The 273,182-nt window shown below is 42.8% G+C and overlaps 36 protein-coding genes, 2 long non-coding RNA genes and 2 other non-coding genes across 75 annotated transcripts; 19 read left to right on the forward strand and 21 right to left on the reverse strand.

The window, feature by feature from the left end:
* Positions 1–2,109: 2,109 nt before the first annotated feature.
* LOC116801704 lies at positions 2,110–2,918 on the reverse strand. Its single transcript, XR_004362179.1, has 2 exons — positions 2,315–2,918; positions 2,110–2,256 (listed from the first exon to the last, which is right to left on the reverse strand). It is a non-coding gene; the product is annotated as an uncharacterized LOC116801704 (long non-coding RNA).
* A 463-nt stretch (positions 2,919–3,381) lies between these two features.
* On the forward strand, positions 3,382–3,909 carry LOC6606473. The gene is made up of 2 exons (XR_004362178.1): positions 3,382–3,504; positions 3,606–3,909. It is a non-coding gene; the product is annotated as an uncharacterized LOC6606473 (long non-coding RNA).
* Positions 3,910–16,393: 12,484 nt separating this feature from the next.
* Positions 16,394–17,927, reverse strand: LOC116801586 (peptide tarsal-less AA). Its single transcript, XM_032722117.1, has one exon. The coding sequence runs from the start codon at positions 17,163–17,165 to the stop codon at positions 17,067–17,069; it is 99 nt and encodes a 32-aa protein (XP_032578008.1). The 5' UTR covers positions 17,166–17,927; the 3' UTR covers positions 16,394–17,066.
* Positions 17,928–18,698: 771 nt separating this feature from the next.
* Positions 18,699–19,571, forward strand: LOC116801550. The gene is made up of 2 exons (XM_032721876.1): positions 18,699–19,334; positions 19,387–19,571. Exons 1-2 carry the CDS (start codon positions 18,846–18,848, stop codon positions 19,549–19,551), a joined length of 654 nt encoding a protein of 217 aa, XP_032577767.1. The 5' UTR covers positions 18,699–18,845; the 3' UTR covers positions 19,552–19,571.
* Positions 19,572–32,472: 12,901 nt separating this feature from the next.
* On the forward strand, positions 32,473–32,545 carry Trnaf-gaa. The gene has a single exon. It is a non-coding gene; the product is annotated as a tRNA-Phe (tRNA).
* Positions 32,546–32,694: 149 nt separating this feature from the next.
* On the reverse strand, positions 32,695–32,767 carry Trnaf-gaa. The gene has a single exon. It is a non-coding gene; the product is annotated as a tRNA-Phe (tRNA).
* A 12,164-nt stretch (positions 32,768–44,931) lies between these two features.
* On the reverse strand, positions 44,932–48,268 carry LOC6606476 (putative aminopeptidase W07G4.4). Of its 2 annotated transcripts, XM_032721273.1 has the most exons (5): positions 48,152–48,268; positions 47,763–47,896; positions 46,532–46,808; positions 46,369–46,467; positions 44,932–46,303 (listed from the first exon to the last, which is right to left on the reverse strand). In XM_032721273.1, exons 2-5 carry the CDS (start codon positions 47,774–47,776, stop codon positions 45,167–45,169), a joined length of 1,527 nt encoding a protein of 508 aa, XP_032577164.1. In that variant the 5' UTR covers positions 47,777–47,896; positions 48,152–48,268; the 3' UTR covers positions 44,932–45,166. The 2 variants fall into 2 exon arrangements, with proteins under 2 accessions (XP_032577164.1, XP_002031277.1); XM_002031241.2 differs by lacking the exon at positions 48,152–48,268 and having other exon boundaries at positions 47,763–47,929.
* Positions 48,269–48,521: 253 nt separating this feature from the next.
* On the reverse strand, positions 48,522–49,633 carry LOC6606477 (protein BCCIP homolog). Its single transcript, XM_002031242.2, has 3 exons — positions 49,431–49,633; positions 49,243–49,369; positions 48,522–49,183 (listed from the first exon to the last, which is right to left on the reverse strand). The coding sequence occupies exons 1-3, from the start codon at positions 49,551–49,553 to the stop codon at positions 48,540–48,542; spliced, it is 894 nt and encodes a 297-aa protein (XP_002031278.1). The 5' UTR covers positions 49,554–49,633; the 3' UTR covers positions 48,522–48,539.
* Positions 49,634–49,834: 201 nt separating this feature from the next.
* LOC6606478 (protein Abitram) lies at positions 49,835–50,650 on the reverse strand. The gene has a single exon (XM_002031243.2). It carries the CDS (start codon positions 50,624–50,626, stop codon positions 49,982–49,984), a length of 645 nt encoding a protein of 214 aa, XP_002031279.1. The 5' UTR covers positions 50,627–50,650; the 3' UTR covers positions 49,835–49,981.
* Positions 50,623–51,027, reverse strand: LOC6606479 (COX assembly mitochondrial protein 2 homolog). The gene is made up of 2 exons (XM_002031244.2): positions 50,868–51,027; positions 50,623–50,807 (listed from the first exon to the last, which is right to left on the reverse strand). The coding sequence occupies exons 1-2, from the start codon at positions 50,946–50,948 to the stop codon at positions 50,646–50,648; spliced, it is 243 nt and encodes an 80-aa protein (XP_002031280.1). The 5' UTR covers positions 50,949–51,027; the 3' UTR covers positions 50,623–50,645.
* A 297-nt stretch (positions 51,028–51,324) lies between these two features.
* LOC6606480 (sarcalumenin) lies at positions 51,325–59,011 on the reverse strand. 4 transcript variants are annotated; one of them, XM_002031245.2, is made up of 14 exons: positions 58,961–59,011; positions 58,185–58,423; positions 56,577–56,660; positions 56,214–56,288; positions 55,863–56,147; positions 55,763–55,801; positions 55,459–55,536; positions 55,323–55,400; positions 55,171–55,248; positions 54,460–55,100; positions 54,080–54,401; positions 53,675–53,847; positions 52,932–53,387; positions 51,325–52,739 (listed from the first exon to the last, which is right to left on the reverse strand). In XM_002031245.2, the coding sequence occupies exons 2-14, from the start codon at positions 58,243–58,245 to the stop codon at positions 52,323–52,325; spliced, it is 2,787 nt and encodes a 928-aa protein (XP_002031281.1). In that variant the 5' UTR covers positions 58,246–58,423; positions 58,961–59,011; the 3' UTR covers positions 51,325–52,322. The 4 variants fall into 4 exon arrangements, with proteins under 4 accessions (XP_002031281.1, XP_032578003.1, XP_032578005.1 ...); XM_032722112.1 differs by having other exon boundaries at positions 55,863–56,288; XM_032722114.1 differs by lacking the exon at positions 58,961–59,011 and adding an exon at positions 58,644–58,850 and having other exon boundaries at positions 55,863–56,288.
* An 880-nt stretch (positions 59,012–59,891) lies between these two features.
* Positions 59,892–63,565, reverse strand: LOC6606481 (endochitinase). The gene is made up of 7 exons (XM_002031246.2): positions 63,435–63,565; positions 62,410–63,031; positions 62,139–62,262; positions 61,563–62,054; positions 61,319–61,504; positions 61,052–61,246; positions 59,892–60,254 (listed from the first exon to the last, which is right to left on the reverse strand). Exons 1-7 carry the CDS (start codon positions 63,436–63,438, stop codon positions 60,099–60,101), a joined length of 1,779 nt encoding a protein of 592 aa, XP_002031282.1. The 5' UTR covers positions 63,439–63,565; the 3' UTR covers positions 59,892–60,098.
* Positions 63,566–64,008: 443 nt separating this feature from the next.
* Positions 64,009–65,440, reverse strand: LOC6606482 (forkhead box protein G1). Of its 2 annotated transcripts, none has more exons than XM_032722115.1 (4): positions 65,292–65,440; positions 65,143–65,219; positions 64,726–65,057; positions 64,009–64,312 (listed from the first exon to the last, which is right to left on the reverse strand). In XM_032722115.1, the coding sequence occupies exons 1-4, from the start codon at positions 65,313–65,315 to the stop codon at positions 64,083–64,085; spliced, it is 663 nt and encodes a 220-aa protein (XP_032578006.1). In that variant the 5' UTR covers positions 65,316–65,440; the 3' UTR covers positions 64,009–64,082. The 2 variants fall into 2 exon arrangements, with proteins under 2 accessions (XP_032578006.1, XP_002031283.1); XM_002031247.2 differs by having other exon boundaries at positions 64,009–64,294; positions 65,292–65,437.
* A 1,075-nt stretch (positions 65,441–66,515) lies between these two features.
* On the reverse strand, positions 66,516–115,514 carry LOC6606483. Of its 14 annotated transcripts, none has more exons than XM_032722106.1 (14): positions 95,268–95,463; positions 86,201–86,401; positions 83,242–85,543; positions 80,763–81,843; positions 74,587–74,873; positions 74,163–74,300; positions 73,714–74,007; positions 73,403–73,642; positions 71,412–72,734; positions 71,166–71,348; positions 71,014–71,106; positions 70,837–70,954; positions 69,428–69,881; positions 68,450–68,539 (listed from the first exon to the last, which is right to left on the reverse strand). In XM_032722106.1, exons 2-13 carry the CDS (start codon positions 86,230–86,232, stop codon positions 69,859–69,861), a joined length of 6,114 nt encoding a protein of 2,037 aa, XP_032577997.1. In that variant the 5' UTR covers positions 86,233–86,401; positions 95,268–95,463; the 3' UTR covers positions 68,450–68,539; positions 69,428–69,858. The 14 variants fall into 14 exon arrangements, with proteins under 14 accessions (XP_032577994.1, XP_032577995.1, XP_032577999.1 ...); XM_032722111.1 differs by lacking the exon at positions 74,163–74,300 and adding an exon at positions 75,646–79,017 and having other exon boundaries at positions 68,453–68,539; positions 69,418–69,881; positions 73,412–73,642; positions 95,268–95,476; XM_032722105.1 differs by having other exon boundaries at positions 68,453–68,539; positions 69,418–69,881.
* Positions 112,591–113,282, forward strand: LOC6606487 (ubiquitin-conjugating enzyme E2 G1). Its single transcript, XM_002031252.2, has 2 exons — positions 112,591–112,611; positions 112,675–113,282. The coding sequence occupies exon 2, from the start codon at positions 112,684–112,686 to the stop codon at positions 113,188–113,190; it is 507 nt and encodes a 168-aa protein (XP_002031288.1). The 5' UTR covers positions 112,591–112,611; positions 112,675–112,683; the 3' UTR covers positions 113,191–113,282.
* A 3,123-nt stretch (positions 115,515–118,637) lies between the features above and the next one.
* LOC6606488 (low molecular weight phosphotyrosine protein phosphatase 2) lies at positions 118,638–119,609 on the forward strand. Its single transcript, XM_002031253.2, has 3 exons — positions 118,638–118,870; positions 118,944–119,296; positions 119,499–119,609. The coding sequence occupies exons 1-3, from the start codon at positions 118,825–118,827 to the stop codon at positions 119,592–119,594; spliced, it is 495 nt and encodes a 164-aa protein (XP_002031289.1). The 5' UTR covers positions 118,638–118,824; the 3' UTR covers positions 119,595–119,609.
* A 67-nt stretch (positions 119,610–119,676) lies between these two features.
* LOC6606489 (low molecular weight phosphotyrosine protein phosphatase 1) lies at positions 119,677–120,567 on the forward strand. Its single transcript, XM_002031254.2, has 3 exons — positions 119,677–119,799; positions 119,863–120,212; positions 120,422–120,567. The coding sequence occupies exons 1-3, from the start codon at positions 119,769–119,771 to the stop codon at positions 120,506–120,508; spliced, it is 468 nt and encodes a 155-aa protein (XP_002031290.1). The 5' UTR covers positions 119,677–119,768; the 3' UTR covers positions 120,509–120,567.
* Positions 120,527–121,384, forward strand: LOC6606490 (low molecular weight phosphotyrosine protein phosphatase 1). The gene is made up of 4 exons (XM_002031255.2): positions 120,527–120,665; positions 120,719–120,903; positions 120,961–121,134; positions 121,193–121,384. Exons 1-4 carry the CDS (start codon positions 120,548–120,550, stop codon positions 121,286–121,288), a joined length of 573 nt encoding a protein of 190 aa, XP_002031291.2. The 5' UTR covers positions 120,527–120,547; the 3' UTR covers positions 121,289–121,384.
* Positions 121,385–121,408: 24 nt separating this feature from the next.
* On the reverse strand, positions 121,409–123,796 carry LOC6606491 (adenosine deaminase 2). Its single transcript, XM_002031256.2, has 6 exons — positions 123,523–123,796; positions 122,622–123,119; positions 122,397–122,566; positions 122,161–122,342; positions 121,970–122,106; positions 121,409–121,914 (listed from the first exon to the last, which is right to left on the reverse strand). Exons 1-6 carry the CDS (start codon positions 123,590–123,592, stop codon positions 121,451–121,453), a joined length of 1,521 nt encoding a protein of 506 aa, XP_002031292.1. The 5' UTR covers positions 123,593–123,796; the 3' UTR covers positions 121,409–121,450.
* Positions 123,797–125,081: 1,285 nt separating this feature from the next.
* LOC6606492 (adenosine deaminase 2) lies at positions 125,082–127,453 on the forward strand. Its single transcript, XM_002031257.2, has 6 exons — positions 125,082–125,264; positions 125,733–126,218; positions 126,272–126,441; positions 126,495–126,676; positions 126,769–126,905; positions 126,962–127,453. The coding sequence occupies exons 1-6, from the start codon at positions 125,189–125,191 to the stop codon at positions 127,417–127,419; spliced, it is 1,509 nt and encodes a 502-aa protein (XP_002031293.1). The 5' UTR covers positions 125,082–125,188; the 3' UTR covers positions 127,420–127,453.
* Positions 127,355–129,931, reverse strand: LOC6606493 (carotenoid isomerooxygenase). Its single transcript, XM_002031258.2, has 4 exons — positions 129,752–129,931; positions 128,931–129,439; positions 127,839–128,871; positions 127,355–127,783 (listed from the first exon to the last, which is right to left on the reverse strand). The coding sequence occupies exons 1-4, from the start codon at positions 129,794–129,796 to the stop codon at positions 127,508–127,510; spliced, it is 1,863 nt and encodes a 620-aa protein (XP_002031294.1). The 5' UTR covers positions 129,797–129,931; the 3' UTR covers positions 127,355–127,507.
* Positions 129,932–130,369: 438 nt separating this feature from the next.
* LOC6606494 (leucine-rich repeat-containing protein 40) lies at positions 130,370–135,248 on the forward strand. 6 transcript variants are annotated; one of them, XM_032722985.1, is made up of 12 exons: positions 130,370–130,388; positions 131,091–131,446; positions 132,230–132,420; positions 132,473–132,676; positions 132,856–132,979; positions 133,038–133,210; positions 133,275–133,675; positions 133,734–134,060; positions 134,155–134,298; positions 134,352–134,540; positions 134,614–134,799; positions 134,863–135,248. In XM_032722985.1, exons 1-12 carry the CDS (start codon positions 130,381–130,383, stop codon positions 134,966–134,968), a joined length of 2,409 nt encoding a protein of 802 aa, XP_032578876.1. In that variant the 5' UTR covers positions 130,370–130,380; the 3' UTR covers positions 134,969–135,248. The 6 variants fall into 6 exon arrangements, with proteins under 6 accessions (XP_032578876.1, XP_032578879.1, XP_032578881.1 ...); XM_032722987.1 differs by lacking the exons at positions 130,370–130,388; positions 131,091–131,446 and adding an exon at positions 131,887–132,168; XM_032722988.1 differs by lacking the exons at positions 130,370–130,388; positions 133,734–134,060.
* On the reverse strand, positions 134,983–136,438 carry LOC6606495 (cilia- and flagella-associated protein 36). The gene is made up of 4 exons (XM_002031260.2): positions 136,330–136,438; positions 136,067–136,275; positions 135,851–136,011; positions 134,983–135,718 (listed from the first exon to the last, which is right to left on the reverse strand). Exons 1-4 carry the CDS (start codon positions 136,430–136,432, stop codon positions 135,265–135,267), a joined length of 927 nt encoding a protein of 308 aa, XP_002031296.1. The 5' UTR covers positions 136,433–136,438; the 3' UTR covers positions 134,983–135,264.
* A 144-nt stretch (positions 136,439–136,582) lies between these two features.
* Positions 136,583–146,569, reverse strand: LOC6606496 (serine/threonine-protein phosphatase 4 regulatory subunit 3). 2 transcript variants are annotated; one of them, XM_032722984.1, is made up of 10 exons: positions 146,172–146,569; positions 142,437–142,836; positions 142,179–142,366; positions 141,142–142,080; positions 140,892–141,069; positions 140,578–140,833; positions 140,244–140,516; positions 140,043–140,155; positions 139,116–139,894; positions 136,583–138,830 (listed from the first exon to the last, which is right to left on the reverse strand). In XM_032722984.1, the coding sequence occupies exons 2-10, from the start codon at positions 142,546–142,548 to the stop codon at positions 138,732–138,734; spliced, it is 2,937 nt and encodes a 978-aa protein (XP_032578875.1). In that variant the 5' UTR covers positions 142,549–142,836; positions 146,172–146,569; the 3' UTR covers positions 136,583–138,731. The 2 variants fall into 2 exon arrangements, with proteins under 2 accessions (XP_032578875.1, XP_032578874.1); XM_032722983.1 differs by having other exon boundaries at positions 140,043–140,176; positions 146,172–146,565.
* A 525-nt stretch (positions 146,570–147,094) lies between these two features.
* On the forward strand, positions 147,095–150,699 carry LOC6606497 (integrator complex subunit 5). The gene is made up of 8 exons (XM_002031262.2): positions 147,095–147,282; positions 147,347–148,122; positions 148,178–148,522; positions 148,581–148,845; positions 148,906–149,327; positions 149,384–150,028; positions 150,092–150,234; positions 150,295–150,699. Exons 1-8 carry the CDS (start codon positions 147,176–147,178, stop codon positions 150,568–150,570), a joined length of 2,979 nt encoding a protein of 992 aa, XP_002031298.1. The 5' UTR covers positions 147,095–147,175; the 3' UTR covers positions 150,571–150,699.
* A 23-nt stretch (positions 150,700–150,722) lies between these two features.
* LOC6606498 (serine/threonine-protein kinase stk11) lies at positions 150,723–153,547 on the reverse strand. The gene is made up of 5 exons (XM_002031263.2): positions 153,336–153,547; positions 152,047–153,252; positions 151,795–151,989; positions 151,577–151,734; positions 150,723–151,519 (listed from the first exon to the last, which is right to left on the reverse strand). The coding sequence occupies exons 2-5, from the start codon at positions 153,156–153,158 to the stop codon at positions 151,272–151,274; spliced, it is 1,713 nt and encodes a 570-aa protein (XP_002031299.1). The 5' UTR covers positions 153,159–153,252; positions 153,336–153,547; the 3' UTR covers positions 150,723–151,271.
* Positions 153,548–153,633: 86 nt separating this feature from the next.
* LOC6606499 (26S proteasome non-ATPase regulatory subunit 9) lies at positions 153,634–155,061 on the forward strand. The gene is made up of 3 exons (XM_002031264.2): positions 153,634–153,837; positions 154,030–154,356; positions 154,426–155,061. The coding sequence occupies exons 1-3, from the start codon at positions 153,736–153,738 to the stop codon at positions 154,657–154,659; spliced, it is 663 nt and encodes a 220-aa protein (XP_002031300.1). The 5' UTR covers positions 153,634–153,735; the 3' UTR covers positions 154,660–155,061.
* A 637-nt stretch (positions 155,062–155,698) lies between these two features.
* On the forward strand, positions 155,699–163,061 carry LOC6606500 (two pore potassium channel protein sup-9). 2 transcript variants are annotated; one of them, XM_002031265.2, is made up of 9 exons: positions 155,699–156,097; positions 157,385–158,241; positions 158,681–158,836; positions 158,891–159,017; positions 159,069–159,259; positions 159,316–159,503; positions 160,461–160,621; positions 161,031–161,063; positions 161,246–163,061. In XM_002031265.2, exons 2-9 carry the CDS (start codon positions 158,115–158,117, stop codon positions 161,487–161,489), a joined length of 1,227 nt encoding a protein of 408 aa, XP_002031301.1. In that variant the 5' UTR covers positions 155,699–156,097; positions 157,385–158,114; the 3' UTR covers positions 161,490–163,061. The 2 variants fall into 2 exon arrangements, with proteins under 2 accessions (XP_002031301.1, XP_032576731.1); XM_032720840.1 differs by lacking the exon at positions 161,031–161,063.
* A 41-nt stretch (positions 163,062–163,102) lies between these two features.
* Positions 163,103–168,770, reverse strand: LOC6606502 (serine-arginine protein 55). Of its 5 annotated transcripts, none has more exons than XM_032720841.1 (9): positions 168,642–168,768; positions 168,211–168,368; positions 167,747–167,817; positions 167,578–167,685; positions 166,938–167,034; positions 164,450–164,523; positions 164,075–164,389; positions 163,746–163,910; positions 163,103–163,575 (listed from the first exon to the last, which is right to left on the reverse strand). In XM_032720841.1, exons 2-9 carry the CDS (start codon positions 168,334–168,336, stop codon positions 163,461–163,463), a joined length of 1,071 nt encoding a protein of 356 aa, XP_032576732.1. In that variant the 5' UTR covers positions 168,337–168,368; positions 168,642–168,768; the 3' UTR covers positions 163,103–163,460. The 5 variants fall into 5 exon arrangements, with proteins under 5 accessions (XP_032576732.1, XP_032576733.1, XP_032576735.1 ...); XM_032720842.1 differs by having other exon boundaries at positions 166,938–167,019; positions 168,642–168,767; XM_032720844.1 differs by lacking the exons at positions 166,938–167,034; positions 167,578–167,685; positions 167,747–167,817; positions 168,211–168,368; positions 168,642–168,768 and adding exons at positions 165,029–165,953; positions 166,033–166,499.
* Positions 168,771–169,556: 786 nt separating this feature from the next.
* On the forward strand, positions 169,557–173,208 carry LOC6606503 (heterogeneous nuclear ribonucleoprotein 87F). 4 transcript variants are annotated; one of them, XR_004362054.1, is made up of 5 exons: positions 169,558–169,727; positions 170,648–171,668; positions 171,738–171,840; positions 172,001–172,517; positions 172,581–172,952. XR_004362054.1 is itself a non-coding variant. In XM_032721436.1 (4 exons), the coding sequence occupies exons 1-3, from the start codon at positions 169,680–169,682 to the stop codon at positions 171,833–171,835; spliced, it is 1,167 nt and encodes a 388-aa protein (XP_032577327.1). In that variant the 5' UTR covers positions 169,557–169,679; the 3' UTR covers positions 171,836–171,840; positions 173,123–173,208. The 4 variants fall into 4 exon arrangements, 3 of the variants coding, with proteins under 3 accessions (XP_032577327.1, XP_032577326.1, XP_002031304.1); XM_032721436.1 differs by lacking the exons at positions 172,001–172,517; positions 172,581–172,952 and adding an exon at positions 173,123–173,208 and having other exon boundaries at positions 169,557–169,727; XM_032721435.1 differs by having other exon boundaries at positions 172,001–172,952.
* An 848-nt stretch (positions 173,209–174,056) lies between these two features.
* LOC6606504 (ribonucleoprotein RB97D) lies at positions 174,057–175,977 on the forward strand. 2 transcript variants are annotated; one of them, XM_032720571.1, is made up of 5 exons: positions 174,057–174,178; positions 174,238–174,494; positions 174,559–174,842; positions 174,936–175,655; positions 175,731–175,977. In XM_032720571.1, the coding sequence occupies exons 1-5, from the start codon at positions 174,137–174,139 to the stop codon at positions 175,736–175,738; spliced, it is 1,311 nt and encodes a 436-aa protein (XP_032576462.1). In that variant the 5' UTR covers positions 174,057–174,136; the 3' UTR covers positions 175,739–175,977. The 2 variants fall into 2 exon arrangements, with proteins under 2 accessions (XP_032576462.1, XP_032576463.1); XM_032720572.1 differs by lacking the exon at positions 175,731–175,977 and having other exon boundaries at positions 174,936–175,660.
* Positions 175,978–176,322: 345 nt separating this feature from the next.
* Positions 176,323–183,467, reverse strand: LOC6606505 (ras GTPase-activating protein-binding protein 1). 2 transcript variants are annotated; one of them, XM_032720570.1, is made up of 5 exons: positions 183,253–183,467; positions 182,909–183,073; positions 179,892–181,448; positions 179,320–179,570; positions 176,323–179,200 (listed from the first exon to the last, which is right to left on the reverse strand). In XM_032720570.1, exons 3-5 carry the CDS (start codon positions 181,291–181,293, stop codon positions 178,805–178,807), a joined length of 2,049 nt encoding a protein of 682 aa, XP_032576461.1. In that variant the 5' UTR covers positions 181,294–181,448; positions 182,909–183,073; positions 183,253–183,467; the 3' UTR covers positions 176,323–178,804. The 2 variants fall into 2 exon arrangements, with proteins under 2 accessions (XP_032576461.1, XP_002031306.1); XM_002031270.2 differs by lacking the exon at positions 182,909–183,073.
* An 831-nt stretch (positions 183,468–184,298) lies between these two features.
* LOC6606506 (RNA-binding protein squid) lies at positions 184,299–194,202 on the forward strand. 2 transcript variants are annotated; one of them, XM_002031271.2, is made up of 8 exons: positions 184,299–184,659; positions 187,188–187,228; positions 187,289–187,563; positions 187,637–187,880; positions 187,965–188,093; positions 193,298–193,405; positions 193,841–194,009; positions 194,074–194,202. In XM_002031271.2, the coding sequence occupies exons 1-7, from the start codon at positions 184,493–184,495 to the stop codon at positions 193,912–193,914; spliced, it is 1,038 nt and encodes a 345-aa protein (XP_002031307.1). In that variant the 5' UTR covers positions 184,299–184,492; the 3' UTR covers positions 193,915–194,009; positions 194,074–194,202. The 2 variants fall into 2 exon arrangements, with proteins under 2 accessions (XP_002031307.1, XP_032579087.1); XM_032723196.1 differs by lacking the exon at positions 193,298–193,405 and having other exon boundaries at positions 184,314–184,659.
* A 1,290-nt stretch (positions 194,203–195,492) lies between these two features.
* LOC6606507 lies at positions 195,493–198,410 on the reverse strand. The gene is made up of 9 exons (XM_002031272.2): positions 198,238–198,410; positions 198,034–198,160; positions 197,819–197,962; positions 197,587–197,759; positions 197,320–197,526; positions 196,877–197,258; positions 196,610–196,820; positions 196,119–196,556; positions 195,493–196,061 (listed from the first exon to the last, which is right to left on the reverse strand). Exons 1-9 carry the CDS (start codon positions 198,271–198,273, stop codon positions 195,593–195,595), a joined length of 2,187 nt encoding a protein of 728 aa, XP_002031308.1. The 5' UTR covers positions 198,274–198,410; the 3' UTR covers positions 195,493–195,592.
* Positions 198,411–213,846: 15,436 nt separating this feature from the next.
* On the reverse strand, positions 213,847–214,429 carry LOC6606509 (shematrin-like protein 2). Its single transcript, XM_002031274.2, has one exon. The coding sequence runs from the start codon at positions 214,347–214,349 to the stop codon at positions 213,900–213,902; it is 450 nt and encodes a 149-aa protein (XP_002031310.1). The 5' UTR covers positions 214,350–214,429; the 3' UTR covers positions 213,847–213,899.
* A 3,317-nt stretch (positions 214,430–217,746) lies between these two features.
* LOC6606510 (glycine-rich cell wall structural protein) lies at positions 217,747–218,436 on the forward strand. Its single transcript, XM_002031275.2, has one exon. It carries the CDS (start codon positions 217,920–217,922, stop codon positions 218,304–218,306), a length of 387 nt encoding a protein of 128 aa, XP_002031311.1. The 5' UTR covers positions 217,747–217,919; the 3' UTR covers positions 218,307–218,436.
* A 2,582-nt stretch (positions 218,437–221,018) lies between these two features.
* On the forward strand, positions 221,019–221,520 carry LOC6606511 (neuropeptide-like protein 32). Its single transcript, XM_002031276.2, has one exon. The coding sequence runs from the start codon at positions 221,087–221,089 to the stop codon at positions 221,423–221,425; it is 339 nt and encodes a 112-aa protein (XP_002031312.1). The 5' UTR covers positions 221,019–221,086; the 3' UTR covers positions 221,426–221,520.
* Positions 221,521–221,889: 369 nt separating this feature from the next.
* Positions 221,890–222,292, forward strand: LOC116801754. Its single transcript, XM_032723049.1, has one exon. The coding sequence runs from the start codon at positions 221,893–221,895 to the stop codon at positions 222,220–222,222; it is 330 nt and encodes a 109-aa protein (XP_032578940.1). The 5' UTR covers positions 221,890–221,892; the 3' UTR covers positions 222,223–222,292.
* Positions 222,293–237,637: 15,345 nt separating this feature from the next.
* Positions 237,638–238,211, forward strand: LOC6606512. Its single transcript, XM_002031277.2, has one exon. It carries the CDS (start codon positions 237,712–237,714, stop codon positions 238,120–238,122), a length of 411 nt encoding a protein of 136 aa, XP_002031313.1. The 5' UTR covers positions 237,638–237,711; the 3' UTR covers positions 238,123–238,211.
* A 3,543-nt stretch (positions 238,212–241,754) lies between these two features.
* Positions 241,755–242,546, reverse strand: LOC6606514. The gene has a single exon (XM_002031279.2). The coding sequence runs from the start codon at positions 242,295–242,297 to the stop codon at positions 241,896–241,898; it is 402 nt and encodes a 133-aa protein (XP_002031315.1). The 5' UTR covers positions 242,298–242,546; the 3' UTR covers positions 241,755–241,895.
* Between the last annotated feature and the right edge of the window lie 30,636 nt (positions 242,547–273,182).

Genomic DNA, 273,182 nt, shown 5'->3' on the forward strand with positions numbered 1-273,182 from the left:
CAAGCGTGCATAAATATATTTTCAGCCGCTTGGGGAAAATGTAAAGCGTATAGAAAACAAACAACGTGGAAAATCTTCCTGCATTACACAAACGCGGAAGATTTTCCTCTTACTCGCACATTTCATGGTTTTTCCAGAGCTCAACTAGCATTTTCATGGCATTTCCATTGATGTTTTCGAGCTCTTTTTCCTTCTGCGACTGTGTGTGTGTGTGTGTGTTAGTTAGCATGCGAAACTCGCAGATAAATTAGTTGTTTTTGGCGCTGCCTAAGATACAATTTTACACTGCGACTGTTTTGGGTTTTTTCTTGGCTTTGGTTTCGGTTTCGCTCCTCGCTTGGTTTTTTTTCATTCATTTTATTTTCCCCTTTGCAATTTATAATTGAGTTGCAATTTGGCTGGCAACTATCTGTGGAATGCAGAGGGGCGCGGGGGCGGACTTTTCGCGGAACTTGCATGCGTATTAGTCATCAACTAAGTGGGTAAAAAAAATTCGCATTGGTCGAAAAATTTGGCAAGAAAATTGGGAATTAACCCACCAAGCAAGCTGCTCTTAAGAATGAGTTGAATATTTCATGACAATTTGTCACAATTTTTTTTTGTAGATATAATTTTTTTCAGTATTTTAGTGACGTACATAACTATTTAACTATTCGTCAAAGGATGAGATGTGGCAGATATCACTTGAGAAAATGATATGATGGACAGAAATACCCCCTAGGCACTCGAGGGTTAAACACAAGTATGTATTAATATGCCATTTATAGCCTAAACACAAGACACAACCCCCGATATTACACACAAACTGCGTAAAAGAGTAAAAAAAACGTGGCACGATCAAAAGGAGGTACAAATCAAAACGCAGAATCAGAATCCGGGGCAAAAAGCTCAAAACTCGAAATCTGAAATCTGTGAAAATGTTGCCGCACGCGATCCTGACATTCGCATTTCATTTCATTTTATTTCAATTCATTTCGATTCATTGATACCGGTGCAGAAAAAAAACATGGGCGAAAAGAGCGGCCCAGTTCCAAATTAAATAATACGAGATCTCGGCTGCCTCGCTCCTTATTATTATTATATTGTATTCCACCCTTTTTTTGCGTGCTGCGTTTTTTGTTTGTGTGCTCCATTTTCTTGGGAATTTCTGACTGCCCCATCAGCCGCATCCCATGTCGCACGATCAATCGCAGTTCCAGACTTCCACAATCCTACGATTTCGATCTCAACTCGGATGGGATCGTATCCGATCGAATCGGATCGCTATGCGTTCACTTTCCTTTTTCAAGGCAGCTGAATCCTTTTTCGGGGGGCGGCACGTGCCCAGAACTACCTACATATATTATATATATAGCACTTTCCTTTGGATTCTCAGGTTTCCTTTTACACCACACCTGCAGTATTTTTCACCTTTGATTTAGACATTTAAACAATATTTATCATTTATTAATATATTTAATCAGAGCACTATGTATGTACTTATATCTTCGGCTTTTAGAACTGCGCCTTACTTTTCCTTTCTAGCGATCAGCTGCCACTTTTTAGGGGGCGGCACGTGCTTTCTTCACTTTCGTCGGCTGCTCGGGTTACCTAAAATCCCGCCGTTTACCCTTTACCTTTGGCCCCACGACGACCACGCCCCTAAAGTCATTAGGGCGCACACTTAGGGATAGGGATATTACGGATATTGATTTCCCCGGGCTGACTCTGGCAGTACTCAGCGCTTTCCAGCCGATGATGATGACATCTGCGTGTGCCCATTGTGTTTCACTTTTCATCAAACTTATATTAATAAGTTGATGCGAGGGGCCATAATTAAAGCGAATTCGATATTTCCGGCCGGAGGAAAGACATTTGGTTCACTGAACCCAATAAAAATCCTTGAACTCCCGTCGCCAGACGAAATACAAAATATTTGTATACATATGTATTGCCAATAATCTATTTCAAACAAAGGCCAGCCACAAATATGAACGAAAAAACTAAGTTAGAGCAGCGTCTGCTGCCCTTTTGGCGGCACCCTCACAAAATTATTGACCAGAGTTCCATCCATCTCGAGCTTGAAAAAAAAACCAGAGAGCCACAGAGAGAAAAATTCAATCAAAGTCATTTAACAAGCGAAAATGGTCACTTTTATGGTATTTAAAAATGAATATTTTGGAGATATATCAGTATGAACATCATGAAAATCATTATTTAAAAATCTGCTGCTGCTTTTCGATTCGATTGAGACGCGCTTCGTCACTATGTTCGCTGCTGGAATTATATTAGATACTTTGTAATATAAGCTAGATATATATTTAAAATATCTTACTCTGCTCTTTTTCACATTTCTTTCTCTCGATTTTCTATGATAGTGATTTTTCACCGTGCCGAAACAGAACGACTTTGAGTTGGACTTGTCCGTCTCCACGGATGCGAGATTCTACCAAAATATTTCTGCTAGAAGGGAGAGGACTTCTGTGCGGTTTTTGCTTCGGCTTCTGCCTCTGCTGACCGACACACACACACACACACACATGCATTTTTCATTCTAATCAACATGGGGCAAAACATATAATTCGAATTTTTGATATTTCGCCCGACCATTTTGCGGAGAAAATTGCATTTAAACGCCTATTATGCGCTTTTTATTTGCAACCCATACTTTTCTGCCCGAATGAATGCTCCGGCTGACTCAGTCATGCACAAATACAAATCATTGTATAATCATTGTGTATAACACTAGGGTTCCATTTTGGAGGCTGGCGAGCTCTGTCAACTGGTCCACTAGGCTTCCTGCTTTTCGGGAGTTAATTAAATCCGAAATCGTAAAATCGTTAGCAAATGAAATAAATTGCGCTCAATTGCACCGAGTGACATCCAAGGCGCAATCGCTGGTGATTGACCTCTTTCAATGCGACGACATTCTTGGCTCGATTCGGCTGGGGAAAAAAAAACAACTCTTCGGTCAGATAATGAACTTAATATACACTTGCATATATAGTATACCCGTTCAGCCCCGATACCCGGATTCTCGGCAATCGGCAATCGGCTATGCGCCATGCACTTAATCAAAAAGTACGACAAAATCAAGAGTAAACAAAAGTGCAGCGCAGAACTCGACTTGAGAACCGGCAGCGGTTCCGAACTTCAGCCGGGTGCAATGAACACATGATCCGACGAAACAAAAATTTAAATCTCATTTACCTCGTTTATGTGCTACAGTGCACTGGAAAAATAGTGGCACCTTGATGCGTTCCTACCCAGTTGGTTGAGATAACTAGGTGGGATCGGAATATAAAGGTTAATTCACTTCCCTACTGATGATACAATCATTACAAAATTTAGCAAGTGTTTTATACAAAATGTTTTATAAAGTATCCTTTGCCTCTTCAGTCCGACTTGTCAAAACGATATATCTGTGCGTAACCCGATTTTGTGTCATTATTATTTGTCCTTTCGGCCTGAACACATCAAAATTTGTTGTCCAGTCTCAAATTATATCTTTTTGTTCGGTTCAAAGTGAGTGGAAAATAAGTGAAAATAAGTGAAAATCTACAGAAATGAAAATGTGTGAAAATTTCCTATGGCATATCATTTGAACGTACCTTTTCTCCCGTCAGAACCTTTACGAATTAATCATGTGCTGCGGACCCTGTGGACCCTGTTGCGGACCTTACTGCGGACCCTGCTGTGGTCCATGCGGACCATGCGGCGGCGGATGTGGACCCTGCTACGGACCGAATGTCTGCGGACCATGCTATGCCTGTGGACCCTGTGGCGGCTGCTACTGTGGATACCCTTGCTGCTAGACAGTTGCCCAAGAAGGGTTCAGCAGAACCCTTAGTCATCCTCGTGTTCATCTAATCTTCGTGAACCCCACAAATAGGTATTTGAGACAATAAAATTGAAGTGTCCGCTTCAAGACGATTTGGTTTTTGATTAGTGATAATAGTCGTTATGAACTCAAATGCAATTTGCATAGCCAAATATCTGATTTTAGAACAGATACAGATGTTTAGACGCAAATGCGACCCGAATTAGAATCGATCGCAGTCTTCTAATGCGATGTGGTCGACCTTGAGGTTTCGCCGCGAGTTTATTGTCCTTTCAATAGAACACGCTAAATAAAACTTATTTAAGCAGTACATACATATTTAAGCCGCACACAGCCATGCCATGTTCTTATACATTTTTTGTGTTTTTGTTTTTATTTTTTTTTTACATTTGTGTATATTTACTGCACTAATTCTGCGACGAACTAGTTTCGGCACAGCGGATTCCGATTCCTGAATTCCGACGGCGAAGCGCAAAAAGTCAACAAAGTGCATATAAAAAATGTATTTAAATTTATCCGACTGCCGGCGGCTCCAGTCGCCGATCCCCCCGGGAGATGCCCGCCCCACAACCCGCTCTTGGCCATATTTCTGGCCAACTCCAGCCAATCCGAAACCATCATCAGCTGACTGGATCTACGCGCGCGCCTTTTTAATTGCACCGTTTTTATTTGTGCGACTTTATGCAAATCAAACAAGTTCGCTGCCAAAATATTGCTGTTCGCGTTGATTTGCTGCTGCTGCCTGTATTTGCCTTAAATTATTTATTTGTGTGTTGTGTGCTGACGACAGTCGGTGTAAGTAGTTTGGCTGGTCAAAGCGCTTTGTTGTGGCGGCCCATACCTAAAAACGGCGAAACTAAATATAAACACCAGCTTAAACCAAACATGTTTCATATGTCTTTTTGGGCGGGGGAATTTTTCTATGTATATGCTCGCTAGCTGCTATTATTGATTTGCCAAATTGCCGATAATTAGTTTGACTTTGAACTTGATTTAGAGCTTGTTTGAAGCTGCGCCAGCAAGTGTGTCAATACTCGGTTTTCCGATCGTTTGGGAACTTAACTCATATCAATCAAACTAGATTTAGGTTCGTTAGCTTCTGTCATTGTAGGCTAAAATATTCTCATTAAATTAAGACAGAAGTCAATTTGTGTCAGCCCTTTAAGTTTGGACGAAAGATTCGAAATTACGCAACTTACTCCTTACACATTTCACTTTAAATATTCCTAAAATCTACAATTTGTGCATTTTATGTACTCTTATATTCCTCCTTGTCAAGTTAGCATTTATTATTTATAAAATATTAGTATCATTTGAGCTTAGCTCACACAATCACCCCAATCCAATCTTCTGCTCTTGTTATCCAATTTCCAGGCTCTTTTTCACTGGGTAACTGGCACTGAGTTTCCCCATTCATGCCCTAATTGCAATCCAGTGAGTGAGTGGGGGTTTGGTTCAGCTTAGAGCGTTTCATGATCATGACTAAGGTCAGATTCATAAAAACCGCATAAACTAGACCCAATTTAGTTGACAAACACACACGAAAAACGCTGCGCGAAGAAATTAAAAGCGAAATGGAATTGTTTGTGCAAAAGCCGACGATTCGATGGCGTGGGCGAGGGGATGCCAAGTGCTGAGGGTGCCCCATTTGCATAGACATTTGCACGTCGAGGTTTGTGGTTTTGGGTGTCCAGAGGCGTATCGGATGCATGGCGGAGGCCCCCTACACCGCGAGAAATATCTGCCAATTGTCAAGTCGAACTTCGTAGAAGAACTCGGATTTAGTAATTAACTGTATGCGGTTCATTTGAAGCAGTAAACTATGAAAATTATATTTAAGTTAACTTAAATGTGAATGTATCTAATGAATGTAATTAATGAATTGTACCTAAAACATTTTATTACATTTAAATACTTAACATCCAATATTGTTTTATCTACGACTTGAGCTTTTTCCACCCTGCATTAGATAGCGAGTGAGGCGCTTCCATTTTCAAGGGTTCGCCTTGTCTGGCGGCTCGGATTAGCCGCTTCCACATTGAACTTGAGCTCTATGCATCCCCCAAGACAATCGGAATCCGAATCCGAATCCAATCAGCTTGTGGGCCATTGTTGTTGCCGGATCTGGAACTGGTGCACTTGCACTTGCACTTGCGCATAAATCATGCGCGTCCGATGAAATCACGTGTTATAATTAGACCGATGCATTTTCACTTTCCACCAGCCAATTCAATCCAATCCAAGTCAAGCCAAGCCAAGCCAAGCCGAACCAAGTTGAAGCTATCTCAAATGTCCGCATCCGCATCTAAGGCGACTCGGGGTGACAGCTGAAAATCGTGATATTTGATGGTTGTATCTGAATCCGTCTCTGTATCTGTATCAGTATCTGTATCTGCGGGGCATTTGATTTGACCCAGGAACGGGCATTGGAATAGATCGGAACCCCATTGAGCCATCAATGGAGCGGATTGCCGGATTGCCCGTAAAGTGTCGTTCATTATGACCTCCTCTTGTTGTTGGCGGTGGTCCAGCTCTTGATTCTTGGCTCTTGGCTACAATGTAAGCTCTTTAAAATATGCAGCGTGGCGATACTCCAGCACTCGCATCGGATCGGATTGGATTGGATCGGATCGGATGGAATCCACCTGGCACTCCACTCCGCCGGGGCAGCAGGTTGACCATGAGAACATGTTATTAAATTACTGTAATAATGTATTAAGTATGTAAGAATGCTACCAATGTTAATATGTAATAATAAGTGTAATGACCAGGCCAGCCAGCAGTATGTACATATGTATATGCCCGATCTATATGACCGATCTACTCGACTTTGGTCGCCAGTCTATTACTTCTACGCACTCCGAGTCCAGCGCCCATTTGACATTTCCATTTTCAGTTCCATGAAAGTGCTAATAATGCACTTATGTATGTATGTATGTACACGTACTGCCCGGGGGTCGATTTCGATATATCGCTGATATATATATATATATACAATTTATGGTGCCTTCATTTGCGTGACTTGATCGCAACTGGGTTGGGTTTGGGTATTGTTTTTTATTTCGAGCTGTTTGAGTTTATAAATATATATTTGGAGGGGCGAAACCAGAACTTTTGGAAAGTGTGCCGAACACTTACGTAAATTATTCGAATTACTTAGCTCATTTTAACTCCCTTTTTTTAGAACTCAGCATAATATCCTCCATCTAAGAATTGGTTTTATAAAATAGAAATATACGATTTAGTTCCATTTTCTTGTAACTATTTATATATTTTCGTACAAAACCGTACAAAGTAAATTCTTTTAAATAGATACAGCTATTATCTAAGAAACTTAATGCTATTACGTACACCAAGTCCCTTAATAATATGCAAATGCTTGGATGGCTTTCGTCAAACAACTTAGTAAAAAAAATATGTTAATTAATTTTTTCCCCTTTGTTATTATTTTTTCACCAAATATTCCCGGCAGCTCATTTCGCTTGTTCTTCTTCTTCTCCTGGCTGATGATTCGTGTGTTATGCAATCAATACGATAATTTCAACATTTCTACAATGATACAAGTAAAAAGTTAAGGATATGCATATCCAGTTCTAATCGCACGATTTTCTGGATTTGCGAACTCTCCCAACGAGTTGGACTACAAGTCGAATTATCGTGTGCGTTGGCGTTCAATCAATTAATTAATATCACATACTTATAAATTGCCTCAAATGATGTTGAACAATTGCGCTGTCTTGGCCAGGTGCATTAAGTATCTCAATTTACGGCAGCAAATGTCAGCGGTTCGTGCGGATTTTGATATCTGCATTAGCATGTTCTCTTTCGCCTCGCATATTATTTGTGTATTTGCACAATGGCCAATAGTCAACAGTACGCGTCTGGGCCCGGTCAGCAGCCGATCATTAAACATTTATAAACAAATTATGTCAATTTGTATGTAAACACGAAATCGACTCAAATCGCACCGAGTGGCTTGCCATCGACTGCAGACGTGTTAAGAGTCGCCTTTGGGCCGCAAGTATTCGATTGCAGCGTAAAGAATGCAGATCGAAAAAATCGATAGTTAAAAGTATCTGAAGATAGTTGATAGTCTTGAAGATAGTTGCGTTAGAAATTAAACTTTCAAACACCATAAAATAAAATATCAATAAAACAATGCAAAAGTATTATTTTATATATTTTTCATAGTTTTCATTTATAAAAATGCATTCACTTATAAAACTAATGAATTAAACTTAAATCGTTAGTTTTTAAAAGATTGTTTTCAAAAATGTTGGAATTCATGCACAGAATGAAATCTTCAGTTTATAATTACATAAATTTAATCAAATTTGAGCAGCTTGAGATTTTACACAACTCTCAAGAATACAACGGAAATCAAATCGAACTTTGACCCCCGTTTTTCGCGCAGTGCATCTGCCCGCTCTCAGCTGAAAAGTTTCAGCGTCGCGTCACCGTCAACATTTAGTTTGGCTTTGCATTTTGTTACTTGAGCTAAATTACAGCGCATGAAATACGGAAGTTGTTATTGCTGTTGTTTTTGTTGCTATTACGGCATTGATTGCAGCCTGCACTTAGCGACAGAACGAGACGGGTGCACATTGGTCGGTGGAGGGAGGAGGGGAGTTTTGGCCGCGGCCAAAAGGGCGTGTGTGTTTTGGCCCAAAGTTGTATGCTGCTAATTTTGATTTATTGCAAATCGCCATTTATGGCGTTTTTATCTCCGTAATGCTTCCTGTTCTCCATCAGATCGGCATGATATCGAGTGAGTATGTGTGTGTGTAACTATGACTAGGCGTCTTTTTCAGATACAGATACTTCACTAGGCGATACTATGCGATCCGATCATTGAGCTTACTGATCTCAAGCTCGCGAACAGCGCGTGTTGTTTGATATTGAACTTGGCTTTGAGGCGAAGTCGAGTGTGGCATGAGTGCTGCCGCGTAAACTGTTGTTGTTCCCCGCCTTATTCTAATTTATATCTAAATTATTAATTGATTATTTATGTTGTCAGCGAGCGGCTTTGTTCGCCGTAGGTGGTAACGTAACTGTAACAATGGGGGAGTATCGCCGTTTTTCGGGGAATGCAGGGGAGTGCGTCTGCGGCGCATTTTGTGCATTAAACGCCTTTGGGCCATTTGCATGGTTATTGATCGGGCTTATGCAAAAGCCAAACATTTAATGCGACACATGCCATAAATGGGGTGATTGCCTCTCTGTATCGTGAGCATGTGTAATGTCCACTTAGTGACTCCTAAAGAGGAAGTAATAAATCTTAATAATTAATTTAAATTTAATAATATTTTAATTCATATTTTTTGACTAACGTTAAATTGAAAGAGAACTAGATAATGATATGCCCAACGTGTGCAAATTTATTTGTGCATTCATCCCAGAACTGCTTTATTATTAGTATCTATTGTTAGCTAACTTGCTTAATCCGAATCCAACAAATGATGCCAACAAATGATTCCAACTGGCTTATTGTTAATAAATATGCAATGGTTATTTATTCTAATTTAATCGGCATTGATCGCTAACTAGATCATTCAGCTCCAAAATATTCCCATGTAATTGGGTTTAGCTCCCCGATTCACGTCATTCCGGTTTCTGGGTGTATTTCTTCCAAAAAAAAAAAAAAAAAGATTCCCGAGGGAAATAACAATAAACAAGGCGAAATACTTGTTTCGCTTAAAATACGATACAGTAATTAATCGGTGCTAATCTGTGCAACAAAGAAGTATAATAAAAATAAGAGTAATGTGCCGGGGATCGTCTGGCGTGGTCCCAAGACTATTGGGATACAAAATGCACAAATACACTTTCGCAATCGCAATTTATTTGAAGCCAAGTTAATTAAGTGCATTTTGTTTGCCAGCAAGCAGACGAGTTTTGCCCTGTTTAATGAGTGCGATAGGAATAATTTCGGCCCAAATGCCCGTATTGTTTGGGATTTAATTTCAATCTCGATTTATTCAGACAGAGGACTTGCATTTAATGTGTTTCTCACCTGCTAGTCTCAAGGTCGCACCCCTTTTTTATGTCGAATTAAATGTCGCGACTTAGGGTGGCAAGTAATGGGTTAATCGGGGCTGGGTTTTCGGGCAATCCGGGATGGAGAATGACTGGCAGGAAAAGGGCCACCAACTTCCCAAGCCACTTATGAGTGTAATTAATCACAGTTGAGTGTTGCTATCAATTTTAATTTCGTTATAAAAGTTTACATTACCATCGACGATGGCCGGCAAACAAAGGCCGAAATCCAAGACCCAAGAGAAGCACATGACACCTCAAACAAAAAATGAAAATAAAAATAAAAAAAAAAAAGAAAAAATCAACTGAAGCGGCAGACGAAAACCTTTCGAAGAAGAAGCTATGTGCTATGATACCATAATCCACGAATAAAACTAAAGAAACACAGATACACACCTCTACAAACACACACACACACATGCACACAGCAACAAAAAAGCTCACAAATAGTTCAATGAACTTATTTTTGTTGTATGTTGCTATGCTGGCTCTATAGCCCCGTCTCTTTCGCTCGCTTTGTGTAAGTGTGTTTGCGTATTTATTTATGTTTTATTTTTATTTGTTTCGTCTATTTGAATTCACATTTCATGTGCCCAAAAGGTGGGAAATATTCCAGACGAAATGCATTGAAAGCTCACTCGAAAGATACACTTGTATCTTACGGATACGTAGCCGAAAATTAACATTTTAATGATCGAAATACATTTACATTTACAGCAGCGATCTTCTCGTCTTCTTTGATCTGCATTTGATTTTCTCTACGCTCGTGTGCCATAAAATATTGTCACGTAGCCACCAGCTCTCGTTCTTCTGGATTTTGTGGTTTTGAATGAATTTTGATAGCCAGCATGCAGGTTGAAGCTCCCCAATGACAAAAAAACCGAATATACATTTTCACATGCCTCTAATCAAGTGTGAATAATCCCATTTTGGGGCCAGTCAGTGAGCAAAAAGTATTTAAGCTTAATTGTTATGCTGATAGAGGAGGCGCTAGATAGATTGGTTTCAGCTTCAGGCCCCAAAAAAAAATTAAAGGGAAAAACAAAAGGCATACGAGAGTATGCCCACCTGACAGGTGTACAAACACACAGGTAGCCAGCTTTTGGTAACAGTGTGTGTGTGTGTGTGCGTGTGTGTCTTTTGGCCAGCTCACGTTTCGTTTGCCGTCTGGGGAGCTCCAAGCTTAAGAGCTCTTTCTGTCTGTTTTGGCCAAATACTTTGATATTTTTACATATAAAACAATTATGAGTTGTGCCGACACCTTCAGCAGGTCGAATTCGAATTACTCTAATGGGCTTGTAACTGGGTTTAATGGTGGGAAATAATAATAGTAAGCAGATAGTTAGCTATAAATCAATCCCAATCAAATTCAGATTATAAAATGCAATTGGCTTGTTGATTATTCATTTTCCCATCTCCACTTGTAAGTAGCTACAATCATCTGATACTAAATTGCATCGTTCAATACAGTTTGTATGGAAAAAGTTCATTTTAAGACATCTATATCTTTATCTATAAAATCTATAAAATGATACATTTGATTTAAAGAGGACACATATATATTTTTAGTTAGGTACCTAATATACCCCATTCAAGGGCCCCCGCTGCCAAAAACAATGTGTAATAGCTTTTTAATTGAATTGTCGCTAAAACGGCGAACTTGTCTGCTTTCGAAGTTATTTTCGTTTGATTTTACGGCGAACTGTAGGCGCGTGCGTTCGACTTTGGGTGCTATTAATTAATTGTCATGTGCTTATTTCTATTACACAATCTAGCTGCCAGTGGGCGTGTGGACTGGCGTTAGCGTGTGTGGAGATGCTGATGCTGAAACTGAAACTAAAAACCGAGGAACAGCGCGTTACGCAATTTATTTGCCAAGCAGCCAGGTTTGCACAGGTGCTGCGCCACCCCACCAGACCTTCTTCCTGCCGCCCCCACTGCTGACGTCACTGATAGTGGCTGCAAACAGAAAACAGGCGTCAGCAAGTAAGTACACGAAACGCTGGCAGATATTAGATATTTTTGCTCGCCAAATGGCACTGGCTGCGCAATTGGTTAACTTGGACTTGGCCAACAAGCCTAAAGTCAGTGCCAAGCAATGAAAATTGCAACGTGTTTTGGCATTAGACGTGAAAGTGGCCAAGTGAGTGGGTGACTTTTTTGCAGGGGGATATATGTATGTGAATGCGAATGGGAATGGGCTTTGAAGAGGCAAGAGGGTAAGACGGCCCACACCAAACGTCAGCATTTGTTGGCTTTTATGGCACGTAATTTGCAATTGGCAAAACCAAGTACAAGACATTTTCAACGCGACTGTCTCTTTTGCCGCCGGCTAACTTTTCACTTTTCATTCTGCGCTTTTCCACATTCTGCCATTTTTGCATCCACCGTACGTAAGTGCCCCACGTTGCATATTTTGCCCTGTTGGCCTATTAAGTCCTGGGTTCTTGTTGGCCGCGGGCCAAAGTCTCTGCATTGAGTGCGGGGGAAAAACCAAAACCTCCGCCTAATGCCGTTTTTTTTTTTTGGTTTAAAGGCAAGCGACCCATTTTGCCTGCATATTGCGCATACGCCCTGTGGTGAATCAAATGTAATCCACTTGATGACTAAGGCCAGATTAAGCCGAAACGTTAAATCTGACACGTGAATCGCCGCGAAACTATGCGAAACAAGTTCAAAAATATTTTAAATATTTATCTTCTCTCTTTTTCTGTGTTGGCTGTGCCAAAAAACAGAAAAGGAGAAAAATAAAAGAAATATTTGCAAATTAGGAGAAACTATCATATTTTTTGAAGGTACCCAGGGAGATGAAACTGAAACTGAATATATAACAAAAGGCACTTGTCTGGGTGAAATTTTCACTAGATATTCAAATGAACCAACAACAACAAGTGCGGCTGCTGGCTGAACAAACAAACAACAAGTAACACAAAAAACGGAAACCGTTAAAGCCAAAAAAAAGACAACAACAGTTTGAGAGTCGCTTTCAAATGACGCACTGAAAGAAATTGGATGCGCTTGGATCGATCGAAAAGGATTCAAGGATCTCACACAAAATGGTGGATATTTATTAGAAAATATATAATTAAGTAAATATGTTTAGTTGTATTAGATATTTATAAAGATAATCTGCACTATTGAATTCAACTCCCTGATGAATCGAATTGCTTTGAAGGCAACCCCCATTTTTTCGCTGTGTACCAATCGCTGGCGCTGATGTTGCTGCTGTTGATGAGGCGTGCTCCGTTGTTTACCCCACTTGAAAGCGACTGAAGATCAATGGGTTGTATGACCAAGAGCAAGACCAAAGTTGTGCTGTTGGTCTACCACTTTCGTTGATACTGTCGTTGATTTTTGTGTGTGTGTGTGTGTTTTCGTTTCCAAGACGCCGCTAGAGCTTTGTGCGATTTTTCATTGGAATAGAAAGTGAATTGAATTTGTTTTCGCTGGCGGACTGCGCGTTCCATTGCTCTTGACGTTGTCGTCTTCATTGGGGTGCCGTTGTTTACACTGAAAACAACGGAAAGCAGATGCCCCCCGACACGGGGACAGTCATCTCTCTGCAGTCTTCAGTCTTCTGGAAATTGGACCATGTCATTGACCCTTTCTGCCTCGAGTTGCCCCAAAAGCAGTGAGAGTGCTTGTTTGTTGTTTATCTTTCGGCTTCAGTTGTTGTTTCTTCCGCTCGAGGAAAAACGCCAGTGAAAGAGTAGCTTTTGTTGCACTGCTCGTGGACTTTACTCGAATGCAATTATTGGTGGAGGTGATTGGGGGATCCGTGAAGTTTCCAAATGGTGACAGGAAAATTGTAGAAATTTCGCTGGAGCAAACCGATCCATCTTGCCTCTCTAAATTTCGGATGCCATCGAATTTGATTGAAATTGTACTATTTTAAAATAATTATTCCAACATCATTGACTCCCGAAATAGAAAATATTAGTACAATGAAATGTCCTTAATATTTAAACTCCCATAAATGATAACAACCGCTTTATGAAGAGGTTAAGGTTTTTTGTTTATATGACTGTTTAGAATTTCCTAATAAAAGTAGCATACATTTTTTGAATGCAATAAGAAAATATAGTATTATAGATTTCCCCAATGAAGACCCAGATGACCAGCGAATCATCCAGAGAGCTGTTTGTGGCCCAGATTGACTTGACATCCACTGTCGCTTTCTATTTGTGGTGTCTTCTAGCGTTTTCCAATGCGGAACCGCCGATCCACGGGCTGCAGTCTGCTGACTCGATTTCTTTTACCAAAATACCAAAATGTGTAAATTGAACGCGGAGCGGCGGCATCGAGCCAATGGGTTTATTCACCTTTCGCCTAATTATCAATATACATAAACGGAGTGTACCAGAAAGCGATGTATAGCATACATACTACAAGATACAGATACATATATACATATGTGTGCAAAAGCTTCGACCAAACCAAGCCGATCCGATGACGAAGACAGCTACTTCAATGAAATCAATTTTACGATAATAACTTTTGGGCAGAAACAAAGCCCAGTGAGCGAGGCCTGTGAATCGAAAAGCGAATTCGATGATTCCGATTCCGATTCCGAAGCCCTGCCGGATTCATATATAAACATTGATTCAGACCCGGCCAGCAGCTCATGTACCGTTGGAAATTTCTTGCCTTTTCTTTTTTCTTTTCTCAGAGCGTTGTGTGTAAATTTTGTTATTTTGTTTTGTATGTGTGTGTTGTTTTGTTGCCTTTTTTCGTTGTTATTGTCTTGCACAAATGTAGGTCAAGTTATACGTTCGCCAGTATGCGTGTGTGCGTGAGTGTGAGTGTGTGTGCGAGTGAGTATCTGTGTGTGGGGCTCGTGGGACGTTGGGAGCTGGAGCTGGAAGTTGGATCCGGGGGCGGCACTGAAGGGGTCTGTCATCCCGTCGCACTCTGAATGACTGACTAAAAGTCGGGCGATGAGTCCGAGGCACTGGCAGTATTTTCTAGTAGCTCCATCCCCGGCCAACTTTCACTTAGAAAGTTCTGCTTGCGGTTATGAGGAATCGGTTTTTCGTTTGCTCATTTAATTTGGATACCCTTGCGTTGAGCGTTTTGGGGTTAGTTTGCTTCCAGAATTCACACTTCACTACAGAGCAGAAGAAAAGAAAGAAAACAGACTCTTCCTTTCAAGAACTTCACATTATTTCGGTAAAGAGATGGGCGAAATGGCCTGCAGATTTTCCAGAAATTTTAAATATGTATATATATCATAAGACATTTAGAAATATGTTTCAGACAAGCAATTGAATCTATAATATATAATAATATATAATACTAATATAATAATACTTTTGATAAGATATAAAACTACAATTTATTTTTTATATATTATTGATAATTTCTATAGTATGGCTATAGTAATAAAAACATATGACTTTCACAAACAATAATCAAAATTGAATATCGAGAATCCATAATATTTTTGCTCCAGGATTCATTTTACAGGGTATTCAGAGTTTCGCCCAATTTTCTTCCCCCGTACCTTGTGCTGGCTGCTTTTTTTTAGGTTGAACATGAGTTGGCTTATACACATTCTGTGGCTGAAAGCGATATTCATTCATATTGGCGACAACATGTTAACTGGGTCACCGCATGTGTGGGTTCCTGGGAAGATCTGATTGCAGGCGAATCAATCGAATCAGATTGGATGGAATGGAGTCCCGAGCTGGACAAGACGATCGCCCAATTGCATTTTCGGTTCGAATCACTCGGTTTGAGTGGGAAAGCTTTCCGTTAGGCGACGTCATCAGCGCCGGCCGCGCAGCAACCTTGGCGATCAGCTGTTCGTAGCGAGTGGATTTCCCTGAACTTCATACTGATACTGAAAAGCTAGTGCGCGCGTGTCTATTAATAGTCTCTCTCGTTTTCCGCCGCTCTCTGGCGAAAGAGTTGCACTGCCTCTGCGGGGGGAACTTCCTGCTGGAAAAACCTGCTGGCTGAGAGCGTGAAAAGCTCGGTGCTCTCTTAAGTGGAAAACTGCGAGCTCGCACTCTCTCTGCATCTCTCTCTCTCAGAATCACAAGTTCTCGGCTGTAGTTGTTGTGCTATTATTGACCTAATCACTTGTGGAGCACAAACGAACATTGAACTTTTACTTCCGCATCAGCGTTGCCCGATCAAGATTCGCTCTTTCGATTGTCCGGATAATATTTTTGCATTGGGAAATGCGTTTTCATTACCCCCCTCCGTGTTTTTCCATTTTTATTGATAATTTCCAGGCCGCTTGGCCGCCGGCGACCGCCCAGTGACATTAATTAATGCCCACAGATTCATCAAATATGCGCTGGCCGTTTGGAAAATCATATTTTATGCTCCCCCGGCAGAAATTTGTCCGCGGCGGAGCCCCCAGAGATCTAACTCAGTGTGTGTGCGTGTGTGTGTGTGGGCATGTATCTGTGTATCTGGAAAATCTTGTAATTTAATGCGACAATTTTTTGCTGCTCGCTGGTCCATCCATACACCACCCATCGATCGATGGAAAATCCTCCGGCAAAAGTAAAAAATGCACTCAAAATGTTCAGTTTTAAATATGGTTTTCTTTTAATATTATATTTAAATGGGTGTGAGAGGTGTGTGTTGGGGGTCTCTGGATGTCGGTCGAAGGTGTAGACATATAAATAGCTTAAAACGCTTAAGATCTAAACAAAATTTCTCGCTCCGAATGATTTTCCTTGCTCTCAGCGAGAGAGAAAAAAAGAACATTACAAATCGTTGGCAATAAATAAATGATAATTTAAACAAACGATGATTTGCTCGGGAAATATGACACTAAACGTAATACTCTTTGCGTAATCTTTTCCAATTTGAAGCAATTACAAGTGTATAGTATATATATATAACATATATGGTGTATGTGTGATACAATATAGGATATAGGATATGTATGTGTGCGTATCGGTGTTTTGTGAACAGCAATGAACAGTATTTAATTTAAATAGTATGATAATAATAAATAATTAATATAATAGGTATTGGTAGGCTACGCAAAAACTACATAAATACAAAAGTCTCCATCGCAGGGCTACCCAAGAGCGCTTGGGGAAGCCCCAATCCCCAGCTTTCTCCTCCGCCGGCAGCTGGAAGTCTCCTCGCGGCCACGAACGCGCAACCAGCGCGCTCCCCCAATCATGCCCAGAGTTTGTGGATAAGGCACGGGCGTTATGGGGCTCTGAAGTTGGGGTATCAGCGTCTAGTACTGCCCGGTTGGATCCAGGCAGTCCTGTCGCCTCTTTTGGCGGGAGTCCTGGGTGTCGCGGGGTCGCCGGTAGGTTCCAGTGGGATCCAGCATGTTGTAGGATTGTATTTGTGGGGCTTTTGAAGTGGGTATAGTATTTAGCCTTAGAATGCTTGGCTAAGTGGAGCTCTCGCGCTAGAACCTTAGTAGGTGCCAGTGGGGTCCAAATCGTGCGACATTTTGAGACTGTTTTCAATAACTTTCGGCTTGGAACTCAAAATATAGCTGCTTCTGCTGGCTTGCTCCAACTTCAGTACTGACCAGTGGGATCCAGATAGGCGGCCATGGCGAAGATATGTGATTTATTGGATTTTCTAAAGAGGTCTACGATTACGATGTCTTGCTGTCTTCGTGTAGCTTCTTTAGTACTGGCCGGTGGGATCCAAGTAGGCTGCCATTTCGAATGCCGTGTATTGACCAAAAATACTTGAATGACAAAACCGAGCTGGCTTTTTGTTGCTGCTGCTGCTGCTGTCGATTCTCCTTTGTTTAATTTGAATCAGCGCGGTATTGAACTTTATACTGGTTCTCGGCGCTGTTGTTGTAAGTTCTTTTATTATCACCACCAGTTGTTGGGTTTCTTGGGGCTGATTATACAGTCACGTTTGGTTGTGTGTTTGGGGATTTTTTCGTGCGTTCAAAAGTCACTGACACTACAAATTCGTTTATTGTTTGTTAATATGTTTGGTTTGTTCGGGAACCGCACGGAAAATCTTTAAGGCGTTACGTGAAAATCTGCGGACTTTTCTGATGTCTCAGCTGGTTTTCTTTTAGCTGCTGATCTGCACTCGTCGAATGTTGTCGATCTTTTGATTTGATTTTCGTCAAGTCGCAAGCTTAAATGCTCGACCGGCTCGACGTCGCTGCCGGCGTCGCTGTCGTGTGCTCCAAGAGCGGGAGCGAGTGCAAAAGAGAACGATATACGGCAGGTGCGTCGCGCTCTTAATGGCAGCATTCTCTTAGGCGAGTGGGTGAGAGCGAGTGGGGAGATGATTACGATCGTATTTTCATTCATTTCCAGGTAGAGCATTTCTCGCTTTCGCTCTCTCTCTCCGCTCTCGCTCCTTCTCTCTCGCTCTGCTCACACCCACCTGGATTTCATTCACCAAACAGCTGTTTCTGATCGAGTGGCCTCGTTCTGCTCACACGTCCCCGGGTGAGTGTGCGCGTGTATGTGAGGCTCTTGTGTGTGTGTGTGTGCGTGTGTGCGTTGGAGGAGCTCAGGTAGGAACTATCCTGGAATTCCATTGGTCCTTGGATTCTCAGACTGCGATCCTGAGCAAGCAGACTCCACCTTCTTTTAAGGCCCGCAGCTAATTAAGGTATATTTTATTGCCAAATTTTTTCCGGGCAAAGTGCACTCGAAAAAATTGTATTCAAAGTCAGACAATAGCCTTTCCTTTTAAATGCAAGAAGGTTTTCAAGAAAAGGCGGGAAATTGGTTTTTTTTTATTGAATTGTTAAATACATTTAGAACCCCAAATAATTAGGTATTTAATTAGGTAATTGAATTCAATTCATAAATACATTTGGAAAACCAAAGTATTAATTCTTACGTTTATTACACTTTTCTAGATTTACAAGAAATGTAAGATAATGAAACGATACAACAAGATGAAGTCCTTTAACTTTGAAAATATCTGCAGTATTTGCTTAGAACAATATGTCTTCGATAAAAGATTACAATAGTAAAAAATCTGTGTAACTGCATGACAAATAAAAAGATTTTGTTTGATGTTAACCCAAGATTGTGGCTGTCGCCGCTTAGTCAAACAGAGAGACGACAAGCCGAGGATCCTTGCCAAAATGCTAATATCCTTATGTGCCATAAGTCCCAAATTAATGGTCTTTGAGCCGGCGGCGCGACGGCCACTGCCCACTTTACGTGACATTTGTGGTAGCCTAAGCCGGGCCAACTCGAAGGCTGAGGACTCAAAGGGCTTAGGCCGCAACTGCCGACTCATAAAAAGGATAAACGCTCGGCATGAGTCAGCAGCCAGTCGGTGTGCTGGACGGCCCACCGAAACGACGGATGCTTCCGCGAAATGCGACACCGGAGGCAGGTCCACTCACAAAGGCCACTGGGATGCGACAAAAAGTAATAATGAGATACTGCGCCGAGGTGTTGCAGAATTTCTCGATCTTTCACATATTTTTAAACCCAAATTTGCTCGGTGTCCAAGTCAGCTGGTGAGGCCGGGAGCAGCAGGCGAGGATTACAAGGTGTGTCATCTGCCACACAATAGGAAATATAAATCCTTTCGTTTTATTACAGCGACGTAAAAAACTCACAACTAAAAGGGGCACTTCCGGCGCACAACGAAATATTCGACTGGAGGACGGCTGCTTGCCACGAGCGGGGGATGCAACCCTTTGGCACGGGCCCGGAATCAAGGATTCCATTCCGGAGACGGGAAGATGTTCGCCGTCTGTAAGATGATCGCCACACCCTTTTGGCACGGGTTCGAGTGGAAGTGAGGGGACCCTTTAGTCCTTGAAATGATATGAATTGAGACCTTGAAATCAGATTGATCAGATGAAAGCATATCGAATCCAATACCATTCAATTGGGCTTCACATATAAATAAGAACGAATCCTTTCATTTAGCACAGATTTAAATAGCGATCTAATTTTATTATTGTATACTAGACACTCAGAAGTACTTCGAGTTTACGTAATTTCAAGTTTTAAAAGAATCGTGGACTTGCGAGTTACCACTGTGATCCTGTATTCTTTGCTAACTTTAATTCAGAGAACTACAGCTGAAATGAAGACTCTTAGCTGTCCATTAACCTAATGCTCCCTGGGTCATTCAGCTTGGAGTTCTGTTTTGCCGTTAGCTTGTTTGATTTACCTGGCGTGGGATCGGGATCCCCAAAATCGAAATTTACCTTTTTAAGTGATGCACCGGATGTGCATCATCCTCGCTGCATTTTGGCGCTTCCGCTTCTGGGTTTTCACTTTCCAAATGGTTTTTGCTTTTTTTTATTAACGAATTTCGTTATGCATCGTTTGGGCCCGAGTTTCCCTTTCCGCTTTGCACCTTTTGTTTTCCCGAAATGCGCCACGTGCCACATCCAACATTTGTTGGCACAACTGTCAGTCGGTGAGTTTTCCCCCTCGATCACTTTCCCTGCAGCATTTGCCTTGTAATTCGATCAATTTAATATTTTTTCGAGGTGCCCAGGACGGCTGCTGCTGCGGTTTTCTTGGGTTTTTCTTTTCGTCGACTACTTATGCAATGTTTGCATGGGCCAAGGGGCCCAGACTTCGAGAAAAACCTCCGAACGGTCTTGGAGATTTTTTAAAAATTTGGGTCAATGTTCGTTGTATCTTTCGGTTTGTGCACATTTAACAGTATTTTCCGCTGACTTTTCTTGCTCTTGGACTTGGCCATGCAATGTTGCAGTTTTGTGTTTTTTTGCCCGATTTGTTTGCTATTCATAAATTGCCATTGCAATGGCAGAAACTTGTTATTCTTGCTGTTGTTAGTTGCTGCCGCGTTGACAGTTTAAACACTCGTGCTTTTGGCCCAAAACTTGCTCGGCCAGCAAATGCTAAGCGGTAACTTCTCTATTGGCCTGGCCAACCCTGTCGCTTAAGTCGCTTGACACTCATCATTGGCCAGAAGGTAACGGTAAGCACTTGGTCCACTTGACCCAAATTGGAAGCCGGTAATCGTTTCTTGGAAAGTCAAGATGCTAACGATTACCAATGCAAACACATTTTCTGTATTTAAGTCGACCGATTTGCTTGGGATCTCTATTTCATTCATTATTTTGCAAACTTAAATTTGTATATATGATATTGCGGCTAGACCATTTGGTAGTCCTCCCTTCCAAGAATCCTGCCCAGAACAACGAATGTTCTGATCCACGTGCCCGCCGGAACCAGTATAAATTACGAAGTGAACTTTTACTCCAGATTTGGTCAACGAATTAAATCAAGTAAACGTGACTGTGATGGAACTTTTCCTCGATTTCCAAACACCTAACAGACTGCACAGCCACCGAATTGGATTGGATTGTTTCGGATTCGGATTGGCTCCCATTCCCCGCATTTCGCTTGTAATGACTGGCAAATATGTTAAAGAGTCGGCATGGGGAATTGAATATGCTAAATCCGCAACCTATCGATCGGTTCATAACAGACGCACTGACGCAGTGACGCAGAATGCAAATCTGGCATCCCTTGGCTACTTCACTCACTTTTCCCTGGCTTTTGGCCAACGGCAATTGCCGAAACTGAAATCTCAATGAAAGGATATTAGGTAAGTTGCCCGCCGCCGGCTGTGCGGTTCGTTCTCCGTTAATGGCACCAATATGAACGGAAAATCAGCGTGCGGTGCATAAGAATCTGCATATGGTATCCATCTCATAGAGTATATGAGCAGATATACCGCAGATACTGCATATACGGACTGTCGATCATTACACAGCGGTCAAACGGTCATTGGCCTGCTTGCGCATCGGCCGCGTATCTTGCAGATACTCCTCCCGAGCAATCGAGCAGTCGAGTATCTCGGTATCTCAGTATCTCGGTATCTGGGCACCTCGTAGTGGATGTGGATGTGGATGCCACCACTGAATGCTGTTCGCTGGCACGTAAGCAGTCTTGGCATCTTTCACCATGTGTTGGCGCAGCTTACGCAAAATTATTTATGAAAACAGAGCCCGGCACTAGGAAAAAAACACGAGTAAAAAAAGTCTAGATGGGGCCATCGAAATTGGGCATACCCTAGCGAAATCAGATATTTGGATAAACAAAGACAGTACTTGGATTTCCATAAGATTTTTGGCACTATGCAGAAACAAATGTGGTAATTGGAAACATTTCTCTTTTCATTTTTAAGTAAGGCAACTAATATCACGGAATTATTTTACTTGTAAGGGTGGTAATTTAAATTTTTATATTATTTAGTTTTAGTCTAGTTTAGCAGCTGAGTAAAAAAACAAATAGTTAGAGTGGAAACTGAAACAGCTGCCCATCATTCAAACGCAGCGCCGTCGGAATGGAAATTTCCGAGTTCTATGGAAATTCCGCATCGATTTGCATATGCGACAATCGGCGGTGGACTGCGATTGTAATTGCAATTATCGTGCAGTTTGTTGATAAACGGGTGGTCGAGTGTTCCAGTGTATCGGTCATTCGATTATCTGGGCAGCAGAGTATCCGAGTAACTGGTAGCTGAAAATGGAGATGGAGACGGAGAGTGCGTGCGCGTATCTTATGCATGCTAACTATGAACCTTGTCCGCGCTCTTATTACAGCTCTGTTATTGATTTCATAATTTATCAGTTGCGCCTGTCAATGGCCATTAGATCAATGCATCGCATTGCACGCATAACAAAGACGCCGCCCCTTGAATGGAAAATCTTTCGGATTACGAAAGCACGGGGGCGGTAACCTTCCGAAGGGGGTGGCGACGGCCGGACGGGGGGAAAGCGATCAAATCACAAAATAAATGACAAATCAATCTGTTGGCAATCAAAAATGACTTCCCCAAGGCATCGAAGCGATTTTCCCCAATAAGGAAGCAAAGCAGCCAGCGGCACATGCAACATGCAACACCAACAACAACAGCAACGGCAACCAGAAACTGCAGTCAAGCAAAACATAAAATGAGCAAAGGCCTCATATACACTGAGAAAAAGGAGGAGATAGTGGGCACCATAAGCATGCTGGGCACAGAAATCAGGATTTAATTTGGATTTGTTGTTGATTTAATGGTGACTTTGCCACAAGTCTGTTGCATGTCTTTCTGGGACAATCTGATGAATAGATCTTTATTTTAAGCCTGTATTCATTCACGCATGAAATAAATAAATAACAAATTTTCACCGACTTGCTGAATCGAGCTTATAAGCCACTTAACATGATCTTATAAAATGATGTTATGGCGAAGTCCAAATAAATTTAGGTGGCGTTACACTATTGGCATTGCCATTTGGTAGCTTTCCATATAACTCAATTGAAACAATATTATTAAACACTTAGTTTAAAATAAGTTTCGACTTAGTTTTCAAACGCAAAGTAGATGATTTTTCTGTTTGAATATCTTTCTTTGTGGCCATTTGGCTCAGTGCATCAGCCGCGGGCCCTATAAATCTGTGGTGCCTCGGGAGACCGGAGATCGGGGACTTGGTCTCCAGCCAACCAGACCAGACCAGTTGCTCTTGCTCTGGATGCGGCGACCAGTTGGCCTGGCCTAGGTGGCTTTTGGCGGCGCAGGAGGAGGAGATGGAGTAGGGGGGAGATTGGAGCTGGGGGATTCCGGAGGAGGCTGTTGCTTGGAAGTAAAAATAACCTCAGCTAAGTTCACTGGGGCGAGGTTGAATGAACTCGCAGAGAAATGTGATTTCCCCCGGCCGATTCACCGGATCCCCGGTGGATCTCGCCGCCATCTGCAACTTGTTTGCGAGTCCGGATATATCAATAAGTGGCCTTTTGGCTACGGCTTGAGCCGCGATTGCAGTCTCAATTTCCCTCAATTAAACCTTGTATTTTGCGAGCAATTCGCGGCAGCGGCTGCAGACGACAGATACAATTAACTTATCGCGAAAAAGTTTCCGGAAACTGAATGACTGCCCACACAATCGGTACTGGGTAATCTGGGGGAGCTCTCGAAAGGGGCTTTCCGCAGGGGAAAATCGCGAGTTTCGAGTGGCGGCCGCTCCGGGAAAGCAAATGCAATAATACAATCGTATCACAGACGTTCGCGGCTCGCGTTTAATATGTTTGTTGACATCCAATTAGAGCGATTTCCTTCCTCATTAACAATCGCAGCAAGTGCGGATGGGCTTTGGCGGGGGTACGACTATGACATACCCTACGAAGGTTGAAATCAACGAAATACAGATATGATAAAAAGGAAATAACCTAACATTACATAACATAACATTAAATTGTTATTGAAAGTTGACAAATAAAGTGTTTGTTCTTGAAAACATATTTCCAAAATGCAACTCAAATAGTAATTGCATTTAAGTTGCAATCTTTACTGGATAGATAATCCTGCAAATTCCTTTGAATTAGTTTCAGATGTATATGATTTCAAATATTGTTGCTTTAATATCTATGCAACCTTTATCATACACCCTATATACCCGTTTTACCCTGCCGAAAATTTATGGAAACGGAGAGTGCTGTGAGCTGGAACGCAGACGTTGATGTTTTGAAATTTAACTCAAGCGTCAAAAAATTATGGCAAACATGAACGAGATGTACGCAGTCCACACACACCGGTGCCAGAGTATGAGTATGAGTACGAGTACGAGTATGAATACGAGTATGAGTGTGAGTATGAGTACGTGCACGACAAACAATTAGAGCTGCGGTGGACATTGCGGCGATGCATTTTCCTAGACATCACGGGCACATCATGCCACCTCACGGGCGAGTATCTGGCAGATACTTAGATATATGCACATATACACTATACCCCTACCAACTCACGCACACTGACCCGCAATTAGAGCTGCTGGCAGCTCTGCACGCTTAAAGTACAATAAACCCAGATATAGCAGCACTCAACACAATGATAGTCGTCGAGTCGTGGGGTTTTTGAACTTGCTCCTCTCCACGATACCAATACCACCTATATACCACCTCGAATCGCAATCCCCTCGAGTTCCAATGCCCTGCAGTTCCCCTTGTGACTGACTTACTATTCTCTCGATTCTAGTTGGTATCTGGTTGGGTTTTATGACGCCGGCGCCGTTTTATGGCAAACATTTAGCGGAACGTTTAGCAGCCAAATGGCTTTATTATTGATGCCGGCGAGCCAACAAAACGAAAGTGAAAGCCTGTGCATTTGGCTCAAACGATTTGGGCCACTGGTCGGAATTCCATTGCAAGGGAACAAGCGCGGGAGATGGCTTTAATTGAATGATTTTGTATACTTTGTATTAGATAAGGAATGGTCCACTAATTTGTCCTATATAATAAATACATATATATTATTCTCCAACCTTTTGTTCATGATTCACGTTATTTTTATAAGCTTGTGCGATAACCAACCTATGACCTGCTATCCTGGTCAACTTAGAACGACCTCCACAGTCTAGTGCCATATTCCTTTTGGCCACATCAGAAGGCGCCCAGCAGGACAATGAGTGTCTGTGGAAGCGCTGCTCTTGCGACGTCCAGGCAAGCACGCAAGCGGGTTACATAGGAGGACATTTGGGCTTAGGGCCCGGTGGTGTAATCCAGAGGCCCGTCCATGTACGGAGCACATAATGCCATTTACACACAGGGAAGGCGGGCTGTCTCCATTACATGGCATGAATAACAAATCTAAACATATGTACTACACATAAATATGTGTACCCCAGCCAAATACACAAAGCAAAAAGCGAGAAAAAATCCAAAGTGGGGCCTGTACAGGGCGCACACACTCAGACAGACACGGGCCCAAACAATGTGGAACAGCAGGGGCGAATGTGTCGACATGGGGTGGCTCGACCCCTCTTTTGGATTCTCGCTGCCGGCGACGATGATGATGATGATGATAGCTTCTACCCTCTGAAGCCCTGAACCCCTGCGCCCCCTGAACCCCGGTACGAGCCGAGCCCCTGTGCCCCTTAAGCCCCCGAACAGACCACACCCCTGGCGAAACTCCAATGCGGCACTTGTGCTCACATCCTGCGAACCTATTCACATTTCATATACTTACATCAGTGCACTGGTGTTGGTAGCGACCCCTTGTCGCACTGCAAGTGTGCGGTTCGCAGGGGGACGGTTGCAGGGGCGTGGGTGGGGGTCTCGCAAAGTATTGCATTTAAATACATTAAATTGTGTAAATAATATGCTACACATGTTGCCGGTTGCCAGTTGCCAGTTGCCAGTTCATTAAATACATGCCATAGATATACATGCCTAGGCACATGTATCTGCCAGATACGCCCGCACTCACACACAGATACGTCGCAGGACACGGATACAGTTACAGTTACAGGATTGGCTATAAGCCACATGCAACATTCCATGCCATGTGTTTTTGTGTGTGCTTAACTGACCAGCAATTTATTTATGGCATTTTATCAATTTTATTTTCCCTCCTCTTTGGTTTCGCATTTTTGTTATATTTCCCCCATCGCTCTTGGCCTTTCGAATTTGCCCCGTATTGACCCAATTGACATCCGCCAGCTCGGACTTGCTGCTCGCCTGATGGCGTATCCTTTAAATGCAACTTGTGCGCCACTCGTCCGCCGGGCGTTTTGGCCCTGCCAGCCACTTGAAGCCCGCTTGATCCTCTTAAACCAATTAAGGCCGAGAGCGCCGACTTGAGCATGCTCAACGGTACGACATCAAAGCGTCTCCCGAGTGAGTCCATAATCTTCAAAGCTCCAGAAATTCATTTCTATCAGGCTGCCAGCCGCCAGGAGCAGGACACCGGAATGCTGTTCCCCCGGCGGAGCAGGAGGTGGACACCGCCGGTGTTTTTATGTGTGCATGACTCGGATTTTTCGTTTATTTTTTCCCTTTGAATATTATTTACCCTAAGCGTTTTGGTGACCTGAATGGTCACTGCAAGAAAATAAGTTGAATTTATATTATTTTATTTTAATAATTATATTATAAACTATTTTCTAATTAGCATAGTGATAATGGTGGGTTTAAGCAACGATTTGTGATTTGTTTTAATTTGACTATAATATGTTTTTGTTTTAGAGTTATCGTTATATTTTAATAAATCTTCTAAAAAATATTTAAATGTTATGTAGTTTCTTTTGTTGTGTTGAATAGTAACACCATTTCAAAGGTGTATAGTCTTACTAATTTCTGCTGGTGCAGCACGTATGTACATCCCTGTCCCATTGCCACTCGGATTTTTAAGATTTGTGGGTGGCGGGTGGTTGGTTTAGCTATGTGGGTGGTGGTGGGTCACGGGTGGTTTTTAGCCGGTGTTATGTGTCATGCGCATAGCTGGCGAACCCCAACATCTAACTGTGCTAATGCATACCAACGCCTGCTGCAAATCCTCGGCGCCGGATAGCTTCTAATAATGAAATTCTCGCTTAGAATTTTCTAACGCGAACGCAACCCTAGGCAATGTGCCACACCCCGAAAGTTATTAGAATTTTCACCTTTCCCAATGGCTTTTTGTTTTCACGGGGGCTTTTTTTTGTCGTGTGGCACCTGCGGGTGGAGACAGAATGTGGGATTGCGCGGCTACGTTTCCTGGTTGCCTGTTGGGGCCAGGTAAATTATGCAATCTTTGGCAAGGACAACGGCGACAGGTGCGCGACAGGAGCTAATCGACTCCTGCGGCCGGAGTTGGCGCTCATAATAATGGATTTTTTCGTATATTCCAACAAGGCGAACAGCAATCGGGGTGGAATTCCGGCTAAATCCCCTTGTCGTTAGATAAAACTACACTCACACACATGTGTGGAGTGGCGATTACTGTTATAACTAAAACTACGAAACTATAGTGTTTCAAAACTAACAGTATTACCATACCAGGTTATCAGGCCAACAGGATTTCCCAGGAGGACGAGCAACTATCTCAGTTGGCTATCACTACTGGAAAATAGTTGGGAAAACCCTCTCTCTCCGGCCAGCTCTCACATGTGTGTGGAAATCGAAAGTGTCCTGCGCTCTTGGCATTTGAAAACTACACATGTGAGGCGTCTAAGCAGAGCTAAGAAGCTGCCCAAACCATCGGCGAAAAAAATATCTAAGCAGCCCCACCCCCAACGGGTATTGCGTTTTTTCTCGATGCCCCCATATGTATGTATATCTATAGCATACAATCGAGCGTGTAAACTACCCCAAAAGCAGAAAAAGCTAAGGGTCGCGAATCGGCAGTCACAGTAAGTGAAAGTAACCCTCGCTGCCGTCGAGAGTCGGGCGCTGAGAATATGCCAATAGGTGGACGGCATGCCACACGTATCCACATTTCCCGGTGGCACCCGGGCGCAAGTCGAAAGAATTTTTGGAGCCGGCGGAGGAATACCGTCATTAGGCCAGCAGATGCCACCGAAAGGTGGCAGCAACGCATTCCGATCCGATGACGCTCGCCAAAAAATGTTGCTCAAAGGGCTGCCGCAAAAAATTCGAAATATTTCGTTGGCCCACCCACACAAACATAGCTTATTTATGTTATTTTTGTTGCCACATTTGGAGCCCATGGCCAAGGCCCCATGGCAACATTGGCCAGGGCGACAGTTAGGACGCCTGAATGCCAGGGCATCAGGATGCGCACTCCGGTGATGGAATGCGTCAGCTGGGGCGGAAGTGAGCTTAGGAATTCACTTCCGGTTTCGCAGCCCTGATCGCCTGGTAAATGAAAATGCATCAGTTCCGCATGTGTGGCATGTTTGGCATGTTTGGCCCTTTTGGCATCGAGAATCCCCGATATCCGTCTGTATATCGCGCATTCCATGCGGCGGGCGTGGCCGACCGGGCTATTGATCCGTTGCATGTGCGGCACAAGGCGTCCAGGAATCGGCAAACAGGCGAAATCCCTCAGGAAACTTCTCCCGGAAAGATGGCGGAGTGCAAAGTTGCGCATACGCCACGTGAGCCAAGGTTTAAATGCCAGCAAAAGTTTCAAAATGGCGCCGCATCTTAAAGTGCCAACTTGTGGCTTTATACCACCAGGTGCCCAGCTGTTCGCAACAGGCAGTCCATAAAAATCGAGTGAGTGTGTGTATATTATATGAATATACCTTAGAGTGAAGTGGCTTACCAATAAACTTGAGTCCATAAAGAGGGGCACTTAAAACCTCTAAAGTAGGCAATATATTCATGCAAAAATCGCACTGGGGGAGAAATGAGTCCTATCTCTGGCCACCTTTGTGCCCATGTGTGTGAGTGCTGTGGCGCTTTGAGTGGCTTTAAAAAAATATTTTCGAGCTGAAAAGAGCAGGCTTGCAGGCCGAAAGACATGTGTTTTCAGATAAAAAATCTGTGCGGTTCCCCACGATGGCGAAAAAAGGAACATAATCAAAAGGGGAAGCCGACCGAAATACAAAATGCCAGAGCTTGTCGTTGACTTTTATGGGCATTTAGCACGTCATTAAAACGTCAAGTCATCAATCTTCTGGCCCATTCGAACAGGCTCGCAGACTGGCCAAGAACTCCGATTCGATCCGTGAAAGCCGGAAGGCAATTTTCGGCAACAAAAAGGCGGGCGCGTGGGCGGCCATTAGAAAATTTCCATTTTCGTCACACGTTGTCAGGCCAACAGGAGGAACCAGAGAGGCCCCAGACGCCCCAGCCGCGCCAGAAACACTCGAGCCACAGTCACCGCATTCCAATCCTCAGCTAGAAATTCTCACCGCCTGTTCGACAGATATTTCTCATAGAAATGTTAGAAAAAGAAAATGCCGCCGAGAGCGTGCTTAGAGGCGGCATTAGATGGTCTCTCGCTCTGGGGTAATAAATCTGGCATTTAAATGCGAAAACAGTCAACTTGTCGGCGTCGATTTGGACCAAGTAACCAGGAGTCGCCACAGGTGGATCTAATTCCTGCCAGGACATGCGCAGTTCTCACAAATATGTTGGGCTTTGAGCTCGAGTACAAGTTATGAGTGCCAGTAGTAATGCCGGAAAATCTCTCGCTGGCTTTTTATTATTATTTTTTTTTTCTTTTACCACTTCGCCCACTCCCACTAACGCCCCCGACTTACTGGCCAACTTTGGTTGCCTATTACCCTTACGATAATGATAAGAAATTTTTATGTTCCTGCCACGTGAGGGAGCGTCTGCATATATTATCAATGCACACGCCGCAGTGGCAAACTTGGCGCCTAAATTAACGTTTGCGTGGGCGTCGCATTCCGATGGAGAAAAAGAAATATTGTAGATTCTGGTAGCGGGCAAGCAGCATCGTCTAGTAGGTGGATAAATTCCAAAGGATAAATTCCCCACCGAAGGACACGCCATATGCGCAGACGTCGAGAGAGTGTAGAGAAAGTGCTGGGAATGTCGAGTGGGCAGGATTCTCGCTGCGCATTGAGGCACAGTGGATTGGAGACATAACAAATATTTAATTATAAAAAGAAATAAAGGAATATAAAGGGAATCTTAAAATAAATAATCTTGTTTGGAGTTAATTTTGTAATATTTTCTAAATAAATTCAAAGTCATTTAATTCCTTGACAATATTCCGTTCTTGCCCCACTGTAGCTGCCACCCCTTGAGAGCTTTTTTTTATCGATGTGTAGGTGAGTGAGTACTTTGTAACGAAAAATCAGATTGCTACATAGTGTAAACGAGCGTCACGGGGGTTGTTGCCATTCAAGGCCCCCCATACCGCGTTTGCCGAGATTGCTGGGGCCTCTGTAAGTCGACGTACAAAGTTGCTGGGCTGCCGATGGCTGCTAGCCTAGTACCTTTTACAGGAATTTGTACTACAAATCTACCAAAAATTTACATGTCACCCCTTACGGCAACTTAGTCGCTGTGCTTAGCGGGCAACCCTTACAGACATCAGACATCGCATGTAATGTGTGTGGGGATACGCGGGGAGCTCCATTCCGCAGCTCGCCAGACGCCTTCCACGCTCCCCAATCGCTGCGGCCCTGATACAAGTTTGCATATTTCTAAATTCTAAGCGCATCTGCTCGAGGCTCTCGGCTTCGGAATAGGACTAAGTCTGCCCGTCCCCGGTTTTCTAAACGAAAACGAGAGTGGAGTGCCCTGCAGACGCACCCTCTCAATGGAACTGGCTTAGCATACGCGGCAAAGATTAGGACCAAAACATCATCATCATACGCTGCTGTTTTATCTGAGTGTGCACTGAAAGAAATATTCTATATAGCAGGTAAAATATAGGAAGAGAAATTTTTATTAAGTTTTTGAACTATTTATTTTTGATTTATTGTATTGTATTCTATTGTATTGTATATGTTTTAAAATCTATTTTCAACGAAGTTTTATACCAACAGCAGCTAGTATTTTAAAAAGGTATGTAACAGATTTAGTTTTAATTAAGTGAATTCCATGTCCTCCGCCATTTCTCTCAGTGAGCGAGGGCAACAAAGGCAGAGGCGAATGATTTCCTTGATAGGCAGCCGCATAAAAAACCTGAACCTACGCCATAGACAATCGGCACCCCGACCATAGGATCTTTTCACTTTTTTTTTGGCTCTCTTGTTCTCGGTTTGAGGTTTTTTTCGCGGCTGCCACACTTCCTGGCTGCTGCATTTTGAGGGTGCCTCTTGCCATCTTTCACTTTCAATAAAAAAAAAATAACAATGAAATTGTAGAAAAAACCCGAGCCTCTCAGTTTTTTCTTATGGTTTTCCTTTTTTATTGTATGCAAAAGACACCGAGGGCGCCATGTGGTGCGTGCCAGTTGCCATGGAGCGTTTGGTTTTTTATGCCAAACGGATATGCGATATTCTGGGGCGTAGTCCGGGGCAATCTCTTTCACTCCACCCGATTCCTTTCAGTGCGAGTCAATGTCTTTTGTGGTAATGGCCTAGCACGCGTCCTCCACTTGGCAGCTGTTGTTGGACACCGCCGGATCGAGATTGGATTCAATACCAGATCCGGCCGAAATCCTTTGCATGTTAGTTTGCGGCTTGCAGCTGCCTGGATGAATCTATCATCACGCCCCCACGGCTGCTCCCGGGTTTTAAGTCGCTTGTCCACTTGAAGGTGTTCCTACCTGGCGATCACCTTTTATATATTCTAATTGTTGTCAACGGCGCATTCGTCACACTTTTGCTTTATTTCGTACGGGAATGGACCGTATCCGTCAACTGGACAATGGTCCTCAGTTGTCTGTGTTTCCTGGCCAAGGTCCAATGTGTCAATGGCTGCGTTAATAATGCGATTTGCATTTTCCCTTTTCACTTTTCCCCGACTCTGTGCCGCGCATCCTGCTGTTTGATTGAGTCGTCGTGCCCATCGTGCATCTTAATCCGCACCTTTTATCCTGGCCATCCTGACCATCATGCCATCTATTGTCCCGCTGGCCAGGTCAGCACATTTGCTGCGCCGGCTTAGTTTAATTTTGCGAACACCGCTTGATTGACAGCCACATGCCACTGGACATGAATGACCCTACGAGGTCCACATAGACAAGGCCAAATCCCGCATTTAAAGGGCACTTAAATGCATTTCAATGGACTTAGGGGACATTTGGAAATGCGCTCTTAGTCATATTTAAATATTTTTCGTGTATGAATCGTATTATCATATACTCTTTAGTATTTTAAATATTTAGAATGGCTCATAAATATTTTAAGACTTAAAACATTTTGATTTTAAATCTGCTGAATATTTGTAATATCATGCGGGCGTCGGTTTGTTTGTTTTGTATTCTCCCCATTAGGAGTGGGGAAAAGAGACAGAGCATAGCATGCCGGACTACACAACACTTGGGGCCCTCGTTGTCATGGAGCCGAAATAGCTCAGTTGGGAGAGCGTTAGACTGAAGATCTAAAGGTCCCCGGTTCAATCCCGGGTTTCGGCAATTCACATTTTTGCTTGTGAATTCTTTTTTACTTTTAAGAACTTCGACTCTTCAAAAAAAATATATTCTTGACAAAAAAAACAAATAAATATAAATTGAAAATGTATGCTGTAATAATAAAAATAATAAAAAATAAAAAAGTTTCTTGTTGCCGAAACCCGGGATTGAACCGGGGACCTTTAGATCTTCAGTCTAACGCTCTCCCAACTGAGCTATTTCGGCGACGTGTTAGACGTGTCGTTAAAAGTTGTTTAGTTGCCGCCGCTACGTTCTGTCCTTTTTTCCTGGCTCGTGTTGCTGTTGCTACTGCATTTTGTAGCTGCTGTTGCTGTCGTATTTCTGCTGCTGTTGCTGAGGGGCTTATCTAATCGCGGGCACATTAAAATAGAACCAGAACTCCCGTAAAATGGGGCTTGCTCCGGGGGCAAATAGCTTCAGCGCCCAAAGGCATCCAAGTCGAATGCATTTCGAATGCAAAAGGCGGGCTGTTGGGGTTAGTTGAAAGTTTCCCCTGAGTACACAAAAATTATTAGTCCCCTCTGCATTTTTTTCCAGAGCTTAGTTATTCGTACATCAATATCAATACTTGCTTATAAGGAAATGATCTGTTATTTAAACATATTAATCAATTTGATTCCAAATCCAGCAAATGGTACTACTCTTCAATGAATCTCTTAACCATTTCTCGCAGTGCCTGTGCTGCTGCTGCTCCTTCGTCTGCGGGCAAATCATGTTGGTTCCGCCACGATGGCACATGGCGTCTAATGAACTATTGTGGGCGGGGGAGGCGTGGCACCTGGACGGTGCTCGTTGGGAGGAGTGGGGGTGTTTGCATGGTGTCCCACACTCGCACACACACACACAGTCGCAACATTGCTGGCTGGGCAACAAATCAGCCAGCGGAGAAAACCAGAAATGAAGCTGGGCTCCAAGCACCAAGTTGTCGTTGTAAAAATGTTTGCCTGCACGCTTTCCAATGGTTGCTTGGATATCTTGTGCTTGTTGTTGTTGTTTTTTTGTCGTTGTTGTAGCTAGATATTATTGTTGTTGCTGTAGCTGGTCGTGCTTTGCGGTCGTTGCCCCGCCATGACGTCACCGGTTCAATGGCAAAATGTGACCCAGATTGTCTGAGCTGCACAACTAAGCTATATGGCATGACTTTGCCAGTGTGTGTGCGCTTTTGTTTGCCGTCTGCGTCGTGTGTGTGTGTGTGTGTGCTCGTGCTGTTGGCCACATTTCACCTGGCTCTTTAGAACCAAGAGAGCTGGCCAGAAGAGAGCGGCGCTCTCTTAGCCAATTTGTAAGATGGAGCTTCGCGGGCAGCCCCTGCCCTTGGCTGTAACCTCTTGTGGGTTTCGTTTTTGTTTAGTTTTTGGTTGTGGGTTTTATTTTCTTGGCCACGGCAACAGCAGCTTTAGCTTTCTATGCCCCAGGTTAAGTGTTACCCTTCCCGATTGCGATGCCAAACCCGCTTTCCCTGGCTCTTTCTTCGAAATGGGGACACACGATTCTCAGCACCAGCGGCTCCTCCTTCTGCCAAGTTTTCAGTGAGTCGTCCGTCGGCTCGATTGCCTTTGTTGCCGTGTCTCCGTAATTATCGCTCGCCTGGCCAAGTCCCAAACCTCAAGTCGAACTCAAATTGAAGACATCACTCGGAGAAAGGTAGTTATTTTGAAATAGGAATATTACTGAGCAAGGTTCTATGACTAAGTAATCATTGAAAATTATCAATTCTATTTATTATTATATATGAAGTGATCAACCCCTAATACCCCAATACAAAAACTTTGTTTAAATTCCATCCATATCTATAGATTCGTTATATGCCCGTATAGAACCATAAACTTGAAATATTTCTTTCAGTGCAGTCGGACCAAGTCAAGAGTCCCAGGCCGAGGCAGTGTTGCGTGTAATTTGTTATTTTATTTTATTGTTATTATTACCGCATGCGACGTGCACTTTATTTTCATTACCAGTTGGGATTCTTTTCATGCATATGTAACTTCGTGTATGGGAGAGCATCTAATGTCATGCATCGGAATTGGAAAATGCTTTCATAGTTGCAGCCGTTGCTGTTGCTGTTGTTGCTGCGGCTTTTGTTGCACGTGTGAATGTTGCATTTGTGCCCAACTGGGCGGAGTCCCCAGTCTTTGTGGAGCTGGCCCAGCACCTACTACCAGGCTAATTGGAAATGCATAAATGGTAATTGATGGCTATAAATAAAATGATGATATACCCAATTTGTTTTAAGCGCGCGATCGCCGTTGATATGGATTCTGAGCCATGTTAGATAATCGATTGGCTGGAACGATGTCGATGTAGGAATGGGAATATGTGAGTCCCCCAAAGAGTGATTGTTGACGTCTGGAAATGAGGTTTTTGCATCATTGTATTCAAAGTTTCCAGGAAGCTAACCTATTTCCTAGGCTTAATTTATTGGCTTACTTGCGAATTGATTTATTTGTTTTTATTCACATATTATAAGCTAAGTTGTAAGGAAACTAATCATTTACTCCAATTGCTTAAATAACTTTTCATATACAAAATAGCGGTTATTCTTCATATGTTTACCACACCAATCAGTTTTTGATATAAATCAATAGGTGCTAAATTCAACATATTACTGACTCTTTATTAGTAATAATAAACTGTTCCGCTACACTTTCTTAGAACCTAACCTATTCCCTAGAGCTATGGCCTTTTCCGCTGGTGAATCACTGTGACATTTATGAATTTATCATTTGAACCTCGACCCATCAACTCAGTTATTTTTCGCTTCCCCTTTTTCAATGCGCCTCGGATCAGCGGCACAATCTGTACAAATTTGTGCAATTCATTAAAACGCTTTTGATTTGATATTGGCTGTGAGCAATTAATTGCGCTTTTAACGATGCTCGCTCCCTGTCTCGCCCACCCAGAGCTCTCCATCTCGTTCGCACATTTGTAAGCCGACTTTGATACTGCAGCTCTCTATATAAATTCATGATTTTCATGGGGAAAATGAGATATAGACTAGAGAGAGCGAGCGAGAGAGAGAGAGGGAGAGAAAGAGGGAAGAGAGCGATGCCGGTTGGGGGCCAGTTCGAGTTTGCAGGCCTCGCACGAAATTAACAATATTTATATAAACAAGTTATAAACAATGTTTGTCTAAACAGTGACAAACACACCAACACAAACAGCCGCAAACGAGTTGATCTCTCAATATCGCCCTCTCTCTCTCTCTCTTATTAACATGCCCCGTCTCTTTCGCACGTTACATGAACGACGGATGCATGAGTTGCATACACTTCCGCATTTCTGAGGCCAGTTGCCAATGCATTCTATTCTCTTGTTGCCGTCTCTTTTAAACGGCCTGCACCCATCTCTTTCTTTTCTCGTTTTCGCGCTCTTGCAAGCAGATTATCACTTCGAGGCTCTCTTACAGCCCAGTAATCACTCTTCGTGTGTCAGCTGATTTTGTTTTGCTTGAACTTTTGCCGGTTTCAAGCCGCGATCTAAGCACCCATCTCTTTCTGGCCGCATATCTTGCACTCTTTCACCCCAGCTCAGTTGGTCGTGCTTGTTTGTTTTGGAGCAGCAAGCAAACTCCTGCATACATATTAGCATGTCAGATGGGACTGATGTTGCTGGCGACCCTGCCCAATGTCAATCATTTCTTTTGGCCCTGTCGAGGGAAGCGGGCCAAAAGGGCGGAACGTGTTTCCACAATTCCCCGCCCAACACCACCGAAAATTCATTACAACGAGCTTAAAGCCTGGTGTGTTGCCTTGTAATCTTCCGTGGCAACCATATCTCACCAAATTACACTATGAAAACATTATATTAGTCAATACAATTATGTACGTTTTAATGATTTTATTCCATATTAATGATATATTATATTATTTATGAAATTTAATAAATAGTAGGATAGGTAGCAGGTGCAACTTCCTGACCATCGAGGAACTTAAGAGCCAATCTTATGAAGTAGTTTCGAAACTATTTTTCTCTGTGTAAAAGTTTGGCTGCCCAAAACGCACTCACACGTACTCGTTTGGGTGTGGTGGGCCTAGCGAGCTTGGCTTAACTTGGTTACACCGCCGATGGGATGGGATGGGATGGATGGCCTGGTCATTTCGGTCTTTTGGGCCCGACTTACACACTTTGTATGCTGCATATGTGTGCCACTCGCACTCACACACGGGCGGATATTTGGTTTTTTTGGGAGGTGAATGGCCGCAACTGTCGTTGCCACTTTGGTAGCACCGTGGCAACGGTGGCATTAAAGGTAGCAGCGGTGGCGGCGGCGGACCAAAAACCAAAAGCCAAAGCCACAACCTCGTCATCATCATCATCGTCATCATCATGGAAACCATGGTCGATCCCAGGGTTTTTGGCACACAAAGAAAAATTAGGGGGCGGTGGGGTGCGCACACGGAAAGAAATGGGGTGATACTTACAAATATTCATCATAAAATAATAAGTAACAACTTTGAGAGTTATTAGTTTATACTAAAGAAACAAAATAGCTATTTGATAGAAATGCATATATTAATAGCTTTTGTTGTAGATTACTAAGAGCATGATTATTTTGTTGTGTATGTACATATATAGTTGGAGGGCAGGTCAGTCGGAGCAATGTTTAATTTGCTCTGCATTTTGTTTGGCCAAACTCCAGCAGAGTCGATGGCTCAGTCCCAAAACCTGGGAGTCTTACAACCTGACTGACTGACTGGGCAACTGACGGACTGAATGACGTCTCCGCTGCTTCTGGCTCTTATTTCGGCTCTTGGCCCGAACGTAACTCACGCATTTTTATGGCCACACAAAAGTCGAAAGCGATGTTTTAGCCTTTTCGCTGGCTCTTCGTTTTGTTGAATTTGGTTAGTGCGCTTTCTTCCCACACTCCGTCCGATTCGCACTGATCCTCCAGCGAAGGTGGTCGGTCATAAGTTCTATTCCCATCTAAGCAGCTTTTGCTCTTTAAGTGGAACAAAATTGGAACTTTTGAAGGGGGCGTGCCGAAAGTGATGGATGGGAGTTCAGTGGCAATGGGGCAGCCACCGCGATGTGAGTAGATCAACAAATTTGGAGCAAGTCAGTCCTAAATTATACTTAAATTGTTCTTAAATATATTTCAAATCTAAAAAAAAAATATTAAAATATTAATAATAAATAATATTGTTTAATGTGCTTCTTTTGTGTCTTCCTCCTAATTTATATTAATGTTAGAATTTAACAAATTAAATCGAATTAACTGGTTTTGCAGTGCATTGTAAACGATCCGCCTCTCTATCACTGCTCTATTTTACCCTATTTCTCCAGCTGGTCAGCGAGTAAAACTAATTTTGTTTTAATTTCTCCTTTCAACACATGTTCGTGTGTAATTTTTAGCCCGCCACGAGGTATTTGACCCTTTGGCTCACAGCTGATTTATGGGAATTTATACGTATTCGTCGTATACCTATCCCTGTCTATGGTCTGCTGCTGCTTTTGGATCTGAATCTGATTCGGATTCTGATTCTGCTTCTGATTCTGATTCTCTACTTCTAATTCTGATTCTGATTCCTCCCCCCGATTCTCTGATTCTTTTTCTATTTCAGCGCGGAGTTGAATGGACGTTTTGCGTGAAAGTTTGTGTGCCGTGTGTGATACTGTGTCTTGATTTTGTTTGTTGCCTTGCTTCTGGGATGGCCAAGTGGCCAAATAGCCAAGTGGCAGAAGCCAAACTCTGAGGTTTGGAGCGCAGCTATATAGGAAGAAAGCTAATTCATGACATGCTGACCATATTAATTTATCTTCTTTCTGCAAAAGCTCGTGCATGATTTGGCCATTACCACCAGTGGAGTTGCCCCTTTCTTTCCTTCTTAACACTCCATCGGCTACAGTCGGACTTCTATAACTGAAACCATTTTAGAAAAGCAACAATATGCTATTTAAACACTTTTTTAATAAACAAAGGGCTATCAACTGTAAAAATATATAAAAATTTAAATACTGTAGGTTTACCTTTTATTATATTTAATCCTTAATTGAATTTAATTGAATGTATTCAACAAATTTTACAAGTTCTTGAATCAGGACTGCAATTTTAATGGAAGCTCTTAAATATAAGATATTACCTATTTTAATTTGGAGTGTAGATAATGAAGATAAACCAGTAGTACTTACCTTTGCTGGATTACACATTATCCTGTAAATTATACATATATCTAGTCTAATCTTCATAGGCATAGATAGGTATGGGTTAGGTTACTTAGACTGTATCTACGAAAGTCTTTTGCCATATGGTATATGGTGGCCATGTCTCTGAGGCCCTCCTTCCAATTCTGTGGTACAATGAACTCCGGTGCGTGAAATGTTTGAAGCTCTTCGTTCTTTTTCGGTAACGAGATCATTGACACTTTAACGCGGAATGCATTAAGTTTGTTACCATGGCGAACGATCGCGGGCCGTGATTTCTTTCTTTTATTGGCATGATCGTGCACTCCTAATGATAAAGAAATTCGTAGAAAGATAGCTACAAAGACCAGGTCGGTGAAAGAAAGTTAATGGATGGTTGGCCATTAGAGCGTTAGGATGATGGATCTGTTGGCATCCGTATGAGCTTGGAAATATTAGAAAGATCGCTAGTATTTGATTTGCTAACTCTTAATATCCTACTAGTTTTTAGTAAATGTATGCATTCTAGTTAAAAAATCGAAGTATTGCCTATGAATTGAGGCATTACAATGTTATAATACTATAAACTGATATCTTATATGAATTTATAACTTGGTAAGGATCCAGGTTAAGGCAAAATATTAAAAAAGTTTCAATGTAAACAATGCAAATCAACCCAAATTCTAACACCGCATGTGCTTAACATTTCAATACTCAGCTGAGCTGGATTTGAATAATTCACCCATTCGCATGGGTTTTCAAGAATTCAGCATGAATATTCGGAGACAATGCAAATGATTGGGAGAGTGGTAAACAAAGTCGAGCGCCAATGGGTTCAGTGACATCTTATCAGGAAAGCTGGACTATGGATGGAGTAACAGAGTTAACAGATAAGGCCATATCATGACAAAAGGGAATTGTTTGGCATTGAGGTCCAGTGCAGAAAATTCTTGGCTCTCGAGCACGCCATAATTACTCCATTATAATGGAGCGGCAACAACTGAGCAGATCTGAAGATGACTGAACTGAGCTGATTGAGCTGCAGGCAGCAGATAATGATTATGGTTTCAATTACCCGGAGATGGAGCTAACGAACGCCCCACAACAAAAGAGTAAACAAACATATGTATGTTTTTTTCCAATTTTTTTTCCTTCCTCCTTCTTTTTGGACTTTTTAGTGGTGTAAAATATGCGGAAATGCATTTCTATGGACTGACTTACACACAAGTCAAACACCACAAGTCATGCCAGAGCCAGCCGGCGAAACTTGCATGTGAACGTATGCAGCTCTTCGAATCGCTCTGTCTCGTTTTGGCTGATGCTGCCCTCCCTGTCGCACAGTTGGCCCGAAGATGACGATATTAATGCGGCTGGCGGATGGTAATGATGATCATGATAATCATGTGAAAACCAAGCCAAACCAAGCCGAGCCGAGCCGAGCCAAGCCAAGCCAAACCAAAGCCAAAGCCAAAGCTGATGCCTGAGCCCAAGAAGAAAGAGCCTCCCATGGATGGACCTGTTTGGGGCATAATAAGAACACCAAGCAATGCAGCTGCCTGGAGCTGCAGCAGCAGCAGCAGCAGCCTCATCTTGGCCAATGCAACCAAGATGGCAACAAATACGGCCAGCAGCCGCCGCATCAGGATGCAACTGAGCGGGGGGTTGGGACTGCAGCAGGAGGAAAGGGGGCTGTTGACGATCAACCTATAGCCCAAGTAAATTACGACTGCAAGTCAACCAGTCAAGTCAGTCAAGACGACGAGAGACGAGAGTCATCTCTGGATCGCTGTGGCTGGATGTTGGTGTGTGAGAAAAAGTTAAGAAAGAAAGCAAGTTGCTGGCCGGGCTTTTTCTTTTGTTGTATTTACAAGCGGCCAAAGGTTCGTTGACCGTACAAATAGTGACCCACTAACATCCGCGAGTACGTTCACCCTAGTGACGTATTGTTGCCTCCATGGAGCCGAAGATCCAACCAACCGATGATGGGCCCGAGCCGAACTTGGCTCAAACCTTTTGGGCCCGGCCAAGCAGCCGAGTGAGCCAGTTTGAAGCGAACCTCCGAAATCGGTTGGGGCTTAAGAGCAGCACGGTGGAGCTTAAGAGCACCTTCTTCTTCTCCGCTCGCTCTCTGTTGGCCAAAATGCGGAAATGCTGCTGCAACAACGCTGACGCTGTATGGGTGTTCAGATTCCCTGGCCACATCTTCTGTGGCCTGCTAATCCCATCGGCGCGGACATCTTCATCAGGCTAGATTAAAAGCAAATTGGCTGACCAGCTTCGCTCTCGCTTGGCCAAAAGTGATTTCGGCCCTGACCATAAAAATATTTGCTGCTGCAATCAATTATGATCTGGCTGGAAGTGTGTGAGACTGGTTCAAATGCATCTGTGTGAAAAGCACTGGGAGAAATGAGAGAAGAGATTATTTAACTAAGACACTCTTCAGGAAAATATTATACATACATATATTTTTTTGCATTTCGAAATTTTTTTCCAGTCTAAAAATGATTTCCGTATATATTACCTTCTTACAAAATCACTGATTTGCTACGCTTTCAACATTAATAATGTTGCATTTATAAATCATTGCTGATCATAGACATACGTTTGCGCTAATTTGTTTAGCCATTAATTTAAGTGCATAATTAAAGTTGTGTTTACCATTGTGTAAACCCAATTCAAATCCACTCTCATGAAATTTAAAATTTAGTATAAAATCACCTTTCAAGAGTATTCCTCCTCTAATCTATATTACCCATCTTCATATAGATAGTGTATCTAGTATCTTGTAGTGTTTAAACTGGCTTATCGTCCCGACCACACCTTTCGTTCAACTTGTGGGTCTTGTGACCTTTGGCAGCCTTGACAATTGTTGCCGCCTTTGCCCCTGCCCCTTCCCTCGGTGTTTGCCTCAAGTTCAAGCCTGCCGCAAACCTGAAATTGCCACATGCGGTGAAAGTAAAAATTCATAATTTTACCCCCTCCCCGGCAAACTCAGTTGTTAACATTTTACCCAAAGAGGCCATAAAAATGGCAAGCCAACTGCGAGGAGGCAAGCTAGCAACACCAGTGCAACACCAAGCCAGGCGGCGTTGGTGGCAAACAGCGAATGCAACACCAAATGCCACACCAATACCAAATGCATTGGCATGCAGTTTTCCAAGCCCCTTTTTACCACTTCATTAGCCGACGAGCGGGTCGAATTGTCGGTTTTCAGTCTTTTGGGTTTGGGTTTTTAGTTTTTCGTTTTCAGTTTTCAGTTTTTGGCTGTGGTTTTTGGGCCTTTCTTTTACTTTCGTTCGCTCCGATAGGAGTTTTCCGAATAATTTTGCCATCAAGGTGTGGGCCAGCCACACATTTTCCTTGCCAAGGCTGAGGCCGCGTTGATCATGAACATGACACAATATTATGGATTATGAGCCGACTTCTCTGCACACAGAGAAATATTCTATTCTATATTGAAATCTCTTTTAAGAAGATATATTAAGCATTTTGTAAAAAGAATTAAGACTAAAGTTCATAATGAAAGGCTATTTATTTCAAGCTTATATTTTTTTAAGCGAACCAGTATTTTAAAAACATTGAAGTACATTATATTTATTATTATATTATGAAATTACCCATTTCTTTTCCGTGTATCCCAGCCTGCTGTGGGTTGCCGATTGTTTCGTTTTTCTGAATCGCTGCTGACAGAGGAAAATCTGTGTGGTGTGGCAAAAACATTTCAATTCCTTTTCCAAATTCGACTGGAGTTCATAATTTAGCGTTTATTTATGAGTTGTCAAGTTGCTCGGTACGTGACTGGTCGGCCTTGTTGGATTTTCAAGTTCAGGGCGCCGGCGCCTCTGGATCCCGTATCCCGTTTAGATCAACTTGATATTTATGAGTTTATGCAGAAATTTGTCTGTTCCCAGGCAGGACAGGATCTGTTTTGGCCCACCCACGCATAGGGATTCGTGGATTCTCGTTCATGAATGAACAACTGCAGGCGGGGGAGGACATTCAATATGGATCCTGGCAGCCTTGAACTTGGTACGTTCGAGAACTCGATGATTTGAGCAGCTGCTGCTGATGATGCTGCTGCTCCTGCTGCTCTTGTTGCTGCTTTAACTGCTGCATTATCTTCCAACTGGTTGGGCACATGGGAAACTGAGCTTTTGGGCCAGGATCAAATGACTATTGGCAGCTGGGTACCTCAGCTTCCGATTCACACGCTCCCTGCTCACTGAAGTGAGGCCAACAGGCTACGACGAACAGCCTGCCAAAGGGGCTACCAAATTGGCTAACAATTTTCAAGCGGCTGCCGCTGCAATCATTGGATTAATTTTAATATGTCCATGGACTGGGCTGCTTTCGACCTAGCCGGCAGCATCTATGATTATGGGCTCACGGCATCGACTGGCCGACAAACACATGTACATAAATGTAGCAACATTGCTGCCACTGGAATTGCGACCTCTTTGGTGTTGCTGCTGCTGCTGCGGCAGTTGCTGCTGCTGTAGCTGGTTACGAAACCCCAAGAAAAACTTCCGCATTCATTTAAGATCATTTCTGTCGTTTGCTGCTCCAAGTGGTTGCTGTTGCTGCTGTGCTGCTGACGCTGCTGCTGCTGCTGCTGCTGCCGGTGCAAGAGTTGCAAGTTGCAACAAGCAGCAGCAGCGGCAGCAACACAGCCCCCCTCATTTGGTGTTGCTTGTCTGTTGTTTGCTATTATTAATACCGTCGCCGCCACCACCGACGTCTTGAGTCCCAGGTCCCCAATGGTATGTTTTCTTCATTTGCCGTTTTCGCGACTTTATGGATCGGGGAGAAACTGCAGCACTCACTTGGAGCCAGTTCGTCTGCTTCCAAAAGACAAGCGCCCAATTGACAAGGTGTTTTGGTGATTGTCCATACCGGATTGCTGTTCCTCATTGCTGTTGTTGTTCCTTGGTCTGTTATTTTTGATGTCTTACTGGGTGGCAGGCGACATGTCAGCTGCTTTGAACCAACATTCAATGCTACCACATATTCCATGATTAACAAAATCATTTAAATTAAACTATTAACTATCGCTATATTTTTTTGTGTAAGATTATTAACGGTTTCTTTAGCCACAAATATAAGCCATACGTTTTTCCGCAATCCCAATACATACCCATAAAAATGGATGCCACCAATAAAATCGATTAATCATCTGCCGCATGAACCAGATTTGGCTGATCGTAGCCAGGAAGCATCCAGGAACCAGTCCTGCCATAATCAGGTCAACTGATGGTCCGTTAATTGGTCAAGAAGCCAGAAAGCTCCCAAGACCAGAGATCTTCCCTCTTTTCTCCCACTTCTGATGCTGCTGAGGCTTCTTCTTGGTTCGTGCCGCATTGGCAATAAATTCACACTAACGGATTGTAAATGGGAGACAAGTCAACGAAAAAGACTTTTGCGTTCATCAATAATAAGTACCGTTAGTCCGGTCAGAGCCCAAGTGTTCCGACTTGGCCAGATGACCAAAAGTGGCCAGTGTGACTGTCAATAAATTACCCAGAAGCGCACCCATCGCAGAAGGAGAAAGAGGTTGGCACCAAGTTGGTATTGGTACGGGAGAACGGCCAAGAACGGGAAGAGGCGGCAATCAGAAGCCAGAAGAAGGCCAACGGGAGCCAACGGTATATTATGCAATCACAGCATGAATGAGACACTCTTGACCGAGTTTCCAAAGCCAGGCTATAACGGTACCAAGACACATGCGACATCTGACAAGCGGGCCCCATCCACATCCCCATACCCATCCTCATACCAATCCCCATCCCCATCCCCCACCAAGCCAATCCACGCCAAGTTGCTGGGCCAAGCTCCCCGGAACGAGGCCCAAAGCGAAGAGCATGGCCAAGAAGCGACTAACGGGTTCTAGGCTGTGGGCCAAGCTACAAAAAAAGAAGGCGCTGCAAAGCTGAAGAGAAAAGGCTGCGAAAGGGGAAGAGCAGGAGTACGAGCCGTACCGTAGATGGCCAACAAGAGCTCGAAATGCAGGGCACCCGCCAATTATGCAAACAATGCAGCTGGGAAATGCAGTAATAATAAAAAAGAAATAAAAAATCCATAATACCCAAGCTCTTTTCTTGTATACTTAACAAATATATGTGGGGTTCTTCTCTATAATGGGATAATATAATGTTTATATTTCCATTTTGATGGAACTCTTCAAGTTTGAGATTGTAGCTTATCTTCTTTATAGGCGATACAAATATATATAATAAGATATTTGTTCGTGGTCTGTACAATAGCATTTATTTATTTTTTTTTTCACATTTATTTGTAAACGATTACCAAATTAGTGACATACCTTTATGAATACAATCTGAACTCGGTTTTGCCTTTATTAAAAAACAGTGATGCAGTTAGTGGACAGTAAGATAATATTGTTGGTTAGCTATGCACGTTGGTGTGTAAGTACTGTTTGTGGTGATCGTGTACACGTCCTCATGAATATAAGATAGACATGGTTTACTTCTGCAGATGGGTCTTCACCAGAGAAACAAGAGGGGCAGCTGTGGGCATTGCTGGGTGCTCACCGGCACTGCCGGCGATATCAATATGGGTGTACTTGATCGGCAGCTTTGAATCCAACCCATGGTTGTCCAGTCCAGAAGCCTTAATCATAAAGGCGGCGGGCACCTGGTGACCGCGAGGAGTCCTCACCGACGGGGCATTATTGGCCTGCACCAAATCCTCGCCAATCACCTTTCCAGCGTTAAAGGAGAAGTCACTGGGACGGAGAATGGATACTTCGAAGGGTTCCCCGAAGGCCTGTCCAGCAGCCTGCAGTCTTCTGGCATGATCCTCCCGGTGGGCCACGCTGTTATCGATGGCAATCGACTGACCCTCACCTGCCGAGATGAATGCGTGACCAGTCAAAGTGGCAATGGTGAAAAGATGCGGATCCGGGAGATTCTGCTCCACGACCAACTCCTTCATGCGGCAGAGAGCATCGGTCATGCACATGCGACCCTCAGCATCAGTGTTTCCAATCCTCACATGAAGACCAGCTCGGGAGGTGATAACCTCATCGGCCACATAGCACTCCTCGCCCACGGAATTGCGCACCATGCACAGGGCAGCCACAACATGGATATCATCCGGTTGCAGTTGACTGACCACCTGCATGAATCCAGCGACAGCAGCCGCTCCACACTTGTCGCGCGACATACCGGCCATCACACCACCGGCCTTGATGTCAGCACCACCGGTGTCATAGGTCACACCCTTGCCGACCAGCATCAAAGTTTTTCGCGCCGGCTTTAGAGGCTTGTACTCCAGGAAAATGATGCGACCACGGTGACGCTCCACTGCATCAGCAGCCCGGTTTACGGCGGCAAACAGGGGATAATCCTTCTGCAACACCTGGCTGTCACTGATCACATTCACGTTGAGCTTGTCGAACAACGGCTTGATGTACTTCTCCACCTGGATGGGCGTCATGCGCTCCGGGTCCCCAACTCCGATGTCGCGGGCCACAAAGCGACCGGCCTCCAGAATGAGAGCTTCCTGGAAAATAGCTTCGGCCCTTGGATCATCGATCTGGACACTGAGCGTGGTCACACGGGTGTCCTTCAAAGTTCCTGCCTCGCGCAATTGAATGGGCTAAAAAAACGCATTTTAGCACATTGAGAAAAAGTAAACATAATCCGTATTATCTATTGTCTTACCACATAAAGCTGCTCCAGAGCTCCCAGAACGGTGCAGAGTTCGACCTCGGGGAAGCGCTTCACCTTGGGCACAAACAGCAATGGTGTGTGGAATCCAGCCTAGCAAAGAATAAAAATACATTTTCTTTCATAAATCACACAATATGTAGAGAAAAAAACCCACCTTGAGAACCTTCTCCATGGAGCGCTTGGCCGCCTCCTGATAGCTCCTCACATCGTCGTAGTCGGTGAGCTCGGAGACGGGAGCGTAGACCACAGGTTGGTCCACGTTGGGCGCCTTAAAGCAGGATATGCTGCTGTCGAAGGACTTGTCGAATTTGCGGTGCTCCTCGAAGGTGGCCTTCAGTTCATTGGGAACCGCATTGCGGTCGATGATGCACAGGCAGTCGTTGCCGGCTAGACTCATCAGCTTGTTCAGCCGGAGGGTGCATGGTAGAATTCTGGAGGGGAACACATAGAGCAGAACGGAATTGTTATTGATATTCATTAAGAAACATTTCTGGGTGTCAACTAAATATGCAATGGCGTTTAATTGAATTCAATTTTGTCACGTCACAGTTGCTTCATTAACTGATGCAATCGTTCATATTGCATAACAGCCTGATGCCTTTGTATTTCAATTTATTATTTCAAAAGAAAATGTCCCCACTTTATTAGGAGCAACCATTCCCGTGTCTTGGTGTGTTCCCCTTTCTTTTACCCTCATTCCTGGCGCTGGGCTTATCTTAACTCGAAGTGCTATAAAGAATCGCGATAAGCTTTTGAAATGACCATAATCACAAACCGATTTCCAATTTAGAAACAAGTGTTCCAAGTACCAGCTCAGATGGTTTTTAAGTACTTATTTAGAATATTTGTAATCTTATTCAAGTGATTCTACCAAAGACCTATCCTTAGGTAACGCGGTCTATAATATTTTGGAAACTAATCCTATGTTGCTGACCATTTAATTGTGTTATCTTTTGAAGTGCCCCATATCAAACAATGTAAGTTGATCTATGTCTGTTTCCAGAAGTAGCGAGAACTCGTTATCTAAGTAATAATGATGAAATAAAGTGACCTCCCCCTTTCACTTTAATACAGTATGTCGCCAAACATTGTTTTATTTTGATAAAAGATAAAGTTTGGAATTTTCATGACACCGATTCCTTGCCGGCAACTAATTAAACTGATAAACGGTGAGATATGGAGTACGAAAAACATTCTAATTTCGTTTCGGAATTATGGGAAAGGTAAATAAGATGGCAATCGATGGGTGCTAAGCGACTAACGCTCACTGTAAAAGATGGCGAATCTTTGAGAGCTTTTCCAATCGGTCGGTCGCTAAGCGTGGCCAGATAACTGATCCGCACTAACTTAAAACACACCCTCTAATAACTGTTGGTAATACTCACTTTTCGATACCCATGATGAGTACTTCTTCGCTGGCAGCTCACGCGACTTGGTCGATCGGCAAGTGGGGCGTCACTGAACCTCCCTGATGGGAACAAAGCGCTGCAGCTGGAAACTGGAAACTTGGGAGCGGGATCTGGAACGGAAAGCTGGCGATAAGGAGCGATTGTGATAGCTCTCCGCGACGATTTTCAATGTTCTGGCTGGGTGGCCAAGCTTTTTATACATTTTACTAGCGAGCCGGACTTTTGTTTTTTTTTTTTAATTGCTACTTGCTTTTTCGAATGAAAACAAATCGCACGAGCGATGAATAATCGCCAGTATGCTCGCTATGTACGTAATTCTAGAACTCGGATATAACTTGTAAACAATAAAGGCAAAGTCTACTCACGTCGCTCGGTCTTCGGAATTGTTATTGTGGGTTCCTCTTGCCAGTCACGTCCACGGTGGATGCAGTTTCTGGGCCAAAACTAACCAGTGGCAAAAAACAAAGGAATGGCAACCAGGTTTTTTTTCACAGTAGACCAGCCGGCATGTGCGGAGCTTTCAAATGCCGGCCAAGTGACAGCTGTTTGTTGTTTGCCCGCGTTGCCAATTGTCACAAAGGATGTTGAAAGCTTTCGGTTCGAATTTTTGATACTCTTTGTATGGGACTACAAAGGAATAGCTGATATCGGTCGTTAGAGACCGGTCGTTATTACTTCTTTACACCTTTATAGATACTTGTCGGGGTGTTATATAAAGGCCAAATAACACAGCAGTTTTAAATTCAAAAATATTTATTCGCCATTAATAAAGCGTTGTATATCGTCAATAAGCTGCGGAAGTTTCTTGGCCTCCAGGACCAGGAGTTTCCTGTAGGGCGTCATCACGGCATCGCCTTCCAGCCAATCGCCAGACATGCCCGAATCGGCCTCAGAGGCCATGGAATACTCGAAGGAGAACTTAGCCCGATCCGAAAGCAACTCATCCTCAGCGTTGGTGTAGATGTCCTCGCCCGGTTTCCCCTTCTTCGACTCTTTCCTGTAGAACTTAACCAGCAGCAGCAGAGTGCCAAAGTCGAACTTCATTTTCTTGGCCTTGGCGGCTTCGATTTCTTGCTGCAGACTCTGCAGCAGTGGCACGGAGATCTGGGCTGGGATGTTGATAAAGCGCTCGTTGATCAAGAATCCCACATGGCGCTGCTCGCTGTCTAGAATCTCCTTCAGCTGCTGCTGAACCTCCTGAGAAGCGTGCGTCTTGGCGCGATCCAGTATGTAGGTCCTTAACTGGGCGATGCTGGGCTGATCCTTTTTGGCGGTCAGGTTCAGCACAGAGGTGATTCCAAAGATAGTGCCATCTTCGACCATGTTGTCGTCCTCCGTTTCGCTCTCGGTGCTCTCATCGTCGCACTGGCAGATCACACTGCCTATGAAATTTTGGGCTGGAAACAAGAAAAGTTGTACTGAAAAATAGATCAAGATAGAACCTTGGAGTGCTCACCTATGATCAGATCCGCCATTTGGTTTAAGTTGATGTGGGCACGAAGGAATAGTCGCTGCAGCAGTTGAGAGATTCCCTGTGCATCGGGATCTACCGGAGCTCGTCCCTCAAATTCGATTTGCACCTCCTAGTCGGATATTAACTATGAAACACATTTGCTTTTAACTTTATGCAGGCACTTAGATTACCTCGTTTCCTTTATAGGCATCTGGATGCGGTTCGTCGTCGTCATCATCCTCGCTGGAACTGGAGTCGTCCTCGTTGGGCTCCACCTCCATTTTATTCAGTTTCTTTTGCTTACTAGCAGACATTGTTAAGATTTAGTTAACGAATTTGGCTTTGTTTCGCTTCCACTAAATTTACAATGCCAGCTGTTTGTCGTCCACACGTGTTGTATTGCGTTGCCAACTATTACGCAGCGTGCTGTTAAGTGCTCAGAGTTCTGTAAATGCACTACTGCTAACAGGCTGTTAAGAAATCTGTTAATTTACCACTGTTAACCGGCTGTTAAGAAATTATAAGCGTTAACTGGGCATATAAAACAATTAAATGTTACCATAAGTATTAAACAAAACGCACAAGTTTGAGAAAATATTATTTGTCGTTTACTGTCAAAAGGTATGGTAACGCATACTCAATGCATTCCCTTCATTGACTATGAACAATATAATATATGAATCATTAATTTAAAATACAAAGGCCTTATAGATAATGCTTAACAGCGAAATCAGGGCCAAAATCACGCCAGCACCTCCTTATTTTTGTTTTGAGTGTGGTCCTCGGTGGACTCAATTTGAGGTAGACCTTCGTTCTTCGTTTTCAGGCGCTCCTCATACTGCTCCTGGGTTAAAAGACTCGCCTTGATAGCATCGCAGTTTTCGATTTTGGGCAGAAGAATGGCGAAGTAGCCGGCTCCCTCAGGGAGTTGCTCCAGAAGCTTTGGCTCCTCCACAATGGCGGTGTTTACCTCCACCAGCTTGCCCCGAATACAGCTGGGCACCTTGTAAGTCCCTCCATTTGCTGTGGTGAGCAGTGCCAAGGTGGACTCCGCCTGTAGGATCATTCCGCCCTTTTTGCCCTTGCCCTTGACCACATTCTGGCTGCGATCGACGTTCCCTATATCAAAGTTGACCGATGAGATGCCTTGTGCTAGAGCAGGGTGCTCGGGAGCCAGGCAAATCAGACAAATGCGATTGGAGTGGTAGAGCACTTGGTAGGGAGCATCTCCCTTGAAGTAGTAATATCTGGTGAAAAAGCGGTCCACAACGGTGGGGTAATCCTCCTGGAAGCTTTCTGTAATGGGAGGTACGAGCTTCCCGCAGATCTCCTGCTCCTCGTGCTCGAAGTAGAATGGTTCCAGTGGATCACCTGCTTGTACTGACATCCTGGTTGATTTCTTTCCTTTAGTTACTTTCCTGCTGGAGCAACTTTTCCTTGTACTTCGCCTGACGTTCACGGGCTTTGGCGCGATTAGCGGCGGATCGGGCGATTCTCTCGCCTTTTAGGCACTTGACCACCTTGTCGTCAATGGAGTTGCACACGCCCACAAATTTTGCGAAGGCGTTCTGAAAGCAGAATCCCCAGTTTATCAACCATTCTCGGCATATAAAATCCCGGTTACTTACATTTTCGTGGCAGGCCTGGAGTTCCTCGATTAACTTGTTGCAAGCAGGCGTGTGCAGATGTGAGGAAAGATCTGTATGCATTTTCTCCTGTTTCCGGCCGGGTTTATTGCTTTCCACTTTCCTGATTCGCGTGTGTTGTCAAATTTTGTTAGGTAATTTTAACATATGTTTTAACAGAGCGGTATTCTCATTATATGGTCACCCTGCGAGCATAACAGATGCCAGATTTGAGCAAAAAATACTATCGGAAATACCGAATGTTAAATGTTCACAAAATACACTTTGAAAAAGTTTATTGATTAACTCTCTTATGATCTCTAAATGACAATGGATAATTGTGACATTATAAGAATTATAAAACAAACTAAATTGCACTTTCCTCATTTGTAATTTGTTTTCCAAAACGGTAATACAAATAATTAAAAAATCCACTGATTTTGAATAATAAAACAATCGATTGCTTGGGGTTTTCTGTTGTTGTTTTTATTTATTTGTGTATTTCACCCGCTCTCACAGTTCATTTTTTACATAGGCTTTCAGTGTGTAAAATTGATTATTTGTATTTTATGTATAGGAGCTGCTCTCGCTCGCCAACAAGATTATTTGTTCTATTTAAATAGGTTAAATTCATTATTATCGTCTTCACTGTTTGCTTTTATCAAAAAAGTCTTATAAGCTACGAAAAATCGCCAGGGACAGAAACAAGAAACCAAAGAAATTAAAACTTTACGAAATTCCATTTGCTCAAAACTCAAATCTCAGATCTCAAAATCAAAACTCTGCGCTGTTGTCCTTTACTATTTGAGGAAAGAAAAGATGAAAAAAAAAAACCGGGAACATGGGAATTATACGGTGCTATTAGCCAATGAGGGGTCGGATTTTGGGGTTATGTATGTGGGTTAGAAGTCGTCGATAGTTCGTCTATTAGTTATTGCTCTCAGATTTGGGATAAGTGCTGATCTACTCGCCTAGAAAAGACTCTATGTTCCCTCTCTACTTGGATAAATATGAAAGTGTTTATTGTGTGTTTGTGTTTTGCTCTCGATATTTTATTAGTTTCCCTCTCATAAAGCTCTCAGTTCGGTTAAGTTGTAGTAAATGAAATGAAAATAAAGATCTCCTGCAAGGCGGTTGAAATTGAAAGTTCTCCAAAGCAACAATTGTTTTTTTCAAAACGCTCTTGCCTCTCTCTCTTTCATTTCGCCCTCTCTCTCACACACTTTCTCCGGCTTTCTCTCTCGTTAGCTAAGCTATACCTCTCTCTCCTCAAACAATGTCCTTGTTTTTTGTCTTGCGCTGTTGTTCTCTACCGATTTCTGGGTGTTCTATAACATTTCTCCCTTCTCGATATTAATTCCATATAGACGGTTTCCGGTGCCGATGTCACATTCTCTCACTATCTCTCACTAAAACAAACTAAATGGCAGGTTTTCTCCTCTGGGAGGAGCCAACACCTCAACTCGTCCTCTTGGGCTCGGCCTGGCTCAAGGTTCCATCCTGCTGCTGTGCCTCAATGGCGGCCAACGCAGTCTCGGACATCTTCTTGTACTTGCCAGCCAACTCGGGCAGCTCGTAGGCAATGGCCAGGTCCAGTTTGGTGATCGGACAGCCGCGGAAGTAGGTGCAGGTGTCCCTCAGCTTCTTGAACTCGTACAGCGGATTCAGGCGGAAGAAGTCGCGGTAGACTTCCGGATCCGGAAGATCGTAGCGCGAGATGTTCGTCAGCGTGGAGAGTCCCTCGTAGATGTGGTAGTTCTGCGGATGATCGATGATGTCATCGGCGATGCGCTTCTTGTTGCCAAACAGCGTTTTGTGGTTGTTGAACGTGTTCAGGTAGCAGTCCACCATCTTGGCGTGATTGCGCACACGCACCTGTGGATGCAAGTGGAAGGACTCATTGAATTTATTACAATAACTATAATAGGAAATGGTTCTTGAATCGATTATGTTCGCTCACTTCTATCACATATTCAAATATTCACTGAAGGTTCCCATGAAATTACTCATTCACACCTTCTCTCAACAAAGTAATCGTAAATATAACGTATACGCCCGAGTACTCACCGCAAAACGACGTGCGCTGGCGATCTTGTGCTCGATGCGCTTGTCGATGGCTGTGCGCAGGTCGCGCAAGAAGGCGCGTTCCTGGGCGAGCAGCAGGCGGGCGGGAGCGCCATCCTGGTAGGGATGGGTCCACAGCGAGGTGGTGTACATCAGCGGCGGCTGGGCGGAGGACATCAGGGGCGAGATGTTCCAGATGAGGGCACCCTGGACGCGCAACAGCTCCTCAGGCTTGACGGTGTCCGCCTTGTTGAGGATGATGCGCGTCTGGTACTCGCGCCCCTTCAGCTGGTCGAGAATGGCCTCCGTCTCGGGGCCCACATCCAACTTGGCCGGGTCGTAGACCAAGAAGATGATGTCCGCCCGATCGATGAACCACTGGCAGGCGTCGTTGAAGGGGAAGACGCGGGACACTTGCTTGCGCACCTCTAGAATGCCGGGTATCTCGACGATGTTGACCTGAAAAACGCATCGTCAAGCGCTTAAATATAGTAATTCTCAGCCATTTTAGCTTTGCTATCTGTGTACTGTGTACACTCTGCCCTGTTCCGCATCAATTTATTAATAACGAAATTAATGCCCACAGCCTGTGTGCTAAAAGCTATAAATTCCGTTTGGCAGGTGGCCAGCTGTTTGCAGTTTCCCAATCGACGGGCTGCTGCCCTGGGCGACAAGTTAATGCTTAGCGGCGCCCATAAGCATCTCTCCCTGATCTGCCCAGCCAGATATGTATGCATGTAGCCTACCTTCTCGAGGATCTTGCTCTTCATCTTCAGACCACGCAGGCGCTCCTCCAATCCCTGACCGAACTTCTGGAGGCCGGCAAAGGTGTAGTCCGCCGCCAGTTGGGTTCCGTCCAGAACCTCCGTCTCATTGCCCCACATCAGAATGTTGAAGTAGGCCGGAGAGGGTTCAGCACCTGTTGCGGGTCAGAGAAATGTATATACAAATGTTTAATAGGAAATTGTATACAAATCATTTGCAACCGTCCAAATGGAAAATGGCATTTCTATACGGATTTGTTTAAAATATTTTAAAAGAATGTAATATACAAATTCAGCGGCAATATATGTATATTATAAGGATATGAGATGTAATATATACATATATAAAATTAATTACATAAGTTTACCATTAATTTTTGTACTTACCAGTTCTCAAAGAGTTCGGCGTGTACTCGTTGTCGGTCAGATAGTTCAGGATGGACGACTTGCCGCCGGACCAGGGACCCATGAACAGAATCAGTGGCTTGGAGAAGATCTCGGGATCGCTGAAGTGGCGGTTGCTCAGGTCCCGATACTTGTACAGGGTCTCCAGGGGCTTGACAGCGTTCTCGTAGATGCGCTTAATGTCTCGCAGTATGATCTCGGCCACGTTGTCGGTAGCCTTCTCCCGGGCATTGAACTCCTCGTCCAGCTGGAGCAGTTCGGTGATGTGCTGGCGACTGCGGCGGTTCTCGGGAATGTGTCCTTCCTGAAAATTATGAATAATACATTACTAAAATACTATATACAGCCTTGTAGAGATTTACCCAAAGAAGCTCATCCTCTGGCTTGGTGTCATCATCGTCATCATCAGCTACCTCTTGTGCGGCATCGACTTGTGGTTCATCTTGTGCTTCCTCCTGGACAGCTTCGGGTTCTTTGGGAGCGGCTTCTGGCTGCACAGATTCCTCCTCAGCCTCCTCAACTGGTGCTGGCTTTTCCTCCTCCTTTACTTCCGCAGATTCGGCCTTCTCTTCTTCCTGCTGGACTGGTTCGGGTTGCACTTCCGGTTCTGGCTCCACTTCCGGTTCCGGTTCGGGTTCCTGAACAGCTTCCTGCTCGGGCTCCTCTTCTTTCACAGCCTCAACTTCGGCTTCCTCTTCGGCAGATGCCTCCTTGACGATTTCTTCCTCTACGGGAAATTCTTCGGCGGGACTTGGTGGAGCCTGAATGTCCAGAACAGGAGCAGCATGCACTTCACGTTTGCTTCGCTTCTTGACCGCCTCCTTGTCATCCTCATCATCGTCGTCATCATCATCATCGGCATTCTCACCGCTATCCTTGTGATCGTGTTCATTGGGAACTCCATCGCCATCCACATCACCGTCGTGCTCGTTCAGGATGCCATCTCCATCCAGATCGTCGTCCTTTTCATTTGGCACACCATCACCATCTAGGTCTTCATCCTCTGAAATGGTTAGATGTACATTAACATTACTAAAACTGTTTTTAGGTATACTGAGACAATATATACATACGAGAATTGTTGGTACCATCGCCATCCAAATCGTCGTCCTTTTCGTTCTTCACGCCATCTCCATCAAGATCTTCGTCCTCTGAAAAGAAAACAAGTTCAAATAAAAAATATTTTCTAATAATTCAAGATTTGTTATGCTGTAATTATTCTTACCGTGATTCACTTTGCCATCTCCATCCAGATCCTCGTCTTCGTCATTTTTCACTCCATCACCATCGAGGTCTTCATCCTCTGCACATTTAAATTTGTAATTAATATTTAGCCTTTAAAAATATATTTGTTAACCCACCGTGATTTATTTTTCCATCACCATCGAGGTCATCATCTTCCTCGTTGGGTACACCGTCTCCATCGAGATCTTCGTCCTCTGAAATATTTAAAAAACTAGTGAGAAACTGAGGAAAAATCAAAATTCCTTCATAAGTAATCTAGAAGCTGAAATCAAAAAAGAATTATAGCGCAAAATAGCTTTAATCTGAAATCATAAATACGGATAGTTTAGAAATTAAACCTAAAAACCAAATATACAAAGCGTATAAATTAAACTATATAAATATAGAATAACAGATTTAAATAATAATTTATGGCCCTACCATGATTTGGAGTGCCATCACCATCTAGATCATCATCCTCTGTGGGATAAAATCGTAAATGAGAGCATTGTAGGTGGATCAGGAGTACCATGATTCTTACCGTGATTTGCCTTGCCATCGCCATCGATGTCTTCGTCCCTGGAGTTGGGCACACCATCCCCATCGATGTCCTCGTCCTTGGAGTTGGGCACACCATCGCCATCAATATCGTCGTCATCTTCATTCGGGATGCCATCGCCATCGATGTCATCATCCTCGTCGTTCGGTATGCCATCTCCATCGATATCATCGTCCTTTTCGTTCGGAATGCCGTCCCCATCGATATCATCGTCCTCGTCATCGGGTATTCCATCTCCATCCAAATCGTTGGCACTTTTCGCGTCCTCTGTGGAATCCAATTCGACAGTTTCAATTTCAATCGTCTCTTTCTCATCAACCGCAGAATGCCCACCATCATCGTCGTCATCGTCGTCGTCCCCACGTGGCTGATCGGATTGCAGTTCTCCAGATCCATCCCTGACACCATCTGAAATCGTATGAGTACTCCGATAAATTAAAATAAAATTAAATGGCTAAAAGGATTTTCATTATATTTTAAAACGATATGACGTTGATTTGTAGCTATACGTTAATTGGTCTATTAATACAATTTATTAACACGTATGTATGTTGATGGTTGCGTTTTTTAAAACATGGAAAACTTAGGATGAATCATTTAATTCAGGAGCAGACTTAAGAACGATATTATTAATTCTTAAGATGTTTTTTTTTTTCAGACACGTTATGAAATTGAAATTCTTCAGATAATTCTTACCTGTTTTCAATTCATGAATAGCCTTCTCAATGTAGGGTCGACATTCTGATTCGCTTGGTCCGACATCGGCATTGACAAACCCAACTGAAAATCATGGAAGAGAACATGACAGGTCAATTTGTAATACGAGTATATCCAAACATACAGCCCAGATATAGGAAAGCCCAAGTTATTTCCAACCCCCCATCCTAGGACAATGGTCGCACTTTCTAGGTTTGATGTCAGCGCCACCAACGAGGTCATTCTATCTGCTCAAACTTGACATTATTTATGGTACTCGTCGAATGCAAACATACACACTTCGGAATTTACATATGTATGTGCCGGATTTATGAATTTTATTTTTAAAAGATGAAAACTCAAACACATTTCGCCAGCAGCTTGTGGATGAGTAAATTTCTATACCATTCAGTTGGCTGCTCGCCCACTTTGGCCTTACTTCTTCAGTTTTTGTTTCTCTTGGCCACCTTACTGCTCCGAAAAAATCCGGATGGGGGGGCGAACCATTTGCAATGGAACATTCTATTCTACATCCCCAGCATTTGCTTTTTGGTAATGGAAGGTCGCGTTTTGAGTGATTGGTCTACTGAAAGTATGGTAAGGTCGCTCTGCTAATTACTTTGGAATTTTCAGGCAATTGGGACAAATGTCGGCTATAGATTAGAGGGATATTCGTACATATATCTACCAACAATCTGAGCCCAATTAATTGCAATTTAAATGAGTTTGCCTATCAGTTTTCAGTGTGCAGTTTGCCTGTCGGCGGATAATTCATTTGATTTATTTCTGGGCGTATGTGGGCGGAAGATATTTGAGCTATTTTGTATTTTTCATTGCTAACCGCATTGACAGAATTATTTATACAAATTTCGCCTGCCAACCGATTGCCACCCTGCATACTGTGTTTATGTTGCTGCGATCGAGCCCATCCTAACCCCTAATATATAGTACACGGCATTTGTGCCGTTTCTCATTTATCATTCAAGTTTTTTTGTTTCTTTGCTGTTTTGCAAACTTGAGCAAACCAAACAAAATATAAAGAGACATTTCGCACACACGGGCGGGAAAATAGATAGATGGAAAGCACTCGCTGAGCGCAAATAAAATAACTTAAAAATATCTAAATTTAAAAATATTACAAACGATGACAACGATGAGCGGCCAAGCGGCGCAAAATTCTCAGTTCTCTCAGGAAAAAAAAAGGAAAAATCGGCAAAAGTTATATATCTGTATCTGTGTCTGTGCTGCCACTAGTTGGTTGGCCAAGTCAAGTGTACGGGGCTATACTAATATACCAATGCTCAAAGTGTCGTCCACTGACGTTTGCAGACACCAATACCGAGCCGAAAAAAAAAATAGAGAATGTATAGAGAACGCACAAACTCAGGCAAATATTTTTAAACGTATATATTAATACATATTTTTTTCAGACTCGTTTCTTCTGTTTTTCTTGGCTTTTTGTTTTAAAATTGCATAATGCCTGCCCAGGCTGTGTGAAGAAGAAAAGTGTCAAGATATTTGAAAAGTGCCAACTCGCCCTTTTGCCTTATATAACGCGGGAAGGAAATGGGGCTAATACACTGCAAAAAACATTCGACGCATACTCACCATTATTGGAAACGGCGATTAACGTTAGTCCCAGGAGGAACCAAATGGTTAGCCGCCCCATAATAATCAACACAACAAATTATCCTCGAGTTTCCAGCGTGGTTAGCACTTTAGCCACGTCATAAATCCTCCTTACAAGTTTTCCGTAATTATGAATAATTAGGGAAAATTAGAATTAACACTTTTGCTCGTATTCTGCATATATATGCATCCGCTATATATGCGCTCGTTTAAATGCACTAAATGAAAAGGGTGAAGAATTGGGAAAACCAAATATTATTTAAGGCTATTTAAGATAGCCAATGGATAAAGGTATTGGATATATATAGGATATATGTGTGTGTTTTTTGGAAGTCTGATGGATATATATATCTGAGTAGGTATTGAATTGGGTTCGCACAAATTTTGTCACAGTTTCAGTGTATTTCCAATTTTGCACTTGTTCGTTATTTCATTCACTTTGCAGATCGATGGATTTTTATGCAGAATTGAATATCTTAGATTATGGTTTTAGAAATTTTTCGCGCTGCCGTTAGCAAAATTTAACCAACAATCGTCGGCTGGGTAATCCTTAGTGTCCCTTTCGACGATTGTTAGCCAAATAATTTGCTTATTTCTGGCCGTCGTGGTCGTCTTTTCTTTTCGTTTGGGTCGTCTGTGCACGTCGTGTGCGTGTCGTTTTTTGAACAGGGCAGCTCGAATTTTCCCAACACCTATCACATCTATTTTCTATCTAGTCTGAATGTCTGAAGGAAGGAAATTTCGGTTTGCCGTACACGAGTATACGAGACGATCTCTCCCGGTCCAAAACCAATTCGTAACTCAACATGCATATACCATGAATTTACCTTGTGACCGCGAAAATTATTCGATTTTGATATTTTCGTAGCACGAATTTTTGTCAAAAGCACACACAGTTGAGTGAGAGTGAGTGGCTTTTCACATTCGCCTAATGCTCTTTCTATGTTTTCCATTTGAATTTCAATTTCAATTTTCATTTTTATTTCGGTTTTCCTCTCGCCGGGTGGCGCTCTCTGCCGGGATTTTGGGTACAACCCGGCGGATACGTGATATAAGCCTCAGAGGAGATTAATGGGTTTTTGGGAAACGGAAATTATTTTCAAAATTTCTGAAATATATTATTACCAGTTAGTAAACTTTGATTAGTTATTTCCATAGCTCTAGATCACTTTCTCTCTGGGCACTTTCGTTTTGGAGGAATGTTTAATTATAGACAATGCGGTGCTCATTCCGCAAATTACTCAGAGCATCTTTTGAGCCAAAAAGAATATTTCGAAATCAAAGCGTTGGCCCCCTTGGCGATTTGTTTCGTGTCACAAGTGCTTAGGTTCCATTTCCCTCAAGCTCTCCGCACATGAGTTGAGATTATGAAAACCAAATGTTAGGGATTGAACTTATACATTTCGCTGTAGCATTTATCATTGCTCGCTTATATGGTTGATTGCACCAACAGCTGTTCGTTGGTTGTGCTCCAAGGCTAAAAGTCTTGGTGCAGTCCACCTCACTTCGCCGCGGACAAGTGCAAATCTGTCCCAAGTCATTGCGTTTATTAGCCTAATTAGAAATGGCAAGTGCCCACCTAAAATTGCGGCAGGCCAGGGTGCATTACGTATGCGTAATGGTTATGTAAGACACGATCTGCCTCATCGGTCATTGTTTTATTCTCGAAATGATGGCTCATACATCTATTGAACGGCTCATTTAGTTCTTGGTTTATTGGATTTTAAAATCTTATTTATTTTTATGGTTTTCGTCTCGTCTGGTCTACTTTATGACCCTTAGATGCTATTCATTTTAAATACTTAGATACCTAGTTCTAAGTATTACTAGATATATTCCAAATCTATGCTAAAGTTATCGTTTTAAATAGTTAATGCATATATTTTGGGACAGTTAGTGGGCTTCGTTGCCCTTCTCCTTGTTCTTCATGCGACTGCAGTAGTAGCGGTCGCTGTTCTCGATCCAATCGCAGACATTCAGGACCGTATGGAAGGCCGTTCCCTCCTTGCACTCGAATTCGACGGGTTTGCCATGGACACAGCGGAAGTACTGCGGGAAAGGAAATATGAAATATGTAAGTCATCCAAATACAGAATAATACCATCTCCTTGAAGTATGCAATGCTTTTTTCAAACTACAAACTCTTAAGAAATTCTTACGAAATGATTTTTTTTTTTTTTTTTTTTTATCGCACGGTTCCCACGGCCACACCTCCCGCCCAACCGACCGAGAGGCGCTGCCGTGTATCGTACGGCTCGATTCGCGAGAAGATATAGACGCGATATAAAAAATAGAATAGGAACGAGGAAATGAATATAATGTTAAATAATAAATAAATATTAGTGTTAGTAGGATCTAATTATGTAATAGAAAAGATAAAATCGATTGCTTTAATAGCGGCAGAGAGTCAAGATTACAGATAATAGGATAAAGTCTATTATAGTCAGAACATAAAACTCTGTAAGGGTCATGCAACTCATAGTTAGATCTACAATGATTTAAGATAAGGGGTGTATAGTTTCTAGTGAATCTACTTGGAACCGAGAAGTTAAGCCGACTAATCAAGTCGGGACTCTCAACATCCCCACGAATAAGCTTACAAATAAAGAAAGAAAGTTTTTTTGGACCGATTCAATGCGGTCCGAGTGGACTGCGTATTGTGGACTCCAAACAGGTGATCCGTACTAGAGAATCGGACGGACTAACGGAATAAATAAGGTTTTAGTCAAGTAAGGGTCATCCAATTCCTTAGACCACCTTTTTATAAAACCAAGCACACCCCTGGCCTTATTGACAATAGACATAACACATAACTCCTCGTATAAACAATGGTTACATATACTAACCTTTCGGCAATTAGGATGCGGTACAAAGTCACGGTTGGTACAATCAATCTCGTTGGGATCGAACTGCGGCCCCATAGGCTGCTCGGGATCAGTGGGCTCCACTGGGTGAACAACTTCTTCCGGCTCCTCGGTGCTCTTTTCCGGAGCAGGAGTGGTTGTTGTGGTGGTTGTTGTCTTCTTTGGTTTTTTGGGCTTCTAAAGAAAGTATATAAATATATGATATTAACTGAAAACTTTATCTATAATTTATAAGAAGTTAATTTGTACCTTTGTGGTTGGCTTTGGAGTGCCACTGCCAACAGTTGGAACAGGACCTGGAGCGGATGTTGGGCTTACTGGACTTGAAGTTGGCTTCGGTTTTGGTTTTGGCCTCTTGGTAGTGCTCGTAGTTGGTGCCACCACTGCGCCCTCATCCGGATTTGGTGGTGTTGCTGGCGGCTTTGCCCACTCAGGCTGCAAGTGATTTAAGCTAAGTTATTAGACAATTTAATAGTTACTGAATTAGTTTTACCCTTGGTGTTGTCTGCCTTGTAGGTTCCGGAACACGATAGTTCATCATGTTATCGTACAGGATTTGCGTTAGGCCGTTCTTAATGCCGCACATCCCATGGAAGTCGTCCATATCTATGGCCCAGGTCATGGCGCCGGCGTATCCCCGCTGCATGATGAAGTCCATCTTGATCTGAATGGATGCCTCGTTCTCGTAGCCCACCCACTGTGTGTCCTTGTAGGTGTAGGGCACCATGCCAGCGTCGTCCCACTCCACCGTCCATCCCTTGGACTTGTCCATCACCTCGGTGCAGATTTCATAGTAGGCCAAAAAGCCGCTGGCATTCGTGTAGGGACCCGGTGCTCCGCCGCCTGCCTCCTTATTGATGTAGGTGCCCATGTTGTAGTTCTTGTTCGAGTTGCTCAGCGTGAACGTCCGACCATAGAAGGGGACACCCACCACCAGCTTGTTGGCCGGGCAGCCCATCTCCTCCCACAGCGCAAGGCCGTCGTTCTTGAATGGCGACGCTAATTAGTTTGGCACCAGAATCGAAATCCGCCCCATCCTCCCCACATGTTTTTTTTTTATCACACTTACCACATTCAGTTTCTCGTAGGCGTATTGGTCGTGCTTTCGCTTATAGAGTGGACTGTGCACATCAGCGAATCCGGCCCAGTTTCCTCTCAGGTCATAGGTCATGGCGTGAATGGCATCCAGCGCTCTGCAATAAATCAAAGGGAATACATGTTTCTGGATAGATATGGAGATTTTGCTAAGTTAACTTTTTCTAGCTGAATGTGCAGAACCATGGTAAATATATTTATATATATCTAAGGGAAATAAAAATAAAGAAACGTATTCAACTCACTCGCACAATTCCGGAACGTGGTAACCTTCGTTCAGCCGGAACTTGGCAACGGGCACCGCCATGGTGATTTCCCATCCGCGGCCCTCGCGATCGAAGGCACGTCGCAGTTCCTGAACGAAATACAGGAACTTGTCCTTATCCCCATAGTTGCCACCGCGATCCGTGGCTCCCGGATACTCCCAGTCCAAGTCGAATCCATCGAAGTTGTACTGCTTCATGAAGCGAACCACACTGCGTATGAAACTCTGTCGGCGATCGCGAACAGCCACCATTTGTGAGTACTTGGAGCCACCTTCCGCCCAGCCACCCACTGCTATCTCGAGCTTTACATTGGGGTTGGATTTCTTCAATTGGCTAAACTTGCTGAAGCCACCTTGATCCACATCCAACTCAGGATCGATCACCAGCACATCCCAGCTCTTGTCGTTAACACCAATGAAGGAGTAGATGATGTGGGTGCACAGGTCGGCGGGCACATCCTCCAATCCATAGCGACCGATTCCAGTTCGATACACGGCCCAGTTGCTGAAGTAGCAGACGACGCGGGAAGGCTGGTCACTGGCCACAGTGTCAGCTGGCCAGGAGCACAGCACTCCCAGGAGTAGGAGCGGAATATATCTGACTAAAAGCAGTTATGGTAAATAAATGGCAATGGGAAAGGTATAAATAGAACACGTTTATAAAGATATGAATTTTCTGGAAGTGCACTCCTTGAGAATTTAAGAATCAAGCAAGTATATTGTTTATTTTAAGCACACCATTCTTGGATTTTTCAGGAATACAACAGCTTTTTGCGTTGTTTTTGTTTTCAAATAAAAGAATCGTTAAAGCCTCTCCCGTTGCCCGTTAAGACTTGTTTTGGAGATCGACGTGACGCGCATTTTTAATTGAATGTAGTTCGAGTCTCTTATCGTTCCAGTGTGTTAGGGCTTATACTTTTGGACCGGCTAAGGTTATGTGTCCATAACGCTGCACGCCTCAAGTTCATTCACCGATTTGCACTTTGTATGCACAGTGCGGCTTACCCATTTCTAAATGCTCCGACCACAAAACGACGATCGGCGAAGAATTGAATATATAACTATATATATATTATATAGTGAAATCGGGGGGAATCTCGAGACTTCTGCGTGCGACGCGCGTTTGGCGTCAAATGACAGTCGAGCTCTGGATCGGCTCGACTTTTATAGTGGGAGGCAGTCTCGAAACACTCTTTTTTTTTGCAGTCCGGTTCTTGGATTGCGCCTTTGTTCCTGCGTAGAGTGCGTGAGAGGTGCGATTCTCCGAAGAATCGCAACTTTACGGGAATGGTCGCGGGTAGTGGTGGGGCAAAGTGGGGCTTTTGTTTTGTTTCTGCTGACTGAGTGTGCTCAATTCCAGATCGGTTTAGCTGGTTGCTTGTCTTGCCACATTCTTTCCGATTGTTTTGCATTCGCATTTTGTGTTACTGTCACCCCCTGCCGTTGTTTATGCTCTAGAATTACCATATATTTCAGCGCAGACAGCCCTAAAAAAAGATCCCTGTAAGTAGCCTGGATATAGTTACGCTGTGCGCATCCAGGCTTCGCTGCCCGATTATAATGGTAATGGATAGATAACTTGTGGTTTGGCTAGCAACTTTAATGTCACTTTAATGCATAAGATAGAATGAATGGAGCCTTAGGTCTAGGTCGTCAGCCGATGCGTATGTCGATGGCCAAGGGTGCCTCTTCGGTGCTGGAAGAGGTGGGTGCCATGGTAGTCGATCTGGCGGTGCTGATGGTTCTTGTGGTGGTGGTGCTGGTGGTTCTTGTGATTGAGGAAGGCGTAACTGGAGCTGTGTGTGGTGGAGCTACGCTGCTTGAGCTGGGTTGCTTTGTAAGCTCATTGATTACCCCTTTATTTCCTAAAAGAAATAAGTGCACTGATAAGATGTGAAGTTTAAAGGGATTTGTAAGTATAATGTGTACTCTCATTATATATTGAATATTTTAACGATATAAACAAAATAAAAGTTCAGGCTACATAGTTGGATATTCTTGATGACTAAATGGTTGAATTAAGTATGTTTACATTGCCATTAAAATGAAAACAAACACTTCGCGCCCTATTTATATTTACCCAATTATATTTACCCTAAAAACATGACAAATATTGTTATCAGAGAGATAGGAAAAGAAAGCTGTAGACCACCTTGAAAAATAAACCAGTAAAGGATTAGTAATTTCTTTCAACACTTTGCGATTATACCTCTTTTAATACTCTGACCCGAACTACTTTAATTATTTACCAAAACGCAATAGTTTCAAAAAAAGAAAATAGAAAAAGAACACTCACCTTCAAAAGGCTCCAGTGGCGCTTCAAATGGACGCTGGTGCTCCTCATAGTCCGGTGGTCCAAAGGCATTTGGAAACGATTGGAAGTCATGTGGCTCAAATCTGTGGTGGTGGCCATGGGGAGGTGGTCCACCATGCTCAAATCCAAACCCGAAACCGCCAGGGTGATGGCAGTCCGGACCCGGAAAATGGTGATCCCAGTGACGCTTGTGGTGCCTGTGCCCATGGTAATTGCCGTCCTCATGATGGCGACGATGCCGATTGTGCTGGACGTGGACCTGGCTAGCAACGGGCGCCGATTCCTCGGCCAATAAATCGTCACTGGTGAAGGCACTGAAAACCGGAGCAAAGTAACAGAGGCAAAAAAAACCAGGTGAAGTGAAGAGAAAATACGGGACTAACAGATACGGATACTGACGCATTCTCGATGCCTGGGAACGGAGCAGCCTGGAGGAGCTGCAGACTCTGGGTGCTTATCACAGCGAACAGCGCCAGCTGGTTGAAATATGCGATTGAAATGGGGTTCAGTTGTGCTTGGGGCCATCAATTTACGGTCTCTGGACTTACACGGGCGGCAACTGAGGCTAACATACTGCTATTCTGGATTCCTTGGACAACTGCACCACCACTTTAGCCGTATATCTTTCGTGGAACGTTTCGCTTGAACCTCGCTCTTTAGCCGCACAAAATCGACTAAATCTCGCGGTACGAGTCACTTTATTCCGCACAATTAATACTTGGACAATGTCGCATGTCGGGGTTTTTTATCTGCTGCTCCCTTAGTCACTCAGATTTTGAGTTACTTTTGCGTGCATCATCGCCGCTCAACGCCATAAACCTGATCGGTTAATGATAATTCAGGTTTTTCATACCCCCAACCAATTTACATACATAAGCCACCGCGTTCATAGGTCGATTGTTTCTTGAGCATATTGTAGTTAGTCGGGCCTGCAATGGCCCGATTTTGGTCCGGAATAGCAGATAACGTACTTTAATTGCCAGTTAATGTGACAAAATGTTGTTAATTTTGCGGTCGTCAACAAATTGAACCCTATTGAGTAGTAGCGTTGTGCGGCAGTGCGAAAACCTCACAGATTAACGTATTTGTTAGTAAATACACTTGGAAAAATATATGTATAATAATTACTAACTTGTGAAGCATTCGTACTTTACGTATAAAATAAATTTTAATATAAAAGCAAAATTACTAATAAGTTTGCCTATACTATATAAATATTATATTCCGCATGGCATTATTAATAAATCTAAATTTCCTTCCTAAAACTCTAATTTTCCTTGCTGGAAAATCTGACATGAGAGTCATCTAATTTTGCCAACTTCTATATACAACTTTTTTTAGTGTATTAATTATAGCCAATCCAAATTTGGCTATCACTGAACCACTTGTGGGCGATCCACTGAGCCACAAGAGTCATGATTATGCTAATGTGATATCGGGCTGTGATAAGACTCTTTTAGAAAGTTATCGAATGCTCCACATTTCGCCCGATACGTCTATGAACACTCCCACGCCCGTAGTGCCCAGCTTTTACGTCGATTTCTGGGTCTATTTGTCATTCCAGAGGCGTCGGTCCGGAATACAAATCAAAGTAAATATTTAATGTTGAACTCATTGTGATTCACGGCGTTGGAGACTCCGCCCCTTAGCATTGATCTTGAATTTAGCCGGCAATTGGCAGCGAGATTCGTCATAAGGCTGGGCATTAAGTGACCAGTCGAGTTCCTGTTCCGTGAAACCTTCGTGACGTTACAATGGAAACAATGGCGCACTTGAATTTTCAACTATAATCTTTATTGATAACATTTCTCGGTCGCAGTTTATCGTCTCTTCAACTCTTATCATATTATGACGTACAGTTTGTATGTATGTATATGTTTATGTATATCTCTATATATATATATATATGCAATAAATATTTGTTGAGTGTGTTCTTGTTATATAATGTTTTGCCCTCCCACTTTCGTTTTTCGTGGAGGTATGCGTGCCTATATGCCTGGTGCAGTAGCAATTATAAGCCGACATTCTACATATCTGACAGTATCTATATGTATATATATATATATATACTTTGACTTTGCTTAACTTCTTCTGTGGGTGCGCAAACTTAGGGGAAAACTTGAGAGCAAATAATTTACATACACACATCCATATAGCACCGCGAAATGTACAAACAACTTGTGTGGAATCATTGGGAACTTAGCAATTATGATAAAAAGAACTTTAAACCATACGTAGCAAATAGATAATAACAACTAAAAGCTAAGAACTTAAAATATACTTTTGTACAATTTTGCAGGGATCGTTTTCGTCTAGATTATATAGTACTCTATATATAATAGTATTAACATTTTTACGTCGTTGTTCATTCGGGTTAGTACGTTTATTATTAATATGTATAATTGTGAATAGAGCTATGCGAATTTTTCAATAACTTTTGAAGTTTTCATAGACATTAAATTCAACCAGCGATTGCGTATAATTTTATCCATTGACTTGTATTGCAATTTCATTTTTTAAAAACATTCATCAACATGATCAAATATTTGACTTCAACCGCTTTCCGCTTTTAATTGCCTGGCTAATTGACCTACATTTAAATAATTATGTGTACGTTTGTGTATATTAATAGCATTATGCTCGTTTAAATATGTATAGCTTTAAATTAATATATGCATGTCGTAATTCAGCGTTGCCTTTTATATGTTCTCGTTTCAATACAATTCAATTATATTTCCTCAGTTGTGTGTATTCATATATATTCTTATTATTAATAATTGTGATAGGTACTTTTGGGAAAATGCTGCGAAGGTTCAAAGTGCATTGAGTGCGCTGTGCGTTCTGTCGGATACTCATAGTTATTCCAGAGTTCCTGCCCTATAAGTATGATGGTATCGGGTTCGGACTTGAGTCCCCCTATCTAAACTAACTTTGATGCCACTGCTGTTGATATTCTGCTAACTGATCTTAAAAACTTGTTCATATCAAATGCGATAATATTGGCTCCAAAAGTGGTTCAATTAATGCAACTGCTGCTTGGTTGGTTGGTATTTTCATTTGTTTGTTCCATTGTAGAGAAAATGCGCTACTCTCGAAAAGTCCGTTTCAAAAGTCTTTGAAGTTATTGTATTAGTTGTCGTGAATGAGTTTTGACCTGTCACTCCTCTACCTTTGTAAGCCCTTCAGGAACGTATTTGATTCGCCTCAACTCCGATTTAAATCAGTTATTGCTGACCCTATATACCCAAATCGAATTTCCTACAGTTCAAGAACGCTCGCTAATTGTGTGTAATTGATATCGTTTAAATGACTTGTAACACGCTTACAGTGATATGTTGAATCTTTGATTTCCATATTGTATATGTTGTATATATATAATAATATGCTTAGTATCATTTAAGCAATAACAATCGTCTCGCAAAAATTCGTTTCTTTTATATTTAACCCCGCCATCTGACTTTCGATCTTTCGTAGTCCTTTCGCAACATATACATACGAGTCTATGTATATAACGACCCCCTCCCCAAAAAACTCAGTCACATTTAAGAATTGATACGTTTTTCGGTTAAAATTGTTAGCAAATTTCCTAGTTTGATTTTCAAGATAAATGCAGCGGATATTGTGCCTGAATAGTATAATTCGCTAATCGGAGTTAGTTAATTAGTTGACGTTGTCGATCGTGTTTAGCTGTAAAAGTTGTCGCGTTGCTGGAATATCGGCAGTGGTTCACTTGGTGACTCCGAACCGTTTTCGTCCTCTTGGTTCGATCTTTCGGCCGCCTTTGACATGGCTTTCTCTGTGGGTCGAAAAAAAGAGTCAAAGAGTTAGTACGCCATGTTTAGAATATACATTTTCTTAGACCAAAAACCTTCCCAAGCGTGCTGTAAAAGTTTGAGTATGAAAAGGAGTACACCGATAACCATTTGGAAGTATATATCGTATATCGTGTGTGTGTGTCGGATTTGTGTCCTTTTTTTCGGAACTTTGTTGTTTGGTAGTGTGTGTTGTCTGCTACTCCTGTCTTAGCTGTTTTCTTGGTGCTTTGAGCTTATACTTACTCGATTTATCGCTTCTTGACTCTTATTGGCAACTTTTATACGCATGTTAGGCAGTGCAGAAATTTAGTTTGGAAACTCAGCCATTTGCATTTGAAATTAATTTTAAAACTTTTGCAAACAATTCAAGACACAATTTTGAAACCTTTAAATTCAAATTTTATAGTTCTAAATTCTTTATTGGTAATTTAATAAAAGTTTAGTCCTCTGCTATTACTGCTCTAACTTTATATGACTTTTTTCTCTTATTAACGATTGAAATTTTGATTATATATTATTATTACGATTGAATTGAACTTGTTATTCCTTAATTTCCAATAAAGTTGCACTTTGTTGACATAATAAAATCTGTGCTCAGTTTGGTGATAAGCTATTTTTTGTGATATTTTTGGTGTTTTGTAAGTTTGCTTGTTTGTGGTTTAGTGGATTAGTGTAAGAGTGCATTATCATTTACAGCTTATATGGTATACAATTATATTTATGGCGTGCAGGTTAAATATTTTGGCCAATATATTCGATATCTAGGCTAAGCAGAGTTTTGGGCGTGATTACATATTGCCTGGAAGCTACTCGATTACGGTTTATTTATGGATATGGTATAATCAAGATGTGTACAAACCTGGACTTACGTAATCGTATATCTGTTGTTGTTCTTGTTGTTCTTGTGCTTGTTGTTGTTGTACTTGTTCTTGTTGCTATTGCGTTGCAGTTTATTCTTGTTGTCGTTTTTTCTCTATTTTTTCTGTATTTTTTAGTATTCTTGTTGTGAATTGTTGCGTTTGATTTGGGTGAGTTTTTTATGTGAGTTTAGCATGCTGTAAATCTCAACTTCGCGTGTGTTCTTGTTTGCTGTAGTTACTGTATAGTAGTTAGGTGTATCGTACTAGGTATGCATATATATGTTTGGTATGTTTCGAACAACAAACTCATTTACCGCGTATCGTTATGCAAACCCTCTCAGATTGGCAAAAAAACACAACGTGAACAAAAGTTAAATGCAATGCATAGGTATGTAAAACACAAAAGGTGAACAGAAACAACTCGACAGGCTACTTGCAAATTAGTTGTGACTAGTGGGATTTCCTAGAAAAATATGCAAAACAAACAAATAAACATGTAGAATTAAACGAATGCAAAAATTATACAATTATAATATGAACGTAAATTGTGTGTTAGTTTTATAATAAATATACCTTCCTAGGGCCTTTCAACCTTAATAACATACAAAATGATCTCTTAAATAAATATGGTCTAATACGAATTATTCACTTTAAATTGATTATTTAAATATTTATTTCATTCAAATTAGAAACTCCCAAGAATTCTCAGCTTGATATGATTTCTGGGTCGGCTAACACTGCGTATGCGCAATATGTGAAATATGCAATCTTGCGGAAGTTCATAGAACTCTCATCGATGGCTACTTAATTTATGATTAATTATACATAATCTGGTCGGGTGCAGATGCGAATGCATGAGAGGGCAATGTGGGCCACAGGTTTTGAGATGTATGATTGACTGTTGAGAGTGTCTAGATTGTGTGGTTGGAGGTGTGTCATTGTGAGAAGGGGTTATGAACTTTGGACGACGCCGGTGATTAGCACGCAATGAGGTGGGGGGCATGATCATTGAGTTCTTATGCGAACGGGGGCTTAACGCTTTAGATTAGATGGTATGCATATGATATGTTTTATCATTAATCATCTAGAAATCAGAAAGAGTTGAAAGAAGATACATATATAGAGATTAGAAGAGCATAGAGTTGACAGTTTGAAATGGATGGGTTTTCTGGCATGGTTAGATTACACTGAATAAACGCTTAGGTATATATACATATAGATAATTAACGCAAGGGTCTATATGTTCGATTTCGAGAGAGCATATTAGTAAGAACATAAACATGGAACATAAACTCAACTTGCAAGGCATTGCGTATACGTTCGGATTGGGTCTTTTTTTTCGGATATCGATTGGAACTTAACACAAGGGTTATCATCTGGTAGGAGACCTAAATGCATTCCAGGCTGACTCTACTTACCGGCCACGATCTTGCTGACTTGCATCACTTGTTGGGCCAGGATTTGGTTGAGTTGCAGCAGGTGCTCGCGCTGCTTCTTCTCGGCGTTGATTTTGCTCGGGGGCAGGCTCTCGTTTTCCTAAAGGAATTTATATTGAGTAACTTTATATGGATATGAGCTGAGTGTGGCAGGCTTACATTGCTGCTAATGGGCGCCTCAGCCAGCATTTTCTTGATGGACTCGACCTTCTCCTGACGACGCTTCTTTTCCTCCGGCGACAGTTCGGGCGTCTATTTAAATTTAAAAAGTTAATAAATTGGATTAAGAAAATAAATTACATTTTTCTTACTGTTTCCGGTATGTAACGCTCGGGTATGACTATTTTGTTCGGTGCCAGCAGCAAGTTATCTATGGTGTTCTCGGATATCTTTTCTCCCTGTCCCAAAGCAGAACGAACGACATCAGGAGCATTCATTCGTGGTCGCAGGGCCACCTCCATGTCCAAATCATCGCGAGCTCGCCAGTTGGTGTTCTAAGAAAGGATAAATTATTAGTTAATATAAGTCGCCATATTCTCTCCTTATCATTCCCTTACATTTCGATTCATATCGTTTTCGGCCTGCACCTTTTCCATGGCTTTCTGATTGACATTGTTTGGCGCAGTGTAGTGTCGCCTCTTCTCCCTTGGAACCGCTCTGCGATGCTTGTGGTGCGGCGGCACCTTCTCCACCACCTTCTCGGTGTCCTCCGATGCCGAACCGGCGGACATTTCGTTGATGATCTGCCGGGCAGCCACGCTCTGGAACACTGGCTCCGGACTGATGTCCGTAAGGCTCTTGTTGAGGCTCTGTAGGGAATCGGTCTTGGTCCGCAAGGCCACACGGGCACTGTCCCTCGAGGGATTCGCCTGCTGCTGGAGCTGCTTCGCGAAATAGGCATTGGCCAGTGGGTTAAGGTGCTCGCGCTGCTCCCTTTGCTGATGATTGTGGTGGTGTCCATTGCTCTGTGGTGCCGGTGGTGGCGGCGGCTGATGCTCGTAGTTGCTGTTCCGATCGTAATCGTAGCCACCATTATAGTGGTGACCAGTCTGCTTGCCACCGTTCAGATGACGACTGTGTCGTTGTTTCGGCGGCTCACTGTAGTTTCGGGGCAATGACTTGGATCGACTGTGGTGCCCGTTGGTCATCTGTTCTTTCAAGTTTTGAGCGTACAGCTGCTGTTCCCTCTGCTGTTGGGCATATTGCTCCTCCTCCAGGACCTGATCCAGATTCTGAATGGAGTTGCTTAGACCCCTTTCACTGCGATCGCGATTCCGACGTTCAGACTCCCGCTTCACAATCCTCACCGTCTTAATCTCCTGCTTCTCCAAGCCCAGGGCGAATGGATTGCTGTCCAGGAAACCATCACTGTCCACTCCACTCATCTCGATGGCATCGCTACTGCCATTGTATCGATTGTAGTCACTCAGTTTGGTCGAACTATTTGTGTCCACATAGAGAGGAGTTGATAGGTTCAATGTGGAATCATTCAACTGCTGGCGGGATCCGCATCGCAGCATATTAGCATCCAAATCGGTTTCGGTCCAACTTGTGGAGTTGCTTCGCTTCTTCAGACTGCCATTGGTGGATCCACCGCCGTTCATCTCCTTGTTGCCAATCTCCTGGTACAACCTGGTCGAGTTCTCCGTCAGCTGGCGAACTGCGGAGCTGAGTTCGTGTCGTTGTCTTTGCATATCGCCCACCAGGGACTGCACACGTTCCAATTCCGAAGCCAAAACGGCGGCAGTTTGATCACCATTGATGTGAGAGCCATCACCGTTTATTCCATTGGTGGATCCTCGAACGGCTTGTACCTTTTGACGGAGGAGGAGTAACTCCTGCTCCAGACGAGCATTTCCCGCCACTGTCTGCTCCAGTTTCTGCAAGGAAGGATTACGGATTAATTGGTTGGCTCTCGGGTTACGAGAATGGCACATGCAGCAGAGCCACAAACACGAGAAGTCTTTTGCATTAATCCTATCAGTTGAGCTTTAGTAATCAATAGTTGAATAAAAAACTATCCTTACTATATAAAAAACGTTATACCTCGATTTTAATTCATTTCATTTGAGTTATCTTTACTTAAATTGCTGCCTGAGTAATAAACTTATTCTGTTACATATACATACATTACGCACATCAATCCCTTATTGGCAAAACATTTTCATTTCCAATGTAATGAATTTTTATTTATTTAACTAAGCACATGTATAATTCCGTTGAAAAACTTGTTGATTATAATGGTTTTATACAAATTTGTTTCATATTCAGGCTCAGCAAAAGGTAGGTGGGCAAAAAAAACAAATACTTTTGATATTGATTTTGATTGCAACAACATTGTTTGGCTAGCAAAAATGGAATTTTTTGGAATTTAATTAAAATTCCGCCTCTCTACCTATTCTTTATATATATATTTTCATGAACTCCTGTTTATAATTTAATCCTGGTAAAATTAGTTTTTGGTTAGTTACATAAGCGACATGCGAAGCTCAAGCAGACAAATAACACGCAGTGTTGACACAAAATGCAAAAAACTTCTACTAGGCACCTTGGATACCTTAGAGTTCTCGGCCAGAAGCTGATGAACCCGCGACAGCTCGCGTTCCAGGATGTGCTGCTGCTTCTTGGCCGCCTCCAGGGCCATGGGCGTGGCATTGTTGTCGTGGATGCGAGCCCTCAATCCTCCCAAGGCTCGCTCGAGGTCCTCCTTGTCACGCTGCAAGCTCTGCAAAGTGCCCGACTCCTCCTGCAGCAGCTGATCCAGTTGGTAAAGCTCACGCACCTTGGCCTAAATATTTCAAATATATGTATTTGTATATAAACTCTACTTTTGTTTTAAAATAATGGAAATATGCATACCTGCAACTCTGCCTGATTGGGACTGAGGCGTTCCCACTGCTGCTGCTCCTCTTGCAGCATTTGCTGCTCCTGCATCCGCTGATTGAACTCGAGGCGATCCAGTGTGGCTGGTTGAACCCTGCCGTTTGCATCATTGCGATACAGCGAGCCCAACTTGACCATGTTGTCCACCAAATTGACCAGCGGCTTGCTCTTCTCGTAATGCCGCTCCAGGTCTAAAAGGTGCTGCTTCAAGTAGTCCAAACGCTGGATACTCTCCGCTCTGGTCAAACCCTCGGCACTTCGCAGGCGATTCTGTGGAGGATTACAGATTTTCATTTTTAGTGGGGCTACTTAAAATAATATTTTAAACAGTGAGATGGTCTTAAAATAGGTTTAGTCACAGAACCAGCACCAGAAGTTAGCCAAAACCTCCCGAAGATAAACATAAAATGCACTTGTTTATCCACCTGAACATCGTGAATATCGCTGCAGCACTGCTCGATGGCCCTGGCAGTCTGACTACCTTGTCTCCTCAACTGAATCAGCAAAAGGACCAGCTCCTCGTGGGTGCGACTCAGCAAATCCCCGGCCGAGACATCCAAGTTCTGTGGGTTGTGTAAACATATTTTAGCTTTCGTTTGTTCCTGCCCCCAAAAGTAACATAATGCGATAACTCGCATTGTTATCAATTTATTAAATGATTACCGACAAATGTAAATTATGTCGAAATTGGGTGATGCATTTCATTGAGTTTCATATTTCATGCTCTCGTAACATTTTAATTGTATGGACAATAGGTTCAAGACTGCTTACTTACAGAATCGAGTGAGCTATGTCAAACTTTGGAAAGATTCTGAAATGCGTTTAAGTTTTAACCCGACATGAACTCACCCTGATCTGACTGCTTGTCTCGCGTTCCAGCATATCGATTTCCGCCCTACTTCCGGTGCGCCGCATCCGGAACTGCTGATGATTTTGGGGCGTGGATGTGGCCAGTCCAGATCCGTTGGCGGCATACAGACCGCGATCCGTGAGCACCGTGTTCTTGGCGTACTTAGTCTCCGCCGCTCCGCCATAGTAGGGGGCAAAAGCGGACTCCTGATGGACATCCGAGGGATCCGGCTTCACCGTCAGATTTCCCACCGGCAGATTGTTCACATTGCGCACGGAAATCGAGGCTATAAGGTCACAGAGATTTGATTAGGAAAATGAGGTAATTTCAGTTGGTCGAGTGGATTGGGGATTGGGCTTAAAATAGTTTCAATGCGTGCGCGAAATATTTAGGAAAGCAATCAGTAATCGGTTAGCGAATGCCCAGCAGTTGTACGGAATATTTAATTTGGATTTGTAATTGGTGGTGGCTCTGTGTTGCTCTAATTTTTGTATAATTTTTCCGGGTGGCTGGGGTATGGAAAATATCTACGGATGTTTAGCATATATTTTATCTGTATCTGCAGCTGCTGGCTCTTGTATGGCTATTTGTAGCTTCCCAAATAGTTAACTATCTATGGATTTGTTCAACTTTACAGATGTGAGTGCATGGGTGAGAATGTGAGTGAGTGGCGAATATATTTACAAGCGCTTCAATGACTTAATGAGATAAGTGGGTTGGATAAATAAGTATAAGTTTGCTTACCAGTTGATTAATTAAACAAAACAACATAACACAACAATAATGACAACAACAACAACAACAACAACAACAGCAACAGTGACAGTCAACAAAACAAATAGAGCACTATCTAACTGAAAATTATGACGGGCAAACAGAGTGACATAAAATATTTTGGAGAGTGCAAAATCAAAAGTTGCAAAATTGCAAAATGCAAAGCTAAAATTGAAACTACGAAAATGATTGCACACATATATTTTTCGGGGCGGAAACGAAGGGGTTGCATTTTCCGCGGTGGTAGCCTCACTAATTATTGTTGTTCGTTGTTGACTTTTTGCCCGTCGCCATGGAATTGCCATTGGCATCGTCCATGGAACTATTGTTCAACTGCTGGACGATGGAGCGCACACTGCTGGTGAGGGGCAGGTGGGCAGAGCTAGCTCCTGTAGCCTCCACTCCGCTGTGGTTGCTCTTCATTAGGCCACTGGACATGGCATCCCACTGACGGATGGTCTCGCGATCCAGTTCGTTTGATTTGTGTGACAAATTCGAGGCGGTCTCCTCCCGCAGGACCTCGTAGACATCGGAATCCGTTTGGTCCTGGTCGTGGGAGGAGGACGTAGTGTCCATCAGTTGCACATAGACATCATGCTCGTTGCTTACGTGCGGATGCTGGCGCGGCTTCAAGCTGTCATTCACATAGGTCACCTCGCGGCTCAGTTTTGCCTTGGGCGTACTAGAAATTGGCGGAGCAGCCGTAATCCTGTCCAGATCGTCCAAGGATCTGGCATGCCGCTGCGACACCCGACGCAAGCTCTCCCGCCACAGAGCATCCTCCTCCCACAGCAGCTCGCCACCTAAAACTAAAAGGTTGGTATGGACATTATTCGACGGGGTCTTGCCAGCCTCCTCCGTGTTTTCACCAGCACCATCTTCGTTAGGATTGCCATCATCCGACGGATTGCTACCACCAATCGTTTTACGAGCGAGATTTGTGTTTTTAGTAGTTGTGAGATATGAATGGACCACCGGGTTTAGTGCACCACCACTGCTACCACTGCCCTCCATCTCTGCCGGCAGATCCACGGATTTGTTCAGCTTGAGATTCTTGTTGCTCAGCTTCTCGTTGTTGTCCTTCTGCCCACTATAGATGTTCTTGCTATCGATGGCCTGATCCTTGTCCACCAGTGCGTCCACATTGAACTGATGCCGATCGATGGGATTGTGTATGTGGGCTATGTTAAGCCCATGAGCATGGATATCCCGCTGATTGTTCAAGGGCGGCGGTGCCGGCAGCTCGGAGTAGTAATAAGGAGCCGACTGGGTGGATATATTGCTGTTATTGCGACTGTGGATAATCCGTAGAGCTGTTGCTCCAGCTTCACCCAACTGCTGAATTGAGTCCGTAGAGGAGAGAAAATGTATGTTACCATAGAAATGCTGCTCCTCGTCCTCGGCATTCCGGAATGTTTTTGGTGGCTTGATGAGATTGGTCAGGATGTCGGCTCCGGCTGCCGCATTGGCATCATTCAGCAGGTGACTGGTGGGCGTGGCCTGACCGGTGGACAGGTGCAAATGGCTCAGGTAGGTGTCCAATTCATGACTACTCAGGGTTTCCTCAAACTGTTCGCTCAACGACTCAATCTCACTGATAGATTCTTGGGAAAGCGGTCTCCTCGAACGCTGGCGATCCAATTCGGAGTCCGATCTCTGGCGGAATTCCACGGACTCATTTTCACTGCTTAAGGGCAGAGAATTATTGCTGGTACACCTCTGCTGTTGGCCTCTCCTGCGATATAGATCCAAATCCGAGGATGTGCGGGAACTTGTATCGGTCAGCTGGCAACTATAGTTGGAGTCGGATAATGTCCTGGCGTGATGTTGCTGCGGTGGAGTGGCTGGAACCAATAATCTCTGCGGTGTCATCCGCACCTTGGTGAAATGGTCAGGCAGGGAGAGACGACTACTTTTCAGAGTAGGACTGGGCACAGCTTTCGGCAGATTCAGGGACGTATTGCTGGCATGCATCTTGGGCAATTGTTCGTACGATAGATTCACTTTGCCATTGCTGTCCTTTCTTTTCACAGTATCATAGTGCTCGGAGGAGAAGATCTCCTCCGTTTTCAGCTCCTCCATGGGCGGTGGTGAAGCGGGAATGGGTGGTGGTGGTAATATCTCACTATCCGAACTCTCCGCATAATTGTTGAGGGGCGTTGAGGCTCCCAAGTAGTAAGAAGCTGGCCTGAATGTATCCGATAAACTGAAACGTGACCTGGAGCGCAGTTTCTTAGCCTCTAACTGCTGTCGGCTGCTCTCGTCATCCGCATCCGAGCTATCGCTGGCCAAGGCCAGGGCACTCTTGGTCGGCTTAAGGATATCGGGCATGTCCTTGCCCTGTCGCTTCTTGGTCTTCTTCTTCAGGGTTTCAGTGCCCGATTTCTTGCCCTTCTTTAAAGTGGAACGGCCCGAAGAGCAGTGAGCCTCCTCGGTGGCTGGCCCTGCGGATGATGCCTTAACCCCTGCCAGTTCCATGTAGACAGGCTCCGTTTTGGTGGTCACCTTGAAGGCACTCGAACTGGTGCTGGCCAGACACATTATTTCGTAGTTGCTTCTGCAATCCTCGTCCTGTATGCCCTTTGTCATCTCTACATAGTGATTCTCCTCCTCCTCCTCGGCGTACGTAGCGGAAACTAAGGTCAGGACACCCGGCTGACCCAGTTCCACTTTCTTGGGCGTCATGGGCAGATAGTGACTCTCGTCGAATTGCTGGTCCGTGGGTGTGATGGGCTCGTTAACATATATCTGCTGCAGTTCCCGCTCCTCTGCCAGTTCCTGGGACTCTACTGCCTTGACGACAGCTTCATCCTCATCATCCTGAGCCAGAGCTTCATCTATATCATCATCTGTGTACTCCTCGCAAGCCGTGCTGTCATCCTCATCCTCCTCCTCTTCCTCCGCCTCCTGCTCCTCCTCGTTTGATTCTAATTTCTGGTCTTCTATATCCTTTGCAGCCTCCATATCCTCCTCGCCTGGAATGGGTTTACTTTCCGCTGTTGGTGTCAGGTCCTCCTCTTCGTTTTCCTGTTGTTGCTTCTGCTGGTCCTGCTGTTCCTTGAACAGCTTCAGTTGCATTAGCATGGGCGTCTCCTCGGGATCGGTAATGGCTGCATTGCTGTGAGGGATTTTACTTTCGGGGATTGGCTTGCCAAACTCCATGTTCTCGTAGTTGCTAACCAGCTTATTGTTGTACACAGGCACATAATTGGCATTCTGAGGCGACTTGGGTGCTGTTTTCTTTGGCAGAATGGGTACGGGCTCAGCCTCAACATTCTCCTGCTCCTCATCCTCTTGCTTCTGCTCCTCCTCATTTCCCATCGCCTTGGGCAATTGCAATCTGAGCTTTGGCCGCTCTTCCAGATGTTTGGGTTGCACCTGTATAATGCGGGTTTTGCTGGCCTCGTGCACTTTCAAAATGGGCTTTAGTTGGAATTTCGCTTTGGTTGATGATGGTGTTGATGACGACGATGGTGTCGCCTCTGTATCTGTTTGGTTGGGAGTCTCTAGATTTTTGCTACTACCAAGATTTGTGATTGCTAACGCTGCTGTTGTTGTTGCCACTATTGCCTGTGATGTCGTTGCTTTAGTTGTTGTTTTTGACGATGACCTTCCTGCCGTCGCACTATACAAGTTATCATCATCCACAGTCCCAGCTGCGATTCAATTCGTTTCGATAAGTGCGAATCGATATTGTTAATTTTTTGTTGGGGAGTATCGAGTTTCGGTATCGATCATTGTTTTACATTTACAGCATTTACAAATTGAGATATTTTGTTTAAGAGTTACCAAATTCAACGTATACACAACGAATTATTTATAAATGTTTGTATGGAAAAGAAGAAATATATAAAACACATTTGTATATCTTGCTGGTTGGTATGTAATTAAAATCAATCAAATGGGTGGTCGATTGCGCTATGAGCCCAGATTGAGTTTGAGTTTTATTTGTTTTTGCTTATTTATTGTTTTTGGGTTTTAGTGCAAAGTTTACAGCGGCATTTAGTAGTGGAAATACCAAGCACCCGGTTGTCATGATGGAAAAACGAATATGTATATATGTATATGAATGAAACAAATCCGAAACGAAACTACGCCAAAAATGTTTACTAAACCCATGAAAGATAGAGATTTCCAAAAAACAAAAGGGAGAGATAGATTTATGGACTACAGAAATATTGGTTTTTCGTTTTACACTCCTTTTTCCATCGGATAAAGGCAATGGAAGAATGTGTGTGTACTTTTGATTTTAGTTTTCGGCCAACCATTTTAAACTGGCCAGAATTTCGGTTCATGTGTTGCCTACTTTTTGGCAGCATTGCTAAATTAATTACTCGCTACTTTTCAATTTGCTTCTGAATTTTGCTTTTGTGTGGGTGTGGAGTGTATATGCCTATGTATTTGTATTTGTATTTGTGTGCGCACGGCAGGAAGGTTTCGAGTTTCGACATAAATTGCTTTCTGTTGTGTACATTCAAATTAACCATATTTATTAAAACATAAAACAAGCACACAAAAAAATGTAATACACAGATGTATTAACTACATGAAGCTTTTAATTGTTTAGTCTGGCGTCTGAACATGATAAATTAGCATTGAAATGGATAAGGCTTATAAATAGTTTATGGTCAGAGTTTGGAACAAAATGTGGCCTGTCAAGGCCAGATGAGGTCCTTTATTTATAGATTTCTAGAGTCCTTAAGCGAAAGGGCAACGCAGTTGCAACTGCAACAAAGTAACTTGCGATGACTACAAAGTAAAGGAAAAAGCAGACATCTCAAGGTCTCAAGACTTCAAAACATGCAACTAACTGAAAGCAAAAGCCAAGTCGCCAAGTAAAATTAAAAGTATAAATATAAAAATAAAAAAACAAAACAAAGTGAGGTACGCAGAACAGGGCAGCACGGTTAGCAACAGCTACAGATACTGATAAATAAAAAGATACAGCTATGGATACGATACGATACTGATGCAAACAGAGATACATACTACGTTTATGCGCGCGCATTAAATGCCAACAAAAATGCAGTCTGCTGAACAAATATAATTAACCAAAACTACAGAATTGTTATTTTTCAATTGCATTATTTTTAATGCAAAATAAATATGGCCGTAGGATAATTGGCTTTAAATTCCATAATTAAAAATATACTTCAATAAAGTTGTTTAAAATTTCAAGGAATTTAATTTAAGACTTACATTGGAGACAAGAATGAAGCTAAACTGAACTAAGCAATTTAAACCTTTACATATATGTAATTCATTACTGTGCTTGCGCATAAACGTAGTTTAAGATTCGTAGAAGAGAGAGTTACAGATATAGACGTATTACAAAGGGACAGAGTTGAAGCCAAGCAGAATGGGGAATACGTAATGGAAGTCATCACGGACTAGGACTTACCCTCATCATCCGAGGAGTAGTTGTTGTACACCACTCCCCCAGGTCCCACGTTGGCCTGACTCTCGGATCGTGATCGCTGGATGCCCGATGCTGATGGTGGATTTCCAGCTCCCTGGGCCGTGCCATTTCCATTGCCCACCAATCCCGTTTTACCCGCCTGGGGTGCATAGCGTGCTCCACTGGCCACCGCCGTGGATGCCAGCAAGATGTTTGGATTGCTGCCCAACTTGGACATGGCGGACATGTTGCTGCCGCCCTGTTGGATGCCCTTGCGTGTCAAAGGCGACTGCAGCATGCGCTGCTTCCACTCTAGCAGACGCTTCATGGACTCCTCCCGTTTCCGTTCGCCATCCAGATAATGCTGCGGCGAGTTGGAGGCACCTGCACCACCCGTAGGCGATGTGGTCGTGGAATTGCCAGCCGAATAGTCATCGTCCATTCCGCCCGATCTTTTGGGCAAACGGGCGCTAGCGGATCTCAGGAATTGCTCGTTCTTGCTGATGATCTCCTGGGTGGACATCGACGGCGGGAAAATGGAGCCCGGATGAACATTCAGTGGCGGCAGATCATCTTGCTGCGGCGACTGCAGCTGGGAGGCCACCGAGCGTCCCTGGCTGGCGGATCGGCTCATTCGCGGCATGCTGCTGGCCCCGCCACCCTGCGCCTCGGCCAGAAGTTCCTGCCGCTTGTAGGCCCGCTCGTAGGGATTCTCATATCCAATGGTGTTTACCCCGGAGTTGAAATCTGCCGCCGTGGTGCGATAGCTGCCCGGCTGCTGCGGCTGAGCGGCTCCAGCTCCACCGCTCTGCAGATACAACGCGCTCTTCCGCATCTTGTCCGCATAGCTGGCCTCCGAGTAGTAGAAGCTGTCCGGTGTGCGATTAATGTCCAGGCTGGACTTGGGCCTCGGCGCCCTGCCGCTATCCTGCTGACTTTGGGCCACCGCCGCGGCCGCAGCCGCTGCAGCTGCCTCGGCACGAGCCTCATACTCCAAGAAATCCGCCGAATGGGGACGCACTATGGCCGCCGCTGTGCGGGCACGCAAGTCCATGGTATTGATTAGTTGATCGGCGGCACTGGCCTACAAAAGGGGACAAAGGGTAGATGTTAGAGCAGGGTTATGTAATTGCATCGGGGTAAATGGGCTTGTGAATTTTTAACTACTTTTGCACTCGTGAAAACTAGAGGCAGTCAGTTATGAAAAGGTTTTACTAATTTCAGATTTCAATTGCAATGAACTAAAGTAAAATCAGACATTTTTGCATACTATTTTCCTTAGTCTTAAAGTTTAATGGCCGTATTTAACTGAACATGGTCCATGTCATAGACTTAGTTTCGGAAATATTTTCAAGTTTTTAAGTGTGGAATATTGGCGTGGCCCGTAACTTGTTTGGAACTTGGAAGGCGGCGCAGCTGGTCTCTTGGCCAGGAACCCGGGGCCATAAATCATGCACGCGACTCATTTCCCGGCTAACTTGCTGTGCCTGACCTGACCCACTAAACAGCTGCCCCACCCACCTAACCCAAAAGGGCGGCGAGTGCATATAGTTGCATTCGAAGGAAATTGTCGGTGCACTGGTGGCCATGTATTTAGGAGTGTGCTGGTGGAACCTCTTCCTTCACCGAAACGTCTGCAATTTCGCAACCCACTGACACACTAAAGTCCAATTAAATTGTGAGTTGCGGACTTGAGACAGCAGCTGCTCGAAACCGAAAGTTTCCGAGAAAGACTCTGGAGGAGCTGGTGTTCTAAACCATCCATCGTCCATCAATGGGGGCACTTTCAGCAGTAGCACAAACAGCAGCTGCTTTTGTGAGTGTGGCTTTCTGGAGTCGTCGGAGCGTGAGGATGAAGGAGTTATCTTTACAGGAGCCGGCCACCTCTGGTTGCAGCACCAGAACCGGCAAGGGCAAATAAAAGTGAAAAGCTGATACGTGCTGAGGTGCAAGACTCCTCAGCCAGCGAAACTTTGCAACTAGGTCAGGGAACGAGGGTCGGAAATGAAACACCATCATCATCTATGCCCCTTTTCAGTTTTCCTCCTCCTTTGCCGGCTTTTTTTTTAGTGAGCACTGACAGTTCCCCCGGTTTGCGGCAATCAGACAACATCAAGTGGCATCGCTGATGATTTGGTGGGCTGACCTTTGCCGGTGCCACGCCCCCGAGCTCCAAGCGCACAGCTCCCAGCTTCCCACTATGCGAAGCACCCATAAAGCGGGAGGATGCAATGCCAAGTGGCAGGTCATCAACAATCGCAATCGCAATCGGAATCGCAGCTCATGGCTGCCTTGGGGCTGTGGTTTGCCTTTTTGACTGCTTTTGAGAATTGCACTCACTGGTTGTGCGCTCAATCCCACTTATTTTTCTAATAATAGTTTCAAAGCAATATAAAGACTTTAAGGGATTCATAAGCAATTTAAGATGTTCAGAAAAAAACTGAAATTTAGCTAAACTAACTGTGTTAATGTTCAGACTCACCTCCAAATGATTGGGCGTGTACCGCTGCGGCATCGCGGGCACATGCTTGCTGCCATCGTAGCTGGGCGGACTCAGCGGTCTGCGGTAGCTGGCCGCCTCCTGAAGAAGTGCCTCCTGGGCGGACATGGGCACTCCGCCGCCACCTGCCAGTTGTGACATGTTGTAGATGTCCTCGTAGTCTGCTGCAGCTGCTGCGGCGGCAAAGAGCCGCTGCTGCTTCGAGCGCCCATAGGCATCGGGTGTCCTGCGCTCCGCCTGCAGCAACTGCTGCTGGGTGGGATATGATCCATTCGGTCCCTGTCGCTGCTGCATCAGCTTGGCCATGTACATCTCCCGCTCGCCGTAGATCTCCTCGGCGGCGCGTTGTTGCTGCAACCGCGCAATCTGCTCCTCCATGTCCAGTTGCTGCTGCTGGAACTGCGCCTCCAGATGGTCCAGGGAGTACTGCTGCTGCGCCTGTTGCAACTGCAAGGCGGTGGACACATGTCCAGTTCGAGTGTCATAAATGGCGTGATGTTGCTGCGGTTGCTGCTGCTGAGATCGTTGGTGTTGCTGCTGCTGGTACAATTGCTGCGTGGGTGACATGAGGCGGCGACTAGGCTGTTGCTGCTGCTGCTGCTGTTCGTTGTGCTCGGGTGATGGTGATGAGTAGCCCCCATCGTTAATGCGTCTCGGCTTGGGTGGTGCATTTGCATAGAGGGGTTGTCCACTCCCACTGCCTCCTCCACTGCTGCCCGTATTTTCCGACGATGGTGTTGGCTGCCCCTTGCCAGGGTGCGATTGCAATGTGTGAATGCCGGAATCGGAGTTCTCGCCACTGTGATTCAGCGAGGAATTCACACTTGGCTCCGACTCCCCGCTGCTGGGTGCCTGCATCAAGCTGGCCGCCGCCAGTGCCCTCACCCACTGCATCATGGCTTCCGAATTATCGGCCGCCAGCCAATAGGTACGCATATTCTGATGCTCGCACTTGAAGGCAAACTTGCGATAGATCTTGTCCTCGGGCAAACAGGCGGATACGCGATATGAGGGCAGCAGCACTGATCCCAATAGCTTCTCCTCCTCGGGTCCCTTGTAGTAGTACAGGCAGTACTCGGCCAGGACAAACCAACGTTTACGCCACACTTTCAGGCCATCGGAGCCCTGTTTGTGCAGCCAACCCGATAGGGTAACCGGTGTCGATGGTGGCCTCTTGGTAATGGGCGACTTTAGAGCCTGTATGGAACCGGCACTCTTCTTGCGATCCAACGGAGCATGGCTGGGACTTTTGGTCGAGTTCGATGATGACTCCTCGGAACTGGGCGTTGCCTTGGGCTTGACCGCTGATATTTGAGTCTGGCAAGCTTGGTTCACCACATGATTGGGATGATTTTGCTGGATATAAACGGTACCATGCTCACTGCCCGGGGTTTGCAGGTCGTTTTTGTATCGATGCTGCTGTTGTTGTTGCTGCAATTGCTGTTGCTGTTGCTGTTGCAACTGCTGTTGCAGCTGCTGCTGCTGGGCGTACAATTGCTCCTGGTAGTGTTTGGGCATTGGAGGCTGCTGCGACTGCTGTTGTTGTTGCTGCTGTTGCTGTTGCAACTTCAGAGGACCCTGAGCAGGTTGATATTGATTTTGCAAATTAAGCGAAGAGGGTGGAGCCCGCTGTTGCTGTTGCTGCTGCTGCTGCTGTTGTTGCTGCTGATTGAGAGCGGTCATGTTGGAGACCATGCTGGACGACTGACTCATGTGGTAGTGGTTTGTGGGCGGGTTCATGGCCTGTCGCAAGGCAAATGTCCGCTGCTGCTGCTGTGCGGCCTCGCTTTGTGTGGCCATCTGTGCCTGCATCTTGGCCGCCTGCAGCTGCTGATACTGCGACTGCAGTGCCGAAATGGGATGATGACCGGCCATGGCATTGCTGGCATGCAATCTTCCAGCTGCCGCCAGATAGGTTCGCTCCGTGGGCGATTGATATAGCTGCTCCCCGGCCGCAGTGCCTCCGCTGCTGGAGTACGACTGATGGTAGGGGGAGCTGTGTGAACTGCTCGATGTTCCGCCGCCGTGCTTCATTAGATTGTGATGCTTGGACTGCGGCTGCATGTCAATAGGCGACAGTGGTCCACCGCCGCTGGAACTGGTGGCCGTGGGCGATTGCTGGTACAGTGCCTGACTGTAGGCTGCCGTTCGGTAGTCCACGAGATTCGTCTGGTAGGCCAGCGGCAGCTTCTTCTGCTGCTGCGCCAGGATAGCTGCCTCCTGCAGCTGCTGCAGCTTCTTGGCGTCCATGGTGCCGGCGGTGAAGAGGGGCGGCGCCTCCAACCTGCAAATCCGGAAAGGAAAAGCAGAAATCCGATCAGTAAAGTTCGCAACGCAGGCGGAAAAGTGATTCAATCAAATGTGGTCAGCGGGCTTTATTTGCGAGCGTGGACGCATTAGTTAACCCTAGAAGAGCTATTTTTACATTCTTTATTAAAAACAAATAACACACACAAAGCTTATAAATTATTATATTATTAATGGTAAATTTATTTGGGGCTTAATCTGACTATTATGGTATTTATTGAGAGCATTTTCAATGCAGCTTGCGTTTAAATCCTTATACTTTAATTCTTTTTAATAATTTGAGCAAAAAGGGTACATTTATCATCGATTTTTTGTAGCGAAAGTGTTGCAGCTAAATTGTTGAAATACTTAACAGTCTTAACAAGGGGTTAAGCTTTAGTCGAGGGTCTTTGCGAGATTCGCGAGCTGCGGAAGACACGGAGGCCGTGGAAAATGCAACTGGCTCAGCGCGTAATTGACCGTAATTGATTAACTGCAGTCGCCGCACCGGCCACAAACACACGGCTGACCTTGCCGGCCTCATTTTCTCAACGGGAAATGGAAAATCGGAAGGGGAAATGGGTTGGGAATTGAATGGGGCATGGTGGGTGCAGAGAACTTTCATAGAGAGATCAACGAGATTTACACTACTCACCAGTCCCACAGCTGATAAATGCAACCGAACATTTTTGCACTCTTTCGCCTTTTTGTTTTTGTCGTGTAGATTTTGTTAATTCGTTTAATAACTTAATTGGCCTTATTGCCTTAATTGAATTGCACTAATTTCTTTCTCGCGCCCGCCTTGTTGCTTTTATTGTAATGAGTTTTGATTTGATTATTCGATTGGCTGCAAAAACTCAATTAAAACTTTTCGATTGAAATGTGGCGGCCTCTTTATTTTCGCGTTGCCTTTTGCGTGTGTGCCTCCGACTTTTTGCGGTGCCACCAAAAGAAAACCAACAAAAAAAAACTGGGAATTGCAGTCGCCGTCTAGTTGCAATTGAAACTGCGAATGTGTCTATTTTTATTGGAGGGGAACCGCAGATTTATTTGTCTACCCCGGCGGCAATGGCCAAGTGCAAAAAAATGAAGACAAGCAAAAATGAAATTAAAGCCATAGCCAGGTAGCTTAAATTTTATATATTGATTATGTTTTTGATTAGAGCTAAATGGAATTTAATTTAATTCTGTTTCATGCCTGCTTCAAATTTGTTTGTACCAAGCATATTTAATGCGTATAGAAAACATCAACAACAAGTGGAGCCACCCCCAAGCAGAACACAAAAAATAAATCATCTCCAAGGAAACAATAATGCCCTGGTCGAGTATTGAACACGAATTCGGTTTTAATGTGAGTGCTGGCAAATGGAATGGAGAAATCCAGATACAACACACACGGCAAACATTTGTGAAGCCAAACACATAACTCGATAATTGCTCTATCGAATGACAATTTTAATGCAATTTAACGTTGAAAACTGCGAGGATGCAGATTGCAGAATGCCGAATGCACGGATAGATGCATCTGCAATGAGCCCAGTTTCGAATGCATTTAAGCAAATGAAATATGGATTGCCCTTATTGAAGCTCCGGCACATTCCAACAGCGGAAGGGCCAAAATGGCGAGGATTCTCTTCTGTTTTATCCTGTCTGCCTGGGAATTAAGTGAATCCTTAACCATTAAAAATGTAACACACAGAAAAACGAGTTGTACAACACAAATGCCGAAGTTAAAAATTATTTTCGAAAGATTTTTAATAAATCTTTTTTATCATAGAAGATAATGATATTTAAAAAGACTTCCTTGAAACTTTTTCCAAAATACTTTTTTACATAGTATTTGAACAGCTCAAATAGCCCTGTTTTTCTCTCAGTGTCTGAAACTTGACTCGTGCATTGAGAGCAAAATCCTGTTGAAAATGTTACGCAATAAATAAGCAATTGATACGAGGTTAACAGCCATTCACGACCAGACTTTTTCTACGTAGTAGTAGTAGTATGTGCGAGTTAGAACCATCCGTGGCTATTTCACGCCACAATCAACTTTGGCCAAGTAATTTTATAATTGCCTGTCAGCCGGGCCGCAATTTGTATGGCTTTCAATTAACGCCCGGCGTTTGGCCAAAAGCGGAATGCCTGAAAAAAAACCTGGAAGAAAGACGTGGCCCAAAGTAGAACTCACAATAAAATATTGGCGTCGTAACAACAATACAAAATCAATACCGATTAAACGGCAGAAGGACTCGCGCCGCCCACCCACTGGTCCTTCGAGCCGGATTTTATTTATTTATGCGGGCTGGCTGGCTGAAAAAGGGACTGAAACGACTGCCTTGCAGCTTCTTGATGTTGCATTTCCCATTTTTCCACCCGCTTTTCCTCGCTTGACAGACGTCGCTAATGTGAGCATGAAAAATTACCACAGAAATATTTTATGCACACAACGGGTGGGGAGGGAAGGCAAAGGAATGTGCCAAAAAAATATATGTGCATATAAATGGCCCACATACTGCGCTACTATACATATATACATAGTGAATATTATTATGCTGAAGGATGATATAAATTTGGCGTTGGGCCAGGCCCAAAAACATGACGAGGCTAATGGTAATGATACACACAGCATATTATGCTTATTTATATAACAAATTACAATAGGACCGATTAGAGGTCATCTGCACATGTGTGTTTACATGGTCGCACTGGAGTTCCACAAACCACGCGACTCCCCGAAAATTTCGCTTTTGTTTCGCTTATTATTTGCTCTCAGATATGCATGTGTTCAAATATTTGAAAGCTGGCCGAAATATGAAAATGATGATGGCGGGATAAACTATGTATGTCCAATAATCGAGCTCAATTCGCTTGTTTGGCATTTTGATTGGCATGTGAGTTTTCCCATTTCCATCAGTAATTCCATATAAAATCGCGCATACGACCTGTGGTATGCACGCCGTGGAATTCAATTATCATTGATAGGTTTCTTTTTTTCTACATAGGCGTGTAATAATAATATCAGGGCATGCCCCGCCTGTCAGAAAATATTTTTTGATGTGGGTTAGATAGGGCTGTGCCTACTCTTGAGGGATACTCTGTTTAGGCTTGCCCTGTTTATTATTAGCTGGAATTTAATTGCTGTGACATATGCAACAGTCTGTCAACCACAAGCACACACAAACACACACACGCACCTCAAAGGTAGGAGACACACCTGCTGTGGAGTTGACCTCCCCGCAAACCGGCCACCAACTGTCGACAATGACGTCATTACCGCCAACGACAAGTGCCACTCAGGCCAAAGGGAAAAGCGAGAGAGAGAGAGAAGTTCGCAACCAACTTCCATTAGCCACTTCAGTTTGAATTGGCCAGAGTCGGAAAAAGCCGCCCACGAACTGGCCAACTTAATTAATATCGGTATCTGCCCATTTTCCAACCTCTCTATTCTACGGACTCTTGTTATACGCTAAGTGCAATTATAAATACTCATCGAGCCAAGATTGCGAAGTAGTTAAAGCTCCACAAAAACGAAGTGGAAACGTAAATAATGTGTGAAAAGTACAACAAACTTGAGTGGGTCGGGTAGGAAAAATCAATAAACAAGAAAAAGCGAAATGTTGAGATACAGAAGAAGACGGCTGAAAGTGTGACAAACTTGGGAGCATTGGGAAAAGTGGCACACACATTGAGATACAGATAGATCGAAAGACACGGAAAGAAATTGTGCATATAATTCCCGGAAATCTAGCACAACTATTTTTTGTAACTTACAGCACATTTTTCTAGAAATCTGCTAATAATACTCAAATATCGTTGTCCTATGTAAATGCTTTACATGCTAAAAAAGGGTACTAAAGTCTTTAAATAATGATTTTCTTCTCTGCAGAAATGTTCTTCTGAACTTTTGGGTTTTATTTTTTGCCATTTTCTCGACAGCCCTCTGGGTATTCGGCACATCATGACCTTGCCAGTCGTTTTGATGAGTTGTCAAAGGGCGGGAGGATACGTACATTCTTAAGTATTTTGTTAGGGCCATGTGAATTTGGGCCAAAAGTGTTGCATAATATTTGCCTGAGGGCTGAAATGGCCGGTACTTTAACCAATCGCCTCGTTTCACACGTAATTTTACGGGGGGCGGGGGTGAAAATGAAAAATGTTTGCTCATTGCTTATTGATCTTGCTGGTCAGTCAACCGTTTGTAAAATTTGCATCCCGCAAAACAATTGAAAGCAATTAAACTCAAATCAATCATTAAATTGAGTGTGTATGAGTAGCGGATAATGCTTAATGGCATTCGACGGCAATCTGTTTTGCTGGCGATGCCATTACGCTGAATTCGCAATGATTCTGTGGCCTTTGGCTAGCATAAATCAAAAACGGATCGATCCATGGTTTTGGATTATTAATTGAAGCTGCCAGAGCCAGGGGATTGGTTTCACAGCCAGGCCAGAGTTCGGAGTTACCTGATATCGGAAAATTGCATGCAAAGCCTGTGGCATGTTGGTTCTAAATAGTTTGCCAAGTATGATGAAATCAAAGTTTTGTTTAAACAACATTTAAGCCCGGCAGGAACAACAGCAGCCGCCCCAATTCAAACTTGCCCACTTGATTTGCCAGACACTGTGTGTGCTCTTGAAGAAGAACAACGGCTGGGTTAGAGCACCACCTACTCCATACCCCACCACCACCACCACCACCTCCCAGAGTCCAAAAGCCGACAGCAACATCCAAAACATTCCGGGGAGAAGAAGGTCCTTGCAACAAAGCGTAAATATTCATGGCTATAGTTGTATGGGAAAGCGAACGGGTGGGACACATTCAGATGGATAGAGTTGCACATGGACAGATGCCTCAATAAGGCGTGTGTGTACCGAAAAAAAAAATTTTAGATGCAATTAACTTAATTACACATTCAAAGCCCAATAAGACAGTATGCACTAAGAAGTAATAAGTCTAACTAAATGTTAGCTGCATTAATCTAAGAAAAAAAAGTCTAAAAGTCTAAATATTTTATGGAAAGTTTAAGTATCAAAAATCTCTGCTTGAATATATTTTGAACTGAAATTCATTTAACTATCTAGTTTGGCTCAGTGTGCTTATGTATGCGTCACATTCTGCCCAGAATGACACTTGATGATGGAGATTTTGTTGCTTTCACTTTTGCCATTCTCGCAGTGGGTTGTTGTCCTTAAGCCTCCTGGCTGGCTTGCTGGCTGACTTGATTGGCATAGACGCCAAACGAGAGAAGAGCAACAGACGTGCATGCATCATCATCATCATCAGCATCAGCATCATGGCAGTCATCGTCATCATGGTTGTTGTCCTCCTGGTGGGTGCAGTTCCATTTTATCTCACTGTAGCCCACAATCAGGAGCCAGGACACGTCCGTCTCGAGGAGCAGCGAAGGTGTCAATGCAGCCCAGGCGGCGGCAAAAAGGCCAGCCAAGTCGCTCTTTTGCTCGTTCACTGTCTCCAAGGTGATTATCAATGGGATGCCTATATCCTGGCGCCGAAAGGAAGCCAAAGTTCGCTAAGTGAGCGTGGGAAACTGAATAAGTCATTGAGCGAAAATTTCATCAAGGCATCATGACGGCATTTCGCTAATGCTCGCTTTCATTTGCGCCTTGCACAAGTTAAAAATTCAAATCAAGGCAAGGACACACACCAACACTCTGGCAAAGAGTTTATCAGGGAAACATGAGCGATGCGATGGAAATGGCGGCTGTCATTCATGTTGCATACTAATTTAAATACGTGGCACGCACACAACGAATCCTGTGGCAAACACAGGGAATAAGAGCGTGGGGGGGGTAAAAATGGTAGGAAACCCCGGGATACAGACGGTGGAAAATCCTGCCCACCTCACACCACCCACATTCCAAAATGCGGTGCTGTTACCCATTTCCGCTTCTGGCAGCAGCACAAAAGCCACTCGAGTCCTTGCCTCCAGGATGTGTGCCATGTTTATTGCTGCCTCTCTCTCTCGCTCTCACGTTCCTTCTCCCTCTGACTCCTTTTCCCCTACCGCTTCCCCGCAGAAAACCCTCCTGGAAACAAAGACAAGCAAAAATATTTTGCCGTTTTTAGTTGTCGCAAAAAGTTTGCTTTGTGCTTGCTAGTATATGTACTATGTGTTTGGGTTCGAGCGCTTTTGTTTATTGTATATTTGTTTGGCATTTTCTTGCACAGCATGTCGAAAAAAAAAGAGAAGTAACACGAGTTGCCCAAAAATAGGGACAGAAATCTATAAAGGAGAGGAGCACGGCCACCGCCAAAGCTGGATTTTCAGCATTGTTTTTCTCTTTTGTAATCGGAATTACGTTTGCCATCGGTGCGTTGTGCGTTAATAAGGACTTCAATGGAAGGGCTTAGGAGGATATTTTTCTGGGAAATTTAAAAATAAATACCTACAAAAATGAAATACCGGCTGAAGTAATATAAATCATTATTAAAACACAACAAAAATCTGTTCTCTTTTATCTATTTTCGGTAAAATCTTCAAAGCATCTTCTGAAGGAATATTTAATTTTTAAAGCAACCCAGATTTTGCATAATATATATCCGTGTACATTATACACTTTGTTGTTTCTTTTTTGCGTAGCCTGTTTGTTTCGACCACTTCTCTTCGACATTTGTTGTATTTCTTATGTGCACTGCTCAGTTCTTGTGCACAATATATATATACATACATATATTTGGGACTCGTTTCGAGTCGAGTATGTGTATTTGTCTGGAGGGAACTTGATGGCCCCGGCCAACCAAACGGCGTCCATTCAGACCATTCTATATAAATGCAAATTGTTATTGATTATGCTCCACATAAAACTATAAAAGACATAAGAACACACAAGCACAGAGATCCCCACATGGTGCAAGTTTTCTACGATTCGTGTGCCATAATAAATTTTGGAGCTTTGGCAATTTTTGACCCACAAGCAGGACCTCTATTTGGTTGCTTGTTTTTTTTTTACTTTTGTTGTGCATATTTCTGGGAAATTCAATAAGAAGAGCAAGAAAGACAAACTATTTTCATTTGCACGCCAGTTTAGGCCATAAACTCAAATATCACCCATACGCCCCGATGGCCGGCCATAAATTCAAATCGAAATGCACTGTGACTGCTTGACTTTTCGTTTGACAGGAGCCAAAAGTTAAGTGAGCCTCATACTTTATACACCGAGAAAAAAAACCTAATACGATTAGATCAAGAATCTGAACATGAAAGGATAATACTTTAATCACAGAAAAACATTTCTGCTTTTTATACATACTACATAATCATCATGAACTTTTTTCTTTGTTAGATGCCTATGTGTGATCATGACCTTTTCATATCGAAAGTTCATGTATTAAAGTCACAAAGTTCTCAACTTTTTCCAGCGTTATTGTTGTTTCAATGTATGGATTTCGAGGAGTACCGCGGAAAGCGGCTGCCTGTCATGCAGAGTTTGGCAAACAGTTTGCTTGCGGCTGCAGGAACTCAAACAGTTTAGCAAAAACTTTTGCCACTGACATTTGCCCCAACAGCAGAAGTTACCCCGTCAATCTCCTCCAGCGTGGTGGAAAAAGCGCCGGTGAAATCGGTGACGCAGGAAAACATAATGACTTTGGTAATTACAGCCACCAGCTTCCCCCACCTTAGAAGATATGAAAGATATACATACCTGCCTACTTGCAATTACCTGCTGAATTGGCTGTCCAACTTTTAATTGCTGAGGCATGCAAAACTCAAAATCAGCAGCAAGCCGCTAAAAACAAACCAAATTAAGTGGATTTAAGGAGGTGGAGCAGACACATTCAGCTGATTGCACTTTCGTGTGCAAATCTAATTTTACACTTGCACTTCGAGGGGGCCTGGGAAAATTGCAAAATGAAATGCACAAGATCTCGAATCTGGGTCCAACAACCGCTGAATTAGGCAAGGCCATTATAAAATTATGAAAAATTATGAAATTGCGAAAATTGAAAAGCAGAGGATGGCAAGTCATGTGAGAAATCGGGCACACAGATCCCCACATTTCCTTGGTCTCTATCTCTGCATAATGGCAATGTGGAAATGTTTATCGGGGAAAATGGGCGAGAGTTGTAATTTTCATTTCACCTGGAAATTTGTGGCGTACATACCGCACTCATCTATTATTCAATTTAAGTCAGCACACAATTTTCTGAGTACTAGGAAATCATTTTTGTGCTAAACTCTCAGTTCTTTGGAAAGAACATCATTAGGGGAAAAGCCGCAAAGAACTTTCGCTTTTTGAAAATTTGTGAAATTGTTTTAAAACTACATTTCTCTTATCTGGTATATACTGGAAATCCGATTTAAATGGACAGTGCTCATATTCGAAGCTCTATGGTCACCATTTGAATGCATGACTGCCCACAGATGGCGACCGAAAGGGGTAGTTTAATTGAATAAACCGTAGTAAACCGTCGGACGGGCTTTTCATTCAATTTACCATCGAACACGACCGCTACCCCCCTCCCCTCCACCTCCCCACCATTTTACAAGCGGCAATTAGTCGAATTAATGGTGAAATTTGATTTGCATTAAGCGCGCGGCCCGTAGAAACCATGGTGCACATGGTGGGATCCATGGAAGAGGAACGTCCTTGGCAGGCCCATTTTTTATATACCTTCTGCTTAATATGCAGACATATTCCACGGCGAGTGTGTAGATACATTTTTGAAATAACTTATTCATTACAGACAAGCGGAGAAGGGTCTCTGTGTGTGTGTGTAAATTATTCGCTCGCAGGCATAATAAATTGCTTTAAAAAGGAGCCGCCAGGCGAGCTGCCAAAGATATCAGAACTTGGCAACAATTTAGTTGCCTTTTACGTTGTTGCTACACATTCTGCAGGCGCCGCACCGCTTTGTATTACCGCTCGCCGCCCACGCAAACAGTCCCACTCATGTGTCGCCGAAAAAAGAAAAGGATTTTCCAAAGGCAAGCCGATAGAGGTGAATACACTTGGGAAACGGAAAGCCTTTTGAAAATGACAAGACATCCATATTAATATCATACATGAAATTGCTCATATTGTAGAAGGAATTTTTCCTTAACTAATATTGACAAGGCGTTTAAAAGGCTTTAATGTTAATATAATTTTCAAATAATATTTGCATTATATTATTTTTATTTTATACAAGTTTTTCCATGTTTGAGGACCCAAACGCGTGCTTTCTAATCGAAGTTAGCCGCTTATTTCGAGGCTGAAGGGAGGTCCTGTGTGGCTTTCACTCTACAAACTTTGCTGTTTGCGGTGTCCAGTAAAGAAACAAGAACGTAAAGGTGGACAGCCCTCGCTAGACCGCCCACTTCGCACCGGGAGTTGAGGTCTAAGGACTATGGACTCAGGTCTCAGGGGTCTCAGGTCTCAGAATTCAGGACTCTGGACTCAGGACTATGAACACTGTGGTCTCGGCTCCACATCTCGGGTAAAAACATCCACGACTGCGACGACGACGACTGACGGCGACGAAGGTTTGTGCTGGCCTTCGTGAGTCGCAGCGCTCCGTTTCTGGCACATAATCATTTACATAATATACAGGAGCACCATCAGCACGACCACAGCGAACTCGGCGGAACAACAACTTGGCCAGGATAATTTCACTCTCGCAGGACGCGATTTTTGGGCAATTTGACGTGTGTGCGTGCAGGAGTTTGGTTTTATTGTGGTGGCGTTTATGTAACAACGAAGCGCGCACAATTTCTAATTCATTTTTACTTGTGAGGATTGTGAATTGCGCGTGGCACCGTGCCAGCCCCGCCCACTGCCTCCTGCGCCAGCCGCCTCCCGACGTGCTGCCGTTTTTGCGTTTTGGCCAACTTATCGACGAGGAGCGCGCGTTCTGTGCCACAATGGGCTCGTTGGGAGACTGACTGCGGGAATTCGAGTTTGCGTCGCTCGGTTTTCAGCTCGGCAAAAAAAGGACATACAGCTGACGACGGGAGTTGTGAGTCAAAGCTGCTGCTCGGAAAAGCTCCAAGGAAAGCTTCGCGAGGGTGGATCAAAGAATATACATAACAGTTCGAACATTGCAGATACAAAAGTAACTTCAGGATATCATATATAAAAAGAAGTACAGAATCAAAACTGTTTAATAAATAAATAATGATTTAATACTGCATTATGTTAAGTATTTAAGTGGGCATTTAACTTTATGAAATATTACGTATACGCCTTGTTGTGTAAGGGCGACTTAAATACTGAACAAAATCTAAAAAACAGGTAAAAAGTTTAGTTTTTTAAGTTATTTTGAGTTAATTCCGATTACATATCCCAGTATTGTTTTCTTTATTTATATCTGCCACGAATGCAACGAACTCGTAGCAAAAAACACGAAAGCACTCCAACCACTTCGAGTGAAAGCTTATCCTCAGCTCACATGGCTCCCACATGCCACAAAAATGAAAACCTCCTGAGCCCCCTTACACTTTTGGGTCGTCTTGTGTTTATGCAAAAAGCATCAGCAAAGGTGAAGCTTTTATTTCTAATTTAGCCCGAAAAATACAGTGGGAAAACTCCGACAGCATAGAAATGAGTTATGGACAGATACAAAGTATACCCATCGGATGGGCATGGGACCATTTTTCAGCTTTTTGAGCGCGTGCGAGGTCATAAAATCGGTGCTAATGCCAATAATCCAAGACGTCTGGACCTGTCGGCTCTAATTATCATCGAGCCGCATGCGAGACCAATTAACCGAACCTAGTCTAACTCCAACTCTAACACTAACTCTGGCTAATAACTCACCTCTGGGGTTAGCCGATGTGTTGGCCAATAGACTCAGGAAGTTGTTGTTTTCGTCGTCGTCGTCATTGGGAGCTGCAAAGAGAATTCGAAATCAGAAGATGCCCATTAGTATGCAGCTTTGGTTTGCTTTGATGGGGAGCAGCCGTAGCAAACTACTGAAAAATCGTGTAGAAAACGCATATGTCAATTAAAAGCCTATAACAAAAGGCAAGCGACAAACAGGAGAAGTCAGTCGATTCCCACTAACACACAAATCGCTGCACGCAGAATGCCAAGTGAAACGTGCATGTGGGTGAAAGAGTGGAAAGTGCCGACTTAACTGGCATTGGAAACGAAGAAAGCCCTGCAGTTCCATTTATTGCGTTTTCAGCAGTTAATCAACGTCTAGTTCTCATCTTGAGAAAATAATCACAGCTCAGTTTGTATGAAAACTAGTGATGATTTTAACACTGGCATATCATGCGAATTCATCACAAAATAGCACAAATTCGTCACAATTTTAAGCTTTTAAATACTATGGCTTACCTTATAAGAAGAACATCTTCTCAAATTTCTTAAAATTTGCATCAACTTTGAATACCAGTTACTTGCAGAGTGGAAGGGTATACTCGAATCGTTGAAAAGTATGTAACAGGTAGAAAGAAGCGGAGTCGATCTAGCAACGTACGTATTGAACTACAAAAGGTAGAAATTTCAGATTAGGGTTCGGTTGCGTTGAATGGTGAAACAGCAGAGATGTGAAAGGGTAGACCCTCACTCACAACGATAAAACACGCGCTGGACTCCCAGTCAGTCGTATTTCAAATCGAACGGAGATGTTCACTCGAATCGGTTCACTTCGAATCGGTTTGATATGGTTTACATGCACTGAAAGAAATGAATTGAAATCTATCGAAAATAGCAATAATATTTTCTAACATTGTGTCGAAGAAGTCGAGTCTAGCAATAGTCAAAACCATTTAAATTGCAAAAAATAACAATTTTTAATAATTCAACAATTCCCGTATAGTATCTAAATTTAAGTATGAATTTCTCCTGCAGTGTAAAAATTCAAATTGGCTTAGCAACCAAACACGAGTGAATGAAAATGAATCCCAGAGTCGTTGGCTATAAAAATGCATTTACCTTTTAGAAGCACGGACACTGCACTGAAATCGCCAAATTGAAGGGAAAAGTGTAGTTAAGGGCAGCTTTTATTCAAAACGAAGCTTTTATTCAAAACGAATGCAAATCAAATGTGGCTTAGGAAATGAGTTTTGCCCAACGGAATTAGCAATTCGTCAGGCGAATTGGGTCAAAGTCAAATTAATAAAAGGCAGGAATCAAAGCATAGCATGCAATTTAACAATTATAATTGAAGCCATTCCGCCTGAGCTTTCACAGCCAATTTGCCGGGGGTCAGACTTCAGTTGCAATTACTTGTCGACGACTATCTGTGGCTCCACCATTTGCATGTGTGTTTGTGGAATTGGAAACTATTAGCAAAGTGTGCAGGAGATTTAGAGCGGAATGTCATAGCCCTAATTGCCCAGGAGCACACACACACACACGCACGCAGTGCCAGAAAGGACGAAAGGACACTGGGACGAGGACGAGGATCACGGGGAGCGGGGGCAGTGCAGAATTTAATGCCGGAGACATGCAAAAATTACATCCTCAATTGCAGGACGCCCGTCGTTGTCACTCTCACACAAAAGCGCCCAAATTCAATAAACAAGGCGGCTTGTGCGGCGAGGATTCACTGTCTTCCGTCGCAGTCTCTCAACTCACGCTGCCTCCCTTCCTCCTTCTGTGGGCATTTGGGCGTGTGCATTCATTACACTCGACGAAATTTTAGAAACATAAATACCATTCTTCTTTTACAAAAATTAAAATATTAATTGAAAGGGAAGTTATTTTGTTTTAAAAAGTTTAATATAAAATATCTTTCCTTTTTATTGTGTATTAATAATATATTTTTAAGGCAGGCTATTGTATTTTTTCCAGTGCTGTGGAGCTGTTACATTCGAGAGTTGGAAACAATGCTGTACGTGTGGGCAGCTTGAGAGCAAAACAAAATCAATTGCACTTGCGAAACTCACGCGCCCCGAAAAGTAGGCAATATAAATTTGCGCACAGCTGCCATGCATCACGCACACAGGCAGAAAGCTACACACACACATAGCCACAGAGGAACAACATAGGCAGAGCGGCACATGCACACATTAAGCCATTAGTCAGTGGTCAGAAAAACGACAGCAACATGGAGGCAACATCGATTTGGTCGCGTTTCTGCGTGCAGTACCTTCAATTGAAATCTACACAATGGCCACATGCGTGGGTTAAGCCATGGAAATGGCCGGTGGCCCCTTTTGGCCAACCCCTCTGCTGAACCTAAAACCCATCGAAGTGTGCACCCAGCCAGCCAGTTAGCCAGCCAGCCAGCGGAGTAACTGCACGCTCCATTGAACAGCAAACGGGCAACGTATTTCGCCAATTACGGCGACCACCTTTGACAGTTTGGCCAACAGGAGGAGCACATACATGCATCCTCCGTGGAGCTGGGCATCTTGAGGCGGCAATTGATTGTCGTAAACAATGGAGTCTGATTTAATGGAGAGTGCTATGCTCGGACAGGCGGTAAGCTGATTTAAATTATCGCACTTGTGCGGCGTTTCGGCCAGGCCAGGTACATAGTTCAATTTGGCCAAAACAGCTGGCCAACAATCAGGTTTCCCCTATGTGGCCAGTTTATGGCCTGCCTTTGTGTAAATTATAACCAACAAGATAATGCCTTGGGCAAATTATCGAATTGAAAAGCAGTATTTGCACTTGTGTCTTGGTTTAGAAATTAATAAATTTCAGAGCATCAGTGTGCTAAATTTAAAAAAGGCTATTGAGGCTATTGGCTATTTGCCAGCTTTGGGTGATATATATACATACATATGTGGTTATTTCTATGGTAGACCATTTCGTGTTTGAACAGTATGAGGTGAAAAGTGGGATTGGTTGCATAAATAGACGAAATGCGTTTAAAGCATAATGAGAATGCATTAAGCTTTATTAATATCAAAAGCATTAAGCTTGGTTAGTATCAATAGCAGAAGCAATCTGGGGAAAATCCTTAGTTAAAATGTTTATTCGGTATAAATTTTAGAAATGCTTTCTAAGCTGTTACTATGTCAGAAATTCGTTCTCTAAGGACATCTTTTAACTATTCAGTAGTTTTCCCCGCCGTCATAATCTCGTTTAGTGCTAACCCAGGGGTATTCATTAACCTCTGTCATTCCGCCGGGTTCGTTGACCCTTCCCTTCATCGTTTTTCCTGGAAAAGTGTCGCTGTCAATGCAGCAGCAGCAGCAGCCTAATGCATAATTAAGTGTGTGCGCCTGTGTGAGTGAGTATCTGTGCCGCTGAGTGTGCGGCGCAAGTGTGCGTGAAATGCTGCTGCACCTTGTTGCCGCTGCTCTCAGGCAGAAAGCTGACACACTTAAAAGTCGGCAAATGCAACTGCAACTTAAAGTTGCAATCTCAGTCCCGATTTAAAGCCCGTTAATGCAAAAGTCACGTTCATGCTGTTAAAGTGGCCGCAAAAACTAGGAAAAAAAATAAATCCAAACCGCTGGCATCTGCTTTTCGCATTTGACATTTGTGCCCAGCCATCGGCAGCAGCTAACTTTGTATGCAACAACATGATTTGCGTTCACAAATTGCCGCCGACTTCCGTTCGTTCCGTTGAATCCGTTGAATCCGTTGATTTTCACCCAAAGACAGCCGCTGGGCTTTGGTTTTGCTATCTTCTGGCAACTTGCAACTGGCAGATGGTATCTGCAAGTACATCCTCATTACACCATGCCTTCGGATTGATTTCATTCGCCTTTTTCCACATCAATCAACCGGCAACTGCAACATCATGTGCCTCATTATGCTTACCAACCATTGATGGCTCCTTAAAGTGGGTCAAAAGGTGATTTTTCTCCTTCGTTTTGCTAATTTTCCAAGGTTTTTGCGGTTGGTGTTGTTCGGTGTTCGGTGTTTGTGAAAACGCCAATTGCCAGTTTCCCATCAGGTATATCTGACTACCGGAAAATCGGTAAACTTCAACAAGCCGCGATAATCATCGCTCCCAACTTGAACTTGATCTTGAATGCAAAGCGGTTCCATTTGCCCGGCCATGCATGCACGCCCATATGTGTTCACCACTCGATTATATCATATTTTCCTACGCATTTCCACTCCACTTAATGCCAAATTATCTGCACTGTACATTTTGATTGTTGTTCTGTTTTGTTTTCATTCGTTTCGTTATTTTTTTTTCAGCTTTTCAGCAAAATGTTCACCGTCTGTGCAGCGTTGCATGTCGCAGTGTGTGTTTTCTGTTATAGTATATATTTTTCTCTATTTTACTTGCCAGTTCTGCTGCGGATTTTAGCCAGACGTTTTTTGTTGTTTTTTTTTTTTTGTGTTCTACTGCAGCGTGTGTTGGTCGAACGGACACACGAGTGAACAAGCGGACAATTAGAGCGCTCAAAGTCGCGTAACACTCGCCAAATGCCGGCAACTTGGCAAGAACGTATGTACGTAGTACGTAGAATGCCAAATGAACAGCCGTTTAGAACGTATCTGCTAGATACATATACATATAGTGAGTATGTGGAATATCTAGGGGTATTTACTTTAGAATTCTTTTATAATCTAATCTATTTAATAACTATTAAGTAACAAACTATGAGTATTATCTACCTATGTATTTGTTGCTGTCCGAAAGATTAAATTAAAACGCTGATAATATTGTTTTACTGTATATATCAATAGCCTGTACATTTTTCTTTAATAATAACTAATAAACACATTCTTCCTATAAAAGTCAGCATTTTTTTAGGGTACTCAACTCTTCCAAAGAACTTAGTTTAGCTGGCCTCTCTGCATCAGTTGTTTTCCATTTCCAATTGTTGTGTGTGTTTTTGTGTTTAGAATATGTATTATTTTTATTTTCAGTTACTTAGCAGCGTCCGTGTGCAATGTTAATTTTTCAGCTCTCCATTTCAATGAGCTGAATGAATGACATTTTGTGCGCAGGCAATGGCAAAAGTAAACCAGACCAGACCAGACTTAAACGATCCGTTGACAGCCTGGCCACGATCCATCTACAATATCTGGGAAAAAAGAGAGACTGGAGTGGGCAGCGATGGTGGACCAGAATTTGATCAGCTCTTGCGCAATCCATTGGCTGTGCAGGTGCACAAGTTTATGGCACAAGAAGTACAAGTGTACTGGAGTCTCGCAGACCAAAGCTCTCAAACGATCGAACGAATCGAGGTGATCGTGCTTGTATCTTTTTGCTGCGCAATTTTGCTGTCGCAGCATTTGGCCATGGTGGTTCTACGATCTTCAGCTCACCTGTGTAATAATGCCCGCAATTCCGTTACTTTTTTCAAGCCACGCTTCATCAGTTAATTTGCCGCTCGATCAGCACATTTTGTCCGCGCTTTGTATTACATTGTTGAGAGCACCCAATAATGGTAAAGTAATACCACTGGCCATCAGCACTTTCTGCACTTTATCTAGGTGGTGCTCAAAAGTATCTGAGACTTCGAGTCTGTCTCGGTTTCAGTCTCAGTCTCAGTTTCTTTGCCAGTCAGTCAGTCGGAAATCGGCGGAAAAGTAGCTCGCTTATCAGCTGCCTTCAAGTCACCGAAAATCACGTTGCAAATGCCAGCGACAAATTTGTTGAGGGGCCAACACGAGGAAGCCAATTCTACGGACTTTGCAGCTGGCCGGCGAAAATTGCATTGCCAAATCGTCTCAGTTTTGCGCAGGGATTCGCCAGCTGAAGTACTCGAAAAAATAATATAACTTTCAAAAACTTAGTAATTAATTTAAAAATTAAAAACTGCCTTTAAATGTATTGTAGTTATACTTCATTTACTATGAGTTGTTTGAGAATGGTTTATACCAAATATATTTTAAATTTTAAATAGCTATAAGTCCTGAGATGTCTTAACTCATTTCTTTCAGTGCATCTCTAGGAGGCACTTGTCTGTAGAGCTCGTCGCTGCCATTTGTCATGCGATGCCGTTTTCCGTTTCCATCTCCCATTTTCCACTGCTCCGGCAATTGGCGCTGGCATTTGGGTAATTTTAATGAGCGGCGCTTGTAAGAATTTGCGACAATTTGACAGCAAATTGCCAGTGCGGCAGACTGCGAACTGCAACTGCAACATCTGCGGGAGTGTCTGCTTAGTGGCAGCAACAAAGCATTTGTGTCAAAGTTGCAACATCGTGATGCGCTTATCAGTATGTTGTCGATTCGAAATGTGGGCCATGCGCGATAACCGAAACCCAATATTTGAAATGCGACAGCAAATTGATTCCATTTAGTCGAATAAATCAACCAAATTATGTCGGTCGAGCAACTTAATAATCAGTTGCACTAGTTTAGCTAATAAATATGCCCCACTTTGGTCCATTTGAACTGGACCGTCGACCACCGCCGCAGCTTGTGTTGCAAACATTTAGCCTAGCCATTGCCATCAAAATCGAAATCCAAATCGAGTGCGACGGAAAACGCGCCCTTTGCCACTTTATGTGCGACCGGTCAGTCCCGAGGCCAGCCACAAATGTTACAGTTTGCTTAGAGTGCCACGCCCCCAAATCACCCATTTACTGCCACAGGGAGAGGTGTGCCACAACACTGGAAATATTTTGGGGGGGGTATAACTCTAAGAAAAAGTTAATTATTAGCATTCCATAGAGATCTTTAATAGTCTTTTATGAAATTAATATATCAAAATATATTACTTTGTTATAAAATGGAACAAAATTCTGGTTTACATCCAAAAATTATCCATATTATCAAAGATTATAAAGGTTTAAATATTTAATATATTATTATTTAACTTTAGTCTTTAACTTATAGATCCTGTTTGCTAGCACTCTACAACCTGCTTGCTTCCTACGTGCTTGCGATAAATAGATTCAGATTACATAAGAGATTAGATAGATTTAGAATTACATTCAAGGTAGCTAGCTTTTTCGCCGAGTGTAAAAAAACTGGGAGCGAAATCGATCAGCTTCTGAGCCGCGTTCGTGCAACTGCATAGATTTTGTGCAATTTTTGGCCAACGCAACGGCAACTGATTTACCATGGCCCGCGGCTGGAATTTCCGAGTGAATGGCACTCTCACCTAAAACTGCCCCTACTAGAGTCTGGAGTGGAGCCCCTTCTGGTCATAATAAATGAAATCCCATTTGGATACTCGACCCCACCACCGCTGCCAACGACCATCGGAATCGAATCGAAACGAAACGAGACGAATTTTATTCATGGCGCATTTGGTATAAACGACGTTTACACATATTGAAATCTCAAATCCGAAAATGTGAAATGTGGAAATCTCTGCAAATGGAAAGTCACAGCGCAAACACACGCACATTTTCCCCCTCTCCCCATGTGTGCCGAAGGGTTTTGAGCTTATAAACTTGTTGTAAAACTCATAAAAATATGGCCAGCAAAATGGAGGGGAAATTTTTATTGCCCATGCAACGAAGATCAAATGCGCTGCGAGCATCAAATCGCTTTCTTTGCTCGAATGCAGGAGAGATTAAATTGCATCATAAACTTGGTTTCCACGAAATGGGAAATCCATTAAGTTATTGTAAGTCGCAGCAAGTGTCCAAATATTGTATTATTAAACAAATTTAATGCTAATTGGATTAATAACTTAAATATAGGGTAATGGAATGTTTTTTTGGATATAACATGCTTACGATTCTTTAGATTTTATCAACCATTCCATAAAGGAAAATTTATGAAGTTCTGCTCCTTTTTAGAGTGCGTGACAAATTCAAATTCAGCGCATTGTGGCAATGAGCCACCAAAATTATACTTGCATCAACTTTAAAACCAGTTTTGCGTGAGCCCAAAATCAGACTGGCTGCCCTAAAAAATTACGAAAAAATACAAAAAAAAAATGGGCGGAGTGTTCCCTACAGACTGCATTTCACTCGAATAATTGAACATTTTCGGTGACCCAATTTAAGGCGACGCCTGAATATATCAAATTGCACCATTGGGCCACGCCCCCCATTTTCCATTCAGTCGCAAAGCCGCATTTTCCGCCCGCGCCCCTCTAAAAGTTCCACCTATTGATTTTGTCGCAACTTAACTGCAAAGAGCCGGGCCAAAAGTTTTACTGTAGCCTGAAACCTCGGCCCGACTTGCTGACACGTTCAGTTTACTTGGAGTTTCTTTCGGTTGAAAGTAAGTACACCTATATGTACATATATAGTATGTATCTGCAGGGGGCGCCATGTGTGTGCGCACTTGTGGCCAATAACTTTCAAATGGCCAGGTTTGAAAGTTGGTATGGGCCACGACCACTGAATGCAACCAATCATTGTTCGCTGTTAGCGGCGAAGCAGCTGCAGATTCAATTAAACTTTGCCTTCACGCTTTCGATCAGTGAAAGTGAGTAAGTCGCAATTGCCATCCATCCAGCCATCCATCCATTCATCCATCTATCCAGCCATCTAGCCAACCCCTTCGATTGGCCAGCCACAATCAATTTCATTGGCAGTTGCAGTTGCAATTGCAATTGCAGTTGCAATTTCAATGGCTATTCCAGTTGCACTTTTAGTCGCATTGACAGTGACTGTATGTCAAGTGCAACGGCCACTGAACTGCAGCGAAAAGTGAGATGAAATTCCATCTTGGCCATGTCATGCCTTTCCACTTGTAAGGTCAAGAAAGAGAAGGATATATATGCAACCTAATAAGATAATATTAAATTTAAAGATTGAAATCAAACAAAAAAGAGATATTTCTAAATCAATTTGATTTTATACTTTCGTTTAATGATAACAATTTAGTAAAATGAGCTGATTCTAAAAGTGACCTTAATCCAGCTATTTTAAAAACAATTTAGACAATTAACCGTTGATTACTCCTATAGCATTCGACGCCACGAACGTATGGATTACACCCACTTGATCGGCAAGTTCACTGCCACCCAGGCGCATTCATTGCAACCCGAAACGACCCAATGCAGCAGTGCACTTATCCATGTACTATATACTTATATACATATGAATTATAACTCGCCAGGCGTGCAATTAAAGCGAGCATCCGCTTTAAATTGAAATCGAAACTGTTCGCGGGGGAAATGGCGATACAGTCGGAGTGCATAAATCTAGTACAAGCACGAGCGGCCAGAACAATAGATGCAGCCAACAGCCGAAGGGCAAGTGAAAGGGGATGGGGGCACTTCCCTATGGGGAGCTGCCTGGAAGGGGTGAGGTGGCTCTAAAGCCGCCGGCTGGCGACGCTCAGTTGCATTCGGCCGGAGGAGCAACAAACAGCACGCTTGGCCAACGCTGCGTGATGAAGTGGCCATGTATGGACGAGCCTGTGGCTTCCACTCTCCGATTCTTGCGTTACAAGCACATAAAAGATATAGCATATGTGTATATATATATAGCAAAATTGGCACATTTTACTCGCTTTCAACAAGTTCAGAGATGCGAAATGGAACAGCCAACAATGGCCAAGCAACCAAGAAGACGAGACCACACACGGAGAAAATCATACTGAAATCCTTATAAGGTTTAAGGTAACAAAATATTTAAACACTTGCTTGAATTTCGTTATCTTTAATGACAGTAAGAAAGATACCTTAGTTTTATTCCAGTGCCTGACAGGAAATGCAGGTTACTGTGATAAGATCTTATGGATTTCCTTTATATTAATTAGCCCAAGTGCAGTTGGGCAGCAGAGGAAGTCGCCTCAAGCGTGTCAATTTGTTATTGAGAAGGGATCTTATCCCCCAGAAAGATCTCTCCAGAATAGAAAGCCTCCGTCGAGTGCGTTGACAATGAACCGTGTGCCCAATCCGCAACTTAACTGCCACCGAGAATGCCAGATACCCACTTTCGTATCAAATACTAACTGTAGACTAATGATACCACCATATTACCTGGTTTGTGCAACGTCATCCGAGGGCTATTTAGACCACCACCGACATAATCCGCTCTGGGTTCACCTGTCCAACCGGCTATCTCGGAATCAACCATCTACATCTCAATCGCAAGGTAATGCCATTTCATTGAGACCCGATTGTTTGTTTCTTCGGAGCTGGAGGGCACTTCTCCGGCTGGCCTATGGAGTATCTGTGTTAATTTCCGCTCAACTGTTAGTTTTATGACTTCTTCGAGACGTTCCCACAGGGCCCAAATACATACAGCTGTTGCTGCTGCGTCACATGGAAAACAACAAATGTTGAAAAACAAAACGAAGACCAAAGAGGCCAAATGAAATGAAATGAAAAGAAAGCCGCGGGTCAGTTTTGAATTATTTATATAGGGAGCCAGCTTAAAATCAAGCATTTCGTAAAAAAATGCTAATTCAAACGTAAGAAAGCGATGGGTTTGTCAAAGGAAAGCTAATTAGATGGATCCCAGGTCAGTGGGCGAACTGCAAAAGACCCAAGACACAGGTCTCCAGAGTCTAGACCAAAGTCAAGGGTTTGTCTTTTAATTGGTAACAAGTGAAGCGGCTCCCGCGAAGCAAAAATCAGTCGAGCGTGGCAGGTAAAACTGAACAGGTGAATGTGGGCGAAGGAAACGAATGCAAATTCGCCGGCTGTAATTGTGTGAATAAAACAGTCAACAGTTGTGGCCACCGCCTCGACACGCAACCCAGTCCCGACCCTTCCGCATGTCTTTTGTTTTTAATTTTGATTGAAAAGAAAATGAATTCATTTCATAAGTCCCCCGCGGCAGCAGCCGAGAAATTAGCATAGTTTTCGTTCAAGATGGGGGAACTGTGCTAATGTTACAAACTTGCTTCCTGTCGAGATTTTCGCGCAGTTCATTAACTTGGCCACAAAGTGCAAATTTCACTTTTTTCCCGCACATTTTGAAGTTCAACGAGCGGGTAAACCAAGATCCAGCCCCAGCTCCACACTCCACATACCAAGAAACCAGTTGAATAATAAGCCAGGTCTTTTCACGGGGAAATTGCAAATTACCGCCTCATAACCTGCAGGTTCATGGCGCTCATTGAAGTCCCCCTTTGGGGCATTTAATTAAAAAATACTTTCACTGCCTGTTTACTGCAAATGCCAAACTGACTGACTGCCAGTCATAAATTTATGCCAGCTTGTTGCTCATAATTGTGAGAAATCTTAGGCGACAGTTGGCCAAAGGGGTTTGGCGGAAATCACGACAGGATCGGATAAAAATGTGACTGGTCGCAAAGGAAATCCACCGCGATGCGGAGAAACTGATTGCTGGGTTGTTAACTGGGCTCAAATCAGGGCTAATTGGAAAGTTAAGTTAGCTATAATCTAACAGCAAAGACCTACTAGCGCACAATAGCATAATTAAGTATTTAGGTAGCTTACTTCAATATTAATAATAAAACTTTCAACCATAACGAACACAAAAACATCATAAAAGTGGTTCAAGTATTTCATCCGATTACAGCATTCCAAGAAATATAATTCTATTTATTTTCTCTTTTTAGTCCACTCTAATTTTATCTGTTAAAAAAACTGTGTAGCACTAGCATCTTTAAAGAAAACCGGAAATAATGAATTAATCAAAGATAACTTTCGTTTGGCTTACGAGCAATGAAATTTGTTACCATTTCAATTGAAGCCGTATAACTATTATGACCCTTTTATGGAGTTCGGGCCAAGAAGACCCCAGCCACATAATTAAACTTAAAGACTGTGCTGTTATGGCCACAGTGCTCTCAATGAGCCACAGCCCCCAATAAACCAAATGCGAAATAAAAAACTACTCAAAAAAGCTATATAACCAAAAGGTTGGAAAAAGCCAAATTAAAAAAAAAGTCAACAGCAACAAAAAAAAAACAAAAACGTCGAATCGCTTTTCGCAAGCAAACGTGCTGTCATTAAATTTAATAAGCACTTTTTCAGGCCAAGCTTGGATTTTTTTTCCGCTTTTAGCCCTAGTCTAGCCCCCTTCCCCCCCTCGTCACCCGGAAAAGCAGAACTGGCGACCAGCAAAACCAAGCTTTTAAAAACGTAATGGTCTAGCAAAAACAAAAAAAGATGAGTACGAATACAAAAAATATAAAAGAAATAAAAACTACAAATAATGTTGCTCGGGCTTTTTCAACTCTTTTTCCCCGACCGCCGCTTGCTTTCCATTAAATTTTCTTGGCGGAGTAAATGAACTTTGTTGGGCGCCATCGCCACTGTCTAACGGTTCATCTGGCAGAAGGGGCTCCACAGATTTCCCGATTTCAGGCCCCAGTAGCACACTTTTGCTCATAAGTGAGTGAGTTATGTAACAGTCGTACGCATAACGCTTTTCACACTTCACACTTTATGCGTTCTCGGTTGGTTATAGGAAAATGATATATGTTTGTAAGTATGGGGCAAACGTTTATGTTCGGACAAATTAAGAGTTTCTGGCTTCCTGAGTGATCTCGCATTGGGTCCGACAAATTACTGACCAAATGCAAAAGAAAAACCCGTTAATGAAGCAAGAAATTGAGCAATTATATAGTGGCAATCCAGTTTAAAGCCCGGTGGTGATGGAAAGAAAATGCCCTTTTAAATGCGGCACGATTGACTAATGCACACGAAATAGGTCTATAACATATTTTAATAGCTTAGGGATTTTTTAAAACTCACCGTAATATCAGGCAAAAGTCTGAAAGTAAAATAAAAGAAACAATTAGATATAGAAACTAAGCTAGAAAATGTAAATACATTATATATATAAAAAATATAAAAGTATAGTATTAAATGCAAATAAATCATCATAAACTACATTGCAATTTGTGACACGAATTAATTGCACACCTGAATTATTTCACACCCATTTTCGCCAAGTTTATGAACGAGGAAAAGGCTTTGACGGAAACGCTCATTACGGAAACCCACCGCAAGGATGGCGGTTTTTGTCTGGCAGCAGTGCTCCAGATCTTCGAGCATAATGGTTTCAGTTTGAGTTTGTGCCTCAATTTCAATGCAGCGCACAAAGGTAAGCCCCGGACTGGGCCGGGTGCCGGGTGTTGTGAAAATAATAATAATAATAAAAATATGAGAAATATGCATAATATAAAAAGTGTGCAGAAGTTTTTCGCATTCAGTGCACACGAACGAGCACCAACGTGCCCGAATCCCGGTGCCAACATCCCACATCCAAGGGGAAAACTGGGAAAAAGGGGCCATCCTTCGGTTGGGTGGGAAAATGTGGATGGGTTTCGGGTGGCGATGAGTGCACGGCTGCAACTCCAACTTTGGCTGCAACTGCCAACTCAATTATAAAACGAGGAACAACGCACAGAACACATTAAAACTGCAAGTGGAAAGCTTGTTTTCCTTTCTATTTATTTTTGTTTTTTCTTGTTTATTTTGCGTTCTTTCCACTTTTCGCTGTTCTGCAATTTATTGAGTTCTCTCTTAAGCATTGTTTTGCTCCCTCTATGCGGAACAATATAATGGCCAGTATTCCGAGCAAAGCAATTCCTCCTCATATTTCTGCATGCAATTGGAAATTGTGTGCCGGGGGCAGCAAAAATGGGAGTGCATAACTCAGAGCGCCAATAAAGCACTAAAATCCAGTTGGTCACTCACTTAACTTGAATTTATGAGAATCGCAGAGAGAGGTGATGTTTTTGCGCTGCTTGGCTATGTGGCTCAATGCCATGTTTTTATGGAGCACATTTGTATTCATTTAAACGTGTCTTGCTGCAGGCTTAAATCAAGTCCTTAAGCTTCGAGGAGTTTCTTTTAATTAGAATGTAGTCTTACTTATAATCACACTCAAGGAACTCCGTTTACACTTTAATTTAAAATTAATTTTTTTTGATATGTTAATCACAAATAAAAGAGATTGTAAATAATCCATTGTGGCTGCCTCTTTTATGATATTGCTTGTCTGCTGAAGCAGCTATTAATATATTTTATGATCAACTTGAGAGACAATTCATCAGCAGGTTGCCCCGTCATTAGATCCAGGAAGTCATCACATGCAACATTATAGGGCGATGGGAAAACGGGGAAAAAGCCATTTCAATTGATCGACGCCGTCAGCTGTTTGATGGACGCAACAAAAACCAAAAAAACCCAAACCCAAAAAAAAAGAACTCTGGAAGCCTAAAATTGTTTGAGCAAAGCGAGGGAGTTTCAGGGAATATTGAGGAGTGGAAGTATGCTGGTGATGCCGGAAATGCAATTGTCACATGCAACCGCCCCGACGCCCTTAAAAAAAAAAGAAAACAAGCTGAACAGATGAACTTAGACACCCCCATTTTAATGGACATCCCCCGTCCAACTTTCCAATCAAATGCCATGGCAACGAACTCGTGGTGTTTGCGTGTGGGCGTCTTAATGAATATTGGAAATCAATTCAACAAAGTCAGCCGAAAACGGCGGAAAAGCCGCCGAGGCGAAGACACTTTATCACTTCAGCAATGATCACGAGCGCGACACTTTTCCTACACAGAAATCAATTGGGGGTGGGTTTGTAACATTAGCGATCATTCCTTTTTCAGTGCTCTTGCCACAGATAACACACATGTCCTTTTAAAAACCTTTACCTAGAAATCTTCTACAGAACACTACCATATATAGTTATGTCACGTCCTATATGCACTGGGAAAATATGTGTAAGATATATCATTTTAAAAATACATTCAATGAGAAAGGCAGTTTCCAGAGTAAATATTATTAAACATCACAAATGTTTTGTTAAGACTAGAAACGAGACCTTATTCGTCTTCATAAAAACTTTATTGTCAGCTCTTTAGAAAAAATGTATAAATGCCAATTTATGGTTAATTAAACAGACAATAAATAAAGTATCAATTTGCATAACAATTATAATTTTGCAATTCTGTTGAATATAGTAAATATATCAGTCATAATTTAAACAATCGTTTTTTTTTTGCAACAATATGACCCAGATAAACCAATCTCAGATTGACATTTATTCAACTATTAATTGAATTTGATTATCTGATGAGATGCTTAGCGCTCAATTTCCCAGCGCCAACTAATCTAAATTGTGGTGGGCGTTTTTCGCTCGAGTGTAGAGAATGGAAAATCGAGTTTCGCTGGGAGGAGCGCTGTGGCACGTGTGAGTTTCCCGGCTCTCGCTGTCATATCGCTTTCCCTGCGGGATCTACAAGCAGCAAAGAAGACCGTCTACGACATGTGGCACTTAAATGGGCAGAGTCGGATGAATATGGAGATATGGAAAGAGCTGGAGGAACTGGCCGAGCAGCAGCTGTCGGTGTTATGTGTCTGTGTTCTGGCCAAACATGTTTTAAAACCTCCGCCCCCCTTTCCATTTGGCATGTGCTGGATAATTTGGCAAATTTCGAGTCCAACTGCGTTTTCCTAAAGGAACAGCACATGATTTTATTGTTGCGTTTTGCACCGATGCTAAGTAAATGTTATTACAACAATAATAATGCTTCGGAAAAAATAGGAAAGGAATTTTTGTGCGAAAACTCTGCGCTGCATGGAAAACTTGAAAAACCGGCAGTGGCAAGAGACCAAGACCACAAAATGCCCCAGCTGGCAGCATCGAGACATTAACGATTCACACATTTGCGGCAACATAATTTCAGTTGCCCAGATAGTCGGATAGTCAGCTAAAGTTGCGTATTTCCAAATGCCGGAGTCGTATGCAATTGGCAAAAAAAAAAAAAGCAGTCGATGGGGCAGCCACATGTCGTGGTCGAAGTTGCAGGCCAGCAAAAAAAAATAATAATAAAAGAAAAAAGCTCTGGGCCAACATTTGTGCGCAATTACGAAAGGCCAAAACCAAGCGGCTACAATTTGGCGGCAATCATAATTTCCATTCAGCCAGCACGGGCAAAGAAAAAATTAAAGGAAAATTGAGTGGCACCAGTAGCATTAGCAACGGCCAAGTAATTGCAGGAAAGTGCTGGGAAATGAAAGGAAAGAGGGACTCGGACTTTCCTTGGACCCAATCCACAGACCAACAGCCAAAGAGCTTATAATGGAAACTTTCAACTCGCATTCAAGATGATTTCTATGGAGATAGTTTCTATACATTGCCATTCAAAGGGATTGCAGCCAGACATTCCAAAAGGAATTGATCTTTTGTGGCTCTTAGGCTTTTTATCTTTAAAATGTCTAAGGAATCCCTTTCATATATAGTTAAGAACTTAAATTTTTTTATACCATGATAAACCATGATCGTGATTATAGATCGAAGTAGTCGCAGCATGAGTTTTCTCTCGGCAAGCTGACAGTTCGCATTGAGCGTAGTTCAGCCTCCGTAGAAGTAAACCAGAAAGTGACTCGAAATAATTGAACAAAATTCCAGTAAGTACAAATGTGATTGTACTTAATGGCTTAGCCCACTGATGGTGCTTATTCCCCCCCCAGTCCAGTGACATGTCCGAACTGCAAGCATCGCTACTGCTCAATCGCCAGCTCTCCGAGTTACAACGCCATCCCGTCGAGGGCTTCTCCGCCGGTCTGGTCAGCGACTCGGACATCTTCAAATGGGAGGTGGTGATCATCGGTCCCCCGGATACGCTGTACGAGGGCGGCGTCTTCAAGGCACACCTGATCTTCCCGAAGGAGTACCCACTGCGCCCGCCCAAGATGAAGTTCATCACCGAAATCTGGCATCCCAATATCGACAAGGCCGGCGACGTTTGCATCTCGATCCTCCACGAACCGGGTGACGATAAGTGGGGCTACGAGAAGGCCGAGGAGCGCTGGCTACCGGTCCACACCGTGGAGACGATCCTTCTTTCCGTGATCTCCATGCTCACCGATCCCAATGATGAGTCGGCCGCCAATGTGGATGCGGCCAAGGAGTACCGCGAGAATTATGCGGAGTTCAAGCGCAAGGTCACCAGGTCTGTCCGCCGGAGTCAGGAGGAGGTGGAGTAGACCGGATAGACTGGGCAGTGACATGATGATCAGAAACGGCACACATGCTAATCACGTGAATAAAGAGACCAACTAGTGGAAATCTCGCACTTTGAAGTGTCGAAGGTGGGGAGAATATCTCCTAATTGGAGGCTCCAATTAGGGCATTGCAATCTCTTTAAGCTTGCGCCAATTCAGCGACACCTGTCGGCATTAATTACACTTAATCGCTTTTGGAGCTACGGGTATTACCTCCTGGAATAGGCCGATCTTAAGCCAGTGTGCTTAATAGGCTTAGACCTCTTCTAGTTGCACACTGACACAGTTATGGCCGTTCTCTGTGGTTGCTCTGTGGCTTCCAGAGGAAAGCTGAGGCAGCTGGCCACTTGGCCGCTTTTTTATGGTCTTCACATGGCGACAAAAATTTACACATGCACTGAGCCAAATTCCAGCGAAGGGGATCACCATTTCTCTTCACTTGGCTACACTTCATGGTAAAAAAAGACCAATTTGTGGTCTAATCTAGAATACCATGTTTAAAATATAAAATATTACTCATTTGAATTAGCTGTTAAAATGTTAACTTTATGCCCGTTACTTGAGCACCTTTTTTCCAGTGCAGCAACAACAAATTGCCAATGTTGCTCTTGGTGTTGCTGCTGCTGTTGGTTGTTGGTGTTGCTGTTGCTCGTGGCGAATGGCCAGTAGTGTGACAGCAGCAACATCAGAAAATGGCTCCATACACCGACTTGTTTTGGTGAGTGGAGTGTTGTGGAGTGCCGAGCTCCTGGGCAACGAGTCTAGAGTTTAGCTGCCAGCATTTTTGTGGTTAGCTGAACTTGTTTTTGCTGCTGTTGTAATTGTTGTTTATTAGCAACAAGTTTTGCATTTTGATTTTTTCTCTTTTACCCACAGCACTTCGCCACATGCCGCATTGTTTGGCCGTGAGTCAATTCCGGAGCGGAATACTGGCTTATTCGCCACGGACTGGGTGCGACTCTCAAATGAAATCCCAATCCCAATTCCACACAGCGACTGTCTGGCTAAAAGATTCAAATGATCCCCGTGTGATTCAGCAAATACCTCAAAACAAAGCCCAAAACAGAATAAGCAGAAATCGGTGAGCGATTTGGAAACTGGGTAAATAAGGCCATGCACCTTCAATCGGCAAAACGCAAAAACACCAAAAGAACTAAAAAAAAAAAGCAAAAAAAGTGGAAAAAATCTTGGCGGCAATAAGCCACAGCATCATGATCATCACGACGATCGGCAAATAGTAAAAAACGAAAACGGAACGAAAGAAAACAAAGCGAGGGAAAAGAAAACGGCCCGCAGAAACCAGCTCTCTTCAGAAATCTTCGGCAAAGAAGATGCTCGACCTGGAGATGGAGATTCTTCGGAGAGTTAAAAACTCACTCAGCCAGTAGAAATTGAATTGATGGCTGGGCTGGGCTGGGGGATATATGGGTATGGAAAACCGGATTTGAGCCTGGGCCCCAAAACGCAGGGTATCTAGATTTATAAATAGCCACACAGTTTTCCGATATTATGGACTATGCTGGTGCTGGTGCAGTGAAATCTCCACTGGCGGCTAATGGGAAAACCAGGGTCAATCCAAAAACAGGTAGTTCGGAATCATTAGGTTTTATGGCGAGGGTGGAAAAACGCAGCTGGTCAAGTGTGAGTGAGTGTTTGCTTCGCGTCTCTTGTTTTTCCGGAGAAGAAACCCCGATTACAGGCGATTTTACCTACCCTGTAGTTTTCGGTTCCAAAATCCAATGGGTCCCGCTCGAAGTTAACTGGTATGGGTGCGCGTTGCATACGTGTTAAGTAAATTCCAATATGTGGTCTGGACTGCCTCACGTATCTTGCAGATACTTGGGCACAGCGATACTGGTTTCTTTTTTGGGATTTCGTAAAGTTGCCCGCTTGTAAGCGAATGATAATGATGGTGTCGATGATGCGCCGATGCGAGGATGAGTAATCCCGGCGAAAAGGGTAAACACTAGCACTTTACATCTACTCGTAGAATGTACATCACTTTTTTTTTTCTTTTTTGTCGTACGGTTAGTGCAAAACCTTTACACGCTCGATGGTTTTGTCAGCCATAAAACATTGCCGCGAGACGAATCACAAAAAACATTATAGATATATATGCTCGTATGTACACACGTACATATATACAACTGAAAAACTACCTGACGCGCAGCGTGCGCCATAAAACTAAAGACAAACACTGAAATGAACTGAGCTCTTGTTGTTTTTTTTTTTGTATTATTTTATAACGCGGTCCGCTCGCGTTTATCGCTCTCTTTCGTTCGCACTCGGACACGTCCACCTGCGTCGCCGTCTCAAAGTAAACTAAACCCAACTACGTTGAAAACAAGTTTTCGAAATGCTGCTAATGTTGCTGGCCGGCTTCTTGGCAACATTTCAAGTGGCAGCGAGATAAACAACACGCACACACACACCAACACACGCGAGTGCAGACATGGCAATGTTGCTCGCACGGCAGCAACACGCAACATGTTGCCGGCGTGGTACAGCGCGGGCGTTTGTTGTTGCCGGCTTTTTGGCTGGTCGTTGGCATTGCCCCACACCCCCAATTTGCATTTTTACTAGGGTAGTTCGGACTGCTCTCCATTTAGCATCTGCTGCAGGGGTACATTGCGTTTCGGTGGTTTTTTCATAGGTGTGGGTGGTTTATTAAATTTGCCTTTCAACGCGGAATAACGCCGATGCCCTCAACGTTTGTTTAATTCATTAGTGATTGGACAGCTCGCAAACTTTTCCCCTTTTCACATTTCAGAACGATGCTATTAAGTGCAGCGTAAAAAATTACTCAACGAAAACTAACAAAACAAGCGATTGCCCGCGGGAAAGTGATAAAAATCGATTAAATTACCAAAAAGAAGCTGCACATAAAACAATCCCAGGAATTCAGAAATTTCATATTCTATATTAAGAGAAATCTCTGGAATATTCCAATAATAATTCTAACTATTCCAATATTCCCATTCTGGAATATTCTTATTCTTATTCTTATATTATTATTCTTATTCTTATCATACTCTATATGATATAAAAGAAATCTTAAAAGGTTTTAGATTTTTGTATTAATGGATATAACAGAAGTAGGAATTCTGAATTTTTTATATAAATTTATAAGCATTTTATCCATACAAAAAATTTGCAAATAGCTATGTAGTTTTTCCTTATCCCAAATACATTTTTCACTTTTCTATATCTCTACAGTATCAAGTTCTTAAGTTTACAAAGTTGTTATTTTCCAAGCAGTGCTACATCCGTTTCGTATTTACACTGAACGAACACAATGAATGCGCTTATTTGTCCCTCCTTCCAGTTCCCTCGAGATGGAGCCGCCTGCCTGGCGCTAAATATTTGATGAAGCTGCAAAAGGCAGATACGAGTATCCAGATACTGGATACAGCAGATACAGATACATTTGCAGGCCCAGATGGATTGGATGGAGATGGCCCGCTGCATAGACAAGCTGTCTGCCAGCTAGTATGTACGTCAGTTGTAGCTTTCCCGCTTTTCATTTGCCAAATGCAAAATGGATGTTCATCTTGGACATGTTTGCTCTCGACTGTCAAATGCTCGGCAAAGTGGGCGGTGGCAGGTCAGAGGTTATGATGGCTTCGTACCTCTTGTTATTTACCTCATTTGCACTTGAGAATTTATTTCGGCCTGCGGTGGGCTACGAATGTCGTATTTACTTGTTTACACTGACCTCTTCCACATGCACTCAGAAAAAAGTCGTGTACCTGTATCAAAATGTAATAATAAAAATATTAACATATAATAAAATTCGATTAAACTATTTGGATTTAAGTATTTCATTTTATAATACAAAACAGTACAGGAAATTCAACAAAATCATTAGTTTAAATTCATGCCAAGTGTAAGTAGCATACTTGACTGCATTTTTTTGCAGTGCATTCCGTAGCCAACCAGTTGTTGCTGTTGACTTTGCCATCGTTTATCTTATCTGAGGAGATGTCGTCTCCGGATGATGATAGTAGAGACAACGCCTTTGCATTTGTCTTTACCTCAATGCGCCCCATGATGCCACCCCCAACACACCTCCAGTGCGAGCAGTATCCATTATCCATGGCATATGTATGAATTGCTGGTGTGGCTGTTGGGCACATGTCTTGGCATTTCCATTTCCATTTGCATTTTCAACAATTGTCAATTGTGGAGGACGCACTGCAGCATTGCGCCGGCAATGGCAAGGGACATTTGCATACGTAAGAGTGTGACGAGAGTACGTAACATTTGTCTGCACAACGACAAGCTCACTTTGATGCCATCAAAGCTGCCCCAACTGCAACCCCAACCACCGGGAAGAGCAACATCCACATCCACATCACAAACTACAATTGCAGCCAGCCAAGTTGGCAAAGTTTGTGCCATGCATTTCGTCTGGCCTTTGTTTGCCCCCCGCCCCCTTTGATGTTGTTGTTGTTTCTGTTGTTGGTTGTATACAATTTGCATAAAACTCAAAACGAATTTATTTTGAAAGGCAACTTTATTTCTCTGCCGGCGAGCTGGTCATCCGCTTTAAGTTCACACCCGCAACCGAGACCATCTCCTCATCTCCTCGACAGTCATTACACATTTTGCGACCAGGACCTGCCTGTCCTTTGAGCACCAGCTGCAGCTTGCATATTCATGGCCAAAGCAAACCCAAACCCAAAACCCAACTACCTGGATCCTGGTTGGTTTCCAGAGCCAGAGCTCATCACTTCTCTGTTCCTCGGGGCAAAGGTCCTCCTCCCCTGCGAACTGAAGTGGGTGGGAATGAACTCGTCTGTCGCCCGGCAAATGAACTTTAATTAAATGCTAATAGTTAAAGTTGCTTTCAGCGCAGTTTTTAGTCCGAGTTTTTCGGGTAAATACGCACGCTGGATAAACAGGATGTGCACGTGGTTGTGGAGTCTGCACCAGTCAGCCGGAAGTGGAAGTGCCAGAGGTGTGATCTCCAGCAGGAAACCACTTGACAAAGGAGGAACTCTGAGAGAAGGTGCAGGCTAATCCGTAGATTGTTTATATCTCATAGGTGTTTACGGAATTTTGAGCATTTTTTGGGCTGACACTTAATATATCTTATCTCCTTTATTTTGCCTCGAAACTGTTTCTTTTATTAAAAATTTGTAAATTGAAACTAACCAACTATCTATATATAGTATTTTAATAATATTTTGTAATTTTATTTAAAGTTTTAAAGTAATGATACTAAATAAACCCTTTTTAGACATGTTTTGATAAATTTATTGAGTAATTTTTTAAAGTCAATGAATCTGGTAATTTCCCGAGCTTTTTGAAAGCTTAAAGTTTTAAAAGAACTTTTGAAAATGAATGAACAGATTCCGAAATCAACCTTTAAAGAAGGTTAATGTGTTTTCGAAAGTTATAGGATAAATAAATCAAACTAAAAACGTATTATTTATTGCCTAACATGTCAGTTTTGTTCAGATATTAGTGTACATATTTCTTCTTCGCACTTTTTCGAACACTTTTGTACCCAACCACGCCCATTTACTTTACTGCCACAACCAAGTTTTATTAAATTCACCGCATAGTTTAATTGCCTTCGTAAATCAAAAGACCAATCCCAAAATACTGAAAATGGGCAAGAGATCGCAGAAGAGCAGTGTGCTGATGGTGTGTGTGGGTGCGTATTCCCGTATCAAAAACTAATCCTGGACACTTTTGTTAATCACTATGCAAATGAACTGCCCACGCAGGCAACCTTTGCCGCTCCCCAATTGCCGAGGCTGTGATGCGTGACGTGGTCGCGAGGGCGGGACTGCAGGGGGAGTGGCACGTGGAGAGCGCCGGGATCGAGGATTGGCACTCCGGCCGCCGACCGGATGAGCGGGCTCTCAATGTCCTGGCCAGGCACAACATCGACTACCATGGCAAGGCGAGAGTTCTAGCTCCGGAGGACTTCTTCGAATTCGACTACATCTTCGGCATGGATCTCAGCAACCTGGCCGCCCTGAGGCGCATGGCTCCCAAAGGCGCCACTGCCAAGTTGCTGATTTTGGGGAATTTTGGCCTGAAACCAGATGAACGCATCATTGAGGATCCTTATTATGTGAGTAGATAGGTACTATGTGTTCCGATTTAAAAAATTTCAAAAATTTGTATTATTAATCAAATCTATACTTCTTATAAATACGGATACCTCACATACTATATTTAGTTGCTGTATATAATATAGGATTTATTTTTGCTTTCTAAATATTTCTGTTTTTAAACAGAATATATTTTAATAAAATAACTTTTTTATATGCCAGGACATTAGTGAAGCACCATTTGAACAAATTTACCGGCAGTGCAGCATAGCGTGCAAGAATTTTCTGAAACAAGCGCGCTTAAAACAGATAATGTAGATAAGCCCCCGACACCGCCCAAGGGTTAAGCCATCCGACCAACAACAGCTGATAGCCCGCGTTGCCAACTAACAGTTGAGGCCAGGGCTGCAGGTTGCGGAACGCTCAATTGCGAGCCGGAAAAAAACAACACACCAAATTGTTCGTAAAATTTCCGTGTAAATTGACTCCAAGATGGTTCGAAAAGTGCTAATGATTTGTTTGGGTAATAAAGCACACAATTATCTTATATTTATACCATTAAGAAAGTCATATTCCGCTCTTTCAGGCAACATCTGCAGATCCCCAATTGCGCAGGTTGTGATGGTGGACACACTGGAGAAGGCGAATGTCAAGGACGTGGAGGTCGATAGTGCAGCAATTGGTGGCTGGCACGTGGGCAACCGCGCAGATCCGCGGGCCATCAGCACGCTGCAAAAGCACGGCCTCAAGTGCACCCACATCGTTCGGCAGATCCGCAAGCAGGACTTCTCGGAATTCGACTACATCTTCGGCATGGACGAGGACAACATGAGCGAACTGAGGCGTCTGGCGCCCAAGGACTCCAAGGCGGAGCTCCTCATGCTGGGCGATTTCGGACTCGAGAAGAAGAACCGCATCATTGAGGATCCCTACTATGTAAGATATGATTCCACTTGACTAGAATACGAAGTTGCAGTAGAGATATGCAGATGAGGGAACATTAAACAAGTAGTAAATATCCCAGTAAGATACATACATGAGCTTATATGATAAGCCGAACTATTCCATAGATCAGTAGAAGTGCTCTATATTAAGAACTTAACTTAAAAGCTTAGTCTAATTATGATCGCAATTTGTTTTTTCAGGAGCGTGGAGCCGAGGGCTTTGAGACCGCCTATCAGCAGTGCGTGGTTGCCTGTGCCGCCTTCATGAAAGAGCGCCTCCAGAAATGAATGATTTGTAAAAGTGTTGTGATATAGATAAACTAATAAATGTTGATACTACACGTGAACCGGTTTATATATTATATATATTCAATGAATCACCAGCGTTGCTCATCGGAACTTGCAGTTCCCATTGTGAAAATGAAGGTTCTGTTCGTGTGCATTGGTAAGAGTGAAGAAATAAAAGATAAAAAGACTAATTTACACCGATACTTACAGGCAACACCTGCCGCTCTCCAATGGCCGAGGCCATCCTTAAGCATTTGGTTGTGAAACGGAATCTGCAGGACTGGTATGTGGACAGTGCTGGCCTCAGGAGTTGGAACGTTGGCCTGGAGCCCCAGGCACGTGGACAACAATTGCTAAAACAACATGGTTTGAAAACAAACCACTTGGGTCGTATGGTAATATGCACTATATAAGCATAAAGTACCCTTTTTATCTTGTTCTCACTCCTACAGATAAGTGCTCAAGACTTCTATGACTTCGATTACATATTCGCCATGGACAATAGCAACCTGTTGGAGCTTGAACACATGGCAGTCTGTCTTGTTCCCAGCCCGACCTGCAAGATTCAATTGCTGGGTAGCTATATTGGACGCAAGGAGGATGAGATCATCGAGGATCCATACTTTGTAATTTAAATAATCCTAGTTATGTAGTGAGTATCTAAAGTTGTGCTTTCTTCCACAGAGTCAAGGCATGGGAGGCTTTAATGCTGCATATCTGCAGATACTGGAAAGCTGCGAACGTTTTCTGCAACATTACAATTCAGATGACAGTCAATAGAAGTGTCATCAAAAAATAGGTTGTACAATTATAATCCTATTTCATAGCTTGATTTTGAGTATTACTTATTAAAAAGAACAAATTGAAATGCCAGAACTTGCCGCTTAACTTAACTAATGATTTATAAACTCTTTGGCTGTTTATTTTCATTTATAAGTTCATTTAAAATACACTGCCCTCCAATACATCGTCTATGAATCGCGACCAGCTGAGTTCCAGGATTTTGAAAGCTCTCGTTTGTTCCTCCTCCGTCAGCGTGGAGTAACGCACCGAATTCCACACCAGAGTCTTCAGTAGCCTCAACCCCGCATTGTTTGGCGCCAAACTCATGATGGCATAATAGAAATCGTAGCTCAGGCCCTTGGCATTCCAGAAGCCAGGATCATCGTTGCATATCACCACGGGCACATCGAGGGCGAAAAACTGGGAACCCGGATGGTTGCGCAGGTCCCAAACCAGATGCAGCACCTGATTCGAAATGGGACTAAGCTCCACGGCAATCCGACGCGACTTGACGGCATTCAGGAGGATCGGATGCTTGGCCAGAGCATAACCATGACCAATGCGTGTTGTGTTCATCAACAGGGCGTCCAGCAGATTGATGTCCGTTGAGGCACCAAACCAATCTGCAAGGAATATCTCATCAAGTTAATGAGCAGATCGAAAAGAACTAGCACTCACTGGTCTCTCCGCCGTGTAGGAAAAGCCGAGCTGTTGGCGGAAGATCTCTGAGGACAGGCAGCAGGGAGTAGAGTGGCTTTCCCTTGTCCTCCTGGCCCACCAAATCGAATCCGACCAGAAAGTGCGGCAATGCTTGGCTAGAAAAGTAATGAGAATGTGCAAATACTCTTCGAAAAAGCGCCAAAACTTACTGCAACTTCCTGAACACCTCGACGATTTCCTTAAGATGATCCAGTTCATAGCCGCGATAGACGGCCATAATGACTTTAAAGCCAAGAAAATCAGGATGTAGCTTCATGAACTTCTGGTTTATGGCATACAGCTCGTGGATAGTACGCTCTCTGGGAAAAGTGCGTCCACTGGCGTCATAGAGCTAAATAGTTATATAGAATTAATGTTGGGAATATGATATTACATCGCTTCTTACTGTTTTAAAACTGGTCCGAATCTCTGTGTACATCACATTGTCATTGTAGAGCTCCTCCAGCATTTGCCAGTGATAAGCTCGAAAGGCTGGCAAGTAGATTAACGCATCGCTGAGACTTACGAACATGCCCTGGAAACGATCCCAAACCCGGGTAATGGTGGGGTACTCCACTGTAGGATAAGACTGATATGACGTCGCCGGTTAAAAAGGACATCACTGACTTACGCTCTGGAACTGGAGTGTACAAATTGATCAGACGCTCCAAATTCCGATCGTAGACCCGGCGATCCAACGAGTTCCGCCGCTCATCCGAAACAAGCACGTACTGCGACTGGCACTTGTGCTCCTTCGGGGTCCTGCGGAATGACAGGATACTTTGTCCCGTGGCCGTCGTACAGCGCAGCAGTCCGGGCATGTACGACAGGTCGTCCACCACCCACTTGGAGCTCACGGAGGCGGTGTTGTGCACATGCAGCACCGAGCCCTTGGGCATCTTCTGAAGAAACCGAAAGATCGCACTCCGATCGATCAGCGGTTTGGCCTTGAAAAAGTGCAGAGCGGCCGCATTCTGCTCCGCATTGCGGAATCCCTGGGCCAACTCTCCCAGCTTGTACTCCATGAATATATCGTCCACCTTGGCCTCCTCCGTGTTCAGGTGGGTGTGTCCCCCAGTCATTAGCTCCTCCTCCGCCGTGAGAACAGCTTGTCGCGCTTGCTCATAGCCTAAGGATTATGTCGTAGTTCTTTAGGAAATTTAAATAAGATACCCTATACTCTTAAAATTTATAAAATTCTGAAGCGCATAGGTAAAAGGACTTGGGAAGGACATTCACTCTAAGCTAAAGTAGAAGAGGTCAAAGCCCTAAGCTTGGCACTAAAGTCATTGACCGACTTCACGTATTTTGTCATTTCTTAAAGCCAGTCAGTGTCTACAGGTCCATCAAAATGGAAATACCCAATGGACTGGCATAAAAATAGAAAATATGATAATAATCTACTGGCAATTATGCCACTGGCATTTTAAGTTTCAAAGCACATAGTTTTTAATTAATCCCAAAAAAAAAACACACAAATTAAGGATCACTTCTTTGAAAGGACTAATCCTTTGAGTTCGATAAAATCATACTTAGTGCAGTTTGTGCCTGGATCTGCAGTTGTGAGGTCAGGAGCACTACAACAATAAGCAACCGTCTCATTGTGAAAAGGACTTTCCAAAGGACTTTCTGCCTGTCCGATTGGTGAGTCCTGTTGTCCGTTGCTAATGAGTTCACACAAGCCAAATATTGACTTGCCGCCGTCGCACACGTTGATTTAATATATTTATTTATTAATGACTGGGGAATTGGGGAACTGGGGACTATTCAATCTTTTCGCGACCGCTCGCCAGAAGAGCCCGATTAGAACTGTGGATACCGATGAAGAAAAGCAAAATGCTACTATAATTTTGACAAAATCATTCAGCGGAGCCCGCTCATAAAAAAAATTAGTGCAGAGGTGGAGCCGGGGTCTCTTAACGGTTGACAAATCACCCGTGCTGGGAATTGTGGAAGCAATTTCATTCTAGAAGCCGGATTGTTTGGCTATCTTTATTTTTTTTTAATTTTTTTTTTAGTATATTCGCATATCTGTGTGATTCAATGCTTGCCGCGCATACTAAGTGATTTAAAAATGTCGAAGGCGTGCGCGCCCATCGCATCCATTTTGGCAAATTTTCACTGACGTGAACGACGGACGCGCTTGTTGGTTTCCAACAGCACACGACGCTGGTGGTATTACGAGTTCCTCAAATCCCCCGCCTTATAAAGTGGTCTGGATGCTTTGGGAAGCGTACGATAATCGCAGTTGGATGAGTCAATTATCGCAGCTTACACAAATGACAATTGTAAAGTAATGTTTATTTTTCGCTGGCTTATTATCAAATACCAGGCAAATGGTAGTTTACAAAAAAAAAGGTATAGTCATCAAGCTCATTTTGTTACCTTAGGTTCAATTATAGATAAATACTGCTGGGTACTATAAACATATTCTTAAAACGATTATCTAGTTGAGGTTTTAATGCTTAATATAATATTTAAAATAACTATTAATATCGAAGAAACTAAATCCAAATATATTACCATGCATATCTTTCAGATACTTCAAAGTTCCCATGAATGGATTGCATTTCCAGGAGATTTCCCTGCGATTTCCCTGCCATGATCAATGGCCCCATTTCACGTTCAATGTCAAGTATAATTTCGGCGGGTAAACAGTGCAAATTGGGTTAGTCAACAATATGCAAAAATATGCCCACGATCCGCCATGTTTTCACATTATATGGACAAACATATAGCGCTACTGAGGGAATCATAGAAGTGCGGCTTTGGCGTCTCTCCTAATACCCTACATATACAAGTATGCTTTTCCTGGTTATACTTATATGCGCTGCAACCAGAGATGTGTTTACATACAGTATCACTTTGAAGAAGGGTATTTTGGCACTGAGCATGCTACGTCACGAATTGTATTCGCAAATTGGACGAGGGGCAGCCAGTGTCAACGAAAGTGCCAACCCGGGGACATCCAAACATAGCTCGCGCCCCATTCCGGAGCGGACTAATCTCCGTCATTGAACTGCACCAGATGCCGCTGATCCCACAGCGACCAAGATCATGATCAGTGTGGAAATTGCACAAGCCGTATACGGTTCGGATTCCAAAGCGGTGGCCACTATCAGTTGTTTGGCGATCGCCAAGAGCCGCGGATCGAGTCAAATACGGCGTACATTGACCAATCGCAACTGAGATTACTGGATGGCGATGTGGTTTCTAGGTGCTTTGGTGGCCTCCATTGTGCTCCTAACGGGCAGCCTGCAAGCCACAGATCTACGTAAGTTCCGGATGATGATCCAAATCTTTAGTTGCATTCTTTTTGAGTATCAGTAGATTTTTAAAGGAATTTTTAACCTAATTCTTATATAGGTACATATGTGCACAGTTTAAAAATATTTTATTGAAGAATAGGATTTAAATAAAATTTAATATGTGTAGTAAATTTACACATATTTTCCGTGTTTGTTGTACGGGAAAGTTCATGAAAAACTATATTAGATGTTGTTATTATTTTCATTTTTAAATAGTGCTTATCGCAAATTCAAAAGTGTAAACAAATAATATAAAGTTTCCATCTCGATGATCTATAAAAACATAGCAAGTGAAACAACAAATTTAGACGATTAATCTATGTACTTTTTATATATTTATATATATATATATAGATATATATATATTGTAATATAATTTTAAGTGTTAGAACTTTTAAACCTCTAAAGCAAATCCCAAAACTTCCATTTTGCAGCCTATGAAACACTGAGGGAGCAGATCATGGAAGCGGAAAGAGTGGCTTCGCTGGGCGGCAACATCTGGCTGTCGTCCGACGAGGAGAAGGCCAACAGCATCCTGATGAACGCCAAGCGGGCGGAGATCGCCGAAGGACTCAAGACGCCGGAGAAGTACGCACCCGCGATGCACTTCTTCCAGGGCAGGCAGTACGTCCGGCAGAGCGAGGTCTTCCGCATGATCCAGAAGATGCCGAAGGGTGCCTTCCTGCACGGCCACAATACGGGCATGGTGACTTCCCGCTGGATCATCCAGAATCTGACCACCACCAATAATCTGTATACCTGCCGCAATGTGGATGGACTGCTGGTGTTCACCTACGATCAGTCCGGATGCCATAGCGAGGTGCAGAATGTGTGCACCGAGAGGATCAATGCCGAGGATCGGGAGAAGTACGAGCGCCAGCTGGAGAAGCACATCAATATGCACGGACCCAGGCCGGAAGGTAAGGATATCAACTATAATAGGTGTTACTCTTCTGAAAACCTGAAATTCCAGCTCTATTGCCAAATCGGAAGAAGATTTGGGAGCGCTTTGAAAACATATTTACCACCGTGGATCGTCTGTATAAATACCGACCCACCTATTGTGCCTATCACAAGCGCATGTTGGAGGAACTTTGCGAGGATAACATTATCTATGCCGAGATACGAGCCTCTCTATCGCCGGTGAGTAATCGTGGGTACTATCTTGGATTGTGATCTTAAGACTGTTAATGCAGCTGTACGACGACAACAATCGAACTCTGAGCACCTTGGAGGTGGCCAACGAGCTGGAACGGATTGTGGAGGAATTCAAGGCCAAGCACCATGACTTCATCGGCGTTAAGGTGATATATGCCAAGCGGAATCGAGCATCCGAGGAGGAGATGTTGCGGCGAATCACCACTTTTAAACAGCTACAGTAAGTTTAGCTCGAAGTGTACATAATTATTAAATGCAAAATCACATCATAATTAATAATTTAATTAATTTATAAAATCTTATTTGTTGCAGCCATGCCAAACCAAACTTTGTGATTGGTTTCGATCTGATTGGTCAGGAGGACACTGGAGATCCGCTGAACAGGTATATCAACCAACTGTCCGATCTTCCCAGCACGGCAAACTACTTCTTCCACGCCGGCGAGACGAGTAAGTAATCCGAATCCCATATAGTGTATATGAGAATGAATCTACTAATCACATAGATTGGAATGGCCGAACGGACTGGAACATGATGGACGCCATTCTGCTGAATACGAAGCGGATTGGCCACGCCTTCGCCCTGCCCAAGCATCCACAACTGTGGTCCACCATCAAGAAGCGTAACATCGCCATCGAGGTGAATCCCATTTCCAACCAGGTCTTGGGCTTCGTCTGGGATCTGCGAAATCATCCGGCCAGCTTTCTGATAGCCGAGAACTTTCCCATCGTTATATCATCCGATGATCCGGGTGTCTGGGGAGCCAAGGGTCTCAGCTACGATTTCTACTACGCCTTCATGGCCTTGGCTCCGGCGGAAGCGGATCTGCGCTTCCTCAAGCAGCTGGCCTTGAACTCCATCAAGTACGCCGTGCTCACCTCGGATGAACGGCGGAAAATCAATCGGGTGTTCCAGCGCAAGTGGCAGGAGTTTATTGCGAATGTCTTGAATCCAAAGTTTTAAGTTCTAATATTAAATGCTCTAGTCTAAATCTAAACGTAATACTGGGCAGATGCTTTACCCTATCTCGTAGTCCAATTGGTCTTCGTATCTAAATGGCATTGGGTGCAAACCATCCATGGAGGCACTTGGGCACGGGTCCATTGGTATGGAAATCGCAACGACCCAATTCGGTCATCGTTTTGGCACATAGCACAATTAGGCCCACATAGCGATCGTTGAGACCGCCCACCACCATGGAGGCCAGGATAACGCCATCGTCCTCGGATTTTGGATCCGGCGAGGGCACAAAAATGGGCTCACTGGGATACACATTGTCCTCGCACCAGGTTAGACTGGTCTTGTTCCACACATCCACTTTGATGAGCTATACAAATAGGGATTCTATATAGCTGATATGAGAAGGAACTATAAGCACTTACAGTTCCCGGATTCACTGCATCCACATCGGAGCTAATGGCATAGAAGTATCGGTAGTTCTTGCCCATATACCGCTCGTAATAGATCCTGGGTGTTTCACAGCCCCAATCACACAGCATTTCCGGACGCAGGTGGATGCCATTGGTGCCCTGGAACGCCGCCGCTTGACTGCCCTCCAGGGTAATCAGATTAACAAGATTCTCCTCCTCATAGCGGCCACGTTTGGCATCTCGCTTGGGACTTTCCCCTCCAGCAGCGGACTGCTTTCCATTGGTGGGCATGTAGGTAATATCCGCATACTGCGAGAGCGAGTGCTTCATGGTGCGAGAAACCTGCGGAGTACTTAGTCCAGCAAGGGAGAAGGACTTGACCAGGCCCCGCTTGGCGGTACTCGCCGGAGGAATCGTGCCCAAGGGCAGGACGAATCTCAGGGGACGACCCCGGAAGAGGGTAGCATAATTGGGATTCGTTTGCATATTGGCAATGGCCTCCAGGTACATGCAGTTGATCATCTCGGGATTCCTGTAGCTGCAAATGTCCACTACCACATGGCCATCCCGTTCAAAGCAGTTGATGATGTGCAGATAGAAGAAGGCTTCCGATTCGTAGGTCTGCACCAGCTTGCCGGAAACCCGATCTATAATGTGAAACAGTGTCGGTCGATCCTCGAACCACTTGAGGCAGGCCGATAAATTCTGTCCACCTAGCTGGGCTTTTATATACTCCGTCAGCGAAACGGACAACGGCTGCTCCACAATCACAAAGTAGTGATCCGTTAAGCCGAAGGTGTGCATATAACCGGGATGCAGTTTCCAGCGGCAGGGCAGTGTGGCCACCACATGAGCATCCTCGAACATCTGCTCGCCGTGCGGGAAACAGAGTATGGTGTAGGCCGGTCCAGATCTGGTCATTGTGGTGCCCAGGTTGTAGACAGTGCCACTGGGAAGAACGTGCGGATGCGATGTGTGGTTCACCACGCCCACGAAGTCGGTGGTGCAGATTCGTGCCTCGGTGGCCAAAGTGCAGGGATTTATTCTAAAATATAAGATATAATAATAATAATTTATTGTTCATTGCATTTTTAATATACAAACCTATGCATAAAAGGCGTCTCCGTAAATGTGTAATACTGATCCCCGAAAGGATATATGGAAATCATCGAGTTATCCGTTCCACTGTCCGGTCGAAAAATGGCCGCAAATCTATCGAAGATCGAGTGACAGGGATCCGGAACAGCGGCTGTGCCAAACTCCGTGACCACAATCCGCTGGGCAGAACGATTCTTTCGCAGGGTTTCCGTGTCCACGAAGCGATTCTGATAGGTCACGCGTCCATTCCGAATGGCAAATCGGTGCAGCAGGGCGGAGCAGTCGAACAGATGGCCGAAGGTCATGTCGCCCACCTTCCAGCTGCCGGGTCCATTGCGCAACAGACTACCGTTTATCCATTTGGGAATGTGCCCGCTGTGGTGACCCTCGATGGGATCCACTATCTCCCGCTCGCATGAACGCAGCCACACATCCGACGAGCAGTTGGGATACAGTCGCCCGTTGCCATCCAGTCGCTCCGCCTGGGGATCATTCCGCTGCTCATCGTATTTCACCTGTAACAAAATGGGTGGATGGGTCTTAGCACCTTTGACCGACCCGATTGAATGCCCTAATCCGGCTGCACTTTCGCCGTGGATTAGCAGGGATTATCCAGTCGACTGCAGGCTGATTTCCCACATTCCAAACATTTCGTCAGCTGGACTGTGCTCAAGGACCTTCATGGGGTCTTGAATACAGTAGGGTCTCTTGAACTCAAACCTTAGATTACGTTTCGAACTCAGTCAGGAAATTTGGGCAATTTTTGGAAGCCTTTATAAAATTTAAAAAAAAATTCTTTTTTCAAACTGATTTTGTTATCAACCGACCGCAAAGAAGTCGCGCATAAAGCTCTTGAAGACACCGGCTGCCATTGCGTGGATAATCCAAGTGTGAGTTTTGGGGGAATCTCCTTGGCTAGTCCAAGCTATGTATGATGCAATATTCCGAAACCGAAAGAACCGAATTTCACGTGGTCGGTCCGCTTGCAGTGAGAACCGAATGACAACTGGCAAGTGCTTCGTGGGCTGGCCACCTAGTTACATTGGATAGGGGATGGATGGCCAGCCCATGTGGATGGAGAAGGCGGAGGCAACCGACCCAGCATTATTCATAATTTTGATTGACAGCCGACGTGGCCAAGCCGGTAGACAACGACCATTGACGACACACACCGAGACGGAGACCCATTGCAATGGGCATGGAGCAAAGACAAGTGGCTCAGCATTTTTGCCGCTTCGGAAAACAAACATTTTCCGAGGGTTGTGGGTGGGTGGTGGGTACACTGTACACTGCACCTAACCAACATTTGTGGTGACTGCCCTCGAACAGCGAAATCTAATACAGCCCAGTGACTGACTTTTGGCGACTGACCTTGCTCCAAGCTAACTGGGTATCTTGTATCTCCCACAGAAGCCGAGGCAGAAGCCAAACGATAGACAAAGGGATCCCCAACCAGATGATGAAGTAAGTACATAGCCTAAGCTCTTAATCTGCTTGTGGATTGCGGATTGCGCACACCCATCACAGACTTAAGTTCACGATCAAATCAATTACGATTCTAGGGTTTATTGAGCAGGTGCACCGTTTTCAAAGGCTGCCGCATTTTGAGGTAAATTGATTCTTATTTCGAATCATATGCAGCTGTGAAATCTAATTGCATTTAAAAAAAATAATTGTGTGAGGGCAAGAAAAGGATTTTGAAATTAAAATGCTTTTACCTATCTGTGCTTAATATAGATTCATTTGGTTTAACATGTGAAATTAAGTTAAATTATATTATGGAATTGGCCAGTGTTTAGGAAATATTTTATAAAAATTAGATATTTTCTTCTTCCTTTTAAAAGGTACTGAGAATCTTCTTAGATAGCATTAATAAAAATGGATACTTAAAATTAAGTTCTTATTCTTAAAAGTATTACAACAAATAACAATAAGCGTTTAAAATTGATGTTAAAAATAAAACTAAATAACGGTCATTCGGGATTTTAAAATAATTACCGTTGAGTTACACACGTCAAGTAGTGTTGTAAAGCGAACGACGAACAGCTGACTGCTGACAGTGAGCCAAAATAAAACGACGCAAAATCTGGACAAACCCGAATTCACCTGTGATTCGGCGGCTTTTTAGCGTCCCACTGACCCCATTTATCCCGTCATCCCTGTCAGCTTCAGCAACGTAGAACTTGGCTCGTTCCGCGGTGCCCAGGAATGTGACCAGGCATCCGCATTTGGCGGCGACTTCGACTTTGGCCATTCCTGCTTCACCCACTACGGCTGTCCCAGCGACATGAGCGACAAAGCCGTCCGAGGACGGGGTAACCTCTCCACCAGCCGGATTACTCGCTGCGCCCAAAGTCCACGCCAAGCCCCAGTGGTCCACTCACCCAGGACAAACTGTGCCTTTCGCCCGATCTTTCACGAGAGGAGCACTCACGAGGACGACCAGGTGCTCACCCAAGAACTGTGGAAGCTGGCGCGGAAATCGGGCACCCTGAATCTTTCCAACAAGGCATTGGCCAGAGGTATGTTCAAAGGGAAGAAGATATGGTCGCAACACTGAAACTCGAACTTCAGTAATACGTTACATTTATAATTCAAATAAAATGAACTTTCTTTTTGAAGAGTAATAGTAGAAATATATAGTCTGTTGATTCGAGTTACAGAAATGTTGTGACTGTATCATCCACTTAAAAGTAGCTACATAAATTGGCGGGTTGCAAGCAGTGGTGACCCAGGAGCAGCTGCGTCGTTGGAAGTCCATGGTCCCACCGAAAACAAGTCAGCCTGCGATTGATCAATGGAGCCCCGGCCTCGTTGACAGCAGCGCCTTGTGGTTCCAGTTCATGTGAGGCAAAAGCGATTTCGATCTCGAACTTGACCCTGGAGGAACCCTAATATGGGGCGAAGCATATTTGCCGCTTCACTGCCCAGCTTGCGGCTCGTAATGATCCATAAAGGTGCTCCAGGAGTGCGTCCGCAGAACAGTCATCGCTTGATTCAGTCTACCCACTGAACTGAGCCACATCGGTTGTGTGAAGCATCAAAGCCAAAGCATCTCCCAAGATTGCGTCCTACAGGAAACAGCTCACCTCGTTCTGTATGTGCGGTCCTTATCCGCGGAGGCGTCGCTACTACCAGATTCGCGAATTCCAGATGGCCTCCTCGGCGGACGAGCTAGAAAGCGAAGATCCGGACGATGAGCTGGAACTGGATGATCCCGAACCTCCGACTCACTCTGAAGACTGTAGTGTAGTGAATTTCCAGGATAAACGTACTCTAATTGACTCGACTTTTTATCATTGCAGTGCCCAAGCGACTGTACGACATTAACGAGGCGGATGCGGACAGCAAGGCCGTAAATCTAGAGGAACTAACGATTAAGGAGGAGGATGCCTGGTGGAACCAAGTGCCATTGAACAACCTGGACCTGAGCTCAAACACCTTAACGCACATATCGCCAAAGATTGAGAATCTGCAATCACTTACCGTGCTTACGGTATGAAATTACAATTACTATTAGTCTTTTTAATTTAAAATCCACATATTAGCTGCACGATAATGCTTTGGTGGAGTTACCACCGGAGATCGGCAAGCTGGAAAAGCTAATGCGTCTTAATGTGAGCCACAACAAGCTCAGCCAGCTGCCCCGTGAGATGTACAGTCTACCGGAGCTGCGGCACCTCAACATCTCGTACAACGAGTTCGACGAACTCAATCCGGACATCAGTGACCTTCACATGCTTGAGTTTTTGGTGAGTTGGGTGGCGGATATAGAAGCTAGTCTAACAGCTTTAAAGATTTTATATTTATACTTTATTGAGTATTATTGTTATGTATGATGAAAATGGTTATGGCGTCTTATCTGACTAATCCCATCCAACATGTATATCCTCCCTTAACAAACTGCTTGCTAATCCACTTGTAACGAAAGGACGGTGGGCATAACAATATTCAATCCCTGCCCGGCGGCATTGGGTTCCTGGTGCGTCTAACTGCGCTCTTGTTGCCCAATAATCACATCAAGGAACTGCCGCCCGATCTTGTTAACATGCGCTGTAAGTGCTGTCCCACCTCAATTATTTGCTAATCCATGTCAAACGATTGCGTTATTAGCTTTGCAAAAGATTGATCTGATGCATAACGACCTGACCAGCTTGCCGGAGGATATGGGCCTGTTGAGAAAGCTGGAATGCCTTTATCTGCAGCATAACGACATACTGGAACTGCCCGAGTTCGAGGGAAACGAGGCCTTGAGCGAGCTACACGCCAGCAATAATTTCATCAAGGTAATCCTTACTGAAATCTTACTTGAAATCTAATCCCAATTATAATAATTATCTTCCATTCCAGATCATACCAAAAGCTATGTGTAGTAACTTGCCACACCTGAAGATACTGGATTTGCGTGACAATAAGATCACGGAGCTGCCCGACGAGCTGTGCCTGCTGCGCAATCTAAACCGTCTCGATGTGTCCAATAATACGGTCAGCGTGCTGCCGGTCACATTGTCCTCCTTGGCCCACCTGATAAGTCTGCAGGTGGAGGGAAATCCCATAAAGACAATCAGACGCGACATCCTGCAGTGTGGCACAACGCGGATCTTAAAGACTCTGCACGATAGAGCTATGGCCAAGGCCAAGGAAGAGGGAGGTGGCATTGACGACGCCTCCACGTCAGCGGGCATCAGTGTTACCCGTTTGCGTGGTGGCCAAATGGACGATGGTGATATACCCGGAAACTTTCCGGATAGGTATGTATCAAGTGCTTTTCTTTCAGCAAGGACGGCACATTGATCTCCGCCGCTGTAGCTTTCACCACCAGCAACAGCAGAACGGATTCCAATGTCATTGTCCATATCCATGCCAGCAGCAGCAAATGCAGCAGCAGTTTTGTGTGTATGAACCGCTCAGAAATTGTCAGCAATATGATCGCCAGACCCAGGGGCACATATATGATCCCGAAAACTACCAGCAGCAGCATCAGAATGCCAGCTTGAGATCACTTTTTGTGCAACAGCAACAGCAGCGAATGGAGTATCCCTATCCAGGTTGCTTTATGTACCAACAGCAGCAGCAACAGCAGTTCTCATATGAACAGGATCCATCCTCTCGCTCAGCTGTCCATCCACGTTGGGTGTAGTGTATCAACAAGTTCCAAAATTTACACACATGTCATCTACTTCATCCATGGAAGCCTTGTAACTAACTTTAATCTCTACTCCACTTGCAGATACAAACTACGACATACACGTACATTAGCTGTCAATCTGGAGGAGCTCACGTCAGTGCCTGACCAGGTGTTCCAGATCGCCAGGGATGAGGGAGTGCATGTGGTGGACTTTGCGCGCAACCAGCTGAGCACTTTGCCCAATGGGTAAGTTTAAAGTTTTAATGAATGCAATGATCTAGAACTATTTGGTTTTTTAGACTGCAGCACATGAAAGATCTAGTCACGGAGCTAGTTTTATCCAACAATGTTATCGGCTATGTGCCACAGTTCATCTCCCAGTTTACACGTATATCTTTCTTGAATTTGTCAAACAATCTGTTGAATGACCTGCCCACGGAGTTTGGTGTTTTGAACACACTGCGTGAACTAAACATTGCAAACAATCGGTGGGTATTGGGAAATATCTTAGTAGTAGTAGCGTAGTAGCTTTATTTAAACTTCCCTCTTGTTTATTTTCAGCTTTCCGTGTATTCCCAACTGTGTGTACGAGTTGCAAGGTCTGGAGATCCTCATTGCCAGTGAGAACCACATAAAAATGTTAAATGTATCGGGTCTGCAGAACATGCGACGTTTGAGCACATTGGATTTGCGCAATAACGATATTGAGACAGTGCCACCAATTTTGGGGAACCTGACAAACATAACGTAAGATCCTTGCTGGGAATATATATTGTTCGGAGCCAAACTTATTTTCCCTGAATATTGCAGTCACTTGGAGCTGGTGGGCAATCCTTTTCGACAGCCCCGCCACCAAATCCTGATGAAGGGCACCGACGCCATCATGTCTTATTTGCGCGATCGCATACCCACATAGAAGAGCAATTCACATCGTTTTCTGAGAAACACTTCACTAGCAATATGTTTATTTTGAGGAATAGCGTAATGGAAATTGATAGATCCGCTCGATCATGCCCACAAACAATCAGTCTATGCGTTGGCTGTTTGTGGACATGGACGAGAGGAGGCGTTACAAGTACAACATACGACACACACCGTGCATCAACCAACCGAACTAGTCTGCATGCCACATTACCTAATGCACGTTGTTAATCCTGGCTGAGCATCTGCAATAAATGGGAATAGTAGGGAAAAAAGTGCGTTCTTTTTCTTTCACTTCTGCTCAACCACTTCGCTGCGCAAGCGCTTGGCAAGATTGCGTCTGAGTTGCAGGGCAGCGTTCTCCTCAGCTTCCAGTGGCGCCGGCATCGAGAGCTCCTTAGTCTGGCCGCCGTTCTCGAGAAGCTGTTGGGCCACCAACGCGGAGCTGGGACGCGCTCCTTCCGGTGCATGTGGAGTACCTCGGGACATGGTCTCCTGCAGTTGCTTTGCACGCGTCTGCTTCTTTATCTCCACAATCTTGTCACGCTGTTGGCGCAGGTACTCCTGCCGCGAGACTACATCACTGGGGTCCACGCGATCCTCCTGCTCGAAGAACAGATTCAGGCGCTGGAACTTGTCGTTGACCAGCTCCAGATTGGGCTCCTGCTCTGGAGCCGCTTCGGGGCTCTCCAGTTCGTCAGACACCGTCTTGGCTATCATTTGCTCCACCTCGGAGGCGGTATCCCTGTTCATGCACAGTATATATATACGATATAGAATAATGACCAAAAAACAAGAAGTATTGATTACTAATTGTCAAAACCCCTACAATTTGGTTGGCAAAGTGCCCACAATTGCATAAGACATCATTACCCACCCTGGATCCGAGCTCGCGTCCGCACTGCGGTCGTCCCCCTCCTCGGCGCCACCATGGGCTAATTGATTTTTCTCTATGAGATCCAGGGCCTGCAACTGTAGTTCCACGTTGCGTTGCGTCATCATGCGTATGAATATCTTCAGATCGTTGGCGGCCCATATCTGGAAGATGACATCTTGGGGACCTGACTGCATGAGATCGTGCGACCGCACTTACCTGCTGGAAAAGCACCTGGTGGAAATGAAAGGGATTCTCGCCCTGACCCTGCTGCCTACCCTCCAGACAGGCCATTTCGAACTGCTCCGGTGATATCTGCATCTCCTCCATGAAGCTGCCCAGCATGTAGTCCACCAGATTCTTGTATTCCTCGTGTATCTGCAGTATGTCCGGATTGTTCTCATCCAACTGCTGGTTGGGATCGAAGACTGCACCAAATCCCTGCGTTACTGGCGATTACATATTCTGAGTGGACTTCTCACCTAAGGACTTTTGCTCTATGAACGTCTGGAGCGGAGCATTCCAAATGGGCCCGTGCAGGAAGCACACGAGCGAATCGAAAACCCAGGAGTCTTCCACCGACATTTTAGCTACAACTGAAAGAAGTGACTAAACTGCATAGTCAACATTTGTTTGGTCCTTGAATCGGTTGCCATGGCAAGTGAAAAACCACCCACCACCAAACACCTGACAGTCAGGTGTTTGCTATATTGAATAAAATAACAACTTGAGAGCTTTGCCATTTGTTTCTGTTTAAAAACTATTAAAAACTATTATTTAATTTACTCATAATAATAATATAGAGTTATATATATCGCATTTTACGCACGGATGTTTAAACAACTAAATAAAATATTCAAATTATAGACGTAATGGGTATGTGTTAGGATTAGGGATTAGACAGCATATCATATACAATACACGGATTCATATAAATACTATGTATAAACTATAGTTTTGTCGCTTTACGTTTACGCTTAGTTTTCGTTATCGTTTTCATTATCATTTTGTTTTGTGTTCCTTTCTGTTTCATGTTGTTCATTCGTGTTAATGCTGCTCAATCAAACAAACAAAAACATCAACTTGGAAGGACAAATGTTTGGATACACGTATCCCCATCTATTTTATTGGTGTATCATAGGTATTGATCGTGGACTTCGGGAGTGGGAACGATCGGTTGCTCGGGGGAAACCGTTTGCAGTGACAAGTTCTTTAAACACTAAAATAAATAAATGTAGTACAGTACGCAAAGCACATGGCAAATACGATTATTAACAAATAACTTTATTACTTTCTGTCAGCTGTGGGATGTCAATTGGTTTCAGTGTGTGAGCGAGCGCATGAGTGTGGATTTTGGGTTGGATTGGATTGGTTCCAAGTGAGTCCTACTACATTCGTTAAATACAAATTAATATTATAGTTAAATATGAAAAAAACTTACTCGAGAACTCAAGAAGACTATTTTACTTAAGACTTTATTTTATTGTTATCTCTGCTTGCTGATGTCTGTTTGCCCCACATTAGTTTAATTTTACTTCCTATTTGTTATCATTATCATTAATAATTTATTGATGTGTGTTTCAATAATGCAAGGATAGCGCAACAATTGTTTGTAATTACACAGTCAATTACACAGACAACACATCTCAAGACTCTGGATTTCGAACAGCACGATAATGTGCAAAAATTTCGATATTTCCAAGTGCAAATATATGCGTTTAATGTCGGCGTCAGTGGTGCAAGGGCAGTTATCAACTAATCGCGTATTGAGACTGACTAAATTATATACAAGGTTCATTGGGTTCAAGTGTTATCTGCCTTTAACTCAAGGGGCTGCTGCTGGCTAACAAACTTCGTAAAGTTGGCCCTGACAATCTGGTTGATATTCAGAAAACAATCGCAATCACACAAAAACACAAGCAATCCTAATGGAAAACACATTTCGCTGCTGTGGGAATAGTTTAAATTTTAAAATTAAAAACATCTATTTACAGCACTGCTTGCAATCGAAACTTTCATAAAATACTTTCGCGATAAGAATTATTTAATCAAATTGTCAGTTGAAAACAGCGCTGTTTGTGATAGTACAATTGGCAGAAAATCCATCCTCACTGGTAAGAAGGATCGTAAAAATGGTTAAGTCTAAGCTTTAGAACTAAATACACCCTTTTGCAATTGTTATTTAAATATCGACACGAAAGTATTGCACAAACATTCTGGGCCAGCAGCCAACTTCACAGGATCTGTTAACTCATACGATCTCATACGATAGACAATGCAAATGGATGTGCTGGCGGGCTGTATACAAATGTCCTTCACCACCTGACCGCACCTCCATTGCTGCCGCTGCTGCTGTTCATCTCAGTTTAGAGGGAAGGAGGGTTGTTTAACTACTAAATACACTTTATTTTGGTTTGTTTCGTTAATGCTTTGCTTTGCCAACTTTCGAACAACACGCACTCAACGACATCTCTGCCTGTGGATGCTGATCAGTTATAGTTATCTGTTTTTTCATATGCATATATATTTGAATATATATATATATATATATCTATATGTAGTTATTTAATTTAGTAAAGTAAGATTTATAATTTCTCGTTTACTTTAGGTGTTTTTTGCTTCTCCTTTAAAATAAATTTTATGCTAAAATTTAAATTTATGCTTTCTTGTTCGATCTTACATCGTACGGCTATCTGCTTGTTTGCCTACTGTGCTGTATGTCGTTGCCGCCAATGCAATCCTAACATTCGTTGGTGTTGGTGTGTGGGGGTCTGTATGTTGTGTGTTGTTTGTTGCTTGTTGTTTGTTGTTTGCCGTGGTTTCTTGTATTCTGTTATGTGTGTACTAATTTATAATTGATGCCGCTGTGATCGTCATCGGCCAACTATGCCAGACGCGCGCGCTTTTGTGCTTGTGGCCCCTCGGAGTACTCGTCCTCCTCGTAGTCTTCTTCGCCAGAATCACTCTCGTAGTCCACTAGACCCTGTTTATGGTAACGAAAATCATATAATTAATGCATGTACACATTTGTTATTCATACGTAGCGCTACTTAAACTTCTTATAAAACTCGTGCACCTTAATCGTCATAGAATAGAAGGTATTTTGGAATTTAAGCTTTTTATTTAAATATTTTCCAATGCTCCTTTAGTTACAATTTAAACATTGATTCATTATGGGCAAAATAAAGCACGCATCTTGAGGACTAAATCCATAATAGTACTACATAAAACACCATGACATTCCCATTTTATGGATTCCACAACTTACCTTTTTGGCCGTCGTCTTGTCCGCCTCGCTGCTGGCACCTTCCGTGCTGTTAGCATCTTGCTCCCCACTGACCGGGCTGCTGGCGTCATCGCTGGGCGGCAACTGGGCGTCGGCGTTCTCGATATCCGGACTGGACACAGCCGGAGCGGGCGAAATGCTCGGCGAGCTGTTTGTTGCCGCCGTCGCCGTCGCCGTCACAGAGGCCGCCATGGCTGTGGCGATCGTTGAGAGAAACTGTGATGCTGCCACGGCGGCTACTGTCGCCGAATCGCATAGCGATGCTGCGGCCGATGAGCCGGGCGGCGAGGACGATGACGACGAGGATGAAGACGATGACGCCGATGAAGAGGACGTCGAGGCTTCCAGAGACGAGGATGACGAAGTGGGCGATGCACTGGCGGCGGCCGATTGTGACAGCTCCAACTCCTGGCTTTGAGGCGCTTCCACGCTGCTCAGCTGCTGTTGTAGCTCCGCGATCTCGGGCTGTGTCTGTTGCTGGAATGGGTTCTGCTGCTGCTGCTGTTGTTGTTGCTGGTGGTGCTGAAGCGCAATATTTGCAGCGGCAGCCAAATGCACCGCCGCCTGCGTCTGCTCGTCGGCGGAGATGGCCTCGGGGCTACTGCTGCCGCTGGCCACCGGTGCACCTGACGTGGCGGATGTGGCAGTGGATGACGCGGTGGTGCTCAGGCTTCCCAACAATCCACTGTGCGGCGACGTGCTGTGTGGCGGAGAGGATTTCTGCTGGTTTTGCGTTTGCGGGCCATTCTTTTCGCTGACGGCTGCAAGTTGAGATTGGAATATATTTACAATGCAACAATGTTACATAAACATAATGAAAGTTTTTTGAATCTAAGCAAAAAAGATATTCGCTACCAATATATATTGGTAATATTGGTAATGCTAAAACGATTATAATTTAGTACTTACATTTCATGACATTGTTGTATGTGTCGATTTCCTCAGTGAAATCATCCTCCTCGTTGAACCACATTTCCTCTTCCTCCTCCATTTGCCGCTGATCCCGACGAAACCGGCCACCGCTACGGATGATGGGCAGGCCACTTTAAGATAATACAGCCAAATATTTTCACTTTGTGTTGTAGCACAAGGCGCTGCAGCAAAACTTACCCGTCAGTTCGGTTTTCCATCTTGTCGCGGTCCTTAAGCCGATCCTGGTACTGATCGTAGCGATTCTTCAAGTACTTAAATGTCTGCACGTATTCGATTTCATCAAATATCTTGCTGAAGTTCTCCACGAAGTAAACGCACAGAGTGCGGATATCCTCGAGTTTTATAAACTCAAACAGCTCCAGAATGGCTGACTCCAGAAGGTTGTAACGGCCGTTGTTGCGAATGAAGGCATCTACCACCGGCGCAAACAGATTGCACTTGACAATGTGTCTGTAAATAAGGATTCACCAATGTCATATTGTTTAACCATAAGAGTTTTTGGGACGCTTACCTATTGTAAAACTCATCTTTAAGTGCAATTATCTTGCGCAGTAATCGCAGAGCGCCGAGGACAAGGAACGTATGTGTGCTCTTCATTAGCACCAGTATTCGCTTGAGGAGATCCTTTTGCAACAAAAAGTTTTTGATGTGATAACTGTGGTGTTCCACGCAGAACGAGAGAATGTCCAGGACGATTCCCAGCAGCTGGGCCGTCTGATAGTCCTCGTTTTGCGGACGGTCGCCTATCGTGTTAAGTATCACCGGAGCTATAACCCATAAAGCAGTTAGTCTCTAGGAATATGCTGGTAGAGTAATCGCACTTACCCACTAACGTTTGCACACTGTATTTGTAAAAGAAGTTGAGAAAATCGCCCTTCTCGGTGAGCATGTTCTCCGGCTCCAACAGAATCTTGACGATACCCATTAGCTGCACCGCGATTCCAAGCTCCGGCTCCGAGTCATTCAGCATTTGTTCGATGGCAATGTTCAGTAGCATACGCTCCTGGTGTGACAAAAAAGATTCATGTAAATCATAGATATATCTAGACTATCTTAATGTTCCAGGTTAACTTACCACTTCTGGCCGATTGGCCTGGTTGAGCGTGTAATTGCGCACTACCAGCGGCGAGAACTCTACGATGGCCGTGAGGATGTCGATGGAGGCCGATTTGGTCTTCTTGTCGTTCATCACGAGAGTGAGTTCCAGCGCCTGCAGAATGCCTAGGCAGGTGAGAGTTTTGTAGAACGAGTCCTTGCCCTGCGGCTGCAGGTTCTGGGCATAGTTGCAGAACTCCTTCAGGAAGAGGACTGTGTCGCGGCGTTTCGCGTCTCCGGTGGTGGGATCGGTGAGAACCGCAAACACATCCAGGAGATACCGTTCGTCGTCCTGGATCATCGTGACAATCTCCACCTTGTTAAAGAAGATGAAGCTGGACAGGGTGTTCAGCATGTTGTCTTCGACAAAGACCGATGGTGTGGGCAGGATAATGTCCTGGATGTACTGCACCCGGAACGTCTGGTGAATCTTAGCCAGCAGGTCCAGGTTTTTAATCGGCACCGCCTCGCGGAACTTGGCTAACTGCTTCAGATACTGTCGATGCTTCTTGGGCTGAGACACACTCGGATCGTACTCCAAGCACCCGACCACATCAAAGATGGTATCATCCGCAAACATAATCTCAAAGAGCGCGTTCTTATTTAGCAAGAAGATGTTCTTGAAGATCTCGAAAAGGTGGTGCAGGCCCTCAGTATTGTCCAGGTCCTCACACACGTGGAACAAGTTCAGCAGCTTCTTGATATAGCTCTCCGACTCCAGTGCCATCGACAATTTTTCCTTTCGCAGCGGCGTGGAGAGACAGCTTTGTATCGTTTCCGAGATGTCCTCCAGCCGGGAAAGCTCGCAGGGTGGTAGCTCAATGGGTGGCGCAGTATCCGACATGTCCTCAAACCGCTCATCCTCAGACTCTTCGACGATGTCTTGAGTTATTTCTACAGATGGATCCTTGCCTTGCACCTGCAAAATTTTTAGTTGGCAATTGATGTGAAAACCATAGTTTATTGATTTATAGATAAGCACATTATAACTGCATCTGCTTATTCAACGACGCTTACCTGACATATCTTTTCCCATATTTCGTCGCAGCCTGCCTTTTCCTGGAAACTCAGGGCCAGATCAAAGTTATCGCCCTCGGACCACACGATCAGCGTGTCCTGTTGCTTCTGGTATGCGGTGTCCGGTTGTATCTTGCTCTCCAAAAGCAGAGATCCATCGGATTCGGCTCGCACCAAAAGCGAGATGCCTGTAAGTTGTTAGTGAGGAATATGAAACTTAGATCACATCGCAAGGCTTCATTAACTTCGTTATCCCACCTTTTAGTCTTTCCACATAGGTGGATGACACGTGGCCAGTGCCACGATCATCCCATTGCCGTTCCGCATTCAGCGCGTACAGCTTGACGCGTCGGCGGGTGTCGGTCGTCATGATGATGTTGCTCCTTGCTGTGCTTCTGCGGTTCTACTCGCTGTTGGTGCCCTTGGGATTCGTTTGAATTTCGATCAGGACTATGAATGCGAGTGCCTGCGGCTTGGAACCGTTCCTCTGGCTAGGGACTATTGGCTAGGCTATGCTACTTAGCTAATTTAAATTAGGATCTTGAATTTAAAATTCAAAGGATTCGGCTAATCTCTATGCTTGACTTCTATATCCATGTTATTCTTGCACTCCAACGCCGGGTGGGGTCTGATGGGATGGGCGCACGACGAGACTGCACTGCAAGTTAGGAAAATAAAACAATTAAAAAAAAATGTTCAAATAGCATAAAATATTTAAAAACACTACTTCTTCGAAATTCTTTTTTTATGGGTTTATAATCCCATTTTTAATGACAGTAAACGCGGATGTTGCTTGTTATCTAAAAATCATGTATGCATGCATCAGGTACTTTAATATTTTCAACACCATAATTGCCTTTAATTTACAGGCTTTGGATCTCCAAAATAATTTGTATTTTTTTTTTTGCATTAACAAAGCTCAGAAATTTCTTTCAAACTCTTATGAAATTGTTAGCCCAACGTCATACAAAAATTGGATTATTCGTGTGCTAATGCCGCAAAAGGGTGAGGTTAAGGTATCCAAGTGCATCTTATATCTTATCTTGGGGCCTTTGCAACACTTCATGGCGAAGATTGCGATGAATGAAAATGTGAAAGCTACGTTCGATGGGCGTGTGTGTGAGTGTATTTTCGGGAGAAAGATGTGCGATGAGAGAGAAGCCGAGAGAAGACCATGCCAGCAAAAATGCGAAATGCAAAAAAAATGAAGAACAGAAAAGAAAAGAAATGTGCTTGTGCCCGGTATGTTTACAAACATTTAGCGTTTTCCATTAGATCTAGGCCTTCCGCAGTGCGCGCGTGTATCTGTAAATGTATCCGTATCTGTGCGAGTGGGTCTACTATGCATATAGTATACACTACATCTGAGCCACTATTATCGCTGCGCTTTCGCCCCACAGCGAAAGCAAACACGCGCGCGAAGAAAACAAACAGCGGCGAGGGCCAGAGAGCGGGTGACTCAAGACGAGGGAGGGGAGTAATCTATCCATTCTCGTACACAGAAAAAAAAACTGTAAATAAACTAATATCAAATCCATATTTTCATTTATGCACAGTTAACAATCAGTCCACTATTTCGTTATCTGCACGGCGAAAATCAATGGAGAAGTGTCTGAGTAAACAGAAGTGGCAAAAGCTACGTCATCGTTGAAGAGCGCCACCTCAATGTTGACTGTCCACCGCAAACATTTACGTCACTCTAGATCACCCAACCGCTCACCACCGCCCACCGCCCGCCGTGCCACCCGGCCAAGGTTGCAAGACGTCGGGGAAAATGCGTGCTGCGCTGTTTCGAAGCGATTTGCACAGCGATTAAGTTCCCACTTCCATGGCATTTCCAATAAAGCACTGATAACGCCCTCAGGAGAATTGAAGCCCGGGCCGGAGAGCCTGAGTATCTCAATCTGAATCTGAATCGGAATTGGTACCAAAACAAAAGTAGCAATTCAAAACAAACGTAGCGAGCGGTTTGGTTTACGCAATCAGCTGCGAAAAACACGAGAATGCTCATATGTACATACCATAAGTGTGTCCAAGTGCCGCACAGCGCCACAGATTTCGTTGATTATAAATTTTTATTAATAACCAGCGGCCGCAGAAGGTTGCCAAAGTGCCGAGAGCAAATCTGTGTGCGAAATATAGAGCTCTGGAGTCGAGTCATCAATAAAGTCCGGCAAATATGACAACTTGGCAGTGTTTTTTCGCGACAGCAACAATTAGTTTTTATAGGGAAGTTAGTAAGAGATACAGTTGCGAACAAGTCGGTGGCCTTTTTGACTCTATTTCGCTACTACTACCTAGTTAATAACACGTGTGCAAATCGTATTATGAATCACTAGACCTCTTTTATTCAAAGCATTTTCGTTAGGATTGTAGATTAGAGTCTTAGCATGTAGTAATTAAATTCGTAGTAGAATTAAGTTGAGGTTATAACAGACAAAACATACAAACTAAGATAGAAAATTGGCCTATCAACAAGTTTACATCTGATTAGGTATAGTATTAAAACTATGAATAACATTTAGGAAGGTAGCAGGAAATTTAGAAATATTTCCATGACCTACAAGGTTGTCAATTTACTAGCACCTTTAAATATCACCGGCAATTCATCTGGTGTGAATACAAATAATGCAACTATGCTCCATCATTTCAACCGCAACTGTAAATGGATAATTGGAGTCTCGCTGCTCTCTTCCTGTTCTTCGCACACATACACACGCATGGGCGCGAAAGCTGCAAGTGTCCGTGTGAAGAAGGAGCAGGCGAAGAGGTGGGAAGGCAAAAGCTAAGGATGCAGGACTTCATAAGGAAGTGGTTCGCATATCCCTTTCGTTATCTTCTTACTTTCGTCTCCAGCAATGAAACTCCATGAATTGGGGGAGACTGAATCTAACGATTGCGAACGCGTTGTATCTTGTTTTTGCATGCATGACAATGTGTGCAGAATACGCGCGCGCTCACACACTAAACCTCTCGCACAACCGAAGGCGTGTGTGCATGTATGCAATTTTTTGGGGTGGTATTGGCGGTGAAGAAAGGAGGGCGGGTGGAAGTAAGGGAAAGAGACGGGCGGAGAACTCGAAAATGTAACAAGTAAACACAGCTAATTTCGTTTTTTTTTTATTGTTAATTTTTGATTCTGTTTTTTTGTTGATGCCCAACAGTTGATGTATTTTCATACGCGATACACACACAACGCGCTACAGACACTCGGACGCACACAGACACAGCGTCTGGCAAGTACATCGCTTTTTGGGCCGTCTCTTTTGCGGTTCATTCAATAAAATTATTGCGAATGGCAGGCGCAAAACAGAATCGCAAAAATTGCAGTGTATTGTGGGAAAGAAGAGGCGTGTGGTAAAGAAAAATGCCGTCTCCCCACCACACACAGTCACACACATGCACGCAATTTAGCTCGCTACACGCGCCACTCACACTCTGCAATGTTTTTGTTGTTGATGCAAGCCGATTTTGTTTTGATTTGATACTTTATTTATGTATACATAATATTTAGGAGCAGCGCATTTCCTCGATATTCGCTGGCGATTTTGCATTTCATTGAAACGCACACAAAACGCAGGGAAAAGAAAAACAGACGACGGCAAACTCACCTCGAACACACGCACACCTACAAACCACACACAGCGGAGAGCGAGCAAATTCAACACGACGGTATGCGTTGTTGCATAAAGTGCGATAAAAGGGGAGACACCGAAAGAGGCAAATCAGTCAAGTAGTATTCAAAATCGGGATCCAATATGGGCTATTGCCGGGATATATAGTCCGATTCCCTGGCAAGGCCGCAAATCCTCCACGGAGTACGTGAGAACACACCGTCGGTCACATTCACAGTAAAATTCAAACACACACACACTCGCACGCAGACAACACAGAAGCCGCAAGAGGGCAAAAGAGAGTGGGAGAGAGAGAGAGAGCAGCAAAGGGAGAGAGAGAAAGAGCGCGGGGGCAAAAACCAAAAAGTTATACACTCACGCTGCAATTCCTTGTTTCTGTTTCTGGCGTTTTTCGCTTTTAGTGCTTCGCACGCTGGCTGCATTCGATCAGTTTATATACAATTTTCTCTTGCGCATATTTATTGGGGGATCACGAGTTAGTTTTCGACCAATATATCTTCCCGGATAATTGTGATTTTCGCTATTTTCCGCGGACCGACGCTAGAGCGTTGGTCTGACCACGACGATAATATCTGCGTATCGATACTCGGCCAGAGAGTACAGCGATAGTTGCATTTGACGAGAATGTGAGCTGTTATCGATATCAAGCTCTAGCACCTCTGTGACGCCACCATTGTTATGGTACTCTATTAACACATACTTGACAAAACTGGAGCACCTTGAATGAATTTATGTACAAATCAGAGCAGGAAAAGGCATACAGCACCACAAACTGTGGGACAGATTCGCCGCGGCGACGCCATGTTGTCTTTCGCTCTTGATTCGCCGCAAAAGAGTGTGCAATAATGCACGAACTGTCTTTGGTGTTACCGTTTTTCGCACTCCGTACTGTTACGATAATATTTTAAAATAAAAACACGTTTAATATTATCTAATTAAAAAATACAGCTATATGTACATTTAATTCTAATCAATAAGAGCAAACAGTTTGATACACAGTAATTACATGCTCGATTCAAAAGTTAGTATTGTAGTAAACACATAATTCCGACTTCCAATCTGTACCAGCTTAATTTAAAGTGTCATCTTAAACTAATCTAAGGTGATAGTTAAGTATGAATGTAGTACCATTATGGAGTGCTACGATATTTATTAGTCTGTTAATTTTATGATTTTCAGAGTTTAAAGAATTTCGAATTTTCTGCCGCTTCAGTGTGGCCAGGTGACGGCAGATTCTAAATGCACGCAGTTGTCCCCAGTCGTTTTGGTATTCCGAGTGGAAGACTCGGCGACCCTCTGCTGCGATGCATTTGCTCACTTGGCCAACATCGGTGCTGCGTTCCCGATGCCTAGGACGACAAAATGCTGCGCCAGAACCTGTTGGATCAGCTTAAGCACTTCATAGAGACGGTGAGCAATGGGCACAGTTGTCCGCAGCTGCTGACCAGCCCCAATCTCATCAAGCTCGCGTGAGTAGCAGCCGCAGTGGTTAATAAAGATGCCCGTAGTAAACAAATCCATGGATCTTTGCAGGCTGGGATTCTTGGAGGAGCTGCCCGCCACGCGAGACATTGTGTTCGAGTACTTCGCCCTGCTGGCCGAGATCAGTGTGCAGCTGTATGTGTCGCCGGAGATGGCGGACCCAAAGACCGGTATGCCGGTGTCCCAGGTGAAGCAGGCCGGGAATCGCCAGCAGCAGCAACGTGCTCCGGAATACGAGGCCTTCAATCTGGTGAAGACGGCGCTGCAGAGTCTGGTGTGGAAGGGACCACCCGCCTGGTCGCCGCTCATCGCCAACTGGAGTCTGGAACTGGTGGCCAAGCTGTCCGATAAGTACACCCAGCGGCGGATGACCATCACGGCCAGCTGCAACTATTGGTTGGAGTGCAGCGCCATGCACGGGCTGATGACCCTCATAAATAGTTGTTTCCGGAAGTTAACCCAACCGGAGGAGGAGGCCTGCGTGGAGATCATGCTCAATGCCTTTCACCGGTTTCCTATGACCTTCGACTGGATTGTGGCCAGATTGGGCGGCTGCTTTCCTTACAAGATCATCATGCAGATTCTACAATGCGGCATCAAGCGATTCGTCGATGACTATCGCTGCCACCTGGACTCGGAGGCGGGCATCCTGGATTATATGACCTCGTGCCACGAACAGCACCTGAGGGCCGCCTTCCGTGAGATGCTTAGGGAGGGATTCGCACCGAAGAAGCCGCTGGACGTGGCCGTCGTTCCTTTTCTGCTGATCACCACCAACTACTCGGACACTATCCTGCAGAGCTTGGTCAATGTGCTAGTCGAAATCTGTAAGTACTAGTTGAATAAAGAGATATATTATTTCTCTAACACAATGTCATGCAGATACCGAGGACATGTGCGAGGTGATAGTGCAGAAGTCGCCGTTGTGGCTGAGCAACAAGATGTTTGCCGGCATGCAGCCCACGCTGAATAATGCAGTGCTCCGCCTGAACGAGCGTGGAGCGACGTTGCTGCTAACGGCAGGTAAAATGGCCGAGAAGTATGTTTGGTGCCAGGATTTCCTGGACAACTCGATGCAGGAGCTGGAACAGTGGGTGCTCAACCAGCGGAACTTCCCGCTGCTGGCCGATCTGGCCTACGAGGAAACAAAGTACATGCTGTGGAAGAGCTGCCTCAGCACCAATCTCTTCGAGCAGCAAACAGCGGTGAGATTACTGCTGGTGGTCTGTGAGTAGAAAGTTTTTCAGATATTGAAATGGCAGACTTTACCAACTATATTTTCTAGCATCCCAGCATCCGAATATTTACTACCAAACTATATCGCAACTTCTAAAGAAGTCGTATGCTCAGAATCCCAATGGCATTGGCGCACTAATTCGCTTGCTTGGCGGACAAAGCGGCATGGTTAACTTCCCGGGATTCACGCCAGGTTTCAAGATGGTTTTGGAGGACATCACGTTGGATGTTCAAGTTAACAATCGATTGCCAGTTCCGCCGGGCACACCCACAGAAGCCTTCAATACTTTCTCCAACCTAAACATACTTGCCAGGTAATTATTACAATTGTTAGATATGTATGCTTAGTATTTCAACTTTTTAATCTCCGCCAGGATGCACAAGAGCAAGAACGTGGCTCCGTACATTAAGGCGCAGCATTTGAACCAAGCCCTCAACGAATGTCTTCCCAAAATCCTTCAAATCTTCGAATGCACCGTCAACAAACTGGTCCTGAGAATGGACAGGGATGCCGCCGAGCGGATTGCGGAGAAATTCAAGGCGCAGCAAAGTAAAAATAACAATAACAACAATGAATTGTGCAATGGCAAGGATTACGGAAAGCGCACGAAACTTGAGCCGGGAGAAGATAATGTGGACGATGAGGACGCTATCCGCATGCGCTTGGCCCATCTCATTGTGGATCTGTTGAACAACATTGAAGCCGGCAGCCGAACCACTGTCCTACGCACTCCATTAGTCCTCAAGCTGGCCACGCTAAGCGTAAAGTACTTCTTTGTGGGCTTAACCGAGAAGAGTAAGTAATAGTTGCTCCTAAGCTCTGCCCTTTATATTAACCATATATCATTGTAGCTGTGATCCGTCGAGCGGCGGCTTCGCATCGCTCCTACACGCTGTTGCAGAGGCAGTGTTCCGCCCGGAAAATCGCGAGAACCGTCTGCCTGCGCGAGCTGGTGGAGCGCGCGCTCTTTTATCACGGCCACTTGCTTGGTCAGCTGGAGGTGTATCAACGCGACGAGCTTGAGATACCCGAGCACGAACACCTCATTCTGCAGAATCTGCACACCAGCTCTGGCGCCAACTCGAATCGCTCCGTGCTGCATTCCGGTATTATAGGCAGAGGTCTGCGACCAGTGCTGCCCCCCAGCGAGCGGAACTGCGATGCGGAGAAGCAGGCGCTGTATCTTAAGGCATTGAATGCCTGCTGCGCCGATCTGGAGAAGCCCAACAACGTGGAGGGCTACTCGCTGGTCTCGCTGCTGCTGGTCGAGCTGGTCTCCACGGATGTCATGTACAACGGCCTGCCCTTTCCGGACGAGGAGTTCACGAGGGTCACAATGGAGCGGGATATGCTAATTAGGAGAGCGTTCATCAACTCCCCAGTGCTCTGGGCGGTTTTGGGACTGATCGCCGGTCATAGGCCGGCGCTTTGCTACTCCTCCGTGCTACTGCGCGCACTGTGCGCCACCTGCTTGCATCACTGGCGAGGCAAGAATGGTGAGCTTGTTACTTTCCTCGCTTATTTCGATTGATGCACTTAATCATGTTGCCCGTTTGCAGTCAATCGATTCCAGCCCACTGCTGCGAACGATGAGCTGATGCTGTGCACCAAGAAGATGCTGCAACTGCTGGCTATGAGCCAACTGATTCCGCCTCCACTCACCAATCTGCATCTCATCATCGAGCACTTTGAGTCGGCAGAGGTAAGATATATTATTTCCTCAAACTTTGTAGTAGCACCAACCAATGTATGACATTTCCAGATCGCCCTGCTGCTGCGCGAGTGCATCTGGAACTACCTTAAAGATCACGTGCCCTCGCCGGCGCTGTTTCACGTGGACAACAACGGACTGCACTGGCGCAACACGAAGCTGGCCAAGGTGCCGCCGCAATACGTGGACCCGTTGCGCCATCTAATGCAGCGCAAGCTGTCCACCCTGGGCCCCCACTACCATCAGATGTTCATCATGGGCGAGCTGATGGAGGGCGACTCGGAGCCAGATCCGACGGCCCGGCTGCAGATCGTTGAAATAGATTAAGCAAAAGTAGTTAGCTAGCCTAATGTTGTAGTGTGAGCATGAGCGTGTGTGCATGGGTTAATGGAGCGTCTGCGATTGTTGAGTGTGCAATGTGCGAACTAAATGCAGTGTTTGTATTTTGATATTCAATGGGTTCTTTTATTTTCGTTTCATTGGTTTGTAAAAATTAAAATCTCAACCTAGGCCTTGCAAATACTGTCCAGCAGTTATTGTAACGACGGCGCCTGAAAATCGCATCATTCGTCGTCGTGTAGTTTAGAATATAACGAAGTCAACAAACAATTTCATCTGAACATGTTTCTTTATGTGTGCGACGAACCAATGGGCACCGTCTCCTCCGGCAATCCTCGGCTGCCTTCAGTACATCATATATATATTAACGACTAATTTACGCATTCATTTGTTTCATATAATACACAGTATTGTCACATGGATATATAGCTTTCGTGTCGCCCCCATAGCTCCCCAATTCCCCAGCCAACTCCGCTGATGCGGGCTGCTGCTGCTGCTCCTGCTGCTCGGGCGCTACCAGGTTGCGCCTGAATTTCCTACATGATTCTATGGTTACAAATACTTGGCGAATGTAGGACAACAGAAAAAAAACGGGAAAACAAAACCAAAAAGTTCCTCACAATTTGTTAACAAAGTTATTCCTTTCGATAAATCTTAGCATCTATGTTTAGTGGAGGCATCTAAGGCGCCTACGAAGTTCGGCAGTGGCTCAGCTTGCGCACGGAGATGCAGGACGTAAGCTTCTTGGCGCGTCTCTTCAGCGCCGATCCCTTCTTCTTGACGGGCGCCTCCTCTCTGCTACCGTTGCCCAGCGAATTGGCGGCGGCTGCGGCACTTGTGGAGGGCGGCTCGTAGGCGTGGCAGGCGGCGAGGGCCGCCGCCGACTGTTTGGCCCGAATTTCGGAGGCAGCAGCTGCCGCTTGGCGGGCGAGCTCCTCTGTAAAGGTAACCATGAAAGTAGTTCACTCGACATTTGGTTGATGCTGGTACGTACGGTTCACGTCGTGCTCTGTAAAGTAGACATCCTCCTCCTGGGTGCCGTAGTGGTAAGCTTCCAAGTAAGGTATCACCGTGGAGTTGCGGTATTTGTCGCCCTTCAGGGGGGGAATGGGTATCGGTGGGCCGGTCTTCACCGGTGCGGATCGGAACCAACTGAAAGCAGATAAGAAGCATCAGTAATCATGAAGGCAATCAAGGAATATTCCTACTTACGTGTCGTGGCGTATTTCCTGCAGAGAGAGGCGTTTACTGGGATCAGCCTGAAGCATGCCGAGTATCAGGTTGGCGAAGTCCGCGTCCATTTCGTATAGCCACGCGGGCGCCTCCCACTGACCTCGCCCGATGTTCTCCAGCAGTCGGTATATATTGTCGCCCTCGAAGGGATACTGTCCAGTGGCCAAATTGTAGCTGCAAGTCAGGTAGATTAGTATATTAATTCAATACATGATATTATACATGGCTTACAGAGTCACTCCGCTGGACCAGATGTCCACCTTGAAGCCGGCAAAGGTCTCGTGTCCGTTGGCGATCTCCGGTGGCTGGAAGGCCGGAGAACCTTGGCCCGTCGTGCATGTGTCGTCAGGGGCGAACAGATCCAGTTGCTCCGCCACACCGAAGTCGGATATCCTCAGCGTTTGATCCAGGGAGAGCAGCAGGTTGCCTGGCTTGATGTCCTTGTGGATGACCCGGCAACTGTGCAGGTACTCCAGGCCGTCGACTAGCTGTTTGAAGTAACCGTGCGCCTGGAACAGCGGCATCCGCTTGTCTGGCTGATAGTCAATCATCTCCTGCAGACCGCCGACACAGTACTCCATGACCAAGTACATCTTCTGTTTCTCCTCGTTGTATAAAACATCGACCAGTTCCACGACATGTCGGTGCTTCAGCTGCTTCAGCAAGGCGATCTCGCGCGTCACGTTCTGTTCGCCGTTGGGAATCCGGCGCAATTTCCGCTTGGTCAGAATCTTGACGGCCAGCCGGCACAGGTTCTCCGAGTTCATGGCCTCCTTCACCTTGCCGTACGATCCCTCGCCGAGGACATCGCCCATTATGTACTTGCCCACCATCTTAATGCTCTTCTTTTTCTGCTGATAGATGATGTCCTGGCTGTCGACGCGATTGAAGAACATGTTACCCATGTCCAGCGTCACGCGATCGAGCGTCTCGATCTCGTCGTCATCCAGCCACGTGACTTGCGGATGTGGCTGGTCATCGAGCAGCAGTTCATCCGGATTGTAAAAGCCAATGCCCGCGCCTGCGTCATCCGCTTGGGCGGTGTCCTCTTTGAGCTCCACAAATGCGTCGTCGTCCAGATCGGAGGCGACGTCATAGTGAAAGTTCTTATTGGCCAGCAGTACGGTCATCTCGTCCTCAACCGGATCCGGTTCCTCCTCCTCAACCTTGTGCTGGGCTCCTCCGCCCGTGGGATGGTGTAGATGATGATGGTGTGCTGCCTTGACCTGTGCCTCCATGGTGGTCACAGTCATCTGGCCCGTTGCCCCTGCCCCTCCTGCTCCTTCTTCTTCTGCTCCGCCGTCTGCTTCTCCTCCGACTGGCCGAGAGCTAGAACATTGCATAAACCTCCGCGGAGCCCCAATGATCACATATCGCAGGTGGCGGCCCCACTCCGGCGGCTGGGAGAGGACGGTGTGGTCCCTGTGTTGCCTGTGGCTGCGAAACGTTTGGTTAGTTAATGGCTACACCCAATCCTCACCAGACACACACGCGCTTTTATCGCTCCCCTCTCGAAATACCTTTATTTTTGTAATCAATTCGCACACACTCGAATTGATTGCCGTGCGATTTTTCGAGGTCCCTCGTCGCCCGTCGTCTATTCTGCGATGTCCGCTGGAAAGGCGTTCCCCCCTTTCGTTTCACCGTCGTGCGATCTGTTTCTCATAGAAATTTGTGAATTCCTGTGTTTACTCTCGCCGTTCAATTTGTTCTTTTCCCCTTCCGAAAAATTGTTTAACAATTAGTTTTTGGTCAAAGTCAGTTTGCCGCAGTACGGTCACACTGGCCACGGGCTACCAGGGCTGCACGAGCAGTGGTTGTTGTTGCTGCTGCGCTGCTGACAATAAAACTTTAGCGAAAAATAATAAATTTGTATTTTTCGGGACGAACGCTGGAATAACTCGAATCGAAGTGGAAGTCATGGCCGCTGGGACGACGACCAAGGAGCGCCTGGAGCGTCTGATTACCGCTAAAAATCAGCTGGAGGCGCAGATCAACAGAAACGGACAGATCCTGGCCGCCGTAAGTAAATTCGCTGGCTCATCCGGGGATACCCTGCATCTGGGATGAGGTATGCACACTGTGGCAAGCAGTATGCCTACATGGGCAAGCATTACAGCAATACCCTATGCTATATATACACAATTGTATTTTGCGTATATTCTTATGTTTATGCTGCAAATATAGCATTGATAATGATCCCTTCCCTTCCAGAACGACAATGTGGGCATGAATGGACCACTGGTGGACCCTGAGGGCTTTCCGCGCAACGACATCGACGTTTACCAGGTGCGCCTGGCGCGCCAGACGATCATCTGCCTGCAGAACGACCACAAGGAGCTGATGAACCAGATCCAGACGCTGCTCAACCAATATCACAGCGAGATTGCCACCACAGATCCGGAGCTAGTGAATCGCGCCTCCGCTCTGGACCTGGACAGCGACCGTTCACCCGGTGGCGCTAATATCACGGACCGTGCACCTGCGCGCGCCATCGTGGTGGTCAATCTGGTCAGTCCCGACTCGCCCGCCGAGAGAGCTGTGAGTGAATGCAGTAAACAAGCGAAGATGAAGATCACAGCATTGATGGTGGCATCTTTACCATTTCAGGGTCTCTGTGCGGGCGATGCCATCCTCCGCTTTGGCTCCATCAATAGCGACAACTTCAAGGGAGATCTCGCCCAAATTGGCGAGCTGGTGCGCAACATGCAGAGCCAGAATGTCCAGCTGAAAGTGAAGCGCGCCGAGCAGCAGCTGGACCTGATCCTGGTGCCGAAAACGTGGAGTGGACGCGGTCTCCTGGGCTGCAACATCGTCCTGCCACCCGAGGCGATGGATCACTGATGCAGCTACCTGTTTAAGCTTTGTTCGAGTTGCCTGTGCACTCCTGCCCTGCACTTCAGTTATCCACCCATTGCCAGGCCACCGAACATGCTTGCTCCAAATTGCAAAAATTGATTTTTGGACGCGGTTTCAGGCCAATTTAAGCTGGAGTCATCTCGCTGACTGACAGCCGGGTCAGTGGGCCAAGGAGGAGCAGTGGAGTGACCCAAGGTGCACAGGTGACAGCCAAAAGGATGATATTGTGATTCGGTGGATTGACATGACCATTTTTTTTTTTTTGCATTTAATTTTCATTCATTATAAAATGATGGGTAACAAAAATGATGAGGCGTTTTTACTAACAAATAAGTTTTTATAGCGCATGTACTGGTAAATAAAGATAACATAAAAATAATTTGGAAATATTTTCCTAAAATCATTTATTAAAAAAATTTATTTTACTGTCTTAGTTCAATTTGAGTAGTTAGCTAAGCTGAAGTGTTGTTCGCATAAACGTGCCTATATAATGTATAGCAATGTTTATTATAAATATTTAACAGTAAGCAGGGAATAAAGCTTTTAAACTGAGTAGGAAAGAGAAACCAATTCAAATGAAAAATATATAATTTAAATTTTGTTTTTGAACAGCCTGGTAACTAGCCAAGTTTTCAACCAATGCTCAAGCGCTTAGTCGGCGCACAATGGCTTTAAAACTGTACTCCTCCTTAAGACAAACTTATTTATATCTCTTAACTGAGCGATGTAATTAAAAAAGTGTATTGTTAATAAATGGGAATGATAGTTTTTATTAGAAGAAGAAGTAGTTTCATTTGTTTGATTTTTATATCATGTTTTTTCCTTAAATGAAAAGCAACAGTCTGCAGCCCAGACTCGAACCAAAATCCAATAACAGCATTCGCTTAACCGGTTAGGACACATGTTAGCTTAACAGCGAGAGAGATTTTCCGCGAAGAGAGAGAATTTGGCAGGACGAGCTTTCGCCCGAAAATCTATTTAAGCAACACGCAGCGTAAAAGTTTAAAACTTTTATCACCCGCGCCGCAGCATCCGATTGCCACGAAAAAAAGGGGATAATTACAAATGTAGTGAAATTATTCAAGCAAAGCGACTGGCGAATAACAATTTGAATTGCTCGCCAAAATATACAAAAATTATTCCCGCACCAGTTCGCTTGTTTTGTGCGCCGGAGCAAAGCTGCCGCAGCCGTCGAATCCGAATCGAGAGCATTACGGATGCGATTTCGAATCCGAATCCGTGTGGCGACAGGACGAAAGTGCGGCCCAATCGCCGTCAAATTACGCTAGTGAAAAAATCGTGCTGGGCCGCTGAATTTCTGTGCAATTAACGTGAGCGATTGAAAGGATCTGCCTGCTGCCAAAAACGCGACCGATGAAAATAGCGAGCCGTTCGCGTTCGTCCTGTGCGGCGGAAAGGATGTGTATGTGTGCGGGCTTTATATAATGAAACACTTCCAATGCGTGGACCCTGCCCGCTCTCGTCCTTCTTTTCATTTCTTTTTTTTCGCGAACTGGAGTGGCAGGATGTGGCGGGGCACACGCTTGATAGTGTCACTGTCATTGCCAGTGCATGGGAATTGTGAGGGAATCTGCTGGGTGGTTGGGGCAACGAAAGCTGCGCGAAATAGCACAACAAACAGGCAGCAGCGGGGAAACTAACAAAAAAGTTAACTAAGGGCGGGCATCCTTTTCATTTGTGTGTGTGTGTGTCTGTGCGTCGCTGAGGGGCTAAGGAAAACCAACCCCCACAATCCGCACCGAAGGACCAAACATTTCGGCTGCTACTCTCGATGAATTAAAAAAAGCCTGTGTCTGCGCTGCGCTTGTGTGCGTGCGTACACTTCAACGCGCTTCGAGCCCCACACACACACACACAAGCACACGGACAGACTCACACACACACACACACTTGAATAATTCAGAGACACTGCAATGCTGCCTCATTGTTCATCAATAAATTGGCGTTAGATGGCCACACACACACTCACACTCGAGGAGGAGCTTTCATTTTCAGTTTTCGGCGTCTCATTATCCCGCGTGCTAACTGAATTATTCAACAATTACAGCTGAGATTTCGCAGCCTCACACGTTGCCATAAAGTGCCAGTTGTGCCAGTGTGTCCACAAGTCCTTACGCTCATTGGGCGAAGGACACATGCAAATGAAAAATTCATTTGCATGTTTGTGTGGTGGGCCAGTGTGCGTATGTGTGTGTGAGCTGAGATGAAAAGTACACACAGCGCCGGTCATCATTTTGGCACAAAAATTAAGTTGAAGTTGATCCTTTACGCATATGAAAGGATCAGAGGTCCTTCGGCAGTTAAATGTACACTTTGAAGAGCCATTTGGGGAGTTTTAATGTTGCAGAACATCATATCCTTAAAATATGTGTCTAAAAGTATTTAAAAAAAAAAAAATTTTTCACAGAAAACTTTTAGTTTCGAGGTTTAGATGATATATACTTTTTGCAGCATCCTTTTAAGCATCTTTTGTGGAAGTTTAGGAAAAATCCCTTATATTGCAAAATCACTATCTTTTATAGACAACACTGGGATGATAGTGCCATTAGATTGACCACAACTGTAGGCGAAGCTCCATAGGAGCAACCCAGCGTAGTGGTAGCGTGGTATTGATGATGACAGATTAGTTGCAGTCGTTATTTTTAGCCCGGCCATAAAGAAATACCCTAATTCGAGCCATTTCACGCAGGAAGGACACGGCGGCAGGAACTACAAGTGCAGCGCGATGGCGCCCGCCACCAGCAGGAGCACCAGCAGCAGCACCACCACCACCACCAGTGGCAGTGGCACCATAATCCTTGAGAGCAGGAGCAGCGCCGCCGATGCCGCCGCCCGATGAAGGATTGCAGCATGGCCCGCACATGCACATGCACTGGCAGCAGCTCTAGCACACACACACCCACGGCTACGTTCACTGGCAGCATAAATAACGCAAGGACATGGACGGCGCAACGAACGCGACGAGGACAAAGGCCCACGGCCTGTGACAGAAATAAACGCCACCATCGCCTCCTCGCCAGGAGCTAACCGACTAAAAAAAAAACGTGAACCCAGCACCAGCACCAGCACTTGCTCCACTCCCGTTGGCCCCCAGTGATATTATTTTTAATGCAATCAAAGTGCTAAGTGAGTTTGCCAAAAAAGAAAAACAGAAAGCAGCAGAGACTACGAAACTAGAGTGCAGCCGTCGGGTCGGCTTGGGTCGTAACCCAATTTGGGTAGTTTGTCCTTTGACAGCGTGAGTCGCGGCAGCCGGAAAGGACGAGCAGGATTCATATGGACGACGGCAGGTGCAGCCCGCTTAGCCAGGTGAGCAGCAGCAGCAGCAGCGGCAGGAAAAGCCCTGCAAACTGTACCGCAAGCGGAGGCGACGCCACTGAACAAAGGATCAACTCACCCAATACTCGCCTAAATGAAGAATGAAGAAACAAAATGTGCGCACGATATCCTTGATCGTGTGTACATTTACCTATCTGCTTGTCGGCGCCGCCGTCTTTGACGCCCTCGAATCGGAAACGGAAAAGCGTCGTTGGGAGGCGCTGCAAGGTGAGTGCGAATCTCAAGTGCCACTGTGCCACTGTGCCACAGTGCACTGCACGAAAAGGTTGAGTTGGTATGCAAAACAAAGCTACTGGCAAAACCCAACACACATAATCCGGCTCGAAGGACCAAATAGTTTACTTATTTCCATCAGCTGTAACTTTTTTAATTATTATTATTATAAAACAGTACACTGCACGAAAAGTTGAATAAAAAGCAAAGTTACTGGCTGAATCCAACACACATAATCCGGCTCGAAGGACCAAATGGTTCAGTTTTTTGCCTCATCTGTAGCTTTTTGTGTTGCTATCTAAATACTTTCCATTAAATTGCACTTTGAAATCCCCAATTTGTTCGAGTGCAGTTTGCCACCATTTTACCTGCCGTCGTGATTCGTGTGAAATGCGTCACAGGCACTCATACCGTTACTCGTTACTAATTGCAGATGCCGAGGATATGATAATACGCAAATACAATATCTCACAGGAGGACTTCAAAGTCATGGAGACCGTGGTGCTCAAATCGGAATCGCACAAGGCCGGCCAGCAATGGAAATTCACCGGTGCATTCTATTATGCAACCACGGTGCTAACCACCATAGGTGAGTTATCTAACCAGCACTGTTACCCCGCATCACTCATCACCCACATTTTAGGCTACGGACACTCGACGCCCAGCACGGTGGGCGGGAAGCTCTTCACCATGTGCTATGCCATCGTGGGAATTCCCCTGGGTCTCGTTATGTTCCAGAGCATCGGAGAAAGAGTGAATAGACTGAGCAGGTGGGTCTCGCTACTATTACCAAGTGGGATATTAACAATTTGATCCCACAGCTATGTTATCAAGGCGGTCCGCTCCTCGCTGCGCTGCAAGAGGACCGTCGCCTCGGAGGTGGACCTCATCTGTGTTGTGACCACACTCAGTTCGCTGACGATAGCTGGCGGTGCTGCGGCCTTTTCCAAATTTGAGGGCTGGAGCTACTTCGATTCAGTATATTACTGTTTTATTACTTTAACCACTATAGGTGAGCAATGAAATGATAGCCATATGAACTTCTCGATTCCAATGGCATCTCCGTAGGCTTTGGCGACATGGTAGCCCTGCAGCGGGACAATGCACTGAACCGGAAGCCCGAGTACGTGATGTTCGCACTGATATTTATACTATTTGGCCTGGCCATCGTGGCCGCCTCGCTGAACTTGTTAGTACTTAGGTTTGTTACGATGAATACCGAGGATGAGCGACGCGACGAGGCCCAGGCCATGCAGGTGAGATCCGAGTTCTTGGTGCGGCAGTAAGTCGAGCAACTCATGCCATTTGTTACCTTTTGCCAATTACCTATTACCTATTACCGTAGACTTGAGGACTGTTTTTTTTTTCTCGGATTTTACTATCTATATCATACAATTGATGCGGCCAAGCGAGGCCCATTTCCCGCCCACTCATTCGTTTTGGTAGTCTAACCGCTTTACTCTACCGCTTTTTACCTTGTACCTTATAGCAACGCTTCACTGTACCCTAGATAATGCCATAGTACTACTATACAACAGTTTTGTAACTTTTATTCGTATAACTTCCATCTGTCTCCATACTCTCGTATATTTCGACCAACAACTTGTTACATAAGCGAACTATAGTTTTTTACATAACATATCTGCTTGCCACTTTGCTGCACACTTGGCTAATTCTTGATCTTGCACCAACGGTTTTTATACTTTTTCGATATCTACTTATATTGACAATTGTTTGAACAAATTAATTGATACAATCTATTCAATGCAGGCCCAAAATGCGAGAGCTACACCCGATAATAATATCAAAACGAATAAAAAATATTTTCTTTTTTCGCATCTTTTCGGTTGCTTTTTAACGAAACGAAACTTAACGAAACCATAACGAACCGATTGCAAAACGCGAGCTTAGTTTATGTCCAAGTCCAGTTTATGGACAAACGAGGTGATTGCGGCTTTACAGATTCCAATACTTTCGAATCACACCACTCCCCCAAAAAAAACCCAAAAACCCAAAATACAAACTGCTTTCCACTCTACGACACTGAATACAAAGAGCACCAAGTATATCGAATCACCACAACCACACGAATACCGTTCCCCAGTCTTCAACGCTATACTCCACCCACTCGGCATTCAGAACAACCACCCCCCCTCCCCATGGACACCCCATTAGCTATCCGTCTAACACCTTGACTAATCCCCAACTTGCAGGCGCTGCAAGTGGCTGTGAAGCTGGAGGGCGATGTGATAACATCCAACGGATCCATTCTGAGCGGCTACGAGGGACACGATGGCCAATCTCTGAACGGAAGCAACACCTCGTCCATGTGCTCGTGCCACTGCATCTGCCTCAATGGCAACCGGCTCAAAAAGTACGTACATAATTGCTCGATTCAAATGGGGCTCAGAAGATAGGCCAATTCGCAGCGCACTTGGCAGGATTATCCGGCTCGCTTATCTAGAAAGTGGCTAATGTGAGCTCGGAAGTGTCTATGGGCTGCTAAAGTCCTTGACCCCAAGTATATCCGCTTTTTTGTCCAGCCAGTTTGGCACCATACAACATGCTGCAGGTGTGTGTGCCATGCAAATGGTTAGATAATCAATCTTATAACTAGGGGAACAAGGACTTATGAAGGACTTGTTCAAGTTATCTAGACTATCTCTAAATTATTTAAATTTTCAACGATTTGGCCCACTCTTCTGCCCCTTTTGACCATAAGTATTGTGTTTATGTGTACTCATTCTTGTTTAAACTACACATTTTGGTTTGCACATCTGCAGAAGTAGCAACTTGGGAAAGAACAACGATGCAGAGTAAGCTTCCATACCATTCGATTACATGCACAGCCTGATTCTACTAATCTTTAACATTAAGAACAGAAAGGAACTAAGAAATATATATTAGTAATATCAGGCTACTCTTCATCCATCATGCATGCTGTATATCAGCGATCTTCAAGATGGAACTACTAACCCGTTGCGTTCTTCTTCCCCAGAAATCAATACAAGCTGAGGCGATCGCCGACGCACATACGACAACTTCTGCCGGAGGTGGTGCCCATGCAGGATTTGAACTACGACTACGACACGCAGAGCCTGCACACACTGGCCGATCGTGGGACCATGGACAGCAGCTACATGGGCGTGGACATGGCGGACATGGGGGATACGGCCAGCATGGAGCTGCGGACACACACGTTGCTCAAGCGCAATGTCTCACTGCTGTCCATACGCATCTAGGCGGCGATGGAAGGATTGGCGGGTACCGGGAACAACGAAGTGGCCGAAAGTGATAACAAGGCTCTAATAGTACTTAAATACTTATGGTAGATTCGCAGCTGACGATTGATTGTTGGATTGATTGTGTAGGCTCCTCCCGCGACTTGGACACGCCATGTGTGTGCATTTACAATGTGAACTAGTGCATAAATCTATACAACATGTAGTCGGCCTGATAGAGAGACTAAACCTATATTATATATACAACACTTACAACTAGGGCACTATACAATTGAATGTAAACCACTGCCACTTCCGAGCGATAGAACCTAGAGTTTATGGAACGGCAACACTCACTCGTAGTCTTTGTATCTCAACGCCAGTCAAACATACGACATGTAGACCAACCCAATAGATTCGGATAACCTCGAGCTGAAATCAACCTGTATTAGGTGCGTTTATACTTCCATATCGTTTGGATTTCCCGAGGGAACCATTGCATTGCATTCCCTCAAAGCCTTTCAACATTCAAGTGAACTGCCGCCACCTCTTCTTAAGTATTTTAAATGAAAAAGCTGTCCAGCTTTTTCCAAAAGAAGTCGCGCGAATGGTTTCAAAACTAATTTGCATATAAACGCATAGGCCAAAGTAACGCAATTTAAGTGTCAAATTAACACTCTGTACATACTCTATAGCCGATTAATTTTAGATAACGTTTGAAAATCCATTTTATTCAGACTCACTAAGATTACGTACGATATCTGTTCACACGACTAGTTAGTGGCCACAGCCAAGCCAACATTCTCGATCCAACCAAGTGTCAAAGTACTTAGCTGAACCTTCAAGTGACTCCACGATGTGCCAAATAAGCCGGCGGTACGTGCAACACATATGTTGGCACTATGACGTGCGGATCGTACAGATACTATATATACAAATATATAGATACACCGTCTCAGACCCCCAAGACCTACCCCTGTCGCATTTATGCAAAGAATGCATTTAGTTGTAGTTGTAGATAATGTCGAAGCGAGCTCCCCAGAAACTTACTCAGTTTTTAAGCATTGTGTTTTACGGCATTCGCATTTAAAATAGGATTTTCGATTATCTGTTCTACTCCGTAGTTAGTCGGTGCGATTTGCAAGGCCCATTGCCCATTGCCCGTTTACCCATTATTGCTCACTCGAGACGTCAAACGCTTGGAAAGAAAAATCTCTTTTATCCCTATGTGCTTTGTATATAATAGTGTACTTAATTCGTACAAGTAATTACTTTAAAAACAAAACAAAAACTATATATATTGTTAGAACCAAAACTTTGTCAGTTTAAAAAACTTAGTTATGCATTTGATTTTAGATTGCTAATTCATTTTCAAATTTTAACTATTTAACTAGGATATATTTCAGCCAATGAGGTGTCAAAATGATCATTGGCATTCTTTAAATTCAAGATAAATAAAATCAAATGAAATTGTAATTTTAATTCAGGCAAATAATGCGAAATAGTGAAACTAAGACTTTGTAATATACTTATATTCCGAAATTACGACAAAAAAGAAAAACAATAAACTAACTTTATATGATTAAAAGCAAAGTACTTGATATCCTTTTTGTAGTGAAACCAGCGAGCAAACATTTAAAGTTTAAATTTATCCGTATTTATTGAAATTACTCATCGTAGACAATTTTAAGTGTTCCGGTGTACAAGTCGCAGTAATTCCGTGGCCTATATGTACTCCTTGAATCCAAAGCGGCACATTCAGCCGATCCCTGTCATCTTCCAGCCCATTGCCCATGTCCACAAGACTTAGGACCAATTGTGGATATATATATTTAACAGAAAATGACGAGGCCCGACAGTGGTGGATTGGTATGATTTCACATTCATTAAGTTTTGGCTGTAGTCGGGGTGTCTGAGTGTTGATGTTTGTAGAATAGTTATAGTAGAAGTCTAAAATCAAGTGCTTTAATATTAATGGGACAGCTAACTAATCTAATCGTCCATGCTCTCGTTATTGCGGTCCGGTGAGGCGTTTCCATTCTTGGGCGAGGCCGAACGGGAGCGGGAGCGCGAACGCGACTTGTTTTCAGCCGATGCGGATCGATCGCTGCAAGAGAAAGGCATTGTAGTGAACTATAGAACGAGCTTTTGAACGACCACCGTTGGCGGGCTACAAACAGGTGCATCCAAACAAAACCAAAGAAAGCACGAAAGAAAGAATCGTGAACGGTCTATAATAATATGGAGCCATGGCCATTGCACTGTGGCCAAACTTACCGTGAGCGGGAGTCGCGGTGGATGGACTTGGAACGTGAGCGGGATCGGGACTCGCGCTTCGAAACGGACCGCGATCGGGAACGGGAGTCACGCTCACGTTTGGGAGAACGGGAGCGGGTGCGGGAGTGGGACTTCGACTTGGACTTGGACACGTCACGCGATTTGCTGTAGCGGAAGTAGTGAAGTAATCAATTAGTGGGCAAATCATATGAAGTAGAAAGCCAGGGAGGATCGTAATTAATATTTTCTATCGAGTAAAATCTATATAATATTAATATTAAAGCATATTAAGTACGATCCCAACCAGACTTTATTCTCTCTCTACTTACTTGGATCGCGAGCGGGAGCGAGAACGAGACTTGACTGGCGACTTGGACTTGGAGCGACCGCCACGCGACTTGGAGCGGCTGCGAGACTTGGAGCGCGAGTGCGACGAGCGGCGGGAGCGAGAGCGCCTGCGGGATCGGGAGCGCGATCGCGAGCTGGACGAACGGGAGCGTCCACGTCCGCTGCCGCCGCCACCACCACCGCTGCGTCCTCCACGACGATCCTCGACCAAGTGGATGCGCCTGCCGTTCAGCTCGGTGTCATCCAGCTTCTCAATGGCCGTCTTCATGTCCGACAACGAGGCGAACTCAACGACGCTGCAAGGAAACACAATTGTAGTTTGTTGTATATGAAATGAATTTAATTTTCAAACTTACCCTTCATTGCGGCGCTGCTTGTGGGCATCGGCATAGGTGACCTCGCCAGCCTGGCGCATGTAATCCTTGAGATCCTGCAGGGACGCACAAAGTCGGAACGAAAAAATAGTAATTAGTAAGATTCAGTTTTGGCAGATGTCTAGCACATTTCGACATCGTACATCCGACGGCAGTGGTTGCAACTCAAAGGACAGCCCGTGCAGCAGATGGAGCATTTTGAATGTTTTCGGTGTTATTTGGGGCTCCTAACCAAGTCCCAGCCTCTCACAAGTCCCTCTCTCTCTCTCACACTCAGTGCCCTGTGTTCGTCTATCCTGTGCTCTTGTCGCGCCTGCCTACGTGTGGGAACCGAGAACCTCACTCCGGACGAAGGATTTCGCTTGGCCAGGAAAAAAGAAGGAGGAGGAGGTGCCCAGAGCGTACCGAACGCAATATTCAAACACTCCACGCTGCACGCGGCACAAAACTTAAGCGTAAACAATCATAGTTAATCATAATCATAGTTAAGATATATATATAGAGTTGATTTGGTTTGGAAATAAATTAAAGTTAACAAAATAGTTGTAATTGAATTCTTACTTAATGCGCTTTCAGAGAGAGGAGGACACACACATCGTTTCTACACCGAGAGTTTAGATTGTCTGCCTAGTAACTGTGGGCCAATGACACCAAGGACACCTCATGACCTCATCGAAAGTCCGATCGAACATCGTTAACTCAACCAGTCAGCCAGAAGAGAACCAGTGGCCAGGCAGGCGGATGAGCGGATGGATGGCCAGAGCTCGTTACGTTTTGTTTGATTGGATTTGGTATTCGTTTTCATTTGGCCACGTACGTACCACCAAGTACACAGTTTTGTTATGTTTTTCATGTACAACAGAATCATATTATAAATGGCAAAAAGGTATTCAAGTGTTGCGGTAGCTGTTTTCGTTTCGTTTCGGAGGAAGCCACACACCGGATACAGTCAGGAGGTCAGATCAGATCAGAGCAGACATCGCTGGCCAGAACCACCGCACCAGAGAGCCGGAGAATGGAGCATTTGGAGCAGTTTGCCGGTCAGAGGCGGACAACAACCAGCGGCATCGGCACCTCACGCACAAACGAACTGCAAAAATAAGAAATACGTTTCGGGACGCTGCTCTCGCTTCTCCAACGGGTTGGGTTGGTGGTTGTCTAGTCGGTAGTCTCAGCCGGAGACGGGGCCGGTAGCCGTATGCCGTATGCCGGAGCCGCAGCCATAAGCCAGAGCCGCAGCCGGAAGCCAGAAGAACCGGGAATGGGGGGAAGGAATAAGTTCGGAGGCACTAGCCGAAGTTGGTAACTGAACGCGCGACCAGCATCGCAGCATCGTGTCATCGTCATCGATCGATCATCGTCATATGCTCATCCCTCATCGTCGCCAAGACCATCACATCATCTCAGAATTAGCGAACGCAAGCTTCTCATCTAACCACACTCGATTGATTCGATTCGATTCGCACCCTCATCACACTCACAATGGCTATAAGGAATTTGACAATTCTTTATATAATATTGTTGGTAATTAAAATTGTGAATGTTTTTAGCAGAGAGTTAAATACCTAACGCAAGAGGCCAGCCCACGTCTTTTCAATCAGTGTGGGCTTTAATACGTGGGCTGGCCTTTTGACCCGGGCAGCTCATCAACGTCCATCGTCATCGTCTGCTTTTCAATTTCGGTTTTGCATTCAGTTTTGGGTTCGATTCTGATCGACTTGTTCATTTCGTTATGTGTTTGTTCTGTTTTATGTTTTATTTGGAATAGACGACGAATGGATGAGGCGGCGGCGATGTCGCATCGTGGAGGTCGGTCGTAGGTTGCAGATCGTAGTTCGCAGATCGAAACCAATCTGGGGCTGCTCTGGGTACTGTCTCTCTCTGTCTTCCACCGCATCTTGGTTTTTGGGTAACACTCTGAATCGGTCGGTCGGTCACTAGACTAGCTTGTCTTTCTCACGGCGATTCAATTAGATTCGATTGAATTCGATTCGATTCTCTTTCAGTTTTAGATTCGGCCCCAAGCCGAGGAGGGAATCTCTCAGTCAAAGCACATCAAACTCTTTTTATTATCGGTTTCGGTTGGTGTGTGCAAGAGAAAGTAATGGTGGGTAGATTACACCGATCAGTACCAGGGTTTTAGCAATATCTTTTGTTTTCGTTTCACTTAAGCCTAGGTCAACTGTACAGCTTAGGGCTAAATTACAGATTATAGAGTTGGCTCTAGTCAGAGTTTAGGAGGAGTTAAAACACAAAACAGGACGAAGACACCGGGAAGTAATTCGAAATCAAAAAAGGTCCCGAAAAGGTTGGTTGGTTGGTTCTGGGATGGGTAAGTTGATTAATGGGTGTTGTAATAGTAATCCATTTCAGTCGGTTAGCCGTTTTAATTCTAGTACTACACTCCTCGAATCTAAGCTACAGTGTATACCACGCCCAAGGCGCAATGCATCGATCCATGCTCACTTACCTGCCAGCTAACGCGGCTAGACAAATTCTCCACAATCAGTCGGTACTCAGTGCGCAACGGTGGGCCATAACGAGAGGATGATCTGGAATTTTTGTTTCTGGTGAATAATTGAATGGATTCGCTAATTAGTATTGACACTGCGCTGCTGCTCCTGCTGCTCCATCACAAAAATCAACGCTAATGGTGAATATATTCCAGCATATTTACATTCGGGTTATACGCAACAAATCAAACATTTTACATACTATGCGGATGGGTGGAACGTGCAAATAAAAGTAACTCATAGTATGCATAGGAAAACGGAGCGTCTTGGAAATGATAATATTAACAGCAAGTCAGTGTCTTTAGGTTCCCTTCCACGCAGAAGAAATCAGCTTGCTTATACGATTGCATTAACATAAATACTATACCAAAAATGTATAAAATTATGCAAGTCAATATATAATAAACTGAGATTTTTTATATATTGCAAGTATATATTTTGCACGATCTAAGCTGGTTGCATCTGTGTGGATGGAGATTATAAACGAAACAATTTGGCAGTGCTAATTCTAGGGCAAACTTCAACGCAAACAAAGTTGGAGGACGGTATCGTCGCTACTTTGGTCCGGTTTTATGGCCCGTTGGCAGTACTACTTACTTTTCGTTGTAACGACCGCCGCCGCCGCCGCGCCGACCACCATATCGATCGTCGTAGCGGTCGCGGTTGCTGCCACGAGCGGTACCCCTGGCGGGTTCAACAACCACACTGCAAGAATATAGAACAATCGTGAGTAACTTCGTACTTTGGCTGATATCTAACAACTCACCGTTCGCCAAGCAGCTCTTTGCCATTCAGTTCATAGACGGCATCGTCGGCATCACGATAGTCTTCGAATTCCTGAAAATTCAATTAGTGATTAGTATTGATTATGGAATTAGTATTGTAGCTACCCTGCCTGTGCATAATACCCTTGGTTTTCGCATTCGTATGTAAATTAAGATTGTTACTTTAAGAGCAGTTTTTAAACGTTACTGTTTTTAAAAGACAAGTGATGCATGAAATGTACGTTCAAGAAGAAAACATGTGGCAGAAACAACCCCAAACATGTTTGTTACCTAGCATAGTATTATCATATTTGAAGATCTCATGTTGATGCAAGGGTATTCAAGGGTCAGCGCGACATGATAAAGTACTTCTAGACAAACAGGGTGCTGCAGAAATGTCTTCATATCAATTTCTTAACCGACTTTAGACATATCATCCCAGTTATATATGATATTTCGTACTCACCACAAAGCCGTAGCCATTTTTGATGAGGATGTCGCGTGTGCGACCGTAGCCTTTGAAAAAGCGCTCCAAATCGCGCTCGCGCACTCCGTAGGGCAGACCGCCCACATACACTCGAGATCCCACCATGATAACGGTTCCTTACGTATCTGGAGCAGGTGCTATAAAATAGTAAATAGAGGTATATATCTATCAGCAAGGAAACCGTTGCAGTTTGCAGCTTCTATTTTGATCGACTGTCCTTTACGAATGGAAGGGAAAAAAAAACGCACACATGCACGCGCCGTGTATGTTTCGCCAAGATGGCGGCCACCACATATACACACACACACGCTCGCAATACACCGGGTGTACAGAACCGCTGCAAAAACGAGTAAATTTAACAACGCGAAATACGCGCTGCTCTTCACTTAAGCGCATTCACTAGCACGTACCGTTTAGTGAAGGATATTTGTGACAAATTTACAATTAAGTCACTGCCGTACTCTCTCTTTTTTTAGGCTTCTTTTCAGCACGAAAAAACGCAAGCGACTCGACACAAACGGAAGTGAAAGTGACAGACGAAAGCGACGTTTGACAGTCATTCTAAAATCGGAATGGAACGATACTTTTTCGCCTATCGATATTTTGGGCGGGCAATGCGTTTCGCTGCGTTAAGGATATTCCAGATGCTGCTTATATAACCATAGGAATAATTAACTAATATTCTTAATAATATCATTTAAAATAATTGTTAACAAACGTTTTTTTTTTATATGAGCTTAAAATCATTATGTTAAGTATTTTTCACCGTATCTAAAATGTTTCTAGATTTATTTATCTAATATTTTCGCAGAATTAGGAATGTATTCCCGCAAATGCCTAACAGGTCCCGTAACTGGAATATAATATTTAAGAATTTAGTTATTTACGCAAATGGATAAATTGATCCCAATCCGACTACTTTAATATAACACGAATTAATATACATACCAAATAATCTACAAGTTCCATTTTAAAGTTAAGCCCATCAGCATACCCACTGAAGGGAATGCTCGCACGAAAAGAGTAAAGTAAGCGCTAATAATAAAAATACGTGTATAGATAAAAATGTTAACATTTTAAATGCTTTTTGGCTGAACGCTGTAATAAATTGATACATTTATAAAGATTGTATAAGAGTAGCATACAAATTCATATGTTCAGACAGCATCATATATTATTTGTAAGCCCTTACTAGACGGATACAAATTTACATGAGGATAATTGTTGAGGAAACCCCCTAATGCAATGAAACAATCGTTTCGATTCCATGTTGCGACCGGTTTTCTGACAATACTACGTTCTCAACATCTGGTCATACTGCCCACTCTATTCTCAGTGTGCGTGCTGTACATTTCATTTATTGCCAGTCTCCTGTCAAAGAAAGAACAGGAAAAAAGAATTTATTTCAGCTTCTTGAGTTTTAAGTTTTAAGAACAAGCAAGGGGAGAATGGCGGAACAAAACGATTCCAACGGAAACTACGACGATGGTGAAGAGGTGAGTTGCAGAATGACCATCGCGCGTGAAAGTGTAAAATGTTGACGCCGACAATATTCGCGTATAATATACATTCAAGCGGTTTTTTTTTTTTTTACCAAAAGTTAAGTACGTGGAATTATGCGGGACATCGATCCCTGTGCGAATTTAACCAGCTTCAAGTTTATTGACCTCTTTTGGCGAGAAATATACGTAATTTCCGATGAAAAAGTTGCCGGCTGTTTGCTGAAAAAGAAAACGAAAATTCATACATACATATGCATTGTATACATGTACACATGGCTGTCATGGCGGTGCAAATAGTAAAAAAAAAAAAAAAAAAAAAAAAAAAATGGCGAGCGGCTTTTTCTCGCCAGGTAGTAAATTACTATTATAAACAATGACAAATCCTTGTTGAATCAAGGATGACTCAGCACTTTTTATGGTTTGTTTCATATAAATACAGAAACTTATTCTTGAGGACATATTTATATATTGTTCCAAACACGTTTTCTAACTTAATTAATCACCCGGTTTATATATTGTTGAATCAAGGATGATTCAGCACTTTTATCGTTGTACTGATATAAATACACCAACTTATTCTTGAGTAAATATCTTTTATACATTTATAAATTTTTTCACTTATTTACTTACTTCACTTATTTAACGCATTTAGATATAGTATAATTTTTTTTTTTTTTAAGAAATTTATACATTTTCCGCAAAGTCTGTCCAAAGAAATCAGTGAATTAATTTAAAATTTCAACTTATTTTCAAATGATATTTAAATTGGAAAATTAGCTATAACCACCTACCCGAAAACATTATAGTTTCGAATCAAGGGTTATTGTTTAATTCATTTTAAAGATTAATTTAATTTATAGAATCTATTTTGCTTTATATTCACTGTTCCTGATGCATTTAAAATTCACCCGCAGATCACCGAGCCAGAGCAGCTGCGCAAACTGTTCATCGGCGGCCTGGACTACCGCACCACCGATGAGGGCCTGAAGGCTCACTTCGAGAAGTGGGGCAACATTGTCGACGTGGTGGTGATGAAAGATCCCAAGACGAAGCGCTCTCGCGGCTTCGGTTTCATCACGTATTCCCAGTCGTACATGATCGACAATGCGCAGAATGCCAGGCCCCACAAGATCGATGGACGCACCGTGGAGCCCAAGAGAGCTGTGCCACGCCAGGAGATCGATTCCCCGAATGCGGGTGCCACGGTAAAGAAGCTCTTTGTGGGCGGACTTCGTGACGATCACGATGAGGAGTGCCTGCGAGAGTACTTCAAAGACTTTGGCCAGATCGTGAGCGTGAACATTGTTTCCGACAAGGACACCGGCAAAAAGCGCGGCTTCGCCTTCATTGAGTTCGATGACTACGATCCCGTAGACAAAATCATCCTCCAGAAGACCCACTCCATCAAGAACAAGACCCTGGACGTGAAGAAGGCTATTGCCAAGCAGGATATGGATCGGCAGGGCGGCGGAGGTGGCGGACGCGGAGGTCCTCGAGCTGGCGGACGCGGTGGTCAGGGTGACCGCGGCCAGGGAGGCGGTGGCTGGGGAGGCCAGAACAGACAGAACGGTGGTGGCAACTGGGGCGGAGCTGGCGGCGGCGGTTTTGGCAACAGCGGCGGCAACTTTGGAGGCGGTCAGGGCGGCGGCTCCGGCGGTTGGAACCAGCAAGGCGGAAGCGGAGGTGGTCCATGGAACAACCAGGGTGGCGGCAACGGCGGCTGGAACGGTGGTGGTGGCGGAGGAGGCGGCTACGGCGGCGGAAACAGCAATGGCAGCTGGGGCGGTAACGGTGGTGGAGGTGGTGGTGGCTTCGGCAATGAATACCAGCAGAGCTACGGCGGCGGCCCACAGCGCAACAACAACTTTGGCAACAACCGTCCAGCTCCTTACAGTCAAGGAGGAGGTGGTGGAGGATTCAACAAGGGTACGTTGGGTAATTAAGTGATTTGACCAAAATGTACATATCTAGATAAACTTAAACCACGCATTTATTTTTCTGCAGGTAACCAGGGTGGAGGTCAAGGCTTTGCCGGCAACAACTACAACACCGGAGGTGGCGGCCAGGGTGGAAACATGGGAGGTGGCAATAGACGTTACTAGACAAGGTAAATATAAGTAACCTGGACGGCAGGTCCTATCCCATCGTACAATCTGAAACGCTCGGATCTTTGGTCGTTATTGGCAGCTAGTTGGTAGCCTAGCCATGCAATCAAACTCATTCGGAACGATTCGAAGCTAATGCAAAATTTTCTCCTCTCCAAATAGGTAAACACACATAGAGAGAGAGTGTCAGTTCAAGCTAGACGACAAACAGGCAGTCTAGGCAGGCAGATGCAGAGGCACAAGCACATTCACAGGCAGGCAATCAGTAGCATGTGTGTGTCAGACCAGGCAGACAAGATCAGAACCAAGAAATCAAGATGCAGAACCAAGAACCAGGCCGTGCGCAAGTGCAAGCAATCAATCAGGTTTGGGTCCGGCCGCAACCTGCAGGCTAAGGCCATAACCCACTTGTCAAAAGCACCAAGCAAATGATTATGCGTCAAGCGAAACAAAACGAAATCCAATCGACACCACTTGTCCACAGTTTGAATGCTGCTATCTCTCTTTTGTAACCATTAATAATTCGCTGATGGATTTATGTTTAGGGTCCTAAGAACCCTGAACGCTTAGTTTTAACCATAAAAAAAAAAAACAACAAAATATAAATTAAACAATAATTTTATTGTACAAAATTGACTACCAACTGAACGACACGGATTCTCCTTGTGCTCCAGTCGTTGTAAGGGTGTTATAAGGTAGAGTACCTTTCTTGATATTTATTCATGATTTTATATTTTTTTAGCGATCCAGCGAAATGTAAGAAATCAAATAGTACAATATTTTGTAATCACTTTTTTTGTACAACTAAGAACCTTTATGATTTGTGGCAAGCAAGATCCCAACTCCTGAAAAGCGAATGCCACGCACATTTGTGTACAGGCTGCACAGTGGCCGCGAAATGGTGTCCTAGCAAGCAAAATCCATATATGCATACCAACTCTGTTAGTCCATAAGAAGTAGATGCTAGCTACGCTAAGCCAGACTAAAAAGAAAAACGCTAAACAAATATCACAAACATTCTGTAATTAGTTCGTTACGAGTGAAACGAAAGCGACAAAAGAGATACAAGCAAAATAAAATCCTAACCAATGTTACCTACCCACCCAAAATGAAACGAAACGAAATGTCCTAGCAAAAAGGAGCAGCAACTGCAGCAAAATCCGGGTTTTCCGATCCATCCCAGATCGGCAGGTTGTAGCGAGCAGGGCTAATTACCGTCACTAGACACCCCGACCTAACCCCCAGGCAAACCGCATACTAATGCACTGACTATTTCTTTGCAAGACTGGCCGGGCTACGGACGGATGCTCCCACCCGGGTCCGTATACAAAATCTGCGCTGCTCCACGCACCGGTTCGTTTATAAGTTAATGGTTTTAGCCCGCAAAGCAAGCGGTGGCCCAGGAACAACTCACTGTGGACTTTGGTTGGTGGCTCCCTCCTGGCTAACTTGGTGGGTACTCTTCTGGAGGTAAGTGAAGGTAACTAGTCGGCATTCTACTAACACCTCATTTGTTTCTGAATTCCTCAATAAAGTACAAATTTTACTATCAAGAACAAAAGCTGTATTTTATTTTCTGTGGGCGATATTGGCCACAATTTGGTCTATGACTACCATTAAGGTTTTGTGGAATATATGTTCTTACGAGATCAATGGGGTTTTCTTCTAATAATGGATAATATGGGCTAAAATCCATATATGTAGAATGTCGGCTGGAATGAAGCAAAAGGCATGATATTTTATAGGGTTACAGTTTAAGGATTTAATCCCCATCGATTTATTGGCCTATTTGTATCCAATTATGCTGAATCATCTAAAAGTGGCAACAACTTTCACTAGCAAGGACAATTTGGTCCTATGATCTATGGTAGGATAATGACAAGGCAAAAGGGCGATATTTTATAGGGTTACAGCTTAAGGATTTAAGCCCTATCGATTTATTGGCCTATTTGCCTCCAATAATGCTGAATCATCTAAGCGTGGCAACAACTTTCACTAGCAAGATCTGCGGAATATGGCCAGTTTTAAAATATTTGCTAGGATGACGAAGCAAAAGGTGCGATATTTTATAGGGTTACTGTGTAAGGATTTAAGCCCTATCGATTTATTGGCCTATTTGCATCCAATAATGCTGAATCATCTAAATGTGGCAATCATATTTTTGGACCTTTTTCGATAGTCCATAACTAGGCCATAGACGTTTGGATTTTCTCGCCTGTCATTCAATCTGTGGTTGGCTTCAACTTAGTGCTGTAGTAAAGTAAATCAGGCTGTATTACTTGTGATATCTTTTCGAAAATGGATAAGGGAAATTGTGCCTCATCGGTCTGCTTTGGAGATGTAAGCTCATAATCGCCTAAACTATTCATAATTACCAACGAAATCATCGTTGTGTGCAGAGCGAAGCCGATAGAAAGACGGAAATTAAGGATGAAGGCTCCGAGCACTTGCGCAAGATCTTCATTGGTGGCCTATCCACTCAGACGTCCATGGAAACGCTGCGCGAATTCTTTAGCCAGTTCGGTGTCGTGTCCGATGCGGTGGTCATGCGGGATCCGGTAAGCAACCATTCCAGGGGCTTTGGCTTCGTCACCTTTGTGGATCCCAAGTCCGTGGAAATTGTCCAAAGGGCCCGTCCCCACACCATTGATAACAAGTAAGTGTCACATTAATCTTTCGCAGAGCCCTATTTCTATACAAATTTGAATAATTTAATTCAGAATTGTGGAGACCAAGCACGCTCTGCCACGCCAAGATTTCAAAAGGGGTGGCGGCGTTGGTTCCGTTGTCGGAAGTTTTGGCTTTGAAGCCGGTTTCGTGAATTCGAAAAGGATCTTTCTGGGCGGTTTGAAGGAGTATCACGATGAGAAAGTCGTGCGCGAATACTTTTCGCAGTTTGGACCGGTGGCCAGCGTGAAATTGCTCATTGACCGAGAGACCGGGCGTCAGCGGGCATTTGGCTTCCTTGAATTCGTGGATCCATTGAGTGCCGAGAAGGCCTTGGGTAAGTTTTCATGTTTCTCATTTATTGAAAGTCATCGTGCATTTTTTTTTTTAACTACCTAAGTATGATAACGCCGCTTGCTTTTATTTTCAGCACCGCGCAAGCACTGGATTCTCCAGACTTTGGTAGAGGTGAAGAGATCCACCCAGAAGCCCGACAGGCGTTTTCGCTTCCCCATTTCCAGCTCGGTCCGAGCCGGCTACATTCCGCCCCAGCCGGCCACCGCTGATAGCTACAACTACAACAATCCCAACTACAATCGCTATCTGGCCCAGTCCGTTCTGCCGCCATCGGCATTCACCAACGGCTGGGCCCACTATGTGATTCCGATGGCATCCAAGCCAACACCCGGTCAGAACACGGCTCCAAAGCATCCGTTCGCCGGACACGGTCCGGACATGTGGTCCACCTATCCGAAGCCCGGTACCTACTCGGCCCAGGAGTGGACTCCCAGCAAAGTGGGCGAATGGGCACCTAAGGCCGGGCACAAACATGCCCAGACATCGACCAACGATCGTCCCAAGTGCAATTTGAATGGCCTCCAGGCAGCTACTTCCAATGACAAGCTGGACTTGGGAGCCGGTGGCGATGGAGATCGCAAGTCTGGAATTGGTTTGGGATTGGGTTCGAGCGGCGGTGCCGACGTGGGAGCTGGCTTGGAATTGGGTTTGGGTTTGACAGCCGGTGCCCCCGTGGGAGTTGGAGCTATCAAGAAGTGGCCCAACCAGGACTATAAGGTCTTCAAGCCAGCTAAATCTCCCACCAACGGAGTGATTCCGAAGATCGGCAAGGGGGCTACCTCACCACCATACGGTTAATTTTTTTCATTGAAATTGAATTTAATTTAAAAGAGTGAAAAGAATCTAAAGTATCTTTTTATTCTTGCAGGTATCTAAGTGGCGGACGATGGAACGAAGTTATTCCCAATTTACTGCCGCAGTTTAATGCCCTTTGCTAATTTGCAGGCGATTCCGTTCGAGATATTTAATAAATAATAAAGCATACGGGTACTTTTGAGACTTAAAATCGTAAACTCTTGTTCTTTATTTATACTATTTTTGTTTTTTTGTTTCCATTTAAAGTATTGCATGTATTGCATGAGTGAATTGATTTTGCGTAAATGTTTTATATCTGAAACGCTATAAAACGCACCAATGAATTATGACTGGAATTTTTGGGGCTTCCTCCACTGGCTAGTTATTAATTAAAGTTAGGCAAATTGCTGGCTTTGTGCGCATCAATTTCACTTAAATGCTGAATGCTCAGTAGTTCCTCAGTTGTTTCAACACAAAGGCAATGGGAATCGTATTCAGTCGCAGGATAAGTAAAATAATACTTTCATATCCTTTCCTTTCAGATTTCTAAATTTCTATGACTTGGTGTTTCTTCTTTTAAACGCATATACCAGAAATACGAAATACGAACCGATCCAAAACAAAGGTGTGTGTTGTGTGTGCGTTTTTGAAATGAAACAAAATCATAAGTTTTCTGGTAAACACTCTGAATCTTTGTGGTTGGTTTTATTATTATAGTTATTTTGTAGTTGTATACATATAAATTAAATTATAATTAAGTGTTTCCCTCCTTTTCTCTGTACTCTTTACAAACTGCAGTATTGTGATTTCATCGGTTTACTTAGAAATGAGCATGCACTCTAATTGTTTGTTTTTCGTTTACTCTTACATCGATTTAGTTAGTACCTCTGATTTGTATTGTATTGTTTGATGCTGTTTTCATGTTTTTTTTTTCTTTTGTATTATTATTATTTCTATGATGTTGTTGCTGGCCACGGAGCACTTTCAGCACTGATCGTTGAGCTAAGATTTGAACACTAACACTTTCGTTTTACAAAAAATGCACTAAAATTGCTTTAGACCCTGTTCACAGTGCTAGAAACGCGTGGTGTTGTAGAAATAGTTGTGGAAATTGCGATTGTAATTGATTTAGCAATTGATTCTCTAGGGCAGGCTTCGAACAACAAAAACAAATGATATGTTCCCAACGAATTAAAAAGTCCTTAAGCTTTAACAAAACAAGAATAACTTAGGCAATTATATTTATTTGGACGCCTGCGACAAAACTCAAAACTGATGCTCACACGAATTTAAATGTTTTCAGTTTCCTAATCGCTTTTCTGCCTTTTTTTATTTGCAGCAGCAGTTATATAAATATATATATTTATATATTTATGTATATTTAGATTTCTGGTAAGTCTAAAAGTTAACATTAAATTATATGAGTTTTTGCTTTGTTTATATATATTTTGTATATATTTGTTGTTACATGTTTAGCTTGTTTTACCTTGAGAAAAATGTTAGTAGCTTGTGTTTCGTCCCCCAACTATTTATTATAATAGGTTCTTGTGTGTTTATATGCTTCACATCTCTACTCAATTCGTTTCTTTTTTTTTTTGGGCTTTTCTTGATTTTATTTAAAAAATATGTACTAAATTTTAGTTCACAACTGCGTTGGAAACACCAAATCGTTTAAGTTGCTTGACTTAGTTTGGTTTACGACCTTGAACTCATTACACAGAACGAATAAAAGAAAAGCGAAAACACTGTCCGTCCGTCCGTCCGTTCATTCCTCAACATCGATTGCATCGACCACGCCCCGCCTGCGGCGCCGGCACCGCATTTCCCCTCATCACACGCTCTCATCTCCCACACTCTTCCGACCCCAACCGGTTCGAAGCGAACCGAACCGTTTCGAACCGATACGATACCTATATAGACTAGCTAGTCTGCAAATTAGATTTAAATAGCAAAAGGTTTACAGGCTCTAAAATGCGGCGGACTTTCTTCTGGGGCGCTCCAAACGTCGACGTCGATGTGTGTTTGTGTTTTCCTCGCTTTTCCTTCTTGCGGCTTGGTGCTCAATTGATTTTCCTTTAATTTTCAATGTTTTTTTTTAAGAGGTTTGTGTTCTTGTGTGCTTTGCTTTGCTTATATCGTGATCTTATTTTTGCTTGTTTTTAACCGCGCCTTACATTTTTCTCGTGTTTACATTCCTTTTTTTTTAGTTTTTAAATTTATTTTTTTTTTCAAGTCTTTCTTTTGCTCTTTTTTATTGCATTTTACAAAGGTTTTTCATTTTTTTTTATATTTTTCTTTCTTTTCCTTCTGTTTATATCTTTTTAGCTAAGTGTGTAAGTTTTCCTTTTAATTTCTTTTTGTTTTTAGCTTAAGTAATGGTGTTATTCAATGAAAAAACAAACAAAAATGTGTTGCATTGCTCCTTTCCTTCGTTTCAAACCAATTTCTCGCATCTTGCGTACTTAAGATAGATTTTAGCTGAAGGTTATTGCCAAACAAAAGCTGAAACTAAAGTTTACATTTATGCTAAAATGGGTGAGTGTATTTTGTGTTTGCTTTTGTGTGCGATCGTGTGTTTGCGATGAGTGTTTTGTGGGTGTGCTTGGTTGAGACTTAAATTTAATACACGTGTTTCAAGGTGAAGTTGATTCCGTGAGTGGGTGGTGGGTGGTAGAGAGTAGCAGTTGCCGAGCTGAAGCTTACATTCTTTTGGTTTTTGGATTCACAACGAAGATTTGCACAGAATTTCGGTATATTTTGGCACGAACTGGCTGGAAAAAGCGAGCCTAACGCAATTAAACTAAGAAGGGACTCAGGATCGATGACGCAACTCTACATCCCATCTCTCTTTTTCTTTTTTTTTTTTGTAGTTCGACGCCCCGTGTTGCGCTGAGGAACATTTAAAGGACAGTTGACGGTTTCTGTTGCTCCAACTACTTTATCTTAGTGAGTGTGTGTAATTTGCGTGTCTTTGTGTGTGTTTAATTGCATGAGATGTTCTTGAATGTAATTGATTGTTTGCATTGTGGAAGAAGTCGATGTTTTTAACGTTGGGTTGTTGCTGCTGTTCTTGATGTTATATTCGCTACTGCTGCTGTTGCTCATTTGTTGATGCTTTTGCTGATGTCGTGCTGCTGGACAATTCCCTTAGCGACGTCCGTAGTTGCCACCACCACTCTGTCCATTTCCGGCACCGCGCAGCGGTCCGTTAGACTGGTTGTTGCCGCCACCGGTGCGGTTATCCTGGCGCTGTCCGAATCCACCGCCGCCGCCTCCCAGGCGTGGAGCACCATTTCCACCGCCGCCGCCCTGGCGCAGATTGTTGCCACCGGCATTGTTGCGCATCATGCCGCCGCCGCTGCCATTGTTGTTGCCCATCGGACGCGACTGCGGACCATTGTTGCCGCCCAAACGGCCCATGTTGTTGTTCAGGTTGTTGCCACCGATCTGCTGGCGCGGCACCATGTCGTTGCGCACACGCGGCTTCTTCTCCTCCACATTCAACTTCTGGCCATCGGGTGAGTTCTCGGGGAAGTACAGGGGCTATGAAATGGAAAGAATATGCTTAGGTAACCTTTCTGATCACATTAAAAGTAAGGAGGCAAATCCTAGGCTGTACATTAGCAAATTCAATAATTAAATCTACTTGGTGGTAAACTTACGCAGTTGGCCAGGCACTTTTGCACCGCCTCAGGATCGTCGTAGGTAATGAATCCGTAGTTCAGCGGACTCCGCATGCCTGGTGGCACCTTGTTGCCAGCCTTGGACAAAATGCGCAGCTCCAGCACATTTCCGAAGCGTGAGAAGATCTCTCGCAAATCGTCCTCGCTGGCGTGGTGCGGTATATTGCCCAAGAACAGCTGCTGATTATCACCGAACTGCTGCGTGTTGCTCGAGCGGCGCTGCTCAAAGTCTGCAAAGTATAAAGAACAAGTTATTAGCAAGAGGTACTAAAAAGCGGTACATAATGTTGATTATCATATAAGCCAACCTTAAGTTTGAGTAATAATCTGATAAGAAAATAAACCAAAAAAATGAATCATTGCCTTTCTAAAAAACTAAACGAAAACCCTATCGCATCATAAATATGCAATCATAATAAATTATAAGGGGACTAAATAAGTTATTCGGAGAAACCACTGTTTTCATTTCTACATAAGATCCAAGGCTTCTTTTTACCCTGAAGCAGAGGGGAATGACCCCTTTTAATTTAAGGGTGTAACGATGAACTTACCACCCTTGTTGTTGCGGATCGAGTTGTTTCGCTGCGGCAGCGGGCCACCGTTGTCCAGTCGCGAGTTGCCGTTGCTGTTGTTGTACGACGAAGCGGTGGTGGAGTAGCTAACCTGACTGCCATTGCCGCCACCCGAGGTTGCCGAGGAAGAGTTATAGGTGTTGCTGCTGATGGACTGCTGCTGCTGCTGTTGCTGCTGGAGTTGTTGCTGCTGCTGCAGTGCGGCGTTCACAAAGCCACTGGGCGAGGAGGACGTGGACTTGAAGAGATTCGCGTACGTCTTGGGCTCATTCTGCTGCTGCTTGGCGGCCTCGTACTTCTCCTGTTGCTGCTGCTCGTGAATGGTTTTGAAATCCTCGACGGGGGTGGGAGGCTTCTGCTGCCTTGGCGCCACCTCGACTTCTTCGGGCTCAGCCAGCGGTTGTTGCTGCTGTTGCAAAGGCTGCTGCTGCTGCTGCGGGGGCAGCTGTGCCGGTTGCTGCTGCTGGATGAGCTGTGGTGCCACCAGTGGCGACTGTTGGAAGCCCGCGCTTGGCACTGGGACAATGGGCAACACAGGCGTGCCGGTCGGCTGCTGCTGCTGCTGCTGTACCAGGGGAGACACGCTGGGAGGGACCAGCACCTGCTGCTGCTGCAGTTCCTCGTGCGACACCACACCGTTCTGGATGGGCTGTGGCGGCGGAACGGTGAACTGCGCGGGCAGTGGAACAGCCGCGGCTTGCGGAGCTGGTGGCAAAACAGCCACAGGACGTCCGGCGGCAGCAGCCGCTGGCAATGGGTAGAAGATCTGCTGTGGAGCAGCGCCGCCGGCCGCTACAGGAGCCACCTGCTGGGGCACAACGACCTGAGCCTGTGGCTGCGGAGGAGCCTGCTGTTGCTGCGGCTGCTGGGCAACTACATCGCCGGCCACCTGCACAGCTTGATCCACAGTACCACCGACGACCTGGACATCGTGCTCCTCATCGTTCTCCGATCGCGACTCGCCATCCTGCTCGTCCTCGATGTACAGATCCTGATAGCGGAAGATGTCGTTGTGAACGTAGTACTTCTTCGGCGACTGAGCGGCCAAAACGAACGTCTGGGTAAAACGCCGCATCGGCTGGCCATCATTGGATAGCTCCCCGGTGACCTGAACCACCACACCGTTGCCCAAAGTGGCCTGGGCATCAACCTGGCTGATCTTCGCGTGGCAATCATTGAAGTTCAGCTGCTGGATCCGGTTGTGGATCTCCCGCTGACCGACCACCAGCTTGGACTCTCCATGGATGTACGACGAGTTGTGGTTATAGAAGCGATGCAAGTGGTTGGGCGCCTTGTTCAGCAGCGTGTAGTACTGGCGGACAAACTCGCGTCCCACAGATTGCGGCGAAGGCTGCTGCGATTGGGTCGCATCCATGACCATAGCTGGCGTTTGATTCTTCCTCTCTGAACTACGGACTCCTCGACTCGGATTCTTTGTCTCCGCTTCCAATTTCTGCTTCCCTTCCTTCTAGCTGTTGCTCGGATCTATCGACACGGTGGCTGATCTGTGTCGATTGGGAGTGTGGGATTGAACGTCTGCGAAATAGTGCAAAAAATATACGCGCACTCTGATATTAATGTAATAATTTACGGAAAATCTGTCTGGTTTTTTTAATAAAAAAAAAAGTTGGCAAAAGTCCTAGACGACTGTGTCGATTTTTCAATCTGATAATTTGAAATTAAAGGAAGCTGCTACCCCGTTTCTACAACCTCCAAAAGGTTTTTAAATATGCCTTGACATTAAATTTTCAGCACTATAGTTTGATTTAATTATTCATACTAAACACGATAATGTTCTAAACAGCGGTTACAGCATCGAAACCATAATGAATCACTAGTTGCGTTAACAGTTAATTTCATCACGTGTAAATTTAATTTTGAGAATTAAGGCTTGATAACAGAAAAATACGCTAATATTAGAAACAAATTTAATGGGATTTCCAGATGGACTGTCCATTAAATCAATTTGTGTTTCTTTTACATAGATTTCTACAGAAATGTGACTACTAAAGTGTTGACCCCTGCTGTGCTCTCCAATAAGGATCTAGAATTTCACTTGGTCACAAGGACGGCGGGGAGGGGGCAGGGTTGTACACCCAAAACAGGGAGCTCATTTTACCGCAATGCATATAAAACAGACGCAGCGCGCTGCAGTTTGACCCACTTTTGTGGCCCACACACATTTGCACATGCAAAAAGGGGAAATTTGGTGTAGTGCAGCTGTCAGGCGAAATTCCAATTTGCTTGCCGTCGCAGGACATTTAACCCGTGCACGTGCTCCAACTTTTATGCCTGCGATCCTGGCTGACTGAACTTTGCACGTGTGTGTGTGCGCGAGTAAATGACCTCATACAATTGGGCAAAAAAAAAAAAGAAGCCGCCAAGCGAGGAGCATGAATTAAATTGAGGTTATGTTCGGTTCTCAAGGTTGTGGCGCCGCATACAATGAACTCCAGCTTGGCCAAAATATCAAGTTGCTGCGTTGCAAGAACGCTTGAAACAGCGTTAAAAGTTGTCAGTAAATATAAACGTTTGCAGGTGTCCTTTGCCCCATTTTTGCCATAAACATTTGCCGATAAAAAAAAAAATGCACAAAGAGTTGCGGCAAACACACACACGCACGCATACAAAGCACACTTATTCGGTTATGAACGCGCCGCTCTCTCGCGTTCTCTCTTTCCCTCTCTATTCTGCTTGCGAACCGCGTGTGTAGGAAGAACAAAGAAAGCTATAGTTGAAGAGCAGCATTTAAACAAAAATGTACAAAAACAACATTTTTCGTACATTTTTAGGTTATGCACAAGCGATAATAAAAAAAAGCCGCTAAAATGGTAAAAAAAAGATTTTTTTTAAGAGATAGAGCCCTGCCGCAAAAATGAAATATACGCCCATTTAGCATTTTTTATGCCGACTTTTTCCAAGTATGCGCCACCCCAATGAAAAATGGAAAATGCTAGTTTTTCTAGACCGCGCACACGAGGCCGCCGCCGGCTCACCTTTTTTTTAAGCGATATTTTTCCTCGTTTTTCTTTTTCCTTTTTGTAATGCACAGTTTTGTATTGCTTTTGGGTTGAAGTTTGCCGAAAATCGGCACTTTTTGTAGCACTTTCTTTGTTATCTTCCTGCGGGGAGCGGGGAGAGTTGGATTTCTTAGTGGAGCGCTGAAATTATGCGGTTTTTTGGCTTTACTAAAAATCGTCGAAACGTATGAAATGCAATATAAAATTGCAAGCTGCACAGAAAACACACAGCCACACACCAATGCACTCACTAGCTCACACACACACACACTAGTCTAGTTTGTTGCAATTTTTTTTGTCTTTTTTTGAGACTAACTAACTTGGCAATTCTTGACGTGCTTTTTTGTTGCTTTCCGATGTTTGGCGATCACAGTTGTTGTTGAATTAAGTTACGATGCATAGGTTGTGGCTTTTGAGTAGAAAATAATCGCAAACGCAATGAAATTGGACAAGTGTGTTGAATCCAGAAGAGAACCGACGTTCGTTCCTCTTTTCCTCTTTTTTGCCTCTGCAGAGTTTTATTCTTGGTTTCGCGTGTGTTGGTGTGTGAATGATGGCGGCTTTTCGAAGGGTGTGTACACACTTCATTTTTTGGGGTGGTTAATCTGGTATTTTCGATCGAATATTATGATTTTAATTCAGCTTTCTATTGTAGGGGAGCTAAGATTCTTTTAAATAGTTCTATAAAACTTAAGTTTATTTTAGCGAAGTTTAAGTAAGCTCATCAAAGAACATTCTTTACATATATACATAAAAACAAGCATAAATATAAAAACTTTAATATATTTAAATTATTACCGGTGGGGAAATACGAAAAACATATATAAGAAAATTTATAAAATTTAAATAAAAATTGGATATAAATCAATTAAATGTTTTAAAATATTGTTGATGTTTCAGCCTATAAGAAGTGAATATGCAAATTCGATTTAAAACAATGCTTTGTTTGTAAATGTTCTTTCTGTACCCAACATATAGTACAAATTGAACATTGCATTTCTTTTATTTATAAAATTATAAATATATTTAAAATACTTAATATTTATAACGTTAATACAACTAAAATAATTTAAATAATCGGGTAACTTGTACATAGTGTAAACTGGGCTTTAATATATTTGTATACTATTTTTGGTATTTATTTCATTTTCTCTTCATAGGTGTGTGTACATTGTATAAATCAGAGCTGCCATACTGCAAACAGACAGGGCACGCGCCCATTTAGCCCCATGAATTGGCTTATTTGATCTGGTATCGTATTGAAAATCACAATTTAGTCCTTGGCAAATGTACAGCTAATAATCCACAGGTGGAGAAAGCGAATACAATACAAGTATTTATTGAAATAATACCAAATCGACTTGACTGGCAAAACATCAAGGTGGCAACGCCGCACCCATATACACACGCTGCCGTTTGCATTTGTCATTTTCCGGTCGTCATTTCATTCGTACGCGCGACTTTTTGGCGAGTGTGTATAAAAATCTCCGGCTCTGCGTAAAAAACGAATATCGTACTGCCTAGCCACCGAAATTAGTAAATCAATTGAAAACGCACAAGATGGCCGAGAACAAGCAAGTGGATACAGAAATTAACGGCGAGGATTTCACCAAGGACGTGACTGCCGACGGTCCGGGATCTGAAAATGGTGATGCGGGCGCCGCCGGCTCGACCAACGGCAGTTCGGACAACCAATCGGCTGCATCCGGCCAGCGGGACGACGACAGGTATGTTCATTATCCGGCGGATACGTTTTTTTTTTTTTGCTCTATTTTATTTTTGCAACGGGCAGCCGATGATCATGTGCCCCCTATAGAATCTCTGCTTCTATATAGTGTATATTGCCTACTCTGTTACGTAAATGCGAAGCTAACGTCGTTGGTTGAGTTTCATTGGGTTTTACGGGGTTCTGCGGGGGAAGTCTGACCCCTTTTGTGTTCTCTCTCGCTTGCGCTCGTGCGTCGGAGTGTGTTTATGTGTGTGTGAGAGGTATCGGTGCGACTGTACTTCAGTCATATTAATAGAATCTTCGGGCCGAAATGCATCATCACAGTTTCGGGAGACATGGAAAATTTTTAACGTTTTCCCCTCCACACACACGCACTTTCCGTAATGAAAACCAGAGTTTTCTTAAGTTTGGAGCACATTTTCTCCCCTTTGTGAGGTTATGTTTGTTTCCCACGTTGCCCCACACACACACTGTGACGCATACGAGCACAAAAACATACGGTTGCCTTTCACTTGCAAAAAATGTGACGAAAAAAAACGTTGGAAAAAGTTATGTTTGTATTTGTCAGGGTATTCTTTTTAATTCGCATTACTCTTTGGTTCGGCTATTCGTTGTTATTTTGTGCTCTTCCAGTTTTGTACCCAAAATGGCGGCTGCATACAGTCATACATACCAACCTAACGCCCGCTGTTCTGTAGGTGTGTGCGTGTTTTGCAGTTTTCACTTATTCTCTTTTGCTTGCCGGCTTCGTTCGCTCGCCATCTCTTTTGCGCGCTCTCACTCTCAGAGAGCGTCAGCCGGCGTCGTTTGGAGTTGCCAAGGCGCCAAAAAATTAATTTAACGAACATTTAATGTAAATTATAAATGATAAATAATTTTGATGGATTAAAGCAGAGAGATGAGATGATGATTATCAAGTAGAATGGTCCTCTTGTTTGCTCCCTGCGTTTTGGTTTTTAGGTCTAGTGTACACTTCATTTGCCCATCCTTTATGATCATTTTATATCTAAGTTTAATCTTAAGTCACACGATACTGTACATTTAAACGATAATACGAAACCAGCGCTGACGAACCAGATGCAGAGAATCCCCCGTAAAGGAAAAAGAACGGAATGGAGAAATTAAATCGAAAATCATAGCTTATCCTGTTGTCTTGTGAGCGAACTAACCTTGTTCCTCTCCGGCAGGTTTTGAGAGAAGTGAAATGGCCCAGGTCAGGGTTTTAAGCTATGCTCAAGACGGATACGGATATGGATTCGGATATGGATTTGGATTCGTATTCCTGCCCCCGGCAAACGTTTACGGATTCGGATCCGGCGGACTTATACTTGGAGGATACGCAACCCTCTCCACACTCCAGTCTCCAAAAGTCTCCGCTCCGCCGATACTGATGCTGATGGTATTTATCTATCTAAAACTAAAACAATCAATCAGTCAGTCAGCCAATATATAGAACTATCGACACACAAAATTATCAAGAAATTATCTCGATTTAAAATTGGATCCATATGTAAATGAGTATATATTGTATTGTATCTCTTAACGTATAACTTCTAAATTACCTAAAAAAAAAAGAAAGACAAAAAAGTACCAAGTAATCGGAGACAGAGAGAGACCGAGTGAAAAAGAGACTCGCAGTTTTTTCGTTTTGTTTTATGAAGCTCAGAAACTATACATTATATATCGCCCGAAGAAAGAAACACAATGAACGAATGTAACGTAACGAATTGCCACAATAAAGAAGCACAATCACTAAATTGCAATCGAAATTCCGCCGCCGTGTGATGAGACTGTTCCAAATTTGCCGGGAATCCGCCGAGAACGATGAGATATCTTTCCAAAAAGTCCAGAAATCAATGAGAGTAACGTACATCATAGTAAACTATAAGTGTCTATGCATATTTTTTCAACATTCCTTTTTATATGAAAAAATAAAATAAAATAAAATAAACAGCCAAATAAAGCAAGTAAAACTAACCACAATCCAGCATAAAAATGTTTGCATTATTTTTCTCATCCTATTGAATAAAGACTAATTGTTAATTGTTATTTGTACAAACAAAGAATCTTAAGCATACCCAAAACAAAAATTTAATAATTCACTCTTGCATATATACTATATACTATATATCTATATCTTTCGCTCGTTTTGTGTCTCTCGATCGATCGCTCGCTCGCTCCTCGAACTCTTTCGCTCATTCCGAGTTTGCAAGTTTTTTGACACTATCCGATCAATTCTTTGATTGCAATACAGTAACTAAAGCAATTTTTCACTTCAAATTTGGTGAGTTTTTTTTATTCGTTTTGTATTCTTGCCCAGTCATCAAATTCTTTTGCAGCCAATACGAAAATCAGTAAGAGAAAAAAAATTTAAAGTAAATCAAGAAAGTATTTGCCTCGCGCATCAAACACAACCTATTTTTCGTGCCTGATTTTCCCTTCCCCCCCCCAAATATTTCCCTAAATCGATATTGAAATGTTTTAAGATACCATCAAACTAACCAATTAATCTTTAAACTTTCGCAGGAAACTGTTTGTCGGTGGTCTGAGCTGGGAAACGACTGAGAGTAAGTAAAAAACTAAAACTAAAAAAACAAATGCTAACAAGCGTTTTTCTATTATTTCAGAGGAACTCCGCGATCACTTCGGCAAATATGGCGAAATCGAGAGCATCAATGTCAAGACAGATCCCCAGACCGGTCGATCCCGAGGATTCGCCTTCATCGTGTTTACAAACACTGAGGCCATTGAAAAGGTCAGCGCCGTGGAGGAGCACATAATCAACAGCAAGAAGGTCGATCCCAAGAAGGCCAAGGCCAGGCACGGCAAGATCTTTGTCGGTGGCCTCACCACAGAGATCAGCGACGAGGAGATTAAGACCTACTTTGGACAGTTTGGCAACGTGAGTAACCCTAAAGCGGTAGACGGTTTTGAATTTGCCAATAATGACTTACCTAAATTATTTTTGTTTAAAGATCGTCGAGGTGGAGATGCCATTCGACAAGCAAAAGTCGCAGCGCAAGGGATTCTGCTTCATCACCTTCGATTCAGAGCAGGTGGTGACGGATCTGCTGAAGACGCCCAAGCAGAAGATCGCCGGCAAGGAGGTCGATGTTAAGCGTGCGACGCCCAAGCCGGAGAACCAGATGATGGGCGGTATGCGTGGTGGCCCACGCGGCGGTATGCGCGGCGGACGCGGTGGCTACGGAGGACGCGGTGGTTAGTACAGACGCTGACGAAGCAGTGCTTCATTGCTTCTCATGGAAACCGGCTTTAAACTATATATTTCACACCATCCCATAGGCTACAACAACCAGTGGGACGGACAGGGATCATACGGCGGCTATGGCGGCGGCTACGGCGGATATGGTGCCGGTGGCTATGGCGACTACTATGCCGGCGGCTACTATAATGGATATGACTACGGTTATGGTAAATACAACAAACAACAAAGTAGTGCTCAAAACAATTATTACAATAACAACACGTCGAGTAATTACCATCAAAACAAGAACAATAGCAACAACTATCAGCAGTTCTAAGTAGAGCTCAGCCGCATAGAGCTGGTCAGCAACAAAATCAGAAAAAAATAATCAAACAAAGCAAACAACAACAACCGCAGAACATAAAAAACCTAATTTTTGCCATAGACCTGATCTGATCCAAAATTTCCACGTTGTTGTGTTTCCCATTCAAACAAAACTGAGAGAAAAACAAAAACAAAAGTTTAGCTGCATTTCGATATATAGTAATATATATATATATATATATATATATATATATATATATATTTATTTATATATGCTTATATACCGCATGCATTGTCTTTATGCATATTTGCATATAAATCATGTTGGTATATGATGTCAAAGAACAACAACATCAAAAACAACAACAAGAAAGAACAACAACTACGAAAGCAACGTCGCTAAAAACAAGAAAACTTTTAAAAATTGTAGATTTGAAAGAGAGAAAACAAGAAACATTTCTTTAATGCTAACATGTAAATTTTAATCTAATCGTTCATTTTATATTGAAAAAAGAGAATGTGTATTTTGACAGACAATTTTCATCATTTAATATAACAAGCAAAATCGCAATTTTTATAAACACATTTATATCTATCTTATTATATATATAAAACTACGTATAATTTTAAAGGCATATAATTGATGTTTAAAATTTTAAAGCGTACCTTTTAAACGAGAGTTCATTTAAACGAAACATTTAATTACCAATTATTAGTTGAGTAGCATTTAAACATAAAACTGACGAAGCGTGTGTAAAAAAAAAGATGTGTTGTTAAAAGAGTGAGAAGGAGCGATGAGAAGAGTAGACGTGACGTTCAAGTCGAGGCATATATAATGCTACCATCCTGCCATTAATATGCGACCACCAGACCGGACCAACCAACAAACAACCAGAACAACAACTTGGTTGCCTTCAACAGACTTTCCAAAGATGACAAATACCTCAAACGCAAGGGCAGCAAACAAACAACCAGAAGAACAGAAACCCCAGACATAACAACAAACAAAGAAACATGAAACACAAGAGAGGAGCATGTGCCAATTATGTGAAACTGTGTGAAACGCCAGTGTTTTTGGCCTTTTGCGCAATTGCAACTTGTGCCTTTTTTAATTGTTAACTAAACTGTTATTGTTTGAACACACTGAAACCAAAATCTGTTGAAACACACAAACACCTACACCACACACACACACAACCACTTTCCCCCCAGCAATCCCATAAAATAGTTATTTAAATAGTTTCACCTTTTGTTTTGTTTAACAAAACACTAAACAACAAGCAACCAGAACAGAAACGACAACAAACAACAAACAAAACACACGAAACGCGTAATCAAAGCTTTGATTCAATGTCTATTTAAATATATATATACCTTATATATAGCATATAAATATATTTTTAGATACATATTATTATTCCGGCAACGGGATGATATTCACGTTCTTTGCAATGCATATGTTTTCGTATGCACCATACGTCAATATACCTACCATATATATTTATATCAAATATATACAAATGTTATATATTTATACATAAAACGTAACATTTAACTATGGTACTATTTTTGATAGTATTATTTTAAGGCAAATCCTTGTAAAAACAACTACAATACGACAAGAGCACAACAACCAGAAGCTCTGAAAAGATCTGAAGGCCTCGGGGGGGTCCAAAAAAGTCAGTGCAGTGTATCCGGGATATTATCATTCCGGTGGAACCACTGCAGCAGCACCCCTCCCCCCGCGCCTCATTCGTTAGATCGTTCTTTTATTTGCTTTATTTGCATTTCCGCTGCACTTTCTTGACCGAAACGTAACGTAATGTCCGAAGCAATCCATTTTTGAGGCTTGCTTCAGTTGCACCGCGAGCGCATTGCGGCATTCTGCATGTTCATACGTTGATTCCAGGATAAAGAACTAAAAACAAACAACTAACTAACTTACTGAACAACGACAAGTAATTACAACTGCAATAGCAACATCAACAACATCTTAATTGTAGCAGTACAAAAATGCAACTTTTCCAACAAACAAAAAAAAAAACGAATCATAAAAACACACTTCGTCAATTTTAGTAATTTTAATTCAAGCATATATACATATATAATTTTTTCTTATGGTTTTTAAAAGTTAAGTCGAGCAACACTAACAAATCACACATACACAAGCATTGCTATTCGCAAATGTATATATAAATACTTCGTATAATTCGTATATCTTTGAATTTGAAATTAAGCAGAACCTTGAAATGAACTTTTTGCTAATAATTATCCTATCAAATGTTGTCAATGTGCGTCGACAATTTGACTGTATACCAATTATATATACATTTGTACATTTACATACACCTTTAATCATAAACTTTGAGTAAATTGTTTTACAAAGAAATTGCATGTTTCTCAATGTTTTTAGCAAGTTGTCTGTATACAAAGAAAACTAAACAAAAAAAATCTAGGCAAGATAAGAAAAAAATTTATTGACATTTATATTAAAGTTATCCCAGAAAGAAAAGTTTTTATATACATTTTATGCTATATTTTTATTAACTATTATACCGATTATTATGATGTTTAAATGTGTAAACAAATTTTTTTGATATAAACAAAATTTTTGTATACCTTTACATATACTTACCATACAATTATATAGCAATAATTTTGTGCCCCCACTTTACATTAAAACCCTAATAACAATATATTCTTAGTCTTTATAATTTCCTATTCCGTTACTACTCTACAACTACAACTTGAAATTCTAAAACTAACAAACCAGACCACAAAAAAAAGTGCGGGGAGCTGTAGCTTAAACACCGAGTTAGATCTGTTGAATAATATACGCCAAGTACGCAGATCGGGTGTTTCGGTTCCCGCTCCCTGCATTTGTACCCGCAATTATGTAATATTACTTTCTTAACTATGATTTTTGAACATATTTATATACGATTATATGATTGTAATACCGAATTTTCCGATGTTTCGCCTCACAAAAACGAAAAAAAGAAATCAAACTAAACGAACCCAAAACATAAGTAAAAGAAACCCCAATGAGAGTTCAACTCAAAACACAGCCACCAACCACCCAAAAGCGAATATCCAAAAACGATCGCAAGCTGCGCGCCTTTGTCTTGTCCAAGCTTCTCGCAAGCGGTTAACCGATTGCCCGGCCGACCCGGTAACCGATACAACCGGTGACCGAGGGTCATTGGTGAGAACAACACCAGTAGAGCCACTATATCCATCTACTATCCACCGACATCCAAACAAAGCAATCAATCAGGCAATCAAGCAACCAAGCGACCAGAGATCGAGCAATCGAGCGATCCGCCATGCAAAACCGCACCAACAGTGTTAACTTTTCACTTAACTGTAACGTTTTTCATTTTTTACTTAAATCTTCCTTTTTCTATTACATTTAAAACGTATATATTTACAAGTAACTTAGCGTAATTAATATTTGTTTTTAGTAAAATGCATTGAAAAACTCTAAAAAAAAAAGAAGAAATATGAAATGATAATATAATGGAACCACTAAAGTAATGAATGAATTAAAATATTGTCAAACCGATTCTGAGACAATTCTTAAGCTACAAATCCAGTTTTCTTGTTTTTAACAACAGCTACAACAACAACAACAATGAACACGAAGAGTAATTATTATAATCATTATATTAACTCGAGTATAAAGTAAAATTTGTTGACTATTTGCATTTGTTTTTGTTTTTCGCAAAACGTTTTTTATGACACGCAAAATAATAATATATTCGCGACAGACTACTCCGCATCCTCATCCCCCTCCCCTTCCCCCTTGACCAGCCTTATAATTCCCTAAGATCCTTCAATGGGACTGATTTAAAAGAAAATTTAAAATGATCATTTTATTACTTTTTGCTGAGGTGAGACATTCAAAATACACACACACAAGAGCAGCAAATGAAATCACAAATATATTTGGCAAAAACCTTACAAAATTATTTACCGAATATATTCAATCGAACGTTTACAAAGTAATTAATTTTAACAAATTGAAATGCTGAAATTGTTGTGTGGAAAATGAGGTAAAAATTAAAAAACATAAATGCATAACGAGTGCTGTAAGGAAATGAGAAATCGAATGAATTGATTTGAATTGAAAAATCCATTGCAATAGATTGTGAAACATGTTAATAAGTCGAGTCGCGTCCGGTCGACAACTAACCAAAATCTGAGACAACAACCAGAGTTATATTATATAATTATATATAACAAAGCGAAAATAACAACCAATCCAAACGAGAACCGCATGTATGTGTGAGCGCCGCCTTGCGCCATTTTCCTCGACATTTGCAAGAGGAAAGCGCGCGAAAATTGTTTTTTAAATTTTTATTGTGTACCAGCAACCAACAGCTACAACAATCGACAACTACACATGTTAGAGCAACATTTTAACCATCAATCTTATAATCAAAATCCACAAACAAGAAAAATGAGCAAATAAAAGAAAAACGAAAAAAAAAAAAACAAAAAACCAGACAACAATTTTGTGTGTATTTCAGTTTCCGTCCACAACCCCCCACCCCTGATCTCTCACCCAACACCAACCACAATCTCCTCCGGATCCGGAGCAGGTGATTCCTTTCCAGCTCGCTCGGTATGTGCCATTTGAATTGTCTCCCCTCGGCTCGTCGGCGTCGTCCAAAACTGGGCGGCACAAATTTTGACCAAGCGAAAAAGTAAAAGAATACAATTCCCCCCGATCCAAGTAATTGATAGTTCCACTCGACCGAAAGTCCTGCCAACTAGCCAGTTCTTGTAAAGTGTATTGTAATCAAATATTTTATCAGATTTTGTGCCATTAAACGTTGTAAATTTACTTTGATAACATGTTAGTAAATGTAAGAATTCAACAATTCCAACCAAGTCGTGACCACTTGGCTCATAATTCCTAGCAATAATTTAGGCTAAAGTAGTTGGCAGTACCAATTAGATCCATCTTATTTTAGTTCGTGCCGTTTTACACCATTTTATAAGATAAGCTTTGTTTGTGTTTTCATCAATTTTCTGTACGAACCAATCTGCGCATGCTGTGTGTGTGATTGATTGCACCACGAAATGCCATTGCAACCAAAAGACGGCTACGGTTACGGCGGCGGCTTTGAGGGTAACGGCTACGGCGGAGGCGGTGGTGGAAATATGGGCGGTGGTCGCGGTGGACCCCGCGGCGGCGGCGGCCCCAAAGGTATTAACACTAAGAAGCGCCTAGTAAAAACAAAAAAAAACTATCTGTAACCAACGAATTGAGCCCTCATTCCTCCTATTAATAAAAACTACATAGTGTAGTCTACTATTCGCAATGATTTAAATTATGTTTGTAAAGCAGTTTCATCGTTTTTGGTTTATATCCTTCCTCCATTGGCTTTTCTTGACTTATGTTTTTTACTTTATTTTGCTATGCTGTGCTGCCCCCCACTAGAATTGGTCAAAATTTACAAAGAAAAAAAAGAAAACCCAAGTCGTTTGGCGTAGTTAAAGATATCTATAGATGAACCCCTCTCCTTTCCTACCCGCAGATGTTGAGCATGTCTTTCTTTTTGCCTGATTTAATCTGATACTCTCGATTCGAAGAATTTAACTGACTAATGCCTTGCACACTTTCCAAACGTTTCCACAACAGGCGGCGGTGGCGGTTTTAACGGTGGCAAGCAGCGCGGAGGCGGTGGACGCCAGCAGCGGCACCAGCCCTACTAAAAAGGGGGCAGGGGGCGTGGGCGGGCATATTGGGTATCTCGCATTCTCCGGATAACTGCAAACTATTTGAATTTTACCTAGTTTAGTTTGTTATGGTGAGTTTTTAGCCATCATCGATGCTTTGTTGTCAGTTAATTAATGTTGATTATTTCATTGCAGCATTACTACAAGAAGCAACACACATCTCTGCAATGGGTAACCACATATATACATACGCCGTTGTATATATCTGTATGAAAGAAATGAGGAAAAATGGAAATGAATAGACTGGCTGGCTGGGAGCAATAATATCAACATCAGCAACCTTAACACACCTTTACACACTTGATGTGTAGCACCATTCCAACTACAGCATCATACGCAGATAAAAAGCATCATTTATACCATACAAGGCAAAACCACAAAGCAAAACAACAAAAAAAAAAAAAACAACACAAATATAGATACACACACATAGTTAGGCATACACATGTAATTTTTCAGCAAGTGGCTAATTTTTCATAGCCACACGCTCATTAAGCCGACAAACCAACCAACCAAACAACCAACCAACCGCCCACCAAACAACCCTTCAACCCGTGCAAAACCACAAGACAACATTGCAGGGAAACGTGGCAAACAACATTTGCCAAACTAAATGCTGTGCAATGCTCACGTTGTCCGTGTGTCGAAACTAATTTGTTTTTCTAATGTAGTCCCATACATTATGCGAGGTAATTGTTTAACGCGTCAGTAGAGCACAGGATGTCGGAGAGATAGGAAAGATAGAAAAAGAACACAGAAGAAATCAAACAAAAATACTTACAAAACAAAATACAACTAAAATGTTTCATATATTACACAATACAATAGAGTATAAGTATTTGTTTAACTTTAATTATGAATTAACTGTAATATGTAATAATAATTATAGAACCAACAAACAAAAAAGAAGCAAGCGTTGACTGGCTGGCACATCGGGTTGCCTTCTTCCCGTTCGATTGAGAAAAACTATATACGATATTCGATATACGATATACGACAAGACAGGACAAGAAACAACCTACAACAAACAAAACCACCATATTACATAATACTAGTACCGAGCAGAGAAAGCGGAAACGAGATTAGTTTTTGTTTTCCAGATATGTGTATTACGCTCATAGACTACATATATACATACATAATACATAATACATCTATATTTATGTACACTTCTGAAAGGGAAGAGATTTATATTTTAATAAAAATCGAAAGCCACACTCTCTACGTACACACCCACAATTGTATAGACCACTGCAAGAATGCGAATTGTTAAATGAAATCTATCTATGTATACACTACTATAGCTATATGAAAATCTTTATGAAATCGTCCGACCGTCAAGCTGAATGAATGGCATTAATATACATAAATGCCGAATGTGCGCTGGACGGGCAATTTAGGTAGCATTTCGAGGAAATCAATACATGGAAGCGTGGATTTTCCCCCTTAAAAAAATTAAACATTCTCAAGCGAAATTACAACCTAACTTAATTGAATGATAGGAGATCAGTTTTAAAGCGAACATTACATTAAAGAAACCTAAATTAAAAAGAGTCCATCAATTGTTTTTTATTTTACTGATAACATTCAAAAATTTGGACAAATGAAACGGAATACACTTGGAATTTGGAGAGGGTTAGTTTTCGCGCCACTCTTAGTAGTTGCGCTTCATTTGGCCGGTGGCAAAGAGCACGTCGAGGATTTTCAGGAACTCCCGGTAGTTGAACTCCATGCACATGCCCTTCTTCACGCCGAAGCACTTGCAGATCGCTTGGAACTCGCGGCTGCTCAGCATTACATGCATGTCGCGCACCGTGATGCCGCGCAGGAATTGATTCTGCGTGATCGAGCCGCACTGTTCGCGATCGAAGTCTTTGAACACCTGGCTCAGATTGGAGATCTCGTCCGGCTTGCGGGCCAACTTCATTAGGGCCTGCGAGCAGATGGTTCGCTCGTCAAAGCTCAGGAAGCAGTCGACGCAGTCCAGATTGGGCAGGTGGAGTAGGGGCACGGCGGTCACCACCTGGTCACCCATGTTCGTGTCCAGTTGGATGAAGATCTCGTCGAGGGCCTTGCAGAAATCGCGATAGCGAATGCAGGACACGCGATTCGGTGAACGGAAGCTGGTCATGTTAAAAGGATAAAAATAAAATATAAATATAAAGTAACGAGTAACTCACATGTTGCACAAGATGTTAGCTTCCTCTTCCTTGATGATTACACTTGAGTTATCCAGGGCTCGCTTGAAGTCCGATTCAAGGATCTCGCCCTCGCGATGGCGATCGTAGTCCTTCATGAACTCGATGACGGCCACGCTCTTGACCACAGCCTGTCGCTTGGCGTTCGTAAGGATGCGCACGATGACCTCCTCGCTGATATCCTCGGGATCCAAATTGTCTCTCGCAAACGGTGGACACTCCACCAGTTGCTGCTTTGTGACCAGCGCTGGCATGGCATACTCCGCCGGATCGACGTCATCCAAAAACTTGGTGTAGCAAAAGCCCAGCTCATTTCCATATCGACTCAGCACAGAGTCCTGCTCCGGATCGGACAGAAGGATGCCATTGGTGCGGAAGATCTGCTTGGTAATATTGCAGCGCACATGTCCACTGTTGAGTCTGGAAAGGAAACGCCAAATAGTTCAATCTTCATTTAAGATCGGTAAACTTACTTATCGTAGCTTCGGAAGAATGGATGCAGATAGAGGCGACGATTGCGGATGCGTATCTTAATCTTGGCCATGGCATCCTCACACATATCACGAACATTCGCCGACACAGACTCCCAGGGCACGGCACCAGGTCTGGGCAACTCCTGGATGTGACGAAGTGGCGATTCCACCACACACTGTGGCATCTTCTCCAGGTTCTTAATGGTGAATACTAAAAACAAAGAACCGTGTTTAGAGAATTTAGTGCATATAGGGTTCACTCTTCACCTGTATCGATCTCATCAGCGAAATTGCGCCAACGCACTCGATTGATATCCACGGGATCAGTGTAGCGTTCCAGCAGGATGGACATTTCCCTCTGGGTCAGATATTTTCCCACTCCCATGTTGGACAGACCGCGCTCAAATTGATTCTTGGTGATGCTGCCCACATTTAGGCTATCATAGCACTCCAGGAACTCGGAGGTGCGCACTTGGCTCTTGTAGACGTAGTTCTGAATGCAGAACAGAATGTCGCACTGATTTCGATTCTTTTTGGGTGTACTGCAGGCATCAGGAAAGATTGGATGCACTGCCTTGCAGCCATCAATAGCTGGCAGTTGGGAAAGTTCTAGGTCCACTAAACGTCCAGGGAAGTCCTTGATAATATCCTACATACGGTACACATTCCAATATATGCGCGAATTCCTTATCATTGAAGTTAGCACTTACATGCGAGTTGTCCAGCAGATGATGCTCGCCCAGGTATGCTATAATATTATCGATGTGCTTAAGGAAAGCCACATAGTTGACCAGGTATCCATCCTTCATATAGCGTCTGAGAAGGAGCAGAAAATCTGACTCCGAAAGTGGTATCTTCATGAAGTGCAGCACACGAGAAAAGTGCGCAACGGTAACAACTCCAACATTTTGCGCAATCTACAAATAAATTGAATGGATTTTTAATATGGTGGGTATAGGATTAAGCAAATCAATCACCAGTTCGTAGTCCTGAAAGTATGGCATGAGCGGAATATTGCATAGTTGGGCTATCTTGAGCAGGATCAGGCAGAGACGTCGTCGATCCTCCGGCTGGGGTACAACATTCACATGCCAGGGATCGTTCCACTCCAGTCCCGTAGCTAGATCACTTTTGGCGGTCTTATGGAGTGCTTTAATTAAATGGTTAATAGTTATATTAAAGATTTTATTTGACTAAAAATCAACGTACTTTCGCTGCACACGACCTTGCAGAACTGACGATACGCCACGCGTCCATCTCGAATTTGGAAATAGTCAGTGACATCCCGGAGTTCCGACTCGGACATGCCGGCCACCTTGCGATACTTGCCCAGCACGGCGGTGAAAATGGGCTCTGGAGAAGATGGGTTAGGTCGTAAAAAGGGCGCAATAAAAGAGGGCAATACATTCGAAGGATGTGCTCACCGGACACGAAGCCACTGCAGCAGGGATCATGCTGCTTTAGGTCGGCGCAGATGTCAAAGTTATAACGAAAAATGGCGCCCTGGATTTTACGACATCCTCGCCAGATTTGATTTAGCTCCATCTCCTCCTAAACGATGGCATTCAAATTAGTTGACCCCGTTTAATGGCCAACACATATGACTGGCAATAGAATGGCCAACTCACTCTGTCATCGCCCTCTTTAATCTTGGTCGAATGCATCTTGGTTTGGATAAACTTTTTTCGGATTTTCTTTTTTCGATTTGCAGCACAATATGTGGAAAATGTTTACAAAAGTCCTTAAAAGGTGTAAGTTTGTCTGTCTGTGTGTGTGTGAGCGCTAACCCGTTGAAACAATGAAATCAAAGGCTACTACTTGGCCAGCTAGCCATTACAAATTGGATTTCTCCGCTGCGCCGTGTTTGCTTTGTTCCCGTGGCTCCCACGATGCCGCGACTCACGCAAGGAAACCGCCGAGCAGTGCTACACTAATCACTTCCTTCGCAAGGACCTGGGTCCTGGGTCGTGGATCCTGGTTGGCCGGCTTTCACTTTTCTACAAATCGCCTCCAATCACGCGCTCATTCGTCCAGCAGTTTGTCGCAATGCCAGCAACACTTTTATTCAATTTTCTATAAATGGCAGGGGTGAAGGAGAACAGCATGGGAAAACTTAATGGGTGAGGGCGAAAATATCAGAATGATTGCAAAAAAAAAAAACATCCTGGCATCATCAAATGCAATTTCATTTTATTGGAAAATCGCTGGCCAACCAACCAAGCAAACCGCATCCAAAGCCAACCAACAGTAACAAATCACTGCAAAAATAGCAATTACAAACTAAGTATTTTAAAATGCATGTAAACAATTACAAATTGTTGTGTTGTTTTTTAAGTCTCTAAATAATAGTAATATCTCAGGTAACCGATCTTTAAACAGATATCATAAGGAATTACTTAAAGTTTCCTAAAAGTTCACAATGAATAGCAGCTAAGCAACAAATCCATTGTAAATTTATATTATTAATATGGTTTAAAGTGACTTTTAGACTCTATTGACATTTTTACGCACCTGAAGTTGCCTCAAAATATTTACCTCAGTGTGGCAGCAGCAAAAGGCAACCTTGTGCAGAACTGACTCTTATGTTAGTAACCTAACCCAGTGACCCTCCCACCCTGCAACGCCCAGTTCTAGTCAAGGTTGATTGGCGACGACAGGTGCCCTGTACACCCGTTCACCTGCCCACTTCAACGTGGCCATTCTGGCCACTTCTGGCCACGCGACTAAAAATAAGCTAAAGGGCGGTCCTCGCTGGCATTTCTATTGCTTGTTTAGATGCCCTTTTTGCTCCCAGAGTCACGAATGTCGCACTGTTATGGAGTCAATGCGCCAAATGCCTAGGTAAATATCATTGTTGGTGCAGTGATATTAATGTAGCATGATTGCATAAAAATTCTAAAGATTCGCCATTTTAAAACACACATCTTCAGAATACTAGATATTTGGTCCTCCAAGCCGGATTAAAATTTTTTGTAATAGTTATATACCTATTCTGTCATATAAACAACTTCAACTGATGATTCTACACCATAAGTCAGACATTCTAGAATTTTGGTCCTCCAATCCGGATTAAACAATTTTAATGTTAATTTCATAAATCTAAAGAGCGGCACATTAGGTTTGTTTTAAATTGACCCGTTTAGCATAAAATGGTTTTATTACGCTCCGTTTTGTTGCAAATCTCCGTGTTTAATTAAATTTGGTTATATGCGTGCCGGCCAAATTGGTTTGCAGAATCGTAATACCCGGAAACGGTTAGTTGGCAGTCATAAAAATGAATTGCAATCATTATCGTTGCTTAGATGAGGTTTGCAGCCATCAAATTCCCCGGTTCCCACTCCTCAAAACCCCACCACCCCCTCCGCACTGCGCTACCTGTAAAGCGTGCTTTATTGCAATTTTTATTGCACATTTTGATTTACTCAGCCATTGGAGCCACGGGCTTTTGAGCTGGCTGAGCGATTCTGGTTGGGGCATTTGGCTTTTGGCCCGGGGGCTATGTGCGTGTGGGTTGATGGCCAGGACATCGATTTGCTCGTGTTTTGTCCTTACTGTCTGACCCGTTTGATTTGATGCGGTGTTAAATTATAATTACAGGTTGGAGCTGCTGAAATGGGGTCGTTCGTGGGCTGCTGAAACCGGCCAGAAGAAGGGGGTTTTCGCAGCTTATCGCGCACAAACATATGGCATTTTGTCAGTTAGTTTTGTCTGCCTTCCTATTTTTCGCACACTCGCGAATGCAAGGAGCTTTACACTGATAAAAAGCGGGGTACAGGGATGTATAATATATTATAATTACAAGTTTACAGATAAAATACAATTTTGTTTTATTTTTAGTTAGATTTATTTAAATATATTATATTTTATTTTTTTTTGAATACTAATTCTATTTATTAAGGTTTCAAAAGGAATCGTTCAGTAATTCCTCTGTACATAACCTAATGTGTGCAGTGCCTTCAGCTGTTTGCATGTGTAGGTAGACAAAGTACTCGCAAATATATTCATGAACCTGGTGTACATCTGCATAATGCATGGCAGCAGCAGCAGCAAAAGAAGAAGAATCGGTGGCAGTGGCAGGATACGCCAGTTGGCGGACTTTGCCTTTTATTTTAGTGGCTTGGGCTTGGGCTGTCTGCCGCTGCTTTTGGCGGCCAACTAGTGCGGCTAACACACACACACACACACTCACTCACAAACACATATGCCCAAAGAGAAATATGGGGAAAAGGCAAACAATGGCAGGCAACCTAGTTATCGCCCCGCCATCTTTATTGCATGCAAATGCGCGAAAGGCGGCGCAAAAAGGAGGCGCGTCTGTTGAAATGGCTAACACACACACACACATGCACACATACTTATTAACCAACCGCATGCATATTTATCTTTTGCCACCTCCTGCTTCTTTGTGGAACACACAAACACATCCACAGACAGGCGAGTCCAAGAAATACGATATCTTAAGTGTTAAACAGGCGCTTTGCCAAACAAGCCTGCACTCGCAAACCTTATCTGCAATATATGCGAGTGTGTGCCACGCCCACCGCCCTGCTACTGCAGCTGCTGGTGCAGTTTACACAGTAAATAAAATAAGAAAATATTTATCTATAGTTTCAATATTGTTTATCTACATCAAATAAATATGGTATGTAACTAAACATATTCAAATTTATCGACAAGCCACTGAAATCAACAGGTTTTGCAACACTTAAAAAGTTTTAAAAGAGAACGAAGAACAGTGCTGCATACTTTTAGACACGTGCGTTAAGAAAATGTGGCTAATACCGTGTTACTTATCAAGATTTCCTTCTTTTTTAACTTCATAAATAACTAATACATAGTCTTTAAACGGAAAATGCTATACCTGACCTTTTTTTTTATTATAAAATGCTAAATGAACCATTTAAGTGCAGTGCCTAACCAAGTCAACGTAAATTATTCATTTCGAATTACTGCAACTCCTAGTGCCATTTTTTCGCCGTGCTGGAATTCGAGACCCACATATTTGGCAGGAAAACAAAAAGTGCGGGGAATGGGCTAAGAAAAATAAAAACTGCGCCGCGGCAAATAAATAAAAATGCTGTTCACTTCTGCTGCGGCGCGTTTTATGCGCACTTGCACTCACTCACACACAGACGGCAACGCTCACACGCACACGTGCTAACAGGTGTGAGCTTCCCCTCGCTCGCTCGCACACACATGCTCATACACAACCGCAGAGTCGCAGGCACAGGATCCTTGCTTCATTTTTGTAGTGCATACTTTCGGGCGCTGCTTATAATTCCGCGCCAGAGTTGTAAATATTTGTTCAAGTATTTATTTATGTACTGCCTGCGCGCGTGTTTCACCTGCATACATATGTGTTTGTTTGGCTGTACTTCGCTCTGGTTTTGTGTGAGTTGCGGGCTAAATTAAAATGCATTGCACTATAGCTGGCTTTTTGATTTGCCATTCCCCACCGCAACTGCAAACATGTATGGTATAGTACCATTCAGCTGAATGGCGCACTTTCAATTTCCTTAATGGTAAGCCAGACTCCCGCCGTCGATAGGGATTCAATCCGGCAGCCAGTTAATCGAAGTGCGATAGAAAATATTCATATATCTACCCTCTACATACGGTAAGATTATCCTATTTTATAAAAAATACTTTATAAGTAGCTTGTGACCAAAGACTTTTGTATTTTATTAAGGTGTCCAAAAGTATGGTGCAATATAGTTAAAGAAGCTTTATAAATACTTTTAGACACCATAATAGGCACATCTTTTTATTTCAAATTTGAAAATCATTTCTTGGTTAGCAGAAAACCCATTACATTTTCTTGTATTCACAATTCGTTTTATCTTATTTTTGAAAACATTGTTTTTTTGAGCTTCAACTTTCCAAAAACTCAAAATCAATTTATGCTAAACTTCACTTTTCATAATGCACTTTCAAACGTTTTCTAATTTCTTGAATAAAAATACGCACTGAAGGGGGAACCCCGAAGCTATCTTTTAATGAAACCCGAATGCAAAAGTAATCTGGAAATGCATTTGGCAAAATGCATTCGATTTCATTTCGATGCCAGTCCAGCTAACAAATACTAATCATGGAATCGCCAGAATATTTCTAAGTGGATCAAGCTGGCAGTCATTTCATGGTTTGGAATTTTGCTCAAGGACCTCGGGTTCTCGTCCATGTCCATGTCCATGACACGCCAAAGTTATCAATTTTTTCAGCTGCTCTCTTTGGCCACGGTTCATCAAACATCTCTGCAGACACTTCTTGGCATTTGGAAATTCATTTAAAAAACTTTTTTAATTAATTATGATAATGTCGTAGTGAGCGCAACTCGTTGTGGAAAGGGAAGGGGGAGGCGTCACCAACCTGCCACGCCCCCGCAACTCGACCACGCCCCAATACATTTGACGCATTGCCGTCGAGTAATTCTGACTTCTTTTATTGCTGCATGATGTTCGAGTTGGGTATTTCCTTTTCCCATTCCTAAAATTGTTTTTTTTTTTATCAATGGAATGTTTGAGTTTTCACATTTCAATTTCTGGAATTTTACCCAGCAACTTTGGATGAATCTCCCAGTACGAGTGTGCTTGTGTGAGGGGTGAGAGCTCAAGTTAAAATTAACAAAAATTGTGGGAACGTGGCATGGGGATTGGGTTTGCAAATAAGTTTTGTATTAATGAAATTGCAAATATGTAAAACTTTTATACATGTTTCTTTATAAACTGACAAACTAATAGACTGAGTTTTGGCATGTTGTGTCACTGGGTCGGAGTCGTTGTCCTAGCGCCATGGCTCTCCCTTTGGTCCTTTTTAGGAAATCGGTTCTTGTGTGTGTGCGAGTGTGTGTGTGTGCAAACATCCTGGCAACTTTCTGCTGCAAAGTTTGAAAATGTATTTCAATGCATAGAAATGAATCTAATTTGTAAAATTTCATACAACAGTTGAAAAGTTATAAACGCGCAGGCACTTGCACTCGGCACACGGCTACGATGCAGGATGGAGGATCCTGGATCCTGGATCCTGGGCGCCCCGACCCCACCATTTTGTAATACCGGCTGCACTGCCTCGGCCTTAGCCTCAGCCTCAGCCTTCTCCTTATCCCCATTTCCCAGCCCAGTTACCCATTTCCCATTTTCCCGGCCTGTTTGTGTGAAAACGTCGACAACTTGGCATGCAGATTGCAAACTTTCGAATAGCATCAGCGGCTCTCTCTGAGGCAGCAGCGCAAACCGAGAAAGCAGAAAAAAATAAGTAAAATGCTGAGCAGATTTAAGTGGTGCTTTGTTATGCATAAATAAAATGCTTGGCAAGAAATAAGCAGGCTGGCTGGCCAAAAAGGAAACAACACGAATAATAAGGAACTGGTTCTGGTGCAAGCCAAAACATATTTTCAGTTTATTTAAAATAAATTTTACATTACTTAGCTCCCAACTAAAAAGCTGCAAACATGGGTCATGCCCAGGTCCACGCCTACAACGCCGACACCCGCCCCCTTTTGCCCGCACCAATGCGAAAAGTAACTTACGCCCAGCCAACTTGCAAAAAACTTGTGCACAGCGAAAAAATATATAAAATGTGGCAGAAAAATGTCGTTTATATGTGGAAAAAATCAAGAAATCATACACATACAGATAAAAAGTCATTGCCCAAAGGTATTGTCATAGCCAAAATCAAATAAATGGCCCAAGGGCTGCTTGCATTTATGTCATCGGAAAAAAATTGTATTTTTAATTAAAGGTAACTTTATTTATATGTCATTTGAATATCTTAATTTTAATGGCTTTTTGGATTTCATTATTGAAATTTGATCTTTTCTACCGTTCTATTTCGCCAGGGAATACAATATTTCTTTCTGTGTGTGCAATTGGTTGTCAAATAATACTTTTGACATCCGGCAATAATAAAAACTTATTTCAAAGTTTGCGAATTTGTCAAATAAATGGTTGAACACATTTCATTTACTTAAAATTATATTGTAGTTATAAATTGTAGAATATCTACATAATAAGCAATTATTACCAATTTTCTGAGGATACTTTGGGAACGCTAAAGATCTTACTCAATATCTTAGGGGAACTAGCATGCTTTGCTGCTTTTTTTTTGGCCGTGTGGGTTTGGGCCTGGCCTGTAAAACTGGCTTTGGTTGTGGCACTAGGCACAGTCTACGGCAAGCAGCCAAAGACAATTTTGTTGGCACTAATTGAATGTAAATACAATTTTGCTTTGCTGTCAAGTCTTGTGTCTAGGCGACGTCGCAGCGCTGACGATGAAGACGACGAGGATGTGGATGTGGATGAGGACGAGGGCAGGGACAACGACGAGGTGCAGGTGGCGGCGGAGGCGGAGCTGAAGGTGAAGGACCAGCACGAGGTGGAGGTGAAGGACGAGAAGGATGTTGTTGGCGTTGCTCTATGACGACGTTGGCAATAAAACGAAACGAGCTGATTGTATGCTACAAACAACTGGTGCAGCTGCTGCCAGGATTGCCAGGACATTGAGGACATTCGGGACTCCTCCCGCTGGCAGTTGAGATCTGGAAGCAGTCTACCCAGTCCAGCCTCCATCTTCAGTCCGCACTCCTGCTGAAGTGTCGTTGTAACGTTTGGCACACAGATCAAGTGCAATGCAACGTGCAAAGTTGCAAAAAGCGCAAAAATCAACAGTATAAAATCTTTTATTTAGTGTCATCATCATCAACGCTGGCTCCTCCTTGCTCCTCCTGCTCCTTTTCCAGCCAACTCGTCCTGCGCAATTTGCCGAGCTCCAGCCCGCATCCAAGTTTGGTGCACAAAATGTCATTTGCCGTTTTGAATTGATATTTACTTAAAATTTAATTACGAAATTTGTAAACATAAGTTCGCAGCAGCAGGTTCACATGCTTGGCTTTTTAATAGCGAGATGTATGTGTGTGTGTGTGGGGTGTAAGCCATTTTGAGAGGTCCTGCAGGGGTTTACGGGCTTATGCGGCCAATCAGGACCAAAAACTCCATTAATAACATTAAGCTCGACTCTCAATTCAATTAAAATGCATTTGTTTTAAATTGCTTACAAATTGTTTGCATTCAGGCGTTAATTTTTGTTACACGGTAATTGAATTACTCTTTGCCAGGACAATGTCCAGCCGCAGTTTGGATGAAGGATCAACGTTCGGCAGCTGGCTGAAAAATCGATTTAGCTGGGTTGACCTTTTGCACTTTATAGAACTTTAACAAGGTGTTTGCGCCCTGACAATATGATGTATCTTATCGGATTTATGTAAATTGGTTCACGCAAACTGTACGGTTGCAAAGGTTATACGAAAAGCGTAATGTAACAGTGTTTAAAGGTCATTTATTTTAAAATAATCGTTTATTTTTTTCGTAACTGCCGGAATTAAACTCCTTGCTGAAATATTCATGGTTAAGCCGAAATTGTCGCATACCACCAACTAACTTGATAAGAGGAAAGTCATGTTACATTTTATATTGGTATTTGAGTGCATCTTACTTTTTCAACTAAATTGGGAGCACGTATAAATTCATAACATTTCGTATACGTTACCTGACAAATTCCATATTTAATGTGTTGTCTATACATTTTCTAATTAAGCAATAGAGCGCAATGCCTAAAATGCAACTGATATTTTAAATAAATACACATATCTAGTAATTAACTTTTTCAGTTTGCTTTTATTCCGAAATTAGTTTGCCGTTCAAATGCTGTAATTGATTTAAATAAACAGATGTTTGTTAATTAAATATAAAGCCCTCGCCAAGGAATGGGTAATGTGACTTTTATTTGTTCGAGTTACATTCATTAAAACAGTAGTTTTTATGACTTTCAGCTTGTATGCTACGCTGTCGTTTTGCTCGGAGATTGCAAATCGCATCTCCTGCGTGTTTGCGACAGGTTGTTGGTTAATTAATTCATTTATGCGCATTAAGCGGTTGTGCTGGTTGTAAGTGTTCATTAGCATTTTCGCTATTTGCATCTATTCGAATGCAATTTTCGCATTTGTGGTAATGACATTCGCAACCATCGACGCGCTCTGGTTTTTCCTATTAGCGGCGCCCAAATGTATGCTACATTTTCATCACGAGATTCTCAAGCAAATTGTCCGGTATTCTGCGGGACTGTGTATTAGTGCACTGCGCAAAAATTTGTTGCAGTTCTTAAGACGTTATGGTTACTATATTATATTTTTTTGATTGAATTCATTGCACTTCCTGCCTCAAAAACGCTTTTATTCCTGAGAACAATTTTAAAAACCTTTTTTATTATCACGATTTTTGGTTTTCTTGTAATTGGTTTTTGACTTTTGGGATTTGCTGGCCGAATATAACCAATTTTTCTCAGTGCCTGAGCGTGTGTTTGAATTTTGTGAGTGCGCGAATATGCGATTGTGTTGGTGGTACACTGGCCCGCGCCGCCTGTCTCGGAACAAATCAAATCATCATCAAATCATGCCAAAATCGAGTTAATTCATCTCCACAGTTCAATGCGCGCTAACAAACGAGAGGGAGACGGCTATCTGCGCGTGCGATAGAGACGGTGCTTGGAGCAGTAGACAGAGACGGGACGAGTGACAGCTTATGCACTCGAAATACGCATTTCAATGCGGTTTTTGGCATTTTGTCTAACGCAAAATATAAATGCATTTTGTCACTGAATGGCCGAAAAAATAGGAGGCGGCTGGTGGAGTTCTCAATGGATGGATGTATGGTGGTGGATAAAAATGCTCGACTGGCAAACAACGCTGCGTATAAGCGATGCTTGATTGCGTTTCCGGTTTATGAAATTTGTGGCCGGGCCATGCAATAATTTCTCGTGGCTTATGTGACGTCAGTCAGTCGCTGATGGAATGGAATGATTGCAATGGTGAGCTGCAATGCCTAAGTGCGTGTGTTTGAGTGAGTGTTAATATTTTGTCGATTGGCGATGCAATATTTTGTCATTTGGGAAAGCCATTATGAATTTATTTATTATTTCGCCGAATGCTCTCTGTGCGAGCTGTTGATTGCGTACATTTCCCATCCGTTTTCCCTCGGCTTTTGCCCCACTCCATGTATTTCCGTGTGATTTTCAATTCGTTTCTGGCGTACGTGTGTTTTTAGCATTTTGCGTTAGCATCTGGCAAATTAAAGTGCAGGCAAGCAGAAATTCAATCTCTCGTTTGATTCTCGCCCGCTCTTTCCCACACTGCCGAACTCGCCATCTCGCTCTGTGTGCCAACTTTAAATGCGGCAAAAGTCCCTTTTTTAGCCATCTCTATGTCTGATTTAAATTACGAAAAGCGCACGTTTTATTGTTTGTTTCAATTGCCTGCTGACGAGCCATGGATTCAAGGATATAGTGAAAGAAGCACTCAGAGAAAAGTTGGACCTTTTAAGGGATATAATTCAGAACAAACAAATAACAAAGAAAAATGCTGTAAAAAATATAGCCTTTGAAGTGTTGAATTTTTGATGCTTATAAGAATATGAGGGTTTAATACCTAAAGACTTTTAAGGAAGTACTTAAGTACTTAAGGAAGTATTTTACTTAATTTGATATTTTTGATATTTTTTCTTAGCAACTACATTTTTTTCCCATGTAGACCAAGCAGGACGAGCGTAATCAGCAAATGTGCCAAACGTCCTGCAGCTTCGGCAACCAGAAAAGGTAGGGAAAACCAAATTAGTTTAATTTGTACGAAATCAAGCAAATGTATGAGAAGCGAAGAAAGCCAAAGCCAACGCCAAAAGACAGATAGAGAGAATGGAATGGAGGAACGGCTAAAACTGTCTTTGGACAAATTCCATTTAGCATTTGGAAGGACTCTGGCCAGCGAAATGAACTTGGGCTAATTACTCAATGCAAATTAAAATTCATGTCAAGCAGATTGGATTATCCTCACGCAACATTTAATGTCGCACTTAGCAAATGGCCAACACAGCGAAAAGGTGAACGGATAGCGAAGTCAAGGGCGTGAAAATGCGATGGGGGGTGGGGGCGGGGAAAATTGCGAATGAGATGAGGGAAAACCCAAGGAGCCGACGAGCGCTACGCAGAGCAACAAAGAAAAATCTCTTTTGAAATGCTAATGTAAAAATTCTTTAAAGAAAATTACGCAATACATTATTTTGGTTTATTTTGCATTAAAAGTCAATTTAGTGTTAAGGTCCCGGGCATGGAAAAATACGGCACGGAAAAAAGGGCGCCGCGAAAAAACAAATGCCGGGTAGCTAACAACAAAAAGGCGCGCAACAGGATTGGGTCCTGCCAATCGGATGGACAACGGAGCACCCCAGCCAGCCAGGACATTCGTCGTCGTGGGCATGACAACGCAACTTGGAGCCGTCGAACCCTCGGTTTTGTATTTTGCATTTTAAGTTAGAATCGCGTTAAAGGACACATTCCCCGTCGAATAGCCAGGTCGCGAAGTGGGCGTACTCGGTGACCACCTGATTTTTCATCACATTGCTGTTTCCAGAGAGAAATATCACAATTTTACATTGAATTTTCACTTTTTGCATATTCAGTTTAAATATTTGTATTTATGTGCGCATTCAAATACTTTCGAGCTTAATAATTAATTGAACAATTATGAAACTTATAATGAAAATATATGTATAAGTATTAAGGAAAAGCCACAGCAACGATACTTATATTTGTGAAATAAAATAAGTTAACTAATTGAATTGCAAAAAATCAAAGCAGCAGAAAAATCACCAATCAAAGTGTTTGAATTTATGCAACAAACTATTAAAATCAGAATTCAAAACTCGCTCCTACAGAAGTAATTTGTTAACACTGAATTTTTGTTATTCATATAATGTTATTTAGAAAATCTAATTTAATTTGCTCCATTTTGCTATATTAACTAATAAGAATTGGCTTTCCGAAGAGCCCGAAATGAATCTAAAACGCTTCAGCTCCCTTTTGGTGAAATGAGATTATAAGCTTTTCGCATTTAACTTCACAATATGCAACAAAAGCCATTATTATGGCTGCCTTCCACTTAGCCGCGCGTTTTCCAACATTTTCGCCACGCCATTTCCCATTGTGTGCCGGGTCGGTTCTTTTTCGTCGAGTGTCCTGCGTGGCACTCGCTCGCCGCCGCCGCGGCACGCTGCCTGTGCTCTTTATCTATTAAAACGCCTTCCAATTTGCATATTTCTGCAGCTGTAACAGCTGTCAACGCTGGACGCGACGCAGGACTTATTGTCGAAGGGATCCGGGGAAGTGGTGGCTGCTCCTCTTAAGATAATGTCCGCCGGCCAGCGGACTCGTCTCCTGCTCCCGATGTCTGGCGCAATGGAGTAAGCAAATTAAAGTCCCGGCCGGGAAACGCGAAACGGAAAAGCGGCTCCCCAATCCAAGCAATGTGCTTATGTCGCATGAATCACATACTGAATTCTTAGCATTTTTATTTTGATTAAGAGGGAAAATGTTAACATTATTATTGGCAAAATTATGCAACAAAGTGTCCTTTGTGCTCAATGTATTTTATTCAAGAATCAAGTTTGAAAGGTTTCAAAATGTTACTTTTAAAAGGAGACTTTACTTATTGCTCACATTTAAATATACAAGAAACTCTGTTTGAATTTTATTGAATTAAAAATAATAATTTACAGGGCATTTTAAGGTCCACTATTATACATTTCAGTGCCCGGCGTACTTTTGTATCGTTTTATACGATTTTATGCCATTTTGTTTCGCTTCTTCTGCCTTTGCTTGTAAGGCTGTCACATTACCTACATCAAGTGTCACTTTAAAACGCATTTTTCTTTCACTTTCACCCCGCTTGGATCTAATTTTGAAGTGTTGCTCGGAGCTGTCGCCACTTTGCTTTATCTAAAGAACGTTTCTCCGCCGATGTCCTGTCCGTTGTCCTGTCCGCTCCCTCCTCCTTTGGCGTGCGGACAAACCAACCGATTTGCCCCCAACCTATTTGCGTCCCTCTGCGTTGCTCGTGTTTGTAAACAATTCGAGGGACATTAAGTTCCAATTAAGTAACATTCCAGGCAAATCATAGCGACCCGGCCCCTGGCATTTGTTGTTCTCAGTTTTGTTGCGGGGACACAAGAGTAGCAGCAGCATCAGCAGATTGCTTTGTTAATATTAATTTGTCATTAGTCTGGCTTACGAGGCTCTCGTTTAAAATGCATTGATAGGACAAGTGGCTCTTATCACAGCGAGAGCTGCGAGCTGTGTACATAGCCAATGGTCCGTAGGTTGGTCGTTTGGACGCCTTGGCCATCAGATAAGTTTAATGCGCTTTAAACTGTTTGGCTAGGAGCTTGCGGTCGTCGTACATCCGTCCAGGAGATGGTACCCAAATCCCTCCCCCTTAGGCCGGCGTCCTTATTCCTTTTGAAAACTACATGGGCACAACTGTTGCTCCGGCCACTTTGCTGATGAAAGGGTGCGAAGGTGCAAAGGTATTTCGGTTGCGGCCCGACCACAGCCTCACCTGCACCCGACTCAAGTTCCTGCTACCTTTCAATTGGGTTCGACACTCAGAGAAAATACTGCGCTCTTCTTGGGGTTTATTCCTTTTATATAAATTTATAAGCTTACCAGGGGAAGGCAGAGTTATTTCAAAATCAAAACAGCTCTCTAAAACATTTCTAGTTATTTTCAAACAAGTATAGTTCTGAATGCATGTCCTTTTCTCGCACTGCATCCTTTGCTTTGTGTGGTCATCCGTTTGAGAACCTTAGTGTGCCTTTCTTAGGCTGCCACTTTGATGGACAGATCCTGGAGCACTCGCCATAGAGATTTCAATTTCCGCACCAGGTCCTTTTCGCAAAACTAGCTCTCTTTCTGCGGCTATAGCTGTGCTTTTTGCCGGCCATCATCTTGTTGTATTTTTATTTTCATCTACTTTTTTTACGCTTCAACGCGGCAGGACTGTGCCACACCAATATACGTACAATTATATATGTATATACATATAAATTTATATAAACACTGGCAGCACTCAAAGGCTTCGGTCTCAAGTGTCGACGTTTTTTTATTTCACGCTACTTTGAGCTGATACACATGCAAATACACACACACACACAGACTCACACACACATTGCGGGGGCCACAAAGCGTAAAAATGTATAAAGCTTATGCCAACTGGCAACCCATTCTGGCCCACTGCCTCTAGTCAGTCAGTCAGTTTAGTTTAGTTTTGCATACTCGTTCCCACGACCGAACTACGCATAAAAAGCAAATATATATAAGTTTTCAATTCAGGCTGGCGGGCAGGCAGCCACGGCAACCGCACCATCTGGCTCTGAATGGAGGTATAGAGTGGAATATGGCTAAAAAGGAAGGTGTTATCTGATTGCCATTTTAAACACAGCGCCGCTGCTGCAGCAATTTCGAGTGCAATTGGCAAAAGCGTTGGCCAAATCAAAAGCGAAGCCCACTGAACGGAGTGGCGAGCGCATATAAAGCAGCAACAGCAGCGCAGCCAGGATTGAATGAATGGCGGTTCCAGTGTTCCCAGAATCCTTCGACGCTCTAGAAAAAAAAAAAATACCCCTGGCTAGTGCCTGAAGAGACATTAAAAGATAATCGGCACCAAGTAGAAGCGCAATCAGAGTTTCCCCGAAGAGGATGAAAGACAAGCGGACACATGCCGTATTTGTCAACGGATGCGGATTGTGAAAGCCAAGTTGTCAAACGATGAGTCCTTTAAAAGAGCGGGGTACATAAGCTAGATCATCCCATTTGCCTAGGAATATTCAAGCGTTATGTGTGGAATGTGCTCAAACATTTTTAAATTCGAAACTAATGAGGACTACCAAGGTTCAGCCTCCAGTTCTTTGTTTAATACCAATTTAGTTTGATAATAGTTTTCAAAATACTTATAGTGACCACATGTATAAAAATGTTATGTCAAAAATCAGAAGCTAAAAAATTATATATCAAGAGCAAATAGTTTTAATCAATTGTGTCATATATGTAAAAGGTCAATGCAAATATTATTGTTGCATTTATCACAACCAAATTCACATTGAAACAATAATAAAATACGTAACCAAAATCAATTTGATGGCCGTTAGCAGGGCATTATTATTTGGAATGCAGGGAGTCATTAGGACCAAATGATTATTAATTTATGCTCAATTACTGCAATTACAAAGTCAACTAAGAATCCCAAACACCACAATTAGTTGACGGCATGCCATTGTGAATTATTAAGGATTCCCAACATGCGGTGCATGCAAATAGTGATGACTTTATTGGCCCACTGCAGTCCTTGTCGTTTTTCGTTCCTGTTAATTGAAATAATAATTCATGCTCACGTAGCTCGTTAGGGCATCGCACATCGGACATTTTCCCCCCATTTTCTTCGCTTTTCTCCGTGTGTCTCTGTGTGTGTGTGTCTTCGATGTCCTGTTGCTTGTTTTTCTGTTTGCGTACGCTCTTGCAACCAACTCCGACCAACTTACACATGTGTGGCTGTGTGTGTGTTTGTCTACACTGAGCGAAAGCGTGCGCAACGGGGCGTATGTGCAACGCAAGTCGTTTAAAAGTCACACACTAATTAAACGGCACTCGGACACTCCGCTCGACTGGCCTGCGAGTGTAGAGTGTGTTGCTTTTGCGGTGTGGCATGTCAGCATAGTGCTTACTTACACTATCGGCAATTAAAATCTAAAAAGAAGTGAGCTCTTCCTGTCTGCAAAATCTTTCTATTTGCTTAAGCTCCCCCCTTCCACTAAATGTAAATGATTGAGCTCTGGTTAACGCAGAGCTGTGTAAATAATATGGTAAGCCACGCTAGATTTTAATGAATGAAGGCGATAATCGTTTTGAATTGCTTCAAAGAAGCGACTGGACACTCGAGCAAATAAACAGCCATATCTTGGGGCCATCAAAGTGAAACAGTTGACTACTGGGAATTTCGTATCGTTTAAGAGAGTAGGGGCTTTTAATTTTAGAAGAGCTGGCTAATCCTTTGAAATGTGCTATCGTCTTAAATCTTTCTGTTTTCGCTAGTGTTGTGAAGTGAAGTCTGAAGTATTGAGTAATCCCTGGAATTGTTTCTACCTGAAATATTCTAAAAATTTATAAATATTACCCCTTAACTTCGGCAGCAATCTCTTAAATAGGTCAATCTGTAAAGCAAATGTTGTATTTTTTGCATTTTTCCCCAATCGACCACAATCACATTACCATGTCAAATGGCCAGTTGAGGGATCATTAGGTAATCCCAGCTTATTTAGCCACAGACCTCGACCTCCCCTGCATATTTGTATAAGTTTCACCAAGAATTTTAGTTTTTCGTTTTGGTTTTATTATTTCGTATATCCACTTAAGCGAATGGTTAGAATGGACTAACACCAAAGATGCCGCCGCCGGTGGCACCGAAGCCGCCAATGGCCGGATATCCAATATTATAGCCACCGCCATAACCATAAGGACGACCATAATATCCGCCCGCCAGTCCCAAGCCGCTGGCGCCATACAGATTGCCGTAGGGATAAAGTGAGGAGCGTATGCCGCCGTAGCTTCCATAGCCCCCGTATCCCCCATATCCGCCGAGTCCTCCATAGCCTCCATAGCCGCCGTATCCTCCATAGCCTCCGTAGCCACCTCCATATCCTCCGTAGCCACTGCCATATCCTCCGTATCCACCCAAATAGGGAATTTGGCGACTCACTCGCTCGCTCCTTTCGCTATCCTCGTTTTTTCCGGACTCATTTTGCTGCAGCGGTTGGCCAACTGTTGCGGCGATTAGCAGCGCATATAATCCAAATAAAAACCAGCTACGCATTATCCTTATGGCTCCTTGAACTGCTTTACTGGTCGCTTGACTTTATCAGTGGCTTTATGATTGCTCCGCGCACTCCGTTTGCTAACTGTGACCTGGCCAACTCGCGACCGGTGTCTTTATAGCCTAGAACTTTGGGCATAAAATGGAAACTTTTGTTTCGCCCTGTTTGTTCGTTTGTTTGCCTTTTTGCGGCCGCTTGTTAGCAGAAATTAGATGCTAATGTAAGTGCCATAAAACAAACTATTAAAATATGCGAGTACGATGCCCCAGCCTCCATTGCCACAGCGGCAAAAGGGAACAAAAAGCCAATTCATATGCTTGCGACCGGGAATTTTTTGGTGGCACGCTAAGTGGCGCTCATGAAATCGAATGGCAGCCAGTTTAAAGAGCAAAACATTTCACTTTGCGGCGGCACCAATTTCTGGCCAGTGTTGGCCATTTCGGATTACAGTAAGTGGGTAAATAAAATTTAAAATTTATAAAAAATTTGGCATTTATGTAGTGAGTGTTGGTAATAAGTGAAGTCTTAATAAAATACTTAAAATAAGACTTAAACTTATTTTAAACGACAAGGATCTTAAAATTACACTTAAAGCTGTTTAAAAGCGTTCTATGCTTTTTTAGCTTATATCTATTTAAACACCTAAAATTCGTGGCTACTTTTTCATTTATTTATGAGATATTTTTTTTAATTGTATTCTTTTTAAGTAGAAGTTAAGTTCGAAAGTGTTCAAAAGTATGCACATAACAGTAATTATCCATTACTTTTCGGAACTAATACAAATTTGTTGCATACTTTTGCACACAATTAGGCTTGAAACTTTGGCGCCTTAATAGCCAAGTTGGCCGCACTGCTTCTGCGGTCAGGTAAGCTGTGTAAATGTGCTAATTTCATTTGAAGGTTAGTTATGCTATTGACCAGGCCCAGACCCACTCCCACTCCAACTCCCATTCCCATACCCACTCCATACCATTCCCATTCCCATTCCCAGACTTTCAGCAGACGCCTTCCACTTCGGGGTGCGTAAGTGTGAATTGCTGTTAGCTGTTGCTCTTGTTGTTTGCCGAGTTTGGCCAGTTTGCGAGTTTGCCAGTTTGCCGGCCTGTTTGGTTGTTGGCCTGTTTGCTGCTGTTTGTTTTATGAGCGCGGGCCGGCCATTAACAATGCTCGATGGCTCTATAGGCGGCTTGAATAGCTCTCAATTGGTTTATTGCGGTTTTCGGCGCATGTGTTATTTCGGTTAAATCCGCTGTCTAATCCTTAGCTGTGTGTGTAGCTGCGGCATTTTCATTCATTTATGCAAAACGCGAAGCATTCTCCATCGCCAGCTCCATTTCGCTGCCAAAATTAGCTTATTCAAATTTAAACGCTTTTAGTCCAGTCCAGGAAACTGGGTCAATTAACGATGTCAACGTCAAAATGATGCACATTTTGCCGACCTCCACTCCGCTTACAAAATTCACTTGATGGCATAAACTTCCGCATAAATTTCCACCAAGAGAGAGATTGACTGCAACGAGAAAAACTCAATGAGAGATAAAAAAGGAAATTTCAGACGCGGCATAAATTAAAAATACACTTTTTACTCGACCACCGACAAACCAGAGAAAAAGTATTTTGACTATGACTGTCATAATTAGTGGAAGTAGGAAAAAGGGAGCCGAAAACTTTCAGAAAGGCCAGGCAAACATTTAACCCTCAAAATTCTACCTGCCAGCAAACTCACCGGAAGACGATTAGTACAATTACTGATTTACATTGTCCAGGTGTTCAGGTTTTTGGCCATAAAATTCCATAAATTTCAGGTAGACCAGGTTCATGGTTGTTTAATTGTTGTAGCTTATTAACGCTTTTGATAGGAAAATTAAACGACCTTGAATAAGAACTTGAAAATACATCTAAAACGGTATAAATAAGTCATATTAGTTTTGAAAGCTCAATAGTTTTTGATGGTGATAACGATGTCATTCAAATTAGTTGATATGAAAAAAGTTGACAAACTAAAATGAGCTAATAAGCATTAAATCACGTGCTAGATGTTTTTTTTTACCTGTTTAAGCAAGGCGAATCTTTTTTAATGCGAGTCCCTTAAAAGTTTTTAATATTTTCTTGCTTGCATTTTGTTTGTTACTTCTTTAAAAGATCAAACACAAAGTTTTGCCTCGTCGCAGAAGGATGGCTATAATGTTGTGAAAAACGTAGGCAGTCTTGTCATTTTCTTCATTCTAACTTATCCCCCTTGAACTGAGCTGAACTCAACTGATGGTCGGCAATTGACGGATGACAGGTCAGACAGCAAATCAGTTTAATATATAAGTTTCAGCCGCAGCAGATTTATTTTAACAGACACTTTGAGTGCATAATTGAATTAAAAGTTTTCTGCTCCGCACTTGTATCTCGGTTTTTATTTCCTTAGTAAGTTATACAAATTGTTGGTTTACATTTATTATATAATTGGTAAGGTGAATTAACGTGCTGTAAGCATCTTTAAAAATATTCCAGCCAATAAAGTTATTAAAAATAATAAAATATATATAATAAGCTGATGGTTTCCTCTGCTTTAGATACAAAACCTGTTTCACCATTGTTCCTTATGTAAGATAACGCGTCTGCCTGAAATTTGTTTTAAAGATCAACAACAAACTGGCTTTCTATTTATACTGAGTAATTATAATTTCTGAGAATTTTATAAATTAATTTTATGTTTTAATTTTATGTTTTTAATAAGAACACTCACACTTGTACCATAAAGTACACTTGTATTGTTAGGTATAGCACAGAATCTTTGTTTTGTAAATGGTAATGAATCTCCCATACTTATTATCTAGATTAACAATGACCAAACCAGATCTTAAAATGTGCTAACCACTGAGCAAGCTAATAACCGATATGAGTCAGTGGGTTGGCCAAAAACGAAACCGACAACATTGATGACATTTAAATAACAACCAGTTGAGTCGACTGTTTACCCTTAGATTTTAATTAAGTCAAACAAACAAACATAACAAAATCCCCAAACTTCCCGCTATGAAAAGCCTTACGAAATCGGACAAACGAAAGATGAATGGAGAGGCCCACTTGAGATGGTGCTTCCCATCTAGACTTGGCCACTTGTCCATCGATCTGTTTTGTTCTGCGAGCCAAAGAAACTTGAATGTTTGCGCCTTTGAATATAGTCGTCCGGAGAAAGCCCATCCTGAACCGGCTGGCCACTTCAGACTTTCCCCCGTCGTCTATACATTCGGTGGGGTGTTTGCCAAAAAGTGTGCCTCTGTTTCTGTTGCCTAATAGGATTTGGTTATTATTATGGAGCAGCTTTATTGTTGTTGCTCATAGCGCTTAGCCAGACAGTTAATACGAATCGCTCTGCTCGTTGTATTCATTTCAGTTCTGGCGCAAGACTCACAACTTTGATGTTCCGCGCCCAGTCGAATCACTTCTACTTTTATTCGCTCCCCCATTGCCAGTCGATAAGTTGCGAATCATATAAACTGACCGGCCGAAGAGCAGAGACTTCGTAGAATCTATCGAAACTTTGCCTGTGATTAGTAGCAGAAGTTTCCTCGAAAATGCGCACATTTGTTTGCCTTGCCCTGGCGACCATTCTCCTAGTCGCCGGCTCATCAGCAGCCACATATGATCCTGTGGCGGCGCAACTTCTGGATGTGGATGCAAGTGTCCAGGCTCCGGTGGCAGAACGTCAAGCTCGCCAGTTTGGCGGTGGCTTTGGAGGACGTCCAGGCGGCGGCTTTGGAGGAAATCCAGGCGGCGGCTTCGGCGGTCCGGGAGGCGGTTTTGGAGGACGTCCAGGCGGCGGCTTCCGAGGTCCTGGCGGCGGATTCGGAGGTCGAGGTGGTCAAGGAGGTTTCGGAGGCGGTGGCTTTGGAGGACGTCCAGGTGGCGGCTTTGGCGGTCCGGGAGGCGGCTTCGGAGGACCGGGCGGGTTTCGAGGCTAGAAACCAAGCAGCAATCATCTGTGACTGACTTAGCAATACCCGCTAGAAATAGACTTTGAAATCAAAGTGCAATCAAGCACGCTCTAATTAAGTTCGAAATACATTTGCCCCTCGTCTTTGATTCACTTAATTTCCTTGTCATTTGCATGGCTTTCAGTGATTGGCATAGGTCTTCAGGCTTAAATGTTGTTTGTGAATGCACTAGAAAAAACGTAAAGGGAAACAGAATGATTTTAAGCCATCAAAGCTAAATTAAGAAGCTGCTCAAAAGTATGCTACAGTATTTAAACTTTGGAGGCTTCAAACTTCCAGTCTTTTAATCTGGCAGATCTATTTAAAGTACAAGTACCAAGTATACGTATAAAAATGAAGATAAATTTGATAATTTTTTTCTTCGCCTGTAAATCAGCATTTAATTCGTTCGTTCACGGCTTGTTTGCTTTTTCCTACTTATACCAAAGCAGTCCATTGAAACTTTGCTTCGGCTGCTGCCACTGTCGTTTGCTATCTAACTTGCCAATCGCGTTGGATGGCGAAAGTCGTTTAAGATTAAACGCTTGCTGTAAAATTTCCCCTTTGACAAGCGCCCTCTTTTATTGTTAAAAAATTAACTTGGCTTTAAATTTACGCCTTTTGTTATCCCTTGACCTCTGCGCAAAGTGAAGCCAACCAACCAACCCAACCACCCAACCATTCCAAAGGCCCACCCACTCATACAAGGGTCATACGCCAACATTGATAAAAGTTTTCGTTTTTTTCTCGTTGCCCCATCATTTTTTTTTTCATTTTTTCTGGCTCGTGAAAAATTTCTTGTTACTAGAACGCAGTCTTGTAAAAGGCTTTGTTAGTCTACACTTTCACGGTATACTTTGGGAACTTTGTTAAAAGTGGACTTTTCCCTTTTTTTCCCAGCGCTTTAATGACTTTGCATAGTTGGGGTTTAAGGAATTTAACAGCTTAAGATTAAGAATTTTAGTGCAAATAAACTAAAAATTTAGTTGGATAAACTGCTAGTTACACAATTGAAGAGTCATTTTAAAGCTGAGATATTTTTCAGTTATGATGTCATTGTTAAATATTTAAAAAATTTAAAAATAGTATTTATGTAACTTTTACAGTTACAGCACAACTTCAGCTTTTAGAGTATTGGTATTTCGATGATTTCCTGTTTACTACGACTCTCTCTGCTTTTTGGCCATTTTGGCGGAGCCGTTCTTATCGAAATCGTGTCTCAATAAATCTACGGCACCTTCGGATACACAACCGCCCACTTTTCCGATGGACCGCCCACCCGGGAGGGGGGTGGCAACGCCCAAGCAGCTGGCATCAAGCGATGGGAAAATGCGGGAAAAGTGGGCCGAGGGCCGGAAAAGCCGTTCGAACTGATTATCCTTGTTGACCGTCGCGGCAGCAGCCGCAGCTGATTGATTTGTTATTGAAAATATTAGGCCTGGACCAGAAGGGAAAATCGAGATCCCAGAAAAAGATGGAGAATTGTGAAAGGGGGCGTGACGTGAAAAACGTGCTGTGCGTTTGGATACGCTTGAAACTTTTATAACTTTATGAGGGCGTTGTAATTTGATATCGCAAAGTTTTTATTGCCTTTTATAGCCTTATAATTTGGCCGCGATGTTGTTACTACCGCTGCTGTTGCTTATGTTGTTATTGCTGGTGTCGCCACAAGAGAGATGCTGAGCCCGATTTGTTGGCCCACCGGGCGTATACTTGTTGTTTGTGGCGGCTTTTTCGTTTACACGTTATTTATGGCTTATAAATACGTATCGTTTTTGGTTGGCAAAGGAAGGGGAAGGCATGTCGCTCGGGGCGGCATTTCTGAATTGTAAACAACTCACATGTGGCCCGCACTTAAGAAATCTCTTAATGAGCATTAGATGTCGGAAAATGAAATTACCCATATGTGCAACCTGTGTTTGTGTTGGTAATTGGATTTGAGACGCCATACCTTTTCTGCTCCCGTCATCCAAATGACGACACATTTTGATTCGAGATTGTATAATTCTGCCAATTCTGCGGAACATTTGTGATTAGTTCTAATTAAATTTGCAGGTAAGATTTCTAAGTAATTCAAACAATAGCAGAGTACCACAGAGAACATAACAAGATACTGTGTTTTTTCTAGAAATATTAATTTACGTAGTAAAGTGATGATTTCATCTTAAATTCTTAGTTATTTATACCTGTTACTCATGGAACAGGAACGTATATACATATCATTATTATGCTCTTGATTAGAGTTATCACAATTAATGCTAATTTTAGTTTTATTTTAAAACATTCAATGCACATATGCACTTAAACATCGTTTTATTTTAAAATTTAAAAAAATATTAAAGCCAGCTTATTTTGCTCTTTCTAATTGAGCAATAATTTTGAAATCAGAAACTTATAAATTGACTTATCAAGTTTGTTATTCTCATTTTCATAGAACATAATTGGTAGCGAATGAGGTGAGGAAATGAGTGGGTAAAACCCAACCCAAACCTGCAGCTCGAGCTGCGTAGAAATGATGTTTTTATTTTCTTTCTTTTTTCCACCCAGTTGCTTACAATTTCAGCTGGGGGGCTCTTGAGAGTCGGGGGTTTTCTTCGCCATTTGATTATGCTCAGGAAATTTAATTGCTGGAGGTCGTCGGCACACAGAACTCGTTTAGAACTCCAACGTCATCGCGGTCAGGTCGAAAGCTATATAAAGAGACCAGGCGGGGGATCAGCACGACTATAGTTAGAACATTGGGTGAACAAAACAACGGACGCGGAACGATGCGCATTTACCACCTGAATCTATTAGTGCTAAGTGCCGGCCTACTGGTCCTGCTGGCCCAGTCGGGGACGACGGCCCCCCAGGCGGATGAGGATGTACACCAACTGACTCTGGCGGATGTAAATCAGGCGGAGGAGCAGCAGGAGATGCCGGCTGTTCGCCTGGCCAGGCAATTTGGATTCGGCCGTGGAGGATTCGGCAGAGGACGCGGCGGATTCGGCGGATTTGGCGGAAGGCGAGGCGGCGGTGGATTCCGGAGACCCGGTTTCGGTGGCGGTGGATTCGGTAGATTCTACCCACAGCCACCGCCCTTCTTCGGCGGCCCCTACTACGGCTAGGTGTTATTAATTTAATGTGCATATATGTGATACGATCAGACGAGGATTAGCTACTAATAAATCAACACGAGCTGCTGCTCTCATTATCCTACCAAGTGCAGAACCAGTTTTTTATGGGGGAAGTACTCTTTTTTTTTATATATCCATGGCAAGAAGTGCTCAGCTGTATTAAATATTATGGGCGTTAAACGGAAGCGGTATATGAAAATCTCTGGAAATATTCATGAAATAGCAAGAGCACTTTATCTGCGGCCAAGTTTAAATATTAAATTTATAACTCTTTTTAAAAAGACAAATCTAGATTTCTAATGATAAGTTGCAAGCTGGCAGAGCTTTGAAATAAATCAAAAGAAGTCGCTTCTGCAATTGCCAAAAACAAGTACTTGTTTACTCTGCTTAAGGCAGATAATTCCCATAAATAGAGCTGCTTGCGCTTAAAAAATGTTATATTATTAAATGGAATTAAGATGAGTACACTTCGTTGTTGCATTGTGATACTTTTTGGAGTTCTGATTGTTGGAGTTGAAGTGGCTGAAAACAATAAGTCGCAGGATGAAAGGGATGCACATCATTTCAAGCCCGATAAAGTAAAAAGTTCAGATGAAGCTTTAAAACGGATACGTCGTCAGATTGGAGCTTTTGGAATTGGCGCTGGATTTTATGGAGGAAGGAATGTTGGTTCAATTGGTAATCCCTTTTATGGGGCTCCATATGGAAATCCCTACTTTGTGCAACCTTACGGGCACTACTTCCATGATCGCAGATTTGGAGCCAACTACGGTTTCTACGGTCGCTAGACAAATGTTGTGCTCAACGTCAGTCAATGTCGACTTAATAAAGTTAAACATTAAAATATATAAGAACTGTGGCTAAAAAGGGTTGATCGGAGTGGGTGGATTTGCCCAAGGGCGAAGCTGAAATTATAAAAATTTCATTTCAAATCACGTTGAGTGACATGCAGACTGAGCACAGGACAAGAAAACTTAATCAGCGATGTTAACGATGTCAGGCTGCGGGAAACAGGATGTCATTCTGTACCATCAAATGGCTCCATTCCGGGTCGCGTACTCGTATTTTATTCCGTTCTCTACTTTCTTTATCCTTAATTTTCTTTTTTTTTGTTCGTTTTATTTTCTAATTCATATGCGTTTCAAGTTTTAATTACGTGGGAAAAAAGCGAATGAACAAACGAGCGGGTGCCATCCAGGGACCAAAGCCAGGCAGGACCACGGCCAGGACTTCTTCTGGCTCCTTTTTGGCTTGACTGACAGACAGGAGCCGCAGCAGAAGAGCAGCAGCTCAACATGAAAATAACAAAATACGCCCAATCAGACCAGCCAGAAATGGAAACGAGACGATACACACACAGGGTAGATGGACGACCAGACCTAGAGACAGACGGCTACTCACTCGTAGTACAGCTACAGCCACAAAAAAGGGCAAAAAAATTAAGTAGCGAAATCAGCGGGTGAAATGAAAATAAAAAAAAATGAAAAAAAAACAGAACAAGACGAAGTAAAATAAAAACAGAAGGAAGAAGAGGAGCCCCCCAGAACAACACAAATAAAACAGGATAAAGGCGTTGCATGCCAAGGATAATCCGTGCAGCACTCGTACAGAGACGAAACCCGCGACTGACAGAGTCGGAAGAAAAATGGTGGCACGCAAAAATTGTGAACTCACTTGACGTGGCTCATTCTGGCTGAGCTGGTGCTGTTGCACACTATGAAAAATCTTAATTATTATCAGGCAGGCCAATCTGACATAATGCGGCAGGCAATATGGTTGGTCTAGTGCAAAATTGAATGTCTAGACCAATTATTAAAGTTTTAGCTCACTAAAAGAAAAAAAGAAATTGTTAAGCTAACTAATGGCTTAATTTGAATACATTTGTTAAGCGTACCATTCAAAGTCATAACAAATATATAGAGCTCAATATTTTTAGCATTTAAGAAAGCTGAAATCGCTTACCCCAAATCAATTTTTATTGGAATTAACACAATTTTTCAAATAAATTATATATACCAAATCAAAATCATATTTAAGCAGGTCACTTTTAGAAATAGAGATTTGACTTTGAAAACTCCTGTTTTCGATGAATTCTTAAAAAATTTAAAACATAAATTATTTTTTCCAGTGCACCCCCCTCCTTGAGCAACCGTTTTCCACCCACTGCCAAATGGCATGACGACGCTGTTTGGTGTTGACGTGTCTGTGGGTGGAATGGGTGGTCATCGCTTGTTAGCTGCGTGTGGCGGCCAAATCAGCGCTCCTTTCGTTTCGTGGCCTGGCCAGAAGATGTGGCCATAAGCATAAATATGCACGAGCCGCTGGCAACAGCAGCTGGCCAAATTGCCCTCTGCGTGCGTGCGTATTAAAAGGAGGCGAATCTCCTGCCAAAAAAAAAAAAGAAAAATAAAAAATAAAATACGAGAATAAATATCGCAGTAATTAACAATTACAATGATGCGAACAAATTCTGTTGGCCAGCTCAGCTCAGTTCGGCTAGACCAGGTCCTAACGCTTGGCTGCCTGGTTAACGGACTGCTTGAGTGACTGACAGTTGCTATCAAAATGTGGATGCCTGTCCTGTCCGTCCGTTTGTCCGTCCTTCCGGCTATCTGTCCGTCCGTCTGCGGTTTGGCTCCCTTTTGCTGTTACTCCGTAATGCTGACATTCCCACAGAAGCTTTGGCTACTTCGAACAGTGTGAAATAACAATGGGAATTGAATAGGGTATTAACAATATACCAAGCAGTTTGCAATAATTAAGAACATGGATAGATACATTTTATAGATATTTTCCGAGTTTTTATTTTACTTTTTTTAATTACTATATTATTTAAGGTGATTATTAGGTGTTATCTACTATAATCTGATCACAGAAAATTTTATTCTTGATTTAATACATTAATTCTTATATTTTAGTATAATGTCCACCTTCATAAATATTATCTTTTAACGTCTCTGAGTTCTTTTATGTTCCATTTCATAGTTTTTCAATACGTTTACCATTCCTTTTCCGAATAAATCTCGTCAGCGTATTATTTCTTCGGTTTGCTGAACTCCCTTCGTCCACTTTTGATATGTTTACGCTTGAAAAAATACGAATATTGCCATTATCTGAGTTGTATTTATTTTTCAGCACATTTTAGACGCTTACCTATTGATTTGTTTGCTGCGTCACTCAAGTATTTTAACCAACAACTAGATTACATTTTATTGCGTTTGCTGTATGAGTATTCGAGCTGCAACCATAAGACAATTATAATGACTTTTGGAATGTGGTATTTGTACAAATTCCACTTATTTTGGGCTTGCATAATCGTTATTTTGTGCAAAAATAATAAACAATTTCAGCTTTCCCTTAAATCATTAGCGGGATGATCAAATTAGTTCGGAATGGATTATATGTTATGAAATTTGTATATAATGCGACAAATAAATGAACTTTTTGGCGAAAATCCACATTAAATGAAAGCGTGTTTTAATAAACATTAATTGCGCGGAGCGACAGGAATATCAGATACATTAGCCATCATGGGGGAAAAGCACTCTGTGCAACCATTCCACAACCTCAACACACTTTGGCCAGATTAAGGATGATTTTATTTTGGTTTGTTGTGTGCACTCCCGCCTACCCTGTTTAATTGTATTTGTGGCTATGGAAAGCACACACACACACACACTGGGGAAGGCAAATACAAATACCCGCGCACAGATGGGGCATGTAGGCACATCCTGCCGCAAAGTTTCGCTGTTGAAAAATCTAAGAAAAAATCCCTAATTAAACAGTTTGTCAGTAATGCAAATAAACTTTGCTAAACTTTTGCCCACAGTCAACGCAACGAGCGCGTTTCGTTTCCTTTTCCCACAGTTTGTTGCTTACTATTCCTCGCTTTCTTACTTATTTCGAATTCGCCCCTCTTCCACCACGATGTCATCATTATTTTCTTTATTTTTGGTCAAGCACACAAAAATGTAATTATTAAAAAATTATGCTAAACACGCAATAAAAAGTTGGTAGGAGAAGAAAAAATACAAAAATTAACGAAGAAACCGACGACAGGACAGTGCACAAGGCAAAAAAAATATTTAAAAGGCAAGCGGTCAAATTTATATATTTGTAAAATTTGTGTTCTTTTTGTTAAACTTGTTGTGTTCATTTTACGTTTTGTTTTGTTACCCGCCCGCATGATGGAAAGAAGGAAAGTATAAAAGAAAAGCGAGGCTGCCAACAATAGCAAAATTAACAATTGTTAATTTGAAAATTGCACACAAATGCGTAATGCGAAAGTTTTTGCGCTCCGCCGGCGGACGGCAGCAACGCGCAGTCCCTCACAGAAAATTCCGACCGGTCCCGAACCCGGACCTCAATTCCGGATCCCGCCAGACTCGGCTTGGCCACTTGTTAAGTGTTAATGAAATAATTATGCCAACTTTGCCCGCGTCCAACCACTACCAACACCACCAGCCGCACATGGCCCATTTTGCGCCCACTATGTATACAAACACTTAAAGAAAATATGCAGTCTTATAAAACGGATTAGGAAGTTCTAAAGCTTAGAAAAATATCATGAGCTGTAATGCAAGTGATGACTTTAAACAGTTGAGTTACTAAATAATTAATTAAATATGAACTCATCTCAACACTTCACACAAAATGAGTTGTGTTGATATTTAATTTATAAAATACATCATACACTTGAATTATGTACATAAATACTTAAATATTTGAAATGAATAAATTCCAGCAGTGTGCTTCAAATGTTTATAAACTGTAGACCTTGCCAATTAGCATAAATATAAAAAACTTAATAAATATGGTAAAAACCACTACGATTGTTAAAGTTAGTTAGTTGGTTCGAAGTATTGTAAGAGTTCCTTAAAAATTCAAGTTGTTTACTGGATACCGGAAGTTGCGTAATTGCTTTGGACCTAGGGTATGCGTATACTGTATTGTCCAAATACGAAATCTTTTTTTTTTTCATCAGTGTCGAAAGGACACTCCCCACTGGAGAGCCTGTGGGTCAGGCCGCCCTGCAGCCACTTCAGTTATATTGTTCCCCTCCGCATCAAGTTGCGAACAATGAAGTGTGAGCTGGACTGTGCCCTCGGCACCGTGATCCTGCCCTCTTGGCTCCCTAGCTCCCTGGCTCCTTGTCTCCCTGCTCATTGCTTTTTTTTAATTCGATAAACTGCCCTCGGAAGACTCGCAGCGACCTTGGTTTTGTGGCGCCCGAAAGCCTAAAAGCAGGCAGCGCTTTTGTGCCGCAGAGGCTTTCAAACGCCTAAGCCGCTTAATTACAACGAGTCGGGGGCACCAGAGTTTGCCAACTATTTGCTTAAGACGCGAAAATGTGATTAACAAGTGTGAAAAGCCGCCCGGTTCTCCCCACACTTTTTTCTCCATACTTTTTGGTTTTTTTTTCTGTTTCTGCATGTCTTGTTTCCCAGTTTCTCAGCGAGTTTGGTTGGAGTTTTATTTTGCTTGAATAACTTTAATTGATTTAGTTTGGCAGTGTGTGGGTGTTTTTTTTTGTTCTCAGGGTGGCAAAGGTGGGATTTTAATTACTTAAAAATTAGAAGAACTTTTGGGGCAGAGACTCTCCCTATCCGATTTTCAAGTCTCTCAAAAACATAATTTACCTCAAATCAGTTTACAGTATACTGAAAAATGGTTTCTAACTTACTTTGGTAAAATACAATGTAATTGCTGTTTATAAAGACTTTAATATTGCCAACACTTTACCATCAAATGCAAACCCTTATGAGTGCAAAATTGATTGAATTTAGCTTTTTAAATGGGCTTAACTTGCCGCTGACAAAGGACAAAGTTGCCAAAGGATTGTCGTAGTTTTTGTTGGCCGCACCAGATGCATCATTATCAAGCTGAATGACAGGTGTGCGCATGCCAATTTGGCATGCCTCTAATTGAATTTAGTCAACTCCGGTTCTCCGTGTCTTCACGTTTGTCTGTTTCCTCGACTTTCCTCGACTTGGCCTGGCTTTTTCATTGGGGGATCGTGGCTGGAAGGGGGTTGGAACGGAATGAGCCGAAAAACTTTCCTGCCCTGTCATTGTAATACACACCTCGACGAGCCTTGGCTGTTGGGTAGTGTGTGTGGTAGTGGCTTCTGGAGCCACAGCTCCTGGCCTCAGCTCCTCCAGCTCCATTGTTAAGTTTGTAGTTGCTGCCGTGTCGAGCAAATCCCAAGCAAGTTGTCTCACTGTGCCGACTTCGCTTCGCCTCGCCATCGACACCACCACCGCCGCCAAACAATTAACGTTAATGGATCATAGTAACTTTTTCGCCTCTTTGCCATTGTGAAATCCCAGCGGTGCGTGTAAACTGGCAAAAGTGGGGAAAGCAAACTACCATCAGCCAGCGAGCTCAGGGCGAGCCATCAAAGATGTCTGCTGCTCCCAGCCCGCTCCTTTCCAGCTTAGGCCACCTACTTTCAGCTGCTTATGCTCCAGCGCAGGATTCTGCTTTACCTACACTGCAACAAAGGATAGTTCTCAAAGATTAGTGGATACAAAACTATTAAAATGAAAGAGTTGGTAACATAAAACAGTGCTTTTAAAGTAAATATGACAATCTTTTATCTTGAAGTCAACTGAAATAAGTGAAAGATATATGCTGATATATTGATCCTAATCAAATGGGGACTTTGAATCCTTTGCTTCTTTTAAATATCGAATTTATTGATTTCAGTTGCAGTGTTTCCCCCAGTGAATCCTCCAGTGTCCTTCCAGCAGCCTTGTCAGGATGCTATCTGTGATAGACAAGGCTAGCTGCGCTCCTTTCGACACCGTCGCCAGCCGGTTTTGGCCAAGTTTTCTGCTGTCTTTTGCTGTTTTGCGTGCTCTTGCTGCGACTCCGTTGGCAAACTTTTCCTCCTACTTTTCACTTTTTCTTTTTGGCCATCCTTACTTTTCCTTTACTTTTCGATTTGCGGGTGGGTGGCGAGGAGGATGGGGTATGATACGATGCGAAAGAGATGGAGCTACTAGCTGTGAGTTGCGAGCAGCGCGCGCAACTTTTAACACACTCAAGTGTCGTAATTTTGGCTGATTTTTCGCACACAAAACAATATTAATGCTGGTAGTTGCATGGGGCGCGCGGGATCGACGGAAAAGCCTCCATCTACACCGCCTCCCACCGCAGAAAAAAAGTTAAATGAAAAGTTTTGCTTGCGCTGCAAACACGTCGCTTTTCCTCAGCCGCTTTTGCCAATGCGTCTGACTTTCGGGCTGTGAGTCGAGTTTTCTGCCGCACAGTAGGTGAGTGTGCAGGAGTGAGTGTGTGTATACATATGTAAGTAGGCTCCGCTTGGCAAATACCAGAGTATGTGCGTTTCAGTGCGAGTGTGTGGGTGTGTGTGTGTGCACGTCGCACCAAACTATTGAGCAAGTTTTCAACAAGCCGCCTTGCCGTGAATAGGCAGCGATTTTTCTCTGGCCAAAACTAGCAACATCGCACCGTGGTTTTGGCCACTTTAAATCATTAACCGTTTAGAAGAACTGGAAAGAAACACAAAATAACTCAATAAGATATACTCAATACTTCAAAAAATCAAGTATACGCTTAGTTGTCCCCGTCGTGTAAAAAGTGCATTATTTTGTAAGCAGCCAGTTTCTATAAAACTAAAGTGTCCAGATATTAATTTAGCTGCCGTGTATGAACAAGCTCAAGTTCATTAGAATTTAATAGGCCATAATTTAGACCACTGTACTAAGCAGCTAAACTCAAGAGGGGGGGGGGGGGGGTAATAGCGGAAGTCGCATCGTCAGGCACGAGAGAACCGCTCAAGAGGGTCAGGAAATGTGTGGGGGGTGGGGAATGGGTTGGTGCGTTGAGGTGACTGGGCGGATGTTGGCAGAAAAAGTTTGGGCTCAGCTTAAAAGTTATTAGCGTTTTTGGGGCGGCTCAGGGGCAGAAAAAGGGCTGAATGAGAATCAGAAACCGGCGCATCTACGCAGGCAACCAGAAAGCACTTTCAGTTCAGTATGTGGTGCGTATGCATGGCGAGAAATAATGGTTGAATTGTTGTTAAATAAAATGAAAGCTGCGGACTTGTTAAAAAATTAAATCTCTATCTTAATAATTCTACTTGCAATAGGACTTCTCACTTAATACTTAGATACTTTTGGAAGGAATGTATACATTTTTTTACAAGCTGATTTCTTTGATGAGCATAAATTCCAGACAGTCAAGAATAACCTAATTTTTTTATCACTTAGTTGTTGAACGAAATAAAATTATATAATTCATATATTTTTCTCTCTGTGCGTGTATGTGTGTGCGTCCCCATTTTGTAAGTGGTAGTTGAGGTGAGCAGCCGAAAAATGCGACCGTGCTATACGGATTGAGGGGGCGGTGGGGGGGCGTGGTAGCGAAGTCAGCTTGGTCCTGGTATTCATATTTGTGTTTGAGGCTTAGTACGTTATTAAGTTGTTACGTTTGGCCTGCTACAAGCAAAAACAGCAACATTAGCACCACCAACTGAACGCAGCGGGTGGTTTGGGTGGTGCGGTGGTTGGGTGCTTTGAGTGGTTTGGGTAGTCGCGTGGGTCTCGCGCTCAACTCTCAAAGGTATTGCGTGATATTTCAATTTGTTTTTAGTTGTAAGTGGCTTAAAATGATTTAATAACTCATCAAGGGATTTGCTTGTTGTTAGGTATTTACTTTAGTTTTCGTTGCCGCTGCTATTTCACATTTTCCTGCTGATTTTCCCGCTGCTACTACTGCTACTATTTGCGCGGGTTTACCTCAGACTATAGCTTGGGTCTACAGGGTTTTGGGCTTGGGATTGGGATTTAGTTTCGCTTTTTTGGGCTTTTTGCCTCCGCAGGATCGACTTATGGCATGCGAAAGTTTTTAAGTAGTTTTGTCGTTTCATATTAACGAAGTTTCGTATTAGTTTTGCGCTTTTTCGCTTCCTCACCATCATTAATACAAATAACAAACTAAACTCTGAATATTTGTGTATGGTTGGGGTTTGAGGTTTTCATTTTGTTTTTTTTTTTTAGCTACCAGCAACTATGTGCTTTCAACGCCCCCATAACCTCGCCGCTTTAGACCTAAATGCACCCCAGGGAAACCGCCAGCCACTGTTGACAAGTTCGCTTTTTTCCCGTCAGATGTGACTTACTTTTAATTAAATAACGCACAATAGGAGGCATTTTTTTTTAAACATACGTCGATATTTCAAAACCACAGGGTTGTTTTGTAAAATTTAAACTAATGACTAGTTAATAAAAAATGAAATAATACAAAAGATATGTATTCATCTGATCTGATGGATTCCCATTAACCCAGCTTTTTTTGACAACACTGTCGCCAGCATTTTCCACTATTTTTCTCAGCCTCATCATGACTTAAAATTGGGGGTCTTTCTATGTGTGCATTATGCATCTGAGGTTATATGGTTATACCCAAGGATGGGGTATATTGTATTCCTGTGAATTTATGGAAAGGGTTAAACTTCATTTGGAATAAAATTTATTTTTAACTGTAATAAGATTGGCGCTAGTGCTATTAAAGCAAAATGCCCTTAAATTTCAAACTTAAAACAGGAAAGTATTGCATTTTGCAATGATTATTATATTAATATTAATACAAAACGTTCTTTTTTGTAAAAGAAACTAGCCAACCAATACTAAAATATTCTTTATTAAAAAATAGAAAAATAGAGGTACAGAAATTTATAAGCCTTTAAAAATTGATGTTTGTTACGTTAAAACCAAGACATACATTTCTGCTAATTGTATTGGTCTAATCTGATTGCAATGCCATTACACCCCATTAAAAGCGTGGGCGAATGGGTTTCTTAACTTTTAACCACTATGATTAAGGAGTTGCGAACGGCATACAAATTAAATTAAAAACTTTCCCTCCACTAACAAAGCCATTAGAGAACAACAAAGTTGAAAAAAAGTTATTCTGTAGTCGAAAAGTGTTAAATTCAGCATTTTTCGCATGAACACAATATTCGTTTGCCAGGGGTGAGAGAGTCCGTTTGGCAAATTTAAAATGTGCACGAATTAAGCCAAATCAATTTCGAACCAACAAATTGTATAGGTTGTTTTGCGGGTAGGGTCATTCGAATCCCTAGTCCTTAACCGTAGTTTTTCCCCATCCCCCCCAAACGCATTGTAACCAGTCACGTAGCACAAATGTATCGAGGGGGCTGGACACCGACAGTAAACTACTGACCAAAGAGGCAGGACCACCACCAAAAGCAACAGAAATGGACAGACAAACGGACACAGTTACGGACAAACGGTCAGAATTACGGACACAAGGACCAGCGGACAGTTGGACACTTGGGAAAGCATTCCGTCCGACTTGTGAGAACCCAAGGAAAACACCAAAAGTAGTTTGTACGTGTGTGTGTGCGGGGTAAGCAACGTAAAATTTGACAAGTTGTGAAATTCTCTGGCAGCCACAGAGCGCACAAAACAAAGTTTTGGTATTCTTTATATATTTCTATGCCAAAAATTCAATACGGCTAATTACCCAGCATCACAATCATCCATTGCACAGTGGGCTGCTTAGTTAGTGAATTTTAGTATCTTAAGCTGCTCATTGGGAATTCGTATGTAAAATATTCAATTAGGGCGATGTCTTTTATTTATCGCTATTGCCTTTGTTTGCTAGTTGTACCTACTCGATGGTATACACTCAAAACGTTATCGATTCCAATTCAAATATCAATTACATGCAGCTTTTTGAAATGCCAATTTCAATGCTGGTTGGTGACCCAATTTTCATTGAAACTGCTCCACTTATTGACCATTGTGCGATCCCTTGACTCCAGGGACCGTATCTATATGAATGCTTTGGTGTATTAGAACACTGAGGAAAATATGGAGGTTAAAAACTGCGCGTTATGATATTATATATGCAGAGAAATCAAAAGTTTAGTAATTGATATAATTAAAATTATATATACCAATTTATATCGATTTTTATTAAATGCAACCTTTTTGTTTCTTTAGATCTACATAGAGTACAATTTAAAAGAAATACAATATCTTTCATGCATTTTAGCCAAACTTTTAATTTGAACTCAACAACAATTCTATTCCTTATTTATTAACTTTTCTCCAATCTCTTAATGCATTTCATTGCTTCAAATTTATAGATTCACCAATAGGTGACTTTTCGAACTTTCTTATCGTGATTTTGTGGTAAAGTCTGGCATTTTCTGGCCGTGCACGTGAGTGTGTGTGTGATTCGAATGCAAGTTTTGGTCGTCGTCTTCATTGTTGGCTGTCCTCGTCCTGGGCGTCCTCGTCACAAAAGTTTTTCCTCCATGTGCCTGCTGGCGGCATGTGTTCAAGAGTTAAGTTGTGTCGAGTGTGACTGAAGGGGGGCTATCCAAGGGGTATCCAAGGGGATCCAAGGGGATCCAAGGGGCTGCGAGGGGATCGAAAGGGAGACGACACGAAGGTTGAGGGTCTGCGGTGTTCTTTGTGTGCTGACTGCACGAATTTAAAGCTGCCACACACTCTGCCAAACTGCTTTTTGACTTCTTGCAAGGGGGCAGGCAGCAGTCAGCTAACCAGCTGATTACTTTGGCATTTGTTTGGGCCCAACATTGCGGTAAGAAAAGGGGGAAGGAAAGCCCGAACGGGCATCCTTGGAGTCCTTGGAACGTGGAGCGACGTCTGCTGCTGGGCGTCATGCTTTATTTATTGGCCAGCTACGATGTCATAAAAGGCATACAGAAAAGCAAAAAAAAAGAAAATATGTGTAACCTTTTTGGGGGAAGCCCCCAATATCGGGCGACACATTAGCCGACACTCTGGCTGCGAGACAGCGACAATGACATCGCAAAGTGCCCTGTCATAATAATAATAGCAACAACAGCCAAAACAAAAACAGCAACAACAACACTGGAGCAACAACCATAGCAATTAAGCTATATCAAATTGAAAAAGTTATTTTTTGTCTCACAACCTGCCATTACCGCGGCCGTATAAAAAAGATTAGCGGAGGTGGAGTCGCCAAATGATGATTAAGCAAAATGCGCCTCAATGTGAGCATTTTAGATCAAAGATAGGTGCACTGAAAAAAAGGGGTGTAAAAAAATATTCAATAGAAATAGTACAGCTAATTGCAAAGGCTAGAAAATAATATTTTAAAATAACTAACAAGTATAGTTAGTTTTTTTAACATGCAAAATTATATCAAACATGTTACTTTTCCTACAGATACAGATTTCGGTATTCAAATCATTACATTTTTGTTAAATATGTTATTTATTTACTACTTTTCTTTTTTTTTACATTTTTTACTTTTCAGATTGTTTTCTCTGCACAGTCGTTTACACATCAACATATTCATGTTTACGCTTTCACAATGGCTTTGCCCTTAGCCGAGTTTTATGACCTAGCAAACCGTAAATCAACGCTAATTAAATAAAAAATTGCTGAGCTGTGGGAAAAAGGAATAGGCTAATTGACACGGCCCTTAGTTCGTTTACCAATATTAATACAAAACTTTCTCATTAGGTTCCATAATACGGTCGAGCAAATGTCAAAACCAACTTTTTTTTTTTTTTTTTTTTTGATAGCGAATGCCCGTTTGTCCGAGTCCTGAGTCCTTTTACCTTCTTTTTTGTTCCCTTTGTAGAAGTCGCGACAGAAGTCCTGGAAACAAATACGAATTTAATAAAGCGCATGAGTTGCATACAGCGATTGGAATTGGGAGCACTAATGAAAGAGTTAATTGAATTTTGTGCGCATGTGTCCACAAAAGTATTGGTTGCAAGGCGGCGACTGCAAATATGATTATAATTATTAATTAAATCTGTATTGTGTTGCATTCCACGGTAGTTTTTCCTTTTAAAATCTCACTTTTTCTCGCGCTGACATCTAGCGACGACTTATCGGCGATCCGGAAAAGTGTGAAAAATGAAAAGGAATGCGGGTGGTTAAGGATTAATTGCAGTTCAACTGTTTTAATTGAGATGATTTATATATGGTTATGTGGCGAACGGAAAATGGTAGATGCACTTTTCATAATCTTTAAATACCGGAAAATAACTTACAGTGTTTGCGTAAGGTCTGCTTAATTAAAGAACTTGTATAATTTTAATTGAAAAGGTAATTTAATACCTGGGCTTAGATAAACGTGCGTGAAAATGTTAAACAACCAGTTTTGTTAATTTTTCAAGTTTTTTAAATTGTGCTATATGTTGGTGGGGGAAGGGATTTCACGCTGCTGTGAACTTCCCCTGCACAGAAATACCTAAGCTTTAATCCTTTCAATTGTACACACACACACATATACAGATAAAACTCACAATTTCGCAGAATTCAATGAACACAATGGGTTCATTGCTTAAGGGTTTAACTGGCTCACATTTGCACTTCTTCCGGGCAACTTGAGGCATGGCACGTCACTGGCAATGGGTTTTCCTTTTGAGAGCGTATTCAAGGATTCTAGCTTATTATTCACAAGATGGTTGCTTGACCATTTCCTGGCCTGGCCAGCTCCATTGGCCGCCAGTCGCCGGAATCTCTTGGAATCCGCATGGTCTTCCAAGAATCTCGCTTCTTGACCAATGCCTTTTATCATTAGTTTCTATTTGAGTTAAGCTCTCCTGCACTGGCTGGGCATTTAATTAACTCGACTGAAAGTTTGAATTTGACTTGCGTAAATTAATACATTGGCCTTGTTATTGGCCTCCTGTTGAACTCCGGGCGGAAAATGGGTACCGCAACTATGCCTCATCCTCGACTATGCCCCAGTTACCATTACTTGGTATCTGCGGATGAGCTGGCTCTCTGGCTTTTTTGGGGGAAAAACTTCACTTGCCACCGAGCGAACCCTTATCAACTTTTGCCACTGCGTTCAGCTAACTTTGCTTATAAATTTCATTCGAGTCATTTGTTGACACACCCATACACACGCACTCAGCCACAGAAGTAGATAGAGATAGCAGGAGGGAAAGAAAGAGAGACAGAGAGTGAAACACCCATCGAACATAGATACGCACGCAGACAAATGCACACAATACAAAAGTCGCAAGTCGCGGAAATCGCGAAAAGTTGTTGAAGTTATCTGGGCAACGCAATTTCTTGTTCTCGTTCCGCTGCCATTGTTTATAGTTCGCCTTTGTATTTGCAAGTTTCGCCCGAATGTGCAAATAGAATTAAAATACGACGGAGACGGAACTAACCCAATTCTGATTTCTCATTGCAGGGGATTTTTTTGAGGTTAGTTTTTGAAATGGGGGATATTGGCTAGAATATCGAAATGAGAAGTATTTCAATTTAAAATTAATTACAGTAAACTGCAAGATACATTTCAGATGGTTTGCACATTTATTAGACTGGCAAAATGTTCTATATTCTAATTTTATAAATATATTCTTATTATATATATATTCTTATTTTATAAATATTGTTGCTTAATTAAAAAAAAAATTCCAATACATTTAATTATATTAATATAATTTTAATGTTTTTAAAATTAAATTTAGAAATATTAAATAGCAGATTCTTATTTATCATTGCAAGCGATGAAGAGTATCTTGAAATCTGTAATATCTAGCTTAAAAACAGCTTACTAGTTACTAGGTACCACTTATTCGCTTAACCCTTTTACCATCGTTCTAGTCCACTCAGCGCGCATTGCACTTGTTAATCGGGGATAAAAAGTACTCGGTGACACCCACAAACAGCGGGCCATGACTTTACTTTATAACAAATATATTCATTTCATACTCGTTCAGAGGCAACAAATCGCGTGACATGCTGACAGCGGTGCTTGGCCCTCGTGTTGCTGTTGTTTCTGCTGAATTTGTTGAGTGGAGAGTGTAAAACTCAACTATTGTCTTCATTTTTCTTGCAAATCATGCAAGGCAATCTAAAATGTTGACACATTGGCAAACACATATGTATTGTCTGTACACGCCGACATGGGCAAATCGGCACATATTTATATAGTATAGGGGTGAGGAGTACTCCGTCAGCCAGGAAAATGTACACAAAAGAGGGTAAAAAAAAAAAGGAAAGAATGAGGGAAAAAAAATATTTGGCGCCCTTTTGCCCATGTCACTCAAGTTCAAGGTTTACACGCTGTCGGTTAAGGTTACGCTTTTATGTATTATCGCTGAATTGTGACAAGTCTGCGCTTTGTCTCGCAACGAGCGCTTTGAAAAATTACAATAATTGTTATTTACGCATATCTGAACATGAAATGTGTCAATTGGCAGCCAACGAGCTAGCAAAGCGAACCGAACGCAACGCAATGAAAGAACGCAACAACGTGGCGTATGCGTAATGTGTGAAAAGGGACACAAGGTCTGGCACTTTTGTCGGTCCGCAAATGAGTGGTATAGGGTATAGGGTATTGGGTGTTTGGTGTTGGTTGTTGGGTGGAAATGACAGTAGTATCAGGGTATTCAGACAAACGCTCTCAAGCCTTCATAATTCGGTTCATAAAGCGATTTTAGGTATAAGCTTCGAGAGGGTGTTGTGAGTACCCTGGTCAAGCCACAAAGCCAGATTAAACGATTTTTCTCGGTTCGAGTAGGTTAAATAGGTTACATAATCCTAAAAATTCGTTTAAAAATTTTGCCATTCACAGCAACACGAAAGTATCGTGTTCGTATTGATTGAGTTTTACAATTTTCCCGGCTTTATTTCATATGACTTTTTGCAATTGTTTTTTGACTGTTCCTAAATTTTTTATAAACAAATTTTAATTGCCACCAATTAAGAAACTTTAAAACGAACAAATATCGTATTAAAAAAAAGTGCTGTATTTTTCATTTAAAGTTGGGATAACAAAGCTATAGAAAAAAGCGCCTGCATTTATTAACAGTATCTCTAAACAATGAGCAATTTGGAATAATCATTTTTGCATTATATAAAATAAATAAAAATAGGGTATCCAATCTTCATTGCTTGTGCTGTTTTGAGTTCCTATGTTTCAATACCACATTGATTGCCTCCACTAATACGTCACATTTGTTAGAACCTTTTTTTTTGTCTTCAGCTCTTGTACTGTTTTTTATTGGCCACCAATTTTATTTGTGAGCGTTCTGAATGAAGGCATTAGCATTGCCTTCAATTAGCGAGCTTTAAATTTAAAACAAACGCCAATGGTGTTGGCATTAAATTCAATCGTAGTACTCACTCTACATATAAATAGGAAACATCGGCGGCTCTTTGACTGGCAGTTGTGTGGAAATCATTGACGTGGTTTGTCGATTGAATTAAATATAAATATCATATTTTCATCGTTAAATTAAATATTTAAATATGCCAATGCCATTGCGATTGCGTTTGCGATTGCTGTTGCTGCCTCTGGCGATGATTTTGCTTCTGGGCACGCACTTGAGTGGCGCGTCGGCTGTTGACAAGGATGTGGCACCAGTTGGCGATGTAAAAACGGATTTGCTGTCATTGGAGCAGGAAATTGGCGGCGCTGCGGTGCCGGGTGAATCGGAATCTGATTCGCAGCGAAATCTGCATCCGGTTCGTCGAAGGCGTGGCATCTTCTTTAGCGGCAGCATCGGCGGATTGCCCTTCCTCAACTGGGCCAGTGGCTATTCTTGGGCGTATCCAGGCTATCCGTACAACTACTATGGCTCACCATCGCCTGGCTATTATGGTTATGGCAGTGGCTACTATCCCGGCTACCTGGGCTATCAGAAAATTATCATCGGCTAATGCAGAGTTGCAAGAGAACAAAAAAATCGATTAGAGAACTCCTTTTCAATGTGAGATTATAAATAATGGCCAGGAAGGAGCCACGTCGACCCTTTCGCAGTTTGTTATTTTACTTATTGTTGGTGCTTTTAAATTAATTTGCCGGACACAGTGAAAAAGTTGAGCTAAATTGAAGAGGTGGGGCGCGTATAAAAAAAAAGAACATGAAATTGCACAATTTATATTCATTTTTCGGGGGGAGGCACAGATTTTGCATAAATCATTTCACAGCGACCAAAATGAAACGCGTAACATAATTTTTAACCCTTGATAATTTTTTATGACAAGCATTTTCGTTATTTTCCCTCCGTGGGACCAACTTACTTGTTGTTGTTGTGGGGCCGCAGCGAAATGCAAATAAAGCGGATCAAAAGTTTGCTGTTAAAAGAAGATTAATTGCAATTTGGTGGCAAGACCTGAAACATTTCGAACCCCACAACAACCCATCGAAAATCCGCTGCCCATTCGGCGGTGGGCGGTTGGTAATTAAATATTTTTAAGCTGTAAATGGTTTCCATTTACGTGATGCTCTTCTTATTTTGTATTTGCAATCAATAAAATTCATTAAACGCACAACAATAACAACCAACTGAAAAAAGAGAACCAGCCAAATCAAATAAAATACATTCCACCACGGTCTTAGTTTCAATTGCCACTCCGGCAGTTGTAAATTGTTACTTCTATAAGTGCTGTCCTGCAGTTGTTGCAAGTTTTGCAAGTGGCTATTGTTTATTCATTCAGCCTTATAATCATTTTATTGCCGAGGTATGCTCGATTTTTTAATCAATTTACATAATTTATGCCCTTTTTATGAACTCCACTCCCAAGTGGGATCAGCTGAACGAACACATTCGGTTTGTGAATTGTTGAAGAGAGCGCAGCGGAAAATGTTTCAGTTTTGATAGTTGATCTGCTATAATATTGAATTATCGTTAAACAAGCAGTTGTCACGTTGTAAATCATTAAAAATTAATTATCAATTCAACAGGACAGCAATGGTGATTTTTGCCTTAAAGGTCTCACAAATTCAATGGAAATTCATTTTTATATTGCCTGCTAAATGTTGAAAATGATAGCAGTATTAATTTGTGGGCGAATTGAAATAATTGTAGCCATATATAATTAAATAAAACTAAATTGATTTATTTTTCTGGTCAAACATTTAAAATCTCCAACCTAGTTTTCAATTTAGAGTTCTGCTTAATATTTCATAAGTTTTAAAATTACTTTTAGTTCTATACGATAAGGAAACTTTGTTTTAGTTAATTAGTATTTGAAGGGACTTTATGCTTAAGTATCCTAGTAATTAGTAGATACGTAGACACGTGTTTTGGGCACTTGGCTCCCATTCCAAAATCCCATGCCTACCCCTTTTTTTTTGTTAACCAAATGTAATTAATAGTTTCGGCTGACCACCTTTTTCACGCACAAGAATGGGCAAGTGGTTGTGAAAAGGCGGTCCAAATAGAGGGTATTCGAAATTTTAATAGAGCTGTCAGATGTGCCACTGTCACTTTTCCAGCTTTCCGCTTTTCCGGACGGGCGGGCGGTAGCGACCTCCAGCCGGCAATCAGTCATCCGGGAGCTGCCTACTCCGGGCACTTGTGCCATTGTGTTTGTGCTTGCTTTTCATAATTGAAACGAGGTCAAAACCAGCGAACCTCATTAAAAATTGAATTGTTTAATTTTCATTTGATTTAATTAAGTTATTTGTTGGTCAATTAACCTTTTTTCCGCTGGTCGCTGTTCCGTTTGCCATTGTTGTTGTCTGACATATCAATACGATGTACTATACTTTACATACAAATATGTCGAATGCAGTTGTTTGTGCTGACATTATATTGTTATTGTTGTGATGATTGCCTTTTAACGCGCAGAGTGGGCACTTGCAATTATGTAAGTGTGTGTGTGTGTCCTGGCGCCAATGTGTTGAAATTTATTAATTAAAAATACTTTTCAATTAAAGTTAATACGCTCAGCATTTATGTAATTCTATGTGTAAATACGCTGTAAACTCTTCAAACAACATTTCATGCAAATACCGTGGCCAGCCAATTAAAGGGGTTATTTTTTTTGTAATTGGTAAAAGGGCTTCTAGCTTTATATGCATATATATGTATGTATGTATGCCATACCCACTTTATTCAATGCGCTATGTCAAGTGTCTAAAGACCACTTTTTCTTTGTAGTCTTTTGTTATGGCCCGGTTATTTTTTACTTAGCACTTGGCGAGAGGCTTAAACTACAGCTCAACTGCGAATCAACTCCGACGTAGTCTGGAATCCGGAACACGGAACACGGAGTACGGAGCTCGGCGGCGCACGGAGGAGTCTATCTCATTATGCTCAAATGCACTTGCAAAGGCTGGGAACTCTGGAGCTGCTCACGGGGCGATAAACAATATTCATGATTATGAAAACTTGTGCGGCGTTCGCTTTCGCACTTGAAGTCTGTGAAAAGCGAGGGCGGTTTGCACAGATCAAGGACTCGAATGGAGCACTTTTGATTTAAATCCTTTGGCCTTTGTTCTCGGCCAAGTGGCGATGCCGGCAATTTATTGTGGCATTCTTTGGCCAAAGGAGTCAGTGGGTTTATTGTGCATATCTAATACTACAACAATGAGCTAAGAAATAAACAATACGTAATCAAAAGTCTTTTAAGATAATGCGCTACAGCGGAAAACCAGTTGAACAATTTACCTCTAAAATTCACTTCTTAATAATTATACTCTGAAATCATATTTTTAGTTAAAATACACATCTTACTACTTGAATCCTTTAGATATCAGATGCCATGGCAATTTGAATACTATTTGATTGGTGACATCTTGGAGTTCTGCAGTCCAATAATTCGGGAATCCGTTTATATTGCCAGTACGCTTGGAGCAGCCCTCCTCGAAACGACTGACTTCGCCTTTGGAGCAACTCCATTAGCCGAAGGAATGCACTGGGTCGGCTTCAAATAATCCAGAGCTGGCCATTTTCTCAGCCAAAAGCTGCCGGCAATGACCACAGATACAGTTACAGATGCGGATACAGAGGCAGAGATACAGATGCACGGATACCGAGCGACATGTAGATGTGTACATATATTTTGGCCAAAGCATCGAGCCAGTCAGTCCTTGCCGCAGAGGCCAACTGAAATGAAGTGTCATTGTGATAGAGCAACGGCACTGCAGCGGAATCAGTTCGGTGGAGCTAGCTGTGCTAGCTCTGCAGCTGGCAATGGACGGACGCAAAGGATCCCCAGGACCCGACCCGAAGGACTCGCCCGGACGACACATTTACACGCACTGCTGCAGCTGGAGCTGCAGCGCTGGTGGCGCACGTACTCGGCATTGTGACAAATGGATTTTCGCATGAAATCCCCAGGATTTCTTCAAGTGTAATTGCGCACGCTAAAAGCGAATACGAATGCGGATGCATTTGGCGGCATTCCCCTTGAAAAACAAAAAAGTAAATTACGATCGTTATAGTCGACTTAAAGCTACTGTGCATGCCATAATAATCTATTTTAAATTACCCAAAATTTTCCATTGCACAATACTACACTATATCTGAAAGATCTCATAGGGACTAATAACCAAATATGCATATTTTTAGTTCAATTTTTATTAACCAATTATACCCAGCTTTACTACAAATACCGCGCAGAGCAATGCGGATTTGAGTCCACCAAGCGAGCATTAAATTTCATGCACTTGCGAACGTTTATTGCTCTCGCAGGATAATTTTTCAGCGCTGGGCGCCATTGTGGGGCTGCATCATGAACCAGGTGCGACCATAGGCGCATATGCGGAATAGTCGGCTAAGTTGCATGATGCCATGGCACGGGATGTTCCAATAATAGGTGGTCGTGTGGAGCATTATGACCCAGATGGTCAGGAAGATATTAAGGTATTTCCGTGTGCGAAACCTCAGCGATCGAGGGATCCCCCCATTAGTTGGCCACGGTGGGTATACCCACCTGATGACCAAGCACAGGACTATAAATTGAAGGATCAGTACTTCCTGGATCAAAAGCATCAGTCCCAGCAAATTCTCCAGGTAAACGTATACCGCATAAAGTGCCATTCTTAGCGGAAAGCTCAGCATCAGTTGGTAGAGCATAAGTCCCTTGTCCAGATTCTTGACCATTTTCCCAATCTCGAACTTATGCAGCAAACTCAGCAGGGAAATTGAGTCTTGAAATGCAAACTTTCGCGTACGGTGTGTGCTTTTGTCTGCGATTGGAGTTTCTTTTTACTTCGCACCACGTTTCTACGTTTTTGTTTTCGATTTGCCACGGCTTTGACAAATTTTTTACTGAGCTACTTGGTAGAGGTGTCGTTTGATATATATATATAAATTTTTTTTATTTTTCGCTTTTGTGACAGAGAAAGTAGGGTTTCCTATATCGTAAAAGTACAAAAAGTTTATATTGCAAAACATTACCAACTGGAGGGGGGTGACATTACTGGCAATACTGTTGGGCCACCCCAACAAATCACGCCCAGGCTATTTGCAGTGAATTGAAATTGATCAATTTGGGTAGTTAGGGGAATTGTTTGGCTTTATGTACGCTGCTGGCAGCTTTAATGGATGAATTCGCTTATGCCATCGGGACTGCCGAAATGGGTAAATTGAGGTTGCCACCCGGGGAACTGGATATCTGTATATGTATATAGATGGCAATACTTATGTATCGAGTGTAGAGATGCCCTCAAATCGAATTAACGTTCGCCCTGCGGGACACGTCGACTGCTGTTGGGGTGGGGGGAAAATCAACTCCATAATTTAGCCAAGTTTGCTAGCATTTTGACAGGCTAAATTATGGAAAAATCAATTTCAGACCAGGCGGCTTCAAAATCAAACAAAAACCACTTCCCACTACTCCTAGAATTACCATATAATATTCATAGGTTTAATATGGCATTTTATGAACCTTTTTATAAAACTAAATCGAAAAACAAAGTACGCGTTATTCACTTGTAGTTAACTCGCTTTTGGCTTGCAGCAGAAATAGTTTTAATAAATATTTTCCGACTCCAATGGAAAATTTACTCAACTGTTTGGGAAAAATCGTAGCATAAATATACGCAACCATGACAAATGGCGTGTCATAAAAATATTTCCAATGCTGGGTATTTGTTGAACAATAGCTTATTGTCTTATATTATTTTTCACTTGTATGCAACAAAATGATTTCTCAGTTTACTCAAAAATAAATATTTTTTTGGTAGGCATTCTATTCTATTTATTTAAATTCCAAAAGGTAGTTTCGAATGACAAAACAATGTACTGGCAATTTTAACTGATGATATGTAGCTGAAGTGTTTTTTTCTTCGTCTGCCTGCAAATATTGGGGAAATAAAACCATTCGATATCGCCGGTTAACATACCTGATACTCGTTCAGATGCCCGGACAGCTGATGGCATTTGAGTTTGCAGTTGGTTGCATATAAGCCTCGAACTGCAGTTTTCCGGCAAGCAGCTTACTTTCCCGGCTGGCAGAGCAGCTCAGTCCAAACTTTCGGCCCCTTACCCCCTTTCGCCATTTTCCGTTTTCCTCTCGCCTCTACTTGGCCAGTTTTAAGACCCTGCATCTCAATTTCCCACTGCCCAGTGTACCTTGTCTTTGTGCTCATCTGTCCGCACTGCATTATTTCCAATTGCTCCTCTGTTCCTTGGCCAAAAACGAGGGAAATAAAGGAAGATTTGGTGTTGAAAAAGAAAACTTAGAAAAAAAAAGTAGGAAAGTACAAGAGGGGAAAATCTGCCTAATTCACAGTGAAGACCGGATTGGGGGCGGGATCAAAGGGGGCGGGGCAGTGCTTACAACGCAAATCTGCGAGCGAACGGAAAAAAGTGGAAAGTGTAATGACAAAAACCCGGATTAAGAATGTGCCGCATACAAGTTGCACACTTGTGCCATTTCTTGATGTCCGGCTCCTTTTCCACAAAGAGCTTGCATTAGAGTGGACCTTAATCGTATTCCCTTTAAATTGTGCAAAATTAAATATATATCTTTCTACTAAAAATATTACTTTTTAACAAGTTAACATGCACAAAACTGTGAAATTACTTGACTATTTTGTATTTATTTATATTTATTTATTTTTTCGTTGGAAATATGTACAGCATCTATGTTCTTAGTAATATAGTGGGCATATGTTTCCTAGAAATGGAAATTATAATCATAAGAGTTCTGAGCATTTCCACCCCAGTGCGCCTGTATCTTTTGCAATTCGCATCTTGCGCCGTCTGCACTACGAGTATACACACGTACAGATAAATACATAGCGACGAATATATATTTTAAGCGAGGCTTATCTTATCAAGCGACATAAAGGACGCCTTTCAGCGAATGTCTAGCGACAATTGTAGTGGCACCGATTCGGCGCTTGGTCCGGATTCAGTTTCAGATTCGGATTCGGATTCCGATTCAGTTTCAGTTCAGTTCAGACTCAGTTTTAGCAGGCGGACTCGTTTACTTTGGCCATAGCTTTGCATTGGCCAGATCTGGGGCCCGATTCGGATGTGGATTTGGATCCAGCGAGAAGGAGGCAGGGAGGAGCTCCTTGTCCGCAGGGCAATGCACACAGCTGGACATTCATTACAAAAACGGAAACACTCGCACAATGACAGAAGATAAATGGACCTGCACTTGTACGTGTGTCTCCTGCTCTCAATCCATCCACAGGACCTTCACCAGAACCCCCAGGATCCCAGAACCCCACTCCAATCCAATCCACATCCCTCGAGAGTTTCGGTGTGTGAGTGCGGTTTTTATTTAGTCGCTTGTTTTATATCAACATCTAACAAACGAAAAATGGGTAAAAAAAAAAACTAACAAAATGGGAAGCGAAATCTTTGATGGTGGAAAATGGAAACAGCTTATACTTTTCCCTTTTTCCATAGAACAGCAGCACACTGCTTTTAGTTTAGATTTTTAATCTCTGCATTGCTTTTTTGTTGTCTTTTTTGTTTTATCAGCAAGCAAAATCGGCAAACAGTGCTTCATATTCATCTGGTTTTGTTCCATATGTCTGCCATATTTGCATTCCGATGCTGATGTTGATGCGGATGCTCCTTTTTGCCGCGGTTGTCCTTTTTGATTGAGATATTTATTATGGACATTTTTTAGCTGCTCTCGTATACCTTGCGCATAAGCAACGCACACCAATTTCCGCGTTGCCTTTTTGGCCCAATTTCAATTTAAAACTTTAACCATTTATTTTGCGGAGGAAGCGCAAATTTATCAGCTACTTTTGCGCCATTTTTTTTTTTTTTGCCCAGCAAGCGTTGCATTCATCAAAAAAATTTTATTCCGGCGCGCTTCTAACTTGGCGGTTTTTTATAAGCACACTTTATGTCAAAACCACAGCGACACCCATACCAACGCCAAATGCTGGCTAGCTGCACCACCAAAAGGAATGCGAAAAAATATTTATTTACCGCCCCTGTTCCACCCTTCAAAAAAATAAAACAAAAAAAAAAAAGAGAGCCAACCCCCTTATAAAGTTTAGTGTTCCAGTGTCCAGCGACAAAAGACAAAAGCAAAGGACCAAACCAAACCAAACCAGACCATAGCAAACCAAAACTCAACCAAACCGAGGGCGAAAAAACTAGAAAAATAGAAAAGCGAGAATAAAAAATTGAAAACAAACTGTCAAGCAAGTGAAATAAATTAACAAAATGGCGCCATAAAGCTAACATATGAGCGAATACTTGATTTTTGCAGCGCAGCTTCGCCATATAAATTTTTGGAGATGAGTTCAGTGCATCGTGCAGCTTTTTCGCTTTCTTCGCCACTAACTTTTCTATTATTTAGACATATATGCCAGTGACAGCTTTTGGAAGACAAAGCCAAAGAAGTTTCATGTTTATATAATGCTGCCGACTCGAAGCAACTGATACCGTGCATTCAAGAGATCCCTGAATGAAGAGAAACGCTGCAATTGAAAGATAATCTCTGGTTAATTGAGTTCAAGGGAAATTGTCACATTAGAGACAGATGCAAATTTCACTTTGCTTCAACGTCTGAATGAGTGGCACTTAAAGTTTTTCGACTAAGTGGATAAATTAATATAAAGAGTGCATCAACAAAATAGCAAACAATAAGAGCAGACGAACGTTTAATTTGAAAGCGGGTAGTTCTGCATAATAATATGAAATTCAATTAGGTTAATAGGATTGGTTATTTGTTGGATTTGCCATTAGTTTTTGGTTCCTTTTTAGTGAGAAATATAATTTGAGCCTCAAAATGTGCCAGAAATATTACTTTCTATATTTAAATACAGTACTTTTTATTTAAATATTAATATAGAAATGATTTAAGAATAAATGGAATAGAAATTGAGTTAAATATTAGATATAATTGGCCAATAAACTAAGTAGTGCTTAACAAACATCATCCTTAAATCCTGCTTCGAAATGAACATTTTTCACAACTGTGAAGGGTCTGCAGTAAGTTTAAACTGCCCGATGGCAATCTATAGAGTCTAGAATAACTCACCTTTTCGTTTAAAGTTTTCCTGCCATTTGGCATGCCCTTAAGCCCTCTGAATTGCCAAAGTGCAAGATTTTTTGCTTAACTTTATCGCTCGCGCAAACACAAAAAGTAACTACTTTGCTTTTTTGCTTTTTGCTTTCTGGGCGCTACACGCGACATATGAGCCGCAACTGGCAGGATGTCACTGTTGCAACTACGTGGCAACAACAATAAGCAATGGCTTCAATTTGGTTGATTGGAGTCGCACGGGGTTGTCGTCTGGGCCCAAAAACACTCAAACTGTTTGGCCAGAAGGGCAGGGCGGGTGTGGGGGTATCTGAATTGGCCAAAATGGGCTGGTTTTTTTTGTGAACTGGAAAGGGGGGAAACACCCGGCTTATGGTATGTGAATGCAATTGCCAATGTGCCGGCGTGCAAAGTATGCCCAAATGCATTTTAAAACATTGTTTTGGCTACGCTTTTTGCCACATGGCATCAGCTGGCGACCATGTTGGCCTGGCCAACACACACAAAAGCCAATGCCAAACAGATAAGAGCGCGTATTTTATTTGCATACTTTTAGGCTGACTTTGCGAGCTCGCAACTGCGGCAACTGGCGTTTGGAAAGCCATTTGCCAGCAGAAATGCGAGTTGGTTGACAAAAAAAAAGTATGTATAAGGAAAAATGGTGAAAAGCTGGCTAAAAAATCGCCAGAAAGTGGAAAAACACACACACATACACACTCACGAGCACAAAGGGGACGAGAAAATATGTGAAATGAGAACTTTTACAAAGATTGACAAGTGGCGACTGGGCCGTTTAAAATGTCAAATACGTATACTGTTGCCGAGACTTTTCATGAAAAACATGAAGGGGTTGGGGTTTTCTTTTTTTGCCGTAAAAGTGCTGGAGGGGGAGGGGGGTGGGGGCTACGTGCCGCTGGTTTTCGCCAGCGATTTTTGTTTTGTTGATGTTTTGATTTGTGCGTGCGTGCAAATGTTTGCACTCCCGCGTTTTGTTTTTGGTTGCTTTTGTTTTCTTTTTCGGCTTTGCACTTTGGACAAGCCACCAACTAGCTAGCCACCTACATGTGCCCCTTACCCGCGATTTTCCCAGTGATTTTCCCACTCAACCCACCCACCGAGGCACTCGAAAAGTCCTCCGGGGTATGTCGGTTTTTTTTCCTGCCCGGGCATAAACTATAGTTTCCATACATATACATATTTCCGCGCACATATATATTTATTTTTTGCCTGTTAAAATTTCCTTGCGCGTTGCTTGTTACATTGCGTTCATGCACTGAAGAAAATTGGGTAGTACTTACTTTGTCTAAAATCGGTAAAATTTTTTTGGAATTTAATTAACCACTGGTCAACCTCTGACTATTTGGTATAATTATCTACACATGTCTTAAATGGCGAAGACCTAATTTTATGTAAAATATTTCAAATCTGTTAAACATCATAATATATTGGTAATTTTACTAATTTGTTTGGCACATTGAATCTAATGTGAGGAAATACAAAAAAAAGCAAATAGAGTCATTACATTTATCTGTGATGAAGTTAAAATTGAATTTAATGAATGCCATCCAACTTTTTTGCAGTGTACCGTTGCAGTTGTTGCTTTGCTTCGTTTCCGTTGGCCAAGTTGTGTGTGTGCTCATCAAAATGGAAACTGTGCAACGTGCACTAAGTGTGACTGATAGTGTGGTGAGTTAGTTGATTCTTTTTTATGCCTCGCAGACCAAAAATTTCCCCGGGCCGCGACTGACAGTTGCAAATCATCAGAAATTTAAATTGACTTAAATTGTTTATTTTTTAGCCGGCTTGTGTTTTGTCGTGCACTGGTTTTTTCCGTGATTTCGGCAGGAAGCGCGAACTTCGCTGTTATTTATGAAAATAATAGATATGCAAATGAATCTGCTGGCCCATCGATAGCAAAAACCCATTGATAAAACTAGCAATTATTGGTGGAGATGGTGTGCCTTTAAAGATAGCTCACGTACAATCGAGTAATTTAAGGTACCCAATTAGCTGCCCAAAAAGGTATGCTACACATATGTACATATATAACATAAAAGCGGAATCATTAGTCAACTGTAGATGGTTTTATCTATGGTTAGGGTTTGCGGACGCTCGATTGAGTCGTAAAGCCCAATCAGGGATATATCTATATATACATATATATTTACTCCGTGTGTAACGCTGCTCCTTCCTCCGGTTTTCTTTCCCATTCGGTTTGGCTTTGATTTCGGGCAAATAATAAAATATACAATTGTTGTAGAAATATGTCAGTAAAATTCACAAAATTCACGTTTCACAACTCCTGCTGTGGTCGTCGTTCTTCCATTTTTCCTCCCTTCTCTCCTCACTCTTCTGGTCCGTCTTTTCCATTGTCTCTGCCTTTGTATTGCTGTGTGTGTATGTGCGCGTGTGTATGATTTTTATTTTTGTGGCTTTTGCGCGCATTGCTCTTTGTTTTTATGTATAAATCATTTATTGTTTTTATGTACGACGTTGCGAGCTGCCTCGATGGCTGGCTGAATGCCAAATATGAGTGCCTGTGTCTGACATTAATTGGCAGTGATTGAGGGATTTTTGTGTGCTGCCTTCTCTTTCGCTCCCTGTCTGCGTGTGTGTGTGTGTGTATGTATTGTCTTGGCTACATGCGCCTTTATGAAATATTAATTGGCCTTTCATAGGGCCTTTCCTCTCTGTGCTCCCAAACGTGCTATGGCCCATAACCTGCTCAATGTCAGCATAACGGAAGGCCAATACCAATACCAATACCATTGCCAATACCAATACCAATACGAATACGGTGCTCCATAGGTTGGCATCACGATTCGCACAATAAGGTGAAACAATAAAAACGACAGATAGACCTGAACACGATTTGATGCTGCAAATTGAATCTGCTTTTCATGGAACGACAGCAATAACTGAAAGAGTCGAGTAATAATGCAGGAAATTATTATTCGGGTTTATTTAAATTTAACAGTTCGAACGCATACTCAATTAGGGATATTTCAACGCATTATGATTTATGGCTTCTCATTACATATTTTCAGTTATTTTAGAAATAATCACTGTTGAAATAAAGTTAACTACGCTTTCCTTTGCTTATCATTACAATTTCTTTTATGAAATAATTAAGTTCTTGACCTCTGGCAGTATCAAAACTGAAACCATTCACATTTCTATTCAATACTAATGAGCAATGTGAGGTAACCACTTCATTAGCAATTCAATTTGCCAGGTGTCACATCTTTCGCCGCCTTGCAATAGTTTCTTAGCTAAATTAAAACAACTTTTTAATACACTTAACGGCTTCAGCCTTGCATTTCCACTTAGATTGTGCAGCAAGTCAGTAACCTCGATGGAGAAAATCCTTTTCCTCCCAGTTCTCCTTGGCGAACAAAGCTGACGACTTAACCTTGAAGTTGTCGTCGCGATTGCTTTGCACTCGCTCGAGCACACATTTTCACAACCCCCACCCCGCCTTCAAACTACTATTTTCCCATTTTCCACCCACATTTCCATGGCTGCTGCGAAAGCATGCCAAAAGGGCTTTTTGCGTTTAATTAAAAATATAGAAATGCAAGAGTGCGAGTGTATTTTGCGGTGGGCGTCTTTGGCCATGGCCAGGCAATAAAATTGTTCCTTGCTTATTGCTTTTGCCCCACTGTACTGGCAAAAAAAGAAAACACAATTTCTTAGCTAAATAAACTGGTGCATCTAAAAGATCGCTAAAGTTATTAAAGTGTAGTTACTAAGTTAAGTTACTATAAATACTGCATCACTAGTGCTATGAACGAGCATAGACTTTATAGACACAATTTTTTAAAGTGCACCGCCAGTTGCTGTGAAGTGCGCCACAGTGCGTATTCGTGATTTGCCACGCCTCTTCAGTGTGGTGCACACAAACGCGAAATTTAGCTGTTCCCTTTCCCGCTGCCCCAATCCACTTCTATTCCCGATCCTTTTGTGTTGAATTGAGTCTTATATTAAAGATGGTGCAGGGTGGCGCCCAGGATCCTCGCGTGCTTGTGTGTGTGTGAGTGCGTGTGGCTGAGTCGAAATAATAACAGCGATGCCAGCAAAAGCGCGCACAATAACCAAGGCAACAGCTGCTGCAACTCGGCCAACAACAATCAGACTCCGGCAACTCCGATGCTCCGTTGTTGTTGCCGCTTGAAGCGGAAACTCAAAGCGCGTAAACCGGAAACGGCTGTTTAATGGCGTCGCTGCGCATGCAAAGCCAAAAGTCCATGGCCCACCAAACCAAGCCTTGACATACCAAAACTCAGCCAACCCAACCTAACCCAATCCAACCAGGCCAGACCAGACCATACCCATACCCAAAAGCGGCCCAATAGAAATGGCAAGCAATAGAAATGAACGGCAGCCAGGGAAATGAAATTTAATTCAACGCAAACAAACAGAGAACAGAGCGTGCACTGTGGCACTGCAGAAAATGTAATTAAAATTTTCTATTTCAATTCGGCTAACCTTTTCAGCGACCCTTGGCCAGGTTAGCTTCGGCTATTAAATTACTTTCCATCTGCTGTTGGCCACCATTGTTGTTTTGCAGCACTAATTAAAGGGATAGATACGTTAGGCTGAATCGAGTTTAGGCGGAGCAGTGATGGATTTCAGGGGATTTACATTTCATTCCATTTGATAATGCCAACCAACAGCTGAAAGTCATTCTTCAACCTTTAGTCCTGCTTAAAGGCCAAACAAAATGCCGAAGGGCTTAGCGATTTGCTCATCTGTCCTCTTCGATGCGAGTGCCATAATTTCAGCGTCGTTTTTGTTACCCTGGGTTTAGTTATCCAGCACAGTCCAAAAACCCACCGATTCCCACCCACCCGCTGGCCTTGTCAATCAGCATCGGGCTTAGGACAAGTCGAAAATGAACGCGTTGGCATATTAGATTGCCATTACTGCATGTCAAGGATTAGGTATCTTAATTTCGTGTTAAAGGATTTGCGCTGCCCTACTCCGCCATTGGGAATTCTCTATGGCGAAAATATTCCCTCTCAGTTTCGCTCGTTACACTTTTGTCAGCTTATCAAAGCAGCCAATCATCGGCGTTGTATCGCATAGCCATTTCGGTAGCTGCTTGCCAAACCTAGCTAATAAACTTGACAGCAGGCTATACACTGCGAAAAAAACCAGGCATTTAAGTGAATAAGATTGTAAAGTCTATACAGATTACTATGAAAGTATAAAGAAAATATTGATGATTTAATCGCTGATTCCATCTAAATTAATATGCAAAATTAAATTCGATTTCATTTCACATGGTGGCTTGATTTTTTTAGCAGTGTTTCTCCTAGCTGGTCGCCTGTCGTTCGGATTTTGGTCTATTGGGAGAGAGCGGGTCAATAAACATTCGAATTCGGTTGCTGGCCAAGTTCCGTTTAATGCACATTTAAGGATGGAAAACTTTTTGCTTTTCCGACATCCTGTCCGTGCCGATTCGCACATTAATATTTCAAATTGTGGCATCGCCGGAGCAGTTGCATGGCCATCCATTTGATAACCATTCTAGGATTCATTAGGGCCAGAAATGTATTTCTGCTGTTGTCATGTCCGAAAGCTGATGAGCAAACTGTGTTTGGCCAACTCTCCAAAGGCACCACCACCCACCTACCCACTCCATTTAAAAAAATAGAAAAATAAAAAAAAATAAATGCCACCGCAAACTGAACACCGATTTCGGGGACGAACTTCAAAAATCTTGTTTCAAGTTAAAAGCAAAGTAATAAAAACAGCAAATGGCTAACAGCAAGCTGCAAAAGTTTTGACAATTTCGAGTGTTTTACTTTTTCGTTTTCGGCTTTTTGTTGTTTTGTTTCTCCTAATTTTGGGTTTGGTTTCGGTTTCGGTTTTTTCGAATCCGAATTGTGTGAGTTTTTACGGTTTTGTTGGCTGACACTTTAATTGAGGCGGTGGAATGGAAAATATTGTGAACAGCAGTTGACAGTAATATTTGTATCGGTTGTTATTTTAAATAAAAGTTGAATGCTGCAAATGCGCTTCTGTTTCGTGCGAAATGTATGGGTATGGGTACGATATCGAAATGGAAACCAATAATTTGCTACATTGTGTCTTGCTATCTCGCTCACTGATGGCAAAAATGGGGCGGGGCTATGGGGGCGTTGGCTGATGAAACTAATTTCACATGCTGTGTTGTCTTTTGTGGCTTCAGTTCATCGCTCATTGTCACATTGTCACTGGCGGAATGAGAGGACAGGACGGGACAGAACAGGACATTGCTGACTGTGGTTTCATTTCCATTCATTTGCCAACTGACATTTTGTGTATTTGAGCAGAAATTTTGATTTGTCTGCAACCGGAAATCCGCAAAATAAACTGCAAATATATTTGCATTGTGTGTGCATCTCTTCCTCTTTGCGCGCGTGTATATGTGTGTGTGTGTGTCGATGGCTTAGTCAAATGATTTCCATATGGCTCAGCAAAAGTCCTGCCCAGATGAGCTTAAAGTTCACTGCAGCCGCAGCAAATTATCAAAGGCATTTCATAATCCTTCAATCTGTCAATAAATGCACACTCACACACACAAACTTCTTCGCTCTCTCTCTGAAACACATACACTTACACTCACCTACATGGAAAAGACAATGCATCGACAGCCGAATCAGCAAATCTTCTGCCTTCATGACCACCCACTTAACCCCTTTTTCCTAATGCGCCCGCATCTGTATTTGACTTTGGTCTTAGGAGCAACGCCTAATTTAAGTTGTAATATGCATGAATTATTTGCACTGCACAGCAAATTTGATTTAAAATTTTGCACCATTTTGCTCGCAGACAAATATGACTTTTCGAGTGTAGTATGTTTGTAGATAGGTACTTAGTCGACACAAAATGTTCGCCTCGGTCTTGGATATTGTTTTCCCGGTATTTGGGAAATTTTGCGGTAAATATTTGCCCTGGCAAAACTTTGCGTTTTGTGTAATTGTCGAAAAAGTGCGCATTTTCACATCGGAATTCACATGGCCAACGGTGAAATGAGCAGTGAAAATGCTTCAACATTCGGCAAGTACCGAATGTGGAGACTTAACTCGAGGGTCCCATCGAACTTATAAGCTTTGAGTCTGTCAAGTTTTCCATGCTGAGCCAAAAGGATGATTAAAGGCAATCGAGAGTGCTTAAAGTGAATGGATAGTTTCACAAGGAAAACTCTTACTTACGGCGAAAGCAATTGCTTAACTGCTAGGCATTGTGTTTAAATTCCTGACATACTTCATCATAACTGGGATTCATTCTCACTCCTTCGGGGCACAAAAGATCCTTATCTATTTCCCCAGGCACGCTCCGCAGGACATTGGCGAAAGGACAAAGGCATAAATGGGAAAAAATTGAGGAGTGCGAGAAAATATGTTGCATACTTTTATGCTAATGCAAAATATGTCAATGTCAAATGTAACGCATACGCACCGTCGGCCAAGCAATTCATCATCAAAATCCCCATCACATGACCGCCCTGACCCATTTTTCACCCAAGGGCGAGTCCCAGGACTTCGAGACAACAGCCAAGCAAAAGATGGCCATCAGTTGGCCATCGAAAATTGTCTTAAAGTCAAGGTGCGGTCCATTCCCAAAGTCACGCCATGCAAAAGTGCCTAGGCATTTTCCTTAGCTGGTCCCTTCTCGACAAAATCGCCTGTAAAACTAGTTAAATATGCCCCTACGGCTATTTTCGAGATGTTCGTTCCATTCGGCTCGGACTTCAAAGGTGACCGAAACTCGATTTGGGCTGGGCCACCTAAAAATTGAGTGAAAGCCACTCGGCACATTAGGGAAATGTGGAAACTTTGCTTTTTTCGTTCCCTATTTTCCTTACTTCCTCTTGAATTCGTCGGTGTGGCCGTGGAAGTGTGCGTGTGCGCACGTGTGTATTAGTGCACAGAGAGAAAAAATGGGTACCGAAGGATATCAAGTTGATGATAAAACTTATTGGAAGTATATATTTTAACCTATTTGGCATAATACCCAATGGAACTTACTCCTTGCTGTAACATTATTTAATTAATTGTGTATTCCAAAGAAATTATTATATAATTTGTATATTAAGAATTTGGTTTGCAATGTTAAATTTAATGATTTAATTTAAAGAATATTTTTTCCTTTGAATGTCGTAAGATCCTCTCTTTGTTATGAAGATTACACGAAGTCAGGATTTGTTATTAAACTAAACAATTTTGTTGGTGTGCATGTATTGTAATAGCTTTTTTATTAGTGTCAAAACACGTAAATTGTTGCATGGCGCTTTGTTGCTTTTTCCCCTGCCTCTGCCTTCCTCCCTTCCTCTCCTGCCCACGAAATTGAGTGCGTGTGCGATTATGAAAGCGGTCGAAAGAGGGGTGTTGGGCGATTGGGGGGCAGCGAATGGATGAGGGGTGTGGCCGTGGGTGCGGCCGTGCGAATATGTTGTTCATTATAATCTGCTCATGTTGCTATTTTAGCTGTTTGTTGTTATTGCTTATGTCCTTGTTGGCAGTTGACAGTCCCTCAGTCCTTTGGCCCCTCGATTCGGAATTCAGTCCCTATGTCCGTTCCGTTCTCGATGTTGTTCACATTGCCGCTGGTATTGCCGCTGTTGTTGTATCTGCCATTGTGGTTATTTTCATTGCTTTGCATTATTGTTGCTTTGCAGTGCTTGGGTTGTTATTATCCTTGCTTTTGTTGTTGTTGTCCTTGTCGCTTGTGTGTTTTCAACAAATACATAATTTTGTGGACATAAAATTGTCACATGTCGTTGAATTTTGATTTGATTTTATGCGTGCAAATTTATGCATGCGTTTACGGGCTGCTCCGATCGCTCCGGGGCGGCAATTTCGGTGTCTGGGGAACAGTATGCGTCCTCCAGTGTGTGTTTAGCTGCACGCACATGCCGCAAACACACGAACGGACAAATATACGGACAAACAAACGGACAAATGGACGGACAGAGAGGCAAACAGGCTGTTTGCCTGTTGGAATTTGCCTTCCCTTTTTATGCCTTTTTATCGCAAAAAATAGGCAGGCAATCAAATATATAAATGTATTCTCAAATTGCCACGTATCTATGGACTAGTAATAACTCCTGTTGTGCATTTGCATGCAGTTTTGTTCTGGTTGTTCTGCAATTTTCGCATTTGGCTTTCATGGCAATTGTGCTGTAAATTTACACAATGATTTATATTTGATATTTTAATTGCTATTGTTTATTGTGTCATTATTCTAACACTTCCGATTGCGGTTGATTAAATTTATTTGGGCTTAGATAAAACTCCGAATGGACGTAGAGTGGTCTGGGGGTCTAACCGCATTGGTTTTGTGGACAGAGCGGAGCTTTGCGCATAATTTATGCAGCTCAACAAAGAGCATAATAGATATGGCTTATAATTGTCGGCCAGATTAACACTGACGCCAAAAAGTTGGCCGACACAGATATTATTCAATGCTGCAACCGCAACAATTTCACAATCAGTTTGTGTGTAAAATGCCATCGATCGGCATTTCCTATAAAGCAAGTTATTTTCGAAAACTTAAACATAATGAGAGACTCTTTAGTGGATTTTTAGTTTGTAGTTTATTTGTTAGGCTCCTCAATTGCATTACTAAATGCGACTTTATTTATATTTATATAAAATTAAATAAAACAAACCCCAGCTACAATTTCCGTTAGCTTAAGATACCTAAATTGCCGTTATTTTATAAATTTATGAATTTATTATTTATGAAGATTTAAGGCAGGAAACAAAAGAACAGCTTAAGAAGCAAGTTGGCCGTACAATTCATTAAATTTTCACAGAGTCTGTCTAGCATTTATACTTTATTAATTTAGGTTCTTTGCTTAATCCTTGAAAAGTCTCACAGTGGACCTTAGTAAGATTAAGAAGTGGGCACACAAATAGCTTAGGTTTTTGCTAGCAATTATTAAAATTAAATAATCCTTCTTGAGACAGTTTTCCTATCGTCGGCAGTGTAGTGTCATGGGCGCTAACGCATTTAATGCCCATATTTGACTTTGGCAATCACAAAAGCGTCGATTGGCTTAAGCTGTCGTCGTGGTTGGAAATGGATGACTGCTCTGATTTTGGCTTTATGTATCCGGCTATTGCGTATACGCCACAGTGGCTCAATGCCAAGTGGAGGATGGCCGATCGACCGCAAAAGTACGTCGCTTTCAATGGCAATCGTTTTATTGCCTCGTTTTGTAGGAGAGAGCAAAAATTAAATCATACAAATTATTCAAAACGACGGGGCTGGCCCAACAAATTGAATTCACATTTCGGTCCTTCTTTCATTTTTGCACAAAAAAAAGGGTTGCCAGCGAAACAAGACAATTTCACCGTTGCCTGGCAAAAAGGTAAGTCGTCCAAGAGTCCACTGCTTGCCGACTTATGTAAGCCTTTTTACGAGCCAAACTCGTGCCATTTCTGGCCATATGGCGGAGTTCTGGCCAGCTTCGCTTTGCTCCGGTCCGGTCCCCAGTTCTCCATGGGATATAGATTCGATTGTTGGCTGAACGGGGAACTCCGACCAACAGGCTGTTCTTCTGTTTTTTTTTTGGTTTTTTTCTCCGTTTTCGTCCATAATAAATTCAGGCCATATAAAGGTGGCACCAGCTGGCCAGCGGGCCAAAAAATAAAAAGGCTACAAAGAATACTCAACTAGAACAAAATAAGCAAGTAGAGATTCATTGGATGTTGAGAACTGAAATATACCCAATGGCATCGATTTATTTGCATAGTTATGAAACTTTTTGTATAACTTTAAATTTACCAATAAAATGGCCATGGAAATAAGTACTACTCTACTACTTGAAATGAGTAAAGTGATGTCTTCATTAAATGTTTGTCCAAAACCGAGACACATGTCTTAATTTCTTGTTGGTACTCAGTAACCAAGAAGTCAATATGCCCTTGTGCCCAATGAGTAAGATGGCGCAAAAACCTATAGAAACTGAATTGGCAAAGGCAAGAAAAGCAAAATTCACAAAATTCAATTAAAGTTAAACTAAACAAGCTTCGAACAAATGCGTTTAGCCCTGTCCATTTCGGGGAGGAGCATCAGCAACAGGAAGGCAGGAAAACAGGGAAACAGGAAGCTTTGCCGCTTGTCAAAGGAGCGGTAACTGGACGATTGCTCCATCGGCTGCATGTGGATGTTTTGTAGTGGCTGTGGATGAGGATGTGGATGAGGAGGCGCTGGGATGGATGGATGAGTGGTCGACGGATGGTGCGATGGGCGGACAGACGTAGACGATATAGATGGATGGCCGTGCGTATGGGCTAGTCTTTTGGTTAGTTGACCCAATAGATGGATGGACGGATGGATGGATGACTGCGTCGCTGATGCTCCTCCAACCCTTCGTTTCTCCGTTCCTGCTCGTCTAGCTGCCAACAGGAAACGGAAGCTGCTAAAACAAACGCTGTGTTTAGTTTGTTCGGCCATCCGGCGCGTCGTGCTTTTCTATTTGTATTTGTATTTATTTGCCGCTCTTTTCTATACTTTTTTTTAACTTGCCTCTTTGCCCGAAGTTGCTGTCTCCATTGTTGTTGTTATTTTAGGCAAGAAATTCGATTTACTAGCTGATTGCTGTTAGCGCGAACAAAACAAAAAGGGAAATCACACTCTGACGGGGTCGAATACTTAGTACCTAATGTCCATTTCAAAAGAGGAAATAATGTAACCCTTATTAAAAAAATTTATAAAATAATATAATATTTCTTTACGTAGAAATCAGTGCAACATTCTTGCTTGTTGCCCTGTTGTGTTATAAGTACATCATTAAACAATTGAAAAGCTAAATTTATTGTACGATTATTACCCGCCCAAAGGAATCCACCCAGTCCAAGAAACTTTTATTTTTTCAGGATGCTGAGGCTTCCTCACAAACTTGTGCGTAAATTTAAGCGACAAGGCTAGGCGAATGGTTCATTGATTTAAAGGGCACATCGTAAATAAATAAAACGCCATAAAAGGTTCTTCCCCCCCCAAAAAAGCGGACACTGGACACTCCATTGGCATTGGCAGGCGTTTACCGAAAAAATGAACAAGGAAAAATGGTTGGGAAACAGTAAGGCCTGCACAAGGGACTGCACAAATAAATAAATAGAAGCGAGACGAAGGGCGGCAGACAATTAAATTTGTACAAATTGAGTGTAGAAATGTGGCAGGCAAAAGCACAAAACACCCAGTAATAACAGCAGTCGGCCAAAAGATGCCAGTCGATAGCGCATTTTTATGGCAATTTAAAGCACTTCAGCCAGGAAATTGGAGCACAAAGTAACCAGGACGAGGACGAGGACGAATCGCAGGACGACGGCGAGGACGATGTGCAGACAGCTGGGAAGGCAGACAGCCCATGGCAAATGATGCGCCCATTACGTGCACGTTGGTAAAATAGTTAATTTTATCGGCCGTTGGAGTAGAATATATACGAGCAAAATGTACTCACCATTCCGCCCCTCAATTGGTGGCGGACAGGCTTGACTTCATAACCAACCACATCAAATAATATGGCCTGGCCGAAAACTTACGCTCAATAAAGTAGCCCCTCGACTTGGTGAAACTAACTTCCATTGTACTTTGAGCAAACTGTGTGTGTGTTGGTGAGGGTGAGTGTGAGTGTGAGTGTGTGTGCTGTGTTTCTCCGGCTTTCGGCCAAGTTCAATAGATATATAAAGATATATACACAGAAGAAGGCCAGAGCCTGAACGAGTTTGCGAATGCAGCCAACTGAAGAGGTGCGCTCATCCGTTCATTTATTCATTCATTCAGTCATTCATTTTGAACCGTTCATTGGTTAGTCAGTCAGTTCGCCAGGCAAGGCAATCATTCAGCCAGCTCTCGCGATTCGCTTTTCCCGCTTTTCCGCCCGCTTCCTCCGTTTCCCACACCCATTTTCATTTCCACTTCCAATGCCAATGCTAGGCCACGTCCACGTCGACGTCCACGGACATCCACGTCCAGCTCTATCAGATGTCGGCCAGCAGAAGCATCATTTTCTATAGTCGCTTCTATATACGAGTATGTACGCATGCACCCTGGGAAAAAGCAATGCTAAAAATTCGAAAACGATTACAATTTAATATAAGTGCAATTGTCTCATTGTTATTTTGGGGTACTCTATAGAAAATTTCGAAAAAATTATTTGAGCTATTTCGAAAAAATAAGAGCAATTTGAAGTTACCTTTAAAATGTTTTTAAAGAAATTTGATTTTCGAATAATTTCTCACTTATACTGTTTTGAATTGACTTCACATGATTCTTAAAGAATCGTAGATAATTATAATTCCACTTAAATATAGATATGAATTTCTGTTTTTAATAAGACTTTGTAAGTAAAAAATATATGTAAAATATTTAATTTTCAATATGAGATTGAAATTTTTTCGAGTGCAAATACGTATCACATGCGAGCATAAGCAGTCCCCAGTTAGCAATAGCGTCCGTCACTCGTTAACTGAATCGTGTTTGCCTTTCATTTCCATCTGGCAGTGCTCAGGATCCGGCACCAGGAGCTCCAGTTCCATCTCCAGTTCCGTGCTCGAACTCATCCTGCTCCTGCTTCTCATCGTGCTCGTCCCTGCGTTTTTATTGTATATTGTTTCTTATGCGCTGTTTTATTTGCAACTTTGTGCGATGAAGAAGAAGTCGTGGGTGGGGGGCTCCGCTTGCCAATGCCGGCCAAGGGATTGGCAGCCAGGACCAACCATCCCGTCCTGCGTCCTGCCATCTTCTTATGCTGTGATGCTCGTTCGTACACGCGCTCTTTTGGTCGCTCCAACCGTTACAGTTTCAATTCATTTCTAGCATATTTTCATTTGAATTCATATTTTCTTAACAAAAGTTTTGTGGGTATATACAGACATACATACATATATATGTACATATATATTCACAGTTCTTGCCACCGTTTTAAAGTTCCGCATTGGGACAAATGATGGGGTGCATGGAAACTTTTTATTCTCTGCATCAAATGAGGCAGAAAAAATTTATACAAAGGCAAACGTCAAGTTTGAATCACTCAAACGTAACGGACGAGAAATGAAAAAGGAAGCTGCAACAAATGTTTAAATAAATATTAAAAAGTAAAATGCTCACCAACGACGGCGACGGAGGACAGTGGCGAATAAGGTAAACGGATAAGTTGAAGGTAGTATCCGCTCCCTTTTTTTATTTATTTTTTTGGGGGTTGTGCTGGAAAAATTCCACAAGGAGCAGCGAATGATGCTAATGAAATAAATCATATGGAAATATGCATAAATCAAATTTCGCCGGCGACAGCAGGAGCTTTATACCCATAGCCAAATCCATAGCTATGTGGCATTGTGTAATGGCTGCGACGAAATGAAGGAAATGATCGGTTAAAATAACAACGCATATCGATTTCCACACAATTGCAGCGTCGACGACAATTGCGAATAAATTGCTTGATTTGGCCAAATAACCAAATAACCGAGCGCATCATCGCGCACCAAAATGGCCATAATAATGGCTCACACAATGACTCCACTCACGATTCCCGACTACCGCACCGTACATATTTGCCCCACAAACCGTATAGCCCATACACCCGTACACCGGTCGGTACTCATTGTCGCATCCTGTACAGCCATGTCGTGCGGCCTGACATGCCGCACGGCTCAGCCCCCATCCTCACCAGGTCGCCCCTGAAAATTCATAAGAATTGCCACAAATATTCATATATGGACTGGCGACACGCACGCGGGCCAATAAACGACATGGCATACACCCAATAAACGTTCTCCCATCCTTGAAAAGTGGCGCCCGGATCCGGATTCGGATCGCCGGAACCCAGAAGCGGCGTACAATTGCACGGAAGTGTCATCGCCAAGTGTCGTCAAGGCAATAGGCATGTTGTCAGGCCAACTTCAGTCAGTCATTCACTCAGTCAGTCAGCCGTCATTCAGTCATTCCGTCATCCCGTCATCCCGTCACTCCGACACTCAGGATCTGAGGCGGCGAACCATCGACGTTGTCGTCGTGCTGCACAATGGCAATAATAATCAAATTGGAAATATTTCCATCACCTTCAATTTGGCTCACAACCCTGCGGTGTTTGCAAATTACACGACATGACGTATAATTTGAGGACTGCATATTTTTACAGTTCGCCTTTAATGGATTGCATAAATTAGATTTTATTGCAGGCAATATCATCATAATTGATAAATGATGGCTAGATTTGTGTAGACAAATGAAGTTGAACAAAGTCGATATCAGAAACATAAAATAATTTCAAGAAAAACGTTTTTTAATGTGACAAAAACATTAAAATTATCTAAAAAACATGTCCTGCATTCTCACATTTTAAATCATTATCTTAAAATCACAAGTAAATTGCTCAATTTCTTTAGATTTGCATTGCCATATTTTAAATTAAATATTTAAAATAATAATTAAATGAAATACCTCTAATTAATCACATTTTTTTGTGCCAATTCATTTGAAAGACTCAAAACAATTTCCGCAATTGACTATTAAATTGAATTGTTTACAAAACAATGCCATGCTGAATGTGTGGTTAATGTTTGGAGTTGAACAAAAGCATCTTAATAGAATTATTTTTGCTCTAAAATGCTGGCATCAAAAGGATTCCATACCATTTAAACAGGACATTGTGCTTAATTTGAAGAGTAAGTATTTGGTTGATAGTCTTTTGACCAATAACTATGTGTTTGCTGTGTCAATGAAGAAGACAATTAGCTAATTTATAAACTTCACTCGAAAGAAATGGAAATGAAATTAGTCTGATGCTTCTCGTCTATGGATATTTTCCATTATGGCATCAAAAGGATTCCATTCCCATTGTACAGCCTATGGCACATTTAATTTTAATATTCTTCTACACATTTGGCCCGACACCCTTGGCCAATTTGCGCAAACACGGCCAAGAACAAGTACGCCATGATATGTGTGCACAGTCGAAAAATATTCGCATACCATACACGGGGCGTATGGGTAATGTGTAGGTTTCGCACACAGCCATGTTTGTTTGCATGTATTTTTGCGGTATATTGACATTTTTGGGCGTAACACCCAAAAATAAGCCAAAAAAGGCAAGCAGCCAATGCAAAATAAAGAAAAAATTAAAAAAGGGAAAAAAACGAACCGAAACGCCAAACACTCTCACAGCAAATTCGAGACGCGTCACACATTGTAAAATCCTGCGGCATCGGTGTCCTTGAACGTGTCGCTGCCACGGGCGTGCCCCCTTACCACCCCCCTCCCCCCTTTATGCCCACTCACTTTTCATCCTGCAACGACTCCGTCCGTGGCTGCGACTCCGGCTTTTTTGGCAGCCAGCTTAGCGGCCGCAGCAAAGCCGCAAAACGTCGACGTTCCTCTGGCAGCGTCACGCTTTGCTGCTTGCCACAGACTGTCGCCCGTTTGGGGAAACTTTCTGCGGCAGGCATGCTTTTAATATTGCAATTGGGTTAGCTTAGCTCTGCCCCGAGAGCGCAAAAATATGAAACGAGGGCCGGGCTCCAAGCTACCATCTCCTGGTTTTTGCGACTCCAACCGTCGTTCTCCATCTCCATCAGCAACCTCAGCTCAAAAGCCGATGCCGAAAAAAGGGGGAGGGAGCCAAACAATTGGAATTTCATTGAATTTTGAAACCCACTTGCTGCTGCAGAGAGAAAAAACCAATATCAGAAATGGAAGAGCAATCTACGTTGCTTGGCCAATATTTTCCTATAATAGTGTACACATGTGGCCAATTCCGAAACGGTATTTGAAAGTAACCATAGTCTGAAATACTTACTGAAATTAATAGTAATTTCCGTGGCTTGTGCTTAGTAGTTGCTTGATTTCATGGGAACGTTGTGTAATTGCTTTAATTAAGTGCTTGTTGTACCAGTTAGTTGGGTCCTTTTTTAGGACTCGACAAGAACATATTTTCTCTGTCTGTGCTCGATCCAAGACCTCCTAGATGTGGGCCTCGCCTTTGCTCTTCGGTTGGCTTTTGAAGTCGCAGCCAAAATGTCTGACATACAGGATAATGACGCGTTGTCAACCTTTTCGCTGGCAGCGGCTGTGAATTTATGTATTTATCGTCACCATCAATGATGTTGTTGCTGCGGCTTTTGTTGCACGACGAGCAGTGAGCCGCCAAGGACACCGAAAGGACGCAAAGGACGAGGCACTCAGCAAAAGGTTCATATCACCGTGAGTGTTTCGTATCTCGAGACTCTGACTGACTGTCACACGCTTAGCTGGCGTGCTTAAATATGGATATGACACAGCCCGCCCGGCTCGATTTGGCCAGACACAACCAGATGCCCTCTCCGCCGATTTTGGCCATAATTCCAACCCTCACGTCGCGTCGAAATCTATGTAAGCGGTTATGTAAATATACAAATGTGTTACAAATAATAAAAGCGTACGTTGGCTTAGTTAAGTGTTAAAAAGTACTAATGAATTGGTTTGATGATTTCATAATTTATGCATTAGAATGTAAGTTATGTTTGTTTCTTTGATGTGTAAAAACATAACAAGATTTAAAGCTCTTTATACAAAATATTTTGCAAGGTAAAACATCCTAAACAATAAGTGGTGACTGCTACAAAATTCAAGGCACAATTGATAAGCTTTAAAGGGATATATCCACGTAACTGCTGCTATTATTTTGAACGCAGCTGTTTGGGAGTGTGAGTGTGCGATTTTAATGTGGGACCGAAAAACGTTCGTTGATTTATTATGGCATGTGGCGTAGATTTCGTTTGTGATAAATATGCTTTCAAATTAATAACGCTCCGCTCATGAATAATTGGAGGCGAGTCCACGCGTGACATTTGTTGTTTAGCCGGGATGCAACAAAGCCAACAACACAGCCCGAATACGGCAACAGTCAAATATTGAAAGCTCAGGCATGCCATCATGTATTAAATTGGTCTGGCTGCCATGCGAGTGTGTGAGTATGTGAATGTTTGTGCTGCGACCAGGTGTATGCGGCTTACTTAGCCTAAATCCAACTAGACACACACACACGCGGATAACACCACACACACACAGAGAAAGAGAGAACCACAGAGACAGGACATCCCGAGCATAACAAACATTTTTGCGCTGACTGTAAATAAACAAAAGCCAAAAAGTACAATGGCGGGAAATCCTGATGCGAATGTTCGAATATGGCAAACAGTGAGCGTCGCAGGACCTGCAGTCCTGCAATCCTGCCATCCAGCCGACCAGGCTAGTGACTCCTGGCTAACGGTTGTAGGCCATATCCCCTCGGCCTCCCCACCCGCTGTGCCGCATTATTTATGCATTTCCATGGTCAACATATGTAGTATGTATGGAAGGACGGCATTGTTGTAGTGTAATGTAGGTAGTGTGTGCGAGTCGTTAGGTAGCTACCAAGTAGTTAGTCCTCTCCCCACATATCCCCCTTCCTGCCCCGCTCTCCCAGTTTTCCCAGCTTTCCCCACTATTTTCCCCATTTTCCCATTCGAATGGGCTGCGGTTGTTGGCTGCGCCTAACATTTGTTGTAACTACCAGTGCATGGCATTGTTAGCGGTAAATTGCACTCATCTATATGTACTATTGGCCCCAAACTCCACTCTCGATGGTCTGGCCATCACTGAGAATAAAGTGCCGATGAAATTGGTCAGCAATTAAGGCAGTTTTCCAACCAAAAATCATTTGCATGCGTCTATTCAATATGAAGTTAAAGCTTTAAAAATACTTAAGGTTCAAGAACTATGAGCTAACATTAAATGTAATGTTATTGGTCAAATACCTTATATAAATTCTCTTATTTTATTTAAGCATTAAATATATTGAGGCATGCTTTTGCATGAAAGTACTAAAAAGTTCCCAGATGCAGCCAAAAACAACTATTAATAAAATATTTCTTGATATAATCGAAGATATTAAACAGAATTCATGTTAGTAGATATGTTCATAACATACGCTATAAAATGGCGAATGACCAAGCAATTTTTGTCCGATTTGTGCAGTTCTTTTTTTGCCGTGTGACTGGTGGAACTCTCAAAATATCAGTGGAATAACAGCAAATAGTCCGCTTTGAGCATGCGACACTGTCAGCCGCAGCAGCAGCATGGAGCACCTAAACCGGCGGCAGTTGCAGCGGCAAAAGCAGACGTTGCCTGCCAGCCAGCTAGCTAGCCAGCCGGCAGGCAATTCATTTTGTTACCTGGGAAAAATTGCATGGCATGGCCATGGCATACCGTCCGACTGCAGGACTCTCCAGGATTGCGAGTGCAATTCGGGGCTGGATGAGAGAAGACGGGGCGGAGCGGTAGCAAACTGGAACTGGGGTGGCCTCTAAGCTGGCGTACGTGTGCACAATATGTGATTTTTGTTTCCAACGATTTGCACACGGGAGCAGGGGACTCAATCTATCGGATTCTCGGGGAGATTCCGAGTCCCCGATTTCGATTCCGATTCCGATTCAGATGCGAGTCAGGCCAAGTCAAGCCCGGTTTGGGCAATCACAGCAGTTTTAAGGCTCCTTGCAATCATTGCGCACAATAAACAAACGAATGACGAGCCTTTAACTGACTGCCCATGACCAAAATAGATGGCAACGGGCAGACAGGCAACTTGCTTAGCCGCACGGACTGCACATGACAGACTCTGTGGGTCCTGTAAACATGGACAACATGGTAAAAATTAAGGATGTGAAAAAAAAGAGGCTTGGAAAACGAGAAAGCCTGGGAAATGAAGTGCAGAGTTTTTAATTAGTAACTGCTTTTCGGGGCATATTCACCGGTAAATTGGGGGTGTCTATTAACTGGCATCGGGGAAATATCTTGCGCCAATTTACAAAAACAGTCATTGAGAGACAGCTGTCTGCCAGCTATGATGTGCAGCAAATTGCGAGGACCGAATAGCTCGGAAAACTCGAGGAAAACTCTGAGGGAAAAGCTTTGGCTTTGGCTTTGCAGGGTCGCCTGCAGTCGCATGTGAATTGCTGGTCTGGGCTGTCATACCTATGCCGCCCTTACCTTTTTGGCTGAGTACATTTTGCCAAACAACTGCGACTTTCCTGGCCTATTCCTCTATATACGTATATCCATGCCCGGCCATTCCACCTGTGGGCGGGAAACTTGGCCAACGTTGCGTATGAGCAATGCACTGGCACTGTTCATTGTGTGCATACGTGTGGCATGTCGGAGTTTGCCGCTCCGGCTGCTCACTTTGCTGGCTCCACGTTTTCTGCTGGCGGCCCTAACAACCAGTTTGGCACTGCAGCAACCTGACCGCCGTGCCACGCCCCCCATTCCCTGCCGGCAACCGCCCACTTTGCCCCAAAAATCACACAGCACAAAGCCAAAAGTACAAACACACAAACAAACAGGCGCACGGGGGCCACATGGAGCGAAATGAAGGGCTCACCAAATTGAGACTTGGTCATTGGCATCAGAGATGGAACTTGGAACTCGGAGCTCGGAAGTTGGCTTGGCTTGGATTGGCCTGAAAAATGCAGACCGTCAATTTCATAAAGTTATTAAGGCAGAGAAAGAAAATGACGACATCTTTCATTGAATGATTTGTGGGTTACCTAGAAAATGTCGTACGTATTTTCTTACTTAGCAGGAAAAGCTATTGTGTTGTTCATAAACGATGTGTTTATGTGAATAAGAACAGCTTTACAAGCTGTTAAGTCTTTTCTTTGGTTTAAAGGGCGAACTTTAACTAGCAGACCTGGTAGACAATATATTTAGTTAAGTGGACTAAATGCTATGATAAAAATGTTCAAATCGCAAAGTGAGCAAATTATCCTTAAATTAGTTAATAGACTTTAAATGAGCATTATTTGTTTGGTTTTTAACTATATAAATCCTTATATTCGTGCTCTGTAAACTTTGGAACTCGCACGAAGTGTCAAAAACCGGGGCAGAGGATTTTTCAAAATGACTTTTGCGTACGTCGATTTCAAATTAAACTTTGGCCTTTTATGGGTGGCAATCATAAAAACCGGGGTCACATCAACTTACCAAGTTGGCGGAATTCGGAGCTCGAGAGTTCCTAAGGCACGATTCGGCGTGACTGAACGGCATCTCTATACATATAGTGGATATATAGATGGACGTCGAGGAGCAACTTGAAGGCATGTTGTTATGTCTATTGTTGTTCCACTTGTTGTTGCTGCTGTCCAGTTGATGCTGCTGCTGTTGCTGTTGCGTTTTGCTGTCGTTCAGCCTTGACTGTCTCATCTCTCGTCTCAGGCGTGCGCTCAAACTGCATTTTACGAAATTTCACCATTCAATTGCCATTCCCAGAACAAAAACGAAAAACAGAGAAGCACAAAAAAGAAAAAAAATAGAAGAAAAAGTGGACAGGACGAAGGATAAAGGTTGCAGGGGCAAACAAGCAAAAAACTAGCAAAAGGACATGCGGAGCACTGAGAGTGCAATCGCATGCATGGGCTCGGCAATTCAACCGCCCCCCAGTCACGCCCCACGTGCACGCCCCTGCCACGCCTGCCATTTTCAAATGCAATAACAAAAATTTTGCTCGTTTTTGATTTTCAATGTTTTTTTTCTTCTTCCCCCAAACCCCCCAAAAACCCCCCCAGTTAGTCAGCCAGTGTGTTGTGCTGACTCTTTTAGTTTTATGCACGTCGACTGCACGAATTGGCAGCTTGTCTCTTTGGATGTCAGTCAGCCTGTTTTCTGCTGAGCCTTTTGAGAAAAGTGCCATTTAAACTTAAATATAGACATTGGCTTTTTGCAGGGGGGCTTGAACCGGGGAGGGGGGACATTCCGATTTATAAGCATTTGCCAGTTGTTGTTGATTGAGTGTTTCAATGAAATTATCAATTGTGCCAATTTGGCAACCTTACTGACTTACCTTCGATTATTTGACAGCATTCGGCGTCGATGGATTGATGGCCAAAAAGAGTGTTTTCACTGTTGGCCAACTAATTAAATGCCCCAGAGACAATTAGCCAAATGGTTTTGTCGCATTTTTGTGTCATAATTTTGGCACAGCCGCCGTCCGGTTAGTCGCTAATGGCAAATGAAAAACTAAAATTGTTTTCATATTAACACACGCAGCATATTCGCATAATTAGTTGGATTGGGGAATATTGCATAATGAAACTGCCATTGCAATGCAATTAAAAGCATATAAATTTTGTGATCCTCGCCGGAATTATCATTATGCAATACGCATTGCGGGCCGACTGGCTGGCCAGCACAAGTGTACAGCACATGGTTCTATATTGAAATTAAAGAAATATGAAATTAAATTTGCATAAAATACACATAAATGCACTTAATAATAAATCTGATAAAAGGCACTGGCTGGGAGACCCACTGTGGTGCCATTGCAGATGCGGCTCATTAACGTGAATAAATTAAACATTTTTTCTTTTTCGTTGGCAAATTACAGACTTCACACGGCCGGGGACAAGCCGACTGACGACCGTCTGAGCCAATTTATTTATTGAACAACTTTTAACGTTCCAGGAAGGTATTTATCGAGCATTCCGGCCCAACACAAACGCATTCGGGCACTTCTTTGTGGGTCTATTTGTGCAAAGGATGACCAATTAACCTGGGGTCCTGATTACGTGCACAATTTATTAAATTTCAGGTATTCATTTACAGGAGTAACAACTGCTACTACACAGCTAAGATTCATATTAAAAATGAAAAAAAAAACAATATTTAGAATCGATAGTTATCAGTTGAAGTCATCAATCAGTCAGTTGTCAACAGTGCGTATGATTAATGAGGCTAAAAATAAATTACCAAATTTGTATTTCACTTCAAATAAAATGAGAATAAGAACTTAAGAAGAATAATTTATTTAAGTCTGAACTGATTTTCCGTAACTTATTTTTAAAGGTATCGAATTAAAAATTGCCATTGCAAATCGTTTTTACCACTGAATTATTAACTGGTCAACGGTGCGTATGATTAATAAATTATATTAAAGTCAAAAATGGTTGTCATGGCTGTCAAATGAATTCAATTTAATTTCACAAATAATCAAATTGGATTAAAACCTCTAATTAGTTGCGAATGATGATTATTCACAATAATAAAACTGATCGTAATCCGCATTATCGGTGAAATTAAGAAAAAAAAACTCGTTTGATTCTCAACCAATCGTTCTTGAAACTGGCAAGTGCCAGAAAAACAAGCAAGTATAATACAGATACAAAGAGCAAACAATCAATCGTTTTCCTGCCAAATAAGGACCAAGAGGACATCGTTCAAAAAGGGACAAAAAGGAGGAGTGACAAAGAACAGTTGCGATAATTGCTCGTAGATGTTAACGAGATATTGAAAACGGGTCATTCGTAGTATAAAGTCATGGTGTAAACAGAAAACGCAATGGATTGTGATTAAAGAAGTAACACTGTTACTAAAAAATCAATTTTAACCAACCATTTTGTATTAATTTCAAATATTAACTTACATTCTACGTTAAGTATTTTCCAGTTACTGGCTATGGAAGTTACATATAACTACGTCGAGTACGCCTTTGTGGAAACGTAATCTTTCGAAAGAACGCAAAACGAACTGCAGAGTCACGGCCACACATCATTCGTTTCAGCAATCTCAATCTCAATCTCAAGTACTTTCAATTCATTTCAAATGCTGCCATTGATACACTCGAAAAACGAAAGCTTTTCCACTCCAACCGATGAAATTCACAAGTCGCATAATATTTAGAGAGCAAGGGCGCTCTCAAACAAGAAAAAAAACCCAAAAGGGGGGTGGCTTTGTTTTTCCGGCAATAAATCAAGTCGGGCTGCTCGTAGGTCTGGCCCCAAACCGAATGACAGCTTATTGGCTTTGGAATCATCCAATCCAATCCGATCCAATTGACGTTGACGTATATCACATTATCATGGCAGCGGTAAAGTCATGACAATAAATGCTGCCATTGTACACGGTTTCAGGTATTTGAAGTGCTTTAAACTGAATTTCAATAAGGGGCGTGGTATGGGATTTTCATTCTCAAGATGGCTGATGAAAATTATGACCGAGCTAGATTTATAACTTTTGTCTAGAATGGCCTGAGTGCATCGCAGAAATTTATTCAGGTAGCAACAATAAATTGTGCTTAAAGAGCTAAAGTTGTAGAAAAACAATTACGTCTATAATGGGTTTGATTAAAATTGAAAGATTTTATTTTATTTATGGTCTGAAAAACCTTTTTGGATTATTTTAAGATTATTTTGGAAAGTCTGAGCCAAAATTTAAGTTTGGGAAATGCAAATCTTGGCATAAGAGAACTTTTTTGCTGAATTCAAATTGTGGTGAATATATTGTATATCAATACTTATAGTATTTATTTTCATAGACATTTTTCTGATTTTCTACATTAAGACTGTGAAATATATGTGAAATTTAAGTCTTCTTATGTAAGATTCTACTGAAATGCACTAGAAGTGTTGCAAGCCTTGCACATTGATTTCAATTGTGACTCTGGACATAATCATTTAATTATCGAATATTCAACGAACGTTAAGAATTTTAGTTATGCAAATATCTGATCAAAATTATTAATATGCCCCACACCAAAATCGTTCTCTAATCACGGCAGCCAGGTGACTTTGGCCTGGCCGAGGGATTTATAGACACTCTGATATCTCATTTGCCATTCTGCACTCACCTTTGCCAATCAGTGCCTAATTAACTGGCCAACTGGCCGTGAAGAGGGCATTCAAACGGATCCTGGCCGGTCTAAAATATGCAAGAGGCAATGTGTCAGGGTCAGGACCTGTCTTCATCTCCATCTCCGTCTACGTCGTCTACGTTTGCATTCTGCCAGAATGCCAAAATGCCAAAATGCCCGAATGCCAAATTGGTCATGCCCGAGTGCTTATCAAATATTGTCAATATGACACACAGCTGTGACATGTCCGCAAGTTGGTATGTGTTTGTGTATGTGTATGCGTATCCCCATTGCATTGGTAATCGTCTTGTGGCCCCCAGGACCTGTGTATATATTTGAAATTATCATCACTTGCTACTGATGATGGGCTTAATTATTGCATCACCTGTTAATGGAAAAATCAGCCAGCTAATTATGCACGTATGCTGCTCAGTCAGGTTGATTTTACTACACCACGGCCACTTAATTGATGGTGAGTGTGCTGCTGCGAAAAGAGTCGAAACAAAAGTTAATTCAATCATAAAAGCGGGCTATAAACTATAAAAAAAAAAAATGGGGGGGAGACTGGGAATCGGAAAAACTCTTCACGCTTACCCATAATTCTGCATAAAGTAAATTGGGAAATGTATGATAAATGACAGGGCTGCAGATCGCAGCAACAACAACAATAATAACAAGAATGCACAACAACAATGAGTGCATGTGGAAGGAAAGAAAAATTGGTCGGTAGGAAAAACCCTGTGAAATATTAATGCGCCGGCATATAAATAAAATAAGTAGTAATTGTGGCTAGTGGAGGGTTCCAGCACTCAGTCCGTTTTTCAGAAGTTCCCCTCGAAAAGGATGAAGGATGTTCGGTATGGTGGTGGTTATCCGCTGCCCGTTGGCCATGTCTTTGCACAAAAAGTTATGAAAATTGCATTTTAATCTGAAAACGAATTGTTTATTATTTCGCTGAGGTTTAAATTTGTTGAAATAATTGCATCGAGCGGGCGGCTGTGTGGGTGGGTGGATGAGGGCTGAGTGGGTGGTTGGGTGGCTGGGTGAATTGGTGGCGAATTGAGAGGAAACGGCAATGGAAACGGCAACAATTGGAGGCAGCCAGGACGAACGAGAACGATGGCCACAGGAATACACAACAATGCCATATAACCAAACACACATGCAGAGCGGTTCACAATTGCCGGACAAGCCAGGGGGCGGCATGGCGCAAGGGGGCGTGGCTGGCGCAGGGGCTGAGGAGGGGGGGGAGGGGGCAAGGACAGGAGCTGGTATCCTGGCTCAGTCCCAGGGCCTTGCTCCGGCATCGGCGAACAAAGAACGGGGCAAAATTGTGCATGTAATCAGTTTCAAGTGTGTGCTGCAAAAGGGTTATTCGAGAAAGCCATTCCGTTGCCCCACTCCAAACTTGCACCCCGTTTCCACTCCCCTTTCCAGCCCCCAATCCCTCCTGCCCAGCACCAGGACACGGCGCTTGTCATCTGAAAAGTATGCAACGTTGTCGTCGTGGACGCGACTTTGTTGCTGTTGTTTTATTTCGCCTTTGCCGTGCTTGCCATCACATACCGCACATCGAGATTCCGATGATGGTCGTTTTGGGCAGGTAAAATCCAGGTAAAATCCAGCTAACTGCTCTAAGTTAGATAAATAATTAGCGACGCTAGCTGCACAGTGAACCAATTGCAGCAGGTCTATGGATCAATGGCTCATATTTATTTGTTCTTTTTGTAGGACACTTCAAGTACCAAACATTATGAAAATATTATATGTTAGTCATATCTGGAAATATAAAGTTTTGCTGTAAAATAAGCGGTAGCACTGCGTCGAATCCTTTTCACTCACTCCGTACTTTCTTGCTGGTCGTGTTGCTGTTTTATGCGCAAAA

This window comes from Drosophila sechellia, chromosome 3R (genome assembly GCF_004382195.2).
Source record: "Drosophila sechellia strain sech25 chromosome 3R, ASM438219v1, whole genome shotgun sequence".
NCBI classification, from domain to species: domain Eukaryota; kingdom Metazoa; phylum Arthropoda; class Insecta; order Diptera; family Drosophilidae; genus Drosophila; species Drosophila sechellia.

What these genes read in the sequence shown, in the direction of transcription:
- LOC116801586 (XM_032722117.1), bottom strand. Translation starts at nt 17,165, where the DNA reads ATGCTGGATCCCACTGGAACCTACCGGCGACCCCGCGACACCCAGGAC.
- LOC116801550 (XM_032721876.1), top strand. Translation starts at nt 18,846, where the DNA reads ATGTTAACCCAAGATTGTGGCTGTCGCCGCTTAGTCAAACAGAGAGAC. An exon ending in CAGCAGGCGAGGATTACAAG is followed by an intron (nt 19,335 to 19,386) that starts GTGTGTCATCTG and finishes GTTTTATTACAG; the next exon opens with CGACGTAAAAAACTCACAAC.
- LOC6606476 (XM_032721273.1), bottom strand. An exon ending in CCATGGAGAAGGTTCTCAAG is followed by an intron (nt 46,468 to 46,531) that starts GTGGGTTTTTTT and finishes ATTCTTTGCTAG; the next exon opens with GCTGGATTCCACACACCATT. An exon ending in CTCTGGAGCAGCTTTATGTG is followed by an intron (nt 46,304 to 46,368) that starts GTAAGACAATAG and finishes GCGTTTTTTTAG; the next exon opens with CCCATTCAATTGCGCGAGGC.
- LOC6606477 (XM_002031242.2), bottom strand. Translation starts at nt 49,553, where the DNA reads ATGTCTGCTAGTAAGCAAAAGAAACTGAATAAAATGGAGGTGGAGCCC. An exon ending in ATGCCTATAAAGGAAACGAG is followed by an intron (nt 49,370 to 49,430) that starts GTAATCTAAGTG and finishes ATATCCGACTAG; the next exon opens with GAGGTGCAAATCGAATTTGA. An exon ending in AATGGCGGATCTGATCATAG is followed by an intron (nt 49,184 to 49,242) that starts GTGAGCACTCCA and finishes TCTTGTTTCCAG; the next exon opens with CCCAAAATTTCATAGGCAGT.
- LOC6606478 (XM_002031243.2), bottom strand. Translation starts at nt 50,626, where the DNA reads ATGTCAGTACAAGCAGGTGATCCACTGGAACCATTCTACTTCGAGCAC.
- LOC6606479 (XM_002031244.2), bottom strand. Translation starts at nt 50,948, where the DNA reads ATGCATACAGATCTTTCCTCACATCTGCACACGCCTGCTTGCAACAAG. An exon ending in TCCAGGCCTGCCACGAAAAT is followed by an intron (nt 50,808 to 50,867) that starts GTAAGTAACCGG and finishes TTCTGCTTTCAG; the next exon opens with AACGCCTTCGCAAAATTTGT.
- LOC6606480 (XM_032722112.1), bottom strand. Translation starts at nt 58,245, where the DNA reads ATGGGGCGGCTAACCATTTGGTTCCTCCTGGGACTAACGTTAATCGCC. An exon ending in CAGAGGATGAGCTTCTTTGG is followed by an intron (nt 54,402 to 54,459) that starts GTAAATCTCTAC and finishes CATAATTTTCAG; the next exon opens with GAAGGACACATTCCCGAGAA. An exon ending in CCAGCGCACGTCGTTTTGCG is followed by an intron (nt 52,740 to 52,931) that starts GTGAGTACTCGG and finishes TTGCATCCACAG; the next exon opens with GTGCGTGTGCGCAATCACGC.
- LOC6606481 (XM_002031246.2), bottom strand. An exon ending in CACGTTCCGGAATTGTGCGA is followed by an intron (nt 62,263 to 62,409) that starts GTGAGTTGAATA and finishes GATTTATTGCAG; the next exon opens with AGCGCTGGATGCCATTCACG. An exon ending in CGCATCCTAATTGCCGAAAG is followed by an intron (nt 60,255 to 61,051) that starts GTTAGTATATGT and finishes CCTTTCCCGCAG; the next exon opens with TACTTCCGCTGTGTCCATGG.
- LOC6606482 (XM_032722115.1), bottom strand. Translation starts at nt 65,315, where the DNA reads ATGTTAGCCTCAGTTGCCGCCCGT. An exon ending in TAGCCTCAGTTGCCGCCCGT is followed by an intron (nt 65,220 to 65,291) that starts GTAAGTCCAGAG and finishes TATTTCAACCAG; the next exon opens with CTGGCGCTGTTCGCTGTGAT. An exon ending in TTCCCAGGCATCGAGAATGC is followed by an intron (nt 65,058 to 65,142) that starts GTCAGTATCCGT and finishes TCCGGTTTTCAG; the next exon opens with TGCCTTCACCAGTGACGATT.
- LOC6606483 (XM_032722111.1), bottom strand. Translation starts at nt 86,232, where the DNA reads ATGTTCGGTTGCATTTATCAGCTGTGGGACTG. An exon ending in ACACGCCCAATCATTTGGAG is followed by an intron (nt 81,844 to 83,241) that starts GTGAGTCTGAAC and finishes CCCCTTTTGTAG; the next exon opens with GCCAGTGCCGCCGATCAACT. An exon ending in AGGCGCCCATTAGCAGCAAT is followed by an intron (nt 70,955 to 71,013) that starts GTAAGCCTGCCA and finishes AAATTCCTTTAG; the next exon opens with GAAAACGAGAGCCTGCCCCC.
- LOC6606487 (XM_002031252.2), top strand. Translation starts at nt 112,684, where the DNA reads ATGTCCGAACTGCAAGCATCGCTACTGCTCAATCGCCAGCTCTCCGAG.
- LOC6606488 (XM_002031253.2), top strand. Translation starts at nt 118,825, where the DNA reads ATGGGCAAGAGATCGCAGAAGAGCAGTGTGCTGATGGTGTGTGTGG. An exon ending in TGTGCTGATGGTGTGTGTGG is followed by an intron (nt 118,871 to 118,943) that starts GTGCGTATTCCC and finishes CTGCCCACGCAG; the next exon opens with GCAACCTTTGCCGCTCCCCA. An exon ending in TCATTGAGGATCCTTATTAT is followed by an intron (nt 119,297 to 119,498) that starts GTGAGTAGATAG and finishes TTTATATGCCAG; the next exon opens with GACATTAGTGAAGCACCATT.
- LOC6606489 (XM_002031254.2), top strand. Translation starts at nt 119,769, where the DNA reads ATGGTTCGAAAAGTGCTAATGATTTGTTTGG. An exon ending in AGTGCTAATGATTTGTTTGG is followed by an intron (nt 119,800 to 119,862) that starts GTAATAAAGCAC and finishes CCGCTCTTTCAG; the next exon opens with GCAACATCTGCAGATCCCCA. An exon ending in TCATTGAGGATCCCTACTAT is followed by an intron (nt 120,213 to 120,421) that starts GTAAGATATGAT and finishes TTGTTTTTTCAG; the next exon opens with GAGCGTGGAGCCGAGGGCTT.
- LOC6606490 (XM_002031255.2), top strand. Translation starts at nt 120,548, where the DNA reads ATGTTGATACTACACGTGAACCGGTTTATATATTATATATATTCAATG. An exon ending in CAAACCACTTGGGTCGTATG is followed by an intron (nt 120,904 to 120,960) that starts GTAATATGCACT and finishes TCACTCCTACAG; the next exon opens with ATAAGTGCTCAAGACTTCTA. An exon ending in TCATCGAGGATCCATACTTT is followed by an intron (nt 121,135 to 121,192) that starts GTAATTTAAATA and finishes TTTCTTCCACAG; the next exon opens with AGTCAAGGCATGGGAGGCTT.
- LOC6606491 (XM_002031256.2), bottom strand. Translation starts at nt 123,592, where the DNA reads ATGAGACGGTTGCTTATTGTTGTAGTGCTCCTGACCTCACAACTGCAG. An exon ending in GTACACTCCAGTTCCAGAGC is followed by an intron (nt 122,567 to 122,621) that starts GTAAGTCAGTGA and finishes CTTATCCTACAG; the next exon opens with TGGAGTACCCCACCATTACC. An exon ending in CCTACACGGCGGAGAGACCA is followed by an intron (nt 121,915 to 121,969) that starts GTGAGTGCTAGT and finishes TATTCCTTGCAG; the next exon opens with ATTGGTTTGGTGCCTCAACG.
- LOC6606492 (XM_002031257.2), top strand. Translation starts at nt 125,189, where the DNA reads ATGGCGATGTGGTTTCTAGGTGCTTTGGTGGCCTCCATTGTGCTCCTA. An exon ending in GCACGGACCCAGGCCGGAAG is followed by an intron (nt 126,219 to 126,271) that starts GTAAGGATATCA and finishes CTGAAATTCCAG; the next exon opens with CTCTATTGCCAAATCGGAAG. An exon ending in ACCACTTTTAAACAGCTACA is followed by an intron (nt 126,677 to 126,768) that starts GTAAGTTTAGCT and finishes TATTTGTTGCAG; the next exon opens with CCATGCCAAACCAAACTTTG.
- LOC6606493 (XM_002031258.2), bottom strand. Translation starts at nt 129,796, where the DNA reads ATGGCAGCCGGTGTCTTCAAGAGCTTTATGCGCGACTTCTTTGCG. An exon ending in TTATGCGCGACTTCTTTGCG is followed by an intron (nt 129,440 to 129,751) that starts GTCGGTTGATAA and finishes ATTTTGTTACAG; the next exon opens with GTGAAATACGATGAGCAGCG. An exon ending in ATGCAGTGAATCCGGGAACT is followed by an intron (nt 127,784 to 127,838) that starts GTAAGTGCTTAT and finishes CTATTTGTATAG; the next exon opens with CTCATCAAAGTGGATGTGTG.
- LOC6606494 (XM_032722985.1), top strand. An exon ending in TTCACATGCTTGAGTTTTTG is followed by an intron (nt 132,677 to 132,855) that starts GTGAGTTGGGTG and finishes TTGTAACGAAAG; the next exon opens with GACGGTGGGCATAACAATAT. An exon ending in GCTGTCCATCCACGTTGGGT is followed by an intron (nt 134,061 to 134,154) that starts GTAGTGTATCAA and finishes CTCCACTTGCAG; the next exon opens with ATACAAACTACGACATACAC.
- LOC6606495 (XM_002031260.2), bottom strand. Translation starts at nt 136,432, where the DNA reads ATGTCGGTGGAAGACTCCTGGGTTTTCGATTCGCTCGTGTGCTTCCTG. An exon ending in CATAGAGCAAAAGTCCTTAG is followed by an intron (nt 136,276 to 136,329) that starts GTGAGAAGTCCA and finishes GATTTGGTGCAG; the next exon opens with TCTTCGATCCCAACCAGCAG. An exon ending in ACCAGGTGCTTTTCCAGCAG is followed by an intron (nt 136,012 to 136,066) that starts GTAAGTGCGGTC and finishes GTCATCTTCCAG; the next exon opens with ATATGGGCCGCCAACGATCT.
- LOC6606496 (XM_032722983.1), bottom strand. Translation starts at nt 142,548, where the DNA reads ATGACGACCGACACCCGCCGACGCGTCAAGCTGTACGCGCTGAATGCG. An exon ending in CTATGTGGAAAGACTAAAAG is followed by an intron (nt 142,367 to 142,436) that starts GTGGGATAACGA and finishes AACAACTTACAG; the next exon opens with GCATCTCGCTTTTGGTGCGA. An exon ending in ACAAGACGACGGCCAAAAAG is followed by an intron (nt 138,831 to 139,115) that starts GTAAGTTGTGGA and finishes TACCATAAACAG; the next exon opens with GGTCTAGTGGACTACGAGAG.
- LOC6606497 (XM_002031262.2), top strand. Translation starts at nt 147,176, where the DNA reads ATGCTGCGCCAGAACCTGTTGGATCAGCTTAAGCACTTCATAGAGACG. An exon ending in CAATGTGCTAGTCGAAATCT is followed by an intron (nt 148,123 to 148,177) that starts GTAAGTACTAGT and finishes AATGTCATGCAG; the next exon opens with ATACCGAGGACATGTGCGAG. An exon ending in TGTGGGCTTAACCGAGAAGA is followed by an intron (nt 149,328 to 149,383) that starts GTAAGTAATAGT and finishes ATATCATTGTAG; the next exon opens with CTGTGATCCGTCGAGCGGCG.
- LOC6606498 (XM_002031263.2), bottom strand. Translation starts at nt 153,158, where the DNA reads ATGCAATGTTCTAGCTCTCGGCCAGTCGGAGGAGAAGCAGACGGCGGA. An exon ending in CAGGAAATACGCCACGACAC is followed by an intron (nt 151,735 to 151,794) that starts GTAAGTAGGAAT and finishes ATCTGCTTTCAG; the next exon opens with TTGGTTCCGATCCGCACCGG. An exon ending in TACAGAGCACGACGTGAACC is followed by an intron (nt 151,520 to 151,576) that starts GTACGTACCAGC and finishes TTACCTTTACAG; the next exon opens with AGGAGCTCGCCCGCCAAGCG.
- LOC6606499 (XM_002031264.2), top strand. Translation starts at nt 153,736, where the DNA reads ATGGCCGCTGGGACGACGACCAAGGAGCGCCTGGAGCGTCTGATTACC. An exon ending in ACGGACAGATCCTGGCCGCC is followed by an intron (nt 153,838 to 154,029) that starts GTAAGTAAATTC and finishes CTTCCCTTCCAG; the next exon opens with AACGACAATGTGGGCATGAA. An exon ending in ACTCGCCCGCCGAGAGAGCT is followed by an intron (nt 154,357 to 154,425) that starts GTGAGTGAATGC and finishes TTACCATTTCAG; the next exon opens with GGTCTCTGTGCGGGCGATGC.
- LOC6606500 (XM_002031265.2), top strand. Translation starts at nt 158,115, where the DNA reads ATGAAGAAACAAAATGTGCGCACGATATCCTTGATCGTGTGTACATTT. An exon ending in TCGTTGGGAGGCGCTGCAAG is followed by an intron (nt 158,242 to 158,680) that starts GTGAGTGCGAAT and finishes TACTAATTGCAG; the next exon opens with ATGCCGAGGATATGATAATA. An exon ending in AATGGCAACCGGCTCAAAAA is followed by an intron (nt 160,622 to 161,030) that starts GTACGTACATAA and finishes GCACATCTGCAG; the next exon opens with AAGTAGCAACTTGGGAAAGA.
- LOC6606502 (XM_032720841.1), bottom strand. Translation starts at nt 168,336, where the DNA reads ATGGTGGGATCTCGAGTGTATGTGGGCGGTCTGCCCTACGGAGTGCGC. An exon ending in GGCGGTCGTTACAACGAAAA is followed by an intron (nt 167,035 to 167,577) that starts GTAAGTAGTACT and finishes ATTATTCACCAG; the next exon opens with AAACAAAAATTCCAGATCAT. An exon ending in CACCGCGACTCCCGCTCACG is followed by an intron (nt 163,576 to 163,745) that starts GTAAGTTTGGCC and finishes TTTCTCTTGCAG; the next exon opens with CGATCGATCCGCATCGGCTG.
- LOC6606503 (XM_032721436.1), top strand. Translation starts at nt 169,680, where the DNA reads ATGGCGGAACAAAACGATTCCAACGGAAACTACGACGATGGTGAAGAG. An exon ending in ACTACGACGATGGTGAAGAG is followed by an intron (nt 169,728 to 170,647) that starts GTGAGTTGCAGA and finishes ATTCACCCGCAG; the next exon opens with ATCACCGAGCCAGAGCAGCT. An exon ending in ATTCAACAAGGGTACGTTGG is followed by an intron (nt 171,669 to 171,737) that starts GTAATTAAGTGA and finishes ATTTTTCTGCAG; the next exon opens with GTAACCAGGGTGGAGGTCAA.
- LOC6606504 (XM_032720571.1), top strand. Translation starts at nt 174,137, where the DNA reads ATGGATAAGGGAAATTGTGCCTCATCGGTCTGCTTTGGAGAT. An exon ending in CCCCACACCATTGATAACAA is followed by an intron (nt 174,495 to 174,558) that starts GTAAGTGTCACA and finishes AATTTAATTCAG; the next exon opens with AATTGTGGAGACCAAGCACG. An exon ending in GAGTGCCGAGAAGGCCTTGG is followed by an intron (nt 174,843 to 174,935) that starts GTAAGTTTTCAT and finishes TTTTATTTTCAG; the next exon opens with CACCGCGCAAGCACTGGATT.
- LOC6606505 (XM_002031270.2), bottom strand. Translation starts at nt 181,293, where the DNA reads ATGGTCATGGATGCGACCCAATCGCAGCAGCCTTCGCCGCAATCTGTG. An exon ending in GATCCGCAACAACAAGGGTG is followed by an intron (nt 179,571 to 179,891) that starts GTAAGTTCATCG and finishes TATACTTTGCAG; the next exon opens with ACTTTGAGCAGCGCCGCTCG. An exon ending in AAAAGTGCCTGGCCAACTGC is followed by an intron (nt 179,201 to 179,319) that starts GTAAGTTTACCA and finishes TCCATTTCATAG; the next exon opens with CCCCTGTACTTCCCCGAGAA.
- LOC6606506 (XM_002031271.2), top strand. Translation starts at nt 184,493, where the DNA reads ATGGCCGAGAACAAGCAAGTGGATACAGAAATTAACGGCGAGGATTTC. An exon ending in TGGCTACGGAGGACGCGGTG is followed by an intron (nt 187,881 to 187,964) that starts GTTAGTACAGAC and finishes ACCATCCCATAG; the next exon opens with GCTACAACAACCAGTGGGAC. An exon ending in TGGATATGACTACGGTTATG is followed by an intron (nt 188,094 to 193,297) that starts GTAAATACAACA and finishes TGCAACCAAAAG; the next exon opens with ACGGCTACGGTTACGGCGGC.
- LOC6606507 (XM_002031272.2), bottom strand. Translation starts at nt 198,273, where the DNA reads ATGCATTCGACCAAGATTAAAGAGGGCGATGACAGA. An exon ending in TTAAAGAGGGCGATGACAGA is followed by an intron (nt 198,161 to 198,237) that starts GTGAGTTGGCCA and finishes GCCATCGTTTAG; the next exon opens with GAGGAGATGGAGCTAAATCA. An exon ending in ATCTGCTGGACAACTCGCAT is followed by an intron (nt 197,259 to 197,319) that starts GTAAGTGCTAAC and finishes TACCGTATGTAG; the next exon opens with GATATTATCAAGGACTTCCC.
- LOC6606509 (XM_002031274.2), bottom strand. Translation starts at nt 214,349, where the DNA reads ATGCGTAGCTGGTTTTTATTTGGATTATATGCGCTGCTAATCGCCGCA.
- LOC6606510 (XM_002031275.2), top strand. Translation starts at nt 217,920, where the DNA reads ATGCGCACATTTGTTTGCCTTGCCCTGGCGACCATTCTCCTAGTCGCC.
- LOC6606511 (XM_002031276.2), top strand. Translation starts at nt 221,087, where the DNA reads ATGCGCATTTACCACCTGAATCTATTAGTGCTAAGTGCCGGCCTACTG.
- LOC116801754 (XM_032723049.1), top strand. Translation starts at nt 221,893, where the DNA reads ATGAGTACACTTCGTTGTTGCATTGTGATACTTTTTGGAGTTCTGATT.
- LOC6606512 (XM_002031277.2), top strand. Translation starts at nt 237,712, where the DNA reads ATGCCAATGCCATTGCGATTGCGTTTGCGATTGCTGTTGCTGCCTCTG.
- LOC6606514 (XM_002031279.2), bottom strand. Translation starts at nt 242,297, where the DNA reads ATGGTCAAGAATCTGGACAAGGGACTTATGCTCTACCAACTGATGCTG.